The sequence below is a fragment of the Anguilla anguilla genome, chromosome 15 (genome assembly GCF_013347855.1).
Source record: "Anguilla anguilla isolate fAngAng1 chromosome 15, fAngAng1.pri, whole genome shotgun sequence".
In the NCBI taxonomy this organism is placed as follows: domain Eukaryota; kingdom Metazoa; phylum Chordata; class Actinopteri; order Anguilliformes; family Anguillidae; genus Anguilla; species Anguilla anguilla.
Genome location: NC_049215.1, coordinates 17,558,430 through 17,767,427, shown reverse-complemented (window position 1 = coordinate 17,767,427; position 208,998 = coordinate 17,558,430). Strand labels below are relative to the sequence as shown.

General features: G+C 45.5%; 4 protein-coding genes and 1 long non-coding RNA gene across 22 annotated transcripts in view; 2 read left to right on the top strand and 3 right to left on the bottom strand.

Moving 5' to 3' along the window:
* Positions 1-948: 948 nt before the first annotated feature.
* Positions 949-2,745, bottom strand: LOC118213648. Its single transcript, XR_004762478.1, has 2 exons — positions 1,848-2,745; positions 949-1,078 (listed from the first exon to the last, which is right to left on the bottom strand). It is a non-coding gene; the product is annotated as an uncharacterized LOC118213648 (long non-coding RNA).
* A 10,878-nt stretch (positions 2,746-13,623) lies between these two features.
* On the bottom strand, positions 13,624-60,493 carry uggt2 (UDP-glucose glycoprotein glucosyltransferase 2). Of its 4 annotated transcripts, none has more exons than XM_035393744.1 (41): positions 60,269-60,493; positions 58,973-59,106; positions 58,518-58,600; positions 57,712-57,842; positions 56,927-57,039; positions 56,411-56,588; positions 53,553-53,649; positions 53,161-53,233; positions 52,270-52,370; positions 51,303-51,402; positions 50,090-50,150; positions 48,479-48,570; positions 48,123-48,273; positions 44,804-44,923; positions 44,516-44,601; positions 43,926-44,061; positions 43,453-43,584; positions 42,101-42,265; positions 41,899-42,022; positions 41,426-41,524; positions 40,918-41,012; positions 38,352-38,558; positions 36,566-36,697; positions 35,570-35,700; positions 34,797-34,892; positions 34,401-34,503; positions 33,337-33,416; positions 30,488-30,677; positions 29,776-29,934; positions 29,331-29,416; positions 27,506-27,590; positions 27,181-27,263; positions 26,891-26,914; positions 24,743-24,835; positions 23,761-23,845; positions 22,414-22,596; positions 21,812-21,972; positions 20,589-20,703; positions 19,413-19,529; positions 15,547-15,703; positions 13,624-15,065 (listed from the first exon to the last, which is right to left on the bottom strand). In XM_035393744.1, the coding sequence occupies exons 1-41, from the start codon at positions 60,290-60,292 to the stop codon at positions 15,043-15,045; spliced, it is 4,605 nt and encodes a 1,534-aa protein (XP_035249635.1). In that variant the 5' UTR covers positions 60,293-60,493; the 3' UTR covers positions 13,624-15,042. The 4 variants fall into 4 exon arrangements, with proteins under 4 accessions (XP_035249635.1, XP_035249637.1, XP_035249636.1 ...); XM_035393746.1 differs by lacking the exon at positions 60,269-60,493 and adding an exon at positions 59,343-59,845; XM_035393745.1 differs by lacking the exon at positions 26,891-26,914.
* A 96-nt stretch (positions 60,494-60,589) lies between these two features.
* Positions 60,590-147,512, top strand: LOC118214133 (heparan-sulfate 6-O-sulfotransferase 3-B-like). 2 transcript variants are annotated; one of them, XM_035393748.1, is made up of 3 exons: positions 60,590-63,307; positions 142,832-143,540; positions 147,232-147,512. In XM_035393748.1, the coding sequence occupies exons 1-3, from the start codon at positions 62,763-62,765 to the stop codon at positions 147,433-147,435; spliced, it is 1,458 nt and encodes a 485-aa protein (XP_035249639.1). In that variant the 5' UTR covers positions 60,590-62,762; the 3' UTR covers positions 147,436-147,512. The 2 variants fall into 2 exon arrangements, with proteins under 2 accessions (XP_035249639.1, XP_035249640.1); XM_035393749.1 differs by lacking the exon at positions 147,232-147,512 and having other exon boundaries at positions 142,832-145,800.
* Positions 147,513-147,918: 406 nt separating this feature from the next.
* Positions 147,919-151,269, bottom strand: LOC118214131 (2-oxoglutarate receptor 1-like). Of its 2 annotated transcripts, none has more exons than XM_035393742.1 (2): positions 150,947-151,269; positions 147,919-149,991 (listed from the first exon to the last, which is right to left on the bottom strand). In XM_035393742.1, exon 2 carries the CDS (start codon positions 149,970-149,972, stop codon positions 149,025-149,027), a length of 948 nt encoding a protein of 315 aa, XP_035249633.1. In that variant the 5' UTR covers positions 149,973-149,991; positions 150,947-151,269; the 3' UTR covers positions 147,919-149,024. The 2 variants fall into 2 exon arrangements, with proteins under 2 accessions (XP_035249633.1, XP_035249634.1); XM_035393743.1 differs by lacking the exon at positions 150,947-151,269 and adding an exon at positions 150,112-150,133.
* Positions 151,270-171,258: 19,989 nt separating this feature from the next.
* LOC118214227 (muscleblind-like protein 2a) overlaps positions 171,259-208,998 on the top strand; it is a 49,034-nt gene continuing 11,294 nt past the window's right edge. For 7 of the 13 annotated variants that reach the window (XM_035394000.1, XM_035393996.1, XM_035393995.1 and 4 more), the window contains exons 1-5: positions 171,260-171,700; positions 187,819-188,605; positions 202,279-202,443; positions 204,290-204,490; positions 205,069-205,323. In XM_035394000.1, coding sequence (XP_035249891.1) covers positions 188,432-188,605; positions 202,279-202,443; positions 204,290-204,490; positions 205,069-205,323 — 795 coding nt within the window. In that variant the 5' untranslated portion in view covers positions 171,260-171,700; positions 187,819-188,431. Of the gene's footprint in view, positions 171,701-177,352; positions 177,583-186,927; positions 187,077-187,818; positions 188,606-202,278; positions 202,444-204,289; positions 204,491-205,068; positions 205,324-208,998 lie in introns of those variants that run through there. The other 6 variants (XM_035393987.1, XM_035393992.1, XM_035393999.1 and 3 more) reach the window with 4 other exon arrangements.

The following is a 208,998-nucleotide window of genomic DNA, read 5'->3' as shown; positions in this document are numbered from 1 at the left end:
CCCAGACAATAGGGCCTAGGACCATCAAACCACTGCTAGAGTCTTCACAGACAGTGGCCCCGAGAAGCAGGGCCTATGCTTCGGACGCTACCACCCCGCGCGATTTTACACGAATATTTCCAACCGTGACTTTAAGCCGCCATTCGGGAAAAAAATGCAGCCGGCTAACGCTTTCAAAGTTCAATAGCTCCCAGACAATAGGGCTTAGGACCATCAAACCACTGCTAGAGTGTTCACAGACAGCGGCCCCGAGACGCAGAGCCTATGCTTCGGGTATTACCACCCCGCGCAATTTACACGCTCCTAGAGAATAGGGCCTAGGACCTTCAAACCACTTTTAAATTGTTCGCAAACAATGGCCACAGTATTTCAATTCATTTTTAAAGAAGCACTCTTAACCCTCTGGGGTCTAACTGTAAAACGTCGCACACTGGTGATTGTGCAATGCTCTGACATTTGTGTAAATTCCATCAACTTTATATACAGTGATTCTAAAGTGTTTCATATCTTTGTGTTCAGCACGAACTCAGCTACAATAATATGGCAGCAGTAAGTAGGTCATAATCATGTGTGGATTGTAAACTGCTCTAAAAACACAAACTGTAAACAGTATTTTTGAACATGCAGAGGAATGTTGTAATAAAACACACTAAACAATTGTGACTAAGACTTTTGGTCACTGAAATGTGTTCATCAAGGTCTTGGGTATCAAAAGATGACTATTTCAGCAAATCCAATGAGAAATATAAAATAAATTGTTAAAAGTTAGTGTTGTGACTATTTTTCAACACCAGGTGAGAATGGAAGGGCAAATGGCTTTTCTGTAATGAATATGCATTGGGTAGGACGACATGCCAGCTACGTAGGCTATTCACACCTGGGCGCATGCCTCCCCACCACTAAGACAAAGACTCAGTGAGCCATTTAGAAGACAGAAACAAAGACATATTTTGATTTTCAGAACATTTATTGAAGCAAACTATACGCATGGAAGATGAGATGAGACTGGTTGTACTCTTGCAACACTTGCGTGGCTTCTTAGCTAGTGGTGAACTAGGCCGTGTTTCCTGATCAGCATCTGTAAATATGATAAAAACAAAATTGTTAGGAAATGTGACATCAAATCAAACTTTATTTATATAGCACATTTCCTTCAACAGGTGAAAATTAAATGTGCTTTACAAAAAAGGGGCAAGCCACTAACAAATGAAAACAAAACTTAGGAAATGTGACATGGTTACATCATATACAAACAAAGAACCAAACAAACACAACCAGATGCAGAGAGGTAACCTATAATTTTGAGAAGCAATGGTTAAAATCGTTCGTAGTGTGGGAATTTACAAGCGCGCATATTAGTGAATATTCCTACAAACACACAGAGAATGTAATACAGCACACATTTACAAATAATGCAAGCTATCAACGAAACAACATTAGCTAAATTAAATATTGATATTCCAGCCCAACTACACGCAACTCATCAATAACAATGCCTCAATCTGAAGTAGACTAGGTCTGTTTAGCTAAGTGGTTATTATATTGCTATTTCCCGAATTTACTTATAGTATGCTAATATCGATTGTCCGAGGACATCAGTTTTAGAATCCTAGCCACGCCACGGGCTATTTATTACCAATATGATCGAAAAACATACAGTCTACCTGATACTTTTAACAACCAGACGCAGAGAGCCTAGCCTATAATTTTGAGATGCAATAGTTCGAATCGTTCGTGGTGTGGGAATTTACAAACGCGCATATTGCTGGATATTCCTACAAACACACAGATACGTTGCAATACAGTACACATATTTACCAATATGATCATAAAAAAAATATACTTACGCAAGAAGTTGATCCTCAGCTGGATCAGTTCGCTGTTCGAAATGACACCGCTCTTCATCCGTGTCGGCTTCCGGACGGACCATTTTCCAAAAATAAACGAAATGTACACCTCAAGAGAAGTGAATATGGCGACACTGACATTCTATCCCGTTTTCGCAGACTTAACATTTCTCACATGATCTCGCATCGCGCCTCCTTTAATCTCCTTCTATGGAAAGTAATTATAATGTTGTTAACATGTGAATGCGATTTGGGAGGACTTCCTGCTGAGCGAAATTCACGTAGTAATGAGTAAAGTTTAACGAAGCATACATGGTCTAATTAATCAAATTTAAAACTTTTAAAACAATTAATATTATTTGCCGAATGTGCGCATTGGAAAGTTGCGATTCTAAGGTTTCTGTCAATATTTTTGTTGCGTCTGTATGATAACAGGACGTGAAGTTAATCCAAATAGAAACGAAAGTTAATTTCATCTTGTCGAGCTCCGCCGGCGGAGCTCGGCGGAGCTCTGACTTGACTGAAGTAGCCCTAGGTAGCTTCAATGATGGAGCATAAAGTAAGTTATCAACGTGCACTTGTACGTCCGTTTAATGAAGATACAGCACTTTCATGTGGTCAAGTTGTAGTGTGAAACTGCAAATAATTCATAAGTGACTATGAAATAATGTAAACAAATATTATGAAATACAATGAAGTATGAGCAGAAATAATTCCTAAAAACATTGATGAATTAATCTACTCACAAACAAAGCTTCTCCGAGGATCACACAGGCAGATGGAACAAGATTAAAGGAGGTCTTGAATCATGCTGTTCTTTAGCTTGTGTTACAGTGAAAATTCTTCTTCTTTGGTGTTTTACAGCAGTTGGCATCCTTTTTAATTGCATTACTGCCTCCTTCTGGATCAAACAGGGAAGGAGGGAAAATGGCTGCTCTTATAATGTGACTAGCAATCAATGTGACTTTAAACAACCAATGAGAAGGCAAACATCTGAAATAACAGGAAAAATGGCATTCACATAATAGCCTATAAACCCCCGTTGGTCAATGCTATACAGCTAGCAATCGAAGATCACCGAAGCTAATGCCTCGTTCGACAGTTTGCACCGTACTAGCCGATACTCATTCATAGTTTTGTCTAACTAACTGATTTCAGCTGTAAGTGCTAACTGGCATATCATTCAATAATTTATCTTTAATTGAACTTAGAGTAGTTACATACAAGTATTCATGATGGTATATGTGCAAAAAAGAAGAACAAATAAATCCTTTACTTATCGCTAGCTAAGCTATACATACTTGAACTGGCTTCGAGTCTATTGAGTTTTCCCGTTCAATCAGATGTGTTTACTGGCTAACTGGTTCCCTCGCTCATTTAGCATGCCACTTTAGCCTACCGAGTTTTATTAAGCATCTAACCCATTAGAATAGAAATATTCACTTACCCATTCATACAGATATTGTAGCAACGTATCCAGAGCCGGGCGGCCCTATACGCTCACTACGCAAGTTGCCTAGGGCCCCGCCTCCCCCTCGTGTCAAAGCGGGTATCAATGTTTACAACTTAGATGAGAGGATGGCGCGAAACTATCCTTCTGGTCACGAAAAGAGAAAGAAAAAAAAATGTTACAGGTCTGACGTATAATAAACCGCCACTGTATCACATTTAATTATTTTATTAATTCTGAAAACAGAAGGAGAATGGACATATATGAGTTTGCTACACAGGATTACCACACCATTTCCAGATAGTATTAACAGAACACAATCTCCGATTTAACCATCACAGTGTCGCAAAAATAAGGAAAACACTTTACCCTTTACGGTTCAGTTACCTTGTGCCTGTTTCAATTACCAAAATAAACATATTTATTTACAGTTGTCTTCCACAGAGTATCAATTCCATATATCAGTATCACATTTCACAATTCCAAAAAGACCAGCAATCTCACACAGTCACTAAAACTAATTAACAAAGATTTTATGCTTATTAATCTCTATAGCTCTAAATTTAACTGAATACTCCCACCTAGTGGACATACAATTATTTACACTCCACTAGCCATACTGAACGAACCTCATTTCCCCACGAAACTGGGTAATACAGTTCCGTGCATTTTCCCCGTACCGACCTTTAGCGAACTTTCCATTTCTTTTCAAGGTTTTATATGATTCTGTCATATTACCCCGGCTACCGATAAGTACCACTACCTTTATATATGATGTAATCGGTCTGTATTTCCCCAAAGCATATGCCCCTGAGTTTAAGCTAACTGTTTCACATGTCCCTTTTAATACCAGATCCGTGCATTTTAATGCATTAAGTTGCCGAGTATTAGCTCAGCTACCGATATTCCCACATTCCCTTTCCGAGTTAGTGCTGGGAATTATTGTTTCAAATTCGCTTTCGCTCAGGCAGGATGTACTAATAGAGTCGCGAATCTTCCTTCAATAAACACAGGATGCATCGGCTTTGGAACGTCGCCGTACCCGGTATAATTTATTCATGTCTGAACTTACTCACAGCAGGTAACTGAGCATATCGTAAAATAACTTGGTAGGCTACTGTGGCTATCAGGCTGCACGCGCTTTGTACACTTTCGCGGCCATTCTGTTTCCCGTCTCCCGGTTCCTTTCCCAAAACCGCGCTTAATGCTCTAAATATTTCACAATCCATACCCGATTATTTTATCTTACATTCCGAAATTGAATATTTAACCATCATCACCGAATATTTTCCATAATGGACCGCGACCCCGTTCAGAAACTCAGTGTATTCCCTCCACAATCTCACTGACGATCATGTTGCAATTAAACCTTATACTAAAACATATCACTTTCTACTTTCTATTAGCCTACCACTACACACTAACCTATTGCAGGAGTAAATATTACATTACCTGAAAACAGAAGGAGAATGGACATATATGAGTTTGCTACACAGGATTACCACACCATTTCCAGATAGCATTAACAGAAGATAATCTCTGATTTAACTATCACAGTGCAGACCCCTGCAGTTAGTAGCGTCCCCTTACTGCTGGGAGGTGAATATGCCCTCTCCATTAACAAACTGAATATTACTCCGTACGCTGTCTTCAGTTCAGAGTGTGACAAAAACACACCATGAGAGTGAATTGCAGGAACAGCAATCAGGTAAACTTGCGTTCTCTCCTCTCCAAGTTTGATGTCAGCAAATAACAGTAACGTTAAGTTGATGTGCTAGCTTGCAGTGCATCTCTCTCTGTCTGTCTTGCTAACCTATAGCTGGGCAGTGCATCTGGTCTGTCTGTGTCTTGCGTGCTTGCTAGCCACTTCCAGGGCTGTGTTCTGTGACTTTGTGCCTGACAATAGTGAGAGTGAAATACGTTAAGGAATAAACCACGACGGGCTGTCCCGTATTATTTTACCGTTGTTAAGCAAAACTCTCCATGGTAGTTTATTTGGACCGTTGTTATGGAAAAACTCTGGTTGTTAATTCTATGAAAACAACAATTCCGTCGAGAAAAATAGTTCCTTCTCATTTCATGCCATACAATTAGTTTTTTGTAATTTTTTGCATTACATTATTTAGGAAAACTGCATGAAACCATAACTCAATCAAATGAATCTCCCCCTGTCTTGCTTTTTAAAATGTTGCGGTCTCGCAGTGTAGACATAGCGTTTCTCCAAGACCCTCTGAAACCGGGTTTGAATGCCAGCTATCTTAGGTTCACCGTCACTTGTCAGTGTTGTCACCTAGCCTAGGCTATATTAAAATTCTGGGTTTTAGGTCAGAATGGTCTCACGGCATGATTGTTATCCCGGCTAGGTAGCTAGCTAGCTAACTATTAATTGTATTCAAAGTAGCGGTTAATATTTAATGCAATCGTTTACAAAGATACGGATGAAAATGCGTCCCGTAGCCATGACTTAAATATGGAACGCCTATTCTACTGTCAAAATAAAGGACGATTGTGTATTTTGCTGTATGGTTGGCATTCCTAAATGAAGCCAGTAACTGGCCTACAACCCTGATTCAACATTGCCATCAATCGCGAAATTGGACATTGAAAAGGGGAGGGTAACAAAAGGTGTCCCTTTATAATTAATTAATTACGGCTTGAAGTGAGCTGTTGCTTTTATAAAACGGTCACCAAGTATGGAAATATGAAAGTAATAGACACACTCCAATTTAGATTTAGATTTTTTAAAACGTTTTTTTTTTTTCCTCAGAAGCAGAGTGATACTGAATTGTGCAAAGGAATTAGACGTCATACGTGGTATGGTTAATATACCACGGCTATGAACCAATCAGATTGCTTGAATTGAGCTACCCGTTTTATAATGCTTAATTATTACGTCTGATGAACGCCAACGGGCAACTGTGTTTATAAACTGCAGCTCAGAAAAGATAACCGCATCGCGCGTGAACATGCGTTCATATGCGCATGCACGAAATTAAACTCGCGCTTTCCAGCAGCAACCTCTGTGGGGTTCAGTCCAGACAATATATGGGCGTGATAGCACTCCTCATAGGCGCACATAATTTTAAAACAAGACAATGATTATCTAGTTTCTCAGTCAAGGTTCAGTTACAACTCTGGACTAATGCAAGATGGAAAGCAATGGATTGACATTGACTACTGATTAAATATTCTTATTCTTAGACTGACAGATAGAGCAAACTGTTTTAAAGGAGGGAGGACTGTAGTGGGAGCACTGGGGTGTCAGGTGGGACTGTGTGGCAATGGAAAATGGTTTACATGGCTCACGGGTCAGGTAGGAGGGCCCCTAAGCAGAATTTTGCTTAGGGCCCCAGGGAGGTCAGGACCGGCTCTGGTCAGCTTTAATTTGAGGGTACTATTTACATACACATTGGGTATCCCAGTAGAAATCGCTGCCCTTTTTATTCATAGATCCTTCATTTGGGAGCAAAAGTAATTGGGCAAATTAACAAAATCTGATATGAAGTTGTCAGATTTGCTTTGGATCATAAACAGTTCAATTCATTCTCCACACTTTCCTCTTTCCATCACTGTCTTGGTCCATTATTATTTTTTCAGAACTCTGTAGTTTTTAAAATATGCTTTTAAATGTGAGCGTGCTCTTAATCTGTTACTTCACAACTGAAAGCATTCTTTGGTCATCCACTACAGTGGGCTTCTGTAAAACAGTTGATTTTGACACACCCACTGTTTTGGTTTTGTCTCTGATTGATGTATTTATATATGTAATCTTCATAATGGCCTTCTTTACTGCCACTGACACTAATTTGGTCCCCATGTTGAGAGCTACAGCAACAGTCTCCAAATGAAAATTCCACACCTAGAATCAACTCTAGACCTTTTGTTAACTTTCTCATGCAAGAACTAATTATGCAAAGACACACAAAAGGCCAAGAAGCAGCCAATTGTCCGATTATGTTTTCTCCGCTAAAACACATTGGAAATGCTATACCCTCAAATTAAGGCTGACAGTTGGCACTTTAACCTCATATTCATTGTTCTATTTCAAATACAATGTGCTGGAGTACAGAGGCAAAACAACAAAAAACTGTGTAACACTTACATAATGCACTCTATAATAGATATAATTAATAAATAATAAATATAATAATAATAATAATATAATAGGGTCCTGAAATACCTGTGGTTCTGTGACAAATATGAAGATGTAGACATATTTTCTACAACAATTCATCATAATCTCATTTTGTCTTTTGGCAAGCACATGTTGCAATTAATTATAAAAGTATAAAAATACAGTATAAAACACTGTCCAAGAGGGCCAGTGTGTATAAACTAGTTTGAATACAAATTTATAATCCTGTTTTAATTGGTCCAATTAGTTAATTAGCTGTGTAGGCCCACATTTGTGGTGATGCATTTCCCGAAACACACAGCGGTCATTATGTCATGATGTGTGTAGGTCGCACGTGTATTTTCCCTGCTTTTAACACAGCATGCGCGGCAGAGGGTGGGCGTGAAACTGCTGATGAGCGTTATAAACTAGACCATCTCACTGAGAATGGGCGCCATCTGCTGGCGACATTTCCCTACTACAGTCCTAATGAGGTCTTAATAGTCTTACCTCCGATCTGAGGAAGTCACACACACGCACGCAGGCACACACACACACATACACACGCAGAAAGCGAGAGAATAAAATAACTCTAATGCACATATCATACAGTAGTCTGATATGGTAGGTCTATATTTTGGAATCCATATTTAAATCTGAAGTTTATTTTTAAAAAGTAGCTGTTTTGGATTTCCTTTCCTGTTAATTGACTTTATTCCAGTTGCATACAATGATGAATCGTGTGATGGGTTTTCAGTATTTTTATTTATTTATATTTTTGCCTGTTAATAAGTGTTAGTGTTTCATCCCAGAGTGTATTTCATTCAAATAGATAAGTATTTGTTTTCATTTTATATATTATATAATTTCCCCCATAATGTTTGTCAGTTATAATGACATTTGTAAGAAGTTCCTGGTTTACTTGTAATTATTGGTTGGCTTGGTCTAACAAACATTCTCAGACTGAAAGCTTGTATGGCTGGAGTTGCAATGTTTGTAATCCTCTTGCTGGGGATCAGAATAGTTTCAGTACATGTAGATTTGCTTTCATCATTTATTAGCTTTTTAAAAATCGATTAACATCTAACACTTACTCTAGCACTGCAATTAATCTGAGCTGATGTACTTTGCCACATGATTTGAAATGCAGTGCACTTTCCTCTGCACTAACTTTTAATTAAAACTCTTTTATAATCACTGCTCAGGTGTGAATGGGTGTATAATTGTTTTCAGTCTACACTCTCATTCACAAATAAAATAATTCCTTTCAATCAAATCAGCAATCTTAATATCGCCTGGTTGTTATATAGTCAAAGCTTGTCTCAAGTGAAATGTGCTTGAAGATTAACTGTAAAATGGTGGCACAGACACTCTCCAGAATAGTTAGAGTATAATTAACGTGGTAGTCTGTGGAAGATGTTTTGGGTCATTTACAGAAAATGCATGTGTTCAAAAATACTTTCAATCAATAAACAAAGAGCAGTGGAAGTGTAACTGCCAGATGACAGGCCACCAGCTATGATAGCAGGCTGTATGCTGGCACCAGCACAAAGAATCCACAAGGATATCTGGAAGAAAGGCTTGTGAGAACAGACAGTTTCTAGTGTAGCTAGATGTGGCATTTTCTCCCAAAAAATAAAAACTTTTTTTTTTCTTTAAAAAATAAAAAAGAAGCCTCAAATAACTTCAAAGTTCAGGTGAAACAAAGATTTGTAGTGAGGTAGTTGCCCATGAGATGGCAGTACAGTCCAATAGAAAAGTCAACAGCAACAATGCTTTGGTGCTGCAATTATGCTGATTCAGCAAACTCTGGCATGATGTGAGTCTGGATGCTTTAATGTATTTGCATGCTGTTATGTAACTGACTGGTCTGGAGACTTCAGATGCAGCTTAGAGCACTATATAAACAACCTAAATGGATTTATTGATTGATGGTTTCCATTAAGATAATGTGAAAGCCATGTCAGATGGAAAAACTATAATAACAAAGACAATAATAATAAAGGTAATCATGATGATTATTGTTACTCTTAAATTGATTAACAAAAGTAATCAAAGCAAAAAAGAATCAATGCACACACGACAGAAATTGCTCTTTGCCACTCGGACTTAACGAAGAGTGGAAGAGAGAACATGCATTTCATATTAATAATATTTGGACAATTTCATTTTATGAAAATATGTGTTCTATTTAGAACGTAGCGTGGAGAGAGAGAAAAACAATACAATATATTTCCAGTTTGTTCCGGCTAGCAGATGTCATGGTAATAGTCTGCTTGCTGACTGTGGCTGTTATAGCACACTGATATATTGGGCCAGATTTAATGTACTGAATGTATTCATGATTTCCCTCCAAGAGCTCAGCAGGGAAAAAAATACCAAGAGGGATGCAAATCCTGTATATGTGTGTGTCCCACTGACTCAGAAAGGATGCTTATTATTATAATCATCTAGCTGCTGGAAATGTGACTGAACAGAGGTTATTTGCACAGTGGGTGTTTTTGTGAATTTAAGGATCTAAGGATCCCCCTTCTCTTCCTCTGTATTGTCCAGGACATTGTCTGAATCTCAAATACCCAAAGGGTTCCTTTTTTTTTTTTTTTTTGCAGGATCCAGTTTTTTCAGTTCAAAAGCACCGTATGAAGTACTCAAAGTGAAAAGTGCTTTGCCATTAACTCCAAACAGCATCGAAAAATCACTGCTTCTTCCTCTGAGTATGTTGGATTCTTTTCAGTTTGAATTTATCCAATCAATTAAACCAAGAATTAAGCTATAATCTTAATCAATTTTCTGTGTGGAAAATGTCCCTCATCTATGGAATGTGCTATGCCGAAACATCAATATAATACCAATTTAAAGCTCATGTGCTCCTCGGATGCATAACCAAATGGGGAGGGGAATAGCTGTGAGTCCATACTGCTGTCCAGACTACAGGTCAAGCAGTGGATGACAGGAAACAGCAGCAAACATACTGTATCTCTCACTGACAGCAGCTGATTATCTGCAGGTGTCTGGTGCATCAACAAGGAGCGCAGGTTTAGTGGAAAGTCCCGACTGACTTATTAACTCCCCCACTGGAACAAAGCCAAGTCTTCTGTGGCAAGCCTGGCCCTTCCTCAGAAGTGACTCTCATACCACATTACAGTTCTTGGCCTTTGAACTTTGGCCAAGAAGCAAACATTTTAATAGGAATACAAAACATCACCACCACCACCTACTGTACAGGCACAGTAATAATAACAGATTGCATTTAAAGAGCACTGTTCAACATCTTCAAACTGCTTCATGGTGAAAGGGAGGAAACAAACCAAATGACCATCAATATGCAGCCCCCAGCTGGGTGATGCATGGCAGCCATTCTGTGCAGAATGCTCACCACACATTACTGTAGGAGGAGAGGGACAGATTATTGAAACAAATAAACTGGGGATAATTAGTTCACAAAGTTGAAAAAAAAAGCCAAGCCAGGCTTCTTTGTGAAGTCAACTGCAAATAAAACTCAACAAATCTCAAGTGCTCAGGCTCAGTCAATTATGTTAGATATATAAACCTGAACTTACTGTAAAAAGAAACACAAAATTGAGTACAGGAGAGAGGGATTTTTCAGCCTCAGTTAGTGCAATGTATTATGAAGATGCCCTCTGTTTGTTTTGTATAAACAGAAATAAACAGAAGCTGTTTTTTCCTGGCCTACAATGGACAGACGAACTCCAGGGTGTATTCCTGCCATTCACCCAATGCATGCTGGGATAGGCTCCAGCACCTCCCACTACCCTGATCAGGAATAAGCGGAATAGACAATGGATGGATGTTCTTTCCCGGCCTACTCTGGTCTTCCCTCTAGGTCCTTCTAGACATATACTACCTGCAGCGACCTCTCACACCGGGAGAACAAAAAACCCTAAATGTATGTGTCACTGGATTGCTCTTAGGGTGTAGTTCTTAGCATGGCAATCAGGGGCCATCTCGGCGTTCTGCAACCAGAGTCTTTACAAAGACTTCATCTTCAACAGCACCATGGCAACAGAACTGTTGAGTCGCGAGTGAGGGGTTGTTGGCTATTAAAGTCCCTGACAGGTGCTTTCACAGCAGGCCAAAGCTCCAGTGCCTTGCAGTTAAACTTGTGTGAGTTCCCCCCTTAATGACAACACCAGCAAGCCTGTCCCCTCGTCACCTTGACTGGCTTGACTGCCCTGGAATGCCTGTCTCACTCAGTCCTCCAAACTACTCTCCAGCCTACAGGCTAATTCAATCACAGAAACACAGTGCGTTTGGTAGGAAGTGCCAACACTTTGTATGGACCACTGCGCTATATTATAGGGTCTAGAGAATGAGTGGCATGTTCAGCTAATTGCTCTGCTGTGGCTTTTTCCATTCATTCAAAAATGACCTACTGACTGTCCACCCTTTCCGGAAAGCTTGAAATGGCTTTCAGACTCCAGTTAAATATACTAACCTAAATAGCGGTCGAAAGCTAAACTATTCTCAAATTGTGCCCTCTAAAGTGCACAAATTTTGACATTCTGAAGGTGTCCCTTACAAGGAAAACAATTTTGCACAACCATCCATTTAAAAAAGATCACCAGTTTCTCTTCATCCCCTAAGCAGACAGATTCCCCAGATGTAAACCCTTACTGCATCACGGCTGGTGACCAGGAGCAGCATGACTAAGTGGCGTCTGTACAATCTCTTCTGCAGGTAAGACTGCCCTTTAAGAACACAAGAGCATAATAACACATAACGAGGAGAGGCCACTCTGCCCACACAGGCAGCTCATTCACCGAGTCCACGGCAGGGATCTGCACCTCTCCTCCTGAGGGGCCATAGGGTATAGCTGGCTCCTGCTTTCCCTTAAAAATCAATAGAACACAAATCAATTGTTACAGCCAGTGGTCCAGATCATTGGGTGGAAATGCAGTAAAGTAGAAACTGAGGTAAAAGTAAAAGTTAAACTGCAGTTTACTTTTCAGCTGGAGACGGGAGCTCTGTAAACCAAGGGGAGGAGGAACGGGGGGTGGGGGGGGGGGGGGGGGGTCAGCAGCTCTGTAAACTGTAAACATCACACACAGGCCTGTTCATTACACACAGCCCTGCTCATCACACACAGCCCTGCCGATTACACACAGCCCTGTTCCTTGGCCTGCTTGTGAAGATTGAAACTGCAGAAGCACCCATACTGTGAGATCCACACTGCGGAATGATGCTCAGGTCAGTCACAACCACAAATCCACACCCGCTTACCCCTGGCCAAGGTTGCAGGGGGTGCTGGAGCCAATCCCAGCGTGCACTGGGCAAGTCACAGGGTATACACAACATTCACTCACACACTCATACCGACGGGCAATTTACAATCTCCAATTAGCCTAACCTGCATGTCATTGGACTGTGGGAGGAAACCGAAGTACCACGCAGACAAGGAGAGCACGCAAACTCCACACAGAACGGCCCAGGCCCCAGGACCTTCTTGCTGTGAGGCAACAGTGCTATCCCCAGCACCACCGTGCCACCCACAACCACACATCCTTCCAGTAATGCATAGGAAATCATACTCGCAGGCGCAGAATTGAGAAATTAGGATGTGATTCAATCAATGCAAAGACTTTTCTCAGAAAGAATGAAATTAGAGTTAACTGCTAATTACTATTTTGAACACATAAGCTATTTTTTATATAAACATTGTAAAACAGAATATTAAGTAATGGTCTATTTATGCAGAATCTAATCAGAACTTAATCAAAACTGTCTGAACTGGGAGTTCTGACAGTGTGCCACCACTGCTGAGGCTGCAGTAATGTTTCTATAGCTATAAAACCTCCAATACATCTGCCAGTGGTTTGGTGGGATGAGTTGATACTGAGCATGCTCAGTGCACAGGGAGAAAGAAAATCAAGGATGTCTTCGAGCATGCTCAGTAACAACTCACCACATTGTGAACTGAGCATGTTCAGCAGGAAGTGGATCTGAAGGGCTCCACTGAGCTGTTAAACAGAGATGAGAACACCTTCATACCTGGGTTTCATTTTCAATAGCTGTGAATTCAGTGATTGGACTGTATCCACAACCCAGAGTAAAACATAAGCACTGAATATTAGACAGTGCAGTCAGTCTTTGAGCCCAGTACTGTACACCACTATCTTCTTTCTCATCTGATGGAAAAGGGATTTCAATAAGTGAGACTTCCTTGGTTACATGTTAAATAAACACCCAAAAAATAGCAGCACAGAATCCATACATTTTATTCCTGAGAAAACACAATTCCTTAGACTTCAAGGCAATTAAAATGCACAAAAGTATCAAACTACAGCATCTGTTCCAATTCTGCAATCTTACAATGGGACATGGAAATGGCTGGCATGCATCAGCATACTCCACCTCACTGAAGAGATCGTCTGTGCGTAAAAAGCGACTGGTCCTGCTCTTTATTATTATCATCACTATTATTTAGTACTTCCCCACAATATTGGAATGCCTGATCGTAGCTGTCCTAGCTGCACACGCTACACATGGAATGAGCTCCTTCGAAATTAGGTTGGAACATAAGAATTAAACAACCTTTAGACTTGTAAAGGTTTTGGTATACACTTAAGGATTGTCTTCCTCTTATATGTGACAATTTGCAATGGCAAGATTTTCCCCCCTCCCTGGTAAAGAGAGAGAGACTCAGAATGATCATGTTAAATCAGACTCACTACACGGCCCCGTAGTGTTTCAGTGTCACCAGAAGGGTCAGTTTTTTCGGTTTGCCTGTGTCACTGATTGGTAGACCACCCACCAGTACCACTCGCCAAAGCCTTGCTGGACCACAGCCTTGAGGGCGTAAAAATATGATTTTCTTCTCCTGACATTATGAATGTCAGCTGCATAAAGTACGTATGTCTGTAATAATGTCAGTAACTTGGCTGCTCCAGCAGACACATGTTGAAGACAGTTCAGCTGTGACAGAAGGGAAAGATCAATCACTGTACTGGCACAGGATTTAAAATGACAAAAAATATATATAACGAAAAATAAATAAACCTAACATAGACAAGTTTAAATGCACTGACATCCCTCTTTCCCATCAGCCCCACCATTACCCCACCCCCCACAACAACATTTTGATGCCCTCAATCAGTCACTTCAATTTGGTAAAGGGTCTTGTTGCCGTGGAAACGAAGAGGACCGGCTACCTGTCCCATTTGCTGTATCAGTGCAATAAATGTCTTTGTTCTGGTTGTGAGACAGAGACAGACAGACAGACAGACAGATAGACAGACGCAGCCTGTTCATGCTCTGTGGGCACTGCAGTCCACAGACTGTCCACATCACCCCCTCTCCTGCTCCTAAACCTCTGTCCCCGGCTTTGATCAGCCAGGAAAGGGTTAAAGCACAGTGCTGCCCCCAATAAAGTACTCCCTTTATTTAGAAAACTATTAAACCTGTAACAAAACATGTAAGTATTTCTCTTGCACATATACATCTTTGAAACTCTGTGATTAATACTTCTTGGCAATGTTTGTGTGTCTTTTTTTTCCTTTTTCTTTTTTTTTTAACAGAAGCAGAAATCTTCGGTCTTCAGTCTTGAGGCTATCCACTGAAGGATAAAGTGCAACATCGCGCTGTTCCCTGTTCGGCTTGACCAGAGACGGCTGCTAAAGTTCGTCACGCCGCAAGCCTGTCGAGGCAGGGGAAGAAAAAAAAAAAACCTGAATAAATAACTTTTTTTCCCAGCTAATCCAACTGCACTGCCAGCATATAAAAACTCTACGACTCACTGAGAGACAAACAATGTGCTCTTTCTTCTAAACTGCCAACCAGACCTTCGGGCAGGCCTTAACATTCAGAAGAATGCAGACAAGTTCCAAACCTTTGTCTAGAAGCTTTATGGCCATAGCTGGAGGAGGACACAGGTAAGAGGTGTAGTTTAACAGGCGTGTCCTTGTAAAGGCTCCTATTGGCTGTGGCTGCAATGACCTGGCATTAGGTCTTCAGTGCCCAAGCCTGTTTGTGTGCACTTATGTCTCTGGCTCTGGATGGGAGCAGCTACTATATAACAGGATACGGGGGTAGGGCACAGTGCTCATGTAGATGAGAGGGTTATGATACACTGTGTGGCATACCTAATGGTGTGTTCATTGGGTAATGGCCCAACTGACCTTCTTTGTGTGGCGCTGATGAAGGATGACCTTTGGCCTCTGCGGCGTCCTGGACGCTCTTTAGCAGGCGCTTTACGGCTCTGTCGTACTCCGCCCACTCCGGCACGATCCTCACTGCCGCGGTCAGCTTCGGCTCCTTAGTCCTGGGGTTATTACACTGCATGGGAACAGCAAACGCACCTGCTCACACCCTACAGGCAACCTACTCACAACCTGCTCACAACCTGGGGTCATTACACTGCATGGGAACAGTAAACGCACCTGCTCACACCCTACAGGCAACCTACTCACAACCTGCTCACAACCTGGGGTTATTACACTGCATGGGAACAGCAAACGCACCTGCTCACACCCTACAGGCAACCTACTCACAACCTGCTCACAACCTGCTCACAACCTAGGGTTATTACACTGCATGGGAACAGCAAACGCACCTGCTCACACCCTACAGGCAACCTACTCACAACCTGCTCACAACCTGGGGTTATTACACTGCATGGGAACAGAAAACGCACCTGCTCACACCCTACAGGCAACCTACTCACAACCTGCTCACAACTTGGGGTTATTACACTGCATGGGAACAGCAAACGCACCTGCTCACACCCTACAGGCAACCTACTCACAACCTGCTCACAACCTGGGATTATTACACTGCATGGGAACAGCAAACGCACCTGCTCACACCCTACAGGCAACCTACTCACAACCTGCTCACAACCTAGGGTTATTACACTGCATGGGAACAGCAAACGCACCTGCTCACACCCTACAGGCAACCTGCTCACAACCTGGTATTATTACACTGCATGGGAACAGCAAACGCACCTGCTCACACCCTACAGGCAACCTACTCACAACCTGCTCACAACCTGGGGTTATTACACTGCATGGGAACGGCAAACGCACCACAACCTACTCACATCCGACTCACAACCTGCACACAACTACTCAATACTTTGGCTTCAATAGTCGGAAGAGACAAATTTCAATGCAAAGAGCACAGGGCTGAGTAACTAACTACTGGGTCTAAAAGAAATCTGTCATTCCTTTTACAATATCCTAAAGTGAAACTCTATGTTATCTGTCAGTATTACTTATGGTTATGACTTGAAAGTAAAACTAGGTTATGACTTCTTGAAAATAAAAGTAAAGCCAATTTCCCACAAAAGTCTTTGAGTTATGGGTAGCATTTGTTCAGTACTAGAACAAGTACTGGTTGGTTTCTGATGGTTGTGTTGAATAATTCCATGTTGTATGGCATATGATTTTAATTTTTCACAGAGACAACGCTTTCCCATTTATTAATATTCCTGGATATTCAAACACTGAGAAAACACACCTCTTCCCTTAATAGAACTTAATAAAATCATTCCAATACTCTTAAGCAATAAATAACATCACTTATTTACTGCAGCTCATGCCCTCAAACAATAAAATTTTAATGGATTTATTTGTTCTCTGAAAGAGAACCACAATCTCTGGCTTCATCCCAGAGTACAGGGACTGGGCTTCATTCACTGGCAGGGCAGCCATCTTTATTTTGGTCAATTTGCCAACCCGATTCCTCATTTCTATACAAAATTAATTAAAATATATTATTATTATAATAATACAATTATGGCCTTTGGGTTAAATAAACTTAATTCATTTTATTTCTTAAGAACAAAGAAATGCATTCCATATACCCAGCGTAATGACTAATATCGGACTTATACCATCATGTAACTGCACCCAGAATGTATTTTGATAATTGGATAATAAAATTTTTAATGCATATATACACAGGCAGGTGGGATTGTCAAGCAAAGCATAACTCAAGAGACTGAAATGTTTATGATTTGGGCTGCCAAAGTGGTGTTTGTCAGTTTGGTCTGCAGAACAAGTGCGACTTTCACACACAGACAGCGATGAGGCGTCTCCCTGGTGACACGGGCACAGCCCACCTCCCAGGGAAGAGACAGGAAACAGGAAATGGTGTAAATGAATGCTCTATTCCTGGCAGCAAGGTGCGATTGCCTAAGGGATGTGATGTCTGGCAGGGACATGAGGAGGGGTGTTAAAAAGAGTCTTATCCCACACCCCCCCATACACCCCCCTTCCCGCCCTACAGCTTCAGCACACAGCGTGCTGCCACGGTCCTGTTTGAGCAGGGATGACATCACAGATATCAGGTATGACATCACAGGGTGTCACAGGGAAGTCTGCAGAAAAGCAGATGATTGCTTTCAAGCTGGGAAGGGGCTTGGTCACGGTGAAGCAGAGCACCGCACATCACCCAAATCTCTTCAGCGAGAACATCCCGCCTGTCCACGTGGAGGAGCTGTGCTGAGAGATACTGTATAAAACTGCACGTCGCCCAGCATCAGGGCTGCAATGATGATGAGTAACCCTGGGGCGACTCCAGCAGCGCTAACCGGAGCAGCTGTTCACTATGACCGCACATCGGCGCGTGCAGACGGCCGACACCCGTCCCCCGGCTGCGGGGTGCGTCTGCGGAGCACGCAGCCTGGGGTGACGCGCCGTGCGGCGAGTCGGAGAAAATCAGGGATCCCCACATCGGCGGCGGCTCCGGCAGTCCTGCCCGCAGGCTGAGGCGGAATCGCTTTAACGGGAGGCTCCCGTCATCCCTCACTGACCGCCAAACCCAAAGGCAGCACACCCATCAATCTAAGGCACACCGTCGAATGTCAACCTGTTTTCCATGCCTTTTGCTTGGTTTATTTAAATTTTGATTTAAAATTAGTTTCTACGTAAGGAGTGCTACACTACCTAGGTGTGCTCAAGTGAAAGTGAGACCACAATTAAAGTGTCTGCTAGTCCAGGGGTTCCCAAACCACAATTGCAATCCGAGAATTATAACAAACTGATTTTTCTTAATTAGGTGCTTTTCATGTTCAAAAACATTATTTTCCCTCTAAAGCCACATTATGTCAGAAATAGCGATGCATGGCATGAAGAATAAAAGTCCCATGTTCACATTGTGCTTATTGTAGACAATTACATAAAAAAGGCAACAAAATTATTTTACTGGTCAAATTAAAGGTTTAGGAGAATCAATAGGCTCCTAAATGGTGAAAGTTAGGACACATGGGCAATAAAACTAACCATCTGGTAGATGATGAAGAATTAAAAGACAAAGCCAACGCTAATGAGCCAGACGTACATTATCTTAATAGTTTAAGGAAAAAATTATGAAACAACATAACACATGTTGAACAGTCCATGTTTACTGACCAGACTAATGTCTGGCTGATTGAACAATGTGTGTATTGTACTGATTAGGATGACATATGGTTGACTGGACCGCGTGTTGCTCTGACCAGGTCAACGGTCTTGGCTATGGTATACTGACCAGGTTGATGGTCTTGGCTGCTTTATACTGACCAGGTTGATGCTCTTAGCTGCGGTATACTGACCAGGTCAATGGTCTTGGCTGTGATATACTGACCAGGTCAATGGTCTTGGCTGTGATATACTGACCAGGTCAATGATCTTGGCTATGATATACTGACCAGGTTAATGGTTTGGCTACAGTATACTGACTAGGTCGATGGTCTTGGCTAAGGTATACTGACCAGGTTGATGGCCTTGGCTAAGGTATACTGACCAGGTCGATGGTCTTAGCTAAGGTATACTGACCAGGTCGATGGTCTTGGCTAAGGTATACTGACCAGGTCGATGGTCTTGGCTAAGGTATACTGACCAGGTCGATGGTCTTGGCTAAGGTATACTGACCAGGTTGATGGCCTTGGCTAAGGTATACTGACTAGGTCGATGGTCTTGGCTAAGGTATACTGACCAGGTTGATGGCCTTGGCTAAGGTATACTGACCAGGTCGATGGTCTTGGCTAAGGTATACTGACCAGGTCGATGGTCTTGGCTTTGGCCTTCGATGTGTCGTCACACCAGGTCTCGCACCACAGCCACTCCTGAGGCAGGGACTTTATCGCCACCTGGTGGATCATGTTGTTGGGGAGGTCCTGCAGTGAGAGAGGAGAAACAGCACCAGTGAGCAGTGATCGCAGTCTTACCAAAACCCACAAGACCACCCCGTAAGAACACGGACACCACAGGAGAACAGGAGAACTTAGAGAAAGGCAACTAAACTTCCAGATGTCAAATTTCATGGTTACAAAGGAAGAATTCAGACACAAAATTTCATCAGGCTCATATTTCTACCAGTAGAGCAAGGGGACATTATTTAGTTAGTAAGTGAAATCTCATATAAGTCTTGCTTTCCCATGTAGAGCTGTACATACACACTACAGTTAGCCAGGCCATGAAACAGAGGAACAGAGGCACTGACTCTCGGGAACTCCTGAGTGGGATAAACACAGCTGCTGGATGCTCCAAAGGCAGTTGGCAATATCACACCGGCCTTTTCACATCGTAAAACTTTCTTACATTATTATTAAAACGTTTTACTTTAATATGTGCCCTGTATTATTACTCTGAGAAATCACAGGCCACAGGGCCTAGAGGTCAGAAACTGACCCATCCGAGCCACCAGAAGTACACCAGAAGAGCAGGTACTGGGACATTAATGAATGTAAAACTGCACTGAAACTGGAATAGCTCAGTTTGTATGCACTCAGCACTTTGTGAAATATTCGAAAGCCACTTACAGCCATAGTGGAATTATTATTAAACTTAAATCTAAGAAATCATCTGTCAGGGAGGCACATTTATAGCTGGAATATATAAACATGCCGGCAATTTCAGCGTCCCGCACCTCCCAAAAAAAGTGGCTGATAATTAAAGAGTTTAAGATTTATGGCAGTGATTAAATGGGCTGGCTTTAAAAAGGTCTTTTACTTTGCAGTGGTGGAATTTTAATACCGACGCTGTATTTGGACGTGAGGATGTTTTCTTCAGGACCCCACCAGAGTTACTGGAAACCAATCACAAGGGTGAATGATCAATATGGGGGAGGGGGAGGGGGAGGGAGGGAGAGGTGACAGAGAGAGGCAGGGGAAGGGGAAAGGAGAGGGAGAGACAGAGAGGAAAGGATTATAGAGAGGAAGGATCTGCGGTCTCACCTGGTCCAGGTTGGACAGGCTGTTGGGGTCCTGGCTCAGGGCCTGGTACTGCCCACGCAGCCGGTCCCCGGCAGCGATCTTCCGGAACTTCTTCAGGTCCACCACGTACAGAGCACTGGAGCACAGGACACAGCGCAGGACACAGGCTGTAGTTACTGCAAGCAGCGCCAGGGGGCGCCAAACCCAGCTCCAGGAGGGCCGCTCTGCAGCACAGTCAGCTGTTCCAGTTTGTGCTCCATCCAATCACACATGCTGAATTGGTCCAATTAGTTCATTAGCTGTACAGCCCTGCGATATGTCCCAAAACAGACTCAAAAACATGTTTTTAGGCAAAAACAAAAGAAAGGCCACACCCTGTGAATGGAGTTAACTGGAATAAATGAGAAAAGAGTTTTGGTTGGTTGGAACGTCAGCAGCAAGGGGAGCCAAGGGACAAACACTGCTGGCTTATTCCACCGCTCTGAGCTCCCCAGTACTCCACTTCCAAGAGAAAACCTGGACTGCATTTCTCCAAGACTGCCTTTCAAGTAAAGCCGGTCCAAACCCACAGCCCACAGCAGTTTAAATATCCATATCCAAAGAACCGTTGGTAACATCAGAAGACAGAGACTATTCCGGAGAGTCAGACACAGAACACAAAGCCTGCGGAGTCAACACCCCCACCCCACCCCCCCCGTCTACCACCCTGCCTACCCCCTGCCTACCCCCCTGCACACCCCCTGCCTACCCCCCTGCCCACGCCCCCTTTATCAGACCTGTGTGCTCAGCGTGTGGCTACACAATGGGAAGGAGTTCAATAAAACGATCCACATTTCCCAGCAGGCCTTGCTCCACGGCGTCCACGCTCTCTGGTGTGGGCTCGGGGCCGGGCGATAGGCTGGTGCGTTTCTCACGGCAGGAGAGCCGCGTGCCAGGAGGCCGTGTGACGGGCGGCGGCGTTGGCCTGGTAACGGCCGGTTACACTGCACGCCGGTCTACACAAGCTGACACTATGCATGCTTAAAACAGCAGCACACTTCTGACCTTCCCTGTTCGACAAAGTGCTCCAAAATAAAACTCACCTCAGGAACATATCCCAATGATTATTCATTTTTTCTTGAAATTTTCAATAAATGACAGCCGTTTTGAGTTTTGGCTGAGTGACTATGCAGATGATGCAGCAGATCTACAGGCCAAGCCGTTTCAGTGTTACACATGCCAAAGGTGCTCAGAGTCAGCATTACCTTATATGGTATTTCCTGTTCCCCAGGTGGGAGGCCCAGTACCCGGATTTCCAGAAGCGGTAGCCGTCCATCTCTTTCCGGCTGTCGCAGAAGGGGGTGTACCCATAGGGGGCGCCCTCCAAATCCAGGTCCCTGAGTTCAGTGAGGTCCGCCCTCACAATCTGAGCAGAGAGAGAGACCGGCTCAACACGCTGGCACTAACAACACCCAATCGCCTCTGCAAAGGACACCAAACACGCAGTGATTTATGGTGAGCAGGGATATGAAATTATGTGATATTATTCGCTGTAAAAATGTGCGGCACAGTTGTGCGGTTGATTGATGTGTACGTCTCCAGATTTTCTCTCCAGTCGGGTGAAATATGTCCACTGCATCAAATAAACATCATGCTCAAGCTAACAGTATGTGCCTGTGCCAGTAACTCAGCTGGTGGAATGCAAGCCTTTCGTTCAAAATCAGCGAAAAAAAACCGCAATTGCTTTCACGCGTGGCTGTGGATGGGGGAGGAAACTTTGCGGTGTCGAGTGAGAGCGGCCCACGGCAACGAACAAGGGTCCCCCCCCCACCCCCAGTTTAGACCAATTCCACCCCCCTGGGGTCACCTGGTCGGCGTCCACGAAGATGATCTTGTCGACGGCCAGCGGGAACAGCACGTCCAGGAAGAGGATCTTGTAGCCCCAGATGGTGCGCTGCTTCTCCGTCTGCTGGTGCAGCCAGCGAGGCCACTTATACTGAACCAGCTCATATCTGAAGCCATAGGACTCAGCCATGCGGGGGATGGACTCCTGCACAGAGAGGGAGGAGGGAGGGAGGGAGAGGGGGGAGAGAAAGGGAGGGAGAGAGAGGGAGAGGGGAGGGGGAGAGAAAGGGAGGAAGAGAGAGAGGGAGGGAGGGAGAGAGAGTGGGAGAAAGAGAGAGAGAGGGGAGGGAGAGAGAGCAGGAAACAGAGAGAAAGGCAGAAAGGGAGTGAGCTCATGTCTGACTGAAATAAGGGTGAATTACAGAGCTTAATAACTTGCAATGCAACGCACACATCCATGTGCATGACAGTGGAGAAAAGAAGAAATCAACAAGAAACCAGACAGATCTCAAAATGTGTCCAAATGTGGACACTCCTCAGTGTGAGGGCCTCCCTTGCGTGGAGGGGAGCGCGTGTTTGTCCCCAGGCCCAGACTTGCCCGAGGAGAGAGGAGAAATCATCTTCAGAACTTCATTTCTCAAGTTCCGGGGACAGGCAACACCACTTTAAAAAAAGCCACCGTGAGCTCCAGCATATCCTCCAGAGCCAATCAGAGGCAGCGACTGGAGACCGAACCCTACTTCTGCATGGAGAAGCAATTATCAACACTGAGCTCAGCACAGCTGGCCAATAGAGACCAGATGCCTAAAATACAACAGTTTTATCAATAGCAGCCCGTTTTGGTTCTACCCCCCCCCCCCCACCCCCCCACCCCCCCACGCCCCCCAGACGAGCGGATGAGAGACACGTTGAATAACCTGTACGCTCTATTTACTGTTGTCTCTTCTGAAATTCTCTCTGGTTGCTTAATGCTCCCCCCTCATTTTGTCCCAGCTTGCAAGCATTACATTACATTACATTTATTTGGCAGACGCTTTTATCCAAAGCGACGTACAAGCACCTAGGAAAGCATTCTTATCAAACGGACTGTTCCAGAAACAGTTGCCCCCTCCCCCTCTGGCCCTGGGTCTGGGTCTGCTGTTCCTGACTTGCGTGCGTAGGGTGCGCTGGGTGCCCGTGTTTCGGCTCTGGCCGATGAGGAGAGCGGGACGAACAGAGAGAGAAATAGCACACCCCACCATCCTTTTATCTATCTACGCCAAAAAAAACCACCACCTGATCTGCTCCTGCGAGCAGGGAGGTACTGCGGGGGACTGGGGGGGCAGGGGGAGGGAAGTGTGGGGTGGGTGCCGTGCAGAGAATTTATTACCTTGAAGGAAGGGGAGAGGTAGTTCTTGAGGAACCAGAACTTGACAGGCGTTTTGGTGTGCTTCAGCACAGAGAGCATCATTATTCTGGAACACACACGGAGAGAGAAAGAGAGGGAGGGAGGGAGAAAGAAAGAGAGGCGGTGAGGGAGGGAGGAAGGGTGACAGAGAGAGGGAAAGACAAAGTGTGTGAATTAGGCAATACAGAATATGCAGACTTCTGCCACAGCCTGTGACGATACTGACGACTACCTCCTGCTGTTACAGGATGTTCTGTGTAAGTACTAAGCATTGCTACTGTCTATGATAATGATGACAAGCATATACCTTTAACTGGTCAATTGTTCAACACAATTGAACAAAATGAAGAGAGCAGGAGAGGCAGCGGTAAAAATGGAGAGAGGGAAGAGGGTGTGAGCGTTCAGAGGAAACAGAGAGGAGGTAGAGAAGGAGAGGCAGTGATAGAAATGGAGAGAGGGAAGAGGGCGTTCAGAGGAAACAGAGAGGAGGTAGAGAAGGAGAGGCAGCAGTAAAAATGGAGAGAGGGAAGAGGGCGTGAGTGTTCAGAGGAAACAGAGAGGAGGTAGAGAAGGAGAGGCAGTGATAGAAATGGAGAGAGGGAAGAGGGTGTTCAGAGGAAACAGAGGAGGTAGAGAAGGAGAGGCAGTGATAGAAATGGAGAGAGGGAAGAGGGTGTTCAGAGGAAACAGAGAGGAGGTAGAGAAGGAGAGGCAGTGATAGAAATGGAGAGAGGGAAGAGGGTGTTCAGAGGAAACAGAGAGGAGGTAGAGAAGGAGAGGCAGTGATAGAAATGGAGAGAGGGAAGAGGGTGTTCAGAGGAAACAGAGAGGAGGTAGAGAAGGAGAGGCAGTGATAGAAATGGAGAGAGGGAAGAGGGTGTTCAGAGGAAACAGAGAGGAGGTAGAGGAGGAGAGGGCGGGGTTAGCAGGGGTCAGCAGACTGACGCGCGTGTGGGCGCCTCACCTCAGGAAGCGCTCGTACAGATGGCCCGAGGCCAGCGAGAAGATGTTCAACACGTCCTTCTTCTGCCCGTCTTCTGACCTCCCACCGGTCAGACTGTGGGAGGACATCACACAACTCAGCAAAATAACACACATCACACAATACAACACAATTACACACATTACACAACAGAGCATACATCACACACATCACACAACTCAGCATAATAACACACATTACACAGCAGAATCACACACATTACACAATACAACACAATTACGCTACAATCCAATACAGTAAAATTACATGACAATACAACACAGTTATCAAACAATCCAATACACAACGGTTACATACATCTTCATACAACGACCCTGTGACACACACCATGATCATACTCACACAACACAATTACATACACCACACAGTCTATCATAATGGTAAATGGACTGCATTTATATAGCGCTTTTATCCAAAGCGCTTTACAATTGATGCCTCGCATTCACCAGAGCAGTTAGGGGTTAGGTGTCTTGCTCAGGGACACTACGACACGCCCAGGGCGGGGATCGAACCGGCAACCCTCCGAATGCCAGACAACCGCTCTTACCTCCTGAGCTATGTCGCCCCTCAATGACAATGACATAATACAATGACATTTCAGACTGTATACAACAACCAACATAGCTACATATATCACACCGATTGCACCACTATAACAGTATTAAATGCACCACATCACAGGGTCTACATTCGAGGAGACGCCTATTCAGGCAGCCAGCAGCACACCTGCCAATGGCTGCTGAGCCTGCCATGCTGCATTTGTGTAACTAGGGGCTCGTAAAGCAGCATCAAGGCATGGTCGAGTAGTTAGCTATGAGGCTATACCGACCGAACCACTCCAGCAGCTAGTCCCCGTTTGATTGCGTACACCAAAGAAAAGAGTTCACAAACATCGGGGTGACTCTACGCATACTCCTCCAGTCTCTACCGTTAGACTATGAAATCACTTCCATTTCCACTCCAAATTTCCACTACTACTCTGTTCTGAGTCTAATTTAATTATTTTCTTATTTAATGAAACATTTTCAAACAGTCAAACACGCAGCAGTTACACCATCCCCCCTGCCCATAGGGAGTGTGTTAGGACTGTTGCTGTGGCACAGCACGGAAGTCGGTTCTCTCGTCATGGCAGACTGATTCTGGGGGGTCGCTGTCACTTGGCATGTGACCAAGGTGTGGACCCTGAGATAAGGGAGCTGAGACAGCAGGGTGGGGGTTTGTTTCTATGACAGCCCCATCCATTACTATGACAGCCGCATCCATCCACCTTGCACAGATTCTCTTCCGAGTGAACCCCTCCCAAGTCGGCTGGAAAGCATTCTGATTGGTGGGATTTCTGCCTTGACGTCCCTGAATGGTGGGAGCTGCTGGTTGAGCAGCTCAAAGCTGTCCTCAGGCCTGACTCTGCATGAGTACAGAGCCCTTCTTAAGGCCTATTAGCCCGATGAAATACGTCCACAGTGCTGCTTCCTAACCTACATAACCAGGAGCAATCGTTTACAGCAAAACACTTACTTAACCCAGCTGCTACTGCGATTTTAAATAATAGCGTAAAAGAGTATCATCACATATGCAACCGTAGTATGCGGTATTACATGTGAGTAAAGCGGCATTCCCTGTTACACCCTTAAACCACAAGGGCACACTGTCTTTCTAATTTGTATGAATAAGAAAGAAAATTTGTTTTATGTTTTTGTATAATGTCACGAAAAGTTTCCTGAAATTGTTTTGTGGAAATTAAATTTTCCTGGTCAGCATAATCATTACATATCATCCATGTACCCTCAAACAAAAAGCTGAGGATAGAAATAAATGCCAAATAGAGGTAAAAGAGGAAGGTATTTATCGTGACACAAGGAAAGCACACAAAACATCTTGCATTCTGCGGGAAACAAAATGGCTGCACACTTAATACTGGTGAAACAGGACAGAGGAAATGTCTTTGCATCAAATGTGTAGAACAGCCAAAATTAAACATAGTAGACATTTATCATGCAGAAAAGGGTGAGTGTTTTACAAACTGATGTGAAACTGAACAGACAGCCAATGAACACACAGAATAGAGACAGCCAATGAAGACACAGCAATCTAGTTAGAGAGACTTCCTACCTTCTTTCCACAGATTTCCACACCCTTCACATAAGGTGAGCAGGTGGCGAGAAGCAGACAAGTAACAAAGTTAAGAGAGTGTGTGAACATGCATGCACACATACACACACATACATACACACGCATGCACACCCCCAAGCACATGCACACACACACACACGTACACACACACACCCATACAAAGTTAAATGATTGTGACATGAATATGTCTGTGCAGGCGCACTTTTTGACTCTGGTGTACTACGATTGTGCAGATATCAATTGGAAGACTGTGTTCTTTAGGTGATTACCTTGTTATGGATTCCCAAAGTCCTTTGCTCTCTGTACCGTCGCTAAGGAGATCCTCACTCAGTTTGTCAGCCTTTTTCTGCACCTGTGAAAGAGACGCACCCCCCAGTATGAAACAGGGGCTCATACACACAAGCACACTTACAGGATGCAGCCAAATTAGTCACATGGTCAGTTCAAATTAAAGAAATAAAGCAAACGAATAAACGAATTAAATTTCTTTTTATACCATTTACCATTTGATCAATAATAATAATAATAATAATAAATCAACAACAGGCTTGTAAAAGATGCTACAAAGGCCCAGAATGTTACATCCATGCCTACCCTGACTTTGATGATTTTGCTGAGGAAACTATTGAGCACAACAATGACATCACCCGCCTCTGCTGAGGAGTCTGTACCATCATGCCTGCGAGAGAGAGAGAGAGAGGAGAGAGGGAGAAAAAGAGAGAAAATACAGAGAAAGAGTGAATGATGGATAACTGTTTTCAGATTTTGTTATTCTCAGTAAGAAAGTGAAGCAGTAGGGGACTTAAATGAGATATTTTAATGGCTGGACCAGTAAAAAGCTTCAATATGGTTATCAGAACTTGTGATAAGAATGTTAAAGAGCATTATCACAGAAATGTACGGAACACACACACACGCGCATACGCACACACAGTCTCTCTCTCTCTCTCTCACACCCACACACACACACACAGTTTCTCTCTCTCTCTCTCACTCACACACACACACACACACACACGCCTTCCTTTCGCCTTGAATAATTACTAACTGCCAGGACATCGTGCCCAGGTGACACATAAACCTGCCAGAGAAGCTGCGAGACACTTTCCTCTCTAGCTGCCTCTCAGGCTGAGCCCAGTAAACAGCCACAAACGTCTGATTAAAGGACAATGCTCGTTTCAAGCCCCCGTCTAGGCATTTGTGAGCGCAAGTGACGCAAAGGATTCTGGGAGCATGACTCAGCCGAGCTCATCTGTCCAGGCTGGAGCGTGAGGCAAAAAGTCGAGACTGCGCTCCCCAACCACCAGTGTGGCAAACGAGTAAACACCAACACAATACATATCCAGCCTGGCAGTGCATTCTGGGACTGCGGCCAGGGGCTAAGCAATGTCTCCATTCATCTCCAGCCACATTTCCCTGCTCTCAATGGGAGCCATATCTGCCTACCACAGCCAAACGCACGGTTCGCTGAGGTTATATGACCGTACTCATGGTGTTTAGAGCTGGTGTCTGAGACTGAAGCCACACCTGTGAGGGAGAGGGGCGGGGATGGGGGTGGGGGTGGGGGCGGGGCAGCCCAGAGCAGTGCTCACCTGGACAGGTAAGCGAGGGGTAGTACGACCGCGTTGTTCCACCAGTCAAGTCAAGTGTGCGTGTGAGCCTGTGAGTGTGAGTGTACATGGGCATGTTCACTACTACTATTCCAAGGTGAAAAACATGGAATGACATGTGCATTTATCATGTACCTCTGTGGAATAACTAAGTGTTGAAGAGCTCACGCTGCAGAGGACTCTAAAATGCAGTTTCCTGCTTCTCAGCTCTGCTTAGTGCAGCCACATATAGAGAGGGAGCAGTACACAGAGCACATCACTTCAGGCTCAAACACAGACAGCAGGTGCACTGCAGTCTAATCACATCCCCAAAGACTCAGGGAAGGACTCGGTCCCCACAAATTAGATTTAGGAGCAGAGGACAGAGGACGGGAAGAGAAAAGAAGAGAAGGGGGAGGAGAAGGGAGGGGAAGGGAGAGAGGGATGTGAGAAGAGAGGGAGGGAGAGGAGAACAGATTAAGGGAGAGGACAGGAGTCCTCGACACATTTTAGGGGAGAGGGGAGCGTGTGAGCTGTAGGACACACAGAGGCTATTTTCCCTCCGGAAACTCACTGGACCCACTGTTTCCATAGCGATGTCACTCTTGCCTCGAGCGAATCAGACTGGCACATACGCAACCAGGACAATATATACAGCAGAAAGGGCTGTGCAGTGCATGAACAACTGAGTCACTGCAAGAACACTACAGCCAAAACATCCCAGCCGTACAGTCTACTTAACGCAGAAAGTGACATAATGTTGATATCCAGAGACAGGAAGAGCATGTAAAGTTCCGGAAAGACGGGTCAGCCGGACAGCTGCGACTCACGCGAGTATCTGGTAGATCTCCTCAGACCGGCCCTCTCTGAGCTTCAGCACCCATGCCCCAGGGTTGGCCTTCAGCTGGAAGTAGCCCTGGTGAATTAAGGAGAACGACAGCAGACGCACCATCACATTCACTGCTTAACACACACCCAGAAAGCACACAGGCTTTGGGAGCTGCGCAGACACCTACGGTGGAGACACTACCCTGGGGACAGAACTGCTACATTCACTTTCACTTTCAAACTATGGACCCCCCTTCCAATTGTACTACAAGGACTGGTGGCACCCAGATAATGAACTAATAGGAACATATTTCTCTGTGAAAGCACTTTTTAAAAGCACATATTTCTTTTGAACTCACCTACACAAAAAGCACACTGATGTAAGGAAAACTTTAAGAAAGTGCCCATTTTAGAGGATGGGAAGGTGGGGCTGGAGGCGGAGCCTACCAGGTTTGCCATGACGATGGTGTCCTGCACCAGGGGGTCGTTCCTGGTCCCCAGGATGAACTGCAGGCCGCGGGGGGGCTGCCCCGTGGAGAGGTCAAAGCAGTGCCCCTCCAGCAGCAGGTACTCCAGCTCGTACTCCGCAGTCACTGAGCCACTCACCTGGAGAGACAGACGCAGAGTCGCCCACTGACCAATCTAATTAAACAATCACTAATCAGCCCTGACCAGGATCAACTAATTAACCAATCACTAATCAACACTGATCAGGATCAACTAATAAACCAATCGCTGACAAACACTGACTGTGAACAACTAATTAGCTAATCACTGTAAACCAAAATATCGACAATTAGTGAGTGAATTGATTAAATGCATTTAAAATCAATCAACTAAGCAATCTGTCATCAAACTAAGCAACCAAGTAACATAGTAACCAACCAGCATCCAATCAACCAACAAATATATCAACTAATGAATCAATTGATCAACCAACTAAATCAATCAATGAATCAACCAGTCAATTGACTAACCAATCCATCAAGCAAAGAGCCAAATGACCAACAACCAACACATGTCAACAACAACAAGTCAGTCATGCAGGTTGGTATGGATTCAGCACCTCCTGCAGGGTGATAAGAGTTAAGAAGGCTAATGAGATTAGGCTGTGAGCACCTCCTGCACGTGGATCAGAGTTAGATATGGGTGTGAGCACCTCCTGCAGGTGGATGTTGTCCAGGTCGTAGGAGCTCCGGACCGCCTCCACCATCCAGTTCTCGGGGGTGATCATGTTGAGGGTGAGCAGCGGCGACTCGGGCATGTCGGCGAAGTGGGCCATGGGGCCGGCCGAAAGGGTGTTGTTCGCCAGGAACGCCACGTCCGACTCTAGCACGAAGCGGTAGAAACTGCAGAGGAGGAGGAGGAGGAGAGAGTGAGAGGGAGAGAGAGAGGAGAGAGTGAGAGGGAGAGAGAGAAAGAGAGAGAGAGAGAGAGAGAGAGAGAGAGGGTGTTGAGAAAACCCAGCTGTCTGACCCCTTAAGTAATGGACACTCAAATCTGGACCTCAAATCCAAATCCGGCCATGGTTTTCTTCTCCCCCAGGTAATTCACTGAACAATTAGCGCTACTGATTGGCCAGACTGTATTCACACCTGACTCCCAGGTAAAGGGAGGGTGGAAAACCAGCAGTTCTTGGATCTCGAGGGCTGTGACTTGAGTAACAAATGAGGATGCAGAGGACTGCAGAGTATTTTAAAACTCAGCCTATTATGAGACAGTAATCCCCATTTCCTTAGAGAGGCCTGCTTTCACTTCAACATTATTCTAAGAGCCTTCCCCCAGGGACACACTGTCCTTACATAATCTCCTAATTACCTTTTAAATCAATCTTATACACTGTCTAAAGCAAGAAACAAGAGAGATTATTAAAAGATTATTAATATAATATTAAATCCTGGCTGCCTTCATCCCACTGGCTGCAGGGTCCCCCAGGGCACCGATAATGGCGGCTCTAATGACTGCTTTCTTATCCGGGCCACCAAATAATTCCCCAGTTTAACTGGCCCAAACTCCCCCCCCCACCCCACCCCCCTCTAGCTAAGCTAACGCTCTGGTATGAAGTGTGAGAGTGTGAGTGTGGAGAGAGGTGATTGAGTTTCCCCAGTTCACTGTAAAGTGCTTCATTAATAATACTAATAATAGCGCTAATAACAATACATTTTGTCATTTAAAGCTTTTGCCTGTATTCAAGAAGCATTTGACTTTAAGTTTAACTCTCCAGTAAATGCAAGCCTTGCTTTTACAAACTTGTTACAAACTCAGTTTCGTGAGTTACTTTTAGTGTTTGCTGAACTCCCCGGTGTTTCTGTAAAAAAAAAAAAGAAAAAATCATTCTTGCTTTCATTTGTTAGTCAAACGTAAGGGCAGCTGCCGATAGAACGGCAGCCTTTCAGAGTGATACTGACCCACGGAGGCAAGCTGGCCGGGGGAGATATCGGCTGTTTGTTCCCTTTCATGTTTAATCTCCTGAGTTTACCAGCACAAGTTCCCACACACTCTGACTGCAGACCACAGTGCAGCAGGTAAGAATCATTCCAAAACTCCTCTCGCCACGGTAACCGGCTGAATGTCATTCCAAGCTATTCAGGGGCCTCTGTGATTGGCTGTATCAAGCTGAGCGGAACTGCGGAACAACCTCCTCTTAATTCGCATCCCTCCGACGAGCGTGGAATTTATATTGTGCCTGCATTATTACAACTGCCCAAGGTCGGCTTAATGCTTAGCTTTGACCTTCCAGCTAATGCAGCCAAGAAAGATGAATCGCATGACAATAAATAATGTCTTTTTTGCCTTTTTCTCACAGATAAAAGCTAACAAAAACAAGCAGGCGGTCGGTGGCGGTTTCTAGTGCTTTGGTGCTAAAGACATTACTCATTTCCATGGTTCATGTGTATCTGGAAGAGTGCGATAGCCCAGACCCCCCCGGTTTGGCTGATGACACGTTTAAACACAAACAGGCAAGGGAATCAATGCACTGGCTGTGTTCACTGCACACTCTGGCAGAGCTCCACAGCCCTACTGCCCTGCATTACCCAAAGCACTCTGCTACCAACGAGGAGAGCAGCCCTGAACAAGCTCCGCTTATTATGGCAATGGGACAGAGTTTCCTGTGGGCGATTCAGGAAGGGGCAGGGTTTCCTGTGGGTGATACAGGAAGGGGCAGGGTTTCCTGTGGGCGATATAGGAAGGGGCAGGGTTTCCTGTGAGGGATACAGGAAGGGGCAGGGTTTCCTGTGAGGGATACAGGAAGGGGCAGGGTTTCCTGTGGGCGATACAGGAAGGGGCAGGGTTTCCTGTGAGGGATATAGGAAGGGGCAGGGTTTCCTGTGGGGGGATACAGGAAGGGGCAGGGTTTTCTGTGGGCGATACAGGAAGGGGCAGGGTTTCCTGTGAGGGATACAGGAAGGGGCAGGGTTTCCTGTGAGGGATACAGAAAGGGGCAGGGTTTCCTGTGGGGGATACAGGAAGGAGCAGGGTTTCCTGTGGGGGGATACAGGAAGGGGCAGGGTTTCCTGTGAGGGATACAGGAAGGGGCAGGGTTTCCTGTGGGGGATACAGGAAGGGGCAGGGTTTCCTGTGGGGGATACAGGAAGGGGCAGGGTTTCCTGTGGGGGGATACAGGAAGGGGCAGGGTTTCCTGTGGGAGATACAGGAAGGGGCAGGGTTTCCTGTGGGGGATACAGGAAGGGGCAGGGTTTCCTGTGGGGGATACAGGAAGGGGCAGGGTTTCCTGTGGGGGATAGAGGAAGGGGCAGGGTTTCCTGTGGGGGATACAGGAAGGGACAGGGTTTCCTGTGGGGGATACAGGAAGGGGCAGGGTTTCCTGTGGGGGGATACAGGAAGGAGCAGGGTTTCCTGGGAGGGGATACAGGAATGGGCAGGGTTTCCTGTGGGGGATACAGGAAGGGGCAGGGTTTCCTGTGGGGGATACAGGAAGGGGGAGGGTTTCCTGTGGGGGGATACAGGCAGGGTTTCACACTGGACAGGTGACACACTGGAGCTCACCTCTTCAGGGGCGTCTCAGAGTGCTTTGCCCGGCAGTTCATGAACAACCGCAGGTTCATATTGATCACACGGCTCAGCACCTGGACGGGCACACAATACAGTCAGTGCGCATGGCAACACAGCCATCGGCCCACCCATAAATAATAAATACATTATTTTGAACAATAAATTACACTGTAGTAAAACGGAAAACAAAAATAAATTCAGCACCTCTGAAGAAGATATGGACTCGAATGGAGATAGACAGGCAGACAGACAGATAGAACCACAGTACTCACAAATGGTCAGAGCTATAAGGCACTCATGGTAGTTTTAAAAAAATATATAATACATTTATATAGATATACAGGACATATTGATATAAAGAAAATCTTACTTCTCTTTTCCAGACAGCACAGTAGTACTTTCCAGCTCAAATCAGATACAATTGAAAAGTAATAAATGTACAGTAATGTGTTAGTCATTTTACAGTTGGTGTCCTGGTGTCTTTAATGTTTAATGGAGGTCAGATTAAATAACTCTAAATTAAACTCTTTACAGCTATACTCCAAACACCAAACACTGGCTGCCCAGAGACCCTCCCCCACATATTAAAGAAGAGAGAGAGAGAGAGAGGGAGCAAGAGAGGGAGAGGGAGCGGGTGAGTGAGAGTGAGAGAGAGAGATGTCTCTCACACGTCACATGACATAACTTCACCAGTCTCACAATGTGACAGTGTTAAACGAGGCGCGCTTCCCTTCATGCTTTTAAAAGCAAATATACCTGTCGCATGTGCTGTACTCAGTATACGACATGAACCCCAACACTGCAGGAATTACAAAGAATGTCTAGTGGAGGAAATTTAAAAATGAATTTTTCATTTTCTCACTGTCACACTCCTTCAGTAGCTCGTGTCTGTGGCCCAGATTGTCAGATTGTGTGAAATTTCAAAGGATGAAGACAGGAAATGAAGCCCTTATTTCTGCTGATTGGTATCTGTTGGGTCTCAGTGGTTCTGCTCTGGTGTCAGTGCTCTGACAGAGAGCCTGTGATCAGGCGCGATCGAGGGAGCCGCAGCGTCTTACGATCAGCAGGGCGGACATCTTCTGGGCCTCTCTGGTGAGGGGGTCCACCACCGCCACCACGTCGTAGAACACCTCCTCCTCCCGCGGAGACAGGTGGAGCACACTGGGAAAGGCACACGTGTGCACGCACACACACGCACATGTTACACAGACACACAAGCGCGCACACAGCACAAACATAAATACACAACAAATAAGGCTCTATTTCCGACGTTAGACTTTATTCAAACCCAAAAGGCCCTCTCTCTAGTTCCAGCTGGCTCTTTCCCTCCCACACATGAACACATTTAAATTCTTTATTTCACATTTTAAATCAAGGATGAAAACAACAATAGTAACAGAAAAAAACTGACTAAAAAAGGAAAGTATCACTGTCTCCCCATCTTCCCCTCTCACCTGAACTTGTCCTTGGCGAACTTGACGTCTCTCCGGGGCTCTCCTTTGGGGGCTGCGGTCAGGAGGGCGTCGACCTTCATCACCAAATCACTGGCCCTGCCGAGGAGTGAGAGAGCACAATGATTGGCTGCTGGGTGTACTCACCGCACCCAACAACACAGAAACAGCACGCTGATTGGCCCGGCCTGAACAGAAAGAGTGCAATGATTGGCTGTCTCCATAAGACGGCTCTGGGGGTGTGATAAATGGCACAGAGAGGATAAGCGGCACACCAGCTGAACTGTAATTAAGAGGCCGTCCTGACAGACACGGGCTCGCCCGCTGTGGACAGAGATGCCCCCAGGGGGCGCCCTGGAGACGGGCAGTGCCCCGCGGCTCTGTCTCCTAATTAGCCCCAATCATTCACTCAATCTCCGCATCCCCTGCTATGACACGTTACAACTGGAGACAGCTCCCGAGCTCCCCGCCGCAGTGCATTCTGGGAAAAGCGCCGTGCTACGTGCGCACAGATGATTGGCTGGAGAAAAGAAAAACTGCACACACATCACAATTCCCCAGGGGGTGCCATGATTAGGCCTGCGTTTTCTCACAGGCAACAGCGAGCACGCTAGCGCTGAAGACATCGGTAGCGTTTGACACGTTTCTGTAGCAAACAGAAAACAATGAGGGGAGAGGATCCTGAACATGCGCTCTCATCATACACTGCGCAAATGGAGCAGGAAGTAGTACACCGCCACAGGAAATGATGTCAGAGCAAAAGAGAGCGGACGCACTGTCTCCCTTTGGCGCCCGTCTGCTTGACCTGGGCTTTGATCTTCTGGGCCGAGGTGCCGAGCGTGATCTTCTCCAGCAAATGGAAGTCCTCCAAGCCAAACTCCTCCTCCTCGTCAAACGGCCCCAAAATCTAATGGAGCACAAATAATAATTACACGGGTCACAGGCTCGGCCTCTTTCACAGATGACTAAGAGACCAGACACAAGAAATCAAGAGCCAGAAAAGGCTCTTATTCAAATACAAAAAGAATAAGAACAAAAAAAAAGTGAAAGAAGAAAAACAACAATCACAGGCGGAACAATACACTCTTACATCTAGATAGAAATCAGAATGACACAGACAGAGAATGATTCGACCGCCAACAGAAATTTAAATGTACTGTCTGCAGAGAAACTCAGACGCAACAAACTGGAGAGAATGATAAATGTCGAATATTTCTGTGGAAATACAATTTACAAAATACATACAGTATTTCGCACCCAGAAACCCTTTCATTTATTCAATTTCCAGTGAAAACAGTGAATGGCTGTTTAAAAAAAAGAAAAAAAAAAGAAGCAGATTGTAGACCCGCAGGTCTTAGTCTGCGTTTCGCTGTAGTCAGGGGAACTGGTTTCTCTCCAGCTGCATTGAGTTCTTCCTGTAGTTGTGGTGCAGTATGGTTTACGATGGTTTCGCTTGCTGGACAACACAAGATATTTGCCTTCTGCTGCTTGATATTCCTGGTCTTTATTTAAAAACTACAGGTGGCCTGATACTTTTGGCCTGTAATGTATGTTTGCTGCATTATATCTTGACAAAAATAAATTACTTGCTGGTTTCACTGGAAAGCAAATAAACGAAAGGGTGGTCACAGCACAATATATCCACCTCTTTATAAATCTTCTTAAAATCTGACAGAAGACAGCCTAACAGCTCACGGATCTGAACTTGCGACCCAGAGTGCTTTCTCTGTCACCTGACCGACGATCCTGCCTGGCCCCGCCCACTCTCTCACCCTGCCGTTGCTGACCACCGCCCGCTGCCCCGGCTTCAGCTTCAGGACGTCCCGGCAGAAGAGCTGCTGGCTGTGGAGGAAGCCCAGCTCCATGGTGTTGAGCTTCTTCTCAAAGCTGTCCTGGTCCATCCCCTGCAGCACAGCCCACACCCCGCCCCATCACTGACCTCAGCCATTGCTGAGCCAACACTGCACGTGTGTGTGTGTGCGTGTGTGTGTGTGTGTGTGTGTGAGTGTGTGTGTGTGTGTGTGTGTGTGTGTGCGTATGTGTGTGTGTGCGTGTGAGAGTGTGTGCGTGTGTGTGCGCGTGTGTGTGTGCGTATGTGTGTGTGTGCGTGTGAGTGTGTGCGTGTGTGTGTGCGTATGTGTGCGTGTGTGTGTACAGTATGTATGTGTGTGTGTGCGTGTGTGTGTACAGTATGTATGTGTGTGTGTGCGGGCGTCTGTCTCTCAGGGGCTTTTTTACATGCAGACAGAGTCCAAATGCAGCTGAAGAACGGCACCTTTCCTTCAATTTGGCTGTACTTTTTAAATCTCCAATAAAACTACACAAAAGCAGTACAGTTCTGCCCTTATTTGAAATTATTTAAACCTGATAATAAAATGCCACTTCATCACTTAAAAAATCACTTGAAACCGAAGGATAACATCATATCACCATTTATTAACTGCAAAAAAAATCAGCCTGCAGATCCCTGTCTGAATGTCTTGTTAATTGTCTGTATTGTTTATAAGAGCACGAGAGTGAATGGAATGAGTATAAGGGCATTGACCCCTTGTTACCTTGGTTATCCCCTGTGTATGTACACACACACACACACTATCTCTCTCTCTCACACACACGCACACACACACGGAGACACACACACACACACACACACACACACAGACACACACAGACACACATCTGCAGTATGAATAAATGATTACTCCGCAGTCACAGTTCTAGACAGGCAGATCAGAGGCCACCTTTGGGGGCCAGCTGTGGGACGACAGCCTGGTTTCTCTCACGCTGGAGAGCCTGACACACGCAGCACGCGGAGAAAACTTCCACCGCAGCCAAATTTACTCCCCAGATTTACTCCATAGCTGGAGGGGGTCTGGGGGGAGAGGAGCCCGCAGAATTTCATCAGCCTCATAAAAAAAGCACATAAACACAACGGGGCAAATAAGGCTTCGGCTGTTTTCATTAGCGGACAGTGGGCACTCTCCTCATAACAAATCAAGTTCAACATCCCCTACAGTATAAAAACAGAACAAAAGCAAGAAAAAGCGAACAGTGAAATAATATTGGGGGGGGGGGGGGGAAACAATTCTGTCAGTATGATTCAGAGCAATCTTCCTGGCGTGCTGTAATAAAGTATTGCAGGTGAGTGTCGACTGATTCAGAACACCCACAGCTGCCAAACAAAGGCAGGGCTTCAAACTTGTGACTCTGACAGAAAGCAATTAATCCCAAACAGGAAGTAATTACACCCATCACTGCCATTGGCTTCAGAAACGCTCCCACCCATCCTCCGTTTGGAAGACACCCTGACAGGTGCTTAGCCAGATAATTTAGTGGGTCTGAGGAGAGCGGAGATGTCAGCACTACTACTGTAAGCCGCGCTAACTGAGACTGGACATACCTTAAGGGCAAAAACAAAAAGAATTAAAGAGCTTCAGCTGAACATTCAGGTCTGGTAATAACCATGCGCGAACATCCCAGTGCTGACAGATTATTACAGAAGTATTCATTTCTCCATGTTTACAGCTGACCAAAGGAGGCCTTTCTGGTGGGACCCACCTGTGGAAGCAGATCCTTTATCTTGGTTCCCTGCTGGACGAGCTGGATGGTCTCCTCTTTCACTAGCTTCTGGACAAAATTAAACGTGTCCTTGGCCTTCTGGGTCAGGAGCGACGCCCAGATGGCACGGCCAATCACGGTGCTCTCCTCCGTCAGCTTGGAAGCGGGGTTGGCGAACACTCCCACGCGCGCGTTCGGGCTGGACTTCTGCAGCGTGAGACAAACGATTACTCATAACGCCCCAACGTCCGACGCCCACACCGACTCCACATTTAACTGCGCGTTTTACACCATTTTTAGCTCCGCACTTAAATTCACATTTCACTTCCCACTGGGACAGGAGGACCAGCCACTGCAATGTATGTGTGTGCGAGAGAGAGTGTGTGTGTGTGCGTGTATGGGGAAGGGGGAGGGGGGGTTCATGGGGGCAGAGAGAGAGCACCACAAGAAATCACTAAGTACAGACCAATTTAAGCGTAATAATGGATAATTGCAGACTGGTGTCAGACAGAACAACCTGGCTGCACAGAGAGGTGTCTCACTGCTGTCTCTCCTACAGTGGTGGTGTGAAATATCCTGTAGCACCACAGACCGAATGCATGTTGTGTGTGTGTGTGTGTGTGTGTATGTTCCTTCATACAAAAGACCTCCCTACTGTGTGGCACTATTACATATGAGTTTAACAGAGCAGTTTAACTCCGCTCCCAATTCCCAGAACCCTCTCTGATTTGTGGGTTAACACTGCACCCCACAGAGAGCAATCTCAGAGCCCGGGGACCTTATTTTAACACGCTGCTTTTCAAAATGCCTCTCCCTTTGTACGTGGTCACAATCTTTCTACCTCCATCAGGACATAACAGAAATATTTTATGCCCACATTTCACCACCGCTATCATGGGGCACATCACAAAAACTGAAAATATTTCTGAAATGAAAGTCCCCAACAGGGATTTCAACGACAGCCAGCAGGTACTGTACAATAAGGGAGTCGTCGCACAAATATTTTCTAGATATTGTGGATATTCTCCTCTTTACATACAGCTCTGATAGAAATCTCACCAGCATCCATAATTATCTACTTTTAAAAGACAGACTGCACCAGGCCGGCCCACGCTGCCTCGCTCCCACCCCAGGTTCAGGGCCTGAGAGGTGAGGACTGTGGTTTTAATGTTTCTCTCTGCTTTAAAAACCCTAGGCCTCTCAAACCCACACACTGCAAATTCTGAAGCCTCCCACCAAAGTCTGTTCTTTGTCAAGATGCCTTCAGGAAACTATATATTGATCTGAACTCCTAACTTTACAGAATATGGAAAGTCATATTCAGCCAGTTTAGCATTTCTCAAACTGCTGAGGAACGCGGGGTGTTGAGACAAAGACAGAGAGACTGTTCCAGAAGCATTTTTCACCAGAGTTCACTCCGTTATGCAGAACTTGCCGGAAGTCTGCGCCATTGCGATTCTCATTTGAACAAGCAATTCTACTGAAGCACTCTGAGGCACTGCTGTTCAAGCAGGCTTGATAAACATACTGGCTAATCAAACTATTTCTATGCACACATTAATTAATGTGTTTATTTCCAATGCTCACCCTGAAGGATCTGAGTCACTAAAATATTCTGGAGGGAGTTTTACCAATGAGATATAAGGCACTAACATCATTAGTTTTTCAGTCTCTCAGTTTCTTATGACGTTCTACACGGTCTATGATCAGGACCCACTAGTGGGTAGTGGGAGGGGCTTAGGTGGGTAGAGGGAGGGCCAAGGTGGGCTGTGAGATATAACAAATTTAATTAACTGTCCACTGGTCTTCACACCAGTCAAATTAAACACCGCATTGGTTACAGTGTACATGCAGTTGTGCTGTCATGCATTTCAATTCCATATTTCTATATTTTTAGATTTTAACAGTGAAAATGTATTTGGATTCATCATTAAATGGGTCATGAGCTCAGAAAGTATTAGAACTGCCGTTTCATGGCAATTCATTGTGACGGGTGTGAATAATCCCATGTTACGCGGTTGGGGATATAACTCATTTTAATGCATTTTTATGATCGGGAATCAAGCATTGCCATGCTTTAATGTACATTTATCGGCTGCATTTATCTGCAGTCTAAAAAAACGAGTGGAAAGTATGTTCATACACCATTACCTCCTCTCTATTTCAGTGCTTGTGTTAGTGTCCTGTGCTGACAAACTGTCAACCGGGAGTTAGACTGACAGTGTTTCTAATACATATGCACTGTTGTTTCATTTTCAGTTCAATGATCACTTTTCCTGCTTACAGCATCTTGTGAATACCATCCGAATAATACTAGTTAACTAACTCAGTGCTGATGTAAAAGTGTGCAGTGTTCAGGTATGAGCCCACCTCACTGAGGTAACAGTGCGCAGTGTTCAGGTATTAGTATACAGCCCTGTGGTAAAAGTGTGCAGTGTTCAGGTATTAGCCCACCGCACTGAGGTAACAGTGCGCAGTGTTTAGGTATGAGCCGGCAGGTGAATGCGGGAAAGGTGGACGCTGTGTGTGTTGTGTGCAGTCGGGGGTTTATCGTGGGGTAAATCACCATATGCTTCACAGCGTTAGCCAACAGCCTCCTCCCTGCTGGCACCACCAAATCCACAATAATCCAGATGGTTTCTCCATAAACCACCTCCTCATCTGGAGAGAGACCACACAGTCACAGGGAAATGTTCAGTAACACTGTAACACTAAAATACTGCGTATAGAACCATATACATCAAATCAGATTCATAAGTACCATTACTTTTCAATTAGCTTTTAAGGGAAAATTTGTGACTATCAAGGTTTTTTGGCACAACTGTCTACTTGGATACCTTCAGTCTCCAGTGATCGATCACTGGCAGTGGAATAAACACGGTCCGCTACTCTGAATATTCCACATAAATAAAATATTCACAATGTTTCATTCCAGAAAAAATATACCGCAAAATAAATAGCATGGACGTTGTGAAACAGAACCCTTCAGGACAGCATATCTTGCTGCTGGGGACCTCTTAACCACTGGGGGCCACTTAAATGAGCACTTAATCCAGAATAAGGGACGCACGCACCAGTTTTGGTCAGATATTTCATGTTGGCAGAGAGGACGGCAGTCTTGTCCTTGGAATCCAGATAGGAGAACATACTTGCGTCATCCCACTCGTTCACAACTAGAGGAGAAAACAGAAGTCAAAATAGCGTACACATGTACGGTCTTGGCAACCCGATACTTGGCTGCCCGCAAAGGGGATTGGCAGATCCACATGTTCCTGTATTAGCCCCATTAGCCACAGCCGACAGCTATCGAGCGGAGAGGTGGGAGAGCAGCACGCTATCTGACTAACCCTCCCTCAGGTTTTTAAAAACCAGTCTAGAAGGTTCTGGCCATGAAGCAGCCTGAACGACAGACTGTTTGTAAATGTTGCTAGGAAGATTGAGCTCACAGACTTTCATTTGCCAAATGTACAGGTACTCAGGATACTGGGGCTGAAGGACTCTGATTCAGCTATAGCGTGAGAAAGCAGGTGTGTCAGGGCCACATTACCTGGAGAGGCGGTGAAGTCCAGGTACCTCCGCTCCGTGCTCAGGATGAGGGGGTTTATGCGAGGCACCACGTTGGGCTGATCCATCAGGAAGTCCACCACGTCCGCCTCGTCGCTCAGCTGACCCTGGTCACATGATCAGGGTGATTAACTATCCATGGCTGGCGTAACTGCAGTCACAGAGAGAAGTATCCGGGGTCCTACCATGACGACGGCTCTCTGGAAGAAGTTGGTGGCGTCCATGATGCGCTGCAGCAGGATGGTCTCCAGCTCATCGGGGTCCATCTCCTCGCTGCTCAGGGGGACCCCATTAAAGAGAGCCAGGGGAAGGGGGCCCAGCCCACTCTTCCTGTAGAACACGCTTCCAGCCTGGGGCAGCCAATCAGAAAGCATGATTCTGTTAATGACAGTCATTTAAGCCAACACACACACACACGCACATGCACAACACGTGCACACATGCAAACACACATACATTAAACACACACACACACATGCAAACACATATAAAAGCACACACGCACACACAACTTTCACTGCTGCACAAAACAGCTCTGCACATTTGCCGCCTGATCTTGATGTGCTAAATTGACTTTCCTCATATTTTCTTTTATCTGATGTTTTATGTAAAAAGTCTCCTTTTGCAGTTCAGTGAACAGTAACCTCTGTGAATCTATTCACATACAGGTTTGTTTTTCCTCCAAACCCCACACTGTTTCTGCACTCTGGGTTTGAATGTCTTCTTTCTACACCACCATCGAACAACTTTCATAGAGAAAAGAAATTCTGAGTATGTCGCACTCTTTACTGAAGCACAACGAGGCTAAAAAGCCACCGATTATTGCTGTGGAATCTTAATAACCCCTCCTGTCTCCATGGATGCATTTGTCATGCGACCTGGGGTGGAGTCAGTCAGGTCAGAGCCACAGACGAGACGTCATTCACACTGAAGTGCATGAATCTGCGCACCTCTGCGTTTGAAAAACAGCCTGTATGTTATTTTCCAACTGCACCTCCTGAAATGTTCACACAAAAGGTTGTTCTTGTTCAAGGAGCTGGTGATAATTAAGCATTCTGGCTGAATCACAAGGGCCTGCTCTAATTACATGGTGCTATTAACAGAAAAACTGGTTAATTCATTGTTCGCAGACCTGGTAGGCAACAGCACTGGCTCACATACTTTCTCAGACCAGCAAATCAGTCATGGAAAGGGTATACTTTGTTTAACCTAAAAAAAGACTAAGTCTAAAAGAATGCGTTTTGTCACGTTGTTAACACATAAACATCTTACCATCTATTTGAACATGTAGACGTATTAACACATCGACCGTATTAGCACCCGCATGCAGACTTTACCAAGCGAGGTGCACGTAACTAATTCAGTGTTTAATTTGACTGGTGTTACGGTCAATGAAGAGCGAGAGAGAGAGTGAGACAGAAATGTTTTTATCTTTTGGCAGGCTTTCCTCGCAGGCAGCAGCTGCACAGCCAGCGGGCTGACCTTTCACATGAAAAGCACACACGCGGCCTTCTGCTCACGCATGGCAGGTCTGTACCTTTCTTCTGTCGTCATACAGAGACTCCGGCCCGAGGATCTTGGCGGCGTTGGCATTTGGGAACTTCTTCTTCAGGTAGGCAGCCACCGTCTCGACAGACAGAGTCTCTCCCGCCTCCACTCGGCTGTATATCTGCAAACATGCAAAAAAGTGCATTCTGGGAAACGTCCACCAAGCGCTGCACAAGGCAAAGCATTCCACCCCCCGAGGTGCATGAAAAGGCCGCTGCTCACAACAGAACTGTGCTCTCTGGACTCTTCGGTATTAATGCTAATAATTATTACAAATTTTTATTAATACTGAGAAAACAAACATAATGAAGTCGGTGTTGTCACAACAGCACACTACACACACACGCACGCATACACACACACACACACGCACGCACGCACACACACGTATGCACACACACACATACACACGTACACACGCGCGTGCACACACACACACACACACACACTTGAGATACTCACAGACACCATGGACAGGAAGGCCTGGGAGAAGTCGTACTCGTCAGCGATGTAGCTCAGCACTCTGAACAAAGCCACTCCTGCATCCACATAACCGTCGGCTTTGTCATCAGAGCTGACGACAAAAACAAACCCGATCCTGAAAAAGGAGCAGAACAAAAATGCGTCTGAGCATCCAAATATGCTGGTAAAATACAACCAAACTCGTGCTAACAAACTGACCAACCAAACGACACTGCAGCACTATTGCAGATGAGGGTGTATAATGTAATTACACATCTATACTAATGGACATTATTATTATTAGCCTTGGGTGGCACAGTGGATAGCCCTGCTGCTTCACAACAAGAAGATACCGAACATCTCCCCGTGTCTGTGTGGGTTTCCCCTGGGTACTCCATTTTCCAAAAACATGCAGGTTAGGCTAACTGTAAATTGCCCGAAGATATGAATGTGTGAGTGAATGGTGTGTGAGCCTTGTGATGGATTGGCAACCTGTCCTGCCTCTTGCACACTGCATGCTGGGATGGATGGACTGAGTCAGATCTATGCACGTACAGGAGAGACGGGCGGGGCACGGGCAGGTAGCTCACCTGAGGGGAACCTTGTGTGAGTAGAAGAGCTCGGCCAGCCTCACCAGCTCCGCCGTGTCCTCGTGCGCCGGGTCGATGAACAGCACCTGGGGGCAGGCCAATCACGGCGGGTCGCACGCTAGGCATTGGGACACCTGTCCCAGCAAAGCTCAACCAACCCCAACCCCAATTACTGATCGCCTGCCTGACAATTCACTTGCAACTAATCTGTGCGCTGTTGGTGCGGTCATGCTCTCTAGCCACAGGGTGGCGCTGGCGGTGCGCTGGGACGGCCCGCGGGCGACTCACCAGGTTGAAGAGGTTACGGCGTATCTGGCGGATGACGCCGGGGAAGGTGGCGCGGAGCAGCTCCTGCAGGCTGGAGGGCCAGCCGCGGTAGGCGGGGTCCGTCTCCATGTCGTTGATCCACTGGAAACCGAAAAAATAAAAGAGCAAAGGAAAAATACCGATTTAAAAGCGAGGAGAAAGCAAAACCTGCAAAAGGCAGTTTTTAACGGTCCCAGTTCACCCTCCTACAGCTTTCCCAACCTCAGCCAACACTTTACATTACACAATAAAGCAATGCTGGTGTTAAATAAATAAAGTCACTGACAGGCTGTAAACTGGTCTTCCCAAAGCGAAGCCCTGGCTTTTTCATTTCAACACTTCGTTTCAGAAGTGCAGAAAAACTAAGAATAATACCAGAGATGAAAGCACCTCTCTACACAGCAACTTTCATGGATGCATTTGATTAAAAAAACAAGAAGGTTTGTTCTTAAAATTGGCCAATGCAGTCCTTGGATGAATATCAACCCTCTTTCTCACACACAAACACATTTTTATTTTATGCACCACCAAGGCTGTTGTCTACATTTGCATGAATAATGGCAGCTATGATGTAATCATCATCATCACCAGCATGTGAGGGAATGAAGGGATTGGTTCCAGGGCATTTCTGCTCCAAGCACACACTGACAGGTCGGCAGGAATTTACAGGTGTGGGGGGGGGAGGGCAATCAAACCATGACTGCATTACAAGGGTGGGACCATTCAGTCGAGTCAAGAGTACCTCCCAGCAGATTCTTAAAAGTTTAGAAAGAACTATAATCGGAAAATTTGAATTTTTTATTTTTTGCATCGTTCAAAAATAATTACCATTGTAACGAGTCAAAGCGTATACAGCCTACAAACAAGCCGTAGCTTATCAAGGAGTGTTGTTGCACATGCTAGCCTACGTGGGAGAAAATCCTCTGTGATGCCTTTCTGAAGCTGTGAAAGAGGCTTTAGGCACAAAAAAGAGAGAACTTGAGTAAACACAAGGACAAATCAGTTTGTAAACGGTCAGAGAAAATTGTAGAATGTCCCTCTCCTACTCACTTCAAAAGACCCTCTCTTTCTCTCTCCCTCTCTTTTGGTCTCTGTCCTCCTCTAACACACTCACTCTCACTTACTCAGTGTCTCAGCTTTTACCTCAGTTTGCTCACATTTCCAGAGCATGTACATGTATCAGAAAAACACAGCACAACCCCACAAAATAAGAAAAAGGTACTACTATGAGCAATTTACAATTACAAGAAATAAAACAAAATACAGAATTAGAATCTCCATCTTTTTCATCCCGTCTCTCATTTAATCTATTCCTTGCTTTTTGTCAGTTCTCCCTCTCTCCCTTTATTCCTCTCCCTCCCTTTCTCCCTCTCTCACTCTGACATTCTTTCTCTTTCTGTGGTGTCATCTGCTACAGACAGGTCCCTGTGTGCTTTGGTCCTGTGCTAGCATACTAATGCCCCTCTCCCACCCCACCCCCCTGCAGCCAGCCAGAGAACACGCACACACAAACACACACATGCACACACATGCACACACATAAACGCATCTACACATACAACGCACACACACACACACAGGCTAAAGGTCTGCATTCTAACGTGAACCCAACGAGGTGGAAGGTATGTTTGGGCTGGGTATCGGGCACATTTTTAACTCCGTGATGTTGGGTCAGATCAGGTATGTGCCAAGCAAAGCCAGCCTGGAAATTTACAAACAGTAGCATAGCAACACTTCTGCCATGTGTTAATGATTGACAACAATAGCGCAAAGCTTCCAGTATTCGTACTACACAATTATGCTAAACTAGAAAATTAAAACAGCTGTATTTGACAGCACAGGAGCGACAAATGTATTAATGTCGCATTCAACAGGAAAAACATGTTTAAAAAATAAGCATGAAAGCTCAAATATGGCTGTTTTAATCAGTACACCACAAAAATACATTTTGCTTGGTGCCACTTATCAATCTTTGTTAACACCTTCACTAGCAGCTTTCCTGCTGGAAACACTGCATTATTTTCTATTGCACTGTGTGGTGTTGTTGCTGTATTTCAGAAATCGGGCTTGGGCCAAAGAGCTTGTGGAGGTCATACTGTAATGGGCATGAGGAAAAGAATATGGGGGGCTTGACGAAAAATTGGTGTGGGGGGGGGGGGGGGAACGATACCTGGGTGAGGGTCAGAAGTTGCCTTCAGTCTGCTGATAGACAAAGCTTACAATAGAAGAATACAAAAACAGAAGAAGGGAAGCAGTTGTGTTTTGCCAGCAGGCTTTTAAATTATTATCAAAGAGCGCATGTTCATTTGATTTAAAGGACAGCGCAGGCAGCAACAGGACACATGAATGATGAATCCACCCCCTTCCTGGGGACCGAGCAATGCAGTAATGCTGTCTGGAGAATGTGAGCATTAATAATTAATATTTCATATTTACTTAAGAGATTACCTCAGGAGACTTCCACAGTGTACACTTTACTCATTACCAATTTATGCAGCGGGGTAATCACTGATGTACCCTTGATCTGGGCCGTAACCCTAAAGCACAACAGCAGAGAAACACCTGGGATTGGGATTCAAACCCGTAGCCTTATGTTCACAAGCTCCAGGGCCTCATGAAATGTAAATGGGGAATCCACCATTGGATCTACCCCAGGAGTCTCAGACCAGCTTCCTCCTCAGGCCTCTGAGCTCCCGGCCCCTCCGGCTCCCGGATCCACTCCGGCCTTTGCAAGCAGCCCACAGAGAGTGCTTTCCCGCGCGCTACCGGAGAGAGCGGAGCAGCTCACCGCTCCCAAAGCCGTCAGCTCTGACAGGGGGAGCTCCGTACAGGCGCATCCACTCCACGGGCAATTAGCGAGAGCATCGGCGGAGACGGATGAGCACGCTGCAGAACTTCAGCCAGACCCAAACTGACGAGTTTTTACCGGCGCCGAACGTCGCTCTGTTAGCGCCGATGTTGTGATGTATGCCGGGGGGACCGGTGCAGTGCAGTCTGGGATTGTTAACCAAAGGCAGCAGCTGAATGTTAAGCCCTCAGTCACAGCGCTGAGCCAGACTCAACGCGTGGTCCTGCATGCGGTATGGGGTCCGGCGTTAGCCACCGCGCCCAAGGCATTTTCATAATTCGTTAGCGATGCGAGACCGCGCGGGGTCTGCGGTCTGTGCGTCTACGCGCGCTCTCGGGGGAGGACCGCTGAAATCCGAAGTGCTTAATTAACGCTCGCAGATTCGCATTCCGCGGGTACGCGCGTCTCGTTTCGCAGGCCCGCGGCGCGGTGTCCGTCGCCGAGCGCACTCACGGTCACGGCGGGGTGGCGGATGTCCAGGGCGTAGCCGTCCTCCTGGGGGTGCACGGGCAGCCTGAGCAGCCGGCTCTGCGCCTCGCCCTTCAGGCCCAGGCTGAACAGGCCCTCCAGGACCCGGGCCTCCCCTCGGATCATGTCCAAAATGCTGCCGGAGACAAGGACGTACAGTAAGCATACGACCAGGAGAACGCTCATTCATCATTTAATAACAGGGCACTGCTGGGATTTCACTCTCTCAGTGTATTCATCTTTGAATATAGCCTGAGAGGAATTTATTCCAGACTAATATCTGTAGCTGGAAAAGCTACAAAATGGTGTATACAACAGCTACATTCCCCAAACACACTCACCTGAAGGGGTTGTGAACATCCAGATCCACGTGGAGGCCGTCGATAAACAGGCTCGCGTCCCCTGGCTGAATCCCCAACGTTTCGGTCAGAACCTGGAACACAAACAAACATCCCCACTACTGGTCACCTGGAACACAACACCTCCCTCCACCCATATCTACCAGTTACCTAGAAGACAAGCACACCCTCATCTCCTGAAGCACAAACATCCCAGCCCATCCCATTTGTCAACCAGGATAGATCATTACCCATAACCATCAATACATCAGCAAGCACATTACCCACAGTCACCAATCCTTCACTAGGAGGTGATACACGCTCCACTCCCCTCCTCCCCCACCAGGGGAAAGACCGGTAAACACTGAATATTTCACATAGATTTTCATGACTGATATGAATGCTGTGTCCATCAAGCCACTGAGGTGAGGATCACAGCTGACTATGCATTCCATTTAATGATTCATTCTCACGCTGCATGTTCATGGGTAATGTTTCTGGATGTCACAAGAAAAGTTCCTCTTAAAAAAGAAAAACTTTTCTTGTGACAGAGAGCATAGAGGCTTTGAATCCTGATGCCTTTTGCTCAGCCCTTTTTATTGTTGTATAAGCCCATTAATCACCTCTTGGTTCAGGCGTGATTTAACTTGCTGGCTATCAAAGCCCTGGTGAACACGGAGAGTGAAGCACTCAGAACACTAGACAAGAGAGCGTCTCGGTTTGGAGAGTTTTCAGGAAGCTGGACAGTCAGTCACTCCCTGCCTGACAGGAGGCATCTAGACAGGCCTCAAAGACAGACGATGGCTCACACACACTCCCTGTGCTGAGGTCAAACACCTCCACCCCCTCTACATCTCTAACTGAGATCCAACACCTCCACCCCCTCCACATCTGTAACTGAGATCCAACATCTCCACCTCCTCTACATCTCTGACCGAGAGGTCAAACACCTCCACCCCCTCTACATCTGTAACAGAGATCCAACATCTCCACCTCCTCTACATCTCTAACTGAGCACATATTTGTACTGCTGGTAACAGGGGAAGAGCTGGAGTAGATTGAAACTGTACTTATAATTCTGCTCAACCCAGGGTGATTTAAAAAATGACATTATTTTACACAAGGTAGATTTGTCCTGTAGATTTGAGCTGAGGATCACCCCCCCCCCCCCCCAGCCCCCACAGCTCGCACACAGCATTTCATCCTGCAGGCAGTGTCCTGCGGGTCACTTTGTAGACCCCGTATCGCTCTGTACCGCATCACATCCTGTCAGAGCGCATCACATCCTCTCTGTCCACGCTTCCAGCCATGGCTACAGTCTCACATGGCAGCCACATGCATGGCTGTTTACTGAGCACACCACCTCCAGGGTACAACAGCAATGCCCCATGCCATATTCCAGCCTGCAAATGCCCAGATATAATTCCCCAGATACAACTCCAGACCTTACAAGTTTATCAAAAGCATTACAGCTGTGAAAGGCATAATGGCAGCGTCAGACATTACAGCTGCACAAAGACATTACAGCTGAACAGACGTTACAGCTGTGTCAAAAAAAGAACAGTGAGGTGTCAAGTAAAGCGTCAGAAGAGGCGCTCACGGATGAAATCCCACCTTTTGATTTCCCTCGATTTCTCTCCTCATCTCCTGGTTTACGGCCACTCTGGTCAGGGATCTGTGGGAAGAGCGACGCGGGTACAGTCAGCGGCGGGTCCCAGCAACACGGCGCAATCACAATTTAATTTCCCCTGCCTCCGAGGCCCGCCGCCGCTGCCGACGCCGCCGTTACCGCTGGCTCCGGCCCGCCGCTTCCCGCCGCGTCAGCACATTCCGTTTATCTGCTGTGCCACAGGCGCTATAAAACCCATCTCACAGCAGGGGAAATTACAGCGCTTCCCCGCGCCGGCTGGACACTGGCCGCCAGCCAGGGCTCGGCCGAGAGGAGCCTCTCCGAAACTTAAAAAACTATTTTCAGAAACTTGTCCTCAGGAAGAAGTCGATACTCCGACTCGGCCTTTGAACCGAGGTGCCGTTCCCAGCCCTGCTGCTTTTTTAACCGTTTTGACCTGCGGCTGAAGCCCAGGCGGTCTGTGTCTCCCACGCTCTGCTTTCCCAGTAAAAATGCATTTTTAATAACTGGAGTTGGTGCGCCAATTTGCTGGCTTTGGTGTAAAATTCTGGCTGAGGTAAAAACAGAATCACAGGTGATGTGGAACCAGAGGTATGTGGTCACCTGGCTCTATAGGGTCACAGGCGAGGTGGTTACCTGGCTCTATAGGGTCACAGCAGAGTTGGTTACCTGGCTCTATAGGGTCACAGGCGAGGTGGTTACCTGGCTCTAGAGGGTCACAGATGATGTGGTCACCTGGCTCTATAGGGTCACAGCTGAGGTGGTTACCTGGCTCTATAGGGTCACAGGCGAGGTGGTTACCTGGCTCTATAGGGTCACAGGCGAGGTGGTTACCTGGCTCTAGAGGGTCACAGGTGATGTGGTCATCTGGCTCTATAGGGTCACAGGTGATGTGGTCACCTGGCTCTATAGGGTCACAGGTGATGTGGTCACCTGACTCTATAGGGTCACAGGTGATGTGGTCACCTGGCTCTATAGGGTCACAGGTGATGTGGTTACCTGGCCCTAGAGGGTCACAGGTGATGTGGTCACCTGGCTCTATAGGGTCACAGGTGATGTGGTCACCTGGCTCTATAGGGTCACAGGTGATGTGGTCACCTGACTCTATAGGGTCACAGGTGATGTGGTCACCTGGCTCTATAGGGTCACAGGTGATGTGGTTACCTGGCCCTAGAGGGTCACAGGTGATGTGGTTACCTGGCCTGAGAGGGGAAGTTCTGGCTGATGTCCCTCAGTAGCTTCAGGGCGTCAAACTTGGTTGCAGACATGATTCTGGCAGCTGCCTGGAAACTCAGATCTGAAAGATGAAAAAAAAAACACATTTTACATCTTCATATTTATAACTGCGCATTAAAAAGCAGAGTTTTATGTTATCTGCCTTTTTATAACCGCAGATTAAAATGTTGCATTTTATGTTTTCTTCATATCAATAACAGCAAATTAAAACCTGCACGCAATCAATGCCACTCCTGAAGTGAGCACTGACACATAAAACATAAAAACAGGGACAGCCACAACTGGAGTGATTTTGTTGACATGAGTGTCAGGAACCTCTCATTCACCATTCGGGGCCATAGGAAACTTCAAAGGGTCTCTAGCATGACCTAGAGATAAGACACAGAGAGCAGGAACTGGTGGGGGTAGCCATAAGAGGTGTAAATATATAAGTGTGCGTGAATATGGGTGGGTGTGTGTGTGTGTGTGTGTGTGTGTGTGTGTGAGTGAGTGTCAACAGGGGTGGCCTGGAAACCCCATGCAGTCATTCCTCATACTCATAGGATTCCATACCTTAAAAATTGGTTAATACACCTACAGACAATATGTTCGGGATTCTGGGTCAGACCATACCAGAACTGGAGTGTAACTGCTGGCTTTGTAACGTGGTTTAATTATTGCCTGATCAAGTCTCTCCACATCATAGCTTACAAACATACCCATAATAGCCAGAGCTGTCCCTCCCAAAAAGATCTGAAAGCGCTTCATATCCAATGTCACCATAATGCTCACCAGTAGAGAGGGTTCATTTACCTGTAACCTTAAAAAGATGTGACCTTTTCTAGATTGACCTGAACCAATAACAATATACCATAAAAAGGAAAAATTGAGTACACAGGTGAGGATATACAGGTACTGAGTGCACATGTGAGAGATAAAGGTACTTTACCTTGCAGCTCCCACACTTTGAGAGGCGCCATGTCATTGCTGCTCTCCAGCAGGTGTTTCTGAAACTCTCCCAGCTGCTTCTGTAACTCAGGGTATGACTTCCTACAGGAGGCAGACAGTTACACACAAACATCAGCAGCAGTGATCTGACCGAGTGCACAAAGAAAGTCTGGGGCTGGTAAGAGGCTCATCCTGCCAAGGCACTGTTCTAGTGCATGGATGGGACAGGGGGAGTCTGATTATGAACTCAGTGCCAGTGCCGACTGTGGCCAGCAGCCCCACACAGTAAAGCACAATTGGCCCTAACATCACTCAGCGATGGGCGGGTTTCAGATGGCCAGGATTACAGTATCTCATCATTCACTGGCGAACCCCACTGGGCTGATCAGGCCCCTGCCTGTTGAGCTGCAGATGCAGAATCTTCCACTGACTCATGTCTGTGTGAGTGCAATTCGCAAACTGTGATGTGATAAGAAGTGGTGGCTGATAGGGCATGCATTGGAAGAGGACAGCAGAGGCTTGTCAAAAGCAGAGGTTAGAGCGGAGAAATACGATTGGCCATTTCAGATTTGGAAGAAGAGTATAAAAATAATGGTGTCCGTGTGTGTGTGTGTGTGTGTGTGTCTCACATGCTGACCAGTCTCTTCGTGAGGCAGCACACAGCAGAGGCTTTTACGCTGAGGTAAAATCATCACGAGCCACATAAAGCCGCAAGGTTCCCACCACTTTGATCTTCAGCAGGTGAGTGCTCAAGTACTGCTCTTTACTACAGTCACACTGTGGTTATACTTAATTTGCCACAAACTTTCAATAAATATGTTACTACTAATTTACTAAGTATTACCCCACAGACAACACCCCCCCTCCCCCCTCACCAAGGCAGATCACTCACTTTAATTTCCAGAACAGAAAGCCCTGAACTTCATCATTTTCATCTTCCTCAGCATTTGGCGCCGCTTTTGAATCTGAAGTTAATTAAACATGTTGGTTACTTGAACAAACTCAGGTCAGTTATTCAGACATAATCACAGCTGTTATCAACACACAGTAATGAGGTTACTGTCGCTGGCCTGAAATATCACATGGGTGTGTTTTTGTGCAGGGTCAGTGCAGCTTAGCAAAATGGGCTGCAGAGTAAAAGGAAGCACGGTGCGAAGGCCATACTGCGTATGGTTGACCTGAGCCTTTGTGACTCAATGGCGAATGTTACCGCGACCACACAGGCCAACATGAGACTGTGCAAAAGATGTTTAAAAAATGTAATGATAATAAGACGACAGACACCTTTCACTTGTGTATCATCCACTGCTTTGTACTCGGTGCTTTTGATGGCCAGTTCAACCCCATATCCAGACAGCCGCATCTTTCCCACCTTCTCTTCCTATGGGAGAGAGAGAGAGCATAAGCACCCATACGTAAACAAAACATCACCGAAAGTTACCATGAACCCTGATGAAACAGTGGAGTTTCAGTTTTGTGCAAGCAACTGTTTCGCATCCTACAGGGAGACAATGGGCTACGAAAGAGAGACCTTCAAAAAAAGTTGCATATGCCTTTTGGTGACTAGTAGAGTCTTCCACGGACTCATGTATGGCTGTATTTGCCCAGCATTGCCATCATAGAATCAAGCGCACATACAGCCAGCTTACATGGGCACATGGGGAAGGGGGTGGGGGCCTTGAGGACATGGGGTATTCCCAATTTGCATATTCAAAGATTCTGCCATTCTCAATGAGGGTACAAGTGTACAGATGCTACTAAGCCACTTGCAGTAGTTTATTTAACATTTTTTTGGTGGAAAAACCATATTAAACAAATTATTATTCAACATAAAACATTTTCTAAGGTTTTAAAATACACGTGGAGTGGTCCTTTAACATTTGTACTTCTTTGTTTCTTTATTAATTTTATTTATGTACATATTTTTGCAATTCACGCGGGAATTCAGTATTTCTCCTGTGGAGAGAATTATCAGACGAAAAAGGTTTTAAATTCACCTTCACTGAAAGCCTGTGCGAAACAGCGTGAATAAAAATGACAGTGTGGAAAAGCCTTCCTCCGCATTCTTAGTTCAAAGTCCAGATATCCGTGTCTTGCTGTGCTCTTAAAATATTCCCACACACCTCTTTTCAATGCACTAGCAGTCCTAACATTGCAATATGAAGACATAATCCCACTTTTTTTCTCAATGGTCTTTGAAATCAGGTTGACAGCCAGTGAAAGTTTCTGGTAACACTAAAATTATTTTAGTCTCTTTTTTAAAACCTACTTTCGAGAAAGCCTGACTCAGGTCTTCATTCAATAAGTCCTCAGTGTTTTCACCCTAAACCAGCTGACTCTGTAGTGCGGCTGCAGCTTCATCATTAAAGCAGGAAAGGCTGTGAGAGAGGCACCCCGCTCACCTGCGTACCTCCACCACACTCATGTCTCAGGGGAAGGGGCAGGTTTTGAGAGAATTGTCTTAGTGGAACTCATGGTCCAACAGTGGCCCAAAAGTGCATATTGAAACTACAGCGGTTATGGAGGGCAGGCGGGCTAAGTATGGAAACTGGAGTGGTGGCTGGCAGAAAGCATCCATTGTTGTAGTTTTAATAATCGCAACTTGTTAGCAACTTAGTTTTTTTAGGGCACATAACGGCTTTGAAATTCACGGCTGAGATATTAATGGGTGTAATTTATTTTTATTTTTTTATTTCTTTAACCTTTATTTAACCAGGAAAAAAAATCTTGTAGAACAAAACGAGAAACTCTCTTAGGCTTACATTAACCACAGACATTATTTTCCCGCAAAAATCGAAATCCCTACAGGAAAAAAGCATTAGGAAAACTTCCTGGTTTTAGGACTACAACCTGTAACACTCTAGTCAAAGGCCAGTTTTGCACAATTTTATGCAGGGATGAAATACTGTAGCTCCACAGAGATATTTATTTTCTTATTTCAGATTCAACCAGCACCAATAATGAAATGATTTCAAAATTACAGCACATAATAAAGCAAAAAACAATTCAACTGACTGACAACACAAGATAAGACTTATTTCAAAATTGCTGAGCATGTGCAGATTGTGAAATTTAGAATGCAGAACCCCCTGGAGAAAAGTGAACCTCCCCCACCCAAAAATAAAAAATCAGTATTGGTGAGCTTTGAAAGCTGGAAATCCATTTATCTGTGGAAGTCTTTCGCCAATATTTGACACTGCTTTTCAATATTGAGAACATTTTTAAATATAAGCATCAAGTCACAAAAGCTCAGTGATGTAATGGTATCAGCCACCAATTAAATGGTAAATGGTTAATGGACTGAATTTATATAGTGCTTTTATCTAAAGCGCTTTACAATTGATGCCTCTCATTCACCCATTCACACACACACTCACACACCAACGGTGAAAGGCTGCCATGCAAGGTACCAATCAACTCGTTGGGAGCAGTTAGGGGTTAGGTGTCTTGCTCAGGGACACTTAGACATGCCCAGGGCGGGGGATCGAACCGGTAACCCTCCGACTGCCAAATGACCGCTCTTACCTCCTGAGCTATGTCGCCCCATTAATGCATTTATTTCCTGAGAGGGCATACCACGGTTGTTTACTGGATGAAATATGCCACCCCGTATCTCTGTGACATCATCACAATATTTCCCTTAATTAATTCAAGGCAGGAAGCTCCAATGTTTACAACTGCACAGCTGGCGATATAATATTCAGCACTGTTAATAAAACTCATGCTGATGATTCCCCTGTGCACACTCAGCACATGTTCATAACAGCATGTGCATGTTCTTGATTGTATATTACATAGACCATTTTTACTGTATGCAGTGTCCTCTAGGATCTGTGGTCACTCAAAGTCCAAGTTCTGTAAAGGTTAGTATGCACAGTACCCAGATCACAGCCACCACACAAATAAGACTGATGGTTTTCACCACCATAAAACTCATTTCCATTTTCATTGAAAATATTTTCATTACTGCAACAGTCAAATTATGCTAGTTTGTAGATAAAAGCGGTGAGAGGGAAATTTTCTTGAGTTAGGCATTTATTTGCCATTGTTAGGATAATAGTTTTTTTTTTTTAAGTGTTTTGTTCTGAAGCAAAGCCATAATGCAAAGCCACTCGTAAGCCAGACATGGCTTCAGTACTCACCTGTACAAAGTGGCGCAGGACGTAGACTAGCTTTTGCTCTCTAGCCTTCTCAGACAGAAGCTTGTGGAAGGTGTTGAACTTTTTGGTGCCGATTTCGGCGTAGAGAATGGCCACGGGTAGTTCAGTCACGTTACCTCCCGGGTACCTGTGGTCCATCTTATACAGGTACGGCTTCGGCCTGCAGACCAGAGGGAACCAAGACAACTCAACAATTTCAGATGCTTTCACAAACTATGCGGCTTTGCAATCTCAAATATATACTGAATATACTCACATGAATGTGTAATTAAAAATTACACAAGGATCTGGTCACTGTAGAAGAACCATAATAGTCTGATACAAAAAATTATTGTACAAATGTTGCCCAAAAGTCATATGTATAGATGCTTATTCCCACCAATGGGCCATCGAATCTTTAAATTTCACAAATTCCCATGCACAGCCACATGCACATTCCCATGCAGACACTCATAGTTTAAATCCTGTCCACAGGATATGAAGCATGCAGAAAGCTACCTGCCTGCTGCTGCCTTCAGAAGCTTCTTCACCTCCTTAGTGCTGCAGGTGTGTTGGCCGTGGACGGCGACGAAGGCGGAGCAGCCTTCAGGTGGCGGCTCGTCATTGGCTATCTTTTGGGTAAAAATTGTCAACAAAAACAAATTTCAATAAGTAACTGAATCGATGTCTTCCTCATCCCTAATTGAAGTAGCTGTAGATAAAGAAATGTCTCTCAAAAGCGCTTAACGCAATGTGATGAAATGGTGTGCAATTGCAAGCAGCACTACCACACACAAGCACAGAAAAAAATGTTCTTCAGTGAACATGCAGATCGATCCAACTCCCGTTTATACTATACTAAAAATATGTCCTGTCTTAGACTAACCATGAGCATGACACCAGGAAGGTCACAGGACAAATTAGAAGCTTTCTTATCGGAGATAATCAAACAGGCTTGTCTATGCTCAGAAAAATGAGCTTTTCAATAGAAAAAGAAGAAATAAAAATGGTTTGCAAGTGGGTTTTCCAATGCATTGTCACTAAACCCAATGAATTTTACTAATACAGGTTCTTTGTTTCCGACACACCTTAAAATCCCTGCTGTTTATCAGTTAAAGCAAGGAAAGCACAACTACAGCAGCAAAGCCATCTGCCTCAAAGCAAATTAAGTGCATTTAATGCAATTAGAATTGTTCAGAACATCTCAGCATCTCCACCTGTGATTCCCAAGCAGCATGTCAAACCCACAGTATGCAGGTTCGAGAACCAAGCGTCTCTGAAATGGCAGCGGTGCGGTGCGGTACCTGTTGGAATGCGTGCACCGCAGGTGAGAAGGCCCTCAGGGACAGGGAGAACTTCAGGAGGCTGACCTGCAGGTCGGACACAAACTGGCCCGCCTTCTTGATGATCAGGTTGTAATACGTGCGAATGGACTCTAGAGAAACGACAGAGAGGATCACACACACTGCATGTGAGGACTTCCTGTGTGACTGCAGGAAGTGGAACACATGCTGATTTAGATTGTCCAATACAAATGTGTTCCTGTCATCACACTGAATAGTACAGCTACTGAAAATATTATGGAGAAATAGCATTACATCATCAGAGTAAAGATTTTTTTTTTTAGATTACCCATTTATATCAGAACATTATCTAAAATGATTCAGATGACTGAAAGCACCTTGTTCATGGGTAGAACAGCAGTACTGAACCTGAAAACCTCTGTTCTTTTGTCACAACACAAGCCTGACTGTTCCTTGTGATAACTATTCTCAGTACTCTTTTCCGTATTCATTAAGCACACTGTGTGATCTGATAAAGCTGTCCTGGGACCAGACAAACAGGCAAAACCCTCATGGACAGAGTCAAAGGAAATGATTCTGATTGAGGAAAGCCCATCAAATCAAACGGTTTCATTTCTATCAATGTGCTGAATCATTCTGAATGGCCTGCCAGGGTATAATGTAATGACAATAAATGCCAAGCTGTTTTCTGGCATTCCGTCTAAATGCTGAGCTCACACAAATGTTGAAATTCATAATTTTACCCAGCAGAATAAAAATTTAATAATATATACTAATATTGCCCCCATTTCAAGTCACCCACTTACCACCATTCTTGTACACTGTTAATTCTTTCACAGTCTCGACAAACTGCCAGAATTTTTCTTCACCATCTTCTGCAATAAATTCACTGGGGAAGACCAAACAAAGTCATGCTTTATCCGAATGAAAATGAACGCAAGAAAACAACGTGTACAAGAGTCGCAGTAACAACATAACAAACTGATTATATGTGCATCTAATAGGCTATATGTTAAAGAACTCGCAATGTTCCGGGTCATAAATCAAGTTTACAGTTTGCCACGGGCACAAAGGTTATGGACACAAAGCTTATTTAAAAAATATGTATTTTTGTTTCGTACAAAAGAGCTCAAGCAAATGCTAAATCATCGCAGATTGCCTGTGTCTGACTGTCAGGCGTTGCGTAATTCACCTGGAAAGTGTGTGCGGTATTTTTGACTGTGTGGATAGGCTGAACGCAGCGAATCACGGCCCACGGTACCTCGTCTCCAGCAGAAGAGGTGTGACGGGCCACTTGGCGTTCAGGCTGGCAGTGACGCCTTTGGGTGCAGCCTGGGCACGATGGCAGGTCAGCGCGAGCACCAGCAGCCAGAGGCAGCATCCCATTTTCAAATGCTGAAACAACCATTTAATGGGACACATGCATATGTGGCTTATATGTCTAAAGAGACTACGGTGCTATGCTTTGCTGAGGCACCACTCATCCTCACAAAAACACACACACATTTAACTGCATGCCAACACGCAAACACATACATACAGCCAATTGCTCACACACTCCCGAGTTAAGAAGCATATATTGTACATTGCGGGCTAGCTACTAAAAGGAAGATACCACTTAAAATACTCACAAGGCTAAAAAAAACTGTTTCAATGGAGACAAAATACTTTACTGATTCACGGGCAGGGCATAATAGTTGCACGTGTGAGCGATGTACTAGCGAATTGCTTCCGTTCACATATTGCTGTATAAATGGATGTAAACTGCGTAACTCGCCCTTAATGAGGGCCTACGAAATGTCTACAGCCAACATGCAATGATGTATCATTTCATGAGTGTGTGATTTGTGCAATCCAATATTTTACTTTCATCTTTAAGGTCATTCGCTGTTTTAAAAAAGTGTTTTATAAGATGGGCAGACGCAGTCCTTAAGAATTAAAATTCGACTTTTGGATTCCCCCTTAACTCTTTGCTTCCTTGGTTATTTTTATTATTTCAGCTGCAGTTCTCATTACTAAAACCTGAAAAGTTTACATCGATTAATAAGTGTGCTGTGTCTATTTTTCAAGTTCATGTTGCGACTGTAATTAAATTAGATTGCTAAAACGTTACGTAGTTTTCCCAACACCAAGCAACGAGATCACATCTAATTATAGTGTTACTAACAATCAGATGCCACGTAGCGGTACGCTGACGAGACAATAGTATCTAGCTACGGGAACAAGCAGACACGAGTAAAATGACACAACGCAGTTCTTCATGTTCTAAGCCCAGTTGCGTAGTATCTCAAATTCAGATAGCTAAGCGAATCCATAAATAAGCGCAAGTTTCAATGATCTCGCTGAACATTCCTTCATGGAACGAGATAGCCGGCTCAGTAGCTATGATTGAAGACACCAAGCTATCAAGGTAATAATTTGCTAGCTGTGATTGTATCGCAACGAATTGCCAAATATTATGCAAGACAAGCGGAGCAATACAACATCTCAGTTTGTGAACATTTTCACACTGTTATCACCTACGTGAGCAACTGAATCTACAAAGTGATTTTCTTACCCCAGTTTTACTGGCCGGTGCCATTTTTGGGTCTTCTCACTTTAATTATGTCTCCGCCTACCCACACTTTTCACGTCAATTCATACCCGCAGAAAATGTATAATAATCTGCGAGACATGCAGGTTAAGCAGCGACACGAATATATAAACTCGTGCGAATGAGCTGTACCATAGAATTTAAGCGTAAACTGTAGACTACATTAGCCATTTACGGCCAGGGTTTTTTCAGGCATGTATACGGACAGCTACAAAAATCTTTTGAGGTTCGGCCGTAGGTCGATGGGTTCGACTGAGGAAATTGCTATTCGTGCACTACGCAAATCGGCAAAACACAAATACCTAGGCTGGTCTGTAGTTCGTCAGTTTATTTTTTTCTCCCAGTCTCAATTAAGCTCAACAGCAAGTGAACGGTTAATAGTTTTCCTTCAGTTCCAGGGTATGTGCAGTTCGTACTGTACCATAATGAAAATAACGTTAATTATTTGGCGGTCTGTGCAATGTGTGTGTTAAACCCAGTTTAAATTTGTGTGTTAAAATGACGTAAAAAAGATTGAAATACTTTAATGAAATTGACTGAGTGAAAATTCATTCCAAAGATTCAAATGAATGTCGAGCCCCAATGCTTTATTACTGCTTCGGTTTGTGTGGATGTCTAGGCATCTCCTTTGGGTAGGTTACTTTGTTGCAGCATAAATAGGCTAGTGAACTTTTTTGGTAGGCCTGCATTCTTAATAATAGTGAAAGGTTGCAATTGCCTCGGTATAGTGCAACAACGAACGTGCAGTGGACCAAATGACTGCTCCTAAACTGCGGAATCGCGTTTTTGGCAATTCTTTGATGTAATCCGTAAATGCACTTGATAGTTCGTTAGTGATTCCAGGATGAAATTCTTATGCATAGCAAAATATTGGATACATAAGAATTAAAGTGCAACTGTTGACTCCTAATTTAAAAAAAAAAAAAAAAACTTTATTCTGGTGAAATGGATTGACAATGATGTTCTGATAAAGGGGCATGAAAGTCAAAGTCTCTCTCTGCGCGCGCACATATACGACGCACCTTGATCATCGATATTTTCTCCATTGACTACATGTGCAACTGAATATGGTAAAACTATTTAATCAAAATTTACTGGAAATAAAAAGGACAACTTAAAACATAAACGTGTCAACAACTGGTGAATTACTGTTCTCGCCGTAATGCATATGCATGTGTGGTTCCCAAGGACCATATTTTTGGCAAGAAAACATTTCTGTGGCCAACAGAAACGCTTCAGGTGCCATGAAACACATCATGCACTTCAACAATCCCCGGATTCGACTGATCCACGATTCTGAATCAGCCCGTTGCGGTGAATTTAATCACAGTTCCAAGACTGCCGGTTTCCAGATCTCGCAATGGGCTCATTCCCGCGGCGACTGAGTTTGATTGGCCGATGATATTTCTTTTAATCATTGCTGTGTCGTATTTTTGGGGGGTGCCCATTGGGTACCTCGTAAATACGCGAATTACGATTGGTTGAATTTCCATCGCACAAGCTTAACTAGCCTATTGGTTAATTACAGGAGGCTCGTAATACAGCATTTTCAACTGCTTTTCGATACATTTCTGAGCATGAGTTTTTTATGGTCTGTGCTGACTGTGACGCCGGACCAAGGAGATGCGCGAGACCCCATAACAGGGTTTTTTTTTAACGAAACCTGGACCACATCCGTGGAATTAGAACATGTTTCGAGATTAACGGAATAAAAACCATTGGAATAACGGTATTAATGAGGTTTAGAGTATTCTCAAAAATACATTTTAAAACTGGGAATGCTTCAGTACATCAGTGTATTGGGATAGAAACTGGCTACGACGAACGCTGAATTGTTGGGCAGTGATGCACACGCGCTGGATTATGCTCCATGTGAAGCTGAATTGAGAGTGGCGTTTCTCGAAGGCAGTGAATTTATATTTAGGCTATATAAAAAGAGAAACTATAAGAATCCGTGAAATGGTAGGCTATGCATAATGTTGCATTTCTGTTGGATTAAAAAGACGTCGACAAAGGATACCGAGAGACCGGCTTCAGGTGTTTGCTCGCGCTGCAGCATGCACCTCATGGAAACACTGTTTCTCAAGTTATACAACTAATCTGATAACTATGTGAATTGTAAGGTACAACTCTTTTTCTCGTTTCTTTTGTGAATATTTGGTAAATGAAAAAAAGTTTTTTTAAATGTATAACCACGTGTACATTCTTAGTCGTTGTCTCGGAACTTTGATGTCTGTACGTTCAAAGAGAGTGTCTCGAGGTGGCCAAATAATTTCCTGATACCAACGCAGGAAACCACTAATTCGTGACCAAATCGACCTATGACGGCGACTGAATTCAGTTATATTATGGCTTTCTGCTTCTCCGACCTAAAGAGTTTGTAGATACAGTGTGTAGCAGGTAGATACTGCGTGTTATCTGTTTATACGTATGGCATGAAAAGCACCCTCGCGCTGCCATGGATGATAAATCCAATAAATTGATATTAGTTCCAATTTTAGCTGTTCTTTTTGTAATGATAGGATATCAGTATATTTGCCCAGCTGGCAGTAACTCTTGCCACTTTAGGACTGTAGAGAAGTTGAGGGGGGTCAGTCCTCCGTCAAGCCAGTATCCGCAAAGCGAGGATTTCGATCGGGACCAAGAGCTGGAAGATGATGGCCCTCCAAAATTTCAGTACAGATTCAACTTCACTGAACGAGATCTTACTCGACACGTGGACTTCGACATCAAAGGAAACGACGTGATTGTATTTCTCCACATTCAAAAGACCGGTGGAACCACGTTCGGAAGACACCTTGTCAGGAATATTCGTCTGGAGCAACCGTGCGACTGCAAACCCGGTCAGAAGAAATGCACTTGCCACCGACCAGGCAAAGAGGAGTCCTGGCTCTTCTCGAGGTTCTCCACGGGCTGGAGCTGCGGTCTGCACGCGGACTGGACCGAGCTCACTAACTGCGTTCCGGTCATCATGGACAAGAAGGAAGCTCAGAGAAACCGAAGGTAGGCAAACATGCGCCTTTTACTAACTGCACGGGTGACTGCACCGACAGTATGTGCACCGGATACTACATTGATGGGTATAGTTCCAATAACTACACGCAATCCTGCTAAAAGGTATCGGCTATCATTTAGATTGAATAAACAAAGAATTAAACAACGAAGCATGTTGTAGACCATGTTAGAAACGCAGCTATAAGCTTTGTGAAAGACGGATATTCCCCCCCTGAAACCTTGCACTCTTGATCAAAGGGTGGTGTAACTCACGACGGCAGTCGTTAAATCCTACGGAGGGTGTTAAATTGGTCTGTGCATCTTGTGACAGATTTATCAAATTTTGAAAACAGTGAAAAAAGTGTTTTGTGTGTGTGTGTGTGTTGTGGGTTCAGTAAAAACTAGACTACAAAATGTATTAAATATAGCCTACATTCAGTTCATTTTTATGAATAGGATAATAGTTGCAAAATTATAAGTTACTCTTGCCCTAATTATCACAAATGCTTTTATAAAATAGTACATTTTAGGACACATTCAGGAAGTCATTTTACTTATACAGATTCTTTTCAAACAGTTTTTTAGAACAACATTTTAAAAAACATTTTTCAAATAAATATTTTTATTTCGTATAGTGGCAGTGAGTCCAGTTGGGATTTGTTTACACACACACGTACACAGTCATCTATTTGTCCTGGTATTTAGCATCTGTAAACCTACATAGTATTTAATGTATATTTTGGTTGGAGACAGTGACAAAAATACATTCCATTCCACGACTCCAAAAGGTTATTGTTTTAAAAATAATTATATTTTGTGTTTTCATAATACTGAGACAAAGGCCACATTAATCTAAACATTCTCAGACAAGTATACGCGAGCAGTTCTGTGAACCCTTCCCAGCATAAGGAAACTGAATTATTTTTAATAATTTACTGTCAGTTCAAGCCTATTATGAGAAGTGCAAGGTAAGCAAGATATGTGCTGGCCCCACTGGCACAACAGACAGGTCTGTTGGCTGTGCTTAAATGCCTTTCAGTTACTCTAGGTGAGGAAAATTCTGTGGACCCAACAGATTGGATTATAATAATAATAATAATAATAATAATAATATTTATTTATTTATGTTTTACAATGTCTGAGTGATCCATGATAAGAACTGTTAAACACTAATGTACATGTTGATTTTCATGCCTGGATATATGCACTATAAAACAGAACTGTTCTCTCAGCCAATTAAGTCAATCACTTTATTAGTTAAGGATGTTGAAATCATTATTTGTATTTGTGTTATGTTTAAATGTGTGTAAACATTTTTTCTCTGAAACGTATATTAACACAATGAAGGGTTTGTTAAAGTTGTAATTTTCCTAAAATGGTTTAAAACGGTGTATCTTCCTCCAATAATTCTCAGTGTTCCATACTCATTCCACCTGTCAGTTCTCCTATTGAGCACCCTGAAGTCCCTCATGATGGCATTCCTTGCTGGAAATGCCTCAGGTTAATGAATGCTTTAATGAATGCTTGACTTGTCTGTGCTCTGATGTCACTGATTAAAAGTTTGGAGTTGTGTGTATGGGATATTCATGCTTCGTGGCAGGCATTGCTCTTTCTGACATTAGTATTGTCTTAAACCATTCCTCAGCGGGCTTTGAAAGTGTTTAAATAATAAGAATTAATGGCCTGCTTACAGTTGAGGAGTTGTGGCTGTGGAGGGACTGAGGTTGGGAAACTCTGCTGCACAGAGGCCGTTTGTTACTGTGAATCACTGTGACACCGCAGACGAGCCCAAGCCTCTGGCCTTCCAAAGCCAAAGAGATGCCCTTCCAGATTACACTGTGATAACATTACAGACCTATTTTCGTTCAACTCATTATTTCCCCGGCCACTGAGTGTTTGAGGGTAATGATGTAGGGATAATATAAGCGCCTACGTTTGTCTGCTGGCAGAAACACACCTGGATGTGTGGAGAGGGATTCATGTACTGGGAGGGGGTAGGAATGGGGGGGGGGTTAAATATCTGCTTTCTCAGGAGGCAGTGTTTATTCACCGTCCTGGCTGACATGTCAAGGCTGAATCTTCAGCGTAACTGAGATTGATGTCCCACTTGTGATGGGTTTGTCTGTCAAGGACTCAGCTTCATGGCTTTTATTTTCCTGGAATTAAGAGATGCTTTTATTATTTAATTTAATTAAAATTTACATGTAGTTAACCTAGTAGTTGAGCTGATTTCTCTTTTGCAGTGATATCCTGCTGAGTCGAGGTGGGCGGGTGATGCAGGGGATTGTGTAGCAAGGAAAGATTAGGTGGGCAGGTCAATTTTGTTTTACAAATAATTCACTTTGAATTTACTTTAGGCTATAATCATTTGGGTAGCATTTTTTTGGAACATGAGGTGATTTTCCCTTTAGGCCACAACACTTGAAGTTAGCCTTCCAGTCTGGGCACACGTGCAAACACCCTATACAGTCAAACGTCTGGAGCCTTTTCATTCTGTGGCTGCTGGTAGGCAGCAGAGAGAATGTTCAGGTGTAAAGCCAAACACTACTGTGTGCTCTGACAATGAGCATTTTCAGATGAATCCAACAGAATCCATTACATCCCTGTTTAACCATCATGTATCAAGTTCCCCCATTCCAATGGCTGAGTGTGGCATAGCTACATATGTACAGAAAACAGCTTGGATTGACGAACGCATTGGCTCAGATGGAGGTTGAGCCCAATGGTGATCAAGCACGAGAAACTGGAGCGTTAGAAGAGCTGGGCTGATTGAGTGCTGGCATTATATCAGCCTCTGTTTCCGCAGGGCCTTGATTGACAGCCGTCCAGTAGGGCTGTTGGGAGGGTGGTGTAGTATAGAGGAGATGGTTACATGAGAGAGAGGGTGGTGAGGTATGACCTAAAAATAAAAAGCCAATACGAGAGTTGGTCTCACAAGTCTGGACCTGTCTTGCATTCATGGAGCTGGGTAATCTGCCAGTGACGCTGCTGTAACAGGCAGGGTGGCGGAGGGGACCTGTGCGTGGAGCGCGAGCCTTGCTTCCGGAATGTACCGGGCTCAGTATTCCCCTAGAGACAGTGTTACCATATCTGTGGGACAGTGCTACCATATCATCTGAACTGCCCGAGCAAATACCCAGCTGTGTGAATTGCGTGATAATGTAAAATGTGCAGCGTACAAGCTGCCTTGGGTACATGCAGTGAATAATAATAGGCAGTTTTTAATACACACACAAAACACGCACACACACACACGCAATGTATTGCACTGCTGGGGAGTTTTTCCTTGCCACGGACTGTCACACTAGTCTTGGGGGGTGATCGCCAGATCGGGGCATGCTGTAAAGTGTAATGTGACAGATGTTTTATAAAATGTCCCATATAAAATACCTTTGATTTGATTTATGAAGTGTTAGGAATGCTCATTGAACCTGGTTTTGTTTTTCTGCAGTGGCCAACACAAGGGTTGCAGTCAGACGTAACGGTCACACCTCATTTTGATCGCAGCCATGATTGTTTGCTCCCCTTTTTTTGCCACTCGTTTTTTTTTTGCTTCAGTTGGAAATATCTGAGGCTCGGTCTTCTTTGTGCACAGTCCATGAAAGGCTGGATGGATAATGGTTCTGAAATGACGATATCACAGACTGAGTCTGCGTCCTGATTGGACAGAGAGAAAGCACAAAGCACACCTGTGAGCCCGGGAAAGTGACCAGTGATTCCTTACACAGCAGAGACTCTGATAAAGCGCCCTGGCCCGCGTGTGCGGTGACTGCAGGGTCCTCCTGAGCTGTGCTGCTCCTGCTGAAGGGCTGTTCCCTGTTTCTTTATTTATTTCCCTTATCTGGCCCCAGCACTCACAGCTGACGTGATGGAGAGCTAGCTGACTGTGAAGCTGACCTGAGCCAAATATGTATTTGAAACACTTCTCTTTGGATGCCAGTAAAATTTAAAAACTGTTCTGCAAGATCCCTGAGAACTTTCTTACAAGGAAGCTTAGAAAATAAACTTGCAATTACATGAAATAATTTTGTTCAGAATATTGGTGAGGATGCCCAGATATTTCTAGTCCAATGTGGAGTTGCTTTGACTTGTTTTTCCTATGTTAATCTATGCCATTATCTCATTTTATTTGTTTTCCATGGTTTAAATAGGTAAATCCCTCTAGGATCAGCATCTCTATAATCAGGAAACGTGAGGGCAAGAGAGACATTTAAGTATATAATACCGTGTTTTTTCATAAGACGTTTTGGCTTCCTTGGTAGAGCGGCAGCTTTCAGTTCCGGTAACATGGAGCCGAGTATCTGGCGTGTGTATAGAGTCTTTGCTGCTACTGAAGCCAGACGGCCCTGGGCTGTGCCAAGGCTGGGCACCGTGATTTATTCCTGCGGCACTAAAGCGCCGCCTTACTGGAGAAAAACGGTCGCTGGACGGGAAAGCAGCTTGTTTCACACCTACAGGATCACTGGTGCCTGAGACAGCTCTCTAAGGAACCGAGGCTGCACTCGGCTCAGGGGAATCATTTCTGGCCCTGCTTGGATAGGCTGCTTTTAGGTACTGTAAGTCCAGCAGTGTTGAAGTACTGACACTTTGATCTTGGTGCAGAGTGATGAGTGATGTCAATGATGATAGCGAAGAAGAAAGAGAAAAAGGAACGACTGTTGGTTTATTACCAAAGCACTTTCTCAGAACTTGGTCAGACTTACATCGAGGAGTGAGCCTGGTCAGGCTCATAGCGCTGTAATGTTACAGGCCTGATGTGTGAGGTTATCCTGTGTCAGACAGATGAGACGCTGAGTGGTTGTTGCTGTTTGGGTTAGAGATCCTAAAAAAGACATCCTGCTGGTAGTATCATAGACACAGCTACCAGTTCTTCACTGCCGGCTTTAAAATGCAGCGCTGTGTACGTGCGTGTGTGTGTGTGCGCGCGCGCGTGCGTGCGTGTGTGTGTGTCTGTGCGTCCCTTAAAACAAACACAAAATGGCATTATGCAACTTCATGGATTAGTTGAACTTTGTCTGATTACTCTTTCAACAGTAAATTAATCAGTGCAGCTTCACTCATTTTCATTGAACCCACGGGGTCAGTGGCATACTTAGGGCTCTTTTTATCTCACGTACAACAATGGAAACAAGCTTCACATATCGAAGGATCTACGGATTTTTAATTACATACTGTAATCCATGGGAGGGTTAGTGTCTTTTGTAATCAGTTGTGCTACAGAAGATCAGAATTGTCCTCACCTACCTTTCTGTTCAAATGAAAATAAATCCACTCTGTATTTTATTGAGCAGCTTCAGTAACTGTAGAACAGCACCATTATGTCCACTGTGTAAATCTTTTCGTATCTTGGTCAACTTGAGACTTGTTGATTTAAAAAAACAAAACATGATCACATAATAGGATGTATGCTAAAATACAAGAGATTTAACTTGATTTGACAACATAAAATCAGTACTTTCATAAAACATAAACAGACAATATTATCAATCCTATATTTTATATTGAACATATATATTTATATGTTTAAGCAGCATCTTGGATATGTCATCTAAAATCACAACACTTTTTTTCTTTTGGCTTGCGTTCGTGCCAAAGACACGCAGCTGTACGAATGAAGCGTCACGCGAGATGTCTCAGATCTTTCTGTAACACAGATCTGAGATCGTGATCCTGCGCTCTGCATACGAGTCTCTGCTGCTCGTCCCGACTCTAGTATGGTGATGTCAGTCCCAAATTTAATACAGGATATTAAAAAACATGTAGTCTTTCAACCCTGATTTGAAATCTGATATGAACACATTACGAAAATTTCCTAAGCATGTTACTTCTAGCCAGGAGCCAGGCAATATGCTGTATCCATTCCACATCAGCTAATTTCTTTGCTGCAAGTATATGTGGAAATTCAGCTGTGTCTTTAGGTTTACTGTAGGTTTACTGTAATACCTTGTATACAAGTATAAATATCTAGGTTTGATCTCAGCATAAGCTGGTTCAAAATTCTGGTGCAAGGCTTACCTACACTAACAAGGGGTAATGCACTGCCCCAGTGCTGGCTTCCTTATTGGCTGACGGTGGCATTTAGCATACATTTCAGAGTGCTTTATTTCTCAGTGGAACTCCTGAAGCCCCACAAAATGAATCCTGCTTTTAGATCATCAAACATTTCTCTTTGCTGCATCAGCTAACTGGAAGAGAATGAAAGGCTATCTTGCCTTTTCAGCACAGGCTGTTTAGCTTGCTTGAAATAGTTCAAAGTCTTCTCATCATTTTGAAGTATCTTCTAAAAAAACATGCTTTTTAGAACTTGCTTTTAGTTGTTTGTAACTTTTTGGGGCTTTCTCCAAGTTTTAATGAAATTTATTTCGACCTATGTTTGTCCTGCTTTAAGCCCCTGTGCTTGTTCTTTTATAACTGCCTTTATGTTATTTTTTAAACCGCCTGTTTTTTTTCAATCTTCTTATCCTTTATTTTACCTGAAAAGAGTTATGAGCACGATGCGAAAAAAGAACTTTATAAAGTTGTTAATATTGATACTGTGGACTGCAACCTGTACTGGAAAATGCCCATTGAAAGTACAAAGCTTTAATTATGGCAGCTATTTTATGTTCACAGGTCTGTACCTAATCTGGATAGTGCATTCCATTCACTGATCCTGCAGCATCCACTTACTATCCAGGCATTATAATCTCTTTATGAGAGCATATTTCTGTGCTGATCTCAAGTGATTTGAACAATGTGATGACTGACACCGTTCCGCATTGTGACCTCACACTGGGTCACAACCCGTCCAGAGGAGGGGCTCACACTCCTGTCTGTTTCCTCCTGTTTGTCCACCTCAGGAGCTAGCTTTCCACTGTCGTTCCACACTTCCTTTTCTGGGGGTTTTAGCCCTGTGAAGTATACAATGATGCGCTTTGTGAAATGCAGTTAATTCTGACTAGATGAAACATGTTTTGCTGCCCAAATTAAAACTTGTCAGCCACGTTGGTCCTCAAAAGCAATGAGACAGAATGTGTATACGTGCCTCTCATCCTGCAGAGGCTACACATCTCCCCGTTCTCTGTGTTTTCCCTGTGCTGCGGAGCTAAGCTGCAGAAGAGCACTGCGCTGAACACAGCCTGCGCGTTTGGCCGCGTCCGCGTCGTCAGGCTTAATTAGATCAGGGCCCGGGCCCACCGTTCTCACAGCCAGATGTAATCTCCCCGCCGCCGCCGCCACGCGCCCCGCGCGCCGTAATTACCGCGGGCAGCCGGGAGCCGGGCCGCGGCGTTAGAGGTGCCCGTGGGGCCGCGGCGCGTTCCGTCTGACGGCCCCGGGTTCGAGCTCTTCCCCCGCAGCCCGAGGGCCGCGGAGCAGGCTCGGGGCCTGAAGACGAGCCGTGTGTGCAGTCTGCGTACGCCGCCCCAGAGGCCACAGCTTCCGTGAGCGAGAGGCTCTTCTGAACGCCGGAGCCTGCAGCCACCTCGATCCGCTGAGGAGACGGGGAGAGGAACACGCGTCGCCTGCCGCTTTCTCATTTTCTGTCCTTTCGTTATGCTGTTTTTGTCACTCATGTCACTCCATTCCCCAGTTTGGCGCTTGTACATTCTATCCCAGTGCCACAACATCCTCCAGAAATGTGGGAGAGGACAGTCTAGCATGCACATTAACCTAACCTTTGTCAAATAATTACTTGAATATACTTTGTGTTGTAACAAAATACTTTCCTTATTCCTTGTAACATTTAGCTCCGTTAAAATGTTTAAGATGGCTGACATCTTTAAAAGCAACACCCGCTGTATTGTCACCAATATCTTGAGCAAGCAAATGTCTTCTTTCATATGAATGTACATAAAATACATGCCTCATAAAACACGCAGCGCTGATTGAGTCAGATTTGACCAGCATGTAAAGAGTTAAGCGCCAGGTCTGCTTCAGATCATCTTGCAGCTGTGGAACAGGAAGCTGAGTCTGTCTCGCAGGACTGCCTGCCTGAGAATCGCTGTCATGCCAATTTCCAAAATTATCACAGGCAGGTTAATTAGGGGCTGTAATTAATTTTGTGCTTCCATGTGATAAGCGTTTTTTCCCCACAGAAAATGTTGATGCTATTGTTTTATGAGACCATAATTTCATGCAGGCCTCAATTTGCAAGGCGGTTATATTCTTTGAAAAGGCACCACAAATAGAAGCAAGGTGATAATAGGCTTTGTGCCTAGGGGAGGCTGGGGTTTTGGTTTCAAGTGCTCATGATAACCTCCCTTTCTTCCTTATCCTATACCGGTTTTATTAAAGCACTTTAATAAAATGTAGGCTTCTGCCTTTTACTCTTGTTGAAGAATACCTCTGGGCTGCCTATGTTAGATTTGATCCGGCATTTCCTCTAATGTCAGCTTCTTCTTTCGGCTTCTGCACAACAGACGTACTGCTGTGGCATTTCCCATCTTCTTGTTGGTGTGATAAATGCACCGGCACACTTTCCAGTCACGTGCTTGTCATAGGCGCAAGGATGTTCAGAACAGAACATCCAATGTAAATGCTGAACTTTAGCTAAAGGTGGGCAGGTTATGGGTGGTAGGTATTGTAGTTTTCTTTGTTTCGCCGTCGCTCGTAGTAGCATCTCTGATTGGCCGGATTGGTACCTCTCACAACCTCTCCATCACCCAGCGTTGCACAGCGGCAGTTGTTACCCAGTCATGACTCACACAGCAGAGTGAAGACACGCTCCTGTCAGAATAATATATACATGCTCCCACTTTATATTTTATTAATCGACGCTAACAGTGGGGTAGCGGCAATTACCCAGCATGCTCCTGCTGTTCAGGTCAGCCATGTCTTCTTCAGCATCCCTGTTTCCCACTGGCTGGCCTGTCTACAGCTAAGGCCTTCAATGAGCTTTCTGCAGGTTGTGAACGTGTTGCACACCTCACTCCTACACGTCTGCATATGACTCACTAGTGCACACCTCACTCCTACAAGTCTGTGTATGACTCACTAGTGCACACCTCACTCCTACACGTCTGTGTATGACTCACTAGTGCACACCTCACTCCTACACATCTGTGTATGACTCACTAGTGCACACCTCACTCCTACACGTCTGTGTATGACTCACTAGTGCACACCTCACTCCTACACGTCTGTGTATGACTCACTAGTGCACACCTCACTCCTGCATGTCTGTGTATGACTCACTAGTGCATACCTCATCCCTACACGTCTGTGTATGACTCACTAGTGCCCACCTCACTCCTGCATGTCTGTGTATGACTCACTAGTGCACACCCCATCCCTGCATGTCTGTGTATGACTCACTAGTGCACACCTCACTCCTACACGTCTGTGTATGCCTCACTAGTGCACACCTCACTCCTACACGTCTGTGTATGACTCACTAGTGCACACCCCATCCCTGCATGTCTGTGTATGACTCGGGTCACTAGTGCACACCGTGCACACGCGTGCCTGTCACACTTGGGGCTTGAGTGTGTCGAGTAGGTGCGCTCACTGTGACAGTGAAGAGCAGGAGTGCTGCGGTTCTGCTGAGTCCTCCACACCGTACACAGAATGCACAGTCAGGGAAGAGCTGCGCACGACAGGTACAGGATACTGAGCGGAGACCTGCCAACATACGGCCCCCCAGCAGCTTTCTGCGGTAGCACTGTTCCTGGGAAAAGCCGTACGAAACGCGCTTTAAGGGCTGGAATATCTGGAAGGTCATCCAGGAGCAGTTTAGCTCATCAAAGCAAAGCACCAGCTGACCTTGAGTAAAATTATGTATCTGTTTTCTGCAGAAGACTGACAGACTCCATGTTTCAGGTTTCATACGGCCATACAAATGTCTGTAACTGCCCTATTTTTAAGTGACTTGAATGCAGCAAACTTTACACAACTCAACTCTCGTGACTCCTGAAGAACCCATGGAAAGTGGTCAGTTATCCCACAGATCTCAAAAGGTATATTTTCTATTGTTTCTATTGCTTAGATAGACGAATGTGTGTGTTTCGGGGGGGGGGGGGGGGGGTGGGTGGATTCCCCTATGTTTGCAGGTTTTACATGCAGCCAGTGTAATTATCAGTTAAAGTTTTCATCTGTCAGTCTACAATTTGAATCAATTCAAAAAGTTACCCTCTTTTTGAGGGACTTGTTTACCTTTGCAGACCATTACAAAAACTGAAAGCGATACTTGCTTTACTGATTTAAAGTTCTGAAGTGTGGATATAGGAAATGATTCTTCGTGGCCTACTTAGCTGTTATTTCAAATTGAGAAAGATTAATGGCTTGCTACAATACAGGGGCTGCAATTTGGTTTGGAATAAAAATTCTACCCTGCACCGGGTCCCCGAGGACCAAATGTGAAAATCCCCCACTCCAGAGTGTTGGCAGATTACGAGCGGGGACGAGTGGAACGGCCTGTCCTCATCATTATGTATTCTCATGTTCTCACGCTTCTGTGTTCCTAAGTATGATCACGCCACTCGCTGCTGTAACCCAGAAAATAACCACTGGAGGTACTGTGCTGGTACACTGTGTGAATCGCACCCACTTTATATGTTTGGAAATGAGCCATTTCTCAAGTCGGTGCTGACAATGGTAAGGACCGGTAAACACATTAGCAATTGAATGACAACAGCATGCTCATCTGCTCTCCTCACTACCCACTATCCACTGTGTACAGCAGAATTTGCATGACAAGGATAAATATGAGTTGTCAGATATGCAGCATATTAGAAATTGTGTGCGAGCAGCTGAGTAAACATATCTGATTTGTCGACTTGGATGTGCGTGTAAGTAAGGTTAAATTGCATTCTCCCCAAGGGTTACTTTTCAAAATTACTAAATGTTAAATCAGATCCTGGTAAATCAACTTGGTCTATAATATGTTTTTGCCATTTTGCATAATCTGTGTTGAATAAGCACATTGAACATTTTATTTTGGACACTCAGCATATCTACTCTAGAGGAGGAAATGGGCTTATCTGTGGGTCTTGTAGTCAGACAGGTGTTTTCTGCTTCTGTAAATTGGTTCTTGTGGTGTGAGAAGTACACTCCGTTAACCTTTCCGGAGTCGGTGTGTGTGTTGTGATGTTGAGCAGAGCTCTGGGCTGTGGAGCGGAGGTGTGGGTGTGTATCGGTGAGACGGCCTGTTTTATGGCGCTCCGCTGAAAGCTTATGAGAGCCGGGTCCCTAAAAGCCACTCTGTGTAATGAGAGCACTGCAGCAGGCCAGAGCTGCACTGCTCTTCCAGAGAGGGCCTCGCTCTGGGAGCGTGTCCCTAAATCTATTCAGCTCCTGGCCCGCGATGCATCTGTCACCTTGCGCTGCGCTAATATTAGCCTGCGCTACCCCGCTTGCTTACGCTGTGTGTGTGTGTGTGTGTGTGTGTGTGTGTACCTGAGCTCCTGCATGCGTGCACCTGTGTGTGCTTGTGCATTCATTGAGGAGTAAGTCTGTGTGTGTGTGTGTGTGTGTGTGTGTGTGTATTACTCTTTGTGTGCTCAGGCACGCGTGCAGGTGATAATTTAGGCTCTCCCTCAGCACTGAGCCCGTTTCCCTGTCGGCTCATATACTCTGCTCTGTGGACTGGTGACCCGCTGTGGGAGCAGTACTCAAAATGGCCCCGGAAAAAGTTTATGTTTGGCCAAAATTTATATACCACAGTAAATCACCTGAGAGCGTCGCAGCTCTGATGGGGAGCTGTAGGAAGGCCTTCAGAGACCACAGTGAGTGATCTGCTCTCCAACCAGGGCAGAGACCGAGACTGCGCCCCACAACAAAAGTGCCCTAACTCACTAGAGCCCTAACTCACTATAGAGCCCTAACTCACTAGAGCCCTAACTTACTATAGAGCCCTAACTCACTAGAGCCCTAACTCACTATAGAGCCCTAACTCACTATAGAGCCCTAACTCACTATAGAGCCCTAACTCACTAGAGCCCTAACTCACTATAGAGCCCTAACTCACTCGAGCCCTAACTCACTATAACACTACACAACAGCCTCAGCATACCCTCAGGTCACTGTGGAAATAAGAACACAGTCTCTGTTTGTTAATCCCTTTGCATTTACAATTTGGACAGAAAAAATGAGTTTTCAGTCTCTTGCAGAAAACAGCCAGTGAAGCACACATTTATTTATTGACTAATAATGAAAACAAATGAAGTTTGAGATTTTGTTGATGTGGTGTTGCTGCTGTCTCGTGTGACATGATAACGTGGTGAGGTCTGTGACATTGAAAGTGATGCCTTACTGAATTGACGGTCTTTTCCGATGGATTTGTTTTCTAATTGGTAAAAGGCCACACAAACCAGGGTCCCAGTTGAAAAAGTGATTCTCTCTCTCATTTTGACTTTTGACCTTTAGGCAAAGGTGAAAAACTAAGCCTCAACTACTGTTTCTGAATAAAAAGCTTTCATTCCAATGCCTTAATTCTATTTTTTGCCACACTTAAATGTTGCCCTTTTCGTGTAACGTGCGTTTCCGTCTCTCGTGAAAGCGCTGTAATAACCACGCGCTGAGGTCTGGGGAAATGGGGCGGTGGGGAGAATAAAGCGAGGGATCGCTCTCCAGCTCGTGTAAAAGTCAACCAAAGGTTTCTGTCGTCCCGTTTTAAAAAGCTTGTTACGCCCAGGTCGGGCTGACCGTGCACAAATTCCACGAGACCCCACACTGCAATAAGACTCCTCAGATTTACTGCTGAGAACACCAAATTGCCCATTCAAATACTTAAGGTGTCTCTTCGCTGGCATGAAGCATAGCGATGATGATGATGCATTCCTTTTTTTAAAACCAAGTTCTTGCTGAAACAACATTTAGATGTATGGCGTATTTAATTTGTATTCTCTCATATATATTGTGAAAAAAAGTGTGAAAATATGGAAATTAGATTGGATAAACTTCTCCTTTTAGACATTTTACTGTAGATAATTTATGAGTTGTTCAGATTAAAGCGAGAGAAAATAAACACCCGGAAATGACATGAATCATAGACCGCACTGATTAAAGTCAGTTTGTGTGCCAAATTAATTTTGTTGAAAGCATCAGTTTCTGACTTGTTTGTTATGGATGTGAGTGCAGTGTTTTTAAGGCTGAAGGTGTAGCTAGCATAGACTCTCCCATGAACATTTGCCAAAGCTGCTGGGTGAATAATCTTTCCATATCAGATTTGTATTATATCTATAGGATATAATGTCATGTTTAATAAGGCGTGAGGAATCTGAATGTGATGTGGACCTACTGAATCATCTCTGGGCTCTATGCACAGGGTTAGGCACTCCGAGGCAGCAGAACAGAGAGTGCTGGTCGGCGTTGTAGCGTCTGCTGATCTTCTGAAGATGTATCGAAGCTCTCTTTTTAGCTGCCTGATGGGCTAGCACCAAGGTTCTGGATTTGATGCAAGGTGATATCGGTTGACAGTGGAGGGAGATGAGAAGGGGAGTAACATGGCTGAGTCTGGGGAGGTTGTGGATGAGATGAGCAGCAGCGTTCTGCAGGAGCTGCAGAGGTCTGACGGCAGAGGCAGGGAGGCCAGCGAGGAGGGAGTCGCAGTAGTCCACACAGGAAGTGAGCAGCACCTGGACTAGGAGCTAGGCTGGGTAGCTGGGGAGGAAGGGATGGATTCCCCAGATGTTGTACATGAAGAATCTTCACAGCAAGTAACCTGCCCTGATGTTCTCGGAGAGGAACAGCGAGTTGTATGGTACCACTCCCAGAATCCCAGCAAAATATTGATCTCAGATCATTTTTAGCCCGTAGCAGTAATCGCTGATGAAATTTGCCCAGGAAATGACTGCATGCTCATCGCCTTCACAGGTCCTGCATGTCGAGCTGTGAAGATAGAATGTCTGAAGTACTAATGTGTTTACATGAAGGGGAAATAGCTTTCTCGGTCCATATTTATTGTATTTTCATTATGCCCAATTTACACGGGTCATAAAGCCGTAAGTGGCTGTGAACACTTACCTTAGGGTGCTGGTGTGAGTCAGTGCAGCCAGGGATGATGGTCTTCAGACTTGACCACAAAAACGATTATTACTGTAGAATCCTGGTGGATCAGCTAAGCACTACATTTATGCAAAATGCACATCTGAGACGTAATAAGCAGAAACTTGCGTTCATACTTGCGAGGGGTGTGCTGAAGTATCAGTGAAGCAACAGACCCGTTCACTGCAAATTTAAAGTGCGGTTTCCTAACACTACTGCTATCTCACCTCTCCTGGAGCCACAATGTGCACACACACACACACACACACACACACACATACACACTTACACGTATGCACCACTCACACACACGCACGTGCGCTCAGTCTTGCGTGCACACACGCATACACACACACACACACAGTACACTCACACACTACTTCTCAGTTTACACTATCTACAGGCAAAAAGCCCCACTTCCCCTCTTAGATGCAGACGCTGTTCTGAGATCAGTGGGAAGCCGCAGTGTAGCGGGCTGGCTGTTTTGCTGTATTTTAAACCTGATCCATACCCTGTATTGGATAACAGGATTCCTGTCTTTCCGTCTGTCTGGGCTCTTGTTGTAAGGCACTGTGAGAGTGCAGGCTTCTGGCCTGGCTCTTAGGGAAAGCCAATCCCAGTGCTTATAGCCCTGGCAGCCAGCCCCCTGGGAATCCCTCTGCATTTCCCCCGTCTCTCCCATTGCAGGCCTCTCCAAGATCACAGCCAGGTTCCCTTTCACTCACTCCTCAGGGAGAGAGGCAAAGGCCCGCTGTTTCTGCCGTTTTGTTTACCTCTCTGTGGAAGAGGACCAGACTGTGTGGACTCCTGCTCTTCTTAGTGTTTTTATACGTGATTGTGCAGACCGGGACACTATAGATCCTAATTGGACAATATAAGAGTGCCAATATGTATTTTTCTTTTATTTTCACTTCAATTTATTGGTCCCACTACATGCATTTAAAAAATAAATGTAAATATTACCGATTTAGAATCAAACGACTGTCCCTTTGACATCAGTATGATGCCACCCTAACTTCTACACAAAAAGCACTGAAAATCTGCTGAAGAACGTGTTATTCTCCAATGCACCTGCCTGCACGCTGCACACTCCTGCCTGCGCACTGCACACTCCTGTCTGCACACTCCTGCCTGCACACTCCTGCCTGCACGCTGCACACTCCTGTCTGCACACTGCACACTCCTGCCTGCACACTCCTGCCTGCATGCTGCACACTCCTGCCTGCACGCTGCGCACACCTGTCTGCACACTGCACACTGCACACTCCTGCCTGCACACTGCACACTCCTGTCTGCACTGCAGGACCACACAAGGGAGCTACTGCCCATCAGAGCACAGCCTGCCTCAGACTGACAACATCAAGGTAGATTTGGGCATCTGCTTTTGGGAAGGGCTAATGTAGCAGTAACTAGGGAAACCCTTATCCATCCTGTAACTGCTGTTAGAAATGCATTGAGAGGTGTCTGTCACAGCTCAAACGACACTTGAACAAATGAACCTTTCATTCACTCACTCATTTATACTCAGGTAACACTGCACGCTGCGTTATTCACCACTGTCACCTCTACCCTACACTGGTTTATTTACTGACACACTGACACTCCTACCCTACACTGGTTTATTTACTGACACACTGACACTCCTACCCTACACTGGTGTATATTTACTGACACACTGACACTCCTACCCTACACTGGTTTATTTACTGACACACTGACACTCCTACCCTACGCTGGTTTATTTACTGACACACTGACACTCCTACCCTACACTGGTTTATTTACTGACACACTGTCACTCCTACCCTACACTGGTTTATTTACTGACACACTGACACTCCTACCCTACACTGGTTTATTTACTGACACACTGACACTCCTACCCTACACTGGTTTATTTACTGACACACTGACACTCTTACCCATGCTGGTTTATTTACTGACACACTGGCACTCCTACCCTACACTCGTTTATTTACTGACACACTGACACTCCTACCCTACACTGGTTTATTTACTGACACACTGACACTCCTACCCTACACTGGTTTATTTACTGACACACTGACACTCCTACCCTACACTGGTGTATATTTACTGACACACTGACACTCCTACCCTACACTGGTTTATTTACTGACACACTGACACTCCTACCCTACACTGGTTTATTTACTGACACACTGACACTCCTACCCTACACTGGTTTATTTACTGACACACTGACACTCCTACCCTACACTGGTTTATTTACTGACACACTGACACTCCTACCCTACACTGGTTTATTTACTGACACACTGACACTCCTACCCTACACTGGTTTATTTACTGACACACTGACACTCTTACCCATGCTGGTTTATTTACTGACACACTGACACTCCTACCCTACACTGGTTTATTTACTTACACACTGACACTCCTACCCTACACTGGTTTATTTACTGACACACTGACACTCCTACCCTACACTGGTTTATTTACTGACACACTGACACTCCTACCCTACACTGGTGTATATTTACTGACACACTGACACTCCTACCCTACACTGGTGTATATTTACTGACACACTGACACTCCTACCCTACACTGGTGTATATTACATTACAGGCATTTTACTGACACACTGACACTCCTACCCTACACTGGTTTATTTACTGACACACTGACACTCCTACCCTACACTGGTGTATATTTACTGACACACTGACACTCCTACCCTACACTGGTGTATATTTACTGACACACTGACACTCCTACCCTACACTGGTGTATATTACATTACAGGCATTTTACTGACACACTGACACTCCTACCCGTGCTGGTTTATTTACTGACACACTGACACTCCTACCCTACGCTGGTTTATTTACCTTTACAGACTGGCAGATCAGATTGTGAGAGGGAAAGTGCGACTCCGGCACTTTTTTGTGTCAGTCGTCCAATGGGCAGCAGCCAGGCGTGACGGATGGTCCTGCTGCGGGGAGCGGTGCTTTATGACAGGCCGGGGGTGGGGGGGGGAGTTTGGGGGTGGGGGGGGAGTTTCAGGAGCTCCATGCCTGGCTCGGGCCCTCGTCAGGTACCGCGCTGCCGGTGCGGATGAGAGACAGATGGGTCACACCGTCGCGCTCCGCCGCCCCGGGTGGAGGGGGCACCTTTATAAAGCCGCTTCTCACCGGAGCGCCGCGGTCCTGTTCCTCTTTTAGCCACTCTGGCACCCTGCAAGAGCAGGGGCTTTATATACAGCACAGAGTCCCTCCAGCCACCGGCACCCTGCAAGAGCAGGGGCTTTATATACAGCACAGAGTCCCCCAGACCTGGCCTCCAGCCACCAGCATACAGCACAGAGTCCCTCCAGCCCCCGGCACCCTGCAAGAGCAGGGGCTTTATATACAGCACAGAGTCCCTCCAGCCCCCGGCACCCTGCAAGGGCAGGGGCTTTATATACAGCACAGAGTCCCCCAGACCTGGCCCCCAGCCACCAGAATACAGCACAGAGTCCCTCCAGCCCCCGGCACCCTGCAAGGGCAGGGGCTTTATATACAGCACAGAGTCCCTCCAGCCACCGGCACCCTGCAAGAGCAGGGGCTTTATATACAGCACAGAGTCCCCCAGACCTGGCCTCCAGCCACCAGCGTACAGCACAGAGTCCCTCCAGCCCCCGGCACCCTGCAAGGGCAGGGGCTTTATATACAGCACAGAGTCCCCCAGACCTGGCCTCCAGCCACCAGCATACAGCACAGAGTCCCTCCAGCCCCCGGCACCCTGCAAGGGCAGGGGCTTTATATACAGCACAGAGTCCCTCCAGCCCCCAGCACCCTGCAAGGGCAGGGGCTTTATATACAGCACAGAGTCCCTCCAGCCCCCAGCACCCTGCAAGAGCAGGGGCTTTATATACAGCACAGAGTCCCCCAGACCTGGCCTCCAGCCACCGGCACCCTGCAAGAGCAGGGGCTTTATATACAGCACAGAGTCCCTCCAGCCACCGGCACCCTGCAAGAGCAGGGGCTTTATATACAGCACAGAGTCCCTCCAGCCCCCAGCACCCTGCAAGGGCAGGGGCTTTATATACAGCACAGAGTCCCCCAGACCTGGCCCCCAGCCACCAGAATACAGCACAGAGTCCCTCCAGCCCCCGGCACCCTGCAATGGCAGGGGCTTTATATACAGCACAGAGTCCCTCCAGCCCCCAGCACCCTGCAAGGGCAGGGGCTTTATATACAGCACAGAGTCCCCCAGACCTGGCCTCCAGCCACCAGCATACAGCACAGAGTCCCCCAGGCCTGGCCCCCAGCCACAGGCATACTGCTGCATTTATTACCATTAGTGTTTATTTAAAAGGTGCATCAACAGAGAACTTTTTTAGTAACAACATGGGGAATCCAAATTGGGAAGGGAATTCAAGGGATTATCGAGCCAGTCCCACGTAGGGGAATGATTAGCTGGCTATATGCGGAGAACATTTTGTTTGTGAATATTCGGACCAGGATACTGAGGTGAACAGCCCTGTGCGTTCTAAAAGTGCTGTGTGATCTTTTACAAACGCAGTGATGGAGGACCTCGGTTTAACGTCTCATCCACAGAACTGCATATTCAGTTTATATTTGCGCTGTGAAACCTGTTAGATGGGGATAAAAATAAATATTACAGATGTACCTTACGCACTGTAATGTGAATGCTAAAGTCACAAGAGACTTCTCCGGCTTTCGAGAGGGCTGCTTACTGTGACACATGATTAATGGGAAAATTGCAGCATTAGACTCAAGTAAGGGAAAGATGGATTTATTCACGCTGTGCCGGCTGGATGAAAAAGCTTAAATAAATGCAGGAGCTGGAGCGGGAAGCTCTAGCGCTGTGCTGTGGAACACGATGGAGTGGACAGTGTGGAATTTTTAAGAGTTCGATTTGTTCCGCCGTACTTTTGTAAGTAGAAAAATAAATGCAGGCACGTCTTCGTTTCAAAATAGGTTGTTTAATGTAGCAAAGGAACTAGTGGGTCTGTTACCCAAGTACAGATAAACACAGAACCGACAAATGACGGAGACAGTGAATACTTATACCCTGTTCCTTCAAGGAAACAAAGGGCCAAATGGTTATCTTTAAACACATCATGGGGAAGGGGGGGGGGGGCGAGGTAATCAGACATTGGGGGGGGGGGAAGAAACAAGGTGTGGGGAAGTTGGACTGAAGTAGGGGGTAGAGGATACTGCATACCAAAGGGAGAGGATGTAGCACAAAGGGTGTGATAAAAGGTCAATTTAACTGAGTGTGGTGGTAAACAATCAATCCTATCTGCAGCTGTCCCACTACAATGTGAGACACCTCAGAAGGGTAGAACTGTGGCTCCCATGTTTTCCAACATTCCCTACTTTTTTTAAATTTTTTATAAGAAAGTCTTCTATAATCGAAGGTATATGTATAGAAAAGAATATGAAGCAAAAATAAAACATAAAAATTAAAACAAAAGCACACAAATTATTCAGGGGTTATTTCTGAGCCATCCCACAGTTTCATTTCTATCAATGACTTTCTCCAACTGTTTTTTTTTTCTGTTTGCGCCAGCAATAACACTGTGTTTGACCATTGAGGATACGAATTACGATTAGACCTACAATAGCCAGGAATATCCGGTTCCAAAAATGTGTTCTCATCAGAGCATCCTTGTTGCTTCAGGACTGTGGCCTCTGCCTGGGCCAAGCTCACCTCCATTTTTGTTTTGAGTAGTGTTGAATCACTCTCCATTAGAGCTTTCTTCACCTGAGCATGAATACCTGCAAACACATTTGACTAAGGAACCAGGTAGGCATCATCCCACGTGGCCAAGCTGTTGGACTCACTGGCATCAGTAGTAGGTAAACGAATGTTCCCCATCTGAACAGTGTATGCTGGTGTAAACCAGAAACCAGGGGGGTGATTAACACCTTATATTACCATATGGAAGTCCTGTGGGGTGACTCAGAATACACCAGTGACACTGGTCCACCACCCTCTCCACCTCCTCTAAAGGGTGCACATTCCTCTCTGTGGACAGTTCATTAGAGTTAATAGATACAATTTATTGCATGACTTTCATGCATAACATGTATGAATGTAGTAATCTGTGAGAATGTTTGATTCAGCCATTCCCTTACCAGTTCAAACCTTAAACAATACTGATCAAACATGACAATGATGTTAGCTCAATCATAAACAGCATACATGAATACCGTATTTACATCATATTATAAAACCCTTTCTTTTTTTTCTTTTTTTTTTTTTTTTCTTCTGGTCCAAGAATGATGCCTTCTCTAGGAATAGGGTGCAGTGGAGGACATTTGCTTCAGTCCAACTGCTTGAGTCTTCCCATTCCTTTAGAGGTTGGCATTGTCTATCCTCAACATATATGTATTATTATTATTATTATTTATTTATTTTTTTTATTTTTTTTAACCGTATAAATTTAGATGCATCATTGTTAGACCAGGGTAATATGTACATTCATGCTCCACGGCCCATCTCCCCAGGTTATCCTGTCCCTCATCCCAACTAGTTATTGCGTTAATAATGTGTCCAATTACGTGTTTTTACTGTCACAATGAATTCTTATATTCTTGGAAGCTGTCTTCCACCCTCAATCATGTGTTCTAAATGAAGATTCACTTGATACTTTCCATGTGTCCTCTGTTGTGAACGCTTCACCATCTTTCCACCTGTCTGATGTCCATTAGGTGAATCCAACATCAACTGCGTGTATTGTCCCTGACACATTGGGAGTTGTTTATGAATATGACTGGAATGTCCCACTTAGTGCTGACCTCCAACCTGTTCCTGAATACCAGGAGCCTCGTCCTGATCTCGATTAATTCTGTAGGGGAGAGAAAGACCAAGTGTGAGTGTATATTCTTATGCAGTTTTAATCATTTTAACATTGACATTGGTATCAAGTTCAGCTTTGTTATATAATTTGCATTGGTCCCCATGATACCAGAAATACTGTATTGGCCTACCCCGCTTTTTTATTGCCAATTTCAAATTGGTTTCACCAAGTTTGTCCATAACTTCGTATGGACCTTCCCAGTTTGCTTCCCAGCCTCCCCCTTTTAAAAATTTTTTAAGCATCACCTGATCCCCAATTTGAAAATTCACTCTGTATGTGGGGGAATAGGCCTGTGCTGTGTAATGATGGGCTGCTCCCATCTTGTTGGCTGCATTTAGAAGCTTATTCTGAAGTGCTTGCTGCACTTGGGTAAGAAACTCATCATGTGTGGCTCTTGTGGTGATGGGAAGAGGAACGCCCGAGGGATGTGAAATCTGCATTGGCCTGCCTGTCATAAGCTCAAAGGGGCTGTAACCAGTAGTACGTACCCGTGTCGCCCTAATAGCCATTAGTACCCCTGGGAGTGCCGAAACCCAATTAGAAGCAGATTTTTTCAGTTCATCTGTTGCATCAATTACAGCTTTTTTGAGGCCTTGTTTTATAGTGCGATTGAATCGTTCAACCATACCACTAGATTGCGGATGATAGGGAATGTGGAAGTGTCTTTCTACCCCTAAGAACGTACAAAGGTGCAGCATTAATTCTGAAATAAATGGTGCCCCGTTGTCACTTTCCAATCGTTTTGGAAATCCCCATCGTGAGAACACCTGTTCCCACAAGACACGAGCTGTAGTGGCAGCATCACTCCTCCTGGTAGGGAATGCCTCTACCCAGCGAGTGAACATATCTACTACCACAAGGAGAAACCGATATCCTCCTTTTGCTGTAGGTAACGGACCTGTGTAGTCAATCTGGAGAGTTTCCCATGGGCCATCATTCAAGTGGGAGGTGCCCATGGGAACCTTGCGATGTGTAGGTGCAGGGTTCATCTGAGCACATACAAGGCAGAGTGCCAAGTGGTGAGCTACATCTGTTTTTATACTGGGCCACCAGTAGCAGCTCTGCAATAAATCTATTACCTTCGCTGGTGATGCATGACCTGAAGTTTTGTGCATGAATAAAACTAGCTCCTTACGAAGCATAGAGGGTGTTACCCAAACAGGCCCTGGATTATTGTAGTACAATACATCCTCAAATATGATCAAATTTGCTGTGTGATGTACATATGGTTCTGGAAGTTGTGTTTGTTGTCGGATGGCATCAATAACCTCTACAATGTCTCTGTCTGTGGCCTGGCATTCTTGTAGATTGAGTGCAAGCGGTTGTGATAGTTTCACAGGTTCAACAGAGACATTGGGAAGTTGGTAGTGCCATGGGATGCCTGAAACAGCGGCTTCTTTTGCCAAGACGTCCACTTTGTTATTATTATCCCCTTCAGTAGTGGAGCCATGTTTTTGATGTGCTTTGACCTTACATATGGCTACCGTGTCTCTCTCTCTCTCATGCGCTAGGTCCCAAATTGTTTGTAGCTCACTGTGGTGAGTCAATGATTTCCCTTCTGCCGTACAAAAGCCTCTTTTCTGCCAAACAGGGAGATATTCAGTGAGGGAGTTGCAAACAAAAGCACTGTCTGAGAAGATAGTAATTCGCCCTGTGAACTCCTGTAATGCTGCAATTACTGCAATAACCTCAGCTTTTTGCGCTGAATCCGTGGGTTTACATTTGATCAATACCTCTTTTCCTAACTGGGGTGCCCAACATGCTGCTCCAGTATAGTACTGTCCCATTTGATAATAGCGAGAACCATCTACAAACACCGCAGAGGAGTCTGCCAGTGGTATTGTACGGATGGGCCCCGCTGCTACCTGTTGTTGTACTGACATGCAAAGGTGTGGCTCCCCCTCATAGTCTAACATATTAGCTAATTGATAGCTTGTGGAATGCTTGACCTGTATGTTTTTATGTTGGAGTTCTGTAACCCATCGTCCCCACCGCTGGGCCGATACCCCTTTCACTTGCCCTCTTATTAGCAATGCCACCGGCGTATGTGGCGTGTGCAGAATGAGTGGGTTGAAACCACAGATGTATTCAGTGTGTGCGACTATCCAGTGTACTCCCAATATCTGCTTTGTGCACTGATCAAATGACCTTTCAACAGGTGTTAGTACTCGCGAAAAGTAACCAATTGGGATGTGTTTGCCATGAACTTCTTGCATAAGCACTGCTTTGATGCTAACAGTGGAGACAACTACCTCAATGATGAAGGGTTGTGTGTGATCTGGACTGCGTAAAGCAGGAGCTGAAGCGAGTGTTTTTTTCAAACTTATGAAGGCAGTCTGTGATGCCGCATCCCATTCTAGCAAATCATTCTTTCCTGGGTTGTCTTTTAAATGCCTATAGAGAGGGGCAGCTAGTTCACTGTAACCTTCTATAAAGTCCCGGCAAAACCCCACAATTCCCAGGAAAGAGCGCAATGCTGTGACAGTGTATGGTCGTGGCAATGCTTGTACAAGTTCTACTTTAGCTGGATCAGGAGTCCGTCCTCCTGTCTGAATTTTTACTCCTAGGAAACAAACAGACTGTTTCATTAGTAATGCCTTTTTTGGGTTAAGTTTTAGGCCCGCTTTTTCCAAGAGTGTAAGGATCTCGTCCAGCAGCTCATAATGTTCTTCCTCGGTATCTGATTGGAGCAAGATGTCATCAACATATTGAACAACATTGTGTGGTTGTGAGCAGCCCTGCAAAATGTTAGCCATACATTGATGAAACAAGGTAGGTGAGTTGTGAAAACCTTGTGGTAAGCCTACCCATGTGTACTGCGTGTCTCTGAAAGAGAAAGCAAATTTGTATTGACTATCCATGTGTACTGGAATGCTCCAAAAACCATTTGATACATCAAGAGTCGAATAGACTTTTGCAGAACCCCGCAACTGAGACATCATATCAGGGTTGCTTGCTACCAATGGTGTGGCACTGGGGGTGTGTTTATTCAGCTGCCTGTAATCAACAGTTAATCTCCAAGAGCCGTCAGGTTTCTTTACTGGCCACACAGGGGCATTACATGTTGAGATGCATTCTCTGATCACACCTTGCTGCAAAAGAGATTTTATTGTTAATTGTACAGCTGTCTCTGCTGACTTGGGATAGGGGTACTGTTTCTGTGGGGGAGGATCTGCGCCTCGGACAGCAACCTGCATGTTAGAAACTCTCCCACAGTCATGCTTATGTGTTGCCCACACTCCTTTGTGTTTATCTATGATATTAGCTAGAGTTGCATCGGATGTTTGCAGTAAACCAACTACATCATAAACCATATGGTTTTTCACTGTGTGAACAGAATGGGTATCAGCAATGGTCATAGGTACCTTGCACCCCTGTGGATCTGTTGGGCCCTGCCAAAGAACATTATTAGCTAAATCAATGACTAAACGTCCTTTTGTTATTGCATCTGAACCCAGGATGTTCCCTTCATGGGTTCTGACCATACATAATGGTAAATCAAAAGATATATCACCAATCTGTAATGTCTGTGGAGTTGAGATTTGGGCTGGTAATGCGTTGCCTCCCACTCCCATTAGCTGGACTGTTTTACCACTCTGAGGAAAATTAGTTCGGTGAGTTAATGAGCAAGCTGCTCCTGTGTCAACCAAAAATTTGTCTTGATAGCCTCCAACCAAAACCGTAACACAGGGGCGACCTTCCTGATCTATTTGCAGATTACTCACCGCTGAAACTGAGGCTTGACACCGTCATTGTGGAGCTGGACTATGAAAGGGATTCCCAGAGCCTTTCTGTGTGCTTTGATCAGCATGTGCCTTAAGAATAGACAATAGGTCTGTGTATGTAACAGTGCCTTCAATCTGGGGCTGTTCTGTCTGAGGCTGTTGCACACCCAGCTGTTTTGGTCCCTTTCCTTCCATCCCACCTCCTTTTGCCCAGCACTGTCGCTTGGAATGACCAACACGCTTGCAATTATTACACACCCGGGGGCTCTTACACTCATTTTGAATGTGGCCTGGCTTCCCACAGTTAAAACAATTAAATTTTACCTGACCCTCGTTAGATGCTATTGGCGCAATTCTTTTCCTAGAGCTCTGTTTGGGGGAAGAACTGAGTTGAGACTCATTCCACACGGTTAAACAGTCCTGGATATCCCTGCCTATGTGTTGTCTGACTGGCTGTGCACTCAGTTCCCTATTGAATTGTAACAATAAATGTTGACAGGTAGGGGAGACGAGATCTTTGTATTTACTTATGACTAAACTCCAGAATACCGGGTCGTCACCTGTCAATAGCGCTCTGTTCCCTCCAACTCTGTTTCGATTGAACACACTTATAAATGTTCTAAGAAAGTCAGTGGGGTGCTGCCCTTCCTTCGGTACAAACTCGAGAATTTTACTCATGTCAGCTATAACGCGATGTCCCACAGTCTCGCTCATTATCCTTAACCTCGCGTCATGACTGGGGAAAACAACAGGGTTTCCCTGACCCTGAATGAATTCTAACGGAATAGTAACCGATGTAGGAAGCACAGATTGTAACAATTTACAACAGTCCTTGTCCGTTAGTGCGTGCATTCGCTGCAGTGTTTGCACCTTTTCAGCAATTGCAGTCGGGTCACTAACTCCGTCCCATGTGGGAAGTTGTTGTTGCAGTGTAGTCAACTCCGACAGTGTAAGATCGCGATCAACCTGCTGATCTTCATATTCATATGTGATAGCCCCATTAATAGGATTATGCGTTCCACTCGTACGAACTCGGCGTGTAATTATTGGCGCAATTTTTGTGTTTTTTGTCCCGACTGATTTAGTCGCTTTGGGTGATCTAGCGCTTCTGGAAACCACCCGTCGGCGACTAGAGCGAAGTGAGTCGGCAACAGATGCACTACATTCTGTACCACCAGCATGCCATTCCGGCGCTTCATCTAAACTTCTATCATCGCTTTCTTCATTATCGACATCTAACAAAAGAGTTGCCGTATTCGCCTGTCTGACTTCCCATTCATCATCTTCAGAACTGTATTCTGACTCACTGTGCTCCTCTACTGTCCCTAAACCAAGCGCTGCCACTCGCCGTTTCATTACAGTATTTGTGAATTTTTGCTTTGTCATTTTTTCCTTCAACAATCTTAACTTCTGTACAATCGCCCTATCCTTATTCTCCCCAGACACATTCCATAACTCTTTATATGCCACCTGAGCATCGCGTAACTGTCCCTGCGTTTTAACCAATTCTGCCGTAGTGGTACTCAATTTCTCCCTCAACCGGCAAATTTCTTTTCTAAATTCTAAGTGTGTTGTGGCATGTAATATACGTTCTGCAACAGATGCTTCCAACTCCTTTGAATTTACCTCCAGTGCTTTATTCAAACTTTCAACTTCACCTCGCAATTTAGGAACCTCTACAACTTTATCGGTCAAAAACTTAATCGTTTGGACCATAGCCATCACACAGTTAGCCTGTCTTGTTTTCTTATTTTTCTTCTTTTCATTGCGCTGCTCACAAGCAGTTTGAAGATATTCAACAACATCTACTTCCTGTGGTACGTTGTAAGGACCCTCCTTACAATGTTTGGTCAACAACATAGCGGCCCACGATTTCCAACCATTCACTGCCATTACTAAACTCCTGTACAATGGACAAACAAACTTTTGGTACTTGAAATTGTCCAAGGTCTGTGTAACTTTATACAAGCCCCTGTCTAGAACACTGTACACATGTACAATCAATTCTGACCACTTGTATTTTAAAACATTACACAATTTCCGTAACTATTCCTCTACAATATTACATACATAAATATTTCATACTCACAAATGTACGTGGTCCGTTCCGTGCCTTCAAGTCCGTTTTTCCTTCAGCGTTGGCAAATGGCTTCCAAAACAGTCCTCTCACTGTAATCCTTTCTTGAATTCGTTGTCAACGTAAAAAAGAAAGTCTCTTCTGTAGGCCAGTGTCACACGCGAATGTCAGCCTCCCCGGTTTTTTTTTTTTTTTGAAAAAAACGCAACAAGAACGACGGATTTGGGCTGGCTCGCCAATAATGTGGAATTTTTAAGAGTTCGATTTGTTCCGCCGTACTTTTGTAAGTAGAAAAATAAATGCAGGCACGTCTTCGTTTCAAAATAGGTTGTTTAATGTAGCAAAGGAACTAGTGGGTCTGTTACCCAAGTACAGATAAACACAGAACCGACAAATGACGGAGACAGTGAATACTTATACCCTGTTCCTTCAAGGAAACAAAGGGCCAAATGGTTATCTTTAAACACATCATGGGGAAGGGGGGGGGGGCGAGGTAATCAGACATTGGGGGGGGGGGGGAAGAAACAAGGTGTGGGGAAGTTGGACTGAAGTAGGGGGTAGAGGATACTGCATACCAAAGGGAGAGGATGTAGCACAAAGGGTGTGATAAAAGGTCAATTTAACTGAGTGTGGTGGTAAACAATCAATCCTATCTGCAGCTGTCCCACTACAATGTGAGACACCTCAGAAGGGTAGAACTGTGGCTCCCATGTTTTCCAACAGACAGTGGGGAGGGGGAGAGAGGAGTGTTATGTTCAGGTGCTGAAAGGACCAATCAGATCACTCAGAGTCTCTTCTGCTTATGAAGCAGGTGTTCTGATTGGCCAGGTGTGAGAGTGTGACATTGCTGTATTCTCCTCTCACTAACAGGAGAAAGGGCGGGACAGGAACAGGTAACAGGCATTAGATGTGTAAGTACGTTCTGTCAGGATCCTAGATGTGCGTAGGCTGAGGCAAGGACCTTCTGAAGATTAATTTATCACTTTGAGTGGTTCATTGTACTGTCAACCCACACTACGCACACATACACATGTGCACGCACACAGCCATACGCACGCAAGCATGCACACAGAAACACACTCAGAAACACATGCACAGATATTAACACACACACACTTACACACGTGTGCGTACACACACACATACTCGCACACAGACTGGGCCCCCAAAGGAAAGTCATTAATTTGCACTTTATGCACTCAGGGGCGTTTGGGAGAGCGTGCAGTTATGTAGTGGCGTGGGGGTGGGGCTGGGGGGTGGGGGTAGAGGGTGTGGCAGGCGAAAAAGGGCCTGGCTGAACAGTCTGCAGGGCAGATTTCCTCTTAACCCCCCCCTGTATGAATAGCAGCCTGTTCTCCCACTGCTGGGTGGATCTGCTGGACCCTTCGGATGCCTCTGCTCTGAACACAGCGTGGAATGAAAGACTTAGCAAGTCTCATACTTTATCGGACTCTCAGAAGACATCATGATGCACAGCACAAGGTTTTTGCTCAGTAATGACAGGCCTTGGCATATTCAGAGAGGCTATTGTTTCTGTGCTGTGGGTGGCACTGCCAGGGACACCATGTACAGAGTTACTCAAACATTGTTCCCTGTGTCTCCACTGTTATACTGATGCACTGTAAGCCATAGCCATACTGATGCACTGTGAACCATAGCAATACTGATGCACTGTGAACCATAGGCATAGCAATGCTGGGATGCAATAGGAATAATAATGAACTGTATGCAGTATGAATAACTATGCTTTTGTACTTTTGTTATTCCTGTTTTTGGAGAGACCAGAATGAAGTGACTGCAGAGAACTGTGCTGATAGTTTGCTAACCTGGTGCACAGCAGCATGAAGCAGTACGTATATAATTTCCAGTTTTAACATGCACAGTATGGGTTGCAGGACTAGGAGCTCATACTGTATGGCGGAAGGTGCTTTCTGGCTTGTGATACTTATGCAGAATCAACATGACTGCTTCCACTTGACTGCTCCAGATTCAGAAAGCCAACTGATGCAGCTGGATCAGTTAAAGTGCTAATATCCTCAGCCTGGGTCATTTAGCACTTAGAGCCAATTACAGTCAGTCTTGCCTGGTTTGTGCATTCACACCGGCTCACCTTGTTTGCCCCTGACCATAATTGATAAGCCCTGCAGCCCCATCAGCATGTGCTGCGCCTTTCTCGGTAAAGGCTTTGAATGGAACGGAGCCCTGGCAACAAGGAAGGAGCTGTCCTTTTTACTTCCCATCATCCTCTGCTTCCTCTCCCGCTGGTCACATTTAAAAAATAAAACCATTACAACTTGGTTACCGTTGAATCGTCAAGGCAACTGCCACCTGAAATGTCAGCAAGTGTTTGACCTTGGGGGTTCACCAAAGACAGACAGGGCCCTAGAACAGCAACCAGACAACGACGGACTTAACGTGGGAATGATGTGGAATATCGGAGTTCTCTTGCTGCCTGAGAATCTACAGTGGCCTATTCCCTGTTGGCAATTACACTGTTTTCATTTTAGTCACTTAGACAAAGCAATAAATATTTAAATGTTTGCGCACAGTCACTGGACGCATTTCATACTGCATCCTTTATGTCTTCGTATCTAGGTCTGCAGCAGAAAACAAAACCGCAAAATCACATGAGCAAGCGGGGAAGGCGGAATGTAGGACACTGGGTGATGAACAAAAAACAGGGAATTTCAGTTTACCATCTGCACCATAATCAACAGCAACGCCAACTGCAGGCAGCTGTTAAAAAAAGCCTTAACGTCCAGCCTTGATTGGACCATTAGTCCTGCTGCTTTTGATCCACCGCCCAATCACACGCCCCTGCATTGCTGTGCCTCTTAAACCGCTGTGCAGTTTGCCCTTTGTGGCGTCTGTCACTGGAGAAAGAGAGGGAGGCAGGACAGCACACTCAGCACCACTGCGGTCTGAAGAAGACTGTAGATATATTTTCTCTAATGAGCTATGGAAATATTTTCTGTATTCATTTCACTTTTTAATGTCAGCCTTTTTAATGTAATTACTAAATTAGACCATTTTCAGAAACTAGTTTTTTTGGGCTAAATTAATTTAGATGAAGTACAGCGTGTTTTGTACGAAGATGATGGGGGGGCTTGAAGTTTTCGAGGAGATTTAGATTTTGTTCCTTCTTTGTCTTTGTCGTATTTTGAAGGCTGGCACGGGCTCTGTGATGTGATGCCTGAGCATCAGAAGTAATGAGTCCCTGTGTCCCAGAGCTCCCATTCACACACTCTCCCCTGGGACTCAGCCACACTCTGCCTCGCAAGGCTGTCTGACGTGGACACATAAAAGCATGTGTGTGTGTGTGTCTGTGTGTGCGCGTGTCTGTGTGTGTGTGTGTCTGTGTGTGTGTGTGTGTGTGTGCGTGCGTGTGTGTGTGTATGTGTGTGTGTGTTTGTCTGTGTGTGTGTGTGTGTGTCTGTGTGTGTGTGTGTGTGTGTGTGTGTGTGTGTGTGTGCGTGTGTGTGTGCGTGCGTGTGTGTGTGTGTGCTGAATTCAGCTGTGCTATTGGAGTCATAATTCATTTATAGGAATATGGAGTAGAGAGGCTGAGATGAGAAATGAGGGAAAATAAGTGATGAAAACTGAAAGGAATGTGTAAAAGAACAATATCGCACACTGACACCAGGGGAATATCTCGGCTATTAAAACACTCAGACAGCGTGCAGCTTTTCTGGGAAGGTGATTAATTCCGGGCCTTTCTCCAGAAGGCGACCGAACAGGGTGTTAACACCGAGGGTGTGCCCCGATGGGGGTGTGGAGGGGGGGGGGCGGTGTCTGCATCGATTAATCCATCTGTCCACAAAAGGCAGAGGGAGGGTCTAAGAGAGATGTTTTGCTCCTGTTACGCCATCTCAGGGGGCTCCATCTTGACCCTGAACATAGCCTGTGACTGAGCTGGGTACATGCACCGAAACTCTTATGACTGACATTTACCACAGAAAAAACCCTGAATGTCACTCAGTGTAACAGAGCGAGAGAGTGGCTGTAATGTCAGGGTCTGTCAGAGGAATGAAAGCTGGTATTTAGGAATTCATCAACATTTGTTTCAGATTCATTATAACTTTCCAAAGTAGCCGAGATAGCAGAATCATCGACAGCAGAATCATCTTATGATGCAGACTTAAGACTCACCTTTTCAGGCTGTATCTTGACTCGCTCTGTTCATTTAGGTTACTGGGGTGCTTTTACGGTTTTAGGTTTCTCTTCCAAGGGGTTGTTATGGATTTAGTCAGCATGCATTTAGAATATGTACTTAGCTTCTTGGCTAGCATAGGTAGCTTGCAGTAAGTGGTGCTTGAGTGATGTTCCATCTTTACTGGTCTGAGAATGTCGTTGGCCAGGTCTGGTGCTATTGCTCATATACTCAGATACTCAGACTTGTTTTTCTTGTGTCTTGTAACTTGCTCTGTATTAGAGCGTCTGCTCTTTGAATATAAAGTAATGTCATAGTCCACATACGTGATGTGCAGATAATGGCCACACTTGATTGGGCAGTGCAGATAATCTTCATGAATAATTGGACAGCGTGGATAATGCACACACGTGATAGGGCAGCACTGATAGCACACGTGCAAGATTTGGACAGCTCAGTGTGACTCGGGACAAAGCGCTCGGAAGTTTGCTGTTTTTCAAGTCTAAAACACCTCATGTTTCTTCACAGCATTGTTGCTCATCTCTACATACATTATAATCATCTCTATTTAGGGATGATGTCGTGCCCCACCAAATCCCCCCCAAGGCCTTGCTGCTTTGATGAATGGTTCCCAAATTGAAGTGAAGATGACAAACAGCATCTAAACTTGGGGGAAGCTCTCTTCTACGCAACTAACTTGCCTGCCTCTTCTTGTTTTAATCGCATCTGCTGGCCACAGCTTTTTACGCAGGCTGTGGACTCTGGAGCTGCTTTGTACGTTATTTAGGGTGTGGGGATATTGTGTTGTGTGTTATTTAGGGTGTGGGGATATTGACATTATGATTGGAGATGGGCAACTTGGGAAAGTGGTGTCACGGCTCTGGCTCCAGACCACTAATTCCCTGTTTTGTTTTCTCCCTCTGTCTGGTGTCTGCGTTGGATTGTTAATTGGATTATCGGTTTCCCACAGTCTGCACTTGTATGCTTGTTGCCTGTGATTGTCTGCATCTGTTCTGCTGTGTATTTAAGCTCCTGGTTTTCCTCTGTTCACTGCTCGGTCTTTGTGCTTTCTTGCATGCTCTCCTCACTGCTAGTCCTCGTGTCTAGTTTTGCTCCCAGTACTCCTCATGTTTCCTGGTTTAGTATTTTAGTTCTTTCTGGTTGTATCTTCAGTAAAGACTTACTATTTTACTTACCTCTGCCCACCTCCCCACCCTCACCATGTGATCTCTGTGCCTGGGTCTTAATTCTCTCTGTGAGCTTTGACTAGGGGGATGCAGTCTGCATATGGCTAATGCTGCTCCATTTAGTGAGGTGGCTGTTCTGCCAAACATTACGGAAATCCCTGTTCAAGGGTGCAAATCAAAATGAAAACATTTCAGAGGAATGGAGAGAGAGAGAGAAAGAGAGACATTGTAAGAGATGAGATGGGAGGATGGCTGGGATCCAGCACCATTATCAGCAGACAATACATGTAATTTCTGCAAGCTTTACAGGACCATGATCAGTAGCCGGATACTGCTAATTTTTCAGGACCATGGTCAGCAGCCAAATAGAGTGGCTAGCCTTCAGCACCATGGTCAGGGCCAACATGCTCTGTTTGGATGACAGAAGTTACCCACAGCCTGCAGGAAGAGCAGCCAAGCGATTGTTCTCGGTGGACACACCAGTTTTATCCAGCTGACAGATTATCTGTAAGAAAATGTGCATTTTACACGCATAGTTTTAAATTTAAAGAAACCTTTGATGTTTGTGTCTCATGTACAGCCACACTGCTGCCTGCATCACAAAGCGGTGAATGGGCTTTGCTTTTCATGCGATCAGAAGAAAAGCATTTGTAAGGCAGTAGTAAGGACTGAACTTTTGTGGTAACCGAAGGGATTGTGATTGTGTCTGTGTTTTTTTTTCTTCTTCCTTTTATGTTTGACTGAGAGGGATTGTCTGAGAGGGCTTTTCAGAGTTGTAATAAAAAGGAGATGGAGCAGGTTCTCATCCAAAATAATTTCACAGTCTGAGCGGATTTTTGGGGAGTGAAAGGGGGGATCGCAGGTTCAGTCGTGACGCAGTTTTACATGTGTGAGGAGCGAAGGCCCGGGAGTAAAGCGGGAGTAAAGCGGGTGTAAAGCAGGTGTAAAGGGGAGTAAAGCGGGAGTAAAGCGGGTGTAAAGCGGGAGTAAAGCGGGTGTAAAGCGGGTGTAAAGCGGGTGTAAAGCAGGTGTAAAGCGGGAGTAAAGCGGGTGTAAAGCGGGAGTAAAGGGGAGTAAAGCGGGTGTAAAGGGGAGTAAAGCGGGAGTAAAGCGAGAGTAAAGCGGGAGTAAAGCGGGTGTAAAGCAGGTGTAAAGCGGGAGTAAAGCGGGAGTAAAGCGGGAGTAAAGCGGGAGTAAAGCGGGTGTAAAGCAGGTGTAAATCGGGAGTAAAGCGGGTGTAAAGCGGGTGTAAAGCGGGAGTAAAGCGGGAGTAAAGCAGGTGTAAAGCGGGAGTAAAGCGGGTGTAAAGCGGGAGTAAAGCGGGTGTAAAGCGGGAGTAAAGCGGGTGTAAAGCAGGTGTAAACGCCGGCGTTCGGGATCGAGTGGCGCGCCGTGCTGTTCCAGCCGTCGGCGTCTTAATTAGCTGGGCGACGGGGTCTGCGGGTTAATGACGAGGCTCTGCTGCGGGTTCGATTCCCCTCGGTGGCAGCCAGTGACTTCGCGCTTGTCCTCTCGTTGTTCCTCCAGATGATTTGATTAACACTTGCGGAAGGAGCGGATCCGTGTTTGTTATTGCAAAATCAATTTCACGCTTGAGAGAGCGCTCTCTCTCTCTCTCTCTCTCTCTCCCTCATCCTCTCTCTCTCTCTCTCTCTCTCTCTCTGACAGGAACAATGTCCTCACTGAGTGTAGACAGGGCTCTGGGCGAGAATGCGATAGACCTGATGTCTCTATCACTTTTCTTTTCACATACACTTACACAGATTGGCCTTACATACGGTCTACTGACAGTGCTCACAGCCTACAAGGAGACCTAACCTCTCTGTACTTTGTGCTCTCACCTCTGTACAGTGCCATGAGAAAGTATTTACCCACTTTATGATTTCCTCTGTTATTGCATATTTGTCACACTGAATGATTTCAGATCTTTGGCCAAAATGTAGACGAAGGGAATCTGAGTAAACACAAAATAAATGTTTTAAAATTTCATTTATTTAATGGAAAAAGTTACCAAACACCAATTTGAAAACGTATGACTGTTGGGATGATGTTCTTACTGTGAAGTGCTGTATTTTATTTACCCCAGACCCTTGGTCCCGTGTCCTCCCGAAATTTCCAATTTTGACTCATCCGTTCATAGAACATTATCCCAAAATGCTTGGGGATCATCCAGGTGCTTTTTTGTGAGACAAGCATCAATGTTTCTCTTTCTTCTGCCTCGCTACTCTCCCATGAATCCCATTTTTGCCCGGTCGCTTTCTTATTGTGGAGTCATTAACATCGATCTTAGGCATGCAGTTCTTTGGCTGTTCTTCTGGGATCTTTCGTGACTCCCTGGATGAGTTGTCGCGGCACCCTTGGAGAACTTTTGGCAGGCCGGCCACTCCTTTGGCACTCCTGCCAAAGAAGAAGATTCACCACAGTGTAAAGTGTTCTCCATTTGGAGATCATGGCTCTCGTTGTGGTTCGGTGGAGTCCCAGAGCCTTAGAAATGACTTTGTAACCATGTGACGAATATGCAATAATAGAGGATAATAGAGTCAGGAAGGGGGCAAATACTTTCTCACGACACTGCAACCCCAGAAGGTACTTCTCAACATAATATGTCCTGTCTTGCAGGAGTCTGCCACTCGCCTCAGCTAGCTGACTGGGGCAGCGTTTAATGGATTGAAATTATAACCTTGTTGTTCACCTTTCCTCTGTCAGTGACAGAGCTCTTATTGGCTTGAGGTTCAGGTCTCTCTGTCTTCATTTTTTTGTGTTTGACATTGAAAGCTGGCCTGTCATTGGCACAGGGTAGAGGCATCTTGTCAAATATGATACGACAAAAGGAAGCATCCTTTCTTCCGTATTATTATTGTGTATTATAGTAACAATCTTGCTTGCAGATAATAATCTGAAAATAATCATCCAATAGTTTCTCTTTATTTATATGCAAGCGTAATGGACGAAAGCGAATGGGGGAGCATAATGCGTGCTTTCATTTATTTTTCTGCAGTTTCCCTCAGCATCCGCCCACCCCCTGCCATTTTCAGACTCATTTTGAATGATTTCGCACCTCTGAGCCGGCAGGGGGTCTTGTTTTGTTGGGTACAACGAGCTGGCAGGCGGGAGTGGAGTAGAGAAAACATGCATTATCTCTCTCTTGCCCTCTCTCTTTATCTCCATCACTCTCCTTCTGTTCCCCCATCTCTCCCTCTCTCTCCCACTCTCTCTCTCCTCTCTCTTTCTTTCTCTCCTGCTCTCATTCTCTCCCTCTCTTTCTTTCTCTCCCACTCTCCCTCTCTCTCGTTATCTCTCTCTCTCGCTTTCCCTCTCGTTATCTTTCTCTCTCGCATTCCCTCTCTCCCCCTCTCCCTCTCTCTCTCCCACCCCCCTCTCTCTCTGTTACCTGCTCATGGGAAATGAGGCCCTTTTGTGCTGTGCGATGGAGTCCTGGGTTTAGGGAATATTGTTTGTTGATGAGGGGTTATATAGCTTTCATTTGCTTTTGTCAGGATTCTAGGCAGCTGGATATTCCAGTTAAGTGCTTTTGCTTTGCCAAGGGAACAACCATAGTACTCTGCAGTATCCCACTTGGGATTTGAACTGGCAGTCCTCTAGTTCCTAGCACCACTATGACTCACTGCTCCTTTGGGAAAATTTTCCATTTAGATACACAGATCTCTGCAGTTTGACACAATTCCACACACACACACACACACACTCACACGGACGTACAAGCGTGCATACAGACACATCCACTCACACATGCGCACGTACATGCTGACTGGATCTATGAAAAGGACATCCGATGGAGACTTTACACTTCAGCGGTGACTCCCCCGTTTCTCTACCCAGTAGGGGGCGTAAAACCATGGGAACGTGTGGGAGAGCTGTGTCTCCACTCTGATTGGTCTGTGAGGGGTTTTCCCTGTGCTGGAGTTCTGATCTGTTCCTTGGTGTTGATGAGCAGATGGGAGGATGGAGTGGGTGGGGCGGAGGGGAATCCAACCTGGTCTCCCAAAAGGATACATGGGTGAGTATCCTGAAGTACCAGCGATACCATCTGCCTGCTAGCGACTGAAGCAATGCTGCTGCTGGCATCTTCACCCAGCAGATCTTCAGCTGTACCCGCAGGCGCAGTCACAGCTGGCACGCAGCTGTAGGGCTGGTGGGCGTGTGCCTCTCATTCCGAGGTCCGTTTTATCGCTCTCACACCCTCTTTGGGCTCAGAAGGGCGCAGACGGGAGCTCTGCGGTGAACCGCGCGCTGCAGCCGCTGTTTCCACGAGCTGTGCGGTCGTCGCATGCACGGGCGCGCGTCGGACCGGGCTCTCAGCAGGCGCCCAATCAATCGCGGGAGGGCCACCCTCCCACGCTCCGCCCCCCGAGGGGCTGCCAGACGCAGCCGGAATTCAGCACCGTGTTTCTGTGTAACTCGCAGTCTAACAGGAGAATCAGGACAAAAGGGTAGTCAGCACGACCACTGGGCAGCCCCGCTGCGTGCGTCTCTGAAGATGGACAGGCAGTCATTGACTTAGCTGTGTGTGAGCTCAGCTGAAAGATTTACCCTTGACCCTCTTGTCACAGGGGGCTTCCACTGCAATTTTGTCTTTCCAAACAACAACATCAGCAACAAATGCTTTTCAGTCTCTCTGGTCCTGTAATGGAGCTCTCACTGATATGATCCTCTGGTCCTTACAGAAGTGTCTTTCTCTCACTGATGGCCAAGATGGCGGTTCTTTTTTGACACCCCCTGCAGTGGCAGATGGCAGAACAGGATATGTGGTAAAAGGTTCCACAATCTGCAAGTTCATGAGAAATTAATATTTATTATATTTACTGCTCTGTGTTGGTGAATCCTGGAATCTATTTAACCTCTATAAATACAACCCTATAAACATTGTGAATCTAGCCAGCTGTTTGGACGGGTTCTTTATACTGTTGGATTCTTTGTATTAGTCATTGAAAATGATGCTTGATAAATGAAGGAAATTTATCAGTGTGAAGGACAGCATGATTGGATTCAGCCAAAGAACAATACAAAAATACTATAATAATAATAATAATAATAATAATAATAATAATAATAATAATAAATGTAGGTGTCCTGTGGAAAAGTGATGAAAGGATGTGGTCTGTAATTATCTCTCAGGTAGCTGATGTCACCACCAGAGAAGAGTGAGGTCAAAGGTCATTCCCTCAGTCACGCTCACGCTCAGGGCTCTACAGCAGTAGGTCCCTGGTTCCAAATGAACATTTTCACTGCAGCACAAACATGCGCTTTCTTCCTACTCAGTTCTCTGTTTGGGTGAGAGGAACAAGATTAACTCCCCAGAACAGATGGATTGATTTGGTCCTTTTATTTCTGGAAAGGAAACTCAGTCAAATACAGCTACAACTGATTCCAAGAAGTTCCTCAGTCTCTTGCCAAACATTTGGACTTGACTGTGCCATGCTGTATAACAAGGTTTTTTCAGCCAAGCCCAAACTCATTTTGTTTTTCCAGAAAATGGGCCAAAGGACCAAGGACTGGGTGAAGTTAATGCACAACTGCAGTGCTGTGCTCTGTGCTTAGTAACACATTTACTAACATATCTACTTGCATATATTGTCCTTAGATGTAGTAAAATGCAGTTAGTAATACTTAAATACTTAAATGTTTAACGGCATGCTATATAACCTTAAAAGGTGTGTGTGTGTGTGTACCGATATGTACAGACATATATAGAGTAATGCTATGTAAGACTAGCTCATCAGGCTAATTAGCTGTCTCACACAGGTGTAGGAGTGCAGGTGAAGGATGGCCTCTCTCAGACGCTCAGAGAGCTCTTATTAATGTTGGCGAATGCAGGTTAGGTTGGTCTCCACATCGTGCTGTGAGTAATAACAGTAGCGCCCTATTTTCCCTCTCAGGGAAACTCAAATAACCTGTTCACTGCGCTGGACAGAGAGAAGGGGGGTTCCCCATGGTGTGATGTCATAATGGAGAACTCCTTTGGAGTGAAAGAGCCTGTTTCCTTGGGGCATGTGTCTGCTGATGCAATTTAGGTTTCTTGTGTAGATTTTGGTCAGTAGTTCTGTAGGTTTTTGGGGTACTGTATGTCAATAACTCCTTAGGTTTTTGGGCTGTGGTATGTACTGGTCAACGGTATTGCATTTTTGCAGGGGTTTTTTTTTTTCCTTCTGCATATTGATTGTAATTGTTGTTGACCCAAGGTGGCGATATAATGAGAATATATCATTACTTGTGCCTGGCAAGAATCAATACCGGGCAGCATGTTATATTTCATCAATGAATGCAATTGTTGAGGTTTCTTTTTCTCTGAAATGGGCAACATACTTCAACAGGATGTTCATATTGTCCGCAGTCAATAGCAAGGGAATTGCCAATTAGGCGATATCCATTTTACACAGCCTTAGAGAAAGTCACATTTTTATATTTTATTGCTTCAATCATTATCTTTTTTTTATTCCGAATGTAATCTCTTCTGGCTCAGCAAAGGGAGTCTAAGGGCTGAAACATGTTGAGAAATTGGGTTAATAGAGTAGACTGCTGAAGATATCTGAGGTTAACCTCTTACAGAAGAACAAAGGGATGTAGGTGGAGGTTAGGTATAGGTTCATTTTCCTTTAGGATTGTTAAAAGTCATTTAGTTTAGTTAAATGATCATGTACCTTAGCAGTTTCTCCAAAGGGTGAAGGCAGCTGAGTGAAAAATGGAGGAACACTGAAATGAGTGGACCTTAATTTAACAGAACAGGGACAAGTAAGCCAGACTGACACTTCAACGCAGCAAAGTCAGCCAGAATTATATGTGAAGGGGCTTATGGCCTCTCGCTCGCATTTACTGGCAATAAAATTATTTACTAAGTACACATATTTGCCGTGTGCATCTGAACGTATAGCGTTGCAGTTTCCAGTATTGATTCCACAGTATCCATGACCAGCAGGGTGAGAAGCAGGAGGAGACAGAGGCTTAAACATTAGGCTGTATAACACTGTAAGTGGTGGGATGGGGTGAGTTCCTTATTTGGACCCTGGGGCGCTACTGTGTCCAAGTTATGGATCTAAAACGCTTTCCTTCTGAGTGACTTATTCACCAAATCGCCGCCTCTGGCAGAGATGCACATTAAAGTGTTCAGTGTTAAATCAACTCTTACAGAGTTTATACGAGTCTAGTATGGTCAGAGTGGACTCGTATAAACTCTGTTGGAGTTGAGTTAACAATGGACATTTTACTGTGCAGCGACCTTGCTTATTTAAGGGTAGTGAGAGAATCTTGTTCTCCTCGAAATCTTCCCTATGGAAGAAAGAGGGATGTGGTTCAGTAATAAAGGCAGTTTGCGGTGGTCTATGCTCTACCACTGTATGTACTCCATGATCTTAGTATTTTTGATTCATGGATTATATATTATCTTCCTAATGGTACTGAAGCAGGAGAGTCAGTGGCTGAATGCATCGCCCTGGCACCACATTCCTCCTGTGGCCCTGGTGAGAATAACAAACAGGGTGCTCTGTGTGAACTCATGCATGCACTGTGCTGTCACACGAGACGCTAACCTCACAGGATGTGATCTGATAACTGAGTGATGCTGTATGTCCTCAAATGACAAGACAGTCCAGCCTTGTCAGCACATAATCCGATCTTTCAGTCTGCAAATATGTACAACTATCATATATGTACAGTATCTATGTATGTATATATCCATGTTGTTGTGTGTATATATATGTGTCTGTGTGTAACTACATGTATGCACACACGCAGAAATGCACATGCGCACACACACAGTGCTGTCCAACATTATTGACATTTTTTCATAAACATGGGCAAAGAAGCCCTTATAAAATAACCGATACATTGGTGTGTCATGATGTTTTCCATTTCTGCCAGATCGTAGTTGCTGTGTGGAATTGCCATGCACACAAATGCAGTGAAAATACCTACATGCTTAAAATGGAAAGAAAATAGTCTTCAGTTTGATTTCTGCAGGGTTGTATTTATTAGTGAACTTTGTAAGGTAAAAAACTGTATCCACACTGGAATGTGGAGTCTGACCCACTAGTCTGTAGAGGGTCATGCGCAATACACTTAATCTCAGAGGGCTTTTATTGCATATTTCTGTTTAGTGGTGTTCCTTTTGTTGCATGTAAATATTTAAATAAGTCATATTTCAGTTGCAGCCTGAAAATCCCCAGAAATAACGAGCTTAGGCATTAAACCCTTCATAAATTTAATCTGAAATCTTCTATACAGTGGCATTATAACGACATCAAAGCAGCAGAGCTAATTCATGGCTAAAGTATCAATAGAGAGCAGAGCCACATTAGCTCTTAATACGAGACCGAGTGCATCTTGGGGATTGTGGTATTTGGAGCTCCAAGCGGGGTTGGGGAGATGGTTTTTATGCCTGTTGTATTCAGCTCTGTCTAGAATTTTTGCCATTGTTTTATATGGCTCAGAGATCATGCTCAACAGCGGGGCCAGCCCTACAAACGCAAATGTCTGTGACTGAGTGAGTGACTGAGTGATGAAGTTACACCATTGGTTGGCCGAGTTATGAAGGTACACCATTGGCCGGCCGGATTACGTGTGTTAGGTCCAGCCATATACTAGGTTTTAACCTGGTCTTGTTTTTTTTGTAAAGAGAAGGGACATGCCATGGCCTGATTCTATAAAAAGACAGAGGGATGGATTCATGAATGCCAAACACCCTGAACTTCAGTAAGGCTTGATCAGGAGTGATTTGACAGTGATTTGGGTCGTGGGTTTTGTATGACACGTGATAGTTGATAACAGATACTGCCGAAGAAGGATTCATAACAGGACAATATCTTTATGATTTCTGCGTTCACTAGTTTGACACTGAGCCATTATTAAACGACCATTAAACTCTTTAAGGACATGGCTACATGGCTTCACAGTGTCTGTTTGCCCTGCCCATGCTAACTGCAGCACTGTGTTTCACAGTGTCTGTTTGCCCTGCCCATGCTAACTGCAGCACTGTGTTTCACAGTGTCTGTTTGCCCTGCCCATGCTAACTGCAGCACTGTGTTTCACAGTGTCTGTTTGCCCTGCCCATGCTAACTGCAGCACTGTGTTTCACAGTGTCTGTTTGCCCTGCCCATGCTAACTGCAGCACTGTGTTTCACAGTGTCTGTTTGCCCTGCCCATGCTAACTGCAGCACTGTGTTTCACAGTTGTTTAGAGCAGCACAGAACGGCACATCCAGTTTAATTTTACTTCACTTGAACTACATGCTGTAAAGCCTACATTACACCATTATAAGCGTGACACACAACCTGTCAAAACCCAGTGAACATATTGTGGTTAAAAGTAGGTGAAGCCCGGCCATATTTGGTTGAAAAGTGGTAGTGTTCCGGCCAACTAGGACATAGCCAGGGTATAGTCAGGTAAAACCTGAGCTGTTTTGGGGTTAACCTAGCCTGTTTATGTCGAAGTATTTCGAACTAGATTTCCACCCCTGTAGACGTTTAGATTCCAGCTTTTGCTCTCTCGGTAACCAGTGATGCTGTGGAATCACAGTACAAGTCGTGTCAGATGCCATCAACACTTATATGATTTTGTAACAGCTTTTTTGAAATGCTTTATCAAATTTATTACATGCATTATGACAGTGCTACAGCACTTGCCTGCCACTGCAATAGGCTGTTGTGGATGGTTTATGGCATTCTGAGTTCTGTAGGCTTTTTGTCGTACGCTGTGGATATGTAAGAGCTGCCTAACGTATACCGCTTTTATGAAGCTGTATCACTGACACACTAATCCCCCACCTGCTGCTTGTGATATGAAACCCAGTCCCCCTCGCCGCCGCGTCACACTTCCAGCCCGTCGTCCTGCGAGCTTTTTACCTGCGGAATTCTGCCGCCGAGTTTATGAGTTTATAAATCCGGGCCTTTGATCACATCAAGCCTCCGTCTGCAACCGCCGGCAGCCGCCGCTTCCTGAGAGGCTGGCTGAGGACCGGGCCAGATGACTCCTCTCCAGCCCTCCGGGGAGCCGCTCTTAAAATTCAGCGGGGAGCAGAAGAAAAATGGCTTTGTCTCTTACGCAAGGCTGTGAGCTTGAAATTGGCTAAAAATGAACAATGATATGGAGGCTTAAGAGAGAGAAAAGTGGTGATTTGCTAAACGTGTGAAAGTGTGGAACGGCAGAATCTGGGCCTGGGTGAGTAATGAGGAGGCTGATATTTTTAAGGGGTGATAGGGGAGGGGAGAGATTCCTCCCTTCTAATTAGGCTTTTATTCCAGACTCCTGCTGTGCTTGCATTTAATGTGTTTACTTTGTGTGTGACTCATCTTGCTGAGGTACCCTCTCAGACACACAACAAATGCACTATGGCCCCAAGCTCACCATGAACAGCGCAAGCTATTGCTGGGGTGTAATTATTGCATGGACAGCCAAAATTGGGCTCATTTGAATATATGGAAAAACAAATCTCAGGAAAAAATCTTTTTCTCCTGCAAAAGCAAAGGATTCTAACTCTGTATAAGTAGGGTGGAATGGATTCCTCAATGTCTGCACTATAAATCAGATGCATTTCCGATAACGCATTCACCCTAAGAATAGTGGCTGGGGTATAACTACCATGCATTCACCCTTATTTGCATCTTAGAGACCACAAGGCTTACTCTCCAGTGAAGGCAAAGTATTCCAAGCAAAAACTAGGGTTCCTCTGAATGTCTGCTATAAGAATAAATTAGTTTCAGACAATGCATTCACCTCAGGAATTGTGGCTGGCGTTTAACCCATGCACGATTTTGCTTAAGATACCACCTCTGTCTGATGTTGAGCCAGGAAAAACTCTGTCTGCATCATGAAAATAAAACTATATACTGCTATTAAAAATGAAAATGATTATCGATAAAATTTTTATAGTTTTTTTTTTTTAAGATAGAGAGGTCTTCTTTTTGTGTGCTACGTGGCCACGCATAAGTTGCTCAAACCCGATCGATGAGAGTGAGAGCGAGAGAGAGAGAGAGAGAGAGAGAGCTGAGGCTCTGAGCAGGAGAAAGAGAGAGAGAGAGAGAGAGAGAGAGAGAGAGAGAGAGAGAGAGAGAGAGAGGAGTGTGTGAGCCGGGGCTCTGGGCAGGAGGAGAGGTGGAAACTGAAAGGATTCAGGCCCGTAATTGGGGCAGAGCTGTAGCAGTGGCCTGTGGCGTCAGCTCTTTATTTCCCACGCAGACGCATTTTCTGGCCCTTTCTCGCTAAAAGCTGTGGAAAGAGGCGAGCGGCGGCGCGGGGCTAATGTGAAATAAATATGTGAGGCTAGCGCACGAGGCGCTAATGAGGGGACGCCTCTCACAGCCAGCAGACCTGTAATGAGTTTACAGCTCCTCTTTTCCACATTAACGGCTCACCTGCAGAAACGGGCACGATCAGGGCCCTCTCTTTTCAGCCTCGTCTGCGTTTCTTCTGTGCGCCGCGATGAGGTGCGGGTCTCGCTTTCTTGTTTTGTTGTCATTTTTTTCAGCCGACGAAATCTTTGACAAAACGCACTGTTTGACGTAGTTTAATAGAGCAGGTGTTCCCACGCATTTTCATGTAAAGACACCATTGTGTTCAGTTTGGGTCAAATTGACCCGTTTTAAACTTCTAGTGGAGGAATGACGCCTTTGAAAGATGTGTTCGATAACCAGCGATGAAACCAGTGTAGATTTGGTTCTTGTTTTGTGTTTTGATTTGTTTTTCATTGTCTGTACTTGCTCTATGTCTTTTTGCCTATAAGGTTTCTTTGAATAAGGTGACACAAATATGAAGAAATAATCAAGAGTGTCAGTTCAAAAAAATAAATATTAATAATCTACTGCATGAAAACTATGTTTCATTTTAATATATATTTTTGCATAAATTTTATTTCTTTATGGCCTTAAAATCCCGATAATGTCCTGGATCTATCTACTTGTTCTCATAAACAGAGTAAACAGAGCACAAGGGTTAAATTACCACCCTGTTCAAATTAAATTTTTTACAGTGCATTGACTCTGTTTTTTTTTAGCTACAGCCAAATGCTTTTTCCTGGTTTGTTAGCAGTGTTTCCTGTTCATTTGGCCTGCTAGCCCATTTGGGAAATCTCAGTGCTTTTCACTAGTTTGTCACCAAAATGAAATGATAAAGCACCATAGTAGATAACCGGTGCATTAAACGTACCCCATTCCTTGTGTAGGGCCTGTGTCATACTGTACCTCTTATTACCTCTTATTTACTGTGGCAGGTCTGGTGGACAGGTCTTAATGTAACTCATACTCACTCATTACTAAGAACAAGTATTATGTGGTTAATACTGTTGTGGTTAATGCTGTTTTCTAGCTTAATGTGTGGACTGTTTACTGCAGGTTACTTCAGGTCTCCCTTTCTTGTGTTGCTTGCTTTTCCTTGTTGATTGTAAGTCTTACATTAGCAACATGCTAGTGGGTTTAGGATTATGGCACATTTTGGGTTCATGTACCTTTCAGTGGAGCGTTACTTTGGGTGTTATTTTGTGCAATGGCTTCATGGTACAGTAATGGCTTCAAATAGATGTACAGTAAATAACTGCCGTTAGAATTAACTGTTAAACAAATGGAGACTATTTCAAACTTCATTAGGAGGAATGTATCTTTTAAAAACCACATTAAATAAATGGAGGCAATGTGAATTTTGCCTTAGTCATTGTTTCATTTGAAAATACAAACTTTTTTTAGTTGACAACTGTCAGAGTACTTATCTTTTAACTGTACATTAATGTACACTATAATGAATGTACTTAAGTACAGGGCCTTTAATAGATTAATGTTCTTTCATCATATGGAACCTGAAGCTAGCCCAGCCTGCTTGCTTGCAGTACAGTAAATGAATTAACCACATCAGTGAACAACATCATTGTGGTAAAGGCTGGATGGGGAGGAATCTTGAGACAAAATCTTACTCTGAATCATTTGAAAGGCCTAAAGTTTATATCATGAAATTGTCGGTTTTAAGATGAGGAAAGGTGGCCATTTACATTTTGCGAAAGCTACACTTTGCCATTTAATTGATGTTCTTATCCTGAGTGACTTATACAGTTTAACCATTAGAGACCTGAGGTGGTTCTGACATTCACAGATTAAGCACGTTTATGTAACCGATAACCCAGATGCAACCCCTCATGTTGTTCACAAGACTTGTATCCACCAGGAAATGTCAAGCTTAGACCTGAATATGATGAGGATTAGTCGGTAGGCCATATTATGCAAGGGAAAATTTCATTTTTGCTTACTGAAAAAAAAATGTGTTCACTTGAGTATATCTCAAAAAACCACAAATGTCAGTTCAGGTATATCACCTAACATTTTGAGAGTAGATTTTTTGGAGTAGCCTCATCATAGAACCATGGCAACAGGGCATACCAGTGCTTTAAAATGTGTAGAAATATCAGCACCTGGTGAAAATATGCTGTGAGACCTGAAATGTTTAAATAAAAATATTTTCTTTAATCTTATAAATTATTAAATAACATAATTATTAAATTATGATATAAAAATAAATTAACACTAATTGGACACTTAACTAATTTATAAAAACAAAAATGAATAACGTTATAACTATTTCCATTATAGATAGAGCAATCAACCCATTACAGCTAGGGGAAAGGCCAGTTATGAAACCTGGTCCAGTTCCAGAGTGCCAAGCGATGAAGAATCCCTGTATTGACTTAGGGTGCTGTACAGTACCAATGGTTACATTTTAATCTTTATAATAGTGCATTTAGTAGTAGAACATGTAAATGGTGAAGTTTGTATTTTATTGCACTGTAAAAAAACACATAATCTATTAGAATAGTGGTAAAAGTCAACAAGGATTTACATCATCCTCAACTGGGTCCATTCCCTGGAAATAAAAATCCTCATCCCCAGAAAGTGCACTTTCATCTAACTGTACCGTCATCTTCATCATTAAAATGAAGTATGGCTTGAAGTGCCTCTTCTACTGAACTCCTTTTCCAGAGGAGTGTTTCTGAAGTGAAACAGGAAAATAGAAATGTCGTCTTAGCGTTCTGTGTGCATTTTCATCAGGCACTACTGCTGGTGACGAAACAGTTGAAACTTAGCATAATGTAGCAGAGTCATTCCACGGGAAATGGACCAGGCTGTCGGGCCTGTTCCTCAGAATCCCTTCATTTTAATTTAATATATATACTTTACCGATCTGTAAAGACTAAAACTGAAGCCAGGACTCCAGATACCAAATAGTTATTCATGAATAAATGACCAATGTTCATCAAAAATGGCCACCTTTTACTGAAGTATCATTTTCAGATCTCTGTATCTCTGGGGGAAAAAGAGATCAGAATCTCATTCTTTGTGTAAGATTACAAGAACAACCAAAATCAATTATTCATACATTGAATTCAAGTCATCTATGAAAAAAATAATGGTTATGAATGTATATAGGTGATACATCTTAATCAGAAGAACACCACGTGTGGTCATATTTTCTGAGCCTCATTCATTCATTATTTTATTGAGATGTGTATAGAGCTGATTTGTGGAAATGGATACCACACTTACATAATGATAAATTAAGTTTTATACTGTTATAATGCCTACTTGAATGTAATATAGTCTTTGACAACCAGAATTCACTGTTCTGGTTCAGTGTTCCAACAGAAAAAACACTGCTGCAAACTACTCCCCTTTTTTAAAAATCACAAAGCTTTTAAATATATAATTGTTTTGGGAATGAACCTCAATGTGCATGATTATATTTCCAATGGCTTACTGTTGTGAAATGTCAACCCCCCCTTGCCTGTGTCTAAAGACATCAAAGATATGATCCAAAATCAGGATTAAGAATACATTGATGAATGAAGGAATTCCATAAGGATGATGATCTGGTGCACATATCATTATATCACTATGCTTTATTTGTTTATGTGCCATGAGTGTACAGTAGGATTATGCCCACATATGCCTTTGCATTCTGAAATATTTTTGTTTATCTAATTTTCATACATACTACATTCATATTTGGGACAAAACTGTAGTCATTTTGTGTTCTCTGCATTCTGTATAGTTATTAAAATTTTTATTTCATTCGTGTCCTTACATGCTATCAGATAAAAGTGTTAACCCCGTACTGGAAGCCATTTTGGAAGAATCTGTAGACCTCTGCATCTGTTGAATTATGCATGATATCATGTCTAAAATTCCGTTGTATTCATTTGAATGCATAAAGACTGCCTGAAGGTAGTATAAGGAAAATTGGGAACATAAGCCCGTGAAATACCAAAACCCTGCTTTTGATGGAGAGACCCAGGAGTAGTTTTCAAATGCAGCCCTAGTTTTACTGGTGGGCAATTCAGCATATCTGAGAGTCACAAGTCTCTACTGCCTAACAAAAAAACAAGTGTGACACAAGCGGGCAAAACCGGGCTGCGTTTTTGAAGACTTCCGGGTCTTGCAGAGAGATGTTGCTCACTAGTGCCTGTGTGGGTGGCTCCAGTATAAGTGTCTCAGCCGCCCGGTTCAATGTAAGTCGGTGGTTATAATACAAAATACACAAGGTGGTTATAACACAAAAGGTGTTTTTTTTCTCCATTTAACATCTCCCTATGTGCCGATTTGCCAAAGTTATTGTGTTATTTGGACATGATTGTAATAATTTGTGGACGAATCAGGGACAGTTTGCATCACTACCAATTCACTGTATCTCACGCACTTAGTGGATGACCCAGACCCAGACAGACTTCCCTTCTGGGCAGTCTCTGGCTCCAATTTGTACAACATGGCGGCGCCCACAAACTACACTTCCCAAGCTTAAAATGCTTTTCACCAAGCCCATGGAGAGTCAATGGGTGACATCACAGTGACTTAGTCCATATTTTTTTGTCCAGTCTATGGTGTGACAGTGTCAGCTGGCCCAGGCCAGCAGGCACTGTGGAGGCAGGGGAGGTGGAACACAGATGCTGTCTGCCTCTCAGTCTCTCAGTCTCTCAGCTCTGTGTCCCAGATTTCCCTGCCCCCAAGAACATGACTGTCCCCTCACAGGGTTCTGACTCAGTCAGAGGGAGGTGTTCCAGGGTATTAATGTTAAAGAACCCAAACAGCCAGACATTGTTCAGGATGTGGTGTCCTTGTATGAAGGTATGACACCTGTCCTCAGGTACAGGTGAGTGTTGGAGCTCTTGCAGTTGCTCTGACTCGCAGTGCATGTTCAAGTCAGAAGTTAGGCGTGATGTTCACCAGCCAGGTTATTGCAGACGTGACAGTTCTCAGACAGGTCAGTGCGCATGGGCGGATACTGGACATTACAGGAAGATTGCCAATACTGAAGGCCAGATTACCTCATCAGGATCTTTTTATGAGGAACAAAATCTTACCTGCATAATTTAGTTATTTTGTATGTCATTATTTTAATCTCTCAGTTATTGTTTTTACTGTGTGAAGCACTTTTCATTAACTTGCTGTGCATAGTCACCAGATGTTTGTTTGACCCATTGGGCTCCCTTAAAAAGAAAATCACATGTCCAGAAACTACATGTGAACACTCAACATGTGAAGAGAACACACGTGAACTATAAAAATAATCTTATTAGATGGGAAAAGGTAAACTATGCTGTTTTACTTTACATGTTCTCTTTTCACATGTGAAAATTGTCGTTCACATTTGAAAAAGTCACATGAAAATGTGGCATTTCACATAATTTCAAAAAAGCCAATCACGTGAAAATGTCACATGTGACATTTCCTTTTTACATATGAATATTTGAATTGACATGTGAATATGTTAAATTCATCTGTGGAAGGTGAATTTCACCTGTGATTTCTTTCATAAGGGTCTTGTTCATTAAAATAGTGATTGGTTTCTTCTCACCAGCTCTGGCTGTATCAGATATGTAGCCATAGCTGTGGATGAACACACTGCCGATAGCTTATGCACGCGTGTGGTCAACAGCTGAGTGTTTGTTAATGTCTGCATCTTTCCTGGAATCGTCTCCCGATTATGCCCGTGTCCTTGGTCATAATGAATGTAAATTGTCTTGGGCAGGCATCGATTGCAGGGGCTCCCGTTTCCTCCGAGGGGAAGCTTGGAGCGAGCAGAAACACTTAAGGCTAGGCAGCGCTAAGTGTCGGCTTCGCCCCGCGCCGGCGGGAATCGATGGGACCCCGTACACACGGCAGATAAAGGTCGCTGAGTTAATCTGCCCATTGAAAAGGCCATCTCTGGCTGTCATTGCCAGTTAGCCGCTAGGAAACGTCCGTTAGCCGAGGCAAAGCGGGAACTGTTGGGGTGAGTCTGTAACACCAGCGTCACTTAGCTTGACTTAAGTGTTAATTGCTTCCCAATTAACGACCTTCGCAGAAGCCAAGTACCTCAGATCACGGCTGAGGGGGCGCGTTTAGACTAAAGCAAACTAAACTGTTTAAATAGGCTTTGATATCACTTGGCAAAACTTTTTTTTTTTTTTGCTGGATTTGAATGGGTTTTACTTGGGGCTTTGTTTATTCATTTAATTTCCTCTTAGACACATGACTTGCTGTGCCTCATTTTTAAAAGGTTTTATTATATTCAATTCGGTTCAATTTATTCGTGTCACACTTTGTACAGAGACACTGTCAGAAAGACACTTTACTGAGGAAACGGAAAGGAAAATTGGGCAAATACCATGTCTAGACACCCAAAAAGCAAGCAACTGAAATGAGGTGAAAGAACACTCCTGTGTGGCATGATTTGTACTTTTAATAAAAGTACATATCATACCGATTGTAATCTGTGTTGGATAAGCCTTCTACAGTTCGCCGTGTGTGAGACTGAGGATTTTTTTCTATCTCTTCATATAATGATCAGATTAAAAATGGATGAATCATGCAGGATGACACAGAGGGTATGATTAGTATTTCCAATATGCCGTTCCGTTACAGCACAAGGCCCCTCCCCTTCCTGTATGTCCCCTGTATGTTGGTTTGGCGGCGAGGGTGAGCTTAACAGGGCTAATGTCACATGACACCAGGCTAATAAAGTGTGTGTGAAAGCTGATGAACGGTGGCAGTGAACACTGGTGTTCGTCAGCTTCAGCTCAGGCCAGCCCAGTCAGGTATGGATCAGGGCTCTGAGGTGTGTGCTGCAGCTGAAGGATGATGTCAGAGGGGGTGAGCTGAGTGTCCTCACATTGACCTCTCTGTGGGTTTATCAATGTGTTCCAGGAGCGAAGCTTCTGCAGAACGTCACAGCAGTGTGTGAACATAATAATCATGAGCCCCTTTAAGTATTTGTGGTTATAGTTTTTATGTGGCAGCCATGAAAAACCCTGGCATGTCCATTAACTGCAGGTGTGGCACTTTTTATTCATGCCTGCTCTGTGAATTTTGGAAGGTGCTTCTGTCAGTGAGTGCTATTGGTACAACCTGACCTGTGCAAATGAACTGAGTGGACACACCTTACACTGTGTGATGGGATGCTGAATTAAGCTGTCACCATCTGTGAGGACTGAGCAGTCACAGTCTGCAGGAATGAGCAGTCACAGTCTGTGCAGAAATGAGCAGTCACAGTCTGTGAGGACTGAGCAGTCACAGTCTGCAGGAATGAGCAGTCACAGTCTGCAGGACTGAGCAGTCACAGTCTGCAGGAATGAGCAGTCACAGTCTGCAGGAATGAGCAGTCACAGTCTGCAGGACTGAGCAGTCACAGTCTGCAGGAATGAGCAGTCACAGTCTGTGTGAGAATAAGCAGTCACAGTCTGTGTGAGAATAAGCAGTCACAGTCTGTGTGAGAATAAGCAGTCACAGTCTGTGCAGAAATGAGCAGTTACTGTCTGTGCAGGACTGAGCAGTCACAGTCTGCAGGAATGAGCTTTCACAGTTTGTGCAGGAAGGACAGCATCACACTCAGAGCAGAAGAGGTCTCCTGTAGAACCCCCTTCTATGGAGCTCACTCTCTCTATATATATATATGTGTGTGTGTGTGTGTGTGTGTGTGTGTGTGTGTGTGAGATGCTTTCAGCTTTGCAGGAACCACAGAAATGTGGTGAGGTGTTTTGATGTTGCTTGTGAGCCGGTCAATGCTCTGGCTGTGCAGTGACATGCAGACACTGCAGTGCTTTATGTGGAGGGAAAGGGCTGCTTTAGAAGGCCTGCATGCTTTGTGGTGCACTGAGAGAACTGTGCCATTGAAAAGCTGGATCTGTGTTCTGGATGCTCAGAGAGGGAGTTTTATTGTGACTTGGCCAGCACAGAAATTGAAGCATTCGTTCAGATTATCAGGACACCATCCAGCATTTTGTTCAGCTTCTGCCAGCTACACTGTGTCGAGACATGATTTTTAATGGTTTATAATAAATCTCTGTGAAACCATAATATCTAAGCAGCGCATAAACACCATTGCAAATTCTGTCCTGGTTCTCTAACATAGAATAAACCCCTTTCACCTTCTGCTCACATTGTCTGTGCTTCCTATTTATCTCTTTAATGATCACCTTGAATCCTGAGTTCTGAGAGTAAGTCAAATCTATTAATAAAACAGGCAGTTCAAATCTTGGGCTGTCCACAGTCCTGAAGTAACAAACGTTATTAATGCGTTTTACAAATTCCTGAATACACAGATATCACAATTTAACCCTTATCATGTACAGCTTAGACAGATAGATTTAAGCGAGGAGGAAAAAAAGGACTTTTATTCGGGTGTTTGTGTCTTGACGCATGACTCATGTGGAGGTGAAGAGCAGCATCACGGTTTTCCCCGGCGGAGGACCCGATGGAGCTGCATTACGTCCCTCCGGACAGCTCTAAATCTCCCCGGTGACGGAGCAGCTGTCCGCGGAGACCTTCCTGCGCTCCCCGGCTGACAGGAAGTGAGCGCGAGCCCTGACGGGGCGTAATGAGGGCCCGCGGCGGCCGGCTGACGGGCAGGCGGGGCCGGGGAAGGCCAGGCCGGGGGCGAGGGGTAATTACACCTCTGTCACTCACCGCTGGCTGCAGGGGCCACAAGTTAAACCCGAGTAGCCGAGGGCAGATCAATAGGGCTCATTTCCCCAGTCGCACTGCCCGTGGGGTCAGGGCTGTCACCAAGCAACGATGAGGGGGAGAGAGGTGAGGGTCTTGCCCCAGTCAAATCAAAATGGCGGCTTCAGCGGGCTGTCCAATGTCACATTGGGCCTGTGTGCCTCAGGGCTCATTACTGAACCTGCATGCCTCCCATGTGCAAGCCCTGGACCTGCCTCACTAATTACTGACCCTGCCTCTCCGTTCACTGAACCCCCCCCCCCCTCTATTCACTGGCCCCGCCTTTCTGTTCACTGGCCCCGCCTCTCTATTCACTGGCCCCGCCTTTCTGTTCACTGGCCCCGCCTCTCTGTTCATTGGCCCCACCTCTCCGTTCAGTGATGCTGCCTCCACTGGCTTCACTGAGAATTCAATTCAGAATTCAATGGTAATTCAGTTTTTTTTTTTAATGCAGTTTTCTGGATAAAGGAAGATGTCATATAAAAGAGTACAGTAAAATTGAAAAAGAAAGGTCGTGCACTCTTTTCTGTGCTGCAGTATTTAATAGCCAGCGCACAAACGCACATGAGACTGACAAGGCCTAGTGCAGCTGGGACCGTGTGTACCTAAGGGCTTTGGCTCTGTGGCAGCCCAGGCTACATGCTACATGCTACAGTGGGTTTGAGAAACACACCCGCTGAATATTTCATTCTGCCTGAGATAAGCCCTGCCTACACTGTACCGTTATACACTGCCTTCTGTGGACTTGCAGAAAGGGGGGAAGGTGCTATTCCAAATGTTTGCTTTATTCATATTTTATCTCCGTGTCAGTCTCCAGGGGGGTAGTGTTGCTGTGTGCATTCCTGCGTGAGCACTCGTCAACACAAAAAAAATGTGTGTGTACTATCCCAGCGCTGCCTCTATTTATAGCAACACAAATCAGCTTCTTCGCACTGTAGCGTACCAGCATACGTACTACACACCCCACGGAGTAGTACCCAGAGCGATGTGCGATTTTATACTATGTCATCAATGAATATGACGTCTGTATTGATGGGCAGGTGTGATGTGCGCAGATATAGCTCTGGCGCTGATTATGGCTCTGTGGAAAAGGGAGTGGAGGAAATGCTACTCTTCACAGAATCCCACAGCGAACAGTTTTCACAAGACGATGCTGCGCGCAATCAGTGAGCCTGCCCTGAAGAAGTATCGCTCTATACTGGCAGAGCTGTGATGCGTCAGCCCTCACTATGACTTCTGACCTCTGACCCTCTGTCTAACTATGGTTATTCTTGTGATGTGGAGCTTTCATCAGTCAATGAAACAGTCACTTTTTAGCTGCAACCGGCAGCTCTATAGCTCTGTCTGTCGGTCGGTTGGTTGGTCGGTTGGTTCACAAAAGTGTCCCACCCCGTAGCGGCCACAGTTTTCGCCCCAGGAGGCTGAAATTTGGCATGGATTTGTCATGACCGAAGGTAGAGCTGAGTAACTTTCAGGCCTATTGACCAAGAGGGGGCGTGGCGATGGGTGTGGCCTATCACAAAAAGGGGCATAACTCCCGAATGGATTCACAGATTTGCACACAATTTTTTGGGAAGGTTGGTCATGAGCCAAATGAGAGGTCACGTGTTTGTGTGAGGGTGTGTGCGTGGATGCATGTGCGTGGATGCATGCACGTGTGCGGTCGCAGCTATTGTGGATTCGCGCTTGTTGTATTTTATATGCAGTAAATCTCTCTGGGAAACTGTCACAGATGGCATTTCACAGGAATAGTTAACGGGATGGTGAAAAGATAGCACCTAGCATATATGAAGATAGCATGTAAACTTTATGAGGTGAACTATATTTTATAAATGTTTTTTTTCTTGAAGGGAATTCAGCAGCCCTTTTAGATTTTCACACGGGGAAAAGTGGAAAATTTAGCACAAGTCCACTTGGGCAACCAAAGACAAACCCTTCAGAGCACAGGTCCTTTGTCTGTTTGGTTGGGTATAATGTAATTAAGCTAAGTAAATTTAACAGAACCAAATTTGTGCTCAATTCAGTTTGCAACAGCTTGCATTGCTGTATTGTCTGATAGGACAATTCAGTTTACCTTTAAATATATTATACCGTACTGTACATGTACTGCAAAATCCATCTTCTCATCTGATTGGACTCTTACTGCGTTCCATTACTGAAACCACTGGAGTCTTTGCAAAGGTATTTTCCCTCGTTTGAATGTCACCAGCGGCCCTGGCTTGGGCTCTGATCAATAACCCTTTGGATCCAGCCGCTGGCATTGGGTAAGGCGGGTATCGGTTTCAAGGTCCCGCAGAAAGGAGGCCAGAGAGAGCCAGACTCCCGCAGACTGTGTAACTCATTTCAGCGCACATCAGAGAAACTGCCAACTGTGAATTATTAATGTCCTGTTATCATATTAATGGTTAAGTCGTCCCAATGCCGGCAGCAGGGGAGACCTGAGATGGCGAGTTAACCGGATTAAGAGCGGAGGGAGACGCGGGATGAAAGCGATCTTCTGCAGGCGGAGAGGCGGAGCTCTCACTGGTCCTCCCCTTTCATTGGCTACCGCAAGGACGGTAAAGAGGCTCTGTACCGCAGGTGGACTTTTAATGATTTCCTGTTAATTTTGTTCCTTCACATAACCTTTGAACTTTGAGGAAGGTCTATTGAGAGCTCGGCCAGATGTAGAGAGCCAATTGAGTATTTGACTTGACGAGTCAGGGGCTTGGTTTACCGGTCACCTTTTGGAACCATTTGAACCGACCTTTTCCTAATTTAAATGGCTAATTGTGTTTGTATCCCAGCTTCCACCCCCTATGTTAATTTGAATGCTCCATGTAAGTTATTGTGCCATAAATGACAGACTCATTTTACCAAATCGGTGTGGTAAGAAAACATTTTGATTGGTTCAGTCAAGTCAGTGATTGACATTGCAGTTGCACCCATTTTATTATGTTTCACCCGTTGCATTAGGTTGCACCCGTTGCATTATGTGATTGGTGACTCATGGACCCTGACTGTCCCATCGCTGCTCGTCGCCATGGTGAGAAAAGCAGGACTCGAGAGGAAGGCTGTTGAGATGTTTGCAGGCGTATTTCTATCGAGTGTGGGTTTTTAATGTAATTAGGATATGCAAATGATGTGTTTGAAGGGAATGAGTCAGGTGGATGCTAAGCCAGCCGCTGTGAGTGATCCCAGCCTGCAGAGCGACACAGAGCCACATTAACTTCCTCAAACGGAGTCCAGGACCTGGCATAATGCATGTTAATAGCCTAGGAGAAATCCACAATAAAATAATACAATAAAGGAGAGATCTCAGAAAAGCCTCTTAGAGTGTATTAAGGAAAGCGCATGAGGTTCTGGAAATTGTCTGCCCCCCCACCCCTTCCTGTGACCTGGATAAGTGGAGTGATCCCTTATTGAATCATCAGCCTAATAGAACTGTAATTGGCGGAGCAGTCCTTTATTACTTCATCAGAGCTGGGCAGAGTTCGCCCCTCACATTTTCTCCATCAGAGCAGAGGGACTTCAGAAAGAACTATGATGAGAACCAGCCAACTCAGATTTTTGCTCAAACAAGACAGAGGGACTTTTTTCAGTCCAGACCCAGAATGTTTTCCAAAGTACTCAATAAAAAATATTAATAAATTAAAATGGATAATAATACTTTAGTATGTGTTATTTTTATCCGAGGGTGCTCATCTTAGTATATTGCCACGTGTCACGAAAAAGATCATCCCTTTTGCTTCTGAGGCATGATGCTGATAAATATTGCACAGCAGATGAAGTGAGCTTCTCCTTCCTCTGAGACAGGGAAGTCATAGCACCTGTCCGGTCAGATCAGGATTGGGTCCCTGAGATGGATTCGCTGTCAGAGCGCAGGGGATTGTGGGATACCATGTGTCCTCCCTCGCTCCTTTAGAAAGAGTTATTCCGTTTGGGGTGGCTCTGAAGGGTATGCTGGAGAGTCACCGCTGTGTCAGTGCTGTGCAGAGGTAGGAGCTTCTGATAAGAACGGCTCATTTAGACAGATGACAGATTTCTCCCTGTACATCAGCCGGAGGATCAGTCAGAGCAGGCCGTGAGGGGTGAACTCGGTCCCTGCCCCAGGGCAGAGATTTAAGCTGTACAAGGGAGGAGTCTTACTGACCCCACCAGAGGAAGAGAGAGACAACTGATGCAGTCATTACACTTCCCAAACTCAGCTCTGCCAGGTTGTTTTAGTGATTGCTGAACAGTGTCTGGGAATTTGAAAAAATTGCAGAAATGCAGATCAAAGTGAAGGATTTTTACATTGAGAGAAAGAGAGAGTTATTGGCTTTTAAAAGGCTTTTCTTTAACATTGCGTTACACACAGGGCGCAGGGGAAAAACAACCGAGACCACAAAAACCAAACGAAACCGCATCGACACAACAACAAAATATATGAGCTTGATTTTGCTCAGAATGTTAGAAAGAGGTCTTCATCTACTTCACACTGCAGCCTGTTTATTTCTCACTTACAGCAGCCCTCCAGAAGATTACCAGTCTGTAGATAACAGCATGCGAAGTCCAGCTTCAGCTGAGAATTTACCGTTATAATGACAGACCAAAAAAAGACAGAGGAGAGCATCATCTGCAGTCTCGGTGCTTCTGATGAGGCTTCATTAAATCAATCCAACCAGCGTAAATTTGGCAGACATCGCATCTACCCACACATTCCCAACGGGTCTGTGGAAGATCAGTTGAATTAACTCCCTGGAACTGTGGGATTGATTTTACAATTAGCGGCTTCCTTTCTGTATAGAGTAGCAGATATATCTGCTAAATCTGCTACTGTAATTCTCTTGGATATTTGTATTTTATTTTTGCACTCTGGTTCGATGCATCTCCTCCAGTGTATTATCTGCAACCATACAGGTGTGTGTTCTGTATGACTGTGTATAGTGTACATTTTTTCTTGTGTGTGCGCGCGTGAATGTGCGTATGAGTGTGTTTGTGGAGTGAGGAAGCAGCAGATGGTGTGGTGATGAAATGACAGGTGAATGACTTCATAATTGTGTCATCCAATGAGGCTTCTGATCTCAACTCAGAGATGGTTTCCAGCGGTGATGGGTAGAGAGAAGCCTTACAAACCCCATTAAGGGTGGAATGTGCATTGTGTTTTCAATCAGTTGAAGGACTGATTGATTCTGTGATTGGTTCAAATCAGAGTTGCTAATATCAGCCACCCCTGGTGATTTGTCCCAGATTCACCCACTGAGCAGGGGTTGTGAAGCCTCTGTCTACTGCTGCTGATTTCTAATGAGCATCTTTGCCCTCATAGTGGCCTCAAACTGCCTGTGAGTTTGAGCCTTGCAGAGTGGCAGCACAGGAGAGCCCTGTATGACAGACTGAAACAGCGCCCCCTGCTGAACCAACACCCCCTGCACTACAAGGGGAGGAAGTGCTCCATGGTTACCCGCTATCAGAAGGGCACAGCAGTTTAGCAGCCGGTCACATGCAGTGACATCATCATCATCATCATCATCATCCCACGTGGGCTCCCTCCCACTGTCACCGCTGGCATAATGGTGCCGTCATCCCTGCTGGTTAAGATGTCACGCAGGAGCCCAAACAGCAAGCCTGCTCAGCCTAATCTACCCCAGGGACGGGCGCTGGGGCTCCTGTAGAGCGGAGGAGAAGAAGAAGGAGGGGGAGGCATTATGGGACAGGAGGGAGATCGCATTCAGGCTGCCTAATTAGAATACTTTATTAGATTCAAATTACTCCGCTTCAGTTGGAACAACAAGCCGCTGATGGGATTTTGTTCAGCGCATTAGTTCATTAATGAATAGCGGCTTACGCAGACATGGCGTCTCTCATCTCGCTTGTGAGGCTGTGGAAGTGCAGAAAGGGCCGTGGATTGGTGGAGACGGGTTGGGGGATGGGAGACGGGGGGTGAATGAGCTCTACTGATTGGGTAACACCTGCGTGGGCGTTTCACGCCACCCAAGGGGTGAGCAGGGCTCACTTCAGTCAATTCATCTCACAGGTTTATTTTCAGTTCCTTACTAATGACTCATCAGCCCCCCCCCCCCCCCCCCCCCCACCAGCAAGTGTAATTTACTGAGAAATAACATTCATACTTTTTGTATTTTACAACAATGAGGGATGAACGTATCATGGGTGTTGAAAAGTGTAATGACGCCCTAGCATGGTAATTTAGCACAGTGTGAGCTAAGCAAGGTGTGGGGGCTTAAGTAGACTCCAGATGACTAAAGTGAAAACTAGTATCTTCAGCAGAGGGCCTGTAGCAAATAGTGTATCATTTTAAATGTGACCAGGAACACAATTATTGTATATTCAAGTTTTTATTGTGTGGGCACAATATGGCATTATGATCCATATGAATGAGGTTACACTTGAGTGTGTCAATATATGTTTCACAATGATATGGAATGAGTCAACATGCAGGCGTTGGATTTAATGGTACATGTAATCGTTGTGGAAATATAACACTAACCAGTGTTTCGAAGTTTGGGCTTTTTAACAGTTGCAGTGTGAAAGAGTAAATAATAAGTATATAAAATGATTTTTATTTTCATTTTTGTGTATAAGCATGACGGTAAATGTGACTGTGTTAATGTATTAGTACATAAAATTAGTATATAATTAGTTTCACAGTTAATTACAGTTCAATATTTGACCCTCCTCATTTACTTGGTGTGTCATCAAACAGAAGAGAAGCACAGAGAGCACAGAGGAATTCATTTAAAAATAAATGTGTACATTAAAAAACATGCCTTGGGACTGCTTTGAATAAAAACAAATTCTGTTAGCATTTGCTTTGGTAGGATACTTTCAGTGTTTGCACTAGTAGCTGTTATTCCTTTTATTGTTTGCACAGGTAGATAACAATGCTGTTAATATTTGCATATGTAAATGTATGCAAATAAAGCCTGTTACTATTTATTTTATAAAATAAGTAGAACAAAGAAACATATTTTTCATTACAGTGTTTCATTACATGTATTCTGTGAGCTGCTCATAGATAATTCAGATTAAAGTCTGTTGTACTCTTTGTTTTTCTTTTGTTTTTCATAAGTTCATTCTGACATCAAGCCTAGCTCCTTTATAAATTAACAGGAGGTGATATTAAGCCCTGTACTGACAGAAGCGCCATCTGACACATTCCAGTAACAATGTATATCTGAGAATATATATGTACAGTAGGGTGCATTTTCATTTATTCTGTACCTTGTGCAAGGATACAAGAGCGCACTGGCCCACCCTGGGTTTGATCCTTGTTATGGATTCAGGACTAATAACCACTGTGATAGGAGAGTGAGGGGGCGTGGCCATGCAGTGTCAGTCTCTGTTGCCTGTGAGCCTGTCAAAAGATTGTGCTCTCAGCGGCAATCACTGCGACTGGTATGGATTCGTGAGAAATAAACTAAAGTACATTGTAGTCCCACCCATTTTAGTACTTGTGAAACCCCACCTCTGTGGTGATATATTAGTGAGGCTCTCCTAATTGTGGGACCAGAAAGCAACAAAAGAAAATGCTCTTATTTCCCCAAAGCCTATGCTAGTTTAGATTTGGGGGCTGCTGTCCATGGTTCTGAAATTGCATGGAGGTCTTCGTGAATCAATCTTTTTCTTTTCTCTTTCCTTTTCTCAGGCTTCTATCTTTATCTTTCATTATTTTATCTCTCTCTTGCTCCCTCGCCTTCTCCCCCTTGCCTTGTGTTTCATGTGGAAAGACACGACTGGAGAAGCTCTTCCTGTCTGGTCGCAGAAGAGGCTTCATTGATCGCTTGCTGTGTGACTCTGACCCGAGGAGTGAGCTCTGAAAGCACAATGCACCTCTCCCACAGCCCAGTGTTAACACACATCGCACCGTTCGCTGTTTTTTGCCAATAGGTCACCACAGAGTGAGTCAAAGCGATGATCTTTAGAATGCCAGGACCTGAGATGGGAGCATGGTATTGTAAACCGTGATACCTGATATTGTAGGACATAGCCCTGTAGTGATGGAAACATGATTCTGGTGTCTGGCATGTGAGTGGGTATCTACTGCAATGCACATAACAAACCCATAGCCATTAATAGAATTCATCCTGGGGTGAGCATTTAACCTGCAAGTTTATCAACAGTTCAGGCCTCTTCCCTGAAGAATCCTCATCATTTATTCACATCGCTTTGACTAATTGCTAATTTAAGTTGCATAATTCCGTCATTTAGAATCTGTGTTGCCTGGCTGCCCTTTGTACACCGCTGTGACTTGATAAATGGGCCCGGCTTGGTTTTTTTTTTTCATTTTTAATTTCCTTGAAATGTGGCAGCCACTTTAGCAGCCATTTTTGTGCCAGCTATTTTGAATCATTTACTGGATCCTTTGAGTTAATGTGACTTATGAAACTGCGTGTCACGTGGTGAGCAAACCCCACAAGAGCTCGGATGTGCATTGTTATGTTTCAGGATAAGCACCACTGTCAATGTACATGCCTGAAGACCTACTAGATAAAGAGAGAGAAGGGTTTGTGTGTTTGTGTAGAAACATTGAGGTATCATCTGAAAAGGTAGCTCTTAAGATCCTGCTGAATACAGCTAGTGAATGTAGCTTCCTGATTGACAGGGAAAGACTCTTCCACTTTTGGGGCATGAGAGCAGAGCAGAGCCTGTGGCCTGAGGCCGGATTTGGGTTATGGTCATGGTCATGGTCATGGTCATGGTTATAGTTATGGTTATGGTTATGGTTATGGTTATGGTTATGGTCATGGTTATGGTTATGGTATGGCCAACAATTGTGTTCAGTCTCATATATGCTTTACCTGAGTTACCTTTCCCTGAGTAGTGAAAGTAGCTGGGTTATTTCAGGTCTGGAGCTGCGCTGTCCCTGTCTGAACGCTCAGTGTGGAGGGCCATTACAGGCCAGCAATTTAGACACTCGCCGTCTTTAAAGCCATGTCTCGCATCTTTAAAGTGACAGATTGCCGTTTCTCACATGGCTTAATTGCCCGGGAGTCGCTGTTTCCTGTCAGGAGTTCGCTCCAACCGCCTCATGCCCAGCAGGTGAAGCCCTGATTGGTGGAGCTTGCTGGAGCAGCAGATGTGCTTGACAGCCCTGTGTAAAAATCAGCCACTCAGACACGGTGGCTAATTCCTGGAGCTTCTCTCCTCACACAGTAGCGCTCTCTGCGCCTCTCTCCCACTGTCAAGCTTTTCTTGAAATATATAAACAGACCGAACAATATTTTTAATAAAGGTAGTAGCCTTTCAGAACTTGACAGTTATGAGATGCAGTTGAGGATGGCTCTCGTTTTGCACATGGGTTTTTAATCAGACGTACAGTAAAATAAACAGCAGGCTGGGTCCATTAGTCCCAAACACGTGAGCTCATCCTGCTTGCGTCTCTGAGACACGCGTGTTAATAATGCAGGCCCGTAGGATAGCGACGCTGCTCTCCCTGTGCCGGCTCAGGGGCATGGCCTCAGTGGAAGGCTGGGTTGGCGGGTGGCGCTGGCGAGGTGGTGCGTGACTCACGTCTGCTCCAGGAGAAACGGGCGAAAGTGTTTTTCGCGGTTCGGCCCCGCGTCCCCGCCCGCTCGTCGGAAAACGCTGGCCCTCCGTAGCCCACGGCCACCTCACAGTCATCTCACACGGTAACCCGTCTTTAAAGGGCGCCGCCGTAAAGATCCAATAACTGCTACAAGGGCAATGGAAGCCGGTGGTGGAGTTCATTACAGAATCAATTACTGCAGCTCCGCTCTGTAGCTATGAGCTGAGAGGAGCTGTTTGATCTGTGGAGCGCTGCACATGCAGAGTGAAGGGTACGCATGTACGCTGTCTGTATGTGTGAGCGTGTGTGTGTGTGTGTGTGAGCATGCGTCTGTATGTGTGCGTGTGTGTGTGTATGCATATGTATGCGTGTGTATTATTTGTGCGTGCGGGCGTGAGTGTGTATAAATGTGAGAAGTACAGTGTGCGTTTAACTCTGCATCTGGTTCCAGTATGTGCAGCAGCGCGCACACACCTGCTTTGTAAGCCGCGCGGCGCGCTTTTTTCATCTGTGACGACGCTGTGAAGTCTTTGTGAGTTCCTCTCCTTGTTCTCTCCCGCCGGTACTGACGCTTTCAGCGCGTGCGCCATGTCAGGCGTCTTCCCCGGCAGCTCCCTGACAGCGGAGCGCTCAGACGTATCGTGTCGCTCACTCCTCTCTTCCCTGCGTGACACACTGTTCCCATTCTGTCACCATCAAATGGGCCGGCTCTGCTGCGGAGCCTGGCGCGTACGTATGACACAGGGACCGCGAGGGGGAGGAGCCACGCTAGGGAGCGCCTGCGTTCATAAAGACACCGCAGCCCACAGTCTACCGCTCAATCTGGCTCATTTCACCTCCACTTCTCTCTGTCTCTCCTTCCGTCTCTCGCTGTCTTACTCTGTCTCCATCTCAGCTACTTCCTCGTTCTGCCTGAGCCTCCATCTTTCTGTCATTCCTTTTATTTCGCTCGCTCCATGTCATTCTCTTTCTCTCTCTCCCTCCAACTCTCTCATTGTTACTGTCCTTGACTGTCTTTCACACACACAAACAAAAAAAGTGACAGTTTATTTCGTTTATTTTACGGTTACCTTTTTACATCAGCCTACTTTAAAGAGCTTTAGTTTATGTAATCCATGCACTCCAGTGGGTAGAAGAGAACACTCTTTGTACAGACACACCCATTCTTTCTTGTGGTGCTACTGTCTGACTTTAATCGGTGGAGCACTTGCAAGTATTTAGAAGCAAGTGCTTCTTCCCTGTAGGCCATGTTGGGTAATGCAGCCTGCCATCTGCTAGCCACAGTGCTGTGAAACTGCATTCTCCTGCACAAGCCCTCATCAGGCTGGGTTCTGCTATCCAAGTCGGAATCCTGCATTTGGACCCATTCAGGGACAACAGACTACAAAAGCCACTGTCGCTTACGTCCTAAGCAAGAAATGAAATCATTTTCAGTTCTGTAAGTATCCCAATCCAAGTCTAGCCTAAGAAACCTGGTGACTGTTGGAAATGCCATTGGTGGGCCAGTAGGGGGCAGTCTTCTGACTACAGCGAGTAAAATCCACTGTCCCGGTACAGCCATGAGGCGTTATTGCCACATGAGGTCCCACGCCTTCAAAGGTGCTCTTAAAGTGGAGCCGTGGCTCAGCGTGATAATGAAAGATCACATGGCCGCTCACTGAAAACAGCATGGGTGTTGTGCCGGGTCAGATTCCCAAAATGGTGCCTACATCTGTCTGCCTAATCATGCCCATCACAGCTGATTGGCTGTGCCATATGGCTTAGCTTTTCCCCCCACCTGCCTCAGATCCTCTGGCTGTTTCTGCGCAGGAGAATCGAGCTCTCCTCTGACCTTCCTGTTTAAATGAGAATGAAGGAGAGTGAGTGATTTAGATTCCCTAGTTAGCTGGGTTATTTATGTCCCCAGGGGGCCACGGTGATGGACAGGGCGAAAGGAAATCACACAGCGGCTTAAAAAACGAATTTTGCTGAAAGTGAAAGGAATGTGGACGTGTGTGTCATGAGGGGGTCATGTTACACAATTAGGCGAGTAGCAGTGGTAGCCATTGTGCGGTGACACTTGTACTGTATGTACCCTTCTGCAGTCTGGGGTAGAATTTTGAGGAAGAGTCTGTATGCTTTCTGCAGGAGAGAGCTGAAAATACACCGTGTCCCCAAAGTGGATGTCTGATCCTGCAGTGAGGTTTTAATCATCTGTTCGGGTGGAGGTGGAACAGTGAGGCGAACGTGCAGAGTTTTCCAGGATCAGCTAACGCGTTGGGTTGTAAAATGGCTGCCCTGTGGGTGGAGCTACACGTGTGGTGGCTGAGATGAGCTTCCCCCCCTTTCAACAGGAACTTTTGGATCATGAAATTCCCCATCCAAATGCAGTCATTAATTAAATAAATAAAAAAGGCTGCTGTTCTGGTGCTTGACTGTTGGATCCAGGTCATCATGTAACAGTCACGTCCATCAAGTTGTAGTGGATTATGAAAGTGATGCAAGTCACTCTGGACAAGTGTCTGCTCAGTCAGGATTTAATGAGGGGGTGTCAAATTCATGTCCTGGCTGACTGCAGTGTCTGCAGGTTTTTGTCTTTTCCTTTTAGTCAGCATCCAATTTACTGTAAGCCACAGGGTGTGTGGACTTTGGCTAATGGGGCAGCAGTGTAGTATAATGGTTGGGGAATTGGGCGATTCCCAGCTAGGACACTGCTGTTGTACCCTAGAGCAAGGCACTTAACCCGAATTGGTTCGGTATTTATCCAGCTGTATAAATGGATCCTGTATATTTAAAAAAATGATAAAGATGTAAGTCGCTCTGGATAAGAGCGTCTGCTAAATGCCTGTAATGCAGGGTAATGTAATGTAATGTAATCGATGACTTAAATGAATATGTCCTGTTTTAACATACAGTAGTGATAAACCGCAGACAGTCTGATAGCTCTGATCTAACACCTGCTTTAGGTTCTTGGGAAAATTGTAATGCACATATAGCATCAAGGAATCTACATTAAATGGAACAAACAAGTTCATGCCAGGCCCATTTTAATTTCAGATAGAAATATGAAATATTGGGAAATGATAGAAACTCACCTTTTTGGATAATTCTCCTTGGCCTGTTTTTGATTGTTTTGCCTAATTAACAAGAGTGGCAGTCAGCAGCAGTCGGTGAGCTAAAAATTGGTGGGGCGTAAAACTTCCCTTTAAACTGATCATTGGTCTCAACCTGTTTTCAGTCATTCTCCTTGATTAACAAGCGTGCCAACGATCTGACTAATCAATTGGCAAGTAAAACAAAGCTTCTTCACGTGGTGTTGGGGAGATTAAATGATAAACTCCATTTAACATGTCTTTTAGTTACTGTTAAGTACCGCGTTCAACATCACCAGCAATAACAACCTGTGCTTCAAGATTGCTTAAAATCTGAGCATTGCAGACCTTTGCCATGCATATTCTCTGTGTGAGTGTGGAGAAGGAAGCGGTCGACATGTATCCACAAATAATGTGGATAAAATGGGCACAATTTTGCCCTGCAAGTAAAAATGATTTTACTACAGGCAGGCACGCCGGCAGAGTGCATGTCTTACAGCTGCAGTGCTTTGTGTGTGTGGGTGTGCAGAGTGGTCTTTCCAGCCACAAAATCCACATTTGAGAGAAAACATTTTGGGGGGAAAATAGAGATGGAGAGTCATGGCCAGAGCCGTTATTCACATAGTATGTCAAGGTAGGTGTGTTGTTGTAGGACTCAGTTTCCTCTGCATGAGGTCCTAACCTCATGCGGTTTGAGCTCAAGTGCCAAGCTGAACTTCAGCAGTCTGCCTGTGAGACGATTGAATGGGCAAGGCAAGTGCTGTGTCTCCCCTGCATGGGCAAGGCAAGTGCTGTGTCTCCCCTGCATGGGCAAGGCAAGTGCTTCTCCCCTGTTTTTTACTCACCTGCTGCAAAAATTAAGTGACATACTTAGAACTGTTTTGTAAACTTATGATACTAAGAAAAGTACTTGGTTCCTGAATTGGATCGGATTATTTGAATTGTGTTCTTGCAAATCCCGCTGTGTAGTTATAGGCAGTATTGATTGTTCATTTTCCATCAGTGCAGAGTGCTTTTCACGCTTTTTCATTATGCATAACACTAGCATACAATAAACAGACAGCATACTTGTTGGGCCTTGCTCAGGTTGCTTGCCTCTTACTGTGTAGTTAAGCTATGAAACGGGGAGGGATTGAGCATCAATGTGAATATTACTTTTGCAATTAATGCACAGTTGTTTCACAATGGAAGTCGTTGTAAGTGGATAATTGCATTTCATGAAGTCTTCTATGGTGCTCAAGTCAATACTGAATCTCCAGTGCTCTAATAAAAAGAATTGCAGGAGGGAAGAACTCTCCCAGCATTGTAAGTGTGGCTAATGATCTTGAAATTCAATCGCTGGGCGCTCTGAAATCTGAGTGCTCCAGTCACAAGATGGCATTATGCTCGAAGGCTGTTATGTCTTTTTAATGGAAAAGCCCGCTTGGATTGCACTCAGAGCTGCTCAGATTGTACTGTTTGTAAAGCTGGCTGGCTGTCTGGGTATGGAAATCAAGCAGGGCGCTAAACGATTGGAGAGGGATGATGGGCCGTCTGCTTGACCCCTGACCCCTGTCTCATGCATTAATCATCGAAGGAAAATGGCAGCGTTCCATCTGAGGGGATTTGCACACGCCCCTGGTTGCATGGTGCTCCCCGTGCAGGTTTCACCCATGGAAAACAAATTAATGACAAATTGCACTTAAAACACACACAGCAACACAAAAAAAAATATGCACAAATTCACGAGCACAAACACACGCCATGTGAAAAGGTAGAGATTCTGTGATCGGAGCCAAGGGCCTTCATTAATAAGTGCTTTTTTAGACAAGCACAGTGAAAGAGAACTCTGTCACATCCAACATGCGGTTCTCTCTGATAAATGGAACATGTTTCTAATTGCATAAATGCAGTAAAAGTCCTTGATGACAAAGTCTGTTCATTGAGTTGCATCAATGGAGGATGGTGTACACAGTTACTGTCTGAAGCTTGTTATTTATACCACAGCGATGGCAATTTGAACTTGAGAGTAGTGGGCAATGTTTCAGTGTTTTTCTGTGAGCATGGCACATCTCAAAGTCACACAGCGTGTTATTAGCTGCGTACAGTGGCTGTACTAATGTGACAGATGGCTTTTGAAGGCCCTCGTGAGAGAGACTGTCTCTCGACAGCAAATACAAAATCAAAGACAAATTAATTTAAATACAGAGCTGTGTTACTCTCCAGCACTGGAAACAGCATTACTCAGACTCAGACCCTGGCCATGCTGTTTCACAGGGCAGGAGCGGTGAACACAGCCATAATCCAGACTGTGCTTCATGCAGAGGGGTTTCCCTTTCTTCTGTTTGTCATTCAAACTTTTGTCTTTTCCTTTTAGTCAGCATCCAAACTTCTGTACAATTTTCAGTCAGTCAATCAACCAGTCTTTCTATCTGTCAACAGTGAGTCAATCAGTCAGTCCTTCCTGTCCTCAGTGATTTGCAATGCTGTCTCTGTATAAAGCATACAGTGTATTAGAGGCATTAGAGCACTGAGAACAAGGACACAGGGGCAGATCAGCAAACACCAGTGATGGAGCATCAGGCTTAAAAAGCCACAGAGCGAAACGCATTCAGAATACAGCACAGCAGCCATGAGCAGGTGAACAGTGCTCACTCACATCCTGCTGCTGTAGGTGAAGTGAAGTGTCGTATAGCCACAAGCACCTCTCCAAAAAAATGTGCCCCCCCCCCCCCCCCCCTTACTGCAGCACATGATGCTTCATACCGTGTACCTGTACTTGTACCTAAACCCCTGGCTTGAGCTGTGTCAGTACCTGTAGCAGTCCTGTGGGGCAGAGAACCTGTCCAAACAGCGCTGTGACACACAGGGCTCATACTGTACAGTGTCATATGAGGCTGCTGAGCGGCTTGCCCTGTTAAGGCACTGGGTTCCAGTTCCTACACAGGTCCCACAGTCTAGTGTGAAATCCTGATTGGTCAGTGACGACTGTGGCTGGCTGCTCTGCATGATTGACCGGCAGCCCTGCAGAATGAGGCCAGGGCTGGTCACAGCATCACCCAGGGAGGAGGCATAGTCACTGTGGTCCCAGTTTCAGTCAGGTATCTGCAGTTTATCTACACCACCCTGCACCAATGCAGGAGCTGCAAGGGTGGAGAAAAATGGCAACTGGGTGTACGTGCTTCTCAGAGAAGAACTGTGCTCGTCCAGCCCCTCCCAAACTGGCAGGGGACATTTCAGCACGGCCTGAGAATGCCGTTAGGCTTTCCAAACGGGAGAATTTTGTCTTTAAATGGTAAAATAAATAAACACGTCTGTGTGACCAGGTTTGATTTTCAGTTTTTTTTCTCTTCAATCTCCTCTCTGAGAAAAGCTTCTCCTGCTGTTGTACATGGGGCTAAATACACAAGGACAGTGAACACAAACGCATGATCACAGTCCTGTTCCGGCACCTGCAGTCTAATCCTGTTCACTGGATAGAGGAGAATCACTAAGCTTGATCTATATCAAAGAGAATAGAATAACTGGCACGAACTAAGCTCAGGTTACCTACATCACCCATACCCTCCGTAATCATATATTCTGCGTATAACATCACGACACCCACCATGTTGTAGTTCCAGCCCCTTAACAATACTGGCAAAGAGCAGATTCAGTCTGTGCTCCTCTGAGAAGTGCATTTCATGTTGTGAAGGAAATGTGGTACTCAGAGTTGGTCATTATTTTATTTAATCTAAGAGCGAAAATGATTGAATCTACTCAGGCAACCTCTCAATTCAATGTTTTTTTATTATTTTTTTAGATGTTTTTAACTCGCACTCTCGGTTTCTCATATCAACCACATAACTTTTATTACCATTCATTTAAATGTGTTCATGCAGTTAACATGGACTGATTCTTTGACATGAAATGACATGACATAATGATGAGAATAATGATTCAGGCCATTCAGTCATTGGTGCGGTTTGTCCTAAATTAGACGCTACACACTTTATAAATGACTTATGAACATCAAATCCCAGTTGTGATTATAAAGAGTGGATTGTACTTTGTGGGACCTGGAATAATGCTCTTGCAGAGGGATGAATGACATCACTTCATCACAGGCACTGCAGTGTATGTTAATAATGGTGTAATAGCATGATAATTAATAAAACCATGCTAGGAAATTGTATCGCTGATTTACACCAGTGAGTGTGCTCCTAAACTGAAAGGGCTCTGGGTACAGTACTTGATGTTTTCATTTTAACAGACTGAGCTCCTGTTCCTCACCTCACCTTGTGTAATAAGTAAAATGTACATATGAAAGTGCAGTGAGCTAGGGGTTATTCTTTTGCTAAATTACATTTTTTCATACTCTTTTCACAAGAGAAGAGTCATCAGTACATGATAACCACATTGTGTTTTATTTCCATACAGCACAGTATACCTGCTAATTCAATTACTGACAAAAATGTTTGTTTTTTTCTTGCTATGTGATAAAAGTGTTCCTAATATGTCTGGATAGCGTAGGCAGCATTGCCAGCGTCTGTCAGATGTATTCAATGTCTCAGTGTCTATGACTGAAATGTGGTTTACTTTATTTATTCTTCTTTTATTCCCCAAAATAGTTTTTTCCCAATATGTTTTTATCAGTGCCACTGAGGGCTTTGAAAGGCCTATTTCCAGCTTTGGGGAAAAGGGGTAGACCTGCTGCTATTGTTGGAGGAATGGCACAGGATTAATTAGGGGTGAGATCTATAGCACTCGCTGGAGTGAGCCGGTATTTTTAGTGATCTGCCCACAGGCTACACGTTGGCATTAATGCAGAAATCGTTCCCTGGCTTCTCTCTGAGCGTCTCCTGAGCGGAGTTACACACACACAGTGTCGAAAAGTTGATATTTTTGTCCTCATGTAGACTGGATTATTAGACTGCAGCAGCTGCAGCAGGACTGCTCACACCCTTGTGTTCACTGCGTATGTGGCCCCTCGCAGAACAGCAGGGGACGACGTGGAGACCGTGCCATTCTGTCTGAGTCTTTGAATGTGAAAATCATTCTGTGAAAATCAGTCTTCGACACAGCAAAATGTTTAGTATTGAATGAACTCTGACAGCGTACATTTTCCTTTTATAGGGTACATTCCGTCCACCTTAGTCTCATTTGCACTCTGTTAGAGTTACATTAAGACTTAACGTAGTGTAGTTTTCAGCGCCACTGGTGAAAATAGTTTGCAATTGATATTTCTTAGCAATGAGCATCAATTATCGTGATGTGCCAGACAAGAATATTTCGTACTGAGTGTGAACAAACAAAGCACTGTTCTCCTTAAAATTGAAATGGCCCCTTAACATCACCCGCAGGATAGAGTGTATTCACACACGCACACACCGGTTGTCCATTTTGTTCGATGTTGACTCCCACTTCCGTTTTTCCGGTGACTTTTTGTACGTCTATAGAGGCCTGTTTGGGAACCACATATTTCCTTGCAGGTGGGACACACGTAGTCTGTTTTGGTGGAGCAGCCATGAGGAGGTTGGGCAGGAGTCAGGGAGAGTGGTGGAGAGGCTATGTGTGGGTATAGGCAAGAGAGGTTATGTGTGTGTGTGTGTGTACGGGCGAGAGAGGCTATGTGTGTGTGTGTGTACGGGCGAGAGAGTGCTTCTGCACACGGCTGCTTCTCTGTGCTCCACTGGGGCTGCCAGTGGCAGCAAGCAGATAGCAAGCATGGGCATTGCCTCTAGCTACTGCACTACTACACTAGATGCATCACAACTGCGTTTGAAAATGCAGATGTGTCTTCAGATCTTAAAGGTTATGGATTAGGGTAATATAACTCTATATATACTATGATGCAATAAGTCTGACCAATCCAAAGCAGTTGGTGTTTCAAATTCAATCAGCACACAGTAGGCATTTCTCCTAACACAAGGTAATTGGGCACCAAGTAGTTCTCCTCCTTTGGGGCCATGTGTACTTGTTTCCGTTGAGTATGTGGTTTTCATAAGATATGGCAGTATGCAGGAATATCAGAGTGGAGTGGTCTTAAGGCACTGCTGTTAAATGAGGTTATTGCTTCAGCAACGGGTGCCCAATCTGAAAAACTCATTAAACACACATACTGTTCCTTCTACTTGTGAATCAGTGTAATTTAAGGCCGTCAGTGTAATTACGCTTAAAGTGTCCGTTTCTGATGGGTTTCAATTAAAACCCCATTCCATGAATAATACACTGTGCGCTGACTGATTGGGTTCCTTCCCCCTCACACAGTAGGGATCATTTTCATCATTTAAATCCACAGCAGTCCATTTTCAAAACCTTACAAACCATTTCTTGAATAATCTTAGTTTTTTCCCCCTCTTCCTTACCACTGAAAGAACTGGCAGTGGATCAAGTTGACCTTTCTGTGTTGGTTTCATAGAGTGAACTGTGAAGGGGCATGGCATCAGGTATGAGACTGGGAGAATGCAATCACTGCTCCCTCTCTGCCCCAGGAAAGCTTTCTGCATTAACCTGATATTGTAGCTGATAACACATTTAAAACATCGCTAACAAATGAATGTGTGTGTGTGTGTGTGTGAGACAGAGAGAGAGAGAGAGTGGTGTGTGTGTGTGTGTGAGACAGAGAGAGAGAGAGAGAGAGAGAGTGGTGTGTGTGTGTGTGTGTGTGAGAGAGAGAGAGAGAGAGAGAGAGAGAGAGGGTATGCAAGGAAATTGGGTTGTTCATGGTTTATTCTTTGGAAATCTATTAAATTCTAAGCTGGTGATTATAATTATCTTGCCCTTACCAGAGCCTGCAGTTGTATGTTACATTATTTGAGACAGAACCGAATCATTTGCCATTTCATGTTGTAATGTGTGACTTGAAGGTGTTACTGTACAGTATATTAGTCCAGAAACAGAAATACAACTCTTTTGCTCAATATTTCAGGAATAGATAAAAATGTTTTTCACTTCACAAATTACTATAATTAATCTCCTATTTACTTCGTGGAATATTTGGAACATGGTAATACTGTTAATGATGAGTAAGTGCAATGTCTTTTTCCATTAACATATATTTATTTTTATTTAACATTTCAAACAGCCTCATATTCTGACATTATGATCAATTTCTTTAGTCTAACTAATTCATTTTCATTTCAGTGTTGAAATATTCATATCTGATTAACCTGATTAGTATGGACTGAACTGTGAAAGCTGGCTGTAGTTCTTGAGTATGTTTTTGGTTGTGTGAAAGCACTTTGGGTGTGGAAATCAAGCAGGACCATGCTAAAAATCGTAGCACAAATGCTGTGTTATGGAAAACAACCATTCACTGCAAGCTTCGGGAGGTTGTGGGTTATTTTGTTCTTTTTGTTAATAGAACCCATGAGGTAGAAGCTGTTGTTATACATGTGTTTTAAAATATTCTGTACATGTGCTGTGGCCTTATGCCAGCTGAAATTTGAGTTATTTCCCCGTTCTGGTGAGCTCTGTTTGAATGTTAAATGCTGCCTTGTGATCTATCTTGTTTTTCTGTTGTCTGTCGATGTCTCACGTGCTTGTAACTACCTGTGTCATGTCCTCGTGAGAAGTTTTATTCTTTCCTTAGCTGGCGCGCCTGGTTAAATAACTACATTAAATCAGGCTGTTTCTCTTTAACGTCTCTCTCTGTGTGAGGATGTAGCTGAGATGATTCATCTTGCCATAGCTGGACTGAACCAAAAATAGTGAAATGACACATAAAGAAGTTCTCTCTAGAAATACAGCCTACAATAACTCCAGGTTTTGATACACAGGAGAGAAGCATTTACTTCAGTAATTCTGTGATTGACTGAGCCGGGCTTCACCGCAGAGCTGAATTTATGTCAAACACAGCTGCCTTGATCTGAGGGCGTTGTACGCAAATGCCAGCTGTATTATGGGCAATGCTGTTTTTTTTGCTTTCCAATCAAAATCAATGAGTTCATTAGCTGGGTGCGTTATATTTGCATTGGGTTTTGTGTGCTGCAACGTACAGTTTGCCTGTTCTTTTTTATAGATGACAGGCTCAGCGATTTTTGTGTTGATAAAGTCTTGTTACTGCACAGCCAAAACATTGGCCGTCTAATGAGCAACATGAAAACACCTCACCACTGGGAAACATTTCAGTTGGGCCTGAAAAGCTGAAATTGTGTAATAATAATTAAAAACCTATATATTACCCCAGGTGGTGCATTTTAATTTATTTTTGTTGTGGTAAAATTATCTTAGGGAATGTATAGAATTGCTAATAACAGGGAAGTTAGCAGCCGTGCTTTATGAGATGAACAGGTGAGCATATGTCCCTGCAGGGCAGGCCATGGGGTGGATTCTCTGTTGTTGCAGTCAATTCAGGAAAAAAATTATTTAAAAATTAAAGTAACTTTTTTCATTAAATGTTTTGTGTACTTCCAGCTAGACTAGTCTTTTTATAAGCTACTTCAATTTTTGTTTGTACAGCCAACTTAATTTTACCAATTTGTATTTTGAGTGTGTGATCTACTTAACTATCCGAATTTCAGAAGTCTGTGTATAAGTCAAACCAACTTCTACAGTAATCGCCACACTCGTTACTTGAAGTAGTCATTACTGTATTTCTTTAATGTTGTCAAGTTAAATTTACTCAGATTTTCTACTCAGCAACAGGATTTTTGTAATTACAGATTCACTTTTTTCTGTGTAACACAATTTTGATGCTGCTCAACACAATCTTGGAACCTGTTGAAATAACTGTGTTATGTAAGTCCAACATTTTATTTATTTATTTTTTGTGTGTGTGATTGTGATTTTGGTCCCGATCCTGAAGAAAAGAACAGTAGCCTCCTCCGCACTTAGTGTGTGGATCTGCACGCACAAAGTGAGCAGAATGCACCAAACAGAGCGGTACTGGAAGCGTAAATAAAACAAGATACGCGTCTGAGGGGCGGATGTGGCTGTAGGAAATAGGTTTTTGTAGGAGCCTCCTGTTAAAGAAATAATCCAAAGTGTCAGAGTGTGTTTGGAACAAACAAAAATTAAATTCAGAAAACATATTCATGCAATGATACAAACTTACATTTTTTTGTGTTGATATGAGAGATTTAATTGTGCTACGTTTACACATCCCAGGTTCAGTTTTTTCAATGCCGTTTTTAAACAGAAAATAGATCTTTTCAGATACACGGAGGCAAGCCTATTTAAAGCTTTCAGAGTTAGGAGAAAAATAAGAAAGGATCATTTTCATTATCCAGGTGAATATTAACATCCTCTGCTAATACCGCCTTTTCTGTAGGGTGTGTGCGCGTGTTTGTGGTGTGTGTGTGTGTGTTTGTGCATGCGTGCTTGTTAAATAGGAAAGTATTAAGCTCATCTGCTGGGTTACAGAGTGTAGACTCCCAGACAAAGGAGTTATTTTATCTTTAAATAAATAATCAAACTGGTGAAGCCATCTCTTTTCTCCACTTTGACTAAGCCTTGGAGGAGAAAAATCAAGAGGCTCTTTCAGAACCTGAATGAAAGAAGAAAACTCAATGGCAAGATGGAAAAAATAATGCATTAATTTCGGAATTTTCTATGAGGATAAAAGCTCTCAAAAAAGGCCATAAGAGGAGTGAAAGTCTGAGGGGTAACAAGTCTTTATTCTGTGATGCCATACTTTCTGTGTCTCAGTGCTGAGCAGCTCACTGCAGCTCTCCTCCATGCTGTAAAGCCAGTGCACTTTGGACCCATTTACCCCCATTTGGGGTTTCCACACTTGCACCTGGCCAAGAGTGGACACATTTCAGTGCTGTGTGTCATTCAGCAGTTTTAGCCATTTTGCAGAATGCATCAACAGCAATGCCTTAACTGCTTTTTAAATTTTCACTTGGTGTTTCAAGTAGACCTTGATTCAGCGCTGATGGAAGGTTGAATATGATTGAATTGCCTTTTGTTGATACAAGAAATAAAAGGTTATAAAATTTCAAAAAATCAGTTGAACATCTGGAAAAATGCCATTCTGACTGGCCACCCGGACACAAAAAGTGAACACTGATCATGTGACAGCTGTAACCCTGCCCCCTTTCACCGTCAGTTATTTTTTGGTGAAGCCCACAAGAGAGGCAAGAGAAGATGAACAGGTACAGCTTAGGGTTGATCAATTCTGAGATGACGTGGTCACAAAGAATTCATTAACAATGTATAATTCTGGAAATTAAGATCGAGGACTCTGAAAGTCTTTATTCAGCATTATTCAGTTCAAGGGAAAAGAGACACACTCCCAAGTTCTTTAGTGTTTTTGAATAATAATAAAAAACACTAAAGATTAAAAGTGCACCTCTTAATGAATGACTCATCACTGAGTGCTTTGCAGAGTTCTCTTGAGTACAAAAGATTTTGGCAGCAGCGGAAATGAAAGCAGGAGAGCTGGAGCGGTGTTTGCGAGTGGCGGTGTTTGCGAGCAGTGGTGTTAGCGAGCAGTGGTGTTAGCGAGCAGTGGTGTTAGCGAGCAGCGCTGTTAGCGAGCAGCGCTGTTAGCGAGCAGCGCTGTTAGCGAGCAGCGCTGTTAGCGAGCAGTAACGCAGCGGTTTTACACTGACCCACAGCTTCATCACTGGCCTCCTGTGGCACCCTGTCACACCAGGCCTGCTCCAAGGTACCGAAACTGATACTGGAAGGAAAAGCAGTCATACTCAAAGCAGGAAATGTGACAGCAAAAGGAAGAGAGCAGTCTTACTGACAGGAAGAGCAGGCAAACTGAAATGGAGCGCAGCCATGCTGAAAATAAAAGAGCGGTCAAACTGAAATGCAGGGCAGTCATATTGAAATGGAGAGTATTCACAGTGGAAATAAGGAAGCAGTCCTATTGAATGGAAGAGAGAAGTCATACTGAAATGGAGAACGGTTGTATTGAAATGAGTGTATCCATACTATAAATAAAGGAGCAGTCGTCCTGAAATGTTGAGTATTCATAATGAAAACGATGGAGTAGTCTTATTGAAATGGAGGGAGGCTTCATACTGAAAGCAAGCACAGTCATACTGAAATGGAGGGAGGTTTCATACTGAAAGCAAGGACAGTCATACTGAAATGGAAGGAGGCTTCATACTGAAAGCAAGGACAGTCATACTGAAATGGAGGGAGGTTTCATACTGAAAGCAAGGAGAGTCATACTGAAATGGAGGGAGGTTTCATACTGAAAGCAAGGACAGTCATACTGAAATGGAGGGAGGTTTCATACTGAAAGCAAGGACAGTCATACTGAAATGGAGGGAGGTTTCATACTGAAAGCAAATAGTCATACTGAAATGTAGAGCAGGGACACTGAAAGGCCCTGCATAAGAAACGGCTTCGGGAAGAGAGTGAGGATGTCTAAGCTGAAGGTAAATCTCACTCTTAATTTTGATGCAGGAAGTGTGGGAGCAGGGCTGGAACCAGGATCCATTTAACCTCAGTAATTTGGGTTTTGACATTGAGATAAGAATTTTTTTTTACTTATGCATTCACTGGGAAAAGGCTGAAGCCTTTTGCAGATAGCACGAGTCATAGCACGAGTCAATCTGTCCCTCATTTACAAGGCAGTTACAATGAGAATTTATCTTTGCATGACTTTAAACGGGGTTCCCTCGCTAATTATATATTACTAAAATTTCAACTACATTTTAAAGATTAATTTGAATGATTTTGAGGGAATTTTTCATTAATGTGATATTGAAATTCCCATAAAATATGTGGTACTATGATGGAATTTAGACACATTAATTTAAAATGATTATATACCTGCATAGGCTCACACTTGGCAGTGAATACCAGTTGTAAGTGACTTAATAGTCCTAATATACAAGCCAGGGAGCTTGACAGTGCGTTGGTCACATAAACAACGTCATTGGTAGACCTGACCAGAACTGACATCAGTGACTCAGAAACAAGCACATTTTTCTCACTGTAAAAGTTAATGCGTTTGTGGCACGTACTTTGATTCACAGGCTACACTGTTATCACTGCTTTTAATTCATTCCTCATTGGGTGTCTGCCTTCTAAAACCTGCGGTTTTGATGTATGTCTGGTGTCTGCGGCTATTCAGCGATTAAGTTCAGCAGGACTTTGAAACTGAACACATCTCCAGCATGCAGGGATTCTCTGATGAGATCTGTTCTTCTCCTGCTCTGATGGGAAATTCTGATGTGGACATTTAAAAGTAAGAATGATGTGTATTTTAATTTATCTCCTCTGTCCTCTGTGTTTACATAATCTTTCATAATTGTGGAGCCACCAGGAGTGAATAATGAGTTTGCAACTGAAAATGGTTTGCTCTGGAATTTTAAAAGAAATCTCTTCACCTGGAATAGTGTTTTCTCAGAGTACCCTGAGCCAGCTGAGGTCGCAGGTGAGCAGTACAGTCGAGGCGGTTGTTGAGCAGTGAGGGTTTTACCTGGATTTTGTGGAGAATAATGAGGTCACAGCAGTAGCTATAGAGGAGGATAAGGGGATCGGGGGAGTGGGCTGGTTCAGAGGGTTTTACTCTGAGGCCTGCAGAAGGCCGGCTTTCATACGCTGTCCATCTTACGCGATGGAGTCTGGTACCAGTCATCCTCTGAGGGAAATGAGAACCATGGTGTCCTGCAGTTCACATAAACCTTCTGCAATGGTCACTATCACGGTATCAATGCTGATCAGAGATGGCTGATCTCTCCGACTGTACCCAATTGGGTGAAATACTGGGAGACTATTAGTCTGAGTCGTTAGGAAGATGTTGCTATAAAGCTAACAGCTAACACTTTTGCTAATGAAGCAGAGTATTTCAGCTACATTACTCTGGCCTGTGCTAGACTGTGACCAGAGGGGTGTGCGCTGAGATAAGGAGGTTTAAGAGAAGGAGTAAGAGCAGCGTATAATGTTCTTCAGCTGTGTTCACTGAACACTGTCCTATCAGCACCATTACTTGCTGATACAGGATACAGGAAGGCTAGTAGCTAGGATACAGGGGTTTTGTTGTGAACAGTGCCGCTTTTTGTCTGATACTATTGAAATGCAAATCACTGTTCTTAAAATATCAATCAAAGACAGGCCTTGAGACGGGGGAAACAGTTAATTGCAGTCTCATGGGGGAGCATGAGGGGTTCTGTGAGACCGTCCTGGGGGACTGCAGAACATCCTCATCACTCCTTACGTTTTCACATCATGTTCACATCAGAGCAAGACAGCTGCAACATAAAATATTCACAGGAGCTCCAAGGATGTGTGTTCAGTAAGGGACCCGGTCCAAGGATGTGTGTTCAGTAAGGGACCCGGTCCAAGGATGTGTGTTCAGTAAGTGACCCGGTCCAAGGATGTGTGTTCAGTAAGGGACCCGGTCCAAGGATGTGTGTTCAGTAAGGGACCCGGTCCAAGGATGTGTGTTCAGTAAGTGACCCGGTCCAAGGATGTGTGTTCAGTAAGGGACCCGGTCCAAGGATGTGTGTTCAGTAAGGGACCCGGTCCAAGGATGTGTGTTCAGTAAGTGACCCGGTCCAAGGATGTGTGTTCAGTAAGGGACCCGGTCCAAGGATGTGTGTTCAGTAAGTGACCCGGTCCAAGGATGTGTGTTCAGTAAGTGACCCGGTCCAAGGATGTGTGTTCAGTAAGTGACCCGGTCCAAGGATGTGTGTTCAGTAAGTGACCCGGTCCAGGGATGTGTATTCAGTAAGTGACCCGGTCCAAGGATGTGTGTTCAGTAAGTGACCCGGTCCAAGCTTGAGTGCTCAATGAGTTAATAACCCCCCCCCCCCCCCCCCCCCCACTCCAAAAGAATTAAAAAGTAGAATTTGTTCACCTTCTGTCCAGTCACAGCTGTTTCTGAGCTGTTCTGTATGTGCCACGATGGTGTCTTGATGTGTAATGGTGTTCAGGTCGGTTTGTGTGCAGTCTCGGTCTCCCCAGGCATTGGATTAAAGGCTTTTTCTATAGCAGTCCCAGAGATTCTGAGGATTGATAGACAGGGATATGCGATATAGAACCCTTTTCAATTACCCAGAATCCCCCAGTGGAAACCGTCACCTGGCAGTAGACGATTCAGGAGTCTTGCTGACAAAACTGTTTGGGGGTTAAAATTTAAGAATATAATACAGTGTAAAGATGAAAACCAGGGAACAGAAAAATATACTTGACTCTGCTGGCTATGCTCAGAGGAACAAAGACATGGGATGGCTTTAAAAAAGTTTTGCATTACAAAGAAACAAAAAAAACAAAAGAAGTGCTGAGTTGCAACGATGGCCAATTTCAGCCTCCAGCTGCTTTCTGACTGGGGTATTCAGCCCGTCTGGGCCTGTCATTTCCCCTTCAGTCTGAGAAAGCATTCAGCATCTGGTTTTCCACACATTCAAGGGTCTCAGCTTCTGCAAAGAGCCTGGCGGATTATTCCACGCATTCATAATGCTGCGTGTTGGAAAACAATACCTCCAAGTGACATTTAACGTGTCTCATCCTAAGCTTTCTTGCTTCCATAGACAGTTTGAGACATGAAGTGCAGTTTAAAAAATTATAATAATCCTGGAACTCTTAGCTTTATTGTCTCAGATACAGAATCTACATTTTTTTTGTTGCTCCAAGGCCTCTTATTTGTGAAAATGAACCCCAGGGAAAGTGTTTGTTTGGCCGCTGCAGGTGTTTATAAACCAGCCCTGTAATGGGATTCGGCCTTGCGTCTGCTCAGCTTGTTCCTCTGGGAAAGGTATAGAACCTTCAACGGTACGTGCATTTTAATGACAGCTGGGAATGTAAACCGGTGGTAATTTTGCGGAAGATCAGCTCGGTGTTCCATCATGGAGTCATAAAAGTGTATCATGTACACAGTTAAGTGTTCAGTGCTCGTGTACGAGAGAGTGCATTTGAGCCCTCTTGGACTGAAATAAACTAGACTGTGTGAGAGTCGAATTAACGCCGATCATTTTTACTGTGTGGAGTCGGTTATAACACTCAAACATGCCCTTCAGTCTCAGGTTAATTCAGCTGAAAGTCACACACAGCGCACTCTGCTATGTTTCCCGCACTCGAGAGAAGCAGCCGTTTTATTTATTTATTTATTTATTTTTTAAAAAGCCTCTCAGCATTGCAGTGTGTGTTTGTCGCCCCCTGCAGGAACTTCTACTACATCACCATGCTGCGGGACCCCGTGTCGCGGTACCTGAGCGAGTGGAAGCACGTGCAGCGCGGCGCCACCTGGAAGACGGCCCTGCACATGTGCGACGGGCGCTCGCCCACGCAGGACGAGCTGCCCGCCTGCTACAGCGGCGACGACTGGGCCGGCGTCACCCTGCCCGAGTTCATGGACTGCCCGTCCAACCTGGCCAACAACCGGCAGGCCCGCATGCTGGCCGACCTCAGCCTGGTGGGCTGCTACAACCTGTCGTCCATGAACGAGAGCGAGCGCGCCCGCATCCTGCTGGGCAGCGCCCGCGCCAACCTGCGCAACATGGCCTTCTACGGCCTGACCGAGTTCCAGCGCAAGACGCAGTACCTGTTCGAGCGGACGTTCAGCCTGCGCTTCATCTCCGCCTTCACGCAGATCAACAGCACGCGCGCGGCCGGCGTGGGCATCGGCGAGGCCGCCCGCCGCCGCATCGAGCAGCTGAACCGCCTGGACGTGCAGCTGTACGAGTACGCCAAGGACCTGTTCCTGCAGCGCTTCCAGGCCGCCCGCCAGGCCGAGCGCCGCCAGCAGAGGGAGCAGCGGCTCAAGAGGCGGGAGGAGCGCCGCTGGCTGAAGGAGAGGCACTCCTTCCTGTCCAAGCGCCGGCGGCAGGGCGGGGGACAGGAAGTGCCGCCCACCGAGGACTACGCCAGCCAGGTGGAGCGCTGGTGAAGCCCCGCCCCTTAACTGTCCCTTTCTCTGTCCTCCGCTTCTGTCCTGATCTGTCTTTCTTCCTTCATCTCTCTCTTTCTGTCTCACTCTCTATCTCTCTGCATTTCCTGTCTCTGTTTCTGTCTGTCTCTCTCTGTCTCTCTCTTTCTCCCTCTCCCTCGTGCTGTGTGATCTAATCTCTAAAAGAATCTGTGACTCTCACAACGTCCCTGCCTTGGGGTGTCCTTCCGTGTCTTAAACTCTCAAAAAGGATATATTTATTTATTTGATTATTTATTTTTATTTTTGGTTCAACTTCTTCCTCCTGTGGTTTGTCAGTTAGTTATGATTGTACAGATTGCTGTGTCTCTAAATGGACAGTGAATTAGTCGTGAAGGCGAAACGACCAAAGAGAGTTAATGACAATGATTTTAATCAAGGTTTTCTAGGATCAGTCAATATTGGGGCGTGTCTTTATGTGGTGAAAGGATCCTGTTTTGCTCAATACAATACAAAATAATACAATAATGCAGTTTGCCATACAATGATGACCTCATGTGTGAAAGAATAAGGTTGACTGAGCGAATGGTACAAAATTGATGATTGTACAAAATTGCCCTCTGAACTATTGTGTCAATTGAGTTCTTGAGTCAATCAAAGGACTAATTTAAGAGCTGCCTACGTTATTGCTTCATGAGTATCCAGATTTGCAGGTGTCAGATTGCATTTGAAAGGATGAATGTTGCATTTACTGCACTTTCCTTAAACACTGAATATTAAGTAATAGAACATTGAAATCACATAAGGCCCATCGACATTCACTCACACACATGGACACATGCACGTGACACGCCCATACTTGTACATACACACTCACTCACACAAGTGCGCACAAATGCACTCACAGGTTCAAGCACACGTATATACTAACTCACACACTCCGACACGTCATCTGCACACATGCACGTGCCCACACACACACACACAAAAACAATTCCCCTCTAAAGCATAGCCGTGCTGCTTCCTCAAAATACTCATAACATGAAAGGTGTTAACATCTGGAAGGAAGGATGTTTCCCAGTTGCTAATGGCATCAGTAATGTTGTTGAGACAATGATAGAATGGATGAAATTCACCTGAAGACTCCAGTCTCTCAAAAATAACACAGAACTGTGCAGCTTCACTGTAAAACAAAAGTTCAGTGTACACAAACTGAATGCCTTTTGGAACATTTGAGTTGGGAAACATTGTTCAGTTTTTCACTGGTCTAATTAATGAAATTTAGCTATTCTTTTTAACGCTTTTTCCTCATTTTTCTCTCCAATTTTTGTGTGACAAAACTTACTCATACTGCATTGCTCATCACAATCTCCATTGTCAGTTTGTGCAGCATGTGATGTCAGCCACCACTTCGTATCACACTGCAGTTTGCAAGTCAGGCTCATACATAGAGGGTAACACTTCATGTGCAACTTAACAAACCTGTGGGTACAACATTGACCAATAGGGATCGCTGGTGCATGATTAGTCATTGTCATCCTGGTCAAGCGAAGCCTCCCATCACTGGTTGACACTGGATCCAATTGCGTATCACCCTGCAGGGCTAAAGGCCCTGTCAGCACTGGCATGGGCCAGATCCCATAGCAGACCTCGATCCGTGCCCTTGAGCAGTGCCCTAACAGGATGAGCCACCCAGCAGCCTGTGTTTTTAATGTTTTTCACTGAGTTATAATAACTTTTTCCATAAAAATTTTCCATTTTTTAAATTAACACTACTAAATCATTTTTGTGAAATTGCATTTATGTTTCTGTCTGCATGTGTCTATTTCAGTTCAAATATATCACCGTGTTATCAATCTTTTAACCAATTTTAAAAAATGTTTTTAGATTTTTCAAATTTATTTTTAAGCTTGAAAGACGTACGCCAATGTAATTTTGCAGGGTAAAAATATAAAATGTTTGATGCGTTGATCTATATTAGATAAATCATTCTAGCATTAAAGCACTGGATTATTTCAATGGCCTCAGCACTATTATATAGTTTGGTGCTTTGATGGGAGGTTCTGTTTGAATTATATGTTTGATGGGTGAGGTCATGTGGTGCAGTCCAGTTCATTAGGCACCCTACTGTAAATCCAATTACAAATCCCCTGTGTGGTCAGGGGCTCTATTCCCCACTGTGGGACGTCCTGTACTGTGATTCCCTCTCTATCTGTAGCCTTCTCTCTCTGCTTTCCCCATGTGTGTTTAATGTAAAAAAAAAAAATACAGAATTATGGCTTGGTGTCTGCTCTCCTTTCCAAAAATAAAATAAAATATATACATTGGGGATATTAAAAAGCCAACATTTCTTTCAGATTTATAGTGATGAAACATCAGACTATGTGTATTATACCATGCAGCCTTAAAGGTAATTGACTGCCTTGTTTGGCTCGCCCATGATTTCACTGGCCCCTCTTTCTGTGCATGGACGACTTCCTCATCACGCAAGGACAATACTGGAGTTAATTCTTGGTCAGGACATGTGACACTAACAAGCGGTATGCAATGAGATTATTTAAGGTGCCTTTTGCAAGCCTTGTTTGTGTGTGTGTTGTGTGTGTTTTTGTGAGGTAATATACAGTAAACTGCTCAGTGTTAATTGAAGTTTATTTGAGTCCAGAGGGGTCAGATGTATGAATAAAATTTACTCTGTCCAGAGCTTTTTTAACACTGTGCATTTTACTGTGTACAAAGCGAATAAAACTACATTTAGTTTCCCCATTATAGATAACCAGTTCAGTTTTGAATGGTGTCATGTCTCGTAGCTGTTTCCCTGACACACAGTTTTTTGTGAGAAACCCTCTGAAGACTCACACTTCAAGGTCATGAGCTTGCTCTGAACGTCTGAGGGAGTTTGAGAGGGTAATTGAGAGGATGATTTGAGAGGGATCTTGAGGCGGTACGTTTACAGCAAATCATTTTTTTGAGAACCCCTGAGCCTCCTGCTAATTTTATTATGTAAAGCAGTGAGAATTAAGTGGTTTTACATATTAAAGGGAAGAATCGCATGCCGCATCATTTTTATGTGAAGACTGAGCAATCTGAACAGAATCCCCGCTGCCTTTGGGTGTTATGTAAGACCAGCACAATTGATTGAAATGAAGGGAGTCACAGCGAGTGAGAACTCTGCCCACTCACAGTGCTCTCCTATTCCTCTGCTATGAAAGGTTTCTCTTATTCATTTCACTAATGCCTTTTTTTGGAGATTGGCTAAACACCTTTGATGCACGCACACCTACTTTTATTTAATGAAGGGCAATTATGAACTACGTCAAAAGGACAGGCGGCTAGCGTTATGATCCGAGACTGAGCTCAGCACTGAAGTACAGTTTTATTCACAAGTCCTCTGCTGGATTTCAGTTTAACTTTTTAAATGTGTGAAAACCCGTGTGTTCCTGTTTCATTTGCTGTAACGTGTTAAAATGTGAGTATTGGCATCATCTGGTTTAATATGCCAGATCTGCCCATGTTCAGTGATTACCATTGGCAATGTTACAAATAAATGCTTAGAGTGAGACTGGCTGTCCTCTCATCAAATGCAAGGAAACCCTCAATAATCAAACGAATTACACACTGTATGTACATTATCACATCGTTGTGTTTCTATGCTCACACTATGCTAATGTTGCTAACATATTACAATCCCCAATTATAGAATCTGATTCTCTTGAGACTGGTTCCTGGTACGTTGCCCCAGTGGAGACTTGTGGAGTTGCAGGTCCAGCGGTGTCTGCCTGAATTACATCAATGGCTGGGTGAAATCATTTGCCAACCACCAGAGTGTTTGTCCTACACGGGATTGTTCTGTCGTTTTTACGCTTCAAGGTTTTTGCTTTGTTTTTCTTCTAGTGTCCCCTGAGAATATGTAACTGCTACAGTATGATACCAAGAAATTCTGCATCTTTAAAAATGAATAAAAAGAATACCTTTATGAGACGTTACGCTGTGCATGTTTTTATTTAGTTCTTTCCGGCGCCCGTTCAGACACCTTGTCCAAATGTAAATCTGCTGAGCAGTAGATGGGAGTTCCTCTGCCAGTGGTCTCCTGCCCGCAGAAGATTCTCCTGGTTCTCCACCACAGCTTTAACGCGAGTCTTAGAACCGGGTTTTGAAACGTGCTTTCTCTCTCCATCCCTCCAGCTGCTTTTCTGCGATTTGTGTCGTAGGGCAGGAGAGGATATGACGCGCTGCGTAAACAGCCTCTGGAGGATGCAGCCGTCCTCAGACCGGCTGAGCGCCTGCTGTTATTTCCAGGAGTAAAATTGCGCTGAAATATCTGTTTTAACGCATTAGCGCTGACTGGATAGGCGTTAGCTACCTGTGGCACTGGGTCTCTCTTTCAGCTCCCCAGCTGCTGAGCCACTCCAGTACATAGGAATTATGAATGTGTGTTTCGCTCATAAGGAATTCAGAACTCTACTCAATTAGATCTGGGAATCACTGAAGCTGCATTCTTTTGCACATAGCTAGCATGGTAGTGGTGAATATTTTTTCATTAAGTGTACTTAGCTAATCTATTAAAACTGATTTTTATAAATTTAATTAGTTGTTTAATTTTTATGAAGGGAAGTAGGACGTTTTGTGTTTACCTACTAATGGATTAGGCCTCCAAAATAAGAAAAGAATATTCCCATGTTTGCCTCACTACTTTCCTTTTCCAGTTTATTATTTCAACAAAAAGGACAAAATTATCAATTTTGTTACTTACTAAGTATGCGATATATGAAAACATTGCTTGATTTGTTGATTATATTTTACATTAAGATCCCCAAGTTCCCTGATTTATACAGGTTCCCCTGGGAGAGTTACTGTTGACAAAAGTCACATGACCTGTATAATCTCACTTGTGATTAGCACTGGGCTAGATTTCATTATGCTGGAGGTGTACTGTGGTGCACTGTGGAGGCTGGAATAAATGTTTATTCAATGACAGATGTATTCAAACCCACAGGGTCCTAATGGCATAATTTAACAAATAGGCTTTTTCCACAGCCAGACTGCCACCCAGAGGACTGCATGAGCAGTGTTCCCACTGATTTCCACCAGTAATTTGTTTGTGTGTGTGTCTGTGCACGCATGTGCACGCATATGTATATATACTTGTGTGTGTGCGTATAATAGGCAGCAGCCTGCGATTTGCTTTGGATAAAAGTATCAGCTTTGTGTGTGAATGAGTAAATAGTACAAGCTCTGTCTGTGTATGAAAGTTGTATCTGTGAAGAGGGAAAGTGTCTGTGACAGAGAAGCATCTATGCAGGTAGCCAATCTTTTGCGGATTGTGTCCGTAACTGAGAGATATGTGGAGATATGTGTAACTGTGGAGATAGCATATCTTTGAGGGATTGCGCCCATGACAAAGATGCATCAGAGTCCTCCAGCTGTCCCTCAGCAAGACCCTCTAGGTGCCATAGTCCACAGTCGCTGTGGTGACGGCTGCCGTGGCAATAGCTACCTTGGTGACGCGAGCCTCAGCCTGTTGGAGAGCTCTCTGGGCAGGAGGCCGCAGAGGGCCTGGTGGAGCCTCCCCCCGGCCAGCGTGTACAGCGGCAGGTTGAGGCAGGCGTTGAACGCGGCCAGGGGGCGGAACAGGATGTAGGCGGCGTTGGCGCCCTCCCTCAGCGTGCAGTTCTGGCTGTCCCGCGTGTACACCCTCAGCATGCGCAGGGCGTGGTACGGGGTGAAGTTCACCGCGAAAACCGCCAGCACTGCCACGCTCATCCTGCGGGCCCGTGCCCGCGACGGCGTCCGGGGGTACGGCCCCGCGCTCAGGGCCCGAGCCACGCGCACGTAACACAGCACCACCGCCACCAGGGGGAGCAGGTAGCCCAGCACCGTCAGCAGCCAGTTGTACAGGACCAGCTTCTCTGACCTGCTGCTGGCAAAGTCCGGGCATATCCTGGTGCCGTTCAGGTCCAAGGTGATGGTGTCGAGCATGGGGTGCATCTCCAGAGCGGAGAGCCCCCAAACCGCCAGGCAGGAGGCCACGCCCCACTTCCTCTGCTGCAGCCGGGCGGACCTCAGAGGGTGCACCACCGCCACGTAGCGGAACGCGCTGATGCAGGTGAGGAAGAGGATGCTGGCGTACAGGTGGAAGTGGAAGGCGACGCGCACCACGTAGCACAGGAAGTTGTCGAGGGGCAGGACGTCGGGCCTGCTGTAGTGCAGGACCAGGAAGGGCAGGCTCAGCACGTACATGAGGTCAGTCACCGCCAGGTTCAGCATCACCATGCTGCTGCTCTTCCACGGACGCATCTTAGTCACGTAGACGAAGATGCAGGTGATGTTCCCCAGGAAGCCCACGATGAAGATGATGCCATACATGACCGGAAGGAAGGTCCTCTGGAGGGTCTCGTCCAGTTGCATGCAGCTGTCTTTGGGTAAGTCCTTACTCGCCATCACGGTTCAGCCATAGAGTCTGAAAAGACATTAACACCCACAGCTGAAAGGGATAGTTCACTTTGTGGGTTTTTTTTATTTTTGTATCATTGAGTATCAATAGTTTCGATTAATTATCTCTTTTTGCTAAATTTTTTACCCTATATGGCTGAAAGCAGATTTTGTGTCTCTGTCTTGATAACTCTGTGATGCATTCCAGCTTCAGACACGATCTGGTAAAATATTATTTGGTGAGAGAGGTTTGTGGTTAAATTTACAAGGAAGTTTTTAGAAACTGAGAGAGGTCCCTTGTTTCAGTATGAACTGAATTAATTAATTATTAATTCCCTCTGGTCGTTTTAGCCATAAATGAGTCTTTAGAGAAAGGACTTTTTACACCTTTTTTCACAGTCCACCTACTTTTAGCTTTCTGTCATTTTATGTCATTCACACTATACTCCCAGACCAAAATGTAGACACAAATATGCGGGAACTCCACGTTGATGAGATGTTTAAAGAAAGCTAAGAGTGATGTTTGTTTAGCACTGTTATGTGCTGCTAGCTGTGTGACTGCATTTCTTAAGTGTCCCTGGGAAGATGAATGAAGTCCGAACTGAACTACACAACACTGGAAGATACAAGGACAGAACAATGCTAAATACAGTACGCAAGGGCAGGCAGCATCACCACTGTAACATACAGCTAAAGACAATAAACCTAACTGTAAATAAGCAGTAAACACTAAACACTATAATATACACATTTATTAAAATCCAGTATAAATTATTGTTACTAGTTGCTGGCTATCGCTATTAACAATTAGCTAAATAACAGGTAAAAATGATACTACAGTGTGGATCCACTGTAGTCTCTGTCCAAACGGATTCAGGGTATATCCCAGTACAGCACGTATGCATTCTGATACACCCGGGTAAGATAAGAGGCCGATAGAAGCAGAAATGCTGTTACTGAAGGTGTGGGGTCGTAGTACTCACTCGAGTCCCCGAGCTCTTCCTGTTTTGGTGACTCTGGAATGTCTTGGTGTTTCCAGGAGACCGCCTGGCTTTAACGGTGTTCCACAGCCTCCCCACACCCAGCCGAGTTCATCTCTCTGAGCAGAGCGAGAGGGCGCAGGAGGAAATGGGATGGCAGTTAAATTTCGGTAAGCTGATGAATGTGTGGGACGGCCTCCCAGGACTCACTGTGTAAGCAGAGACCATTTCAGGGTGCTGAAGACCAGACAGGATGCTGGCTGCGCCCAAGACTGTACGCAAAATGATGAGTCCAGATGGACGAAACAGACTGTTCTTATACCTCCTGTCTCTGGCAACAGGTCTTTTCTGTTTACAAAAAGTTGATATCCCATAGTTCCCTACTTTTGCAGTGTAAGGACACGGGGCTTTAATGGGCTAGGTTTTTTTTCCCATTGACATCAACAAATGAAAAGGAAAATGAAATCTCAATTCTCACATAATTCTTTCCCCAAACAAACAGGTGTCTAAATGCAGTTGTTCTTGTTTGTTTTTCCCTGTAGTTCTCCATCAGATTCATATTAAACTCACTGAGCCATACCCTTGTCTGACGCATGTCACAGTCTGAATTAAAGGTAGGCCACTCCTCAAAACCCTTATTTTTATTTCTTAGATTTTTATTGCTCTATATTTCTTTTCAACATGCTGTGTTTTAGTTTGCTTTTTGTCTGTTGTCCGTGGCTCCTGCACACTACAGTATGCCCCGTTGAGCGGTGAGAGGATCACTGAGGCTGCCTGCCGCAGCCAGGACTGGGGTGGCGCGGCTCCTGCATTTGATGACTCATGGTGAAAACGCTTTATTTCCCAGATATGAAGAGCCTTTGAGTTACTGTTCAAATAACCGGTTTCGCCTGCTTTTTACCCCATTTCACTTCCTTGTTTACGGACCTTGTCCAAAAATAAAAGCGCAGACCGGAAGGAAAACTAAAAGTATAAAAACAAGAGCGTGTGCACTGGCCTGGTGGAATTCATGGACCTTAGTCTTGTGTCTCATAAAGTATTAACCGAGTAAAAACGTTCATTTATGCACTTTTTATGACCCACAGACACAGTAATTGGGCTTAATTAAACATCAAACCATTTAACCGTGTCTGCAAAGAGATCATTTCGGCAGGCAGCCGAATTGCGTTTTTGATACAAAGTGATACAGCGTTTCAGCACAATGTTTGATAGACAGTTATTCACGGGAGAACACGCTGTGTTCCTCTCTGTATGTCTACTGTGCTGTAGCACAGGGTGCCATTGCTAAAGTGGCCTTTGTCTGTATCATCGTGGCCAGACGTGGTGTTGTTACACGCCTCTAAAACGGTGGTGGGTAACAAGGGCCATATCTGTTTCTGGTTTTCATGTGAACTTTTGACCTTAATTACTTAATTAGCCCTAACATTTACTCCATCTCACGTTTTACTGTAGCTACGTTTTTTGATCGATGCAAGAACTACAGCCGAAGACTGTTCTCGTTTCCCTTCATGAAACATTTCACTGTGATTTAATCTACGAGCGAACCAGTGTTGCTGTATACAGCCAATTAGCTCATTCAGCCAGGGTAATTGGAGGGGAAAAACCTGCATACACACCAGCCATAGAGAAGTGGAACTGCCTGTCCCTGCTCTAAAATGAGTGCTTAACGATGATAATACATTCACAGAAGAGTGAGAACTGTGGTATTTACCAGTCTTGGAGATGTCTTCATTAAAGTGACTGTCTCATAATAATCAGCTATAACAGCAATTAGCGTAATAAGTTTACACTCGTTATCCATCAGCAGTATTGCATAGCACATGGTGGCATGTAGTATAATGGTTAGAGAGAGAACTGCGCTTAAAACTGAGGTTTTAAATTAGATTCCCAGCTGGGTCCCTGCCGTTGTACCCTTGAGCAAGGTACTTAACCTGCATTGCTTCAGTAAACATTCAGCTGTATAAACGGCTTGTATGTAAAGAATGCAAGCTGTGTAAGGAACTCTGGGTAAGTGCATCTGCCAAATGCTTCAATTAAATGAGTCCCAGGGGGTACTGGGAAAAATAGATATTTTCCCTTATAAGATAAACTTGTTTATATTGGGATATGTGATATTTAAAAATGTTAAACAAACATCATATCAGTAAGCAGTAAGCAGACTCATGACTCTATTCATTTCCTAATGGCAGAATCAAATTGGCCCTTTGTCAAATAGCAGCAGTGGCACTCTGCAATTGCCCAGCAGTCATGTTGGGTACCATAATATTGCCCCAACTGTCTACTGGCCAATTTGTCAGCCATCATCAAGACTATGGTGAGACCCCAAAGGTAAACATATTTACATTCTTTGGGAATATCTCAAACGTCATAATGAATAACAGAATATTGTATATAATTCTTGTGTAACTCACTGACATTCAAACTCAGTTCTATTTGATCTTTTTACAACTTTGAATCTATAGTTTTATTACAATTTTCTATTTTTAGAATTGTTTTGTATTTTATGTTTTTCCCCCCAAATTTGGATTGTCCAATCATAAATCCTGAAGCATGCAATGTCATTCACTACACACTGAAGTTTGTAAGTCAGGCTTGCAGACATGAGTCAGAGGAAAATACTTAGGGCCTGATTTACTAAGACCTTTCGCATGTGCAAAACCTTTTAGCACTCACAAAAATAATAACACAACCAGTGATTGGTGCAAAACAAATACCATGACCAGTCATTGGCCATGTCATTGGTTTTGCATGTGTTAAAAAGCTTTGCACATGTGCAAGGTCTTAGTAAATCAGGCCCAAAATGTGCAACTTAACAGGCAGATGTGCATACACCAATTGACCAGCAGGGGGCAGTGGTGCACAACAAAATGCTATAATTCTATTTATGATGAATCTATTTTGATCTCTGGGCGACACGCAAGCTTTTATGTCAGAAAAGTGGGGCTCATCAGTGCCTAGCCTAGCAGTACCTTACCAGGATCAGCCCAAGCTGCTTTTCATTCAGGAAGAGAAGGGCCAGGTGAAGTGGACCGGCAGGGATGACCTTGAGTGTGAGGTCGTATGTTGGTTTCCAGCTGGAGCAGTTTCCAGCTTGCAGTTCTTTAAGTGTAATGGGATGTTAATTGCTCTTAATTAGACTCACTGATGACTGAGCGATGTTGTTCTAAAATCAGATTAGGGCAGAAATAAATGAGTGTGCTCACCCCTAATTTATTTTACAATATTCTTTCGTGGGCGGACATGGTGGCACAGTGGTTAGCACTGTCTCCTCACAGCAAGAAGGTCGTGGGTTCGAATCTCGGCTTGGGGCCTTTCTGTGCGGAGTTTGCATGTTCTCCCCGTGTTCGCGTGGGTTTGTTCCATGTACTCCAATTTCATCCCACACTCAAAGACATTTATGTTAGGTGCACTCCTGCAGTTGCCCTTGACCAAGGCACTGGCCTCAGAACTGGAGTTGGTCCCCGGGCGCTGCACTGTGGCTGCCCACTGCTCGTAAGTAACTAGGATGGGTCAAATGCAGAGGACAAATTACCCCACGGGGTTCAATAAAGTATATCTTATCTTAAATCGAAATGAAATCAGATCTGTTCTGAAAAAGGACTTAAAAATGAAGTGGTGGAAACTACCACAAGATGGCAGGAAAGAGACATGAATGTATCAAGAATATACAGTATCAAAGGGTTATCCCATTGGTCCATCCATTAGGAATGCAGTTGAGAAAGCAATCACAAAAATGTAATCTTCAGCAACATAATGTTAAGCTGATATTACATATACACCATGTTAAATGGGCAATTTTTCATTTAATTTTTCACTCTTGCTGAATACTACATCATGACTAACAATGTACAGCAGCATCTGCTTTCAATTCAGGCAGGGTGGTACTATAGCATGTGCATAGTCTGAAATGTATGCAGTCAGCTAATTAAATTTGCCAGTTGAGCTTCCACTGCTACTGCACCAGAGCAATGCAGCTGACACGGGCAGAGGAGATTCTGGTGAGAGATGGGGGTGGGGGGGGTTATCCTGCCAAATGACACCCTCCCTCCCTGGTGTCGCTACAGCAAGAGTGAGAGAGAGAGAGAGAGAGTGAGAGAGAGACTGAGCAAGAGAGAGAGAGTGAGAGAGAGAGAGACCGAGCGAGAGAGAGAGAGTGAGAGAAAGACCGAGCAAGAGAGAGAGACCGAGCAAGAGAGAGAGAGAGAGATACTCACTCACTTCTCTGGTGCCAGTGTGACTCATCGAAATCTATTCTATTCTATTATTGTTGGAAGAGAGAAGTGCTCGGTGGTCCCTGTTGGATTTCAGTAGAATCACTCTAATCCATGCCAATCTGTGACAAGAAACAATAAAGAGGTAGAGGGTGTTCAAATTTATGGCTTGAGACAACTAGAAAAACAGAGCTGACTCTAGGAGGGAAAGGAGTCAGTACAATGCCCTTGAGACATCTATTAAAGGTTTAGACTAATTATAATAATTGCTCTGGTAATGAAGCAGGAATTTTAACTGCTGTAATCACTTGCAAGATGATTATTGCAGCTTCATTGTGAATATATCAAAGGCTTATTATAATATACAACCACAAATGAAAAAGGTCTGTTTGGCATTACAAGTTTTAAATTATGCATTTCAGCATAGAAAAACCTCTTTTAACTCAAGAAATGTCAAAGCTTGAATGGGTTTTGGAAGGCATACCGTGTAGCACTTCAGTGAAACGCATACTGTATCACCAGAAAGTAACCAGTTACAGATTTTTTACAAAAATAAATACATGAAATCACAATCTACTGTAGTGTTTATTTGAGCATGTTATGATACATAACACACATATTCGTATGAATAGTAGTGGTTGAGCACAGGCACAGTAATAAGTTATATGTTACCATGGTAACAGTGCTTCTGGCCCAAAAGACAAGAAGTAAAGCAAAGACTTCTCTGGTTAATGATATTAATAATTGATGATAATCAAGATTACAAATAACAGTATTTTTTAAACTAGTAATTGCTCATAAAACAGTAGGAAGTCTGGAGTGTCAGGGAGGATATGTAGGCTTTTGTGGGTAACTTCACTGGGATGCAGCTGCCACCTGCTATAGGTCACAGACGTCAACTGGAATCAAGTTTTGCTCTCAAGAAAGAATTTCTTTGGGGCTAAGGAATGAAAAAGATAAACTGGATGGATGGTCTCTTAGAAGCAGAGGGATGATCGCATCATCAACCGCATTGGCTTTCCCATGATGCACTGCAGGAGGGCCAGGAGTCCCCATCTCTCAAAGAGAGGAGGGTAGCTGTGTGATGAGGTGACTGCTCCTTCACACACACTCACAAACATTCTCTCTCTCTCTCTCTCTCTCTCTCTCTCTCTCTCACACACACACACATAATTATTATTTTTTGCTTCAGAACACCTTATACAGAAAATGCTATTAATATGCAAAAAAAACAACTAAACAGAATTTAGAATTAAAAACAGGCCCCTCCATAAAACAGATCTGAAAAAATCAGGTAGAGAGATACAAGAGAGGTGAAAAGTCAGAGGTTCCAGTTCATGTTTTCATTCTCCTCTCGAATCTGTGAGTCTGTTTGAGGCTGACATTTCCTTCAGAGCAGAAGACGGTGGTGTGCTGACCTTTCTGCTGCTGCGTTTGACGTACGCGATCGGTCCCTTTGAAGCTACTGGACAGCCCATACGGTGAGATCAAACATCCGTCCTATTTAGTGAAAAGACCGGATTCACGGTCGGTGTTCCTGTGAAGGCACCTCAAGGCCAGACGGGGAGCGCTATTTTGATTCACTCTAGTGCGATGGAGGAAAGAACCAATCGCCAGTGAAGGGGTCTGTCCATCGGTTAGTGTACTGATGGAGTCTGCCGACAAGAATTCATATAATAATGGTAATAATGGAATTGCAATGATAATGTCCAAAATTGCCTCCCCGTCTCTTTGTCAATCTTTACAAAGTGCTGGCTGCAAAACGGAGGCAAGAGATGCTAGGCCTCCTCTGCCCCCCCAAACCAAATTTCAATTCTTTTTTTTTTTTGTTATATGAGTATTTAAAATAAAATTTCACATGTGAACTGGACATTTTCAAATGTCATTGGTTCTTTTCACGTGAATAGTTCACATGAAGCCATGTTAAACTTGTATCGTCACTTTTTCAAATGTGAACTACAGGGATTATATTCACGTGTACTCCTCACAAGTTAGGTCTTCACATGTGGTTTGTGGACATGCTTTTTTCGTAAGGCTTTTTATGACTGTATGTAGCCCATTCTGGCATGTGGCCTTACTAGTATAGGCTGGTCTAGTAGCCATCTCAGGGTTGGATAGTTAGTTACCAGCGGAGTAAAGTTGAATTCATGATAGGCTAGAATTGTGACAATACGGGTGCTGGGACCCAGGCGCAGAGTGGGGGGAAAAAAACACGAAACTCAAAAAGGGAAAATTAACAAGGATTTTACTCACACAAACGGCAAACACAAACAGGGAACAGGCAAGGCCACAAAGGGCAAAACAACAAACTCAAAACATTAAGAACAAAACACAGAACAGAACACAGGCAGGCAGGCAGGGTACAGGCAGGTGGAACACACAGGCAAACACATAAAAGAAACACCAGAAAATACATACGGGTCAGGAACAAAACACAAACGGGTAACAAACGCAGGCAGGTACAATGGGTCTCAACAAACGCTAGTCGGGAACAAACACAACTCGGGGACAAACACAAGTCAGAACAAACGCAACTCGGGGACAAACACAAGTGAGAACAAAACGCAGGCAGGTAAATATGGTTTGCAAACAGAGATAGGAAACAAACACAAGGCAGAACACACGCAAGGAACCAGCACCCGAGTCAAGGGAACAGAGAACTTAAATAGACAAGGGGTAACAAGACACAGGTGAACTCAAAAAACAATCAAACCAGAAGGAGGGGATAACAAGACACAGGTGGGAACCATGATGGGATAACGAGACAATTGAAACAATCATACAATTAACAGGAGGGGAGCAGGACACAAAACAGAAGTGCCGCCATCTGGCGGCCCAACAAGGGAAACACAGACAGGAACACAGGACCATGACAGTACCCCCCCCCCAAGGGACGGCTCCTGACGTCCCAGGAGGCCGACCCGGGGAGGGAGTCAACAGAGGGTGGGGCTGGAGACCGGATTCAGGACTGGACAAGACAAGAACAGGGACAGAACACAGGAACAAGACTCTGGACCGGACTCTGACGAGGGAACAGGACTCAGACAGGAACAGGGACTGGACACAGAACTGGGGCAGGAACAGGACAGGAACGGAACAAGACAAGACTCGGGGCTGGACTGGACAGGAACGGAACAAGACAAGACTCGGGGCTGGACTGGACAGGAACGGAACAAGACAAGACTCGGGGCTGGAGTGGACAGGAAGGGATCTCGGGGCTGGAGAGGGACTCGGGGCTGGAGAGGGACTCGGGGCTGGAGAGGGACTCGGGGCTGGAAACAGGACTCGACAGGAACAGGACTGGACAGGAACAGGACTGGACACAGGACTCAGGGCAGAAACAGGACTGGACAGGAACAGGACGGGACTCAGGACTAGAACGGGACGCAGGACTCGGGACTGGACTCAGACGGGGGAGCAGGACTCGGGACTGGGCAGGACCCGGGCAACACGGGGAGACTCAGGGCTGGGCAGAACCCGGGCGACACGGGGAAATTCAGGGTCCGCACATCGGGCGACACGGGGGAAACTCAGGGCCCGCACATCGGGCGACACGGGGGAGACTCAGGGCCCGCACATCGGGCGACACGGGGGAAACTCAGGGCCCGCACATCGGGCGACACGGAGGAGACTCAGGGCCCGCACATCGGGCGACACGGGGAAATTCAGGGCTGGCCCGCACTCGGGCGACACGGGGGAAACTCAGGGCCCGCACATCGGGCGACTCGGGGGAAACTCAGGGCCCGCACATCGGGCGACTCGGGGGAAACTCAGGGCCCGCACATCGGGCGACTCGGGGGAAAATCAGGGCCCGTACTCGGGCGACAGGGGGACTCAGGAAACCAGGGGGAACTCAGGAAACCAGGGGGGACTTGGACAGGGGCAAGGCAGACATACAGGACTGGACTGGGGCGAGGTGGACACAGGACAGCAACGAGACGGGGCACGACAACACTGGACTGGGTTGGACAAGACTGAGGGGGAAACAGACTGCCAGATACTGGCACAATAGGGAGACCTAAAAAGACAGACACAGGGACAAGCAGGCGGGGAGGCACACGGCGACACCGATGGACACACAAAGGGACAGGCAGACAGGGAAGGCGAGGGGGGAACCCAACAACTGACATAGGGACTGACACACAGGCAAACAAGACAAAACACACGCGGACTGGCACATAGACAGACAGGCAGACAGGCGGGCAAACACGTTGGCCGATGGGCTGACGGCCTGGGGGGCAGACAAACAGGCCAACAAACTGGCTGACACACATACGGGTAGACTAACAGACAAACAGGCGGGCAGACAATTAGACAGGGGGGCCGGGGAACACACGGACACACGGTTGGGAGGACAGACACCAAAGGGAGAATGGACACCAGGGGGAGCGACGAGACCGGGGGAGGGACGACCACTGGGGGGAGCGATGAGACCGGGGGAGGGACGACCACTGGGGGGAGCACGGACACCGGGGGAGTGACGACCACTCGGGGGAGCGACGACACCAGGGGAAGGACGAACCCTGGAGGACGGGGGAACACTAGAGGGAAAACGGACACTGGGGGGCGTGAGAACACTAGGGGAAGCACGAACGCCAGGGGGAGCACGAACGCCAGGGGGAGCACGAACGCCAGGGGGAGCACGAACGCCAGGGGGCAAGGTGTGGACACTAGGGGGAGCGAGAACACTAGGGAAAGAACGGACACTGGGGGGCGCGAGAACACTAGGGGGAGCACGAACGCCAGGGGGAGCACGAACGCCAGGGGGCAAGGTGTGGACACTAGGGAGAGCAAGAACACTAGGGGAAGAACGGACACTCGGGGGCGCGAGAACACTAGGGGGAGAACGAACGCCAGGGGGAGCACGAACGCCAGGGGGAGCACGAACGCCAGGGGAAGCACGAACGCCAGGGGGCAAGGTGTGGACACTAGGGGGAGCGAGAACACTAGGGAAAGAATGGACACTGGGGGGCGCGAGAACACTAGGGGGAGCACGAACGCTAGGGGGAGAACGAACGCCAGGGGGAGCACGAACGCCAGGGGGCAAGGCAGGTGGCTTAGCCTGCGGGGCGGCCAGAGCAGTCTGCGGCGGCCCCTGCGGGACAACAGATGGAACCGTTGTCCTCTCCGGGGCTCTGGACGGCTCTGGAGGCCTCTCCGGAGCTCTGGACGGCTCCGGAGGCCCCCCCGGGACTCGAGGCGGCTGCGGAGGCCCCCCTGGGGCTTGAGGCGGCTCCGGAGGCCCCCCCGGGGCTCGAGGTGCAAGTAAAGCCCGAAACTTGGGTGTAGCAGGCGGCCTCCGCGGAAGGGTCAGGGCAGGCGGGGCCTCCGGGGCTCGAGGCGGATCTGGGGGCCTCTCCGGGGCTCGAGGCGGCTCTGGGGGCCTCTCCGGGGCTCGAGGCGGCTCTGGGGGCCTCTCCGGGGCTCGAGGCGGCTCTGGGGGCCTCTCCGGGGCTCGAGGCGGCTCTGGGGGCCTCTCCGGGGCTCGAGGCGGCTCTGGGGGCCTCTCCGGGGCTCGAGGCGGATCTGGGAGCCTCTCCGGGGCTCGAGGCGGATCTGGGAGCCTCTCCGGGGCTCGAGGCGGCTCTGGGAGCCTCTCCGGGGCTCGAGGCGGCTCTGGGGGCCCCTCCGGGACTTGAGGCAGAGCAGGCCGTGAAGGCCGCTCCGGGACTTGAGGCAGAGCAGGCCGTGAAGGCCGCTCCGGGACTTGAGGCAGAGCAGGCCGTGAAGGCCGCTCCGGGACTTGAGGCAGAGCAGGCCGTGAAGGCCGCTCCGGGACTTGAGGCAGAGCAGGCCGTGAAGGCCGCTCCGGGACTTGAGGCAGAGCAGGCCGTGAAGGCCGCTCCGGGACTTGAGGCAGAGCAGGCCGTGAAGGCCGCTCCGGGACTTGAGGCAGAGCAGGCCGTGAAGGCCGCTCCGGGACTTGAGGCAGAGCAGGCCGTGAAGGCCGCTCCGGGACTTGAGGCAGAGCAGGCCGTGAAGGCCGCTCCGGGACTTGAGGCAGAGCAGGCCGTGAAGGCCCCTCCGGGACTTGGGGCAGAGCAGGCCGTGAAGGCCCTTCCTGGACTTGGGGTGGAGCAGGCCGAGGGCCCTGCCGTCTGGGCTGGGCAGGGGACAGGAACACAGACCACAGCTGTAGGGAATCCGGCTGGGCAGCCGGACGGGACCGGCGGGACCCCCGCGGGCCGGACCCTGGAAAGATCGCCAGTCGAGACCCTTCAAATGACGCAGGGCCGGGAACCGCTGGCTGGGCAGCTGGAGGTCTGGCCGACCGGGAGGCAGCTCGACCACGGCGCCTCCGTGACCGCCCGCCCCGGGCGCTGGGAAGCTCAAGGGCGAGGGACTCCCAGTCGCTGGGTGGCGAGTCCTCCGGGTCACTCCACCACCCCGGTGGCATGATAAACAAAAATAAAAAAATAAAAAAAATAAAATAAAAAAAAAATAAATAAAAAAACTCTGCTGGGTCCCAAACTGGCTGGTTCCTTCTGTGACAATACGGGTGCTGGGACCCAGGCGCAGAGTGGGGGGAAAAAAACACGAAACTCAAAAAGGGAAAATTAACAAGGATTTTACTCACACAAACGGCAAACACAAACAGGGAACAGGCAAGGCCACAAAGGGCAAAACAACAAACTCAAAACATTAAGAACAAAACACAGAACAGAACACAGGCAGGCAGGCAGGGTACAGGCAGGTGGAACACACAGGCAAACACATAAAAGAAACACCAGAAAATACATACGGGTCAGGAACAAAACACAAACGGGTAACAAACGCAGGCAGGTACAATGGGTCTCAACAAACGCTAGTCGGGAACAAACACAACTCGGGGACAAACACAAGTCAGAACAAACGCAACTCGGGGACAAACACAAGTGAGAACAAAACGCAGGCAGGTAAATATGGTTTGCAAACAGAGATAGGAAACAAACACAAGGCAGAACACACGCAAGGAACCAGCACCCGAGTCAAGGGAACAGAGAACTTAAATAGACAAGGGGTAACAAGACACAGGTGAACTCAAAAAACAATCAAACCAGAAGGAGGGGATAACAAGACACAGGTGGGAACCATGATGGGATAACGAGACAATTGAAACAATCATACAATTAACAGGAGGGGAGCAGGACACAAAACAGAAGTGCCGCCATCTGGCGGCCCAACAAGGGAAACACAGACAGGAACACAGGACCATGACAAGAATATGCTGCTAGGAATGGAGGTAATGTTTGCTAGCCAGCTACTAGTAACAATTTCAGATGGATGCATGGGTAGTTTGGTCGATTTTATGCCTTTTGGATCGAGTGGGTCTGGGAAATGTGCAGTGATACTGGCAGTTCACATACATGCCTTGTACTTTTGCCAGATTGCCAGAAAACATTGTTATATTGTTGTAAGGACTTTAATTTATGCAGTGAGACTGAATGTCTTGTCATCGGGAAATTGTGAACCTTGCTGAGTTTTGTGTGTGTGTGTGTGTGTGTGTGTGTGTGTGTGTGTTTGTGTGTGTGTGTGTGTGTGTTTTCGAAGAAAAAAAAACACTTGCTTTTAACTGGCAGTCAAGGTCAAGGACAAATTTTGATCTAAATCCCAGTCACAGTCTCTCGCTCTGCCCTTGTTTACTCAGTCACTGTCTCTCAGCTGTGTAGGTCCTCTTTCAGCCATAAACCATTGGCAGGCCGGTAATCCGTTCATGCATCGGTGTGCGGGTGGGAGAGAGATTATGACAATCTCAGTATCATTAATGCGAGGGAGCTAAAGCACTACTGACAATGACTTTTAATTAATCAAATCAATTTGACCAAGTTAAAGGTGGGTAGACACTCAAAGAAAACAAGCAAACAAATCCAAAGAAAAAAATTTAAATCCCTTCACGTTTCCTCTTCTTCACTTGAAGGCAGCCTTGTGGTCCATTTCCAGTCCCCTGTCTGATAGTATAACATAGTGGGAGGGAGAGAGAGTGGAACATGGCAGTTGAAAGCTTTGTCAGTTATGTTCATTATCCTTAGTGCCCACACACTCACGGGGTGGCCTCTGTCCTTGACACACGTGTGTGTAGTGCTCCACTCATGACATGCCAGTCAGCATTAGAGTACAGAGGCTTTGGATTTAATTGTCGGATTGAACTGAAGTAAGGCTGATGTACACACACACACACACACACACACACACACACATACACACACACGTGCTCGTGCACACACTCATTCAAGGACAAAGTCAGTGTTGACTTTGCATTGCTGCCTTGCCCACAGACACTCAGCAGTACAACTGTTCAAAAGAATACCATGTTCATTTGCCCAGATCCTTCAGCTATTGACTAAGCTGAAAGCTGCCTTTAAAAATCACAAATGAATTGAACAATGATCCTGGGGTGAAAAGCAAAAGATTTTGTGGTAATGGGGGAAAAACAGAGAACATTTTTCATGCAAAACAGTATGTTAGCATGTTTTCACTGCTATGGGACTTGCATATCTTTTCACAGTTATTTGTGCATGGAGTCCTCAGGACTCTACAGAGTGCAGACCTCTGCCTGGACTGATCAGAGGCCAAGATTAGAGTAGCGCCGGCTGGACAGACTGCAGGCCTCGGGTAATGGTAAACTGCATAGGCCTGATTGATATGCCCATTCTGTCACAGCCATTCCCAATCAGGGGTTCTGAGCAGTGCTGGTGACCTGCAGTTAGTTCTGCGGTTCGTGATCACACACGTGCAGACCGTCACTGTGCTGAGACAGCATTGGTTACCTCTCCATGTCTCTGTCACATTCGGCTCAGCTTCCAGCTGCCAATCATCAGTCTCAGCTGCTTTTATCTGCTGCTCACTGAATCGCTGGTGTGATTGAACTGACCCGCCCACAGTGAAAATAAGACCAATTACTGCCAGCAGCAGCGTTACCAAACTGCATAACCACAGGAGAAAAAACATTTTTCAAAAGAGAAGTTTGCTTTTTGGTGCTCAGACACGCAGGGCACACAAACTGCTTTTTTAAGCCTGAGACTTGCACACTTTATAAGTAACCCATCAGTAGTTGGTTTGCTCATTTACAGAAGTTACAAATGGCTTGCATCAGATATTGCACATATTTTTTTAAAGAAGTTGCCACGTTTGTAAGATGAAAAAGCTACTTCTTGTGAGAGTTGTCAAGATGTTTGTGGGGATGAATGGTAATAGTTTCCCCCAAAAGCAAATAAATGCAGTTAGTCAGACATCTGCAATACAGTCAAGCCAGCTTTAAGTTGTTTCAAATTCAACAAAGTGAACCTTAAAGCACTTTAACCCCTAAAGTCCTGGAATCAGGAAGAGTTGTGGCATGGGGAACCGTGGTGCTCGGGCTGGAGGCCGCACCATTTTAAAAAGGGCATGTGAACTGCCGTTTGCAAAGGTTCTGTTTGCCAGTCTGCAACTTCAGAATCCCAACTGTTTTAATGCAATGGATAATGTAATGTAATAAATGTAATCAAATAAGTAATTTACGGTAGTGAATAGAGGAATATTATCAGACTTGATTCATGCAATATTTTAGGAACAAGGCTATTAAATAACATAGTTATTTCCCAGTTTTACTTTGAATATTTTTGACATACATGTATAAATTGTTTTTAATGCAATAATGAAGAGGAGAGAGGCAAATATTGGTTAGTTAAAATGGATGTACTATTGCAGTGTGCTTATCTGGAATTTGAGCCTTAGATTTAAACCCCTGGAGCACAGAACTGCACTACACACTAGCTGGAGCAGCTAATCCATGTTTCACAGATTTGGATAGGTGCTCCAGTTGTAATGCCGTTCTGTGGTCTAAGGGCCTAACCCTGAGGTTTAATATTCAGCTAAGCATGCTCAAATTTTCCCAATAAGTTCATAATAAAAGCAATTTCATCTGCTAGCAATAGAAATATAACCATTCAAATGTTATTGGGTTACATGGTTCCATATAATAAATTAATAACTCAGCAGGTACGGTATGTAGGGTATTCTGATGTGGTAAGCAATAAATAAATTTTTTTAGCATATGTCACACATTCAGTTCATGTACTGTGGCTTGCGCTTGTTTAAAATGGTTTGCCAATACAATATCTCTGCTTTCTGAAGATTGTGTTGGTAAAACTGCATGCTGGACCACACTAGAGTGCATAATAATAAACTTCTTTTTTTTTTACTGAACACAAGTAATGTGCCTCATTTCTAGTTAGCATTAATGGGATTATTTTAAAAAAAAGTAAGTTTTAGTGTATCCTTCTGAATGGTTTTGATTGTGCGATGAAGGATATTTCAGATAATTACAGGTTATGCCAGCCTGCAGGCTTTATAATGGCTGGTGTAGCTGCATTTGCAGGTTTGTGGTTAAAGGCATGAGAATGCACGTAAAGTACCTCCGAAGCAGCCTGTACACCCGCACTGAAGCTCGGCCGGTGCTGCGTCTCCTCACAGTGAAAGAGCCATTCTTCTGCACTGCAGCTGTGACCTGCAGCCGAGACCCAGAGGGGGGCCTGCATCAGGAACATTACTCACAGCACCAGCCTTTTACAGTCTCAAGGCCTTTATGGAGTCTGTAGGTATTATATTATAGCCTGATCAGCACGTTCCCTCCTATTCTTTACTCACTTCTAAACAGCCCTTTCTGCATATAGGCATTAGGCAATATGTCATATTGTGATAATAACCATAGTTATTTAAAAATAGGTGTTTGGTATAGTTGTTAACCTACATGAAACAAACACCAGGCACTGAGAGGGAACATCATTTCCAGGCACTGTTTGGTAGTGCAGCGGCATTTCATATGTCTACATGTGCGGTCTTGTGGTTATGGGTTCGGGACAAGCAAAGTGCTCAATCAGCCCAACTTTTTCTACATTTCCACCTGTTTAAGTGCAAACAAATCATGAAATACAAAGTCTATCTGCCAAAAGCCTGGAACATAAAAGTTTTGTTCTTCAAGACTTTTAAATGTATATATACATATTTGTGGTTTTACTGTAGATGGCAGCACAAGACAGCTGTTTTTCAAGCAGTCAAAATGAAATTTGAGTGACATCTGTTTACTGTAATAAACTGGGAAAAAATGGCAACCAAAAATATAGCAAGCTATGCAACAGTTCTTAATATTTTTTTATCATAGCTTTAGGGTTATTATAGGGTTAGCAGCAAACTAAGCTATCACAATCGAGTATTAATACAAGCTGCTGTATATAGCTATATATTAATAGCAGGGACGGAAATTAACCTCTCACTCTTGTCAAATAGACAGTTAAAAAAGTATTTTAAAAATTGTGATCTGGTCAAGTTTTTTGTCGATATACCAATGACAAGAAGCACTCCGCCTTAAAAAAGCCAACTATGAGGGCTTGATTAATGTGTCTGGTGCTCCACTTACACCAGTACACCAGTCTCTAGCCAGGGTGCAGGCAACAGCTGGTGATCATTTCAGAGACAAAACCCTATCAGAAAGAAGTATGGCTGTCTGCCCTCCTTTTTAACATTTTTAAGGTCAGCTACAACACTATGAACTGCAGAAAATAGTCCTGAGATCAACAATCTCTTCAACACTTCAAAGATTTGGCTTGTTTGAGAGAGTGGTTGGATGGAAGCCACATCTGAAGATCGGTGTTAAATCACCCCTGCAGTTTGCCAGTAGCCATGCCATCTGGAAGAAAATTTTGTGGTCTGAAGAGACTGAAGTTGAGCTCTTTAGCCTGAAATCAAAGCGCTATGTTTGCTTTGCACAAACCAAACAAAGCCCATCGCCATCCCTACCATGAAGCATGATGGAGGCTGCGTCATCTGTGGGGCTGCTTTTCAGCAGGAGAGGTGAAAAGGCTTGTTGTCATCAATGGCATGGTGGATTGTCAAAAACAGGCAAATCCTTGAGGAGAACCTGTTTCAGTCCACAAGAGATCTGCATTTAGGGCGAAGATTTGTGTTCTTACAGGACCATGACCCAACCCAACACACACAGCAAAGATGTCAAAGAAAAGGCTTAAAAACGAGAAAGTAAGGATTCTGGAATGGCTGTCCACTGGCAATCTCCACTCCCCATCATAGCTTATTATAGCAGCGATAGCCATGTGTTTGTAATTATTCATTCCACTCTCAAACAGTTAATCAATTCTCCAATCAAATGTCTTCTTAAGGAAAAAAATCTATCACACTGGACAACCAGAGTACTGTCACGCATACTTTCCCAATGGATGGAGATTCCCATTAAATTCACAGTATTAGAATGTGAAACACCCACCAAATGGCTTTGTGCCAAAGCCAAACCCCCAAGGCAGTTTTATATATTTGCTTGTCCAACGCCTTTATCCTGGGTGACTAAGTGTTGTGCATTTTAAACAGCTGGATATTTACTGAAGCAGTTAAGCATCTTGCTCAAGGGTAAAACAGCAGTGCTCAACCTAGGATAACAACCTGGAGCCATACATAATGCAATACTGGATCCAAGCCTAGATCCTGAACTGCTGCTTTGTATTATACCACATTATCTTCTAATTTGCTTCATTACCATACATTATACAGGCCAGACAGTTGCTGTACATTCACAGTACAATTGTATCAAATAGTGCAGAAAAGCAATGACCAGCCAAGTCCTATGCCATTCCCATATTTCTTTTGACACTTATTCCTTATGCGATGCTGCACTGCCAGAGCTGGGTATGTGCATTTTGAAGAGCAGAATCCACATAATTATGTTAGCACAGATGCACAGACAAGGCCTTGCCTACATTCAACCCCACTCCACCTCTGTGGCATGGCCAGGTGTTGAGTGATGCCTGCTGCAGTCTACCGTTTCTCACATTCAGAACAACTGGCATCACACAAAGACAGTAACCTCTGGAGATATGAGCCCTAGATGCACAGGGCCTGGGCTGATCACAGGGCTGTCTTTTCTGTAAATACAGTAAAACCGTTTCACTCATTCCTTGAATGGTGAGCACACATTCCACTCAGGACCCAAGGGGCAACCATTGCTTTTAAATGGGCTCACTTATTCCGAGGACTTTTGCATTAATGTGCTGGCACTTTGTGCTCATTTATTTTAGTTGTGTGGTCCTTTGAATGCTAAGTCCTTTGGATGATAGAGCAGAATAAAAGTTTCCCCATAGCTCCAGTGGGAGTGAAGGCCCGGGTGTGGCATCAGTGCTTCATTTAGCATTGAAAATGTTCATAAATGTTGTGACTTGGCCTGGCATTCTCTACAGAATCAGTTGTTCCCAACTGGAAGCAAAAGACAAATGAGTCCTTTTACACATGGAGAAGGGAAACATCATGGCAGAGATGAACATCTCTCTCTCTCTCATGCCAACAATTTCTGAATGTCCCTCATTTTAATCCCACCCTCAATTCCAACACCAACATGTGACAGATTACTTTAGGCCTTCGAAGAGACAGCCTCTTCAGGTCAATCTCTTGAAATTCGCCCTGGACAATGAAACCCTGGACTGATGAGAAATGGCGATAACTTCCTTGTTATATACAGAAATGATACACAACAAGAAACCAAAGCATACATCGTCATCCTATCCCCAAACTGGAGAACCAGTAGATAATGGTTGATTGCACATCACAGCTGCAGTGCAGAAGAATGGCTCTTTCACTGTGAGGAGACGCAGCACCGGCCGAGCTTCAGTGCGGGTGTACAGGCTGCTTCGGAGGTACTTTACATCTCCGTGTTGAATGCATTTTAGCTACTTTCCCTGATTAGGGTTTTTGGCCAGGTCTTAGCCATGGCTCTCAGTGAAACATTTCTTCATATTACAACACTTCATTTTCCAGAAAATTACTCTGAACAGCAGTCAGTGTGTGTAGTGACAAGCCATTGCAGTGGCTTTCCTCAGGTTTCCATCATAAAGTTCGGCATTACCCCATTTTGGTGAACACCTCCACATTTAATTCAATATGTGCTGGTGGCTGGAGACAGAAAATCACAGAAAATTATAGCTCTTGCAGTTATCAGATTATTATTGATCCAAACCGCATTACTACCAGCTGGCAAGCCAGAAGCTGGGAAGTGCTGGTCCCGATAGTCCATGAGAGGAAAATGCACCGCTGTATAGCCGACTTTATTGTGATACAGGATTTCAGTTTTGGAGTGGGTCTACACACTCAGGGAATTGCCCTAGGTCCTCACAGTCAAGTTATCTTTGTTGATTTCCAGAAATTCTAATAGTTATAAATACTTTAGAAAGTTACTTGAGGAAAAGTATAAGTTATTCTTGGTAGGACCTTTAATACAGGTCATTTCAGCACCAATTTAGTGTCCATGGCTTGCCTTTGAAAGTCCCAAACACAACGAGTGGCAGAGACAATGAATACAACAACTACTACTACTACTACCACTAATAATAATAATAATGATAATAGTTGTTGTTGTTGTTATTATCATTAATAATGTTGTTGTGCATGGAAGTGAAATAGGAACTCAAGAAAAAACTGCAGTGTACCTGTAAAAAATCAATGCCATGCAATGGTACGCTAACAAGCAGGAGTTTGCACCGGGTGCCCATCTTCACAAACACCACCTGCAGGCGGCTGCTGGTGACCTCACTCTGCCCAGTAGGAAACATATTGAACATAATAATACGGAGGGGTGGGGGTGCAATTTAAACAGGGCTGTGGTGCTCCACAGGTGCACATTCTACATCAGCGATCAAAATCTCATGACACTGCAGCAGCTTCCCGCTGAGATCGAGCACAGCAAGCCGAGGGCCTATGACTCATGCAAGTACGCCGCAAACATCAATTTCTCCCACACATCACCTGTGCTAAAATGCATCCTTGTTCCACCTGAATGCTACAGGGGTGCAAAGACTCCCCGAAGGGGAGCCTTATCTGAGAGCCTGTAATGTAATGAGAGGGTGCTGATAAGAATTCAGAAAATGGCTCAGTCACCACAACAAACTACATTTGTGAGTGAACAGGTGAGGAAATGGAGTGTTGCTCTGTCTGACTTTCTTTTTTTCCCGTTCCTGCAATCTCTACTGTTATAATTTGTGGATGTAAGTACAGTACTAACTTATCTGCTACAAGCTCCCACTTAATTAGCTAGTGCATTTAACTCCTAGCTACAGCTATAATAGATTGCCTACTAGCTATCTAGCTAGTAGCAACCAGATAATGTTGTAAACCAGACTAAACTTTTCCAAGTCCTAAACAGCTATGGCTAGGTAGAAAGCAGCTTGTTATTGCTGGAGTACTGTATTTACAAAAACATGACATGGTCACAGGAGAAGACACTTGTCCAGTTAATAGACAATAGTACCATTTATATACAACAAAATATTAAAAGTAACTTGCTTCAGGGAATGATTTTTTAAAAATCCAGAGAGAATGAGTTGGGGGCAGCACGGTGGTGCAGTGGGTAGCACTGCCGCCTCACAGCAAGAAGGTCATGGGTTAGAATCTTGACTTGGGCCTTTCTGTGTGGTGTTTGCATATTCTCCCTAAATCTGCGTGGGTTTCCTCCCACAGTGTAAAGACATGCAGGTAGGTTAATTGGAAACTCTAAATTGCCCATAGATATGAGTGTATGAGTGAATGATGTGTGTGCCCTGCGATGGATTGGTGGCCTGTCCAGGGTGTAAGCCGAATGCACGCTGTGATAGGCTCAGCACCCCCAGTGACCCTGACCAGGAATTCAGATAGCTTGTTATAGCAAGCTAAGTCGTGGCTAGCTATTTATAGAATTTCACAAATTGGCCGTTTAGAATTTCATATAAACTTCTAACTTTTCTTTCAGGTTGACAACATTGTTTGTTTTTTCCCCTTACAGTGTTATGCTTTCAAAAGTAGCCCCAGGCAAGCCAACTAAATTTTGTCCTTCAATTATTTTTTTCCTAGTTGAAACTGAAATCAGTGAATACGTGTAAGTGTATTATTAATTGTGAGCACAATTGATGACATCACACTTTTGTAATACGTGAGTAAATCCCCTGAATCTAAACCCAGGCAAGCTAAATTTCGTCAATCTGATTATTAAAACTGTCTTTTGATTAAAAACGCACCAGTGAATCCTGTGAGTTTTACCACTGTTTCCTAGGTAACAAGCAGACCCCTTGCCCTTACCGAAGCTCCTGGTATTCGTTTGGAACATACCAATATGTAATTGTTAGCGGGGTGGTATGAATCGATGTAAAATTTGCCTGAGCTAGACTAAAAAGTTAATATATTCAAGCATTTGTGTGGGAAATACTGTATTTGCTAAGAATGAATTGCAGAATAACAAATACAACGAAAACGCCATGACACAAACGCTGACATTGGTAATCTCTTTTCACCCGGACTACCTTTCTCCAAGAGCTGTCAGAGGCTTGTTGCACGTCAAGCCGTAGCGTTAGTGTAAAGTAACAGCAGGGGAAATTAAAGTCGCATTTGATTTAGTTAATTAATTTTATTTTACGCTACGGGAATTGTCGATTTTAGCCAGCCTTAATGCAATACGAACGAATACGGTTTGCCATGTTCACTTAGTTTAAGTATTGTTTTTAGTGCCGCGGGCCCGATTTGGCATCTTGGTAGTGTGAAACTAGGAACAGATCGTCGTGATGAGGTAAGTAGTACCTAATGTTACCCAGCTAACTTAATGTTATCTGCCTAGCGAGTTGTTAAGTAACCGAAAACATTTAGCGGCAGCTAAGGTTATTGGAAAAGCAGCTAATTTCCATAGATATACTAATTAGCTTTCAAGTTAATGAACTTGCCAGCAACAGCCGTGAATATGTCAACGGCAACGCATGCGCCCGTTTCGTGACTACGGTTTTTAAGCGAGCTAACGTTAGCTAGAAAGCTGTCGGTCTAGCTTTCTAGGCTCTCAGATGCAAATAAGCAAGCGGCATATGTTTATGGGCAAGCCAGTTTATCAAAATAGATAACTTGCTAACGTTGACGAGCAGTGTTGCATGACGCGTTAGTTAACTGTTTAAACTGAAGGCTGTGGACTATGGCTCGCCTGAGCTGTCTGTATCAACGAGAAATCTACGTTAACGTTCAGGAAGCTATAGCTAGCTAGCTATCGTTAACTCGAGCCATGTCTCGAATGCTGCATGCGATGCACGCGATTATGCCAAATATTAGCTATATTCCGCCCTAGGCGAATTAGCTACTGATGTTAGCGTTGTAGCGTTGCTACATTTACATACTTGTGAGCGGAAACTAGTTTGCTAACGTTACCGAACCAGTTAACGTTAGCTAACATTTCTTAAACTCGCCACAGGTCCGCAACTTTCTGCTTGGCACCACGTTTAGCTAACGCATCCACCCGGCCAGCTATTTCTATTACTTAGGCACTGATTTCACGAGGTCATGGTTGTCTACTAGTTAACAACTAGCCTATTTGTTAAATTTTCCTTTTTTTCCACCTTGACTTCTTTAGCTTAATCTGTCGGTTAAAATGCAAGTCTGTTTACTGTCTTGCAATTTAGTGATACTACTGCACGATTGGCCATAGCTAGCTATGTAATTTGGGCCAAAACTAGTGGACCTTTCAGTTTCTTTGCTTGTTCGTTAACGAACACATTACACCAGTCCCTTCTTGTTCATGTCAGCAGGGAGAAAATAATGCCAGGAGTCGTGAACAGTGTCGTAGTTTTTGATTAGGCTTCTGGTTTATTTTCGGTTCGAATAGCTTTTCACATTTGGGAAAAATTGAAACCAAGTGGATGCGAATCCATTTTTCAAACAGTCTTACGGATTAGCTGTTGACTCCAGATGTACTGTAATAAAACCATTGTACTGCAGAGCAATCCAGCAGGTTATTCTAGCTAGTTTCCTATGTCACTTATTTGCAAACACTCTTGGGAATATGACAATGTCTTACTTCAAGGAAGTTGGACAATAACATAAACAAATCTCCCTGCTGCTAAATGTATCCAACAGTGTTATGCACGATTGGGAATTGAGTTGTGAATGCATTTTTATTTATTAGTTTCTTGAATTTAAATCGAGGCATCAGAGAGGATGCATAATTCAGTTTCGAATTCGGAAAATAGAATTATCATTCAATGATGCATTTACGTACTTTAGGTGTAGTGTACTCTGGCAGCTAGCTACTGATACCTTCGACGCACTAACTAGCAGTAAATCCTATGTGTACAGACATAGTTGGTTTGGTTGCATTGTTCTGCAGTGTGAAGGTCGCCAAAAGGCTTTAGGATATAAACCCAAAGGAGAACTGTCAGCATGGACAGTAGGGTCTTCACTGACCGTGCTGTAATGTCATTATTATATTCCCACTTGCTCTTTTATGTATGGATGCCAATTAATTATATTGCCTTTGAACATGATTACAGTAGATGTGTTGATATTAATAAGTAATAAAATATCATCTGGTGTTATGGGCTCTGATTGTCCTTCACTGTGCCTGTTTTATCAATATGGCAGCCTTTGCTTTCCTCTGAAGTAATTTCAAAATGTATGCACAATTGATCGCAAGCTTTTTATTTTGCTTGTTACAAATTGTGGCAAACGTTAGATGTTGGTCAAATCTGTGTTTATTTTGGCATATTACTGACATCTTGTGCTCTGCAGAGGCCTGTTCTTGTCCACACCTGCAAGCATGCCATTTCTGAGTACTTACAGTATAGCCATTTATTTTCTTCTCCTGGTGTCACCTGCAGTATTTTCACTAAAATCACGTTTCTCAAGCTCCCTGGGGGGACAAGTAGCTCTGCAGCACATCCTGTCTATTGGATTCTGCAAGTGTCTGGATACCTTACCCACAAACGCTAATTTACTGGGCTGCCCAATGTACATCTAATATATACACTGAAGTGTATTTAATGAAGCTTTAATTTCTGGGTGGCCTTGACAATTTTCTTGGTTGTGTTCTTTATAAATGGCATCAGTGAACATTTGCTATTGTCTTTAAACAAGCCAAGTTTAAATGTTCTTGAAGTTGTATACAGTTGTGGCCCATGTTTTGATGGAAGGATTTGAGGAATTTTACATCAGTTAATGTAGAGAAAGATCCCTTAAGCCTTTGGGAAATGTAGTCTGTCAGTGTAACACACTGCCCTGGAGGGAGAATCTCAGCTATCATAAATTCTCCAAATGTAGCTGTAATGTAATGGCAGTGTTATACCATTGGCAAAACATTCCAGCAACATTATGAGGACATTTTTTGTTAGCTAGAATAGCTTCATCTCTGGTGTAGTGGTAGTTTTTGCTGTGGCATAGGGAGTGAATGGCTAGACACGTGTTTGTGAGTGAGCATCATTGTGGGGAAGAGTGTTGCTCTGGCTGACTTCAGTGGATTTTTTTTTTTTTGTGTTTTCACAAAAAATTAAATGGAGTATGTTCCACCTGGCTGGCTGTGTGACGTCTTTATTTACAGCCTCCTGGGCTGTAAAGTGTGTTGATTACTGTGTTTGTGGCTAAGCGCATTTGTCCACTGATGAGTGTTGTTGTGCAGCGCTCAGTGTAGATTCTGTGGAGATTGTGACTGATGGATTGCAGGCTGGATATTGAAACGGGCCAGATCCCTGTCCCTTTCCAGCATGAAGCTTTGGAACTGATTACAGCAGACTGTCATTTCCCAGTTCTCATGTGTGCACACTCAAAATAAAATATATTTTTTTGACATATTCAGATATCTCATTCGCCAAAATATCCCTCAGCATCTTCTGCTTGCTGCTTTAGGCGAGCCACCAAACTAAAACTTTACTAAATTGAGTGGTGTGGGCTGTTTGAGCATTTGGGCCCAGAAGAATATTCACCCTGCTCAGATCTCCAGGGTTAGTGCCTGATCTCCAGTCAGTGATGTTTCCTGTAAACCGTGTAGGCCCTGTAAGGATATGCGTAAAGCAGTCCAGGGTTTTACACCACCTTATTGTGTTAAGGGATGTGCCATCCTGGGACTTGTCAGTGCATACAAACTGGTTTTGACCCTTCCTGCACATAGACAATTGTCGTGACACCTTTGGCAGTGGGGCAGGAAGTGCATGTACTGCAGTCAGCTTTTGGCAATGGGAGCCAAAAGCAGGAGAGAACAGCTGTTGTGTAGATTTGCATTTCTCTGCAAAGTCATAAACCTGAGCGTGAATGATCTGCTCTGTTCTCCAGCAGTGTTCACTGAGTGGTGCATCCGTGTGTGTGTGTGTGTGTGCATGCACGTGCGTTTGCGTGTGCTTGTGTGTGTGTTTGCGCGCATGTTTGCGTGTGTGTGTGTGTGTGTCACCAGAGCTGGGAGGAGGTGCAGATTAAGTAGCTATTCATCAGAACAGACTGTACTCACTTTGAATAATTTAAAGATTAACTGAAAACACAAGCTCTGAAACCTGTTCTGCTCTTTTTGGGAGACGTACAGTACAGTTACGTCATAAACGTTACCGTTTGAAATGGAGTTGCAAACAAGTCCGTTTATATGGAGAGAAAAATGAGGGAAGTACCTTGATAAGACTATGCTTTTTACCAGAGAAGTTGGGGAATTCTAATACAAATTTGTGACCTGCTATGGATGCTTTTGAAGGTTATTTATTTTGCAGTGTCGGCTGAGGGCTAGATATAGACCCTGTTTCTGCCCCACCCCCCATATTGACTCATGTCCCGTTTCCAGATGAACTGGATTGCAGATACCCTCTTCAGCGTGCCCGTAAGGCACAGACTCCCCTGTGAGGAGTGAAGCTGATGCACTGCTCCTCTGTGTTTTAGTACAGCCGGTGGGTACTGCTTATTCACGCAGGGAGTCCCAGCCAAAATCATACCGATGCACCAAAGGAAACGGTGGCTATGCGGAGCTGTCACTGTATCCTCACATGGCTTACATCTGCCTTGAGCTGCAACCTGTGCATTTAATGTTCAGTGGAGGAGGCACACAAATTAATCAGTTAAGAGAATTGTTTTTGTGATGAGTTTTCTAGTTAAGTAACCTTTTCATAGTGCATTTCCTTTTAAAATGCATGCTGGGATCAGCGATGAAACGCAGGGAGGATAAAATGTAGTTTAGTCCTTCAGCTGTAACTCACACCCTCATGAGAACAGTGGCAGTACACCGCGTCAATGGCGTGACACTGAAAATATTTGTTCTACTAATTGGAATATTTAGATTGCTATCAAAGTAAATGGCATACAAACAAGCAAAAAAGTCATGAATAGATGATAAGGATGGGAGCAGTGCTCTTGTGTCCTTGGTTTGGTGTTGTCTGGTCTGTGGAGGTTGTGACTGGTGGGCTGGTATGACGTCTGGGTCTTTGCGCTGCAGACAGTTCCCTGGCTCTGCAGTGCTGGCTGGGCTAGTGGGTCCCTGCAGACTGCCAGTACAGTAGTTTACTGTTGATGGGTTTCCCTGCTGTTTCGTTTGCAAAAGCATGACCTTGCCCCTTCTCTCCTTTTCTGTGGCTTAAAAAACATTGTGGGATCTTGGGAAAATTTGTACTTGGGGCTGATTTGGACATTAGCCAGCGAAACCCGTAATGAAAATAATTTAAATTGTCAAAACATTTCCTTCTCATTCATCGTGTCTTATTCAGTAGACAGCTGTTAATGTCTGGTTTACCCAGACTGCCGCTAGTGCCTTTTCATGGTAATGTGATAGTGCCTTTTCATATGAAGGTTCTTTTTCTAAACATCATTCAGACTTTAATCAGTATAATCTCAATTTCGTGTTGATTATATACGCTACATGTAGGCCTATTGCTTGGGTCTGGTGAAGATTTCAGTTGGCAGCAGTCTTCAGAATTTTTTAAATGACAAAACCACAGGTAGAACAAAAAATATATGGAGCATGTTATTCAAGACACATTAAAATGAGGGACACAATGTGAGGAGCTTTCATTTGCCTGATATATGAAGCCCTTTTTATGATTAGGCTGCTGGTCTATAACTGAGGCGTCTATAGTGTCTGTAGCCCCAGGCAATCTCAGTATGTGCTGTTTAGTGGAAAGTACCGGTCAGTTCAGGCGTATGGCTCTAAAGAGCCCATTTATGTCCTGTTTGCCTCAGTCATCCACACAGCTGGCTCACTTTGTGTGAGAGGAATGTATTTTTACCATAAAAAGGAAGTCTAACAATTGTTAACGGTGAGCTGGGTATAAAAACAGGGAAATACCTTTAAGATTAGCATTCAGTGGTCCGTGATGTCACAGCGCTAGTCAGCGCATTGCGGCCAATCGGAGAGCGGAGGGTTCAGAAAGCCGGGCCGTCATTGGGCAGAGCTCAGCGGGAGGGCAGTGCCGGGGAGGGGGGCTGCAGGGGAGGAAGAGGTGGGAGTGGGGCTGGGCTGGAGATGTTTGAGCCGGGGAGCGGAGCGGACTCGTTCTTTCCCCCGAGCCGCCGCGGAGAGAAGAGCCCCCGCGCAGGCATGGCCGTGGCGTGCAGAGCAGCGAGCGGCAGGGAGTGACGCACGCGATCCCCCGCGCAGACCGCCAGCGCTCAGACTCTGCACAGAGAGCTCCGGGACCCGCCAGCGCTCGCCGCTCTCTCTGACTCTCTCTGACGGTATGTTCCAAAAAGAGTTTCACTGCTGTGTGCTGCCAGCCACGCGGAGGGGGGAGAAACAGGTGGGGGGTGGAGGGGAGGCGGACAGAACGAGAGGGAGAGAGGGAGAGAGAACGAGACGGAGAGAGGGAGAGGGAGAGGGAGAGAGAGTTCAGCAGTGAGAAGCTCAAAACTGCTGTGGAAGCACACAGCTGCTGCAGTCTCTCCCCCCTCCATACCTCTCTCTCTCTCTCTCTCTCTCTCTCTCATGATGCTGTGTGCTGACTTGCTCGTGACTAGAGACGCTTTTATTGCGTTGCAGGAAATGGAAAAAGGTGCTTCCTTTAGAGCTAGTCCTGCCTCACGGTGGAGTTTTTCCAGGCACTTTGTAATATCAGCTGTGTATGGAGTTCTCACTGTGTGTGTGGTTGTGGGGTTGTGTGTGTGTGTGTGTGTGTGTGTGTGTGTGTGTGTGTATGTATGTATGTATGTGTGTGTGTGTGTGTGTATGTACAGATCCACTCGAGTGTTTGCTTGAGCCTGCGTGGGGCATGAGGTTAAGTTTATTCTGTGCAGTCTTCTGAAGGACACACAAGCCTGCGTAGTGTTTTCTCTGAGGATGTGTGGGGTTAAAGGCAGGCTTTGTTCGGTGAATTGGTTCTTGGGTAAATACAGCGGAGCTCTGCATTGGCACGGCCGGCGCTGCGTCTCGTCTGGAAGGGCGGAGGGGCGGGGCGGAGGGCGGTGGTGTCAGGAAGAGGGCGGGCTGGGGTCAGTTGACGGGCGTGTGCCGAGGGAAAGGGAAGCCGGTCTCTGCCCTTCCTGTGCAAGAGAGCCGCAGCAGGGACAGGACCGGGGAACACAGGAACACAGGCACACAGAAACACAGGTAACACAGGCACACAGAAACAGAGGCGACGCAGGCACACAGAAACACAGGTAACACAGACACAAAGGCAACACAGGCACACAGAAACAGAGGCGACGCAGGCACACAGGAGACACAGGCACACAGGCCACAGAGCCACTGGCGCAGTCGCTGTGTCCCACTCTGCGCATCCTGCAGTCACCTTCAGTCACCTTTTAAAAGGCTACTCTCCATCAAGCTTCATTACTGAATTTTATTTACTGAAACAACATCTTTTATGTTAAGAATATGGATGACTTCTCAGTTGTTGACAATTTTTGTGTGACTGAGGTTCTGAAATGTGATAAAATTAGCTTTGATTTTAAAGCTTACCTTTTTCATTTTTTGTTTTTTGAGGGAGAGATTCTCTCGAGACCTTTTCTGTTCTGAGGCCGTGCCCTTTCAGTGCGTCCAGGGCTCTGTCACACCAGACAGATGTGTGCCTTGTGCCTTCAGCCGGGACTTCAGAGGGAAAAGAGGTCTGCGTCTGCTTCTCCAGACGGGTTCCTGTGCGCTCCCGCGGAGGCTGTGAGACAGAGCGCGCGCACGGCACCGTGGGTAACCGGGCTGCCGGCCTGTCAGCAGCCAGACGTCCCCGCGCGTCGCCGTCTCGCTGTAATTAAATGACACGCGGCCACATTCCGAGCAGCGGGGGAAAGGGCACTCGGCCGGCGTCGTGTCCTCTCTCTGCACGGACAGGTGGTCACATGACCCTCCTGGCAGGTTGCCTGGGAGACCGATGGCCGTGCGAAGAGACCGGGTGTCAGTAAGGTGAGGATAATTGGGGTCACGGCAGTGCGGCTAGCCGCTAAGGCTGTTTGAACGCGGAGGTTTCTCACGTCGACTCAAATATTTAGCTTGTGCCGCCAGTGGGGGCTAACGTGCTTAGCCCCGTGACCTCATCTGCAGGGGTGCGCTTCCTCCCGACCCAGCGCTAAGGAAAAACAACACTGCCGAGGGCCAGGAAACGCTATAATACTACACTATCGTATAATAAACATTAGAACATCAAGATACTGTATCAATGTATATAACATTAGATTTTGCATTGTTTCTTCAGCGTTGAGTATCTTGTCAATTTTTTTTTAAAGCATGACAGTGTCTATGTGGTGTAGTGTTTGTATGGATGTAGTACCCTCCTTTTCTGTGTTTTGCTCTATTGAGTCAGAAAGCAGAGAGTAACCAGTAGAGAAGAAAAGGGTAGCAGACAGAGAATCCGCCTGCTTGGTGGGATTTGTGTATATGCCCTGTGGGCTGCACCACGCGCCTCGCCCCTAAGCCTGCAGTACCTTAGTGCAGTTTAAATGACCTCCGTTGCATACTGCAGTCACACTGACCACATTAAAGCTTTCCTTTGGCTTGTCTCTGCAGTGATTCTGTCTTTCAGAGGACTGGAAAAGCCAGTGTTTTTTAAAGCCACCCTTAGTTATTTTCTTATTTATTCAGACAGAGGAACTCAGAGAGGGTTACAGATAGGGATGTGATCACAGTGCGGAGGGTGCCGTGGTGGGGAATGGAACCTCAGGCTGCAGAGGGGGGTTTGTGTACTGGGGGGAGTTAGCCACCCTACGGGTCTCACCACGCAGTCTCCCAAAGCACATGGCTTGTTGAGTTGGCTGTAGGAAGAGATTCTCTTATTAAGTGCAAAAGCAGTTGGGGACTTTGTCTTCCTCTGTGTTCCATGTCCTTTTTTTAGCGTTTGCCGTCTTTTTTCCCAGAGCGCCTCTGCGCAGCCTTTCAGCGAGGGGTCGGGGTGGGGTATGGTTTCACAGCCACCCCAGCCCCTGGAGCGCTGCTCTGGGCTTAGCGCAGGATAGCGTGCTTTATTCTGCGCTGTCTGACGGTTTGACTGTACGCGCGCTGTAGCGAACGGGCTGCGTCTCCTTTGACTGGCCGATCTCATGTCAGCCGTTTCGTTAATGCATGTTGCGGATGCAAAGAGTACATGGGGGGGGTTTCTGCCCTGAAACCAAATTCTCTTCCCTCGTCTTCCTCCAGTCCCAGAAGAGTAGAAAAGAGAACAGGACTAGAAGGTTATATGTCTGTTCATAACTTATTATTTCTTTGTTAATAAAAAAAAAAAAAGGTTTTTTAAGAGCATCTTGAGAGGAAATCAGAATTTACAGGCCTAATTGCTCATATTTCAGTCCAGTGGGAGCCAGAGAAAGATTGCTTTACAGTAGAATGTTAAAATGGGGGTTGTGACCTACTTTGGGGCTGCTGGTCTGATTAGGGTGACCGTCACAGTGCAGGGACCCTAAAGAATCCATGATACAGAGGAAATGGGGAGAATCTGGAACTGCTGAATCTAGAATCTCCAAATCTAGAATGTAATCCTGAAAAAAAAAACAGCTAAATTTGTCACAGCGGGAAAGCCATTCATTGAGATTGAGGGTGTTTGCCTCTCTAGCAGACGGCAGTGCCTCTGCAGCCCCGCAGTCCACCCTGCCTGTGCTCTCTGGGGTGATGTGAGGGGAAGAGCAGGAGAGCCCAAGCCTGTAGAGTGGCTGGCACGGGTGGCTGTAGCTCGTAAAGCCTGACAGGGTGAGTTATCGGGGCTCACCTCTGGACTGGGAATCGCCCCGGCTGCTATGGAGACCGGCCTCCAGTAATATTCACCCACGAGCGCAATCTGGCACTGCCAGTCTAAAGCATTCCCTCCTGCCTTTCACCTACCTAATGCGCTCCTTTCTGACTAAACTAAATATTTATTTTATTTTTTATTTTTCTTTTAATGTCACTTCTGCATTTGTGGTGTCTGTCTGTTATGCACGTGTGCGTGTTGTTCTGCGGGTAAATCTTGTGGATGTAAAGTAAACCTGAAGAAGATAAAGATGATTGAGGGTGAGCAGCGTTGAGTGTGGCCGGTCTGATTAGTGAAAGCTCGCTCAGGCCAGCCTGTCTTCCTGCAGTCTGTCTGTCAACAGTCAGAGCTTTGTTTCCCTGGAATACTGCCTTCATTGAGCAGCCCCGCCTGTGACATCACAATGCTCCAGAAACAGCCAATCACAGCGGGGAGTCGGGGCACAGAATTCTCCGGGCCAGTGAAGGGCGTCAGAGCCACCGTCCTACCTGTGAGCCATCTGTGCGTGCTCACCAGCTTCATCAGCCAGGTGTAGCGCTTCAGGTGGGCGGCCATGTTGGTTTCCGCCTTTCATTTCTCCACAGAGGCTGCAGTGGTCCAGAACCCTAAGATTCAATCCATCTCAGACTTTTTCAAGGACACTGGATGCAGTCCTGTTCCCTTAAAGAGAACAGCACCAGCACCATTCCCGCCGCATTCTCTTTAATATTGCACTGTTGCTGAGGAATAGTTACTTATTTTTATGTTCCTCTTCCTGTCAGCCCAGTTATATTTATTGCAGAGATTTGTTAAAGGAAAGGATTTGCATTGGCTGTGGTCCTGGAATGGCTGGGCTGGGTGTTCAGTTGACGGTTTGGCTCTGAAAGCGCTGCCGTTATTGTGTTGTCATTCACTGCTTGATGACAGGCCAGCAGTGTGCTGAGCCTGACCCAGAAGTGTCCTCGATTCAAGGCTGAATTTAGAACGAAACCCCAAAATAAACTGCCTGGTTTTTTTTTTTTGTACCTTTTTTTAAAGACTGCTTGTTTTTACCGGCTGCAGATGGCCCTGTTTCAGACATGTACTGAATTTTTACAGGGAAAAAACGGAATCCATCAATTAGATTTTTTTTTTTAAAGATAGCTTCCATGTTTTAAAGGCATAGCTTTGAACAAAATCGGCAGTGTGAAATGTTCTTACATGTATAAGCTAAAATAAGTCATTTCTACCTTATGATGATGAATGACAATAGGGCCAATACTGTAGTGACTAGGTAATTCTTTTGCGAGAAGCTGAGTTGCTTGAACAAGGGCGTGGATGTGACTGAAATCCTGTGCACATTATACACACCCCGTACAGAGACAGCTGATTTATTAGCCGCTTCACAGTTTCATAACGATACAAACATCGTTAGCGAAAACAATGCCTTCCAAGATGGGCTGGGCACAAGAAAGGAAGAGCTTCAAATTCCTGCAACAACAGGTCGTTTTTTAACACGCCTGGTCAAATAAAGCAGGCAGTTATTACATTATTTTCCCCCTCCATACATGGACACCTTTATGCAATTTTTCTTCACCATTGCTGCTAACTTCCCGATGCATGCTTATTTAAAAACATACAGTGTACAGTACATAGCCCGCTAGCAGCTGTAGCCCCATGAATAATTACTAGACCTACTTCAAACAAGCTCAGCTTGGACTGATGTGTGGATATAGCGGGCGGAAGACCTCACGGGAGAAGAGCACGCATCGATTTGAAAAGCACACATTGTATTCCACACGGGGAGGACTGTAGTCCTCAGGTAGCAGGAGCAGGTAGGACTGAGGCCCACCTCAGGACTTTAAGCACCTGGTGTGGAATTAAGGAGCACCCCTGCTAAGTCCCTGCGTACGAGCCCCCTGTGGGCGAGTCCCGTTCCCCAGCGCTTAGCTTAGCCGCAGAGGGGCAGCTTCACTTCTCACCTGAGGGAAGTGCCGGACTGCAGGGGTGGAGTGTGGACTCACTGCTGGACCGTGTGTTATTCAGGGCCTGTTGTGCCTGTTTAATGCCGCGAGCAGCGCTGTGGCACTGCGGTAAGTGTAGACGTCAGCAGGCTCCTTGTGTTTCATTGTGAATATGTACCTGTTTTTCTGATCAGTTGGAATGATTTTTTCATCTCTTTCATCCTTTCATACTCTTACGACACTTTTTCCAATTTCTGTTCTAAAAATATTAGGTCTAAAGGGCGCTGTTCCCACGGGCCTGATTCATAATTGATTGGTCCTTAGCTGTGTGACTCACAGTTGATTGGTTCATGGCTGTTTATTCTCCTGTGGGGGAAATGGGAAATGAAACCCTGTTTCAGACAGTGTTCACAGAGGCAGAAAATGGGCAGAGATATTCTACTTCACTGTTGTAATATTCATGCAGAAATGAGGGCCTTTTTCTCTGTGTTGGCGGTGGTGGGGGAGGGGGGTGTGGTATAGCGGGACCGGTTCTGATTGACAGGAGGAGGGCTAGTAGATATGATTGGCGGGAGGAGAGTGTGGTTCTGATTGTCAGGAGCAGGGAGGGTGGTTCTGATTGGTGGGAGAGAGTGGGGTTCTGATTGTCAGGAGCAGGGAGAGTGGTTCTGATTGGCTGGAAGAGACGGATGGAGGTCAGCATGCGGTTCTGAGGCACAGACCACAGTGAAGTCCGCTCAGTCACTCGGTTCAGTTTCTTAAGCGCACATTTTGAGGTGCCGTTTGCTGGTTCAGGAGACGTTGCTGCTGCTCTTCGTCTGTGCGTCTGCGCGTCTGTTTTCTGTCTCTCCGGGGATAGGCCCCACTGCGGCTCTGATTAGATTTCCCCGGCCCGTTTGATTGGTCCTGTGAAGTCGGTTAAGTGGAAAGCTGGCCGTTTGCTTCGCTGGGTTTGTGTGCTGCATGCTAAGCTGCCGCATGCAGGCAGTTCAGAGCATACTGAATTACTCCAGCAGATACATGCTACACTGTGTCCTGTTATGAGTTCTGACTTTAGATTACTGTCTCATGCCCAGTGGCTGTGTGTAAAGGCTGTTATACACACACACACACACACGCACACACACACACGTACACGCACACACGGATAACTCTGAGGCGGGGGCAATTCCGATTACAGACTCAGGGGGGCGGGTGTAGATTACATTACATTACATTTATTTGGCAGACTCCTTTTATCCAAAGCGATGTACAATAAGTGCACGCCGAAGGTCGCTGGAACAACTACAGAACACAGTTCCGATAAGGTACAATACTCATCATGTCACAGTTATTCATACCCATGAACACATTAAGTCCAGTTCACACAGCGAACATTACTCTGACCTAACCTATGCTAAGTCAGACTAGGAGGCATGACAAGCTACAGCATCAGTTAAGATCACTGTGGACCGGGGGAGAACGTCTGATCTTCGGGTGCGCCAGTTAAAAACTGGGTGTGCCTCGGACCCTCAGGCCACAGCGAGCCCCCGCCAGGGCTCGGGGGTGTCTTTAACTCCAGCCTCTCCCACATGGCTGCTGTCCACACTGTAAAAACCCCACGGTCAGTGAGGGACATGGAGCCGGGAGTGTTCAGAGAGGCCTCGTTCTGTAGTACTCCGAGCGGCTAGATGAGTTCCGCAGTACGCAGAGGGAAAAATGGCAATGCTAATTATATTCTGGGAGCGGTAGTGAAACAGCGCGTACGCCCGGGGAGAACGTGCTTTACCTCGCATTACCTTCCTGTTTACCTCACGGCTACTTAACCGGGTTACTGGTGGCAGTCACTGCCTGTCCAAATCTGTAACCGCTGTCGCGTGTAAAAGGAGCTGAGCTGTCCGGGACGTGCGCTCTTTGTGCGGGTGGAATCTGACCGATGGCGCGCTGCCACGCCCCCGGGGCACGGCGTGCGGTTTTTACGGACCCCGCCGGGCGCGTCCACAGCGGGCGAGCTCGCCGGGGGGCGTGTCACGGCCGGTTAAATGCGGCCTCCACACGGCCTGTGTGGGGCGATGATCTCATCCCCGCCGCGGCAGTGCTGGGGGCGACGGGTCACGCAGTCACGCAGGGAGGGGAGGCCCGTAATCTCAGCCCCGCCCGTAATTATGTCATTAGCCGAGTATGAGCAGAGGGCCGCAGCAGAGGGACGCGGTTAGCGGCGGTGTGAGTTTCCCTCGTTAATCTGCTCGTGCTGCTTTCCAGGCTCAGTCTCTGGGAGCCGTTAGCATTTAGCCTGGCTTGCTGAACGCGCTGATCCACTCAGAGGGTGTTGGGGTGTGTGGCCGGTCTGAAAATGTATGTCTGGAAGAATCGCGTCCCAGATTAGGGTCGAGGGGGGGTCGTCGGGGTCCAGTTGTGATCACGTCGCCCGCTGTAGCCTGGCCTTGCTCGGAACCCGGCTTGGTCTCCCGCTGCTGCTGCCCTTCTGCTTCAGGGTTCATCGTGCTGAGCGCTCAGAGATGCCCTTCTGCACACCACTGGTTGTTAACTGCTGTTATTTGAGCTTCTGTGGCCTTGGCTTGAACGAGTCTGCCCATTCTCCTACGATCTCTCTCATTAACGAGGTGTTTTCGCCGGCAGAACTGCCACTCACTGGATGTTATTTGTTTATCGCATCGTTCTCTGGAAACTAGACTGTAGTGGAAATCCCAGGAGGGCAGCTGTTTTCGAAATGCTGGAACCGCCATGTTTGGCACCAAAAATCATACCACGGTCAAAGTCACTTAGATCACGTGACTTGCCCTCCTTTCTATATTTGGTCTAAAAATATATTGATTTGCCCTTTGGCTGAGCAGGCTAATGCATTAGCGACTGGGTGTACCTGATGAAGTGGCCACTCGGTGTACTGTATATGCTTCTGCTGTTTGAATACAGAGTGGTGCATTATCAATGCTATGCCAACCCACCATAATTATTATGCAGCTCTTTTATAACTATTTCATTATTTGCTCTGTCCCTAGGGCTGAATTTTGAGTGACAGCCTTCAAGAACACCTTTATTTTCGGACTTTTTTTTCTTGCTGCGCAAGCCTGACAGGACAGAAGGATCGTCATCAGCCAGCTGTCATGTATTTACACAATACTGGGATTCTTTTATTGTGTCCAGTTAATTTAACTGACAGTATGATGCGCCAGAATATCTTCATTATTAAATAACCCAATTTTGAAAAGAACTACAGCATGCAGCAGTAGCTCTGGCAGCTGAAGTGTACGGATGCTCTTTTTGCTGTGTACGTGTGTCAATAGGGTATGCCCTCTTTCACTTGCTTTACAGGGCAATTTAAGATGCAGATTTGACTGTGTAGGTGGTGCAGGCATGGAATCATTATTTGAAGTGTCACTTTGATAAAAACCAATTAGATTGCTTTATTACGAAATGGTCATAATAGCATTTCTTTTTTTAGCTCTGCTTTTTGCTGTTGCTATGCATTGGATCAGCGGAAGGAAAAAAAGGTACCCTTAGCAACTGGTTTTGAGTTTTTAGCCCCAGAGCAGAGGAGCAGCCGGTACAGAACTGGGGCCTCAGAGGTCGCACAGGGAACGTCCTGCGTAATCTTCCCAAATATGTTTTTATATGTCAGATCTGAGTTTTATCACTTGGGGCACTGCTTGCCAAATCTCCCCCTGAATCTGAGCTACAGTTCTGTTTTTTTTATTTTTCCATGTATTCAGTTTTTAAAATAGCCCTCCCTTCTCCCATGTTTTTTAACGTGTATCATTGTGGGCCTTTTCTTTCATAAGACTGTTTGTTGTTTAAACTGTAAGGAGACTCTTTAATCGCAGCGGAGTGTTTCACCGCCCGGTCTTTGTCTGTTAGCCCCGCCCCCTTCCCGGTCTCCACCTCCTCTGCTTACCCAGCTCCCTCCTGTAAATATTTCCAGATGTTCCTGAAGGAGGGGTGCAGAAAGAATGGAGTTCTTCAGAAGTGGAGGCAGCTCCTCCTTTGGATGAATAATGACTGAGTGCTGAGGTTTTGAATCTGTGCTGTTTGGGGCGTTGTGCCTGGAGTGAGTGAATGGAGTGGCAGCCTTATTCCTCCAGATTCCTTCCCCCTCTACGAACTAGTATGTGATTTCAATTTGATTTGAGATTGTGGTGTCAGGAGTTTTGGAGCCTTCGAGCAGTGTAACCTTGGCAGTAATTGTGAAAAATATGTGGCTAATGTCTCGGTGGATGAGTCATAAGGCTTTCTGGAGCCTTCAAGTATTGTAACCTTGACGATAATTATGAAAAATATGGATATTGTGGCTGATGTGGGTACGTGAGTCATAAGGCTTGGATTGAAGCCTGGCCGTCCCCATGGCTGGCTGTGGCCAGAAGCAGCAGCGTGCGATGCATAATGGGACAGCGTTAGCCTCACATTCAGATCAGCAGCGCTGTGGTCCTGTAAATGTGTGGCTTGAGTTATAGCTGGAGAGGGCAGGTAGTGCTGCGGAGGGCCAGGAGGCACAAAGTCTAAATTGTGATTTAACCGAGCGCCTCTCTGCTATACAGCCTCGGTCATGCCGTTAGTGATGATTACCCCAGTGATGCTCAGTAGGAAATGACTGAATAACCAGGTTAAACCTGTTACCTTTCAAAGTGGAACATGTACAAATGCAAATGTTATAAGGATTGATTTATCTCAGTCTGTTCCAGCAGTTCGACCTTCAGGAGCCTGAGGTGAAATGTTGATATTTCAGATAAGGGCCAGTTAGTAGAATTAACCTGCACTGAAGGAAATGTGAGCAGTCTTTCAGGTGCTGGGTTACTCTAGAATGTTGTATAAGAGAATCATGTCTAATGGACCCCCCCCTCCCCCCGCAGGTCTCGGACATAAAGTGCCTTGTCTGACCGCGCTCCTGCTCGAGGCAGCCGAGCGGTTGGCGCTTCGCCTCCACGCCCGTGTCCCGGCCCGACCCGCCACAGGAAGGGGAGACCTCAAGGCTCCACCCTCGGCCCGCTCTGCTTTTATTTCGGGCCGGCCCCTGCTCTGGAGAGCGCTTCAATCGGGAAGCACAAAGGAGGCCGAGTGTTGGGGAGGCAGAGAGCTTACGCGGTGCGGGCGAGCTCTACGCCCCGTCCCGCCGAACCTGAAGCAGCAGAGGAAGGGGCGGAGTCACTCGGGCCATCTGCGGAAAGGGCACGCCCCTGAGCATGCCCCTCTGCCCTCTCCCCCTCAGAGATCTGCACCCTGGGAGGACTGAGTGATCAACAACGGGGCGATTCGCTTCCTGATTGGCCAGCCTCCTGCCCCCCGCCCCCTCCCCATGGTGCCGTTGCACTGACAGGAGAGATCCTGCAGAGAGACCTTCGCTTCGGCTTGGCCTTCCTCAGCTGGATGTGTGGCGCCCCCTAGGCCTTGTGTGTGAGAAGCGCAGCCGATAGCTCCACCCCCTCCCCCTCTCCCCAGCGAAGCCTTCGGTGGCTCGGCTTCAGCATGACACTGAACATGTCCTCCATACGGGACACAAAATGGCTGACTTTGGAGGTGTGCCGGCAGTTCCAGAGAGGCACGTGCTCCCGCAGCGATGAGGAATGCAAATTCGCACACCCGCCCAAGAGCTGCCAGGTGGAGAACGGCCGAGTCATCGCCTGCTTCGACTCTCTGAAGGTGAGCTGTGACGCTGCCTGCACAGCGGTGTGCGCTACTCTCTCCCTCTCTCTCTCTGTGTCTCTCTCTCTCTCTCCCTCTCTCTCTCTCTCTGTCTCTGTCTCTCTGTCCCTCACCCTCTCTCTCTCTCTCTCTCTCTCTATCTCTCTCTCTCTCTCCCTCTCTCTCTCTCTCTCTCTCTCTCTCTCTCTGTGTCTCTCTGTCCCCCACCCTCTCTCTCTCTCTCTCTGTGTCTCTCTGTCCCCCACCCTCTCTCGCTCTCTCTCTCTCTTTCTCTGTCTCTCTCTCTCTCTCTCTCTCTCTCTCCCTCTCTCTGTCTCTCTGTCCCCCACCCTCTCTCCCTCTCTCTCTCTCTCTCTCTCTGTGTCTCTCTGTCCCCCACCCTCTCTCTCTCCCCCCACCCTCTCTCTCTCTCTGTCTGAAAAACTCCACTGATGTGTCTTATTTTTAGTAACATCAGAGCAAATATCGGGATGGATTATGTGACCGTAATGTGCTGTATGTGCAGTACTGTATGGAGATAGACGTGCTTTAGTTTTGTGAGAGTGTGCTTGTGTGTTCTACTGAGTGTTGTGAAGGTCCTTCGTCTCATATTTTTTATTTTATATGTACAAGAAAATTATGCTTAAAATATGATACAAAAAAGTTTGGACACACTTTTGTTGGCTTGCTTTAACCTACTCTTGAAAGCTTTATAGATTAAAAAGTATAAGTAGTATAGCTTCACAAAGCACAAACAACATAGGGTAATAGGAGTAGGGGCATTTATGTTTAAAACTGCTAGTGTCCAGATGAAAACACTTGAAGTTTTTTTTGTTTTTTTGATGCTGTTCCCACAGATGATGCTTCACTCTGATTATAAAGCTTTGCTAACGTCTAACGCAGACTATGCTGAAATCAAGGTCCTGCTGATCTGCTGTTTGTTGCCGTTGGTGACTGCAGTAATGAGCATCGCTTTGGCAGCATGCAGTTATAGCCCATTTACCCCTCAAAGTTGTGCTCATGAGGCGGTCACCCTGTTCTATGAAAGCTGTTAGGGGAGGCTGGCCTGTGAGCAGAGTCTCGTTAGTTACCGCGGCGACGGCTTTGGAGTGACTGGCGCTTTATTTACCGTTGCGAGCTCCGTCAGGGGGCCGTGGACGTGTTCCGCGGTGGCGGCCGGCTCTCGTCTGCCCCGTTTCCCCGCGTCGCTCTCAGCCCCGGAGTACGGTTTCCTGCGGAACAGTCGCACTCTGTTGTCGCTCCATTGATCCGCCCCCCAGGAGCGCCATGTCTTACTGGAAAATCCCCCCCAACACTTAAATGTAATGGACCCTGCCTTTCAAAATCCAGGGCCCCTGTAAATGCGTTAATTGTCCCTTTAATGGACCGGGAGTCGGCCCCGGAGCTCCTGTCCGCTGATCCATGTGTGCGGTAATGGAAGCAGGAAGATACGCGTGTCACATGATTTCTCTGGGTGTGTGAAGAGTGGGGCGGAGCCGCTGGCTGAATCGCTAAAGGCTGCACTGGACTCTGTGCTCTGTGTCTCTGTGCAGCAGGACTCTGTGATCTGTGTCTCTGTGCAGCAGGACTCTGTGCTTTGTGTGTTTGTGCAGCAGGACTCTTTGCTCTGTGTGTCTGTGTGTTAGTGAAGCCCTGCAGACCTACCTGTGGCTGCAGCAGGAGGTGAGTTACTGCCTGGTGCATCAGAGGCGCTGTTGCTACCGCTTTTCCTGCCAGCCAATAACCCCCCCCCCCTCCCCCAGCCCCACCCCCGTGCTCTTCACTGTGGCCCATTAAACAGGGACAGGGATGGTGTCATCGCCACCCCCGGATACAGGAGCCGTCAGCCATTAACCTCTGAGACTGACGCAGGGAACAGAGCAGACATAACCCAAGGTTCTTCAGGGACGTCACCTGGCAACAGGGCTGAGGGGGTGGGGCCTGAGGGGGCGGAACCTTTGGGGGCAGAGTTTGAGGAAGCCTGCTCAGGAATTGAGTTGGCCTGCTCATTTCAGGAGTAAACACTAGTCTTGTTTATTCACTTACTTGCTGTTTGAACATGCTCTTATGCAGCATGACTGGCATCTGTGACGCAATGGAGTGGTAGGCACAGGGCCATGGGTGCAGAGGAACCAGCCACACATCGCAGCTACACCGTCAAGCCAAAAAAACTGCAAAGATACGCTTAAAACCACAGTACATCCGCACCGTGAACACCACTGCTCATGAGAAACATCTTCCCTAAATCATGGAGAAAATAGCCTACTTAACAAATAACCATTACAGCTGTATCAACCTCCATCAATGCTAATCTATAGCATGAACATCACAAATCAGTGTGGAGTTACATTGGTCTTCTTTGCTGGAGTTCGTTGCTGACGGTCAGTGTGGTGTGTCAGATATGTTTGTGTGATTGGTAGTGATTTGTGTTTTCCTAGAGCAGCTGTCTGCTGATGTATACAAGGTGTCGTTTGTGAAATGGAAAGAGGATCTCAGTAATGTCATTTGAGCCAGCCCAGAGTGCTGTTGGAAAAAATGTGATTCGCTCAAATTGCTTTCCCTGAAAAACCCATTGGTTTTTAAAAAATAAATGTAGCTTGCGAAGATACAGGTGTAGTTTAAAAATCAACAAATTGTTCTGTATTTTAAATTTCAGGAGACCAACAATTATTACTGATAACCAGTTGTTGTGTTAGCCTAGGAAATGTGCAGTTCACTCTGAACCTCACTAGCTGTTTTAAATAAGCAAACTGCACACATAAGAATTTATTAGGCAAGAAAGACACAGCAACGACATGCATGCAGGCACACACACACGCGCTCTGTCTCTCTCACACACACACACACACACACATAGCAAGCACACACACACACACTCACACACACAGAGAAGGGCTGGGCTGGTCCTGTGGGAGTGGGTAGAGCCAGGCCCAGCTCCTCATGGTAACAGAGACAGGGAGGTGACCCGCAGAGAGAGTCCTATAATAGCACACCACACCCACTCCCCACTCCCAGAGACTGAATCACCCTCGCTGCACTTCCAACAGAGGGACCAAACGCTGCCTGTCGTGTGTGTGTGTGTGAGAGTGAGAATACTGCATGTGTGTGTGTATGTGAGAGTGAGTGTGAGAATACTATGTGTGTGTGTGTGTGTGTGTGTGTGAGAGTGAGTGTGAGAATACTATGTGTGTGTGTGTGTGTGTGTGTGAGAGTCTGTGTCAGAGCCTCAGTGTGTGTGTGTGTGAGGGTGTGTGAGAGTACTGTGTGTGTGAATGTGTGTGAGTTTGTGTCTTGAGTGTGTGTGTGTGTGAGTGTGTGAGTATGTATGAGTGTGTGTGTGTGTGTGTGTGTGAGAGTGAGTGTGAGAATACTATGTGTGTGTGTGTGTGTGTGTGTGTGAGAGTCTGTGTCAGAGCCTCAGTGTGTGTGTGTGTGTGTGAGGGTGTGTGAGAGTACTGTGTGTGTGAATATGTGTGAGTTTGTGTCTTGAGTGTGTGTGTGAGTGTGTGAGTATGGATGAGTCTGTGTGTGTGTGGGGATGCAGTCCCAACTCTGAGAGAACCACAAACACTGTCATTTACCCAAAGACTGAGACACAGCACGCCCTCCTCAGTCCCACTGCCAGGAAGTACTGCTCATTGCCATGGAGCCCAACACTTCCTCTGTCCAGGTAGAGGTTTCCTCCATGAGTATTGCACCTAAATCAGAGGCACGCATGTTGCACATGGCGAGTGTGTTTCTGCGTTTCCCTCCTGGCTGGGTGAGTAACACAGCGTGCCCTGAGAGGCCCTGTGGGCCCCGGCTCTCTGTAGGGCTGCTCTACACCGCACTCGTAATGAGAGGCCTTTGAAATGGAGCCCTTCTCTAATTAGCGATTAACCTTTAAATCCCCCATGCCCTTATGAAAGTCTCGCTTGTGCTGGATGTGTCCTGAATGGCAGGTTTTCGCCATGAATGAGCTCGCTCTTCAAAGCCAACACTCTTACCCAGAGCGTCTTATTGCTTGCATTACTGTTTTCTGCATGTAATGCATCCGTACAGCTGGGTGTTTGCTGAATGAGTTTGGGTTCTCTGTAGAGCACGCGACCGCAGGGCCCCGTCTGAGAGAACGGACCTGCGACCTCCGAGCTGCCTTACTGGTGCCTGATCGTGTCCCGCAGCCCCTGTCAGTCGCGCTCCAGCGTAGCGCCTGTGACAATACCCTCCGGATGCCCCACCGCTTTTCCCCACAGCGTAGCAGTCATCCAGCGCCTTTCCCCGTCTTCGCTCTTTTCCAAACCATCCCCGCGTGCGCGAGCGTGCTTCTGTCTGAATGTGCGTCAGCCTGAGTTAGCGCGCGCGAGCCGCTACGAGCCTGTCTTAGCCGCCTGCGTTAGCCGCAGTTAGCCTGCGCGTGGCCGCCTGAGCCCGGGGTCGCCTGCGGTAGCCGCAGTTAGCCTGCGCATGGCTGCCTGAGCCCGGGGTGGCCTGCGGTAGCCGCGGGGTTAGCGCGCTGACAGCTGTGAGAGCCGCTGAAAGCTGGGCTGTAGCGGGCCGGGATTCCCTGGGCGTTAGCACGGCGGCTAGCTCAGCCTCTGAGAGCGAGTCACTGTCGATCACAGCTGCGGTTTAAAGCACAATAAATGGGGGGAGAAAGGATGTGAATCCACTCGTACTGAAAGCACTGGGCAGCTGTTATGTAATGATGTTTGCTGGTCCTGCCCCCGGTCCTCTGAGGCTCTGGAAAAGGCATACTGTATGTGCCACGTCCTCAATTTCACTTGTAATCCCTTCAGCCTACTTTTGCTAGAATGGTAGCGTGCGTGAAGAGCATGTCGGTGTATTTCTGAGCTCGCAGTAGCTGCTTCTCTGCCGTTAGGCCGTCTCCTTTTCTCCTCTCTCTGTTTTTTTCTGCATGGTGATTAGCAGCGAATGTGTGGGCGGGGCGACCAGAACGGCACATGTTGCGTGGGGATTCGTCCGGTTTAGCCAATGAACGTCCGCCAACGCCAAAGATGTCTGAACACGTCTCCCAGAACGGCTGAAGGACGCTGTAGCGAGCCGGCGCCTCCCTGTGTGGCAAGGCCTGCCATAAAGATTCTAGGTGTGTGAACGGTTGCCATGTAATGAAAGGGAGCTTTTTTCACATGAAAGGTACTGGGTATGATTGACAGTTTCACACTGTATATCAGCAGGGATGTGATTTTACCCTGTTGAAAATGACCAAATGAATCCCCGTTCGTATTTTAGCACGCTCGCATGAAGGGAAGCGAATGCCCGAAGGAACCTTTAATTGTACCAGGAGGAAGCAGACGTGGTGGGCCGAATGGCAGCTTCCTGTCTGTGGAGCAGCTTTCATGCTTTATTGAGATAATTCAATAATGCCCAGATTAGAGCCTGGCCACGTTTGCGCACTCATTCGGGGGGAGGGGGACGAGCTGCCCCCCGTCTGAATGGATGTGCCGTGTGGCTGTGTCGGGCACTTTCAGCATCAAAAAATAAAACGTCTGAAGTGACAGCAGTAGCACCTTCCCAGCATCCATCCGTCCATCCAGGGTGAGGGGCTCCTATACCATTACAGAGAGAGAGAGGGGGGGGACTCATACACAGAGAGAGAGGAAAAGACTCATGCAGGCAGGGGGGTGGCAGATCTCATGCTGATATTCCATTATGGCAGAGAATGAGAGCGTATCATGTACCATTCTGAACGTATGTAGAGAGAGAGGGGCTCATGAGCCTTTAAATAGTCCCAAAGAAAGGGTCTCGTGCAGACAGACGCACAGAGCAGGAGAGTGTTCTTCTGTATCAGTTAATCCTAGGATATCGCGTGTGTGTGTGTGTGTGTGTGTGTGTGTGTGTGGAGAGAGATGGATGAATACACAGAGAATATATGCGTAGATGCATATAATTTCTAAGTTAGAATATTATGAGACGAGCAGATGTGTGGATTCACAAACACCCCAGACGCCTCCTGCCTCCTCAGCATTGTGTCCCCCCCCCCGTGTGTGTGCCTGCAGACGTGACGTTAGCAGCCCTGTCGCTGGGGAGGTGATTGGTGGCTGACAGCCTCCCCTTTGGAGTCTGTAGTATTTATGCCCTCATGCTGCGTGATGAGTCATCGCTGTGGGTCACAATAACTTCATCCCATAGCAATCTGCTATTTTTATTTATTATTAGTGGTAATAATAATAATAATAATAATAATAATAATAACCTTCTAAACCATAATGCAAACATGAAGCTCAGTTCATACTTCTGTGAAGCAGTACAAAGGTGAAATTTGAAAAATACGGTTGAGCACAGTTTGAAGAAGGGATTATGTTGGGCTTTGCAGATTGTAATTGCTTCCTGAAAATGGCTTCTCTGATCCTCTTCAGAAGCATCTTATCTAGGAAGGTAAAGACTGGAGGTTAGATTCACACCATATCACATCGGCAGACCAAAGACTGCTGCCTGTTTGGTTTAACATAGCTGCACTGAGGGAAATATCTTGCAAGGCCGTCCTTTGTTTTAGGAAAAAAGGCAGAATTCATTTTTAAATGTTTTTGTGACCAGAGGCGAGGAGCGCACAGCTCAAAGCGTGCAGCACACCTGGGAAATGGGCTGGATTCCGCTGTATGTATTATCAGTGGGTCTGGTGCAGATGGGTTCATTCATAGCCACCGAAATGACCTCATTTCATTCCCTTTAAGTGCTGTGCGCGTTGTGCAGGACGTACTGCCAGTTTCCATAGTCGGCCTCTGCAATGGAAAACGAGGATAAGAATGTACTAATCAGAGGTTTCCAAAAATGTAGTTTCATCAGAATTAAAAAAAATATTGCCTAAATGGTTATGGGCCAGTTTTAGTTTCCCATTAAACCTGTAGCTAAAAGGCTCAAATGCACAATGCTATGACTAAGAAATTATGAGTACCATATCATGAAGTTTTAATTAACAACATGAAACTCATAGCAATGCCAGTGATCCTGTTGCTCAAAAGAATACATGACGCACAATTCCATCACTAATTCAGAGCAATGGCATGGCTTACTTAAACTAAACTGAGTGATTTTATTAGATGGGAAGAAAAATGGGGATCGCATATGTTGTAGGTGACTTTCTCCTTGGTTATTATTTTGTCTTTGTGGATAGCTTGACCCACATATGAACTTTATTTTTAGGCTACCAAATGATATAGCCTGCAGTCAAAACAGTTAACATGGATTGTTGTTTATCAGTCTTTTTGATATTGAGTGCTAGTACATGATGTTAAATCAGCTTTGGAGGAGATGACTAATAGAGTTATTGCATGTAGCTTGCATATAATACTGGCAGAAATTATGGAAACCCTGTGCTGTTTAGTTCTCTTTAGTAGAACTTTTATCTGTGCCCTTTCTTCTGTGGTTCCTTAAAGATATTTTCATCTGTAAAATGTATTCAAAACCATTATCTTCTTGACCATGAGTGGTAATGACATTCAGTGATCATCAGTAATTTAAAATAAAGTAAAAAAGGGTTTTCTTTCTTTACACAAATCCTTTTTAAAAAATTTTTTTTTCGAAAAATACTGGACAAAGCTACAACTTGCTCCATAAACGTGGTCTGAGCAGGCGGGAGGCGACGGTGCAAATCACAGACTAGACTGACACAAAAATTGCAATGAGTTGCGCCAAAATTTCAGTGCACTGCTCACTCTCCACTGACACGCCGCCAGCAGCGGCTCTCCTCCCACTTTGGCACATGGCTCAGGCTTGCCCAAATCCATGATGGAAATGCCACTTAGCCAGTGTGACACTTAGCCAGTGTCATACAGCACATTCGAATGACGGCCCTTTGTCCGAATGAGTCCCGTTAGCTGTGGCAGAAATGGTGGAGGGTGGTAGAGGTGCACTGCGGGACTTTGCATTTGGGAGGAGTGCTGCTGATCCTCCTCTGTTGAGAAGGAGGATCAGCGTGTGCTCCTAGGCGGCATGTTACCTGCTGTTTGAGCACAGCTCACAATCACACGGTGAAACTGAGCGGGGAGCAGTAGGCAGCCTCTCCCCTGCAGGTACAGAAGATAAGTCCCCACATCCCATCATTACCACAGGGAGGAGACAGGAGCACGCCCGCATGCTAAAATAGCTTCATACCGGCTAGCACAGGAGAGGAGATGGAGTGTGTACTCACATGCTAAACTAAAACAGCTTTATGAGGACTAACACAGGAGAGGAGACAGGGTGTGTACTCACATGCTATGTTATGGGGACCAACACAGAAGAGGAGATGGGATGAGCTCCAATGCTAAGCTAGAACAGCTTTATGGAGTGTAGACAGCGATCGCCTCATGCAAAGGCTAAGGCTAGGCTAAGATATGACAGAAAAACCTGCGCACTAAAACTGCTTTACGAGCTGTACAGCAGAATACAGCAGAAGAGACAGAGCGCCCGCGCTCTGAGCTAAAGCTTTATGGGTGTGTGCAGTGGGTTATATCTCCCCTGTGCCAATGCGGGAGACGGATAGCACTGTTTCCTTGGGCCACAGTGATATTTATGCACTGCCGAGAAATAGCTTGGAATTGCGTGATTCAGAAAGGGTTCGCTGTTTGCCTGTGAAACCCTGTGGCTTGTAGGGACCCAGAGCAGGATACTTAAAGCCTTTCTACTGGGAGTAGATGCTGCAGTGCGTTCATATCCAGGTGGATTTTGTTGGTGTCCTGTACCTAAGTGTTCTTCAGTAACACACAGACAGGTGTAGTCTGTGCTGGGGAGCAGGTAAGAGCAGCCAGGCCTGTGTAGTGTGGAAATCTAAGTCAGGAAATGAAATAAAACCAAGGAAGCTTAAGGATTTGGCACGATGCCTCCTGGTAATTGCATTTTACCTCTGTTTCAGTGTAAGGTGGTGCATTAGGACTCTCTCGCTGCCTCTCTCCCCCCTCCCTCTCCCTCTCCCCCTCTCTCTCTCTCCCCCCCCCCTCTCTCTCTCTCCCTCTCCCCCCTCTCTCTCCCCCCCTCTCTCCGGCATGTTTATCACAGGCTCGTCGGCAGCAGTGCCCATCTGTGCAGCTACTGCTGGTAAAGCAAATGTGTTCTTAATGTGCACCTGCGAAGCGTCAAACAAGGGCCACATACATGAATTAGCATGGAGGAGATTGTGTGCGTGCGCGTGTGCGATTCTGATAACAGTAAAGGCGATAACGGCTACAGTGTGTCTCTGAGCCAATAGGAAGTCAGGCTCAGCTGCAGTAGTAGTCATAGATACGCAGAGAGGAGGAGGAGCTCTGTACCTCAAGTGCCATTACAGTGCTATTTCCTACCCTGACTCCGCCCCCCACCCCACCCCTCAGGGTCCTCTCCACTGACTCCCTCACTACCCCTGCACCAGTTTTGTGACACTTCTGGTATGATTGCATAATGCATTTATGTGCACTTCTTTTCTCCTCAGAGCACTTTTCCTAAAAATAATCACGCGCAATACTAGATGTATTTCACCTCCCACTGCTGTAGTGCATCATGGCTGAAACTGGGATACCTATGATAACACCTGTTATAATTCACCAGGCATGCAGAGATGACTGAATTTAACGGCGTGCACTGCAAGTGCACTGCAATGGCAGCTAACCGCAGGTCTTTGGTGTCCGGGGAAGCTTACGGTGTGTGTGGACACAGTGGACAGATCATGTGACCTCCTGTGATTTCTGTTCTGGAGCAGAACATTCCATGCAGATCTCCGGGGCTAAGCCCTCGCGCTCAGACAGGGGGAGGAGGGAGTTAGCGGGATTCCCGCGCGCGTTTGGAGCGTTTTTACCCGTCAGCACCGCTCGCTGAAGAGCAGGTAATCGCTGCCCGGGGCCTCTGTGAACACCGGCCGCAGTCTGGGGCGAAAGCGCCAGCCATCCCCCTGCGCCCGCCTCCATTACACGCAGCCGGCGCACCAGGGGCTCTGACGCTCCGGACCGTTTTTAAATGAGTGTTATCAGCGATCCGCTAAAGAGCTGTGTGACCACCGATGTCACAGTGCCGGTGGGGGTTGGCATAATCGCACATACATCACATACACACGCACACACACACACACACACACACACATACACACACACACACACACACACACACACACACATACACACACACACACACACACACACACACACACACACACACGCACCCACACACACTCACACACACACCTGCTCTCCCACACACGCACACACACACACACACTCTTACGCACATACACACACACACACTCACACACACACACTCACAGTCTCACACACACACCTGCTCTCCCGCACAGGCACACACACACACACTCTTACGCACATACACTCACAGTCTCACACACACACCTGCTCTCCCACACACGCACACGCACACGCACACACACACACACACACACACACACACACTCTCACGCACACACACTCACAGTCTCACACACACACCTGCTCTCCCACACACGCACACGCACACACACACACACACACACACACACGTTCAGTATGAATGGAGAACACACATCATTTGTGTGTCTAAATAAAGCCCCAGCGTGGCAGGCCTCCCCCTGAAAGCTCTGTTGACCTTTGTTAATGAGCAGCGCAGATCAGCGCTCTGCTCTGCACTGTCGTGGAATGAATGGCCAGCACTCACTCTGACCCAGCGGCAGCACAGAGTCCCATTCAGGGGAAATGCTAATGATCCTTCAGCCGCGGCCAGCTGAAGCCATTCTGCTCTGCACAGATGCATTGTGGGAGCACATGGGCAGGATTTCACCTACTCACCCCATGCAGTTTACATTTGACCATTAGACACAAGTTGTAATCCAGAGTGCACAGTTAACTTTTTAAAATGCCTTTTCCCCTTTTCGGATTATCGATACAGGAGAGCACAGACAGCCATGTCCTCTCCTCCAAAGCAGGCAATGTCCGCCACCGCTGTGCTTATTATCACACTGTAGTCTACAGGTCAGGCCCACACAGGCATGCGACGCTAGCGCTAACTGTGTCTGGTCTCAGAGCCATGCAGCAGTGCTTTAACAGTATAACTGGGGTGTCCAAGCTTATCCAAAAAAATTGCTGGTGTAGCTGCAGGTTTTTGCTTTGGCCCAGCACTACAACACCTGATTCAACTGATTAACGTGGTCGTCATTCAAGGCATCCTTGCTTAGAATCAGGCTTCTTAGTGTTGGGCTAAAACAAAAACCTGCACCCACACCGGCCCTTTTCGGATAAGATTGGACACCCCTGCAGTATGAGCTACCCAGCAGCCCTACAACTTTGTTTTTTTATATGTGCAGTCCCTTTTTTACGCCTCAGTATTTTTACTGAAACAGTTGGGGTTAGATGCCTTTCTCAACAATACTATGGCAGTGCCCCATTCCCCATGGAATTAAAACCCGCAACCTCATGAGCTGCAATCGCAGGCCTATACTGGACTACACTACCTAACCGTAATGCTAATCTCTCATTGCCGTGAGCGCACTGTAGCTTCACTCTAACAGACTCTCTGATACTGGAGTCCTCTCAGACTGAGACAGCCACAGTCACATGGGCTATTAATGGGAATTATTAATGTGAATATGGGGGGGGATCTTAAGCGGATTAAAGGAGAATAATCTGAATCTGTTTATGAAATTAGTAGCATTTCATTTCTATCCTCTTGTCCTTCAGTTGGAATCTTCAGCAGAGCAAATGTGCTTGTCATTAGTTTAGTCATACACAGCGTGTCTCTCCAGGGGGACGTGCTGCTCGTAGGAGACGGCCTTAATGAGGCCCTTCTCTGCAGCGCCGCTCACACATTAAAGCTGTGATTAGAGCGACGTGCGGCTTTGGGACCGGAGGGCGGGGCTGTGTAAACGGGGCGGGGCCTTTTAGGGCGGGGCGGTCCCCCCCCGGCCCGGCTCAGAGCGAGCCCCCCCCGCCCCCCCGGCGCTGGTTTCTGGCCAGTCAGCTCTTCCCTTAAGCCTCACAGCGACGCGCTTGTCTGTTTATTTTAGTGCAGCTGGCCCGGGACGGCGTCTTTGTTACCCCGGGCTCGCTGCTCTTCGCCAGCCCAGATCTCTGCCCGTATTCTGGGCACGTCCCCGTGCGCCCCACCCCCTGCACGGAGAGGGAAGGGGGGGTGAGGGACGGCTCCTGTTCCCGGGCCGGAGCTGCGTGGATCGCGGGCGTTTACACGCGGGCGCTGGAGCGGGCTCGTAAACGCCAGCCCTGAGCGCGCTGCGGACCGCTCTGACTGCGCTCTCCGCTCTCTCTGTGACTGAAAGGGATCAGAGCACCTCTTCAGGCCGGCCGTCCCCACGCTCCACACGTAACAGCACCTTCAGCTGCACACGGGCACCCCATTACTGCAACAATCACTGTGTGTGTGTGTGTGTGTGTGTGTGTGAGAGTGTGTGTGTGTATGTGTGTGTGTGTGTGTATCTGCTCTGCTGCAGACAGTGATCACCATTCCATCATGCAGGCCCATTTCTCATGCCCTGGGACTGTGCTGTAGTCACACTTAAACAGTGATGTTGTCTGATGCAGTCATACAGTCCACAGGAATACTCCCCATCTTTCACGGTCCCACTGCACTGATGCAGTCTGCAGTCACTCTCCCCTACCCTCATGACCAGCCTGTGGGCCTGTGTAGGGCCTCTGCTCCTCACAGACAGAGTTTTCCTAAACCAAAATCCTGATCCTCACAGGTTTTTACTTAATGTCAATGTGCCAAAATGAACCACTTATATTCAGGACTCCCCTTTAGATTTCCCTGTCAAATTGTGTTCTATAGCTGATCCCTCCAGTTTTTAGATAAATTGTGCTGCTTGACGTTGTGTTTAAAGTGTGCCAGTTGCTACTCTAACTGTCAGATTTAGATTCAAAATTAATTCAGATATTCCAAAAACAGGAAATAAAAATAATGTTTCAAATTGTGAGATATCATGTTTGTATTTCTATTTTTTTATTGATATGCGCACACTTGAAACTTGAACATGTTTTATGTTTGAAAACATCTGTTTGATCCTTTTTTCCCTAGCTACATGGCCAACCAGGTGTTCCAATTTACTGTAGAAAGATACCGTATCTGATTAATGTTCTCCAGCAAGGCGTGATGATGCATGCTGCAGTAGCAGTAGGCTAGAATCCTCTAGTGTGGTGGAGAAGCATGAGTATTCCAGGCACTTCTGTTCAGGTGGAGTGTGTTTTTCTCCAGCAGGCAACGCTGTGAATAAAAAATGTGCAGCACGGGCCTCAGACCAAGTGAATCTTCTTGTGTTTTTGATAAATAAACTGCAACTGAAACACAACCATTTTTCACAACATTTTTATCGCCGTGTAGCTTAAATGGCCATTCTTATTGAGCGAGAATGCAGTCAAAATAAATAATTGTTTGGTTAAAATACATGATCTAAAATATTGATGCATGATCAAGACAGTTTTTATGTCATGATGTGATAGTGCAGCTTACTTTAGGTTCTTGTGACATGATTATATTGTCAGTCAGTTCCCCTGCAGTAAAACACAGCCAGGCTGCTGCACTCCTGTGGTCTGTGTTGACGGCTGCGCGTCTTGCTTTGTTCTGACGGCCCCTAACGTACCTGTTCCATCTCAGCGCTTCTGTTCTTCCGCTGGTGTTGGTATCTGCCTGTCGCTTGCTGATTGGTCCCTCAGCCTGATTGACATCTTTGTTACCCCGCCTTGGCTGCTTCAGCAGTGCCGTGTCTTCCTGCTCCTGTTAAGAGCGCCTTTGTTTTCTTCCTCCGACAGGGCCGGTGCACGAGAGAAAACTGCAAGTACCTGCACCCCCCGGCCCATCTGAAGACGCAGCTGGAGATTAACGGCCGCAACAACCTGATCCAGCAGAAGACTGCGGCGGCCATGCTGGCGCAGCAGATGCAGTTCATGATCCCTGGAACCAGCATGCAGCCTGTGGTGAGTACCCCTGCAGAAGCCCCGCCCCTGCGTCTTACAGCTCCGCCCCAAACTCTGTAGTCCCCTCCCCTCCTCTCACAGATCCTCCCCCTCATCTTCCAGCCTCGCCCGGAATTATGTAGTCCCATCCCTTCCCCTGTACCCTCATCTTTTAGTCCCCTCCCCCTAATTTATGTAGTCCCCTCCCCTCCTCTCCCAGCCCTGCCCCCTTCCCATAGCCCCTCTGTGAGACAGAGAGAGATGTAGCACCATACACACAGAGGGGTAGAAGGTCTGCTAGCCCCAGTCTTTCTGGTTCTCCACTGCACTGCAGGTATGAAACACATTTAGGAGCGGAATATGGGAGAGGAGCCTCCAGTAATATGAATGATTAATGTTTAATAATATTTCATACTGTGTGAAACTAGTGCTGGCTGCGGGGTTGGCTTTATTACAGGCTGCAGCACAGACAGCTGCAGCTGCTCCAGTGCGTTTTACACGGAGAAAACCGTCTGAAAAGAAACAGACCAAACAGAATGCTGCCTCCTGCTGATACACCATTTATACGCCATTTTATTGCTTTTAGTGGTAACCCTAAGAATCATCAGTGATATATAGTATTTTCAAAACCATCGTTAAACACTGTAAAATAGCATTTTGCCATGTGGTTTAAGACAATGTACTATGAGACACACACAAGCAAATAAACCATAACTAGTTTTATTTATATGTTTATGCTTATTTATATAGGTTTATGGAAATGTGAATATGCGCAAACAGTTCACAGTTGGGATTACAGAGTGAAAAATGGGGTTTTAAAATCAGTTTTAATGTGGGTGCACATCAGTCAGCTTGCAGCACAGGCATTTCTGCCCTGAGGCATCTCTGAACGAATCAGCGCTGAACAAACTTAGGCAGCAAATGGATCCTTTGAGTCGCTCACGAAGACTAAATGCAAGTACCACTGTACAACAGATCAGTGAAGGAATCTTTATAGTGAACTGAATCAAACAACTTGAGTCACGGAAAGGAACTGCAATGCGCACCATAACTGTTGAGCTGGTAACTGTAAAAGTGGATAACGTTTATCATGCAGCTTAACGCTATGCTCAGTAGTATACTTAGCAGACTGTAGTGGGGGTTGTCCTCTGGTCCTCCAAACACAATGAATAGGCATTTTGGAAAGGACTGCTATTGATGTCTATGTAAAAGTACACCCATGATGTCTGTGCTTCTGTCAAATATATAAAGATACAAGATATTGTATAAGTTAACTTGACAAAGAGCCACATAGATTCTTAAAGGTTTTCACTGTATTTGTGCCACTAACAGAGGAAAACTTTTTAGCAAAGTTACTTCAGTAAATAAAATGAACATTCATTTTGTTAATGCTATCTGGTACGTACAAGCATTGATGTCAGCTGACATAGCCATTAGCCAGCAACCGAAAGCTAGCCTGTAATTGAATTCACAGAGCGAATGACAGTAACAAATGTTTTAGCTGACAGGACAGCCCGGCGTTTCTCCCGCAGTTGCATCCGTTTGAGAGAAACGCCCCACAGCTGTGTGTGTTATTGCGGTGGCTGCACGGCGCAGTGGTGTGACGCAGATCAGCGTTTTGACAGTTGCCGTTTGTCTCGAGCGAGCAGGGTGATGTGGGAGCTGTAACGGCGTCTCTCAGGCCTGTTTCCGCTCAGCCCACAGACGCCCGGGGGTTACGCGCTCAGAACTGCAGGGAGGGCGCACGTCTCAGCGGAAAGGCACCGCGTTATTGCTAAACAGGTGTAATTCAGTACGCGGGGCTCCGGCGGATATGGCTAACGGGCTAAACGGGCTGTGCGTGTCCCTTTCCTCTCTCCCCGCGCAGCCCTCCTTTCCTGTGACGCAGGGCCTGGGGACGAGCCCCGCCCTGGGCTACGCGCCGTACCTCACCCCCATGACTCACGGGGTGGGCCTGGTCCCCACGGAGATGCTCCCCAGCGCCCCCGTCATGGTCCCCAGCAGCCCCCCGGTCACGGTGCAGGGGTCCTCCAACACGCAGAAGCTGCTGCGGACCGACAAGCTGGAGGTGACCAATCACAGTCCTCCTTAATTAGACTTTTATTCAAATGAGTTGGGTGTGACCAATCACAATTTGCCTCAGATTTGGCCTTTACACAGACAAGCTTGTGGTTACCAATCAGTTATCCTTATTAATTACACTTCTAAAATTACATTTCTGATAGGGGCAATTGTAGGTTCCTTTTAAATTAAGCCTTTAAACAAAGCTGGAGGTTGAAAATCTCACTTCACCTTTAATTATGTGTTCTCACTTTTAAGATGAAGTGTGAATTCACTGTAGCATGGTGTTATTTCAGGTTCAGCTGCAACTGAGTATTCTCCTGTGAATTATTTGAAGTTCAACATTACAAATAAGATGCAATGATACATTAAAACATTTTTTAAACTGTAATACCTATTGATATTTGTTATTCTTTGTGACTGTCTCATGTGTTGTGTTGTATGATTTTGTGTGTGTGTGTGCGTGTTTGTGTGTGTGCGTATGTGTGTGTGTGTGTGTGTGCGTGTGAACGTGCGTGCGTGTGTGTGTGCGTGCGTGTGTATGTGTGTGCGTATGTGTGCGTGTATGTGTGTGTATGTGCGCAGGTGTGTCGGGAGTTCCAGAGGGGTAACTGCGCTCGGGGGGAGACGGACTGCCGCTTTGCTCACCCTAGCGACAGCCCCATGATTGACACCAGTGACAACACGGTGACCGTCTGCATGGACTACATCAAGAGCCGCTGCTCCCGCGAGAAGTGCAAGTACTTCCACCCCCCTGCTCACCTACAGGCCAAAATCAAAGCCGCGCAGCACCAGGCCAATCAGACGGCTGTGGCAGCGCAGGCAGCCGCCGCAGCCATGGTAAGCCCCGCCCACTTGCCCTGTGACCTCAGGTGTTGTATACAAGAGCAGACTGGTACCAAGCTGGGTCTCCACCTTTTCCACCACTTCAATTACACTCCGATACCCTCCAACACAGTGCACTGCTTTGGTGTAATGCTAACACCAAACTCTGTACAATGCTAACCCCAAACACTCAGTTTAATGCTAACATCAAACAATCAGTTTAATGCTAACACCAAACAATTGATTTAATGCTAAGACCAGGGAGCTCTAGGTCCAGTTCTTGAAGGCTGCCGTGTCTGCTTCAAGAGCAGCCTGGTGTGCTTCAGCACTTAAGTGCTTAATTTATGATGTCGATTGACTGAAGAGTCACAATTAGTTTCATTGGCTAAAACTGAAAATGAAATTTAAAAAAACTGAAGCCACTGCCATTCTAACAGCAAACACACCGCAGGCTATGTGCTGCTAAAATGTAATGTAAAGAACAAACACACTGCAGGCTATACACTGCCTCAATGTAATGCTAATGCTAAGTGGACTAAATGTTAAAATTACTCAGCTGTGCATGGCAAATTAATGCACCCTGAGACTTTAGTAAATAAAAACACTGCACAACATTTGTGCTTTGGTGGATAAATTTCAAAATAGCTTTGTACCTGTTTCTGCTCATATGTTATAGAACATGTGTTGATGAACAGGTGATTGCCAATGTGAAATGTTTTTAATGTCACTGATGATGGTGATGTTTAAAAGTATTTTTTGTTTTATTTAAACCTAACCTCTCAAGATGGAGGGTAATACATATAAAAACAACTTTCATGTCAGGGACATTTGGAGAATTATGTGATTTTTATAAGTGGGCTTACACAGTTTCTGGATTTCTTTACCCCAAAGTAATAGGTCTTACTTTTGACAGGTTAATTACCTTCATAAAATGTGGAGCACTGTTTCATCGTTATTTAGATCTATTATTTGAATTTACATGTGGATACAATATGTCAACCAATGCACATACTCTATAGGTTATACTCAGTATGCTTTGCTAGCCTTGATACACACTAATTCAAATACTAGTGAACTTGCAAGTATTAATGCTCAGTCATGTGAAGACTAGGAAAAGTCAAAAATAGACCACATGACTGTGATGCCTCTGATTGGCCAGGTGAAACACAGACCCCATGACCCTCTTATGGCTTTCCTGATTTTCCAGGTCTAACAATGACCACATGACTGTCATGTCTGTGCTGATTGGCCAGGTCATGACCAGGTTCTGTGACCCTGTCATGGCTTTACTGATTGGCCCGGTCCAGTAACGAGCATATGACTGTCATGCCTGTCTTGATTCCACGTTTCCTTTTTCATTTTTTGTTTTTGCCTTCCTTCATGTAAAGACATTGGCTTCTTTCTTTCTCTCTCTGTCTCTCTCTCTCGTTCTTTCTTTTCCTTGCTGCAAATCCGGGAAATTCCATCTGCACCATCGATACAAATTAAATCAGAGAGCCCAATAAATCTCAACCCAAACCCAGAGTAGGGCCGTCGGCCATTTCTGGCTTCTTCGCTTGCTGCTGAGATCAGCTTTAGGGATTGTGTGAGCACTTTAGTTATTGTTATCATTTTCTGTTTTGTAATCTGTATTGACTCTGAGGGCCTTAGAGATGGCAGTGCTGTTTTCTGGAATGACCTTTTCACCATGCTAAACGCGACGTAGCGCGTGCATGAGCGCGACTGCAGAACAAGCAGCTCGGTTTTCACCCAGTCATCCTGCAGTGTGCCGCTCTAATGGCTTTGGCTTATTGGCCGGATTCATCACCTGCTCGCTTCAGCAATGCTTGCTCGTCCCTCTCGCTCCCCCGCCCCCCACTCCCCAACTCTATGATCAAGAGAAAGGACACCGCTGGGACAAACCCCAGCATTGTGTCTGCCTCCGACACGCTGAGAACGGGAATGACAACATCATTAATATGTTTTAAAGATATGAGACCCGTCACACCGCACAGCTGTAATAATGATCTTAGATGACAGCCATAGCTATCGCTGTGATCGCTTCCAGAGGGATTTTTATAAAAGCCAATTCCAACCATAAACTCTGGAGTAACGGCACTGCTTCCTGATCCAGCCCTGGACCACAGCATGCCTTGATTTTCCTCTGGGCATGGGGGTCAGGAAAAATTAGGAAGTGACCCCCCCCTAAGCTAAATGTCCTGACCTTCTACAACCACCAAGCCCCCATCCTTCAAACATTACTGAAGGGGTCAGAATGTCTGGAAGAGGCTTAACCTTCTCAGCTGCTTTAGGAATTCTTTCTGCGGTCTTATCACATGGTGCATCAGCAGTCTTATTTTGCCAGAAGGCGGTTTGTGGATATTGAGCTGGGACTCGTAGGGACGCTCTGTGAGAGGTCAGTCAGGCCTGGGCTGGTAGGAGGGCATCGCCCGTCTGGGTGTCCGTCCTGTGGCGTGTGCCACACCCTGCGCTCTTGGGCTCTGCTCTGAGACTCTGGCAGGCGGGTCTGGAGACGCTGCGCCTTCGCAGTTTCCTGTCTATTCATCCCCGCTTCCTGTTCCTGTTTTCCCCTCGAGCTGGTGTTGCTGTTTCTCCCGCACCTTTCACCCCCCAGCCTCCTCGCTGTCTTTATATGAGCACGTTAAACGGCCCCTCTCTCTTCAGCGCTCCTCCTGAAGGCTTCTCTCGGCACGCTGGCCTTCCCCGCCTCCCGTTTGAGGAGCAGGGCCCCGGCAGCACCACGCCTCGCTCTGGGGGGGAGCGTCACTGCCGTCTTTCCCAAACTCATTTTTCTTTAAAGGCCGTTTTCTTCCTTCGTTTGTTTCTTTTTCTTTGCTTCTTAAATTCGCTCGTTAATTTGCCCTGCGGATGCTTTGTTTCTTTCCCCCTGCATTTTTTTCTATTTTTGTTTGTTTTGTTCATTTTTGTTCGTGACTGATGAAAAGAGAATGCAGCATTATTTGTAGATATGAATGAATGTAATTATAGCCTTCAGACAGCCAAGGATGTGGCTCTTAAAAGGGATAGTTCACTTCCTGGGTTTAAAAAAAAAGGAATTATTTCATGTTTAATGTTTGTTTTCGATTGGCGCAGAAGATTTTGTGTGCAGTGAAGGATAAAGTAGATATTTGCTGTAGTCTCTTGTGAATTCGGATGCAGCTGGCCTGTATATGTTTTTTCAGCATAGCTACCTACTCTTGGCCGAGCTGCTTGCAAATTGAAACTGAAGTTACGATTGTATGTCTGTGAATTTTTGTCTTATGTTTAAACTAAAACCTGTGGTCGCCCTGCACTAGCCAATACAAATCCAGCAGGTTTGCAGAAACTTCTGTAAATATTTACAACATCCTTCATTGCAGACAAAAACTGGCTAGGTCAGCCGAAATAAAAGTATTTTTAAAAATCCATAAAGTGCACTATCCCTGTAAGCTGCTGCGTAACCCACCAAAACGCATCTCACTGTCAGCCTTACACTCAAGATTTAAATGCTACGCATAATTTCATAACAAGCATCGACTTCCATCACATGCTCAGGGAAGGAAGGCTGTGTGAGCCCTCAGATTAGGGAAAGTAAGCCTGTGAATTGAGACACAAACATAAACGAGTGAGTCCAGTCTAAGACCAGCAGGGTCAAACACAGTGGCAAACAGCGCTCCACATTCTGTGCTTACAGTTCCTGCTGGCTGTGTT

Excerpts from the sequence above, each read along its gene's own strand:
- uggt2 (XM_035393744.1), bottom strand. The coding sequence starts at position 60,292 with ATGGCACCGGCCAGTAAAACTGGG. Across the intron at positions 43,585-43,925 it reads CCTTCCTGTCCATGGTGTCT|ATATACAGCCGAGTGGAGGC; the intron begins GTGAGTATCTCA and ends GCATGTTTGCAG. Across the intron at positions 42,023-42,100 it reads TCCAGAGAGCCGTCGTCATG|GGTCAGCTGAGCGACGAGGC; the intron begins GTAGGACCCCGG and ends TCATGTGACCAG.
- LOC118214133 (XM_035393748.1), top strand. The coding sequence starts at position 62,763 with ATGGATGATAAATCCAATAAATTGATATTAGTTCCAATTTTAGCTGTT. Across the intron at positions 63,308-142,831 it reads GAAGCTCAGAGAAACCGAAG|GAACTTCTACTACATCACCA; the intron begins GTAGGCAAACAT and ends CGCCCCCTGCAG. Across the intron at positions 143,541-147,231 it reads CCGAGGACTACGCCAGCCAG|AATCTGATTCTCTTGAGACT; the intron begins GTGGAGCGCTGG and ends CCCCAATTATAG.
- LOC118214131 (XM_035393742.1), bottom strand. The coding sequence starts at position 149,972 with ATGGCGAGTAAGGACTTACCCAAAGACAGCTGCATGCAACTGGACGAG.